The 288,358-nt window shown below is 43.9% G+C and overlaps 6 protein-coding genes and 1 pseudogene across 8 annotated transcripts; 5 read left to right on the top strand and 2 right to left on the bottom strand.

Moving 5' to 3' along the window:
• Positions 1-10,825: 10,825 nt before the first annotated feature.
• Positions 10,826-49,591, bottom strand: FERRY3 (FERRY endosomal RAB5 effector complex subunit 3). Of its 2 annotated transcripts, XM_082665524.1 has the most exons (14): positions 49,517-49,591; positions 47,708-47,910; positions 45,580-45,725; positions 43,283-43,464; positions 39,818-39,917; positions 39,606-39,727; positions 34,336-34,442; positions 33,771-33,968; positions 32,819-32,947; positions 28,570-28,644; positions 24,428-24,630; positions 13,672-13,729; positions 12,902-12,969; positions 10,826-12,299 (listed from the first exon to the last, which is right to left on the bottom strand). In XM_082665524.1, exons 2-14 carry the CDS (start codon positions 47,883-47,885, stop codon positions 12,207-12,209), a joined length of 1,659 nt encoding a protein of 552 aa, XP_082521650.1. In that variant the 5' UTR covers positions 47,886-47,910; positions 49,517-49,591; the 3' UTR covers positions 10,826-12,206. The 2 variants fall into 2 exon arrangements, with proteins under 2 accessions (XP_082521650.1, XP_082521651.1); XM_082665525.1 differs by lacking the exon at positions 28,570-28,644 and having other exon boundaries at positions 24,428-24,594.
• A 315-nt stretch (positions 49,592-49,906) lies between these two features.
• RAD51AP1 (RAD51 associated protein 1) lies at positions 49,907-74,037 on the top strand (the record flags this gene model as incomplete). Its single annotated transcript, XM_082666086.1, has 9 exons — positions 49,907-50,056; positions 56,818-56,867; positions 58,715-58,856; positions 61,663-61,772; positions 63,704-63,790; positions 64,293-64,442; positions 68,540-68,695; positions 71,632-71,778; positions 73,907-74,037. Exons 1-9 carry the CDS (start codon positions 50,040-50,042, stop codon positions 74,035-74,037), a joined length of 990 nt encoding a protein of 329 aa, XP_082522212.1. The 5' UTR covers positions 49,907-50,039.
• Positions 74,038-89,752: 15,715 nt separating this feature from the next.
• AKAP3 (A-kinase anchoring protein 3) lies at positions 89,753-108,772 on the bottom strand (the record flags this gene model as incomplete). Its single annotated transcript, XM_082666212.1, has 3 exons — positions 89,753-89,908; positions 96,809-99,124; positions 108,677-108,772. 3 exons carry the CDS (start codon positions 108,770-108,772, stop codon positions 89,753-89,755), a joined length of 2,568 nt encoding a protein of 855 aa, XP_082522338.1.
• Positions 108,773-117,102: 8,330 nt separating this feature from the next.
• Positions 117,103-147,044, top strand: NDUFA9 (NADH:ubiquinone oxidoreductase subunit A9). Its single transcript, XM_082666440.1, has 11 exons — positions 117,103-117,208; positions 122,820-122,990; positions 123,337-123,434; positions 126,468-126,559; positions 127,763-127,904; positions 131,796-131,898; positions 135,155-135,222; positions 136,368-136,444; positions 141,575-141,670; positions 143,957-144,023; positions 146,500-147,044. The coding sequence occupies exons 1-11, from the start codon at positions 117,160-117,162 to the stop codon at positions 146,668-146,670; spliced, it is 1,134 nt and encodes a 377-aa protein (XP_082522566.1). The 5' UTR covers positions 117,103-117,159; the 3' UTR covers positions 146,671-147,044.
• Positions 147,045-157,453: 10,409 nt separating this feature from the next.
• On the top strand, positions 157,454-162,632 carry LOC309829369 (dnaJ homolog subfamily C member 8-like; annotated as a pseudogene). The gene is made up of 3 exons: positions 157,454-157,462; positions 157,926-157,951; positions 162,080-162,632. The product of its transcript is annotated as a dnaJ homolog subfamily C member 8-like (transcript).
• Positions 162,633-170,467: 7,835 nt separating this feature from the next.
• On the top strand, positions 170,468-214,370 carry GALNT8 (polypeptide N-acetylgalactosaminyltransferase 8; the record flags this gene model as incomplete). The annotated part of the gene is given in 9 exon segments (XM_082665220.1): positions 170,468-170,656; positions 171,110-171,295; positions 172,264-172,401; positions 172,947-173,001; positions 173,004-173,041; positions 174,025-174,192; positions 180,715-180,883; positions 213,975-214,145; positions 214,264-214,370. Coding segments are annotated over 9 exon segments (1,221 nt in total).
• Positions 214,371-214,397: 27 nt separating this feature from the next.
• Positions 214,398-215,984, top strand: KCNA6 (potassium voltage-gated channel subfamily A member 6; the record flags this gene model as incomplete). Its single annotated transcript, XM_082666804.1, has 1 exon — positions 214,398-215,984. One exon carries the CDS (start codon positions 214,398-214,400, stop codon positions 215,982-215,984), a length of 1,587 nt encoding a protein of 528 aa, XP_082522930.1.
• Between the last annotated feature and the right edge of the window lie 72,374 nt (positions 215,985-288,358).

A 288,358-nucleotide genomic window follows, 5' to 3' on the forward strand; every position in this document is an offset into this window, starting at 1 on the left:
ATGGTTATATGCCAGGTCGTGTGCGCTTTCTTCTTTAATCCTCCCAACTACTAAGTGAGGTAGATACTATTATTAACGTTTCCTAGCTTACAGTTGAGGAAACACGCTTCCGAGGGTAGCTAATACGCCTGGAGACAAGCCATGGCAAGTAAATCAGGGAGGCAGTCTTTGAGGCAGATTTGTTTAACTGGGTTCCCATCTCTGATGTCAGACTGTCATGCTGAGAGTTTTGAGCACAGAGGAGCAGATAACAAGGACTTCACCATAAAGAAAGAAAAGGAAAGAAGGATAGAAAGCAGAAGAGAACACAGAGGGAGGGAGAGACCCACTAACACAGGTGTCACACCGAAACTGCACGGTTTCTGCTTCATCCCTCGACATCTCCAGAAAGGATCTGCGTGCTTCTTGGGTACTGTGTTCTGGGTTTCATTCTCTATGTGCCAAAGGCATCCGCAGAGAGCTCGTCATGCTCTCCTGCCTGCGAGAGAAGACAGGCAGACAGTCGACTCTGGCGCTGTGGACCCTGAGTTAGCAAATCCTGCAAGCCTCTCATCACATTTTCATTGCCAGTCAATACATAACCTTTCTTATGTGCGTTCCTTTCTAAAGACTCCTTATTTAATACAGATTGTTGACTCATCAACGCTGAACTCACGACCAGCCGCGCCGCAACTGATGCCTAAGTGGACAGAGCTCACGTAACACCTGTATTTCTCCATAAGGCACAGCACACCTTCCTTGCACTTACAAACCCCAGATAGCCTTTCAGCACTACACTTGGGGGGCATTTTAAACAGCAAAATCACCAAGAAAAAGCACAAGAATGTAAAAAATGTGGCAGGAAATAGACCTTGAAAAGGACACTTGTTTATGTTAGTGGAGCTGAGACCGAAGGCGGAGGGTCACCCTTCTTCTCTCAACTGGGAGTGTGTGTGTGTCCGGCGACTCGGTTTTCCGCTACTCTGTGCATGTGCACAAATGATGCCCAAGACGGTGCCAAAGGGCCCCCCTTTCATCCTGAGGGTTGGTTACAATATCCACGCAACTTGGAGGTGATGAGACTATTGCTTTTGTAAATGCTTGATTATTTTGGAGCTACAAATACATTTTAGCAAGCAGGAGAATTTGCAAACGTAGAGGCCACGATGAGTGAGGATTCACTGCACGTAGCATGAAGTTGAGCCAGTTCCCAGACTCGGACACGGGAGGAACTCTGCTTCTTCTGGGAAGACAGGAAAAGCAGCAGTAGTAGTAACTGTAGCTGTGCATATGGAACAGGACCTCACGTGTTAGTCCTGCAGGGAACCTCAGGAGGCTACCCATCCATTCCCGGGCTTTAGTTGGGCTTTTGTTCTGGTCATGAGAGACTGTCAGCATCACAGGCCACAGAAAAGTCTAAATCTTCTTACTTTAATCAAATAGCTCCTCAAGTCCATCGCCTTTGTACTGCCTTCTAGAGGCTGCATCTTGCTCAGCTCTGTGCCTTCGTGTACAGAAGAAACTCGGCAAACACTTGCTGTGTATTGAACGGGACTCAGGTCAATCTACCGCTACGTGGTCCTTACCCCACCCTCCCTTTGTAACATATTCTCATGTAAACATTTCCTTCTAAAGCTGTGTTTCCCACCTTGAGGTTTCTGGAATTAGTGGTCCTTAGAGTTGTCTTAAATATGTCACTGAGCTATTGAAAAAAAATATTTCCAAAAATACATTTCACTAGAACAAGACTTCACAGGTTAACATAAAATGACAAGGTTTTGTTTTTGATTTTGTGAACCTGCCTGGAACTATAGAGTGATAATTTTTTTTTTGTAATTCATCAGTATTTTATTTATTTTTGGCTGTGTTGGGTCTTCGTTGCTGTGCGCGGGCTTTCTCTAGTTGCGGCGAGCGGGGGCTACTCTTCGTTGCGGTGCGCGGGCTTCTCATTACAGTGGCTCCTCTTTTTGCAGCACGGGCTCTAGGAGCACGGGCTTCAGTATTTGCAGCACGCAGGCTTAGTAGTTGTGGCGCACGGGCTCTAGAGCACAGGCTCAGTAGTTACAGTGCACGGGCTTAGTTGCTCCATGGCACGTGGTATCTTCCTGGACCAGGGCTCAAATCTGTGTCCTCTGCATTGGCAGGTGGATTCTTAACCACTGCGCCACCAGGGAAGTCCCTGTACAGTGATAATCCTATGCCATGATACTATCTATTGCTTGCTAATACCATCTATCTCTCAGCTCCACAGACATGTCTTTGATGAATGAAAAACAGATAACTGCTCAAATTGTTTGCTAAGGGAAAGTTTTCAGAACATTTCAGGGAAATATGGGGGAGATAATGGAAATGTTCTTTGATGGTTCAAGGATAGAAAACCATCCATCTAAATGGTTCTGAACACATGGAACTTTTTGTAAATAGGTGTTATAAAATATTGTTTATTATTTCTAAATAATGATAAGGATGTTTACACTGCCCTGACTTCTTTTAGGCAAAGCAGTCCAACTCCACCTAAATGGGAAAACTAAGCAGCAGAAGCGAACTCCCTCACCTGGAAGCTGGAGAACAGGCCTGAGGAGCCACTCCTTCAGTTTTGTTCGTTCTTTCAACACGGCTCTGCTGATTCTCCCGAGGGCCTCGTGAACAGGAAGCTCTCCGTGAATTCACCTTTCCTTTGTGGAACATTCCTTCTTCTTGTGAGAATCAGCCAGGATCCAACTGCAGTGGCACAGACAGCATGTACTGTGCCAGTAAGACGTCTGCCAGCGTCCAGGCAACCTAAGCTGTGTTTCTCTTGAAATTCCTTTTCATGCATTTCTTCCATTCCCGTTGCAATGTCATTCCGAGGAACAGCTGGTGCCACCCTTCCCCATCGAGGCAAGGTTACAGCCTCGCTGGGTTTTGTGCTTTGAGAACAGAAATGGGGGCAGGGGAGGAAAGGGCAGTAGGGACTGGAGACCTCAGGCTCAGTGCCTGCCTCATTTCCAAAGTGTGTTTTTAAAGCCTTGAGGACCGTGTTGTCTGTCGTAGGCATGCTTAACTGTTTGTACAAATAGAGAACCCGACGCTCAGTGAGACAGTCTTCCCCAATGTCTGCACGAAGGCCCGGGCCCTGCCCGGTATCCGCAGAAGGCTCTTGCGATCAGCTTCTTCACCATCCGGGCTGTGTATCCCGCCTCCTTTATCTACTCCTGCTCGCATCTGGACCCGACACCGAGGATGCCCCTTCTCTTCTCAGCCGGCCAAGCCACCTTCTTCACATTATACTTGGGGTGTCTGAGACCACTCCCGTCCAAGAAGGCTTCTAGAACACTCAGGGAAATAGTCTTAATCTCATCCTTCTCAGTCCAAATACAAAACTACAGACGTCATCTAAAATCTTTACCATCTGGTATTTTAAAGTATGTAAATTATGTATTTGTTATCAGCTTAGTGTCTGGTGTGTCTTCATATAACACCATAGCTTGATCTTTTCCAGTCTTACCGCTTCTGTATATTTCATAATACAGCACCATGTGAAAAACAGATACCTAATACGTTTATTTTGATTTCATAGGCCAAATGGTACCTTTAAATTGCCCTGCTGTGAAAGCCACCACTTAATACCTAATAAAACCTAATAAAACAGACTTGAGGTGACAAAGGAAGAGCTGGGTAGCAGCTCTCACCCACCTTTTGTGAATGAAGCCTTATCCCTGCACCTGACTGCACCCTTCAAGCTGTTGGCTTTACACCTAGTTACAGGAATTCTGTGAAAACATCCTCCTCTTTTTGAATGCCTTTTATTCATTTACTAAAATTTTTTTTTAAATTTGATTTTACTGAAGTATCGTTGATTTACAATGTTGTGTTAGTTTCTGGTATACAGCAAAGTGATTCAGATACATACTTTTTCAGATCCTTTTCCATTATAGTTTATTACAAGATATTGACTATAGTCCCCTGTACTATAGGTAACCGGACCTTGTTATCTATTTTATATTATATATAGTAGTTTGTATCTGCTAATCCCAAACTCCTAATTTATTGAATAGGCATAAACTGAACATCTTTTGATCATACTACACCCACTTCAACTCGACCTGTCATAGTACAAACCGTGACAGTCTCTGACCCTGGTCCTGCACAGCCCAGTTTTCTGTCTGTCTACATGGCTTTGCATTAGAAGCAGTTGCAATGGTAGCATTCATGCTCAGAAGACAATTTCTTGCTCCAAGGACAGAGCACCTACCTTGTTCTTGGTGGGATCACCAGGCTCTTTGGAAAAGGATGTGGAAAGTGTTAGTGAGTAATGGACCCAGTCTGGAGTGGTGTTCTCCTTAGGGTTGTTACTGGACAGTTGTTTCCTTGAGTAGAAAATCAAGACACATTCTATGAGAAAGTTTTCTCTGTGCCAAAGGAGTTTCCGTAAGTTATTACATTTGGGCATACTAATAGAGTGCTTTTTGTTTCTTGGAATCAAGACAGACCATCTTATGATGATGTCAGACGTCCTCCAGTTCAGTCTGCTGGCCAGTTACAATCTGCATACAATTTGAATTGGATGAAACTATTGCTTTTGTAGATGCCTTTATTCGTTGTAGTCACTACTTGTAGCAAATATGTTCTAGATGGGATAGGGAGCATCTGAGAATGTAGTTCCACAAGGAAAGACAGTGGAAAAGGTGGCAAAACAGCAGAGACAGAAACGGGGACACAGTTATTGGCCAAGTAACGCAGGAAGCCAAAGGATTAAGGAAGCTGAGAGCACAGTAAGCAGAAATAAAGATGCTCCCCACTGTCTGATCATCACCATGTTGACTCAGTGTCACTAAAACACTGCCAGTTGCTGCTTTAGACCAACTTCCACCAGGCCCGCATGTAGGCACACTACTTCCCCAGTCCACGAAATGTTATTAATAGACAAGGGCGAGGTCACAAAGGGAAGGTGAGACAGGGGTAAAGAATCCAAAGTCCTTTTTTGACTCTTATAAAATCTCAGAAAGAGTACCTTAAAAGCAAGTTTTTGAAAGGGAGGGATTTAAAAGTCACATTTGTCTCATACACTTCTATAAAAAGATTATCACAGGAAATCCATACTTGCAATGTATATTTCACTGCTTTGTAATTTTTTAAATTTAATTGGAAAATAAGGTAGAGGGAAGGTTTTATTTGTATGTTAATTAAGCCTTGTACCTGGAATGATTCAAATCTTTTGGAAAAGTCAAATATCTCCATGAAATTGTAGTGAATAGTCTCCTACACCTAGTATCTGTGTGGGACACATAGGAAGTTTTAACTCACGAATATTCACAGATAGGACATAATCGTAGGAAAAAAGGACACTTGTTTTTCATAAAGAGACTTTAAGAATAACTGCATAGAGGAAAGGAACCAAGATGGCGGAGCAGAAGGACGTGCTCTCACTCCCTCTTGCGAGAACACCAGAATCACAACGAACTGCTGAACAATCATCGACAGGAAGACACTGGAACTCACCAAAAAAGATACCCCACATCCAAAGACAAAGGAGAAGCCACAATGAGATGGTAGGAAGGGCGCAATCACAGTAAAATCAAATCCCATAACTGCTGGGTGGGTGACTCACAGACTGGAGAACACTTATGCCACAGAAGTCCACCCACTGGAGTGAAGGTTCTGAGCCCCACGTCAGGCTTCCCAACCTGGGGGTCCACCAACGGGAAGAGGAATTCCTAGAGAATCAGACTTTGAAGGTTAGCGGGATTTGACTGCAGGACTCTGACAGGGCTGGGGGAAACAGAGACTCCACTCTTGGAGGGCACACACAAAGTAGTGTGCGCATCGGGACCCAGGGGAAGGAGCAGTGACCCCAGGGGAGACTGAACCAGACCTACCTGCCAGTGTTGGAGGGTCTCCTGCAGAGGCAGGGGGTGGCTGTGTCTCACCTTGAGGACAAGGACACTGGCAGCAGAAGTTCTGGGAAGTACTCCTTGGCATGAGCCCTCCCAGAGTTGGCCATTAGCCCCAACAAAGAGCCCGGGTAGGCTCCAGTGTTGGGTTGCCTCAGGCCAAACAACCAACAGGGAGGGAACCCAGCCCCACCCATCAACAGTCAAGTGGATTAAAGTTTTACTGAGCTCTGCCCACCAGAGCAACACCCAGCTATACCCACCACCAGTCCCTCCCATCAAGCCTCTTAGATAGCCTCATCCACCAGAAGGCAGAGAGAAGAAGCAAGAAGAACTACAATCCTGCAGCCTGTGGAACAAAAACCACATTCACAGAAAGAGAGACAAGATGAAAAGGCAGAGGGCTATGTACCAGATGAAGGAACAAGATAAAACCCCAGAAAAAGAACTAAATGAAGTGGAGATAGGCAACCTTCCAGAGAAAGAATTCAGAATAATGATAGTAAAGATGATCCAGGACCTGGGAAAAACAATGGAGGCAAAGATCGAGAAGGTGCAAGAAATGTTTAGCAAAGACCTAGAAGAATTAAAGAACAAACAAACAGAGATGAACAATACAATAACTGAAATGAAAACTACACTAGAAGGAATCAATAGCAGATTAACTGAGACAGAAGAACAGATAAGTGACCTGGAAGACAGAATGGTGGAATTCACTGCTGCGGAAAAGAATAAAGAAAAAAGAATGAAAACAAATGAACACAGCCTAAGAGACCTCTGGGACAACATTAAATGCAACAACATTCACATTATAGGGGTCCAAGAAGGAGAAGAGAGAGAGAAAGGACCTGAGAAAATATTTGAAGAGATTATAGTCAAAAACTTCCCTAACATGGGAAAGGAAATAGCCACCCAAGTCCAGGAAGCACAGAGAGTCCCATACAGGATAAACCCAAGGAGAAACACGCCAAGACACATAGTAATCAAACTGGCAAAAATTAAAGAAAAATTATTGAAAGCAGCAAGGGAAAAAAGACAAATAACATACAAGGGAACTCCCACAAGGTTAACAGCTGATTTCTCAGCAGAAACTCTACTAGCCTGAAGGGAGTGGCATGATACACTTAAAGAGATGAAAGGGAAGAACCTACAACCAAGATTACTCTACCTGGCAAGGATCTCATTCAGATTTGATGGAGAAATCAAAAGCTTTACAGATAAGCAAAAGCTAAGAGAATTCAGCACCACCAAACCAGCTCTACAACAAATGCAAAAGGAACTTCTCTAGACAAGAAACACAAGAGAAGAAAAGGATCTACAAAAACACACCCAAAACAATTAAGAAAATGGCCATAGGAACATACATATGGATAATTACCTTAAACATGAACGGATTAAATGCTCCAACCAAAGGACACAGGCTTGCTGAATGGATACAAAAACAATACCCATCTATATGCTGTCTACAAGAGACCCACTTCAGACCTAGGGACACATACAGACTGAAAGTGAGGGGATGGAAAAAGATATTCCATGCAAATGGAAATCAAAAGGAAGCTGAAGTAGCTACACTCATATCAGATAATATAGACTTTAAAACAAAGAATGTTACAAGAGACAAGGAAGGACACTACATCATGATCAAGGGATCAATCCAAGAAGAAGATATAACAATTATAAATATATATGCACCCAATATAGGAGCACCTCAATACATAACGCAACTGCTAACAGCTATAAAAGAGGAAATTGACAGTAACACAATAATAGTGGGGGACCTTAACACCTCACTTACACCAATGGACAGATCATCCAAAATGAAAATAAATAAGGAAACAGAAGCTTTAAATGACACAACAGACCAGATAGATTTAATTGATATTTATAAGACATGTCATCCAAAAACAGCAGATTACACGTTCTTCTCAAGTGCGCACGGAACATTCTCCAGGGTAGATCACACCTTAGGTCACAAATCAAGCCTCAGTAAATTTAAGAAAATTGAAATCATATCACGCATCTTATCTGACCACAATGTTATGAGATTAGAAATGAATTACAGGGAAAAGAACATAAAAAACACAAACACATGGCGGCTAAACAATATGTTACTAAATAACCAAGCGATCACTGAAGAAATCAAAGAGGAAATCAAAAAATACCTAGAGACAAATGACAATGAAAACACGACGATCCAAAACCTATGGGATGCAGCAAAAGCAGTTCTAAGAGGGAAGTTTATAGCTATACAAGCCTACTTCAAGAAACAAGAAAAATCTCAAATAAACAATCTAACCTTACACCTAAAGGAACTAGAGAAAGAAGAACAAACAAAACCCAAAGTTAGGAGAAGGAAAGAAATCATAAAGATCAGAGCAGAAATAAATGAAAGAGAAACAAAGAAAACAATAGCAAAGATCAATAAAACTAAAACCTGGTTCTTTGAGAAGATAAACAAAATTGATAAACCATTAGCCAGACTCATCAAGAAAAAGAGGGAGAGAACTCACGTCAACAAAATTAGAAATGAAAAAGGAGAAGTTACAACAGAAACTGCAGAAATACAAAGCATCCTAAGAGACTAATACAAGCAACTCTATGCCAATCAAATGGAAAACCTGGAAGAAATGGACAAGTTCTTAGAAAGGTATAACCTTCCAAGACTGAACCAGGAAGAAATAGAAAATATGAACAGACCAATCACAAGTAACGAAATTGAAACTGTAATTAAAAATCTTCCAACAAACAAAAGTCCAGGACCAGACGGCTTCACAGGTGAATTCTATCAAACATTTAGAGAAGAGCTAACACCCATCCTTCTCAAACTCTTCAAAAAAATTGCAAAGGAACACTCCCAAACTCATTCTATGAGGCCACCATTACCCTGATACCAAAACCAGACAAAGATACTACAAAAAGGAAAATGACAGACCAATATCACTGATGAATATAGACGCAAAAATCCTCAACAAAATACTAGCAAACAGAATGCAACAACACATTAAAAGGATCATACACCATGATCAAGTGGGATTTATCCCAGGGATGCAAGGATTCTTCAATATACACAAATCAATGTGATACACCATATTAACAAATTGAAGAATAAAAACCATATGATCATCACAATAGATGCAGAAAAAGCTTTTGACAAAATTCAACACCCATTTATGATAAAAACTCTCCAGAAAGTGGGCATAGAGGGAACCTTCCTCACATAATAAAGGCCATACGTGATAAACCCACAGCAAACATCATTCTCAACGGTGAAAAACTGAAAGCATTTCCTCTAAGATCAGGAACAAGACAAGTATGCCCACTCTCACCACTATTATTCAACATAGTTTTGGAAGTCCTAGCCATGGCAATCAGAGGAAAAAAAGAAATAAAAGGAATGCAAATTGGAAAAGAAGTAAAACTGTCACTGTTTGCAGATGACATACTATACATAGAGAATCCTAAAAATGCCACCAGAAAACTACTAGAGCTAATCAATGAATTTGGTAGAGTTGCAGGATACAAAATTATTGCACAGAAATCTCTTGCATTCCTATACACTAATGATGAAAAATCTGAAAGAGAAATTATGGAAACACTCCCATTTACCATGGCAACAAAAAGAATAAAATACCTAGGAATAAACCTACCTAGGGAAACAAAAGACCTGTATGCAGAAAACTATAAGACACTGATGAAAGAAATTAAGGATGATACAAATAGATGGAGAGATCTACCATGTTCTTGGATTGGAAGAATCAACATTGTGAAAATGACTATACTACCCAAAGCAATCTACAGATTCAGTGCAATCCCTATCAAACTACCAATGGCATTTTGCACAGAAGTACAATAAAAAATTTCACAATTTGCATGGAAACACAAAAGACCCTGAATAGCCAAAGTAATCTTGAGAAAGAAAAACGGAGCTGGCGGAATCAGGCTCCCTGACTTCAGTCTATACTACGAAGCTACACTAATCAAGACAGTATGGTACTGTCACAAAAACAGAAATATAGATCAATGCAACAGGATAGAAAGCCCAGAGATAAACCCACGCACCTATGGTCAACTAATCTATGACAAAGGAGGCAAAGATATACAATGGAGAAAAGACAGTCTCTTCAATAAGTGGTGCTGGGAAAACTGGACAGCTACATGTAAAAGAATGAAATTAGAACACTCCGTAACACCATACACAAAAATAAACTCAAAATGGATTAGAGACCTAAACGTAAGACCATACAGTATAAAACTCTTAGAGGAAAACATAGGAAGAACACTCTTTGACATAAATCACAGCAATATCTTTTTTGATCCACTTCCTAGAGTAATGGAAATAAAAACAAAAATAAACAAATGGGACCTAATGAAACTTCAAAGCTTTTGCACAGCAAAGGAAACCATAAACAAGACAAAAAGATAACCCTCAGAATGGGAGAAAATATTCGCAAACAAATCAATGGACAAAGGATTAATCTCCAAAATATATAAACAGCGCATGCAGCTCAATATTAAGGAAACAAACAACCCAATCCAAAAATGGGCAGAAGACCTAAATAGACAGTTCTCCGAAGAAGACTTACAGATGGACAAGAATCACATGAACAGCTGCTCAACATCACTCATTATTAGAGAAATGTAAATCAAAACTATAATGAGGTATCATCTCACACTAGTTAGAATGGGCATCATCAGAAATTCTACAAACAACAAATGCTGGAGAGGGTGTGGAGAAAAGGGAACCCTCTTGCACTGTTGGTGGGAATGTAAATTGATACAGCCACTATGGAGAACAGAATGGAGGTTCCTTAAAAAACTAAAAATAGAATTACCATATGATCCAGCAATCCCATTACTGGCATTACTGGGTGTATACCCAGAGAAAACCATAATTCAAAAAGACACATGCACCCCAATGTTCATTGCAGCATTATTTACAATAGCCAGGTCATGGAAGCAACCTAAATGCCCATCGACACACATATGAATAAAGAAGTTGTGGTACATATATACAATGGAATATTATGCAGCCATAAAAAAGAACGAAATTGAGTCATTTGTTGAGACGTGGATGGATCTAGAGACTGTCATACAGAGTGAAGTCAGAAAGAGAAAAACAAATATCGTATATTAACGCATGTAAGTGGAACCTAGAAAAATGGTACAGATGAACCTGTTTGCAAGGCAGAAGTTGAGACACAGATGTAGAGAACAAACATATGGACACCAAGTGGGGAAAACCACGGTGGGGTGGGGATGGTGGTGTGCTGAACTGGGCGATTGGGATTGACATGTATACACTGATGTGTATAAAACTGATGACTAATAAGAATCTGCAGTGTAAAAAACCAAACAAACAAAAAAAAACAACTAATACTAAACTTTCTTTGGGTTATTTGTATGGAAATATGTTAATATAAATGTTTCAGACATTACATGAAATTTCTAAAAATCTTATATGTTCTGGTATAATGTTATAAGTCATAATTCTAGTTATTACTTTAAAATGTATATCTCAAATAACTAAATTTCCTTGTCAATTGCATTATAATGAACTTTCATCAAATCTTTAACCGTGGTCATTTTTAAGTCTTTTGTCATTTACAGACAGTTCTGGGTGTACTCCGACACTTTCCCAAAAATGTTCCTATAAAAGGGTTTCATCTTCAGGGAATTCATGGAAAAGACTCTGACAAGTACAGGTTTCTGGTAACTGACTATACTGTTGAACTGAATGAATAAGCATTTTCAGAACTCTAATGGAAAACTGATGAATTCATAAAAGTGCTAACAAAAGATAAAGATGAAAAAAAATCAATTACATGGGACTAGTGAACTGATGGGGATGATTATAATTTTTGTGACCTTCTGTTTGAAGAAAGAAAAAAAAATCCCACAAGGACTCAGAGGCAAAAAATATACAAATCAATTTTCTCTGCAAAGTAAAGGAGCTGTTACAGTGGAGGATTACTGGACTGAATGTCAATATTATGAAATAGTATGAGTGTGTTTCGTGTTTGATAATTGCAGTCATTGTTGCTTTTGTTGTGGTCATTCATTTAAAATGCTTGGTGTCAGTTTATCTCTTGTAAAAATAAAATACAGTGTGTGTGTGTGTGTGTGTGTGTGAGAGAGAGAGAGAGAAAAAAGAATAAATGTATAAGTAAGGGGCTGAGCACTAGTCTGTACGGCATGTGGATTTTGGAACGTTTAACAGATGTTTATCATGATTTGATTCGTGGCTTGGGTGGCAAGTCCTCTTTCTGGGCATCTTTTGCTTGACAGAATCCCAGCACATCTCAAGTTCCTGGATAGTTTACGCATCCTCTTCTGCCAGATATCAATCTAGGGGGTTTAGTGCTTGGATGTCAGGGTGAGTGTTGATGATACTCGGAAGATCTGGGGAAGCATGTTACTAAGTTGGTAAAACATTTCTTCAGAAATGCTCTGTTAAGAGGTAAGAAAAAAAAAAGTTTGCACTTGTTAAATCATCACTGATTTAAAAAAAATGTTTAAGTATTTTAAAACATGGAAGTAATGGCAGTAGTTCTAGACATGGAGTGTAATATGTGAACACTATCTTTCAGAGCTGATTTAACTGCACAGCTGTGGGCAGGGCTGTTTCTCTGGATCCAGCCTCTGAGAACCTACGCTATTTCTGTCAAGTAATAAGTCTGATTACCAGAAAAACCCCTAGATAACAGTAGTGCACTCAGTGATAAGTTTTGCTAAATTTTACATAGAACACGGAATCATCCTCTGCTCATGTCCTTTATGAATCGATATAACATAAATGTGGGGCGGGGAAGGAAAGATGAGTTAAGTTCAGCTTTGGGGGTTAATCAAAGATCCCCTGAGTGGCAGATACTAACATCTTTGACAGTAAACTAAGTGCCTTGATGGCATGCAAACACTTCTCCCCTTAAAACACAGAAAGCTGCTAGCATTTTCTTATGCTCTTTTGAGTTTACGGCAGTGTGCCTAGCTATGTCTGCGAGGAATATCACAACAGAGACTGAACTGGGGTGAGAGCTATCCAGATAACACACCTGTGGCACCAGAAACTGCACTGTCCTAGAAATTCCTCCGTCCCACGAAGCCATTTCCATCATGAAACCTAAAATAGAACAACAGACTTTGCTGAATTATGAGTTCTGGTCTTCAAACCTACCAGTCCTTTATTGAAAATAAACTGAATTTTCATCGAGGAGCTGCACGTCTTGACTTTTTAGGTAGCTACTTGCCTGTAGGAAAGGTTAAGCCTGAAGGCCAGATAAACTTCTGCAATCCTTATTTCTCCAGGCCAGAGAGGTTGCACATAGTTCCGTCAAAATACTTGTAATGTCATTTCTTAAGTCCTATTTTGCCTCCACACAATGAAGCCAAAACAGGTTATCAAAGATTAATGAAACACGTGGTTCTATTTTCTTTTCAAGAAAATAAAAGGTAACAGAGAGTAAGCTCCACCAATGTCCAAATATTCTCACATTTCAAGAGGTCTGGAGGGAGCTCCCTGGTGGCCTAGTGGTTAGGATTACAGGCTTTCACTCCTGTGACCCGGGTTCAATCCCTGGTCAGGGAACTGAGATCCTGCAGGCCGTGTGACACGGCCCAAAAAAAGAGGGCTGGAGATTTTATTTTTTGATTGGAAAAAGGTAGATAAAAAAGCCGCTATGAAATATGTGCTTGTTAAACCATTTAACTGAGGCACCAGATGACAGGGGTAACTGCTACAATTCTTTCTCCTGGTTTGCTCTACTTTCAATATTTTCAAGGAAGAAATATAGGTCGTTGTTGTTAAATATAAGGTTGTGTTTACCTTTGACACACTTAAACACAAGTTCTGCTCTCCTTAAGCACCACGGTATAGTCATTTCCTAAAAACAGAAACAAAACAAATCATGTTTCTAACTGAACTTTGTAAAAAAGAAAAAAATATATATATATGGTCAGATCTTAATTTATCTATAATGTTGACCACCCACTTACAGGCAACCATTAGCGGATTTCAGCTAGATTTCCTCTGGTTTTTAGGCATGTAACCTGTTCCAGCTGTTAGACTATACTTGTGGAATGCAAACTAACTGAATTAGCCTAGTCAGTATAATTTTAAAAATGAACATTCCCTTAAAACTTTCTACATAATTAACTCTAAAGACAAATATATGTGACATAGGAACTCCACCTACTTCTCTCAATATGTTAGCATGAATAATTCCATTAAATTGTACAATATTTGAATAAGCAATGCATCAAAATGTTTTCCTTGGGGCTTCCCTGGTGGCGCAGTGGTTAAGAATCCGCCTGCCAATGCAGGGGACACGGATTCTATCCCTGGTCTGGGAAGATCCAACATGCCACAGAGCAACTAAGCCCATGCGCCGCAACTACTGAGACTGTGCTCTTGAGCTCATGAGCCACAACTACTGAGCCCGCGAGTCACAACTACTGAAGCCTGCGCGCCTAGAGCCCGTGCTCCGCAACGAGAAGCCACCTCAGTGAGAAGCCCTCGCACCGCAACGAAGAGCAGCCTCTGCTCGCTGCAACTAGAGAAAGCCCGCACGCAGCAATGAAGACCCAATGCAGCCAAAAATAAATAAATAAATTTAAATTTAAAAAAAATGTTTTCTGTGTGTAACATGTTATTACAAAGTACCAGAAACAAACAAGCGCCCTATCCCAGCCACCTAACCGACCAATGAGCTCTTTTTTGGACGCTCCTTCCTAACCCTTGACCGAGTGAGCACATGCGTGCCGCGAACCAACCAACCCACACATTTATACTTTTCTGTGGTCGTGATCAGCGATTGTGCCATTTTAAATTCTATTTCTTTTCACTATTACCGAATTACTCTCCCACGCTGCAAGTCTTTGTAACTGTAACAATAAAATACGTTTATTAATTCATTACGGTGATCCTTCAGGATCTTTTTTACACTCTTGGAAATCACTGAGGACTGCACTGAGCTTTTGTCTATGTGGATTATGTCTCCTGATATTTACTGCATTAGAAATTAAAACTGAGAAAATTTTAATTTCATTTAAAAACGATAAACCCACCATACGTTAATGTAACGTATTTTTTAAAAATGTAAAGTTACTATCTTTTCCAAAACAAAAAAAATCTGAGTGAGAAGAAGGGCAATGCCTTACATATCTACAAATCTCATTAATGCCTGGCCTCACGGAAGACATCTGGACTCTCACATCTGCCTCTGCATCAATCTGCTGTGTGATCATACAGCCTCGGGAAGAACTCAGTGACGCTCATGCAAGAATGAGAATGCAAAAGGCAGAGTGTCTTAGTATTATCGTGAAGATATTTTTAGTCTTGCTGACCCCCAGAGGGGGCTAGCATCCTGGGGTATCTTCAGAACACAATTTAAAAACTGCTGTTTTATTGAGTTAATGCATCATAATTTATTTAAAATGGACTCTTATAACTCAATTTCCCCTTTTTGTTAATAACACTGCAGTGGACACATTTATGTATATGACGCATGTGTGTATCTACATCTATAGATGTCTTGTTTTTTGAATAATTTCCTGGGATACTTACTCCTATAGATTAGTGAAATAAAATTCAAGTTTTTCCCTAAAAGGTAATATCAATTTACATTAGCCATTAGCAATGTATGCACCATCCAATTTCATCATATTGTCCACCAGCATTTGGACACTTAAATATTATTTAAAAGATTATTTAACGTACTTACTAATTTAATAGATCCAAAACGGTATCACCCTGATGGCTTTTAAAAAATAGGATTTATTCTTTGAAACAGTTTTAGGTTGACAGAAAAATTATGAAAATGGTACGGAGAATTGCCATACACTCCCACACTCAGGTTCCCCTGTTAACATCTTATATTAGTAGAGCACTAGAAGTGAGGCTGTCCACGTACCTATCAAGAGTAAAGGGAACATACGACACAAATGAACTTATCTACAAAACAAAAACAGACTAACAGACATAGAGAACAGACTTGTGGTTGCCAAGGGGGAGGGGGGAGGGGGAAGGAACGACTGGGAGTTTGGGATTAGCAGATGCAAACTATTACATATAGGATGGATAAACAACAAGGTCCTACTGTTTAGCACAGGGAACCATATTCAATATCCTGTGATAAGCCATAATGGGAAAGAGTATGAAAAAAATGTAAATATATGTATAACAGTCACTTTGCTATATAACAGAAATTAAACACAACACTGTAAATCAACTATACTTCAATAAAATTTTTTAAAAAGGAATAAAGAAACCAGACTACATCAAACAATGGCAGAAAAATCCTTTAGCAGTTCTAATCTACTTTGGGTTTTCAGCAATATGTACATCTAAAGCAATAGCAGACGACAACACTGAATTTTTTCTACATTGTCAAATCACAATTGTGAAGTTATAGGAATTTGGGTGATGACACTTCGGTGAAATAACTAACACACACACAGACACAGAAACAGAAAGTCCTATTTTTAACAATTGTCAGGAGAAAATTATTAAGGAGAACCTAAAAGTTCATTTTGGAAATGTTTCCCCACCAAATAAGGGCTTTAGCCCGTTATCATTTAAGGAGCCAGATGAATCAGAGGCTGTTAGAAAGCAGCAGCTAGAATCTGATCTTCCAAGTACCCCATGTACTTTTATTGAACTTAATCATAACTGTCAAATTGCCATGATGTCACTAAAGGATTTCTATTTGCAGTCAGTTAAAAATAAAACCCCAAATACATTTTTATTCTTTCTACTGGGTGCACTATTCTCTTTGTAAATGCAGTACTATAAACAAATTACTTAAAAACCAGAAAAAAACCTGAACTACTATTGACACCTTATTATTAACTCAAATCCACAGTGCACGCAGATTTCCCCGGCTTTTACCCAATGGCGTTTTCTGTTCGAGGACCACGTCCAGGACACTTCACTCTATTGAGTCATTACGTCGCCCGAGGCTCCTCTTGCCCTGAGTTTCTCAGACTTCCCTTGTTTTTGATGAGCCTGAGTTTTGAGGAGGGCTGGTCAGGTATTTTGTAGGACGCCCCCTATTAGAATTTGATGTTTGCATCATGATTAGACAGCAGCTATGGATTTGGGCAGGAAGACTACAGAGGTGAAGTATTATTTTCATCACACCATATCAAGGGTAGATAATCAATGTGATTTATGACTAGCGATGTAAGCCTGGAACACCTGGCTGGGGTGGTGTTTTTAAGGTCCCCAGCCCTGACCTTCCCCTCTGACCTCTGTGGGAAGAAGTCACTAACTGTGGGCAGCCCACACTTAAGAGTGGAGATTTTGTGCCCCCCTCCTTGAGGATGGAGGATCTACGTAAGTTACTTGGAATTTTTCTGCATGGGAGGTTTGTTTCTTCTCCCCTATTCATTTGTTTATTCGAGCATTTGTTTATATCAGTATGGACTCATGGATATTTACTTTATATTTTGGGTTATAATTACCTAACCTTCTCTCAGTCTTGCTCTAATTGGCTTCTCCGGCATTATTCACACTCTTCATGAAACGTGCCAGCCCCTCTCCTGGGCTGAGTGTCACTGAGCTATCCCAGGCCTTCACCCATCTCTGACGGTCTCTGTGATTTCAGGTCTAGTTATTGCTATCGCTTCCCATGTAGTTTCCTGGACCCCAGAATTTCCCCTTCGAACTGATTTGGTTGATTTATCTGAAATACCTTTCTGATCACATTACACTCCTGTTTAGTAAGTTGCAATTGCTTCCTGCTGCCGCATGAATAACATCTAAGACTTTCTTTAGTATTTAAGGCTAATTACCTTAGGACCCAAACTATCTCAGCTTCTATGACTTTTAAATTTAAAAAGTGAGGTTTCACTCCAGCCTGCCTGTCCGCCTTTGCCTGAACATGATCTGCAATGCCTGTCACCCACTCCTCCCATTTTCCTCAAGCCATTTCTTCTGCCTAGAATGCCCTCCCCATTCTTCCCATCTGTTGAAACCTGCTCTTCCCTCCCTAACCGTCCTCTCCTTCATGACGTACTCCCAGTTCCCAAGCTACAAATGGTGTCTCTGAACTCCCCGAGGACTTTGTTTTTGTTTTATCTCCATGATCATATTTTACTGTGTTTTTTTTTGGGGGGGGGCGGTGGTAGAGGAACAGGTAGGGAGATGGGATCTATGTCTTCTTTATTAAGGTGTGTGCTCTCTAAGGGCAGGAACCACTTTTTATTTACCTTTATTACCTTTATGATGATGCCTCCTGCAACACTGAGCATACAGAAGCTCAGGCATACAGGTTGAGTGAGTGAACCATTTATTATCCATGGAAATTTAAAAAGAAAGTGACTTTCTCTGTAGCTAGAATTAGGCTTTGAGAGGAAACTACTTTGTTTTCTTTTTCTTTTTGGCTGTGCCTCGCGGCATGCGGGATCTTACTTCCCCGACCAGGGATCGAACCCGGGCCCTCAGCAGGAAAGTGCAGAGTCCTAACCACTGAACTGCAGGGAATTCCCAGGAAACTACTTTTTTGTGTCCAAGATACTTTTAAGATTGATAAATAAAAGGGGTCTAGTTGCCAAAAGGGCTAAAACGTAAAGAATCCTCTTTTCCAAGACTCTGGACGCTTATAAAAATGACTAGCAGAATTGCCTGATGTTTAAATTAAGTTTATAATACGTCTTAGCTTCAAAGTTCAGGAAGAATATTTCCTTGTAACTGACAAGGCTGTTATAAGAGAGCCACGGTGCCTTACGGGAGTACACATATGCATGGAGTGACAAGTTTTTGTCTTTTGTCTTATTTCTGCCTAGTTTAAAAAAATGTACAGAGAGAGCAAGGTGACTAAGAAATACCTACCTGCGGCTAAGAGGAAATGCTGATAGCTCTGAAAACTACGATAATAATGTCTTACATTTACATAGAACTTTACAATATACATAATTTGTATCTCTCAAAAAACAACTTTTATAAACTAAAAAGGACACTGAGAAAGGTAGAGTGAACCACTCAAGGTCATGTGACAGTCTGAGACCTGCATTTTTTCATTTTCTTAACAGTATCTTTTGATGAGAAAGGTTTTAAATTTTAATGAAGTACAATTTATTAAGCTTTTCTTTTATGGTTTACGTTTTTTTGGTGTCTTAACAAATCTCTGCTTAATCTGATACCAGGATTTTCTTTTGTGTTTTCCTCTAGAGGTTTTATACTATTAGCTTTTTTGGCTGAGGTCTATGACCCATTTTAAGTTAATTTTTATGTATGATTGTGAGGTAAAGCTCAAAGTTTGTTTTGTTGTTGTTGTTGTTGTTTTCCTGTATAAATACCCAATTTTTCCAACACCACTGGTTGGAAACATTACACTTTCTCACACTGAACTGCCTTGGCATCTCTGCTGTAAACCAAATGACCACATATGCACGGATTTATTTCTGGATTCTTTATTCTGTTCCTTTGATCCACAGTCTATTCTTTTGCCAGTGTCACACTGCACTGGTTATTGTAGCTTGCTAAGCTTGTTAGCCTTGAAATCAATTGCTGTAAGTTCCCCAACTTTGTTCTTTTTCAAAATTGTTTTGACTGTTTTAGGTCCTGTGTATTTCATATAAATGTTAGAATTAGCTTTATCTCCAAAATCACCTTATAAGGATTTTGACTGGGATTTAAATCTATAGATCAGTTTGAAGAGAACAGATAGCAGTACTGAGTCTTCCAACCAATGAACACGTATATCTATTTATTTAGGTCTTTTAAATTTCTTTCAGTAACTAAAAACTCGATTTTGTAGTTGCTAGGTCGTTTTTCACAGCATCTTTTTACTTGAAGACATTTTAAGCTTGTCTTCAAGCTCTTTAAACACAGTAATCAACTATTTTATGGTCCGTGTCTCATAATTCCAGTGCCTCAAAAGTCTTTGCGCATCTGTTTTTAGGTTTCGTTGTTTCTGCTGGTTTTCATTAGTGGTGTTTTATTTACTTACCCTTCACTTGCATTAAACATTTTATTGAAGGATCATATGTGGGAATAAATGCTAAAGTATAACTGAGTATTTGCATCACTTTAAAATGCTACTCTAAAACATAACATTTTTCCGAAATACCACGGAAATAATCAGAATCAAGGAATTATTACTATCCATACTATTATAATAAAGCACTTGTTTTTACATATAAAAAAGCATTATCTGACAGTAGCTTGTCTTATCTGTAATTTATTGTCATCTACAATTAGCCTTTGAAACATCTCAGGCTAAGGCCAGGGCTAAGCACTACTTACATGAGGACAGCCATTGTGCAGTGTGAGCACAGAGCCTCCGAAGGGCCAGCCTTCAGCATCAACACACAGAATACCTATGATCCCACTGCATTAAAGTCAGGATCGTGATGGAAATGATGAAAGACTGAAGCACAAGTTAGAACAGGGATAGTTCTAGTGGTCTGACCAAAAGTAGATGGAAAAAATCAAGTCCCTTCACTGCCCCACTTCTCCAAAGATCATCCCCTTTTATCCCTCAATAGCTTGCTTTCTTGCTTTGGGTATGTGTGGTTAATAGCGTGGTCTAGAGCAAATATCTATGAGCCAAATTAATACGAACTCTTCAGAATGATGTGAATTAACGCAAAGTTTCATCAGTGCTATATAGAGAACACACCAAAATACCAGCTCCGGGCAGGATCCCAGGATATCTTCGAAGTGACAGACAATTTAATTTTCACATGATATGAACACTCATATTCTGTTTACCTCCGCTTAGCGCTACTTAGCAGCAGGTGGATCAGAAAGGAAACTAGAAAGCTGCAGGCACCTGCACAAATACACACCCAGGTGGTTTTTAAAACCCCCATTTGCCCACACAGAGGCTCCATCCCAAGCACCCCTGTCATTTGTTCTCTGATCGAAAGCAGTGCCTAAAAAGAATGGCTTTGAGGACTCTAAACCGCAAGCTTTAGAAGTCAACAAGGTCACAAGAAGACATGATTTACTGGGTGTCATCGTGGGATGTGGCCTGTAGTCCTGTAAGGAGCTCTCTTCTGGAAGCAACCCTTAGTATATATCATACAGTAGGCGGCGTCTACAACACAGTGGGTCAGGGAAGCACAGAACGCTTTTGATCATGAGTTCTAACTAACAGCCAAGTGACTAAATCTTAGCGTCACATCTGTGAGAGTACATGGGAAAGAAATCCATTGAAGAAGCTGAACGGATCATGTGAAACACTTCAGACTTTGGAAATGAGGCAGGAAACTGGGCCCGGTGGCTATACTTTAGATGATAAGTGGGCACGGCACACACAGAGTAAATTCTAAACCTGTGAAATTGAAGTGAGGATGCCAGTTCTAATTATGATCGCAGACAATATCTTGTATCTAAAGTTAGTGGCCGCACTTTGACTACCCAGCCTGAACCTTCCAATTAGAGTAAGGCTGAACTGCAGAGGTGATTAACTGGTATGTACTTTTAGGTCTTCACGGTGTGTCTTAGACGGTAGAGATAAGAATTATTTCCTGGGTCTATGCACCCCTGAGGGAAATTGCAAAACTATCCTTTATCTCAAGCTTGTGCCTCGGAGGTTCCTGAAACACTCATGTGAATCGGTTTCATAGGCATCATCTGAAGGTGAGCAACAGCAGTCTGGCTTTCTCTTTTTTTACATTCAACAATCGCTTTGGGAAACTATTTGACTGGATCTACCAAAGCTGAACGGGTACCTGGCCTACCGTCTACCAATTCCACCCCTAAGTATGTATCCAACAGAAACGCCAAAACATATGTTCTAGAATGTTCACAGCAACGTTCGTCGCAACAATCAATACCTGGAAACCAACCGAATGTCCACAAATAGTAGAATGACTAAACAACTGTGGTCCAGTCATGCAATGGAACGCTACGTAACGATGAGAACGAGCAATCTACAACCTCAAACAGTACTATGGATAAATTTCACACACACAATACTGAGTGAAAGAAGCCAGATACGGGAGTATGTACAACAGGATTCCACCCACATAAGTTACAAAAACACACCTAACTAACCTATGCTTTTCAAAGTGAAAACAGTGGCTACCCTTGTGGAGGGAGGGAATGTGGGTTAAGCGATGGGAAGGGAGCACAGGGCGACGCTGGGGTGCTGGCTGGTGACGTTCTGTTTCATCATCTGGGCGTTGGTGATGTTGGTGTTCAGGTGGCGAAAATGTGAGCTGTATATTTATGTGTGCTTTTCTTTATGTGTATTATATGCTAATAAAAGGTTAAGAACAACATCTGCATCAACCACAACAATTATAACAACTAAAACCCTTTAGTCCCAACTGATTCAACAAGTTAACAGCACAAACAAAAGGAAAGGTCAGGAACTCAGGATTTGTGACCTGCAGGTTCACTCCCCGTCTATCAGGTTAGACTGAACTCCAGGATGACAGTGTCTTCAGATCACAAAGATCTACAGAGATAAAACTGGTAAGAGCAGGATGTCTTCCTTCTTGACGATAGATTATTTTTTCTTTTCCTGTTTTTTTTAAACTGCAATTCATTTCTACAGCTGTTTTTATCGACGCTGGGACATGGACTGTTTCCGACACTGTCATCATTACCTTGCACACACTGCAATATGGTAACTGAGAGTCTGGCAAGTCTGCTACAGGAAGAAAACAAGAGCCGAAACGCTTTGGGATCCTTGCACGAAAGCTAAGACAAATACTGCCTCTATATCCTGTGCAGTGTTGTCTGAGTTTGTAGGATAAACTTCTTGACCTGAATGGATGTTTAAATACGACCAATGGGAGGATCGTGGCTCAATATACTTTCGTGAATTAAAATGGACACTCTGGAAACAGACTTAATGTTCTGCAGCTGGCTGTCCCAATTTAAAACATGTAACCTTTGTGACACTGTGGGAGAGGGCACGCTATAGTATCAGATGTCTGGAAGTAAATCCGAACTTAGTGACTTTTGGAAACACTGTTTTTGAGGTTGTTTCCCACCTACATATGACCATTTTTATAAACTGGTTAACCAGGAGTCCAGCTGCAGGAACGTTCGGATGTTTCCGTGTGGCTGGAATTCATCACAAACTTTCTTTGTCACTCCCCAAAGACTCTTTTATAGATGGACTAGTTAGTGAAGCTAACAATGGCTAAAAATTCCTGATGGGACTAAAACTTTATAAAGCTACAGTGGGAAAAATAAAACAAAACAAAACATGTTGGTCAATCTCTCCTAAGGCCGTATTAGGTGTGACTGAGGGTTGGTCAGTCTCTCCTAAGGCCGCATTAGGTGTGACTGAGGGTTGGTCAATCTCTCCTAAGGCCGCATTAGGTGTGACTGAGGGTTGGTCAATCTCTCCTAAGGCCGCATTAGGTGTGACTGAGGGTTGGTCAATCTCTCCTAAGGCCGCATTAGGTGTGACTGAGGGTTGGTCAATCTCTCCTAAGGCCGCATTAGGTGTGACTGAGGCGGAGAAATTAATGCAGCTTGCATCTGATGGAGCCAGAATTCTTTTAATCAAAACGACAGTGTGTCTGGTAAAAATATAAAAGAATTGTAAGTGGGAAACCATTTGAAATCATCCTGTCTTATATGGAATTGATTTGTGTGTGTGTGTGTGTTTATATAGAGTATTGCATTTAAAATGAGGTGTCCTATAACGTGATGAGTCTAACTGGGGACTGAGTCACTCTAAAAAGTACAGTATGAGATCTTTTACCCTGCACTTTACGATACAGTATTTATACACATCTATTATTTTGGTAGACAACTTTTAATAATCGATGATCGCACTTCCTTCCTTTCACAAGCTGTGCTTGCCAGTTAGCCATCTTGCTTTTTAAAAAAGTGCCACTCAGAACAAGCAGGCACCATGTTGCTGGCATGGGTCCTTCACCACGTTGGCCACTGGCTCTCCCAGAAGGACTTGCCTGCACCCGTTTGTTTAGAGGCTGCTTTGCTCCTCCAGACTATCTGAAGTTGAATTTTTAGTCTCTGTATTATTTCTACAACTTATCCCTCTAACTGGTTTTTATGTAGGTAAGGGACGAAAGCAGGAGAGAAAGCAAACAGCCATGGAAAGAGATTTTTAAATTAAAAATGTAAAATAAAGTTCAGTACATCATAAAATGAATGAATGATTACGCCACATTTTGGTCGTAGAAGCCAGTACTTGTATTATCCTAAGAGCATCCTTGAGACAATGTCAAGATGAGGCTGGCTTCTTCCCGTCATCTAGCTTCTCTTTCTATTGCCTATTAACGCCTACTAATTTTAATGTTAGCCGAAGCCAAATACAAATGTGGAGGTAAATCTAAAGCTACTTAAGACAAAAACAGACGAGAAGGGGGAGGATTAGGGGCACATGCCTTATCCAAAGCTAAAAAGAAGTCTGGCTTTCTAGTTTACCTACTATAGGATAATGCTAGAATTCTTTTGAACATATTTGGTTAAGGATTATTCACTGTTTTATGTTATATGTCACTCAATTCTACTGATGACATATAGGAGATGCAGATAGGAGATGCAAAGCCTCATTAGTTAAACAGAGCTTTGAAAATGTAGAGTGGATTATTATTATTATACAATATTTTCAGAAAATGTTGGTATTTTCCTATCTGCTTACCTCTGACATATCATGCACCAGCAGGAGAGGAATACTTATTGTTGTGATGTCATGGGTGCAGCAAACCTTGAGTATGTTTCGGAGACCCATAATGGCAGGGTCCCGCGCAGTGATGTTTCCCGATTTCACGTTGTCGTCCACACAGAGATGGAAAGCAACATGTATTTCTGAGAGATTAGAATGCCGAGTAATGTAAAATTCTCCTGTGAACAGCAGATACAATCATGACTTTCAAATGCATAAGGCACACTCATCAGTGGGCTTCGTAAACAACTGTAGTGGGCAGCCAATGTGCTGAACCAGCAGAGGTGTTATCAGAACCTGTGTTGGACTCAGGAAGCAAATATAATTAGTGCTCCTTCATTCTTGGAAAGAAGGGTGATGAAAAAAGAGGCCAAATTTACCTTAGGTTCCTAAATTGGTATGAAGAGACCACCAAGCTTATATACTCATAAGTAGGTCAAATGAGTACTCATCATCGCTATTTTGATGTAAATGCTCAAAACGTCATACTTAACTCAAACTTAACATGTAAAAATAGGCTACTTGATGACCTGTCTTTCCTGCACACTGAACCTGCTTCTCTCCATCTCGGTTTATGGGTCCAGTCCCCCTCCCGTTAGCTGCACAGGACAGAAACCAGGAGTTGCCCTTAATTACTTTCTTTCTCTCACTGCCTCTTCCCCAATCCAATTCACCACCAGCTATTTTGTGTATCTGCAACACATACCTCAAATATCTCAAATCTGAGCATTCCATTTTTATTGCTATCACCCTAGTTCATGCTACCATCATTTCACTTAGGTTTCTGTAATAGCCTCTTAATTAACCTCTGCTCCTAGTCTTGCCCACCTACAAACCACATCCACATTTGCAGTTAAAACGATTTAAGTATAAATCAGATTATACCACTCTCCCATTTAACGTGGCTCACATGACACTCAGGAAAAAATCCAAACTCCGTCCTCTTATCTCACCCTCTGCTCCTGCCTCAGCCACACAGACTCTCCTTAAGATCTTCAGACACACAGGGCTTGTTCCCGATCCAGGGCTGCTCCCCGAGAGAGGCTTTCCCCCAAGATTCTTGTTGACTGACTGCTTTTCGCCAAGCACACCTCAGAGTGAAGGTCACCTCTTCCCAGAGGTCTTCCTTGACTGACCCATCTGACTGATATAGGACTCCCTCACCCCTCACTTATTCTCTTTCACATTGTTCTATGTTCTTCTCAGCACTGAAATTCTTCTGTTATTTGTTTATGAGGTTATTTTAAAGGGACCACTGTTTACATGCCGTGACTGTAGGGATTTTTTTCTCTCGTTTAATGTTCTATCTCTGGCACGTGGAACAACAGGGCCTGGTACATAGAAGGTACTCAGTAAACATCTGTTCACTGAATGGGAAACAAACGTTTTGGACTGAATGCCGGTGCAGTGTTTATCAAACCTTAACATCCAGGCTTTCTACAATCACTCTATTTTCTATGTAGCCACGCTAGCCATTGGCTTTTATATTCTGCAGTTTCTGTCAATATAAATAAATAAAATATATAAAAAATATGTTTTTATAAACACACCTGACTCACTGGAAAATCTGTTACGTCCTTCTAGGAAAACTCTGCTCTTCTAAGAACTATTCTTCTATCACTAACCCACGTCCTCACAAATTCTGCTCATCCTGGCTTCAAAGTCCTTACCTTAGGATTTTACTTATATTTATTTATAAACATATAGTATTTTTTAAGTATTGAATACACTTTGGCACAATGTTTAACCATTTCCAATTACTAGTGTACATAAGCTGTGCCCATGGATGCCACTGAAAGGCCCCAGGCAAAGGTCTTTCTTTTTTTTTTCTTTAATTTACACAATAAAAGAACTAGATAAGCAGTAAAAGAGAAAGGCCAGGGACTTCCCTGGTAGCGCAGTGGTTAAGAATCCACCTGCCAATGCAGGGGACACGGGTTCGAGCTCTGGTCCGGGAAGATCCCACATGCCGCAGAGCAACTAAGCCCGTGTGCCACAACTACTGAGCCTGCGCTCTAGAGCCTGCGAGCCACAACTACTGAGCCCTGATGCCACAACTACTGAAGCTCGCGCGCCTAGAGCCCATGCTCTGCAACAAGAGAAGCCACGGCAATGAGAAGCCCGCGCACTGCAACGAAGGATAGCCCCCGCTCGCCACAACTAGAGAAAGCCCGCGCGCAGCAACGAAGACCCAATGCAGCCAAAAATAAATAAATAAATAAATAAATAAAAAGAGAAAGGCCAGTGACAGATCAAAACAAATCAGACAAAGGAAAAGTAAAAAAAAAAAATTGTCCGGTGAGGAGTAGTATAGCAATTTCCCTGGCAGGCAATAAAAGACACAGACTGCTTATCAGAGACCCAGTATATCCAATGAAGCGTGTCACCTCTTGAACTCCTCCTGATGGTTCACACGGTGGTACTCATAGCATTAAACATGGGCTACGGTCCAGGACTGAGGCCGAGGACTTAGTGGACAAGTCAGGTGCTCCTAACCCCCAAACTGGCACTGCTTCGTTTGACCTCAGATAACCTGTCCTGGGCCTCATTTTACCCGTTAGTAGGATGGGGGTCTCGGAGCTGGTAGTAGTAATCAAAATAACATAATATGGTAGAAAAGGGACCAGACTGGGTGTTAAAAAGATCTGGTCTCTAGCATTTATTGGTGGAATGATCTTGGTCAAATCAATTCAACTTACAGATCCTCTGTACTTCGTGAATTAAATGGGGAAAATAATGCCTGACTGCTCTCCTTACAAAATCGTTTTGAGAATTAGATGATATAAACTACAAATACTTAGATAATGATAAAGCAAACCCACTGGTTAAAAGATACATAAATCAAACTTTTTCTTTGCAACTTCAAACTCTAAAGGCACTTTGTGATTTGGATCTTTCTCACCTCCTGTACACTTCCTGGCCATGCAGCGTCCTTTACCCAAATGGAAATTCAGATGCTATCAGCATAGCTAACTGAATTGTCACTACTTCTTTGCTGATGAGGACTTCTGACATAGTCTTCTGATTTGCTGGTAATAATGAGATACTAACCTATAGGCTTTTTCCAAAAAGGAGCAAGAAGGAACAGAAATACAGCAGTAAAGAGTTAAGTTTAAAAAAAATCAGACGTTGGTACCTCCGGAAGAGGTAAGATTGGCACATTTTAAGAAAGCCACAAAATATAGATGATTTAAATTATGGATCTATGAAGAGAAATACAATAAATCCTGTCTCAATGAAGGTATTTTTAGATGGAGCAGAGGACAGTTTCCTGTTCCACAAAGTGGAGGAAACAGCATGTGGTGATGCAATCTGCCACTAACATTATCCGCGAAGGTGGGCTATCTGAGGTGGGAGCATATTCGGAAGCTGATGGCCACAAGCGAACTGGCCGGGAGACAAAACGAGCACCAGGAATAAATGGAATGTGACGACCTATGTGCAGAAAATCCGGGGAAGGACATGTGAGGAGACAAACTTGGTTGTGTATGAACCTGCAACATTTACCGTTTGGTTTAAAAGACTTTACACTTATAACGTCTGCAAATAGGCCTTCCCTGTTATGCCCTGTCATACAAACACTGCTAAGGATCATCAGAGTGCATTCAACCTGGAAGAGGATCAAGAGAGTGAATTTCCAGCTGATAAACAATATATCCCAGAATAATAAAGCAGGAGAATTTACCGGGCAATGGCAATAAGAAAGATGCTAAATCAGATGGCCCACGTTCTTTCCACATGTCCAACTGTTCACACCCCTACTTACTATTGTTTATTTCATAGTAAAAATTATTTTTTGGTTCATTTAAGAAACTAAGAAACAACGTATAAAAGAGGACATTTGAAATAGCAAATAATGATTAGACTTATGCAACGGCTTGAGGAATTTTTCTCAATTTTTCCTGGATCCAGGAAAAGTCAGTGCTACTATAAGAATAAAGATTTAATTGCAGAACATTGGGACAGTGTGTTTACAGATGATAGATACAATGCTCTAAAGTGATACACTGACCAACAAAAATTTTATAAGGTACACCATAAGCACTTATGTTTCAAATCTATGATTTCAATGTATGTGATTCTAAGAAAATTGCAGTTTAAAGTAAAATAATACTTACCAGGTAGAATGTTTAAATAGTTTCTATCTGCATTCTTAGTCTTATCATCACTTCCTCCATTTCGGTTTCCAGAATCTATTCATAAGGTAGTTATGCAACGGGAAAGAACACAATAACATATGAAAACACATTACTACTACTATTCCCCAAACAACCACAACAACAGCAAAAATTTACTAAGGATCTCTAGGTGCCAGGTAGTCAGATACATGCTTTACATGGATGGTCTCATTTAATTCTTACAAAACCCCTCTAACCACAACCCTATGAGGGACTAGTGTTCTCGTCACGTTATACACGAGAAGAGAGGATTAGATAGGTTAATTCACTTAACGGGGAAGGCACAGGTAAGTGGTGGAACCAGGTCTCGATCCCACATACTCAGATTCCAAAGCCTGTGGTCTTGACCACTTTAGACTTGCCAATCCCCTATTTTTCATCTGGGAGGTTCAGGGCACTAAGCTAACTACACATAAAATGACTTCATTAGACAGTTGTGGGGTGGCCAGCTTTATTTTTAGAATCTGAGTCACTGCTGTTGATATAACTTGTTCAGGACGATCAGCTAATGGTTAGCAGCACCAGGAATCACCTGCTATTCAGCCCGTTCCTGAAATTTGTTACTTCTTATCTAACACTGTATACAATTTCTTTCAAACAGACAGGTGAGATTCTGTTTCAAATGGAATTTTTTTTTCAGATATTCAATACTTCTTCTTCCTTTTTAGAAGGCATGATATTACTTTGAGGGATAAATGTTGGTAAAATAAGATTTATCACATTTGATCATTCATTATTATGGTTGAACACAAATTATTTTATACATGTACATATATTTTTAATAGAAGATACATCTGAATTTTATAAGAATTCTATGAGAACTGAAAACTGCAGGATGAATATTAGCATTCAAAGTAGCTATCTTTAAGAGGCTGTATATTTATTCAAATTAAATATAAAACTATATTGAAATGGCCTTCAACATCAGAAAATCACTTGAGAACAGTCAGAACTTCAAATGAGTAAACTGAAAATACCAAGGGAGCCTTACGGTTTCAAACGAGTTCTGAATAAAAGTAACCTAATATTTTTACCCACTGACTACTTCGAGTAACTGATTTACAACATCATACCTTGTAAATGCATATATTTTATAAACAGACAGAGGGGGAGAGAGGCATAGAGAGAAGGCTCTGTGTTGCCAGAATCCACATGTAATGCAACAGTCTGATTCTCATACAGACCCATGTAATCGATAGGCTTTGAATCAATGTCTGCTCACAGCGCAGAAAACAAAAACAATAAATGAAGACTCTCATTTTGTTCATGTGGAATATGAACAGACAGAATCCCTACTAAGTAAACAAGAAAGAACAGTTTCTAGTCCATCTCCCTTTCCGTGTTTCAATGGTAATACCTTATAATACTAAGAAGATGGCTAAGTTTTTTAATGTATATAAAACATGTACAAAAAATGAAATTGCTTTTGGCTATCATGAACCACAGAAATATAAAGATGCTGATATAATAGGCACAGTGAGAAAAACAACAGAATGTCTTAGAATAGACAGTACTTGCGTATCAGGATGTAAACGTGTAGAACACGTGGGCATGCTCAGAAAAGGAAAAGATGGAGAAAGTATTTTCGCAAAACTCTTCTATAACAACACGCGGGTTCCTCCAAGAAAGTAGTCTTTTATAAACCTACTTGTTTCACTGACTCACTTAAACCACAAAATAGTTGCTTGAACAAGAACAAAATACTACCATGATGTACACACGTTGCCTTAACCGTATGTGGTTTAAAAACTTCCTCTCATAAACTTTGCGTCCTCCGCCTTCTCCCACACCTGTCATGATCTCAATCTTCATGCTTTTAGTTACTACTAAGAATAATAGTTGAATGTGTCTGATCACATCCTTGCTAGTTTGAATGAGATGGAGGAAGGAGATGGCAGAAGAGTAAGAGGAGAGACTGTAATTTTCTGAAAGGCCCTTCGCTGGGATACACTTCCACACTGATTTCCTAAGACTCAGCCTGGCTCTGTTGTATGTGACAGACGTCGCCACTACAAAGCCATGTTACCCGGAGTGGAAATACAAACTGGTGGGGCCGCTATGGAGAGCAGTTGCTGACACTATCAAAATTACAAACGTATGTGCCCTTTAGCTCAGGAATTTCTCTTTACAAATCTATTCCATAGATACGCTCAGTCACGCATGACAATATACGTGTAAGGTTATTCATGCACTATCACTTATAAGAGCAAAACTTGGGAACAGATAAAATGTCTATCAATAGGGAACTGATCACTAATGGGATATCCTGCAGTGGAACACTATCCAGCAGTGAAAAGCTCTAAGGATGCTCTTTCTGTCCAGATATGAAATGATGTCCAAGATAAACTATTCAGTGAAAAAAAGCAGAGGACAGAGAAGTGTGCAGGGAAAGTTGCCATTTGTGTGAAAAGGCAAAATACATACGTACACCTGTTCACACACACACACATAAACACGTCCAGAAGGTACATGTGACACAGCACTGGCTGCCTCTGGAGCAGGAAACTGGATGGCTGGTGGACAGAGATACAAAGACTTTTCACTGTATGCTCTTCTGTACAGTTTGAATTGTGAACCTTCAGATTGTTTTACCTATTTTAGAAATGATTAAAATATAAATAAAACGCTTTTTTTTTTACATCTACTGAATGAACACGAAAACTACCGTGACTGCTAATCACAGCTCTCTAGTTGAGCCTAGAGAGCTGCATTCTAGAATTCTAGCATCAAGAGAATGGGAGGAATTCCTCATGGGATAGGGAACAAAGACACCAAGCAAAGATACAGCAGTCTCTCTCTCTGTTTACTAAAAAATACAAAACATGTGAACCCAAAGTATATAAGGGTTTCTTTGAAACACTGCAGTTGCAAAACAAACAAACAAGACAGACATCCAAAGTACCAGAGGTAGATTTAAAGGTCTGACCAGCAACCGTTTAAAACCCTGCCGTATTTCATTTCCTGCGCAAGACATCAAGTTTCCATAAGAAATAATAAAACACTGAGTATGCACTCAAGCCAGATGGGAGCATGTATTATAATTTTATGCCTGTGACATAACATGAAATGTCAGAAAAATAAGAAAAACACACCCTATGTGTATATATATATATATATATATATATTTTTTAAACATTTATTTATTTATTTATTTTTGGCTGTGTTGGGTCTTCGTTTCTGTGCGAGGGCTTTCTCTAGTTGCGGTGAGCGGGGGCCATTCTTCACCGCAGTGCGCGGACCTCTCACTGTTGTGGCCTCTCCCGTTGCGGAGCACAGGCTCCGGACGCGCAGGCTCAGCAGCCATGGCTCACGGGCCCAGCCGCTCCCCGGCATGTGGGATCCTCCCAGACCAGGGCTCGAACCCATGTCCCCTGCATCGGCAGGCGGACTCCCAACCACTGCGCCACCAGGGAGGCCCCCCTATATTTTCAAATGAGTGCACCCTTATGTTCAGCTCCCAACTACACAGACTTATGGCGCCAATTTAATGTTTAAAAAGACTGCTCTTTAAACTTTCATTTTTCAATTAAAGATAGCAGAACTACTCCATAATTTGAGTCAGAGTGTTTTCTTTTATGTCTTCCCTAAGGTCTCCTTATGCATAAATAAATAGAAATCTTCCAAAGAAAAATGCCATGAACTTCTTCCATAGCTTTAAAATCATCTTCCAGTAAATTTCCTAGAAGGATGTTCAGATTGTGGATAAATATAGAAAAAGCAGGACATAATTCTAAATGTAGTAATTTTTTAAAAGAACAACCAAAACCAGTTCTTGTAACTGACTTCGTGCTACCTAAGTGGATCAAAGATGGAACATATAAAAAGTGTATATTTGGGGCTATTTACTCTATGATTTCAATGTCCTTTATAGTACTAATTATATCCATTTTAGAGATACAGAACTTGGATCAAAAGCTCACCAACTTTCCACTGAGTGCCTACTTCAAGTATAACTAGTGAATTGAATTTTAAAAACAGTTTTTCTAAGGATCTTGAACAAAATCACACAAACAAGGAAATTAAGAACAGAATTCAAGCTTCTAAAGACCCTGAATTTTGTTCTTAATTTCTTTCTTGCATCTTCCCACCGATACAACTTTCTCTGCTTCAGATGGACCATATGCTAGAAGAGTGCCTAGCGACAGAACATCCTGAAAGTGAAATTTAAAAAAGTCTGAGTTTCACTGACCGTGAGATTCTTTCAGCTTGCTCCTGCGCTGGGTTCTGGCGTAAAGTACCACCTGCTGGACAACCTCCAGCTGCTCCTCAATTCGGGGAAAATGGAAGTCAGTGCATTCTTGGCAAACTGTGGCGAAATCTAAGGGACCCAACACAGTTACGAACTTCTAAAGGTGAAGTATCAAGTATTTAGTATTTACTTCCAGACAATGAGGTCTAGCAGCAAGAGAATACAGCATTCACGAGGACGACTTCTCATACTTGTCCTTAAGTTAGGGGACAACAATTTGGTTTTGATCAGAAACTTAATCTCTCAATTGCCCAGAAGAGTAAACAATTAATAGGCAAGGAAATTTTAATGTAAGTCCAAACCTTCTTTAAATAATATATACTTTGATCATAATCCAGTCCCCAAAAGTGCTAAGAAATATAAGGTTCTTTTATTTATCATAGAAAATAAACTCTATTCAAGCTTCTTTTAAAAAGTTATACATCTGAATATACTTTATATATTAAAATTTTTAAAATAATCATAAAAAATTGTACTAAGAGGGAAAGTAGAATTTTACCTAGCATATTTAAGAAATAGGTTATTTTAAAAAAGAAAGAAAAAAAGGACAAATGGATGAACTAAAATTCACTGAGTCAGGATCTGCTCCTTTTTGAAAAATACATTTATATCTTGATTATTCTTTCTGTTATACCTTGAAACAAGGATCCTGTAAGAGTATTATCTGCAGTGTGATAGAATGTTAAGAAACATGGATACCCTGAAGCACCCCAGGCCTGCTGAAGTATGACACAGACCTCAGACGGCAGTGCCTGGGTATGTGTGCTGTTTGGTCTACGTGAATACTGGGGTGGCTCAAGCCTTTTTTTAAGTTTTTCACTAATTCCTTTCTTTTTAGAATGGCATTAAATGGAGAACTTTAATGGCATAAATATGCATAATGCTAACTTACCTCTTTTAATACCACTATATGAATTGATGCGGTTATCCACTAGCAACACCAGGCCACAGAGGGACGTGGAGTAAAGCGACAGCGCCGTCTGGAGTCGGTGCAGCTTCACGCCGCTTCGGTGGCTCCTCTTGTGCTTACAGAAATCCAGCATATCTGCTCTCAGCAACCTCAGGTTATGCATGGTCTTCAGCTGGGCTCCTGGGGGTAGGCAACAAGCCCAGAAAGATACTTAGACAGCTGCAGAAAGCCAGCAGGGCAGGAGGCAAATCTCTGTGGCAAGAATCCAGATACATCTGTGCTACGAATAATTAAAATGGGCCTTTTGCAATTTTCTATTTGAATAACTATTAACATTGCATCTTTCTATTTGCAGAGAAATAATACATGAGCTAAAATAGAAAACTTGCAGCCAATAAACTATAGGCTTTCTTGGAGCAGAACACAATTTTTAATAAAAAGAACCTGGGTATATTCTACTCACATGCTAGGGAGTTTTCTCTTACAGCATTAAAAATAGTTTCACAGGTTACAATGAATTGCGACTGCAAAAAATTAATACACTGACCTAAGTGAATGGTAAAACTTTCTTCTAACTTCCTCTGTTCCTCATAAATCCTTCCATTTGCTTCAGCGGATTCTCTGAGCTGACTTGGTTGAACTTTAATTTCCTCACTGAAATTGAAAAAATTATTGATACGCTTTTTTTTTCTTTTTTGTATGTTTGTCAAAAACCTTTCCTAAAGGAAAGAAAGCTTTACAGTTAAATGAGATGAAACAGCAGAAAGTAGCACTTAATTTATTCCTAAATTTATCCTTTATCCATGGGGACGAGTAAGATCATTAACACAGGTTGCAAAACTCCTACTTATTCTTTCATTTCTTTGGTTATTTCTTTCAGTAAGTTATGCATATTTTTTTAGTCATTACAATATCGATTGTATGTCATCATTTAATATTTCTTAGTAGCCTAAGAGAATGATTAAATGAAGTGACTAACATTAACATGTTTAAAATGACATTTTAATATATCCTATATCAGCCTGAGGGCTGGCAAAACTAGAAAATAAGTGAAGTGATAGAAAGGAAAATTAAAAATTAAAATGTCAAATGTCAAATAATAAAAAAAGATGTAGTTCGTTTTGATGTATTCATATCCTCTCTTTTTTTGTTGTTTTACCATTTCCTGTTTTTTCACCACCAACAGTCTCCCATTAAAGGACTTCTCTCTTTGCTCTACTCTGCTCTTGCACTTCCGGAAAAGGTTTCCATGGAGGCACCAGAACTGTACAACTGTTCAATTCAAATTTCATGGTGAGCTGAAGATGGTATAAGTCTGGAACAGTCATCCACTCCCCTGACTACATTTTTGGGGTAAATCCAAACAGTCTCATTAGCATCACTGATTGACTTCATTAGTAAATATGGCAAATTTAAACCCCAAAGTAAATTCATATAAATTTATATTAATAAAATATCCTCATCTTAGGACACAGAAAGCCACAAGACAATGATGTTCCCATGCTAATAGCAAGAAAAGCCCAGATAACCTATAAGATCATAACTTTTCTGGAGCTCATCAGAGATTTGAGGTAACAAGGCAACCAAGAAACTAAATTCTAAAGTGTGACACGCTTTAGAAGGAGAGACAGGACACACAGATAGTTTTCAGTTTGGGCAGGGCACAGTAGAAATAGGTTGCTGTAATGTATGTAAGAGGGTAAGAAAAAATCAGCTAAAATTTTAACAAATTCTTGAAGGTCAAGTATGGGCTAGCATGTCCATTTAGAACAGCTATGAGCTCCAGGCACCGGGGGACTTTGCATATGCTCTTGCAAACACTTTCCTGTTGGCCTCCACCAGGCGCTTCCAAGAAAACCTTGGGGGCAGGGCAAGAGAAGAGACAGCCCACTCGGTGGCACAGGCAGATGTGCTAAGAGTGCCCCAAGCCCAAGGCCCAGATCTGCTGGACTTAGACTAAGACTGAAGCTGGACAAAGACCACAGAGGCCCGCCTCCCACCGCCGACCAGGAGCCTGGCATCAAGTAACAACAACGTTAGTCTACTGCTGGCGGGTGGGCAGAGCAACAGCTCACATGGGGACCTCCTGCTGTGGCACAGGCCTGCAAAGGCTACTGAAAGCTGAGGGTGGAGCAGGATGACAGAGGAGAACAGTCTAGAAGCCAAAGCCCCACTCTCAACACAAAGTGGCAGCAGTGCACTGCTGTAGAAAATGAAGCCTATGGTGGACTGAAGAGCAGAAACCAAACACAGCCCGACTGCTGACTAAATTTCCATAACCTTCACGTTAACGGCCTGCTCATTTCTGGGCGTAAGTACTATTGACCTCAGTCTCTTCTTTTCTAATACACACAACAGCCAGCATTCAGTTTAAAAAAGAGAGAGAGAAACAGAGAGGGGGAAAGACCCAAAAAAGCAAGCAAAAATAAATAAATAAATAAATAAATAACCCACTGTCAAGAGAGAAAGCAATCAACAGAAACAGACTTAGAGATGACCCAGATACTGGGGCTAAAAGAAAGGGACGTTCAAATAACTATGACTAATATGCTAAAAGATTTCGTGTAAAACAACACACAAGGACAGATAAGGAATTTCAGCAAAGAGAGAAGTACCAGAAATAAAACATGTTATCAGATCGATGATCACAGACGTCAATTCCTTTGACAGGCTCATCAGCAGACCACCAATCATTTTATGATGTCACCATTACCCTGATGTCAAAACCACATGAAGATATTATAAGAAAAACAAAGTTACAGACCAACATATATATAGTGGATGTATTTATTTACTATTTTATAGTGGATATATTTAAATTTACATATAATATATATGAAATAATACATAATGAGTTACATGTATAAGTCTGAACTATAAAATTTCTAGAAGAACACATAGGAGAAAATCTTTGTGATCTTGAATTAGGCAATGATAACTGAGATAAGAAACAAACCATTTAAAAATTGATAAATTGTACTTAATTAAAATGAAAAACTTTGCTCTTCAAAAGAAACCATTAAGAAAATGAAACAACAAGCCACAGGGTGAGAGAAAATATTTGTAAAACACATATCTGATGATAGACCTGTATCCAGAATATATAGAGAACTTTCACAACTCAATAATAATAATGGAAAAAAAAAAGAAGAGGTATGGATAGAAGATCAGCACGTGAAAAAATGTTCAATGTTAGTATCCGTCCGGGAAATGCAAAGTAAAACCACAATGAGACGCCACTACAAAACCTACTAGAATTGCTAGATATCAACAGCAGGTGCTGACGAGGGTGAGGAGCCCCTGGGACCCTCCCACACTGGTGCTGGGAGTGCAAGATGGTACAGCCACTTTGGAGAACCAGCTTCTTATAAAATTAAGCACACCATGGATTTTACTTCCCATGTTTTCCAGCAAGCCCACTCCTAGGTATTTACATAAGAAAATTATAAACATATGTCTATAGAAAGACCAGTATGTGTTTATAGCCGCTTTATTTATAATTGCCGAAATACTTTGAATGTCCACCACTGAGTGAATGGATAAACAAAGAATAACAGAGCAATAAAAAGGGAAGAACCACTCATAAATGCAACAACATGAATGAGTCTCAAAAGCGTTATGTCAAGTGAAGGAAGCAAGACACAAACTGCTACATACAGTTTGATTCCATTTATATGACATTCTGTAAAAATCAAAATTACAGGGACAGAAATCAGAGCAGGTTGCCACAAGCTGGGCAAGGAGAAGGGGGGTTAATACAAAGGTATAAAAAGGAAATGCTATGTCCTGATTGCAGTGATGGTTTCATGACTCATTAAGTTTGTCAAAACTCATCAAAATGTAAACCTAAAACAAGTGACTTTTACTTTATGTAATTTATCCTTCAATAGACCTGACTTTAAACAAAAGGGCAAAAATGGACATATATACACTACCAAATGTAAAACAGATAGCCAGTGGGAAGCAGCTGCAGAGCACAGGGAGATCAGCTCAGTGCTTTGTGATCACCTAGAGGGGTGGGGTAGGGAGGGTGGGAGGGAGACGCAAGAGGGAGGAGATACAGGGAGATATGTATACGTATAGCTGATTCACTTTGTTATAGAGCAGCAACTAACACACCATTGTAAAGCAATTATACTCCAATAAAGATGTTAAAAAATAAATAAACAAATAAATAAACTTTTTAAATGGATCAATCTCATACAGGAGTTCTATACGTAGTTATGTTGAAAACAGGTTTCTGCTCCCCAAGGAAATCCCTATCAAAAAGGAAAGCAAGCTAACCCAGTCACAGTGAAGATACTCTTTCCCAGGAATAGTTGGTTTTTAAAGCAGCAGCAGCTAGAGGCCAGTATTTACACAAAGGAATTGATCCTATAGAATGAACTTCTGAAACTAGAGTAGCAAAGCAGGAGATAATTTTGTAGCAAGGGGCTTTCTTAGAGTCCATAGGTTGATGACTTCCTACTTTTCTGACCACAGTATAGAGTACATATTTCACATTGTGGCTCAACGCACACATGAGTAACGTGCTGGTATTTTTTTCCCTAGTCTATTCTACTCAGTTCTGTTCCATTCAATTCCATTCCATTTTATTGTCATTTTAAAAAGTCCAATTGGAAAGTAAAGGATCCAGCATGGTCCCTGGCAGACTGCAACCAGCAATTTGAGAAACACCATTGGACCTCATAGTACACGGGTGTTCCCAGCCTGTCTGTCGCCTCACCTGTCCCTTTGTATTGTGTTCAGCACTATTTTCATTTGAAATGAGGGGTATATATATGTTAGTGTCCAGGAGGTTATCCCATTTCTAATTATAAAACATTGTTTAAATATTTCTAAGGTGTTGGCTTGGGGAAAACAACAACACAAATGACAGATTATAATAAGAGATGATACAGACTGTGTCAGGTAAATAGTTTAATGATAATCCATCCATCTGCCTGGTTTACACCCATCCCATCAATATTTATTTATATGCCTGTGTCAAGAGCTAGACACTTGATAAAGACCTGGGTATACAACAGCAGAAGAACAGACATGGTTTTTGTCTTCAACGCAAGACAGGTGGGGGAGAATGACATTAGACAAATAAAGGGCAATATCTAAATGTTTATAGCATACACTAGCAGATGCTGGAAATAGGATTATTATACTGTACTAAATATATTCCCAATCGGATATACTTTAGGATTTGAAAGAAGAAATTCTCAAAGGTGAGTACACAGCCAGGAAAGAACAGGCACTGGCAAGCTCTAGGGCAACACATGAAACACAATGTATTTAGGCCATAAGGCACCACACAAATTGTGACTTATGGAAAGTCCTCTAGACTGTTTTGGTACCTTGTACATGCTTCTGTTACTGCACACATCATTCTGTACAGTACTGTTTTATTCACAGGTCAGTGTCTCTAGAATATAAGCTCCACATGGGCAGTTATCTTTTTTTTGCTCTTCTGCTTAAAGAGTGCTTGGCATTTAAGGTGCAGTCGACCAGTGTGTATTGCACTGAAAGGAAACCAACTTAAGGAAACAAGAGACAGTGATGGCGGTATTTAGGTATACACACCCACAAGATTTACGGCTAAGTTCTAGCAGGGAAATCACTACTGTAAAACAGCCAGTTACCCGCCCCACCCCGCAAATCACCCACATAAAGTCTATAAAATGAAAGGTGTTACAGGAAGTATAAATTATCTTGAATTTTCACCGGCAACTTAAAAATACCTACAACTAAAAAGGTCCAGTTTTACAATAAATACAAACTACTACTGACAATGACCTTCATCTAATAAAAACAACACCCGATTAATACCTGAGAGAGCTGTTTTTGGGGTTTTTTAGGTCTTGATGAAGTTTCATCACCCATTCCTGATACTCTTGCTTTTGAATGGCAGTCGACTGTTTTAATTCATTGGACCATTTATTTTCCAAGTCCTAAAAAGAGACAGTACACTGACTAACTACTTCTTTTACAAAAATAAATAAGTGGAAAATGCAATCCAAAAGTCATTACACTTCACTCACCTGCTGGGATTCAAAATGCTGAGCAGCCAGTGAATTTACATCTTGATCTGTCAGTGATTTTCCCAGTTCCTGCATCACTTTTTCCATTTCAATGCCTTGTCTGAACCATAAATAAAGCAGATAAGATATATATCTTATAAGATATATATAAGATATATATATAAGATATATATCTTATAATATATAAGATATATTCATCAAATTTTTAATACAACCACTGCGGATTTATCGAACAACCTCTACAAAGTCAAAAGAAAATTTTTGTTTTCTAGGACTATGTCCAGTTAGGGCAACTATACTACCTGGAAGGCACTTTGAAGCCTTGCCAATGGAGATGTGGAAATAATAATGATAATGTCATATAATATCAACAACGTCATTTGTGCAGCTAAATTGGAATCTAAATTTAGTGCACAAATGAAAGCATTCAAATTCTAGGTGATCTTTCAACTTCCATGGCTAATATTTAAGAGGCTGCAGATTTACACAAAGAAGATACTCTGCAATTCCAGTTTAAATACATTTTCTTTTTATTTGAACATGAGTTAAAGTGACTTCAACCTTCAAAAGGTACTTTATATTATAAACAGAAGCTGCCAATTAGGTTCTAAGAATCAAGATGGTATTAAGTCACAGGGTTCCCTTTTTAGAGGAATATGAAATACATTCTGAAGATACATTTTAGTCTTCTTCATTTATCCAAATAAACATGCAGAAATTAAGAATGGTTTTCTCTACGGGAAAAACTAATCAGTGGTGTTAGAAGTTCAGATAATGGTTATTTACGGGGGAAATGGGTGGTGACTGCCGGATGGGCAGGAGGGAGCCTTCTGTAGGGCTGGAAATCATTTCTTGATCTGGGAGATGAGCACATGGGTGTACTTACTTTGTGAAAATGTACGGAGCTGTATACCTATTGTTTATTACCTTTTCTGTATGTGTATTATATTTTAGTAAGTTCATTAAAATTATCTTCTAATAAAAATGTATTTAAAAAATTTGTTCTGAAACATATTTCAAACAAACTTGTAAACAACGAAACACAGACATGAACTAAAAGGATTTTACTATCATTCTAGTCAATTTAAGTAAATTGCTCTTAAAAGAGAACTTATACTTATTTATAACAACTGATTAAGATACTTACATGTATATGATAAATGAAACTCATTCATATGTTATACTTCTATACATTTCTATGTGTACCTTCTAGTATTAAATATTCAATATCACTTAATTCCTACTTAACTTAAGTGGGCAGGTGACCCCATTAATTTTTTAATAACTACTAGAGGTCAGGTGAAGGATGTGCTTGCAAGTAAGATTGTTATTTAAAATAGAAATAACTACTAAGCATTAATAAATATAAACTTTGATACAAATATATTAATATTTTATATTACACATGTTCCCTCTAGTGGATAAAGAGTATCATTGCCACTTTTAAGTTTCAAAGAAATACCTTGAATCTGATTTGCTAAAAGAAGCAAATTTCCAGTGAGGAAAAAGAAGACCAATAAATAATAATTCAACAAATAAAATTTCACGAACATTTATTTCACCCTAAATGTTTTAGAAGTACAAGTAGTTAATGATACAATATATATTTTCTATGATTAAGATCAAAGAAAATTTTATTATTTTTCAGATGAAATACTAACTATCTATTGGCTCAGTATGTCTGGTGGGGTGATTCTGACAACCTGTATATTATCTTGAACAAACTTAGGAAAGAAGATCATTATAACTACTGATGCTATACTGAGAAAAGTTATTTTAAAGATGTAAAATGGAATTAAAAATGAAAGGAGAACTGAGAAAAGGTGTCACTTCTGCTCATGAATTAGATAAATGAATTAAGCACCAAAACTGTGGGTGAACTTCCATCAATGAACTCCAACTCACCATTAGTTATACTGTTCACCTTTGCAAAAAATATTACCAATCTGAAAGGGAACATAGCTTATTTTTATTTTTTAAGCTACCAGTTTGGATTTGTGAAAAATAAACTATAAAACTGTTCTTAAAATAAATGTATTCAAATAACGTTTATACGTTTAGGTGGGAAAAAGCAAAGCCCCGTCAAGAAGTCTGGCCAAAGGACATTTCAAAAAATAATGTAAACCAAGACAAACCCCTGATGAAAAACCGCTCCACGACAGAAAATGCACATGAAGTACCAGTAAATGCAGATAATTAGTAAGTTAATTCAGATTCCCCAAAACTGAAGAGTTTTGTGGAATGAGAATCTTCTTCCAATTTAGAAAAAAAACAATTGTAGAATATTGATGGCCAGAGATGAAATCTTCTGGGAGGTGGAGTGAGCAGGCAGCAAAGTCGACCACAGTTTAGAGCAGCTCACCAGCTGAATGAAAGCAGGAGTGATGGCTACTGACATGAACTACAGAGAGCCAGGCTGGGCATTTTCTAATACACCTAGATGGGCAGAATGAGTGCAGTCCCAGAAAACCTGAGATCCAAGGACAGATTCAGAATGAGATGAAGATTGTATTATTTGAAGCCCTGGTAGGAAAAATCAAACAAATGTGGTTCAACAGAAGGTAATTCATTATTGTTAGGTAATTATACTCTTACATATTTAAAAAAATCTAATCTGTATTTCATTCTTAAAGTATGTTCACAATATTATTGTCTACATAATAAAGAACTAGAAGAAAATCACATTTTTGCCTCAGTAAAATGGGGATGATAACAGCAGGATTGTGCTAAGAGATCAAGTGAGACAGGGCATCGGTTATGGACTGCATGTTTGTGTCTCCCCAGAATTCACCCTAACCCTCAATGTGATGGTATCCAGAGGTGGGGCCTTTGGGAGGTAAGTAGGTTTAGGTGAGCTCAAGAGGTTGGAGATGTCCTGATGGAATTAGTGCCTAGAAGAAGAGGTGCTACAGCTGTCTGTCTACGAGCAACACACCAGGAGCCCGCACTGAGGAAACGCCACGTGAGCGACATTAAGAAGGCACGGTCTGCAAGCCAGGCAGCGGGTCCTCAGCAGACACAGAGTCTGCTGGCACCTTGATCTTGGACTACCCAGCCTCCAGACGGTAAGAAATCAATTTCTGTTGTTTAAGCCACCCAGTCTGTGGTACTTTTTTTTTCAACAGCAGCCTGAACTAAGACAGCATCCAAAGCACTTTGCACAGTGCCTGGAACAAAGCAGACCTTCAAAAGAGGTAAGCTATTCCTCTTATTAGAACTAAGAATAGATAAGACCACCGTACTTGTTTAGGTAAATCACTGGAGAAGTTCTATAAACCTATGAGGACCTCATCTTCCCAGATGAAATGACAGATTTAAACGCATAAGAAAATTAATTTCTAAAGTTAAAGATTCTTTTTATTCTATTCTTCCATTTTATAACAAAATGAGAACAAGCTGTCCTGCAGCCCATCAATATTTGATGACGTAACATTTAATTATGATAATGCAAGAACTCTGAAATACCTCTCTCTTAATTTTTTCAGCTCCACATCTCTTTCGCCAATCAGTTCTGAGATACTAACAAAGTAATTGTGTTCCAAATTTAGGAGAGTTTCAGAGGCAGGAGAATGGATTAGGTCATGGTACACGTCTGCGAAATCTTCATCCCAGCTGGGCTCCTCGGGCCTTGCATGCTCTAATGTGGTCTACGAGATGAGACACGAACAGTCTTAAATCCTGATGTAGTATTTTTATTGAACACACTACTAGAGAAGTGCATATATTATGATTCCATTTCTGTACATCAAAGGACAGAAAGACCCTCCATCCATATATGTGTATATAGGTTACATAGGATTATCTGAATATACAAAAAAGATACAGAAAGATGTCAACTAAGTTGTTCATGTGGGTTACCTGGAGGCAGGGGCAAGGGGAAGGCGTTAATGTGGAGGAAGAAATAGGAAGTGCCCACAATAAATAAAAAAAAAAAAATGGTGAGTAAGCTGAGACCCCATTTCTGTGAAACCCAAGCACGCTCAAAGGGGCTGTTTTGGCAGAGTGGGACTTCTGAAGACCTTTACTTTGTATTCTAAGGTGCTGCATAACAGAATAACTTGCATATATTAATTATATAATCAGAAGAGGCTTTCCATTATTAAAAATATATTGCTACGAAAGGTTTTGTAGGCTATATATTTAGAGAATGAGGTTACCTATGCAATAACACTGACCTTGAAAACCCAATTCATGCACAGGATTTTATATCAAGATGTACATTTGCAATTTTCTTACTCTGAACTTTGCAAGTATTGTTTTCTTTATAAAATGTAAGCATGTTTTAAAGTGTATGAAAACAGTAGCTATCAAAATGATAAAGGGGCTGAGTAAACACCAATAAACAAGAAAAAGAGAAACATGCAGAGAGGCAGAATGGAGACACCCCAAGCACACACACAAATCCATCCAGGGGACAGATGCCTGTCCCCAGACGTGTGCTGTGCCAGCACATCTGACACACCCAGTGCTCTCCAGGGGAGGAAACTGGCATGCTGGGAAGTCCCCTGTCAAAGGTCATACAATTTAAAGGCAAAAGTGGAAATATTTTTTCTATTATTGATCTTTGCAGACAGACATCTATAAAAAAGAATAATCTAAATTCTTCCCTTTTCAAAGGGAAAATGTCAAAAACTAGAATCTATGACAGGACTAAGTAATAATTTACCTTAAATAAAACAAATGGATAAATGACAGAAACAGGTATTTTGAACTGGGTCAATAGGGTAAACTTTTCCCTTGTTTCCTTTCACTTATACTTCGATTGGCTGCCAGATCAGGAGAGAAGAGTTTCAGAAGACCAGCTGAATCTAGAAGGCGGATTTCATCTACCCCATGCCTCTGAAATCCTGAACCCGCATTCTCATAACTGCTCTACATCTCTAGACCCCGGCACCGCTCGAGAAATTATAACCAGCCCATGTGACTTAAGCCTTGTTCCAAATTCACATCAGGCTCGGGCTGAAGTTTTGCAGGAAGGAGCCAGGGCCAAATCACGGGGATCTGCTTGGCCTGCGTAACACCAGACCTTTGGGAACCCCATGAACCAGGCCTGCTCACTACATGATTTTCAGCATCAGTTTAAAACCCAGCCTAGAGTGAGCCTTGTGAACAGGCAGAAGCTACCTACACGAGAAGCGCTGAACGGAGCTCTTATCTGACCTCACTCGCGCCATATCCCCTCAGGAGAGGTGACGCTAAAAAGGGGACTGGGACAGCCGAGAGGAACGGGCACTGAGTAAGGGCCTGTGGAGAAACTACCCCACGACCAGGCCCATCTGGACTTCTCTGCCTCCTCCATCACTATACTTTAAAAACAAACAAACAAAATCACAGGAAAAGAGATCAGATTTGCAGTTAACTGAAGCTGGGGATAGGGGAAGGGGAAATTGGATGACTGCAATCAAAAGATGCAAACTTCCAGTTATAGTAAGTACTAGGCACGTAATGTACAGTGTAATAAATATAATTAACACTGCCTTATGGTATATATGAAAGTTGTTGAGAGTAAATCCTAAGCGTTCTCCACACAAAAAAAGTATTTCATTTTCTATTTCTTTAATTTTGTATCTATATGAGAGGATGGATGTTCACTAAACTTGTGATAATCACTTCGTGACGTGTGTAAATCAAAGCACTATGCTGTATGCCTTAAGCTTACACGATGTCGCACGTCAACTACATCTCAATAAAGCTGTAAGGAAAGAAATCTTCATCAAAGTTCAGAATATCCTCAAAATTTACAATGGGATCTATTTTTTTACCTCCGCATAAGCTTTGGCCCAGGTACTTGCCAGCTGATGTAAGTCTACTTCACCTGACTTCACAGCTTCCAGGGCTGCTTCAGCATCTCTGTCATAATCTTTGAGGGATTCTTCTTCGATAAACTGGCTCAGAGCTTCTTTTAAGTCTGTAACAGGGACAACAAATACCATTGTCAGTACACATAAATAGGGAACATTTTACCTGGCTAAGCATTCCAATGTCAAACTTTATTTTATCAAGCCTAACAGAATGTCTAACTAAAACAGTGTCTTAACAGAATGAGACAATGAGAATACCCTTAACCCTTAAGAGAATGTCTAACTAAAATAAAATCAGCTTAGGGGATCATTTAACTAATCTCACAATTATTCTTCTTTACAATCACAGGTTATTGAATGGTCAAAATTCTTAACTCTGATATACAACCCTGATACTAATTTAAAATGTTGGGACTTCCCTGGCCGTCCAGTGGGTTAAGACTTCGCCTTCCAATGCAGGGGGTGTGGGTTCAAGCCCTGGTCGGGGAGCTTAGATCCCACATGCCTCACGGGCAAAAAACCAAAACATAAAACAGAAGCAATATTGTAACAAATTCCATAAGACTTTAAAAATGGTCCACATCAAAAAAAAATCTTAAAAAAATTAAAAATGTTAATTTCTTAAGCCTGATTCTTTATCTGAAAGTGGGTAGGGAAAAGCACATAAAGACCTCCTATAGATTTAGAGCAGCTAAAGGTTTCTGTATTTAAATGAGTTTCCTATTTAACTTTCAAGGGTATATATTGTTACAGTCTTTGAATCTGAGAGAGAAATTGAGTGATCAGCATATTAAAACTGATTTATTTCAGATGATCTACAATTCCAACTTTAGAGACACTATTCAGAGACTGCTTTGAGGATGTAAGAAGACCATGGCTTTCATCTTGGACACTTGCTCCCTCACTCTCTTAGGTTGCTGGCCCTGGTGGAGGCCAGCTGCAGGTCCTGAGGTGACCCTATGAAGAGGCCCACATGACAAGGCTTGACAACAACCTCACAAGGGATCTTGGAAACAATCCTCTGTCAGTAGAGCCTTCAGATGAGACTGTAGCCCTGACTGATGGTATGGCTGCAACCCCATGAGAAACCCTGAGTCAGAGGCACCCAGCTAGGTTGCACCTGCATCCCTGAACGACAGTAACAGTAAGGACAAGATAATACATATTTGTTGCTTTATGCCGCTTTTTTTTTAAAAAAAAGACTGATTGAAGAGCACTGGCATAGAAACCAGGATACCTGGGTTCTGGTCTTGGCTCTGTCATTATATAACTTCGGACCAGAGGTTCTCAGTCGTTAAGATGCATCAGAGTTCCCTGAAGAGCTTACTGGAATAGACTGCCGCATGCGCTCCCAGAGTTCCTGATTCTAAGGGAACTGGGTGGAGCCCGCCCAATAATCCACATTTCTAACGAGTTCCCAAGTGATACTGTAGCTGCTGATCAGGGAACAATTCTTGAGAATCATTGCGTTGGGCAAATAATTTAACCTTTCTAGGTACCGGTTTCCTTGTTTGTACAAAGAGATTGTGCTGGAAAGTTTCTACGTTCCCTTGTAACTTCGACCTTCTATGATCCAACATATTCTCAATTAAAACATTTTCCCTCATCTGTAGACAGAACACAGACCTTTTAACATGGTTTAATACACACTTCATTAATGACTTTATGGAATTAATTTAGGTGAGCAAAGATTATTGAAAGCCAGGTACCCCTTCTCTCCCACGACATCTCAGGAATTGAGGACCGAATCATTAAAGGGCAACACATTCAGCACATAGCTAGTGACAGCGGACACACCTTATGAACCCATCCAACTACATTAGGAGGTTAAGAGTTCTAATCCAGACTCGGTGATTTTTCATATTTTAATCTAATTTTTATACTAAAATGCCTAATAAACAATGACAAGGGATACAAAAAAAAACACTCCAGAAAACAAAGGTCTGGGGAACCTTTTTATTCTTGAAAGCTTCACATTTTGTAGTTGTTTCCAATGCTTCTTAGGTTTATGCTTTCTAATATAAAACTTCTAATGACAGAGACTATAGGAAAATAACGAAGTGATATTTTAAAAGAAATCAACCCTCACCTTTTTCTATAAAGCATGGTAAATTGTGCAGCAGCATCAGACGGCCATGTAAATGACTGGCATTCTCTTGAACAGGAAATTTGAGAGGCACCGTCAGTTTTAAGCACTGACTTCCCACTTTGAATTCATACACAAATTCCCTCCCTCTGTTGCAGAATCTTTCTCTGTTTTTCTTCATCTTCTTTGGCAGGATTTCTATAGCACTGACAACAACAAAAAAACTCAGCGGGTTATAAGTCCATTTAAAAAAAACATGATGTTTCATTATTGCTGTTCCACTTCTAAGATGTTCCCCCACTCAGAGGTTTTATTTGTGTGACTCTGAGTTGATTGTTCTATTTCCCTACGTTTATCCCTGCATTTTCATCTTCATGATGAAAACAAAATGCTTCTTCTTTTAAGGAAAAGGTTCTTCTAAACTTCATTTAAGAAAAAAATTATGCCCACAAAATACTTAGCATTCCTAGGCAGAGTTCTCAGGAATAGGTAAGGATCACGGAGAGAAGAACAGAGAGGATTCTTAGGAACAGATGCATGGTGGGTGGATACAGTTCATGAAACAGCTGATGAATACAAAGTCAAAGAAACAGATCAGGGACCAATTCATCTTGAAGAGCTTAGAGGTGGTGGGTATGCGATCTGATTGGGGGTGGAGAGAAGGGAGATGGTGCTGGAAAGATTTCCATGAAGGAAAAAGATACACAGAAAGTGGAAAGTACAGGACAGCCCACAAGGCAAAGTGGACACTATTCATAAAGAAGAAAATCTAGTCAAAAAGAATACATCAACTGAAGATTTACTTATTAGCCTCCTAACTGGACTCCTGTCCCCAGACATTTCCCCATCAAATCAGTTCTCACACTATTCTCTACACTGAAGTCACAGCAATCGTTTTCAAGTGCATATCTGACCACGTTGCTCATCTGCTTAAATCCTTCTATGACATTCCTTGTAGGACTCAGGATACAACACAAACTCGTTAACGGAGCTTACCACGCCCCTGCTTATACCTCCAAACTCTTATTTCAGCACCTGCACCCCGTCCTCTCCAACACACAAATCCAAAAACTTTATTTTCCAGCCATACTAAACTTCTTTCAATACCAAACCTCTCTTTCCACTCCCAACCTTTCTGAATGTTTTTCCTTTGCCTAGCACACGCTTACTGCCCTTCTTTCCTTGGCCACATCTCAGCTGAGCTAGGCCCCAGGAAACCTTTTAACTTGTAGGACTGTCATTAGGCTTAATCATATAATAAATACGAAGCATCCGACAAACTTAAGATGACCAATAAATGGAAGCTGGTAAAAATAATAAACAATAACAGGAAGCTCTGTAAGAACATATCAATTAAAAAAAATCAAAGGCTGCTAAATGAGCACACATGATGCAGGCAAAGACAGTAAAAAAACATTTTGCAGGGAACTGAAAATTACGGAAATAGGGGCTCATGGTCTCATCTTGTTTCGAGTCATAATTTTCGGCAAACAAAAACCATTAGCTCTGGTTTCAGTTGGTTCAACCTTTAGCCTTATTGTGTTTCAACAAATTGATACTTTAGCTCTCTCTCCCCGATCTGTTATGAACAGCAGGGCTGAAATCAAGCAAGGTTTCCGTACAATTATGGGATGCGAGGAGGAGAGCTGAACCGAACTCATGCAGCCAGTCGAGTGGAGGTTCTGAGGCTTAAATGAGTCAGGGAAGGGAGGGCAGACAAAGGGCCGAGAAGCCACGGCCGAGTGAGGGGAACAGCCCCCGGTTAGAGGGTTTCGGTCTGAGGGGGCTTCCTCGATCGGGTCGCGGGCTCACCTCCCCTTGTTCCGAGTCTCCTGCTGTCCGCACACCCGGCGCTGTCAACCAGCCGCGGTGCAGGAACCGTCAGCTGACTGCCGCCTTGTTTTTACAGCCGGAAGATCAGCTCCGGCAGATTCGTCCTCATCTTTTCCTCTTTCCCGGCACCCCGTGTAAAATTCCTCGGTCTAAGTGTCCCCTTGTTCCATAATACCTGAGTTGAATCATTTAAAAAGTGTAAGAAGGTGTATTTCTACTGTTATTGTCCATTTCAGAGACGGCGCAGAAGTGACGAAAGTGCAGCGGCGAAGCACCGGCTCGGCTCTGGCAGACCGGATGCGGAAGGGCGGTGCTTGGAGGGGGCGTGAACTAACGCGCGCTTCTCAGAGCGCATGCGCGCCCGCGGGGATGGCCGGAGAGGATTGGAGGACTGGCGGCGGGGCGGAGAGCTTCGAATCTGGTTTTGCGCGGGAATTGGAACGGCCGCCGCCGCTGCCGACAGGAGGCTGCGAGCTGCAGGTTTCCAGCCTTGGAGGGGACCATGGTGCGGCCTGCGAGGTGAGTAGTTCATGGCATCCGGCGCGGATGGGGAGGAAGGGCAGGAAGACGCTGTAGGCCGCGTCACCTGCATGGAATGGAGGGAAGGGCCCGAGGACCAGGGTAGCGATGGTGGGACCGACAGCTAAACGCTCTAGACTCCAGGGAGAGCTGCCGCTCCTCGGAAAGGTCCTAGCATCCAAGCTGTTTCCTTCTCTTGGCTCCTTTGACAGTTACTGCCGTTTCTTTTACCCACCCCGTTCAAATAAGGCCTGGTTACAGCGTTTTGCATTTCACCAAGCTTCTGCTTACGTGTTATTTCATTTGTTCGTCCCTATACTTCTTTGAGATAGAAAGTTTGGGTCTCCCTGTCTTATCAATTTAAACTTCTGGGCACGAAAGCCAGTTTAGCTGAGTCACACAGCTAGTAAGTTACAGGATGACATGCAAACCTAAGCCAGCTGGCGCCAGATCCTCTGTGTTTTCCATTAAATGTACTGTTTGAAACTATTGCTCCAGTTAACCTCAGTTGAGCACCGTGGAGGCCTAGGGTCAGCCGCTCATTTAGTAGAGTTTTGAATATATTTACTTTTGTGCTGGGGGTATATATTTACTAGATATATATATTTACTAGGTGCTGGAGGTTGCAGTCTAGTCAAGGGATGAAGTTAGGAGACGGAAAATAAACATGGCGATGTGAGAGAGAGTGCGGAGGAGGAAAGCCCTACTTTAATTTTAATTTTAAAAAAAAATTCTATTGAAGTATAATTATTTATAATGTTGTGTATCTGGTGTACAGCAAAGTGATTTAGTTTTATATATACATATATGTACTTTTTCATATTCTTTTCCATTCTGGTTTATTACAGGATGTTCAATATAGCTCCCTGTGCTATACAGTAGGTCCTTGTTGTTTATCTATTTTATTTATAGTAGTTTGTACCTGCTGATCCCAAACTCTTAACTTATCCCTCCCCATCCCCTTTCCCCTTTGGTAACCATGTTTGTTTTCTATGTCTCTGAGTCTGTTTCTGTTTTGTAAATAAGTTCATTTGTATCATATTTTAGATTCCACATATAAGTGATATCATATGGTTTTTGTCTTTCTTTTTCTGACTTACTTCACTTAGTATCATAATTTCTAGGTCCAGCCATGTTGCTGCAAATGTCATTATTTCATTCTTGTTGATGGCTGAGTAATATTCCATTGTATATGTATACCACACTTCTTCATACACACATCTGTCAGTGGACATTTAGGTTGCTTCCATGCCTTGGATATTGTAAATAGTGTTGCTATGAACATTGGGGTGCATGTATCTTTTCGGATTAGAGTTTTCTCCAGGTATATGCCCAGGAGTGGGATTGCTGGATCATATGGTAATTATATTTTTAGTTTTTTGAGGAACCTCCATACTGTTCTCCATAGTGGCTGTATCAATTTACATTCCCACCAACAGTGCAGGAGGGTTCCCTTTTCTCCACACCCTTTCCAGCATTTGTTGTTTGTAGATTTTCTGATGACGCTCATTCTAACTGGTGTGAGGTGATACCTCATTGTAGTTTTGCTTTGTGTTTCTCTAATAATTAGTGATGTTGAGCAGCTTTTCATATGCCTCTTGGCCGTCTGTATGTCTTCTTTGGAGAAATGTCTATTTAGGTCTTCTGCCCATTTCTGGATTGGGTTGTTTGCTTTTTAATATTGAACTGCATGAGCTGTTTATATATCTTGGAGATCAATCCTTTGTCCGTTGATTCGTTTGCAAATATTTTCAAATTTTTTTTTTTACTATTTTTTTTTTTTTGCGGTACGCGGGCCTCTCACTGCTGTGGCCTCTCCCGTTGCGGAGCACAGGCTCCGGACGCGCAGGCTCAGTGGCCATGGCTCACGGGCCCAGCCGCTCTGCGGCATGTGGGATCTTCCCGGACCGGGGCACGAACCCGTGTCCCCTGTATCGACAGGCGGACTCTCAACCACTGCGCCACCAGGGAAGCCCCATTTTCTCCCATTTTGAGGGTTTTCTTTTCATCTTGTTTATGGTTTCCTTTGCTGTGCAAAATCTTTGAAGTTTCATTAGGTCCCATTTGTTTATTTTTGTTTTTATTTCCATTACTCAAGGAGGTGGATCAAAAAAGATCTTGCTGTGATTTATGTCAAAGAGTGTTCTTCCTGTTTTCCTCTAAGAGTTTTATAGTGTCCAGTCTTACATTTAGGTCTCTAATCCATTTTGAGTTTATTTTTGTGTATGGTGTTAGGGAGTGTTCCAATTTCATTCTTTTACATGTAGCTGTCCAGTTTTCCCAGCACCACTTATTGAAGAGACTGTCTTTTCTCCATTGTATATCCATTGCCATAGATTAGTTGACCATAGGTGTGTGGGTTTATCTCTGGGCTTTCTATCTTGTTCCATTGATCTGTGTTTCTGTTTTTGTGCCAGTTCCATATTGTCTTGATTACTGTAGCTTTGTAGTATAGTCTGAAGTCAGGGAGTCTGATTCCTCCAGCTCCGTTTTTTTCCCTCAAGACTGCTTTGGCTATTCAGGGTCTTTTGTGTCTCCATACAAATTTTAAGATATTTTGTTCTAGTTCTGTAAAAAATGCCATTGGTAATTTGATAGGGATTGCATTGAATCTGTAGATTGCTTTGGGTAGTATAGTCATTTTCACAATATTGATTCTTCCAATCCAAGAACATGGTATGTCTATCCATCTGCTGGTATCATCTTTAATTTCTTTCATCAGTGTCTTATAGTTTTCTGCATACAGGTCTTTTGTCTCCCTAGGTAGGTTTATTCCTAGGTATTTTATTCTTTTTGTTGCAGTGGTAAATGGGAGTGTTTCCTTAATTTCTCTTTCAGATTTTTCATCATTAGTGTATAGGAATGCAAGAGATTTCTATGCATTAATTTTGTATCCTGCAACTTTACCAAATTCATTGATTAGCTCTAGTAGTTTTCTGGTGGCATCTTTAGGATTCTCTATGTATAGTCTCATGTCATCTGCAAACAGTGACAGTTTTACTTCTTTTCCAATTTGTATCCCTTTTATTTCTTTTTCTCTGATTGCCGTGGCTAGGCCTTCCAAAACTATGTTGAATAATGGTGAGAGTGGACATCCTTGTCTTGTTCCTGAGCTTAGTGGAAATGGTTTCAGTTTTTCACCTTTGAGAACGATGTTGGCTGTGTGTTTGTCCTATATGGCCTTTATTATGTTGAGGTAAGTTCCCTCTATGCCTACTTTCTGGAGGGTTTTTATCATAAATGGGTGTTGAATTTTGTCAAAAGCTTTTTCTGCGTCTATTGGGATGATCATATGGTTTTTCTCCTTCAGTTTGTTAATATGGTGTATCACATTGATTGATTTGCCTATATTGAAGAATCCTTGCCTTCCTTGGATAAACCCCACTTGATCATGGTGTATGATCCTTTTAATGTGTTGGATTCTGTTTGCTAGTATTTTGTTGAGGATTTTTGCATCTATATTCATCAGTGATATTGGTCTGTCATTTTCTTTTTTTGTAGTATCTTTGTCTGGTTTTGGTATCAGCATGATGGTGGCCTCATAGAATGAGTTTGGGAGTGTTCCTTCCTCTGGAATTTTTTTGAAGAGTTTGAGAAGGATGGGTGTTAGCGCCTCTCTAAATGTTTGATAGAATTCACCTGTGAAGCCATCTGGTCCTGGACTTTTGTTTGTTGGAAGATTTTTAATCACAGTTTCAATTTCATTACTTGTGATTGGTCTGTTCATATTTTCTGTTTCTTCCTGGTTCAGTCTTGGAAGGTTATACCTTTCTAAGAACTTGTCCATTTCTTCCAGGTTTTCCATTTGATTGGCATAGAGTTGCTTGTAGTAGTCTCTTAGGATGCTTTGTATGTCTGTGCTGTCTGTTGTAACTTCTCCTTTTTCATTTCTAATTTTACTGATTTGAGTCCTCTCCCTCTTTTTCTTGATGAGTCTGGCTAATGGTTTATCAATTTTGTTTATCTTCTCAAAGAACCAGCTTTTAGTTTTATTGATCTTTGCTATTGTTTTCTTTGTTTCTCTTTCATTTATTTCTGCTCTGATCTTTATGATTTCTTTCCTTCACCTAACTTTGGGTTTTCTTTGTTCTTCTTTCTCTAGTTCCTTTAGGTGTAAGGTTAGATTGTTTATTTGAGATTTTTCTTGTTTCTTGAAGTAGGCTTGTATTGTTATAAACTCTCTTAGAACTGCTTTTGCTGCATCCCATAGGTTTTGGATTGTTGTGCTTTCATTGTAATCTGTCTCTAGGTATTTTCTGATTTCCTCTTTGATTTCTTCAGTGATCTCTTGGTTATTTAATAACGTATTATTTAGCCTCCATGTGTTTGTGTTTTTTACGTTTTTTCCCTGTAACTGATTTCTAATCTCATAATGTTGTGGTTGGAAAAGATTCTTGATATGATTTCAATTTTCTTAAATTTACTGAGGCTTGATTTGTGACCCAAGATGTGATTTATCCTGGAGAGTGTTCCGTGCACATTTGAGAAGAAAGTGTAATCTGCTGTTTTTGCATGGAATGTCCTATAAATAACAATTAAATCTGTCTGGTCTATTGTGTCATTTAAAGCTTCTGTTTCCTTATTTATTTTCATTTTGGATGATCTGTCCATTGGTGTAAGTGAGGTGTTAAGGTCCCCCACTATTATTGTGTTACTGTCGATTTCCTCTTTTATAGCTGTTAGCAGTTGCGTTATGTATTGAGGTGCTCCTATGTTGGGTGCATATATATTTATAATTGTTATATCTTCTTGGATTGATCCCTTGATCATGATGTAGTGTCCTTCCTTGTCTCTTGTAACATTCTTTATTTTAAAGTCTATTTTATCTGATATGAGTTTTGCTACTCCAGCTTGTTGTAGAGCTGGTTTGGTGGTGCTGAATTCTCTTAGCTTTTGCTTGTCTGGAAAGCTTTTGATTTCTCCATCGAATCTGAATGAGATCCTTGCCGGGTAGAGTAATCTTGGTTGTAGGTTCTTCCCTTTCATCACTTTAGGTTTATCATGCCACTCCCTTCAGGCTAGTAGAGTTTCTGCTGAGGAATCAGCTGTTAACCTTGTGGGAGTTCCCTTGTATGTTATTTGTCTTTTTTCCCTTGCTGCTTTCAATAATTTTTCTTTGTCTTTAATTTTTGCCAATTTGATAACTATGTGTCTCAGCATGTTTCTCCTTGGGTTTATCCTGTATGGACTCTGTGCTTCCTGGACTTTGGTGGCTATTTCCTTTCCCGTGTTAGGGAAGTTTTCGACTATAATCTCTTCAAATATTTTCTCAGGTCCTTTCTCTCTCTCTTCTCCTTCTGGGACCCCTATAATGCGAATGTTGTTGCATTTAATGTCATCCCAGAGATCTCTTAGGCTGGCGTCAGTTCTTTTCATCCTTTTTTCTTTATTCTGTTACATGGCAATGAGTTCCACCATTCTGTCTTCCAGGTCACTTATCTGTTCTTCTGTCTCAGTTATTCTGCTATTGATTCCTTCTAGTTTAGTTTTCATTTCAGTTATTGTATTGTTCATCTCTGTTTGTTTGTTCTTTAATTCTTCTAGGTCTTTGTTAAACATTTCTTGCATCTCCTCGATCTTTGCCTCCATTCTTTTTCCGAGGTCCTGGATCATCTTCACTATCATTATTCTGAATTCTTTTCTGGAAGGTTGCCTATCTCCACTTCATTTAGTTGTTTTTCTGGGGTTTTATCTTGTTCCTTCATCTGGTACATAGCCCTCTGCCTTTTCATCTTGTCTGTCTTTCTGTGAATGTGGTTTTTGTTCCACAGGCTGCGGAATTGTAGTTCTTGCTTCTTCTCTCTGCCCTCTTGTGGATGAGGCTATCTAAGAGGCTTGTGCAAGTTTTCTGATGGGAGGGACTGGTGGTGGGTATAGCTGGGTGTTGCTCTGGTGGGCAGAGCTCTGTAAAACTTTAATCCACTTGTCTGCTGATGGGTGGGGCTGGGTTCCCTCCCTGTTGGTTGTTTGGCCTGAGGCAACCCAGCACTGGAGCCTACCCAGGCTCTTTGTTGGGGCTAATGGCAGACTCTGGGAGGGCTCATGCCAAGGAGTACTCCCCAGAACTTCTGCTGTCAGTGTCCTTGTCCTCAAGGTGAGACACAGCCCCCATCCCCGCCTCTGCAGGAGACCCTCCAACACTAGCATGTAGGTCTGGTTCAGTCTCCCCTGGGGTCACTGCTCCTTCCCCTGGGTCCCGAAGCACACGCTACTTTGTGTGTGCCCTCCAAGAGTGGAGTCTCTGTTTCCCCCAGCCCTGTCAGAGTCCTGCAGTCAAATCCCGCTAACCTTCAAAGTCTGATTCTCTGGGAATTCCTCCTCCCATTGGCGGACCCCCAGGTTGGGAAGCCTGACGTGGGGCTCAGAACCTTCACTCCAGTGGGTGGACATCGTGGCATAAGTGTTTTCCAGTTTGTGAGTCACCCACCCAGCAGTTATGGGATTTGATTTTACTGTGATTGCGCCCTTCCTACCATCTCATTGTAGCTTCTCCTTTGTCTTTGGATGTGGGGTATCTTTTTTGGTGAGTTCCAGTGTCTTCCTGTCGATGATTGTTCAGCAGTTCGTTGTGATTCTGGTGTTCTCCCAAGAGGGAATGAGAGCACGTCCTTCTGCTCCGCCATCTTGGTTCAGGGCCTTAATTTATATATTCTTAAGGGAATCCAAACATATTTTTATTTACTCAAGACTATTAATGACCTTAAAGAATGGAGGTGAGAAATTGACATTTGTGTAAATGAAAATTTCTGCTTTGTTCACAGGCACAAGAAGCCAGTGAATTACTCCCAGTTTGAGGACTCTGACAGTGATGGTAAGTAGAGCTTCTTATGTCTTCTTTAAAGATTTGGAAATTTATTTCCTCACAATTTATAGGATGTGTGTGTGTGTGTGTGTGTGTGTGTGTATGGCTACAATATGGTTAGTACCAATTGCATATGAGGTAGGCCTGGAAAAATAATATTCTAAGCACTTAGGATACTTATGTTGATAATTACACTGACCAGAATTATTGGCATAAATCATAACCAAATAGGGCAGGTAAAATGGCTTTTTGTATCTAAACTCTGTGAGGTCCGTGTTTCTCACTGTGGGATTTGTACCCTTTTATCCCTTACTCTAAGAAGAACACACTTTCTGAGATACAAATGTGTTACAGAGTATAATGTGAAATCCCCATTAATTGTACAATAAAACAAGACATTGAAAAAAGATCAGGCATAAACTTTACCCTATTGTGTTTTTTATATGTGTGTGTGTGTGTGTGTGTGTGTGTGTGTGTGTGTGTGTGTGTGTGTGTGTGTGTGTGTGTGTATCCATATATATTTGCTTGTCTCTGCTATTAAGAGAACTTTGATCAAAACGTTTGAGAAACATTGTTAGATTACATTATACTTAAAGGTAAGTTTTGTGTTTCTTTCTTAGACCATTGGAGTTTTCTGCAGGTCAGATATTTAGTAATTCCTCAGTTTGAAGGAATCTGTTTTTCACCTTGAGCCCAGTCTTACGTGTGTCTAATACTTGGGAGAAAAGAGCATAGGGTATAACTTCTAGCTTTTTAATTATTGTCATCAGTCTGTCACTAAATTGTTATAAATTGCTGGTTGTATTCTGGAGACTGTGGCGTGGGGGTGGGGGGCGAGTCACAAATTATTATATTCCTACCTGGGGAAGCACAAAAGAGACGACAGGTATTAATAAATGCGAAAGTGCGTGATTCAGACTACACGCACATGAAGGTATGCATACATGTGTCATGTATGAGTTAGAACGCTAGAGCAGCAGTCTTAGCTTGAGTGTCAATAGAAGAGCTACCTCACTTCTGAGGATTGGTAGGACAGAAGACTCTGGGAGAACAGAATGGGCTGGAAAAGAGCATCCCTTTGCCAAAAATCATTTTCTTCCACTTGTCAATATGATAAAATTATAAAGGGAATTTTAATAATTTTTCTAATGGTTTTACAGATTTTTAATTAATTGTTCTTTTCTTTGCCACTTGCACATATTAGCTTAGTTGCCTTTGCAGCTTTTTGGGGGATTAGTTTTTGATAGATTGATATTTTAAAAAATCAAGGCCACTAGAACAAAGTTGAGAAGCTTGAGGGAGAATAAAGACAAACAGTATACCAACAGTATTTTTTAAACTGTGGAAAGCAAGCAGTTTGCTTGTCTTTGCTTTTTTTTCTTTTTTTAATTAATTTATTTTTGGCTGTGCTGGGTCTTTGTTGCTGCGCACAGGCTTTCTCTAGTTGCGGCGAGCTAGGGCTACTCTTCGTTGCCGTGCGCAGGCTTCTCATTGTGGTGGCTTCTCTTGTTGCGGAGCACGGGCTCTAGGCGTGCGGGCTTCAGTAGTTGTGGCATGCGGGCTTCAGTAGTTGTGGCTCGCGGGCACTAGAGCGCAGGCTCAGTAGTCGTGGTGCACAGGCTTAGTTGCTCCGTGGCACGTGGGATCTTCCTGGACCAGGGCACGAACCCGCGTCCCCTGCATTGACAGTTGGATTCTCAACCACTGTGCCACCAGGGAAGCCCCAATTTGCTTATCTTTAAAACTTGAACACACGTGGTAATGAATCTCAGCTACCAAGAAAGTAATTTTATTTATTTCTTCCTAAGGAAAAGCAATTTCATATATTCTTTTATTTTTAATTCACACATGAATAGATGATTTTGTTCCTGCAACCGCACCGTTAAATAAAAAATCCAGAAGTACACAAAAGGAGTTAAAACTAGAAAAACCAGAACCTAAACTGAAGAATCTCCAGGAAAAAGACATCCCACTACAAGAGAAAACCCCTAAAAAAAGGTGAGAGGTAAGACATACAGTACATATGACATTAATTTAAAAGAGAGATAAATTCCAATTCTTGGTCTAAATTAGAATTTGAGCAGCACCATGGGTCTTATTTTATTTAGTGCATGCAGGAGAACAGGGATGTACCACTAATCCCCTTCTGACTTTCTGAACTTCTTCAAGCTCACAAATGTATGAGGAAATACCATTTGAGTATGAGGACCATCATAATTACCAGTTTAGAAGGTGTGACTTGCGTTTGCAGGACCTGCTCCCTGTCTCTGAATCCTCAGGTTTTACAAGACTACTTCGTTAAAAATTACATTTGTAAGGACAGGTTTATAAAATCGAAAACCACGTATCTATACTGTATGGGACGGTGGATGCTCCCTAAGCTTCTTGTGGACGTCATTTCATGACGCACGTAAGTCAGATCACTGTGCATCACTGTATTGTACACCTTAAACTTCTACAGTGCTGGATGTCAATTATATCTCAGTAAAACTGGAAGAAAAAAATTAAACTATGTATTTTTCTAGAGAGAAAAAATATTTTCTCTTTATCTTACTGAGTTTTGTCCAGCAGTGAGCAGGACCTGTGGTTTCTAGACCCACCCTGGAGTTCCATTAGTCAGTACCAAGAGAGAGGGTAAAATGAGGGAAGGAAGCCCCAGGAGGCCCCAGACTTGCACTATGGGGAGGAGATGGGCAGAGGAGGGATACTGACAAATGGAACGTGGGACGTGGGATGCTTTACTCCTACAATAAATGTGAGGAAAGTTAATTAACGTAGAGAGACTTAGCCCATGTCCTTCTCCTTACTTTTTTCTTTTTTGTTTTTGAGCTTCTTGTACTACCTTTAAAATATAGTTAACAAAACAACCAATGGATGGGAGAAAATATTTGCAAATCATAGAACCCATTAGGGACTTGTATCTGGAATATATAGGAAACTCGTACAGTCCAACAATAAAAAGAATAATGAACCAAGTTAGAAATGGGCAAAGGACTTGAATAGACACTTCTTTAAAGAATATATGCAAATGGCCGATAGCACATGAAAAGATGCTCAACATCCCTGCCATCAGGGAAATACAAATCAAAACCACAATAAGATAACATGTCACGCCCAGAGGGATGGCTGTAAGCAGAAGGACAGACAACAGCAAGTGTCGAGGAGGATGTGGAGAAATGGAAACCTCACACATTGCTGCTGTGGATACAAAATGGTACAGCCACATTGGACAACAGAGTAGCAGCTCCTTGAAATAAACAGCTATTATATGACCCAGCCTAGGTATGTACCCAAGAGAAATAAAAATCTATGCCCACACAAAAACCTGTGCATGAATATTTATAGGAGCATTATTCGTAATAGCCAAAAAATGGAAGTAATCCAAATGTTTATCAACTAATGACTGGGTAAGTGAAATGTGATATATCCACACAGTGGAATATTATTCAGCAGTAAACAAAAATGAAGTACAGGGAGGGCGAAGGGGAAGCTGGGACGAAGTGAGAGAGTGGCATGGACATATATACGCTACCAAATGTAAAATAGCTAGTGGGAAGCAGCCGCATAGCACAGGGAGATCAGCTCGGTGCTTTGTGACCACCTAGAGGGGTGGGATAGGGAGGGTGGGAGGGAGACGCAAGAGGGAAGAGATATGGGGATATATGTATACGTACAGCTGATTCACTTTGTTATAAAGCAGAAACTAACACACCATTGTAAAGCAATTATACTCCAATAAAGATGTTAAAAAAAAGAAATGAAGTACTGATATATGCTACAACATGGATGAACCTTGAAAACATTGTAGGGAGCCAAAGAAGCTGGCACAAAAGACCACATATTATATGGTTCCAGTAATACGAAATGTCCGGAATAGACAAGTCCATAGAAACAGAAAGTAGATTAGTGGTTGCCAGATGCTGGGGAGGGGGAAACGGGGATTGACTGCTAGTGAATATGAGGTTTCTTTTTGGGTTGATGAAAGTGTTCTGAAATTACGTAGTGGTGATGGTTTCACAGCTCTCTGAATACACTAAAAACTGCTGAATTGTATGCTTCAAAAGGGTGGATTTTATACTGTGCGACTTATATCTCAGTAAAATTGCTATTTTAAAAAATAAATCCTTCAAGGTGCATTCAGTATTACCTCCTTTACGTAGCCTTTTCTTACCTTCACACCTTTCACACCTTTCTTTGCTTTCTCTTCCTCTCAAGCACTATAGCACTCTTGACTGCCTTGAACAGGAGACGTGATAATCTTTTTATATCGGGTAATTATTATGGGACTTGTTTTCCTACCTCCTCATTAACTGCAGACTTTTTGAGGGCACTTTTAATATCCTGTCTAGTGCAATGCCTCACAGAGTAAGTACTTGCTGAAATATTTGTCAAAGTCCAGATTGGGCGGAACAGATGTAAAAAAAAAAAGTAATTTCAGTTTAATAAAAGAGCTATAACATCTGTCTAAGAGGTGTGGGTGAGGTCAAGGAACATTTCTAAGTGGAAGTGATGTTTGAGCCACGTCCGTTCTCAGTTGGGCAGGTGCTTCCCACCGGGACGGAGCTGGTGGTGAGGAAGAGACATCCCAATGAAATAGGCATTGTCACGTGATGCTCCTATTTCAAATCTGTTCTGCTGGGTCCAACATGACACCTAACTTGTTAAGGAGCAATTATGATCATGATTATTGTTGAAGAACACCTTTCTGAGGCTGGAAAGAAACTCTTAGTCACTGAGGAAAATCTCAGATTTTAGTTGAGACTGATAGTTTACAAACTCATTATTATTTGTGTGTCTATTTTAGAATGCCTTTAGATGATAAGCTCTACCAGAGAGACCTAGAAGTCGCACTGGCTTTATCAGTGAAGGAACTTCCAGCCGTCACCATTGATGTGGAGGAGTCTCAAGATAAAAGTAACCTTATTTTCGATAATTGTCTTGAAAACCTTCTTATTGCTTTTGCCATCATTTCGTTGGATGAGCCTTTACAGAGGGAAGAATGTAGTTTTAAAACTTTGGACTGAAAAAGGAGCAATTTGCAGAGGGTGCCGTTGGATTCAGTTGTTTATTCAGTTGCGTAAATCTCATCTACACATAGATGCCTCTCTGCCTAACACTCAGCTCCAACTGGAGGACGTGGGCTGTGGCCCTGCATGGCCAAAGCGCATCTTTATGTGCAGTGAGAAGTTAATTTCATGACCAAGTAAATTGACCTCAACATCCGAGCAATCCACCTTCTTTCTCTCCAAATCCAGATTAGTTAAACATAATCTAATGGTGGTCATTTTTATTACTTACAGAGGCTAAAGGTACTAATTTGGTTAGCAAACTCAGTAGACTTGACAGATTTATGACTGCTGGCTTTATCTGTGGGTTTTTCTCCGTGGATTTTTCTGGCAATTGGTCAGCAGATGGCAACATCGATATTCTGGAGAAGCAGAAATCATTATTCCCGGAGATGACATTAAAATTGCTCAGTTGCTTTTTGGATTAAACTGCTTTGGCCTAACTTCTTTTATCTTGGAGGATAGTTTTAGCCCATTTGCTTATTTAGGGGTATAGATGTTTAAGTCAGTAGTGCCTCCTGTTTGAAAATAAGTGAGATAGTGTTGATTAGGGGGCCCTTTTAGTAATCAGGAGTCAAAGACACTGAAAAACAGAATTGTCATGTATCTGAAACTGAGAAAATGAAAATCTCTTTCCTGTAAGAGATCGTGGCATTGTATAGCAAGGTTTCCTTGGAAGTACCACTTCTCCGAGAGTAATAGTACCAATCATCATGACTTAAAGTTCTCTTAAAATACTCTAGATCATTTTAAAGTTGTGATAATGATTGAAGAGTCTTTACACTAGTAAGAGCACAGATCTGCCTACACAAAAATGATAGTTAATATTTGTCCACTGTTTCCTTTGTGCTGGGCACCACAATAAGCAATTTCCACATTCAGTCAACATTTAATTCCCCACAATAGCCTCATTTAATCCCCACACTGTTTTTTTTTGGTTTTTGGGTTTTTTTGGCTGCGTTGGGTCTTCGTGGCTGTGCCTGGGCTTTCTCTAGTTGCGACGAGCGGGGGCTGCTCTTCCTTGCGGTGCACGGGCTTCTCACTGTGGTGGCTTCTCTCGTTGCGGAGCATGGGCTCTAGGCACACGGGCTTCAGCAGTTGTGGCTCGTGGACTCTAGAGCACAGGCTCAGTAGTCGTGGCAGACGGACTTCGTTGCTCCACGGCATGTGGGATCTTCCCAGACCAGGGCTCGAACCCATGTCCCCTGCATTGGCAGGCGGATTCTCAACCACTGTGCCACCAGGGAAGCCCCCCAGACTGTTTTTATCTCCACATTATAGATGAGGAAATTAGGTTTTGTAGAGGATAAGCAACTTTCCCCTGGTATATTGCCGATTTAAGAGCCTGAATTTGAACTTAAGTCTGATTAAAGTTTGTGTGATTTCAGAACCAAAACTTCTAACCATATGTTAGCCTCGCCAAGTAAAGTCACTGTGCTAGTTTGAGCCTGGATCAGCGGTCCCCAACCTTTTTGGTGCCAGGGACCGGTTTTGTGGAAAGCAGTTTTTCCACGGCGGGGAGGGGGGAGAATGGTTCAGGCCGTAATGCGATTGATGGGCAAGGATAGGGAGCGGCTGTAAATACAGATGCAGCTTCGCTCACTCGCCGCTCCCCTCCTGCTGTGCGGCCCAGTTCCTAACAGGCTGCGGACCGGCACCAGTCCACGGCCCAGGGATCACTTACCTGTATCTGTATCTAAATGGTATTAGATTTTAGCGCTTATCTCCCTATTTCTAGACATTGGTTGATTAGGGTGCTTTCTTCTTCCTTATATTTAGACATTGACAAACATGGCAGTAGTGAAACAGAAGCAATGAGTAAGTCTCCTCATATCTCCAATTGCAGTGTAGCCAGTGATTATTTAGGTAAGTTTTTGATATTAATAATATTTTTTCCATTGACGTTTTCTAACTCTTATTTAAATTCCTGAAACTGTATCTAGAACCAAGGTCTTCACATTTGTGAAGGTTCTCTTCACCCCTCTCCTTTGTTTCTTTCTGTTTTAGTTTTCCTCTCTTTTAACTGCAGACCCAGTTTCTTCCCTGGTGGAGGGTCACGACTACCCATGGCTTCTAGTTGACATCAGTTGAACACTGAAGAAAGGGGCTCTATCTTCCCAGCTCCAGTTTGAAAATTCTTGGGGAAAGACTCTTTCAGTGTGGGCCTTGGACTTTTGCTTAACTCAGACTGTTGCCAGGAGACTGATATATTATGATTGACCCAGACTGGGCTGTGTGGTCTGTTACTAGAAGCACAGGAAGGACAAAGCTGGGCAAATAACAAGAGCAGGTGTAATAGACGTCTACTCCACAGTTCTTTAAATGTTACCTGGCACAAAAAGTTTCGTTGATTTTTTTTATCCTGAAGATCTGGATAAGATCACTGAGGAGGATGATTCCCAGGGTCCTCAGCGGAGAAGAAAAGCGGCATCCCAAGCCGTGGTCCAGCAGAGGAAGATTCTTTTGGAAAACAGCGACGGCGACGGTGCCGATGACTCCGAACCAGACTTTGCAACTGGTAGGTTGTGTCCTAACTCAAAATTAACCCTACGGACAGTCAGTAGAAAGTTCTTGGAGACCATGAACGTATGCAAAGCACTGCTAAACGTCTGGTGTGTGCAGACTTGAGTAATGCCCAGGACAGTTCAATTCAGCTATGGCATTTGGGGGAGAAGCTTTATCTAGAGGTGACCTTTAAGCCGTGCCTTGAAAAATGAGTAGGATTTAGGGGTGAAATAGCACTTCTGACTGACAGAAGGGCATAAACAAGAGAACAGGCAAGTGCACATACAAGAGCTCAGTGGCGCTGGAGGTTCCTCAAAAAACTAAAACTAGGACCACCTCAGGATCCAGCAGTCCACTCCTGAGTATTTATCCAAAGAAAACAAAAGCACTAATTAGAAAAGATATCTGCACCCGCATGGGCACTGCAGCATTATTCACAATAGCCAAGATGAGACAGCAACCTAAGTGCCCGTCAGTAGATGAAGGGATAAAGAGGATGTGGTATATGCGTGTGTCCACACACACACACAGTGACTATTACTCAGCCATAGAAAACATGCCATTTGCAGCAACATGGGTGGACCTAGAGGGCATTGTGCTAAGTGAAATAAGTCAGAGAAAGACAAAAACTATATGATTTCACTTATATGTGGAATCTAAAAAACAAAACAAATGATCAGACAACAAAAGAGAAACAGATACAGAGAACAAACAGGTGGTTGCCTGAGGGGAGGAGGGTGAGGGGAGGAAAGAAATAGTTGAGGGAGATTAAGAGGGACAGACATCCAGTTGCAAATTAAATGAGTCATGGAACGTACAGTGTGGGGAATATACTCAACAATTATGTAATATCTTTGTGTAGTGACAGATGGTAACGAGCTTATCGTGGTGATCATTTTGAAATGTATAGAAATAGCGAATCACTGTGTTGTGTACCAGGAGCTAGCACAGTGTTTTAGGTCAGTTATACTTCACAAACAAACAAATTCATGGAAAAAGAGATCAGGTTTGTGGTTACCAGAGGCAGGTGTTGGGGGAGGGGGAATGGGATGGAGGCAGTCAGTAAGTACACACGTGCAGCTATAAGATAAATAAGCACTAGGGATATAACGTACAACAGGACGAAGATGATGAGCACAGCTGTGTGTTACATATGAAAGTTAAGAGAGTAAATCCTAAGAGTTCTCATCACAAGAAAAACAATTTTTTTGATTTCTTTAATCTTGTGTCTGTGAGATGATGGAGGTTCACCAATCTTCTTGTGATAGTCACTTCACGATGTACGTAAGTCAAATCGTTATGTTATACACCTTAAACTTACACAGTGCTGCATGTCAGTTATATCTCAGTAAAGCTGGAAGAAACGAGAAAAAGACATAGAAACACACACACACAGAGTTCAGTGAGGTTTGCAGGGAAGGGAGAATGTTGTGGAGGTTGGAGAGGCCGCCTGGCGCCAGATCGTGAAGGGTCTCCAGCCTGCTTTACCTTAAATGGAAGGACAGACATGTTCCCCGATACACTCAGTGTACTTCAGGGAGCAATACTACCAGTTTATTTCCATCTGCCCTGAGCCAGGAATGACTCACTCTGCCATCCCCTCAGAGCTGGTTGTTTATCATACTTGAATGCGCTGCTGGATTCATTTCAGACAACCTGAGTTATCTGGGACAGGGTCCCTTCTTTAAGTGACATTTCAGAGTTTTCCTCCTGCACTGGTTCACCCTAGATGAGAAGAGAAAGGAACTTCTGTGACCTTCAGTGGGGAAAGAAAAGTGAAAGTGGAGAGAATCAAGGCTTTTCTTAAGGACATCTAAAGATACCCCAAATCTATAACCTGAGTGTCTGGGCCTTCCAGATTTCCCAGTATGAGATGCTAATGACTTGGGATTCTGGGAGCTCCATTTCCCCACCTCCAGTTTATTTAAATAGCATGATAGCCCGCTCCTACAGTTACCCTCTCAAGCCAAGAAAAGGACACATGAGATACCGTAACTGTTGGGGTTATAGGAAACTGTATCCTCCTAGATTCTATAGTCTGAAATTTTGGAGAAACTTCTCCACTACTTGCCCTCCCTGAACCTAGATCCTCTTGGGAATCCAGAAATAATTATTTTATTTTGCAAGGTACTATATATAGCGGCCTTCATGTGATCTGCTGGCCTTATATGGTGAATTCTGTATAACACGGTAACTATTATGTGAATACATGGGTTGATTATCTGTTTTTAAAATTTTATTTGTGTGGGAAGAATGATAGAATAAGGACATCACAATTTGAAGATTGTAGTGACATTGTTGATTTAGACAAAGATCATCAATAGAAGGCTGACGAGGATCATTACAATGGAGATTCAGGCCGGCGTCAGCTGAACCAACCAGGAGTGGGGCAGCCATACATTCTGTGCTTTCTGATATGACTGACATAATATGGAGAGCAGAGCATCACCTATGGTGTGTATTCTTGCCCCCAAAAGTAATAATAATAATAATGTGAGCTTGATTCTCATTGAGCCTTGAGAAAATTCCAGCTCACAGGAAACGCAGGAGTAAGTGAAATGACACCATGAGGAAGAAAACAGACCAATCCAGAATGTAGGACATTCCATAGGACAACTGACCTGGTTGCTTCAACATGTCAAAGGCATGGGGGAAAAAGGGATGGGATAGTGCCCTATATTAAAAGTGATTAATATGGGCTGGATAGAAGATGATTCCAAGAAACTATTGTTGATATCGTTAGATATGATAATGACGTGTTTTTTATAAGTCCGTGTTTTTTAGAGATGCATTCTGAAGTATGTAGAAATGTAATAATGCAGTACCTTGGGTTTATTTTTATATGCTCTGAGAAGGAAAGGGAAGAGAAGGTAGATAGATGAAACAAATGTTGCAAAATATTGATGATTATCTACTGTAGAGTATGTTTGAAATTTTTCGTATATATATTTTTTTACATAAAATATATTATTCCATATAGATAGTTAGTAGATATTATATATGGTGGGTATGACAGTGGTTATCTCTGAGTGAGGAGATTTGGGCGTGGGCTTTCTTCTTCCTTAATACTTTTTTGGTATGGTCGGCATTTTCTACAGTAAGCATGTACTGCATTTCTAATAATGTATAAAAAAGTGTACAAAGGTTTTTTATGAATATAGGGCTAATCCTTATTGACACTTAATTTTCAGAGTTTAGTATTTATAGGACATGATTTTCTGATCCTCTCTTCCCCCGAAAAATAGAAGAATCATTGCTTAACTCTCGAGTATTCTCTATGCTTTTTGCCAGAAGCTGTAGCTACTTAACACATTCCATCACTGGCTTGTATCATCCCATGCAGAATAGAAAGGAGTGTGTGGGAAATCAGAGGTGTGTCCCAGGTGAAATCATACACAGGATTGTCAGTTAAGATGGGTATGGTACGGTCAGTCTCTTCTCAATTCCCAGTGGGTTTCTGTTCTGGCATGTTGAAGTTGGTGTGATTAAGGAAAGGCATACGGTTATTATTACCATCAAGGGTATCGTTTTGGAAGAGCAGCTAATGTTATACCCAACCATTCTTCTCAAAAGTTGCTGAGTTAAACTGGTAAAATCAGAAATAAGGATTACTGATGGGAAATTAATGATAATAGCAATAGCAAGCAATGCTCTTCTGTTTGCTATATGCCAGATGTTATTCTTTACCTATATTAACTCAATCTGCACAACAACCCTGTGATGCAGGTTTTAGGGTTCTCCCTATTTTATACATAGGAAACTGAGGCACGGTGAAGTTAGGGACCTGTCTCAGGTCACACGACATGTCAGTGGAGGGGCCAGGATCCAGACCCAGGCACCATGCATTGTTTTGCCCCTGGAAACAGCATAGCACAAAGGGGCACAAGAATCTGGTGCAGAAGATGAAGTCGAGGCACTAGAAGCCTCACCACTTTTTTTTTTTTTGCCATGCCGAGCACCATACGGGATCTTAGATCTTAGTTCCCCAGCCAGGGATTGAACTCCCTGCAGTGGAAGCGTGGAGTCCTAACCACTGGACCACCAGGGAAGTCCTAGAAGCCTCACTTTTTAGAACTTTTTAGAGATGAGGTATGTAATCTTCTGTTTCAGGTGAGGATTCTGAGGACGATTCTGATTTTAGTGAGAGTGAAGATGATGAAAGTTTCACTGTGAGAAAAAGTAAAGTTAAAGAAATTAAAAAGAAAGAAGTGAAAGGGAAATCTCCAGTTGAAAAGAAAGAGAAGAGATCCAAACGGCATGATGTGGGTAAGAGCAGCCCCCACACGCCACTTCATGTGTGCTCGCTTACTCACCGTGCTTCTCTCACCTCTGCCTTTAGTCTCCTTAACCTTTCGCCAGCGTTCGTTTCTTGTTAAGATGCGTGGAAGAGAGCAGGCTGGGGTGGGGAAGGCAGAAGGGCAGATAGGGGCACTGACCCCCCCCAACCCTTCCAACATGGACTGTTTGTCCCCCTTCATGCTGGGCCTCCCTCTGAGTGGCTCCTGTCACCTGCATTTCACAGTGACGGAACTGAGGCTCCGAGAGGTTAGACCGTTTGTTGGAATTCTTATAGCTGGTAAGCGAGGGGCTAGGATTTGCACCCAGGCTTGTCCATTCAGAGCGTAAATCTGTCCATTAGACCACATTTTCTCCACACGATTAAACGGGGAAGTTGGCGTGATTCTCATTTTCTGCTGTTGCACATGACTCGGTCTTTGAGTTGAGAACACTTTTGTCATGTGTTTAGGGCCCTGTGTTTCTTCAGAATGAATTCAGTTAGGAGAAACCAGTCTTACAATAAAACTTTTGGAATTTGTGAAGACTTGAATGTGGAATATTTGTTTCTTGTGTAAAAGAAGTTAGGATAGTTTTGAGTTCATAACATACATTAGATTATTGTAAAATACAACTTCCTTTAACCCGCTTTGTTTTACTTACTGATAGATATTTTTATGTCTTGGTTGTTTAATATATGTACTGTTTGAAACTAAACCTCCATTATTCAGACCCGATTCGTTAAGGGTGGGCGTCGCTCTCACCTTAAATAGCGTGGTGCTGAGTACGTAACTAAGAAATGAGAACTAAGTACTGATTGAGTCGCATTCCTCCCACCACTGTATTCTCAATTAGCCAGGTTTTAATTGGTGTTTTTTTGCAATTGGCAAATTCATCTGGTTTCCAGAAATTAGATTTTAAATGTAGGGGTTTTTAGAGATGAAGCTGTGTATTAGTTTCCAATTGCTGCTGTAAAGATTTATCACAAATTTAGTGGCTTAAATCAACACAAATTTATTACTTTACTGTTCTTCAGGTCATAGGTTCAAAATTTTCCTCACTCAGCTAAAATCAAGCTGCTGGCAGAGCTGTGTTCCTCTGTGGAAGTTCAAGGGGAGAAGAACCCCCTTTCCTGCCTTTTCTAGCTTCTAGAGGCCGCCTGCTGTCTGACGGGTGGTCCACTTCTCCCTTCAGAGCCATCACATAACTCTCTCATTCTCCTAATTCTCACTTGCACTTATAAGCACCCTTGTGAGTACACTGGGGCCATCGGATAATTCAGGATAATCTCCCCATCTCCAGATCCTTAATTTAGTCACACCTGCTAAGTCCCTTTGCTGTGTAAGGTAACATGTGCACACATTCTGGGAATTAGGAGACAGGTCTCTTTAAGGGACCACCTACCACAAACTGATATGAAAAAGTCATTGACAACAGGAAAAAAACCTAACATGAATATATTTCATATTTTCTTCAGGTGTTTGTTTATGCTTGCTCACCAAAACATTCTAAAAACTAACGATAAAATTTCAGTTTCCAGGTTGGAGTTTGCCGCTTAAAGTCTTCCATATACCCTGGAGCAAGTTGCTTCCCGAGAAAATTTCCTATGTAATATTAGAAGTAAAGTTTAACAGCTAAATAAGGAGATTAAGAATTTGGAAAGATGGATTATATTTCTAGTCCCACTAATAATGTACTGATAACCTCTAAGCGTCTCTGACCTGGCAGGTGTTATAATTTTTCCCTGAATAGAGAAAATTGCAAGAGCTATGGTGTCCAATATGGTAGCCACTAGCCAAAGTAGCTCTATCATACTTAAATTAATTAAAATTAGATAAAATTTAAAAGTCAGTTCCTTGGTTTTGCTAACCACATTTCAAGTGCTTACTAACTGTATGTGGCTTGTGGCTACCGTATTGGACAGCACGAAATAAAGAACGTTCCCATCACGGCACAAAAGTCTGTGGGATGGGGCTGACCTAGAGAATGTAGATGTTAACGTTAAGAAGAGTGTATAGTGAAAATGTTCATATGCACATGCACGTAGATGCCACTTAGGTATCTCGAAGCAAACATTATCTGAAAGTGAATTTGTATTCTGCTTCTCCTCCCTCCATCAAAAACAAACCAACAAAAAACCCAAACCCACTCCCATTCTGTGTTCATTCTCTGGGTAAATGGCGGCATCAGATGGTGTGTTCCTGACAGGAACTTGCCAATCATGATTATTCCCTCATCTCCAGCACGCCTCCCCCTTCTGATTACTAAAAGCCGTCCACTCTGCTGTTTTCCCTCCTTTCTCCCCCTTAGTCCAGGCCCGGATCCCCTCTCGCCTGGGTTACCGTAGAGCCGTCTAGGCCGTCTGCTTTTACACCGCCCTCGGCAAGATGCTTCTGGATGTAGGTTCCCTGCCCCGTGACCACCTCTAGAGTCTGTCATCTCTCTCACCACGTTGCACTGTACGCGTCTCTGTACTTGTCTGCCCTTTCTACTAGAGTCTAGTGATTGGACCGTAAATTCCTAGAGCCTAATAAAATGTCTCACTGACATATTCCGATGAGACACTATTGTGTGATGATTACAAGTGTGGACTCTGGACTCAGACACTTACTAGCTCTCATACTACAGGCAGATTGTTTAACCTCTCTGTTTCCTTAACTGACAGTATGGATAGTCAGTTCTGTATCGGAGTTGCTCTACGGGTTAGAGGTAATGTATATGATATGCTTACCATACTTCCTAGCATGTAGTGCTCATAAAAGATGGCCATTCTTAGACTCTGAATAAATGTTGATGAATGAGTTTTTCAAATTTATGATTCTGCTTCTTTAATTCTTACAAGCTTATGTAACTTGACAGTTTTCACACATACATGCTAGACTTTATCTTCCTCTGTGACCCCTTTTTATGTATATTTTTCAAATAAGTGACTTCAGTAGATTCTGCTCCTGCTGCTGTCAAGTCAGAATCTCGGCCCTCACCGAAGAAGGTTTCTCCTTCAGAGGCTACCAGGAAGCCGTTACAAATACAAAGTCCTCCAGCTGAAAGCAAGAGACCTAAGTGGGTCCCACCAGGTACGGTATATTTATTTACTGCTCAAGGGCAGGGGCTTGGAAAATTACCACGAGTAGATTTGTTTTTTCTTAGTTGTAAATGTTACATATGAGCACTTGCTCATATTATTTTTTCTAATTTATTTTTATTTTATTTAAAAAATTTTTTTTGGCTGCGTTGGGTCTTTGTTGCTGCGCACGGGCTTTCTCTAGTTGCGGCAAGCGGGGGCTACTCTTCGTTGCGGTGCGCAGGCTTCTCATTGTGGTGGCTTCTCTTGTTGCAGAGTGTGGGCTCTAGGCACGTGGGCTTCAGTAGTTGCAGCATGTGGGCTCAGTAGCTGTGGCTCGCAGGTTCTAGAGCGCAGGCTCAGTAGTTGTGGCACACGGGCTTAGCCGCTCCGCGGCATGTGGGATCTTCCCAGACCAGGGCTCGAACCCGTGTCTCCTGCATTGGCAGGCGGATTCTAAACCACTGTGCCACCAGGAAAGTTCCGGAAGATTAGTTATTGAAATAATGAAGCTCTGTCAGTTCAAGGATAATCCTTAGTGTATTTCTTATGAGAATAATTAGTGATTCCACAACAAAAGAATTTTAAAAGTATTGATATAATGACTGTAGAAATTTGAAAGTAGCATAAGCAAAAAGATAAAAAAGAAATAATGGATTGATGGGTAAAGAGTCACGTCATAAAACACGAAGTGCTTATTAATTCATTGTGGGGAAGGGCCGGGCAGGTGACAGAGGTGAGGGAATTGGGCCTGGGGAGGAAGCGTGAGTGAGTGGGCATTGCTGCCCTCGAGAGCGCGAGCCCTCTGCAAGGAAGCCGCCGTTCCTTTGCTCCACCTGGCTGTTAACATGCAGGATTATGGACCTCGGATTTCCACGTCTGAGTTTTCCAAGAGAAGCCAGAAGTACAGATTTTAGTGTGAAATCTCCTAGTTCTTAAAAGTAGACTTTTTAAAACACCATGTGGACCAAACAGTATATCTGAGAGCAGGATTTGACCCTCAGGTTGCCAGCTAGACTCCTGTCTTATACGAATGTGAGAAGACCAGCAAGATTCCAATGGGAAAATGAACCAAGGACATAACATACCACTGACCCCAAGAAGTACAACTAGAAACCAATATGAAAAGAATTGCAGCCTCGCTGGTAATCACGGAAATGTAAATTAAAATAATAAAATACTGTTTTATACCTCTCAAACTAGAAAATAATAAAGCTGTATCAAGCAGTGCACTCTGGGTTGTGGGGTAGCAGGTATAATTATTTATTATAAATTTATAATCCCTTTACAGGACAGCTTGACAGGAGCCATAAAAATAAATCGGCCTTTTGACTTAGGAACTAATCTTGGGAATTTATCCTTAAAAAGAATTCAAAAGAAGGAAGAGTAGTAAGTGGTCAGTACTAAGTGATTTCTTTATAGCCATTTGTAGAAAAGTGGTGAAAAACTAGAAACAACCCAGAAGTTTGTTGTAGGAATTTGCCCAATATGTGGCACGTATGTGCAACTAAGCATGATAAATCAGATGGCTGGAAACATGGGAATGTTCATAAAACCTTTGTATGGAAAAAGTACACACACACTTGTACTTTTTACGGCTAAAATCATGACCAGCTACGAACATACATGTGGATAAATTCTGAAATTTAATACTTGTTGGAAATGATTGCTGTATTAGAGTGGTAGCATAAATGAAACTAGTATAAATAAAGAAAAATGGTATTGGTCATATTTAAACTTATGTGATATTTGAAAAAATAGATTCTGTAAGGAGTACTTGTAAAAGTTGCAGAATTTTGTAAAAATGCGTTAGATTTTGCTACTGCTTTAGAAATTATAATTCCATTCATTTCTTTATGTCTTTACAATCAGTGTTCTTTGCTCCCAACTTTCCTATTTAGCTTTCACATTTAAAGTTTCGGTGTCATTACCTCGGCCTCTGAGGATGTTTGAAAATACGCAATGCTACATATTTTCTGCTCTTTAGTACTTCCCATTCTCTTGATCTAATATGTAACTTGATAGAACCTGCATAGCAGAATAACGCTTAACTCCTTTTTTTGGCCTCTTCTGTTTTATAAACTGACCTTTGTTACGAGATTTCTGACGTTCTCAGCACCAGGTGATCTGTCTTTTTGCAGCGGTGTCTGGAAGCAGCAGCCGTAGCCCACTGGCCAGAGTGTCTGTGAAGTCTCCAACTCAGAGTCTCCGCCTTGGCTTGTCCCGATTAGCACGAGTTAAACCTTTGCATCCAAATGCTGCTAGTAGCTGAGTGTAGTGGCAAGAAAATGTTTGATCGAGAAGATCTCACTTTTATAAGCATGTATATATTTGTGTTTATATTTGAGGAGGGTATTGTAACATAAATGAATCCTTTAAAGTTGTATAAATGATCTCTACCTGTTTTGTGATTGTTCTCTGAAAAGCTATCTGAGACTTCAGTAAGAGGTTTGTTTATAAGAATTATCTTGGAATGTCATCCCCTTCTGAAGAGCATATTCTCTTTCCCTCATATGTATATAATAAGTCACTGTCATTACGTGGCTGTCAGTTTGACATGGAGGATGTCCCCGTTACATGTTGTTCTTTCCTAGTAACATGCCCGATGCTTCTTTCTGGCTTTGTCTAGTTTATGGCACCTGAAAGTTAACTGTGCACAGTTTATCTGGCAAAAGGAAAATTCCCATTTCTCCCAGGAGACATTTCTGAAATCTTATAAGTTACTTAACCTGCATTGTCAGTTTTGTTGCACTGATGTTTCATATTTTAGCCAAATGTTTTTATATTGAGAATTCAGAATAATTTTCCATATTAAAACAGTTGATCGGCTTCCCTGGTGGCGCAGTGGTTGAGAGTCCGCCTGCCGATGCAGGGGACACGGGTTCGTGCCCCAGTCTGGGAGGATCCCACATGCCGCGGAGCGGCTGGACCCGTGAGCCATGGCCACTGAGCCTGCGCGTCCGGAGCCTGTGCTCCGCAACGGGAGAGGCCCCAGCAGTGAGAGAGGCCCGCGTACCGCAAAAGAAAAAAAAAAACAAAAAAACCCAAAACAGTTGCTATACTATAGCGTATGTCTCCTACTTCGAAGTAGATGGTTAGATAGCAAATAGAATTTTGTGACATTTTATGAAGCCCTCATTGTCAAAACCTTTAATAAAAGTGAAAAAGTTGTGATATGCACTTTTCCTTGATGCTAATGCATCCATCTGTCTCTGTCTACATTTCATGATAAAATGAGTGCTTTGCAAAAAAAGTTAGCCTTTTTGTTGTAAATATAAAGGGAAGAGCTGTTTCTTAAAGTCGTCACTTTTACATTAAGCCCGTGCTCTAGAGGGTGGCTGTCAAGTACTTGTCACCCCTATTGTATTAGATAGTACAGCCCTTTCGGAAGCTTACATCCTAATTCACTGTGAGTAAAAATAGTGATACTTTATGGTGAGAACTTCAACCAAACCAAATTTCAATTTTTAATAAAAATACTTTGAATCATGTTAACCATTAAAAAATACATAATACTTAGCTCAGTTCTTCTTGGTTAATGAAATATCTATGTTAATGTGAAGATAAGTATTTAGAATTGTGATTAAAGTGATGATTTTATGTAGGAATTATGATCCTACTGCTATTATATATATTTTTTCTTATCGAGTATATATTTTCTACTGTCTTACACCCTTACCTACCCCGCCCCACCCCTTCTTGGAAACATGTTTCCCAGGGACACGGTATTGAGGTACTCTGTGTGCGGCAGTTTAACAATAAACGTTTATTAAGAGCCTACCCTGTGTTAGTACTAATATCATTAATTAGTCATCTGGACGAGCTTGATGAACCTGTTTTCTCTATGCTATTGATATTAGTACTTTCCACTGAAAATTACCTTAATGTGCGTCAAAACTGGCCTTGCAGAAAGCACTCATGACCTTTCTGTTGCCAAACCCAGGGTGCACTTTCTCACCGTATCTTATAGACCCTATTCATTATACCCTGCTTAGTACATTTTATTTCTGGGCGCGTATGACACCATTCTTTTGTACTTTTCTCCCTGCCTCCCTGCCTCTCTTCATTGTTTGTGGCTTGCTAATCTTTTGTGTCACCTACACCCACAGCTCTCACTACCATACCATATTCTGTGAGATTCCATTCTTTTCCCCCCTGGTCCTTTTTTCTTTCAAAGCTTGGGCAACTTCAAGTTCAGTGGTCACCAGTGTGACGGTGACTGCCAAGTCAGGATCTTTAAGCCCAGACCTTGCTCCTGACACAGACCACTTGATCATTTGACGTAAGTCATCACTGAATCAATAACGTCTCCCCCTCCCCAGGCGTTTTCCCTCCTATATTTTCTGTTAGTAAATAGCATCACCGTCAGTCAGCTGAGGTGCCTCAGGCACTTGCACCCTTCACATCGTTCAGCAAGCTCTAGTCCATTTCCTGCGTTTCTCAAAACTGCTCTCTCCTTCCACTTGCTGCCTTTACTCTGACTACTAACTGGCGTCCTTGCCTTGACTGGTAACCTACTCGGGCCTACCCATCAAGCCACTCTAGCCAGAGGGAGTTTCCTAAAATAAAATCTGAGCCCGAACACCCCTCTGCTTAAAATCCACACACATACCCCTTAGCCTGTTTAGTTCACAAGCTATTTCGAGTCAGGCTGGCCCCGTCCGCTTCTTCAACCTTGTCGCGTGCTGCCCACGTTCACCTTTGACCCCCCGCCACACCACACTGGGTGCTAGTACCCATGGCTCCAGGTCTTCAGATGGTTCTTATTTGCCTTTTTTCCATTGCTAATTTCTACTTGTCCTTGAAGACTGAAAATCAACTTGGCTCCTTAAAAAAATTTTATGAATGTCTGTTTCCTCCATGGACCAGACTGTATATTCCTCCAGGTGATGCTGCTGTCATTCAACTATTTAGTTTTCCTGCTTTTACCATGTTAACAAATTGAAGGATAAAAACCATGTGATAATCTCAATAGATGCAGAAAAATCTTTCAACAAAATTCAACACCCATTTATGCTAAACTCTCCAGAAAGGCATAGAGGGAACTTACCTCAATATAATAAAGGCCATATATGACAAACCCACAGCCAACATCGTTCTCAATGGTGGAAAACTGAAACCATTTCCACTAAGATCAGGAACAAGACAAGGCTGCCCATTCTCACCACTATTATTCAACATAGTTTTGGAAGTTTTAGCCAGAGCGATCAGAGATGAAAAAGAAATAAATTCAAATCGGAAAAGAAGGAGTAAAACTGTCACTGTTTGCAGATGACATGATACTATACATAGAGAATCCTAAAGATGCTACCAGAAAACTACTAGAGCTAAACAATAAATTTGGTAAAATAGCAGGACGCAAAATTAATGCACAGAAATCTCTTGCAATCCTATACACTAATGATGAAAAATCTGAAAGAGAAATTAAGGAAACACTCCCATTTACCATTGCAACAAAAAGAATAAAATACCTAGGAATAAACCTACCTAAGGAGACAAAAGGCCTGTATGCAGAAAACTATAAGACACTGATGAAAGAAATTAAAGATGATACAAACAGATGGAGAGATCTACCATGTTCTTGGATTGGAAGAATCAACATTGTGAAAATGACTATACTACCCAAAGCAACCTACAGGTTCAATGCAAGCTCTACCAAACTATCAATGGCATTTTTCACAGAACTAGAACAAAAAATTTCACAATTTGTGTGGAAACACAACGGACCCCGAATAGCCAAAGCAGTCTTGAGAAAGAAAAATGGAGCTGGAAGATTCAGGCTCCTGGACTTCAGACCATACTACAAAGCTACAGTAATCAAGACAGTATGGTACTGGCACAAAAACAGAAATATAGATCAATGGAACAGGATAAAAAGCCCAGAGATAAACCCACGCACACATGGTCACCTTATTTTTGATAAAGGAGGCAAGAATATACAATGGAGAAAAGACAGCCTCTTCAATAAGTGGTGCTGGGAAAACTGGACAGCTACATGTAAAAGAAGGAAATTAGAACACTCCCTAACACCATACACAAAAATAAACTCAAAATGGATTAAAGACCTAAATATAAAGGCCAAACACTATAAAACTCTTAGAGGAAAACATAGGCAGAACACTCTTGACATAAACTACAGCAAGATCCTTTTTGACCCGCCTCCTAGAGAAATGGAAACAAAAATAAACAAATGAGACCTAATGAAACTTAGAAGTTTTTGCACAGCAAAGGAAACCATAAACAAGACAAAAATACAACCCTCAGAATGGGAGAAAATATTTGCAAACGAAGCAACTGACAAATGATTAATCTCCAAAATATACAAGCAGCTCATGCAGCTCAGTATCAAAAACACAAACAACCCAATCCAAAAATGGGCAGAAGACCTAAATAGACATTTCTCTTTCCTTTTGTTTGTTCACTTGTTTTTTAGATTCCACATGTAAGTGAAATCATACTGTATTTGTCTTCCTCTGTCATGTAAATTCATTTAAAAAATCTTTCCTGTATATTCGTACTTTGATTGCAAAGTGCCTCATGTCCATTTTGGAAACAGACAGGGTACAAAGTCATTTTTATTAAATCTTTGTTTTAAATCACTAAAAATTATTACATCCTTACTGTACCCAAGTCAAACAACAGAGAAGTGACTACAAAATCCCTTGCCCTGCCCCCATCTAGGTAACCAGTTAACAGCATTTGCAAATACCTGTAATGTCCCATTTCTCCAACCTCAGTTTCCTCCTCTGTAAAATCTAGACTGCCTGCAATACTAAATATCCTCTGTACATCCTCGTCTGCTGAGATTTTGTTGAACTTTTCTTTCTATACTTTATGTAACACAATGCACATAATATATGGAATATACATTTTTACATTATGCATTTTCCACGCTTCTTTTTCAACTTTCATACACGTCTTCCCTTGCCAAATCGCAATACTTCAGAGAGCGTCTACCCCAGATTAATCAGACAATTGGAAAACTTAGCTTTATATGCGTCTTATGTTTTCTTTTTTGAAAGCTTGCCTGACAAATTTACTTCTCTAGAACAATGCCTACTTTAGAGTTCTCTATCAGTAACGTGAGGCTAAGGACCCCTCATGATAATCAGGTTGCTCTGAGGATGTGATGAGATTAGATGTGAGATGGGACTCATAAGTGCTGACCATTTGTACTTCCTTCTCCCTGCAAAGCCCGGAGAGTGAAAAGAAGTCGGGGGTAGGGGGGGTTCTTGATTAATTATCGTCCACCCCCGCCTGGGCAGGTATGTGGAGCCGCGTGCTCTGGAGAGGAGATTTCCACGTGAGGTTTCTCTTTCTTTCCCCTGCAGTCTACGCCTACATCCAAAGCCGGTTCTACCGATCCCCAGAGGTGATCCTGGGCCATCCCTACAACATAGCCATTGATATGTGGAGCCTGGGCTGCATCATGGCCGAGCGGTACACGGGCTACCCCCCTGTTCCCTGGGGAGAACGAGGTGGAGCAGCTAGCCTGCATCATGGAGGTGAGGCGGACCCGGCTGCCTTCCAACCGATGCCCTCGGGAGGGGTAACTTCCGCTCTCAGACTCCAGGCTGCATCGGACTCGCTCTAGGGCAATGGCCTGCATCTGTTTACGGGACAGGGTTGGATGTTTTGAAATTATGTACACTTTTGAGTCGACATCTAACCTTTTTATCATAAATGTAAGTAACTGCAAAGGATGTAACTTCCAGCGTATTGTGAATAGTGACATTTAAAATAAAACTGTTATACCGGTCTTTCAAATATATTCCAAAGAATCTAAAAACCAGGCTGACATGACACCCATTGAAATCTGTGCACTGTTCAGTTGTTACTTACCATCTTAACTTTCTGGCAAGAATATCGTGCCATGAAAAGACTTTACCAAGACTCTCACATGGTTATTCATTATACCTGCTCTTCTTTTACCTAAAGGCATCTTGTTATACCAAATTAGATGACATGGGAGAAAATAATCCTAAAAATTGGAAATTTCACATTTTAGGATTTCCCCAGGGAACAAAGGTATTTTGACTCTGAACGAAGACGTATCTAATTCCTCTCTCTCTCAACCTATCTATCCATTCATCCCAAATCCCCATTTTCTAGATTGTCTTAAAGTTAAAGGTTGGTTGGGGAGACACATACATCCTTGGGAATTAACGTAGAGATTCATCTTATGGTTGAAACTGATAATAAAGTATTCCACTAATTTAGTTAGCAGTAGCTATAAATGATAGCTATGGTGGGATGGACACTGCCCTGGAAATCAGTAAACCCGGAGGCTGGTCCTCCTCTTTGGCAAGTCACTTCCCTGGTCTGGATCTCTGTAAGATGAGGGGACCAGAGTCCATGGCTTCTAAGGTTGATGATGGACGATTCAGTGAAGCATCCCTGAGCCAATCCTCCAATTTGCTCCTCCAATGGAGGGCATGGCATCTGGGTGGAGGTTCCTGCTGCCCCTGAACTGCAGCTTCCTCCTGACCTCAGTCAGCGCGACTCAGGAACAGGAGGGCAGGGTCATGAAGGGACAACCTGGGAACCTGGCTGCAAGGACAGGGGCCCAGAGCTGAGGGGGACACCTGTCGTTTCTCTCTTCTGTGTGCACCCCTATAGGTGGCAGTGGGGAAAGGTGACCAAGCAGGTGTTACCCTTGTCTTTTCAGAAGATACTTTGTCATATCGTGGTCTGATGCCCATCTGGTGATTTCCATCTCCTTTTCCTTTCCTCCCTTCCCATGCTCTGAGCTGGGATGTGTCACTCCTTAATTCAGGGGTGGTCCGCAGCTGCACGGGTTTACTTGCTTGGACAGTGTGATCTGCCTGCTATCACGAGTGGCCTGTCTAGTAGGTGCTGATGTCTGTTTAGAATAATGTGGGTGGTGTCAGTGCTCGGGGTACTGAAACGGCCCTGGATCAGGAGTCAAGTCTCAGGCTCTGGACCTGCTCTGCCACTGGCTTGAGGTTATCGCTTAATATTCTGGGTCCTTATCTGTAGAAGACAACGTTTAGCTGAAGTCCCACCCAGGTCTAACAGTCTTGGAATGTGTGACTCCAGAGGAGTGAATCCACTGCTTTGTCCTTGTTGAAGGTGCTGGGCTTGCCACCGACCCACTTCATCCAGACGGCCTCCGGGAGACAGACGTTCTTTGGTGAGTCCCAGGTCTGACTCTCTTTTTCCTGTTGTAGCTGATGAGGTTTCCCAGCCCCGGAAGACACCTTCCATGCCCTACACCCCATATGATGCTCTTCCTCTGGCCACACCCCAAAAGGCAGGCTGCGCTTAGAGGTTTCTTTCAGAAAAGTAAAAAGATGCTGAGCCATGGTACCAGGGGCATGATGGAGATGGGTGGGGCAGTCACTGGGAGCGAGGTCTCGGCAGTGAAGGTGCCGAGAATGACCAGGTTCCTGCTCAGAAGGCCTACCAGCAGATCTTGAAACCCCAAAAGATTAGAACTCTACCCTCTCCTAACAGTTCTCCCCACCTCCCCTGGCAGCTTGCCTGCCCGCTCGCACTACGCACCGTGAAGGAAATCGAAGAGCAGAAGCGTCTTTGCAAGAACAGTGGAAAATTCCATTGCTACAGTTTATCATTAATGGAGCCTTATTCTTCCCTGCTGAAATTCTCCTAATCCCCCAGTCCCTCACTATTCCAGATTCATTGCAACTTTGGTATAAAATGGGTAAGCAAGGGCTGTCAGCTATGGCTTGTCAGTTTTGTATAGGACATCTGCCTAATTGCTGGAATGAAGCTTCATCCACAGTCTCCATGCTGCACCCGCCCCCCATCCCAGTTCCCAGACCCTGGATTTTATGATCCTCTGTCTTTCAAGCCAAGCTGTGCTGTACAGGACGGACCTGGGGATCAATGAAGTCCAACTCGGGCAGGGCTTCTGAGCCACTGTGAACCAGAAGATGAAGCCAGTCCCAGATCTAAAATCCCTTTGCTAAGGGATTCCTGTGTACAAAAAGCCGTAGTGGCCCTAATGTCAGCCAAGTGGAGTGAAGCCAGATGTGAGGAACGAGGGCTCCACAGACGGGCTCCTTGCCATCCGGAACGACATTGTCGTCAGCTTAGTTCACAGGCTCACACTGTCGTTCCCAGCCCTCCTGCCTCTTATTTTCACCCAACGGTGGCCTCAAAATGGGTAGACAAATCATAATTTCTCTCCACATCTTGTCCCATCAATAAGAAAGTCAAAAAACACCACCCTGGGGGACCCTCCTGGACGAAAGTGTTTCAGTCATGTTGATGGGCAGTTGGTATATATTGGTTCAGCCACCTGGGGGTTAAAATGTAGTCTGTTTCTGTACCAGTTGGTTAAAAAGCCACAGCCCTGAGCCCACGATCCAGAAACTAAAATTTTAAGGTCTGGCAAGAAAAGGTCCTCCAGGATCCCCCTCCAATGCCAAGACTGTCGTCCACTCGGATTGGTCAGTCCCATACCAGAGCAGAGCAACTGGCTGACTCGCTGGTATAACTTATGCATGGGGCAATGGAACTGGTCTCTTAACCCCAGATGTCCTTTTCCCATCCACCACTTTTAATTCAGCCTTTTGGATTTCAAAGGACTTAGGGAAAGACAAGTAGGAGCATTGGTGTTCCCTCCTGCTAGACAAAGACAATGTGGGAAGAGTCACATCTCAAGCCTATAACCCTGAACTCAAGAGATTGTACTTGGGGGAATCAAAAGGAAGGGAATATAGGCATTTTGGTAAGAGGGTACCAAAGACAGATACATGTCCCTTTCATAGAGTACCCGATTTTTACCATCAGCACTAAGCTTCCGAATGTGATTTTGGTAGCAAAAGCACACATCTTCCCTTCCTGCGTAAGAAAGGACGTTATTGGGAGCTGCATCCTCATCCGTGTTTCCCAAATTTTATTTGATTATAAGAATCATTTGGGTTCTTGGGAAAAGTGCTAATCCCCAGGATCCTCCTATGGTATAGTGTGTTTGAGGTGGGACTCAGAAGTCTGTATGTTTTTTACAGCAGCTTATGATGAGGCGAGTTTGGAAACACTATATCCACTTAAGTTCTTGGCTCTCCCTTCCCCAGGTTTGGGCTGCCAACAGGTCCTCAGCCCCCAGCCACTCCTAGTTAATACCCTTAATTAAGAGGAAAGTTGTTTCTTCAAAGGTAGCAAGATACGTAGGTGCTCCAGACAGCAAGAGGAGGTGGGAAGAATAAGGAGATATTGGGGAAGGTCAGAGAGGTAGGAAAAACTTGTACAAGAAAAGCAATTACATAAAGATGACTGCAGGAGCTATGTTATTTGTAAGCCCGTGAATCTAATTCTTCTGTGACCATTTATGAAAAGACAATCTAGGATAAGGTGGGAGCCCTGGTGCCACCGTCAAAAAGGAGTTCACAGGACCTATGCCCTATGCAGTACCCCCAGCCCATTTTTTTCTATATAAACACACAGATACCCATGTGTGTATATACGCACATACACACATTCATGGGCTCTTATAGGAATTCAGTAAGAGCAGGTGTTCTGTTGGACGCCCTGCAAATTGTATTGATTGCAAAAGTAATTAGAAGCATTTCATTATGTACCTTCCAGGAAGTCCATTGTATGAAACCCGAGTTTTTGTGAGAATTTCATGGAATGTGTCCATTTTGCATGTGTGTATATACATATCCGCCCTTTCACATGTATATTTACAAGGTGTGAGCATACGTGGTCACCTTTCTGAACATGCTCGCCACGACCTAGATGTCCAAACGAATGGTCTTGCCTTCAAGGCATTGCACTGTGTTCTCAGGCCACCTTTGGACCTGTCTTCAGGGGTTTCTTTTCAGCAATGACAGAAGATACATTTGGTGAGGGCTTTAATACGTGGAAATGGCTGAAGAAAATCATTCCAAGCAGTGTCTTAAGCCACCACCAAGTTTGATCATTCCATCTATGGACAAAATTTTGACACGACTAAAAATAAGAAATGAGGTTAACTTGCTTGTGTGGCTTGTACATGAGCTCTGAAAGTCAATCCTTCTCCTAAAATGACTTTGCTGTTATTCCCCATGGGTGTCCCAAATTCTCACGTTTTGGGGTGAGGAAGGATCAAGGGCATAGAAAAGCCAAGAATGGACAACATGCGTTTTGTTCACAGCGGACCGTTTCTGTCACTTCAGGTTTACTTTACTATTATTATTATCATCGTCACTATTATTTTACGTTGGTTAATGTTAAACCATTAAAATCATTTGATTGATTCCAGGAGGAGGAGCTGGTGGCTCAGAACATGCCGAGTAGTAGGAAGTTATTTGTAAAAGTAAATTGTATTCATTGGATAATGTACATGTGGTTATTTTAAACTAAGACTGCGGGTGTGTTTGTGTGTGAGGGGGCGGGAGAGCTGCAGAGACCACTCCCAGAAGCAGCAAGTTTGAGTGAACAGCTGTGATGTGACCAATGCATATTCACACCTGGAACTAAACACATAATGTTGTATCTCTAAAGATTCCAAAGTTTTTCCTGAAAATATAACCAACAAAAGGGGAAAAAAAAGATACCCGGATTCCAAGGATCTCACCATGGTGCTGAAAACCTACGACACCGGTTTCCTGGACTTTCTGAGAAAGTGTTTGGTGTGAGTTTTGTCAGGGTGTCTTTGCTTCTGGGTTTCCTCTTAAACACTGTACTTTCCCACACGTTTGCTGGTGAAAGTCTGGGGCTGGGAGGCAGTCATGGGACATAATAAACACGGACCATAGATCTTTAGGGTCTACGAGATGCTTTCTTATCTCTTGCCTCATCAGACTGCTGTCTCCACTGTCCATCCTGTGTGGTCAGTGGGACAGACGACCTGATGTTTTGAGACGTGGAGCCTGAGGCTCGAGAGATTAAGTGACTTGCCCTGGATTACACAGCGTGTGGGTCGAGCTTGCTTCCTTCTTGCCCTGACTGCCTGGAAGCAAGGTTGTAGGCAAGTCCTGAGTGTTTTCTGCTTCATGGACTGAAGCCCAGGTCTTCAGAGAGTCTGTTGTATCAATAACTATTTGCATACATGCCCAGTACAAGCTGGTTTCAGACCCCTTCCCACCCATTCCCCTAGGATTTAGAGTCTAAATCCTCTCATATTAGGGAACTAGGGAAAGGGTGATCTATAAACCATTTATTATGTACAGCTTTTTAGAATCTATAGGCATATTTTGAATCTTAGAAAGTAGGCTCTGTACTTCACCTGTCATAGTATTGATAAAAAAAAAAAACCCCAATAGTCCATAAAGCACCTTAGAACTGTACCTAGTTTAGAAGGTATTTAGAAAATACTAGCTGTTGTCACCAATTTTAAAGAGGTTATGCAAGTCTGTCCCCACTGAGTGGCAAATAAATTAGCCACGTGATATTGGACAAGTCATTGTCTCTCTGGGCTTCAGTTTCCTTTTCTGTAGAGTGGGGTATTCCTAAGGTCTCTTCCAGCTGTATTAGTCCTATAATTGTTTAGTAGTTTTAGAAGACCATATCTTTATGTTCTCTCATTCCTTCAGTGGGATGAAGTAGTTTTAGCAAAATACTACTCTTCTGGCATTTGTGCATCTGGAGTTTAGGTACTAGCTCAGAAAATAAACCACCAGGGCCTGCCGAAAGTTTTCCCATCTGCGGGGTCATGCTACCCATCTGAAAAATGGAGACAGAGAAGGATCCTGTACCCCATCATGACCCCCACTCCACCCCAGCCTCTTGCTGAGGCGATAGAATGAATGGCCATTAACTCGTAACAGAAACTCAGTACTGAGACAGAGGTGGGTAATCCAGAAACTCAGAGCCAGGAATGAAATTATTCTCCTTTTTAGTGCAGAGGGCTGGTTGCTCACATCTTGTAGGAGGCAGTCATGCTGTCAGGGCCTGTTGTTTTATTACTTCGTATTTGGCTAATTAGCAAGTCTTTGAGAGACTAAAAGTTTTGGGTCAGATTTAATAGGGATAAAGGTAAAGTTCTGTGTCTAGATTTTATAGGCTAACTCTAGGAGTTCAGGAGAGGCGAGGTGTAGCTTAACAGCAGTTCATTGGACAAAGAACTGGGAACTTGAGTTGTTTAGACCTCGATGAGTCTGAAATATTAATGCCATCTCCTCGCAGTTAGTAGCTATTCCCAGCATGATGGACACCAGTTAGACAGCAGCTGAGATTTCCTATCTAGGAAGGAACTGATCATGTCATATGATCAATAATTAGTAGTCATGTAAATGTTTTCAGATAGTTGAAGGGTTGTGACATAAAAGATGGATTAGTTGTCTCATTCTGTATGATGCTAATGGGTAGAATTTAAGACCGGGTCAAAGTTACTAAGCTAAAAGTTCCTGAGAAGTGAATCTTGGCTCAATCAAAATGAACAACTTTTAAAGAATTGGAGTTTTTTAAAACTGGAATAGCTAGTTCTGTGAGTTAGTGCCATGTTACTAAAATTACTCAAGAAAGGCAAGATGATTCCATGGTGGGTCAAGTGTATTTTGTCAAGTGTATCTTGTTACTGCATTGGCAGTTTGGATTATCTCCAAGTCCCCTCATGATCTTAATATTCTAGTGTTCTATAATGTTCTTTGTGATATACTTGGAGGTCCAAATTCCATAGTTTGGGAATCACAATTAAGCATCTCTTCATTTTGATGTTCTTAGTTTACTAAACCCTAAATCCCACTGGTTTCGATTTTCTCTAATATTTCTTGTAACGGAATTTGGGCTGTGAGATATTCCTCGGCTTGTCATACATTTTCTACAAAGATCATTTCCAACAGTTGCCTCCAGGTACTTTAAAATTATATGTCATGAGCTCTGTTCTATGGTATCTTTGAGTTTTAACATAGCTTAAATGGGTTCTTTAAAAATGAACCATTTTTATATCTTATTTAGGTTCTTTGAAAATATTTCGTTATTAAAAAGGGAAATAAAACCCTAACCAATGCTGGGCTTTGTTGGTGTGTAGCTGGGAGCCTTCTCTTCGCGTGACCCCTGACCAGGCCCTCAGGCATGCTTGGATTCATGAGCCGCGGAACCTCAAAGCACAGCCCAGGCTTCAGACCTTGAGGAAAGCCAGTCTCTGTTTCCCTTCTGAGGCCAGGAAGGGCAAGGTTCAAGGGCAACATCACTTGGGCAAACAAGGAACACTCCCTCAAATAGCCAGTCCTATTTCCATAATCCAGGGGGTCAGCCGTCTCTGGAGGATTGCCTGCCAATTTCTCTGAGCTCAACCTTGGTTAATTATTCTGGCTTCATCACTACTGGCCTGACACTTCGTAATTTGGGGATTTTCCTCTTTCAGGAAACTTGGTTGTGGCTGGGTTCTCCTCTTTTTTTGCCCTCTCATCATTAGGAATTTCTGTGTTTCTCCTACCTCCAATTCCTATTCCCCTCCTTTCCTTTTCTTTCCATGCGTCCTCCTCTGCAAGCCCTATAATTACCTTTTGAATTTTGATCAGATTATGGAATTACGCAAGGATCTTTTATATGCAATATAGCCTCATGGTTATGTACTCGGTCACTGGAGTCAGGCTGCCTGGGATAAAGTCTGGCCCTACCACTTACCAGCTGTGGGCCCTTGGGCAATTTACTTAACCTCTTTGTGCTGCAGTTTCTCCATTTATGAGAATGAGAATAATGCCTATTCTCTCTGGTTGCAGGAAGGATCAAAGGAACCAGTAAGCGTAAAGGGCTTAGAATAATGCCTGACGCACAGAATGTGCTTTACACATGACTTGTTTTTGTATCATTACAACCAGATGTCCCCAAATGACTTACAGCCTAATGGACGGTTAGAATGTCATTCATATTTGAACACTTACTTGTTCCTGCTCTCTCCTCTTTGGCAGAGATGATCCTTCAAATAGAGACTAAAGACAAAATCAACGAAGGCGCCACTAAACAGGGTCAGAACTCAGGTAGTCAGCAGGGCTCTGTCCAGCACACAGCTGAAGTCCAGCTGCCTCATCTAGCAGAAGCTTCCGGAAAGCCTGAGGCAGTTGTTGGGCCAGCGGAGTCCAAGGCCTCCACAGGACAACAAAACAAAAACTGCTTCCCCGAGAACACAAACATTTTACCACCTATTGTGTGACCTGAGAGGGTGTGTCCTGTTCCTTTCCACCAGTGATTTGTATTAGAGACAGCATTTCTATTGTACAATACTTAAGACTGTTGTTTTTTAATGCATAAAGGTTTAAAAAAAAAACCCTCTATTCACATGGCCTATTGGCATGATTCCTGTGATGAGGGATTGGAAAGGATGTCCTTGCACCCATGCTCCTTCTTTATGCCCTCAATCAAATACAACAATGGGTGCGTGTGTGGGGAGATGGGGTGGGGAGAGGGTTAAGTACTCAGTGTTACAGCATCACTGAGAGGACGCTAAATAATAAAAAAACACTTTTTTCCTCTTGCCCAAGACAGTCAGGATTCTGGTTTGAAAATGACAGAAGCTGAGTTCCAACTAGTTTAAAGGACATTTATCGGTTTATGTGACTGGGGAATCAGGAGGGCTAAGTGTAGACACAGGAAGATCTAGGAGTTCAGACAAGATCATGGAGCTCAGACTCCCTCTCCTGCGTTAGTCTTGCTTCTTTTTATGGTTAACTTCACTCTGAAGACAAGCTCTGCCCAGAAGTTAAGGTGACCACTCTCGGCCAGTCAGAAGATGCAGTCTTCCTGCTGGTGGGAAAGTCTCAGAGGTGATTGGTCGGACTTGAACTCATCACTGTGTCTGAGATATTGGGGTCCTCTGATTGGCCAGCCTGGGTCACAAGCCCACAGTGTGGTGTGGTGTGGTGGCAGTGCCATGACTGATGCTTCTCCAGGACCACGTGGAGTAGGACACAACAGCTCTCCCAAAGGACGGAAGACGAGCCAACTACAGGATGTATCCACTCACCCACCACCTGCCTTTCTAGTCTTTACCTACACGAACTCAGTCTGTATATGGTTGTAATTATAGTACAGATAAATGTGTACAAGGCACTCAAGATCATAACATCATAAACATCGTACATGGCTTCGTAGTTTTCATTTTAATCAGCGTGTAACTGTCCATGAAGGGAGACACCAGGTAATTGAAGCTATGGGTTTGGATGAGATCACCTAGGGAAGATGGTAGAGAGTAGCAGAGGGTCAAGAGAAAGTCCTGGGAAAGACAAACATGTAAGCGGTTGACAAAGTCGAGTAGAGCCCCTGAGAGACATAGAAAAATAGGGAAACTAGAAACCAGAGGAGGAGGAAGTTTCTAAAAGGAAGGATGGAGAATAAAAAATAGCTGGAGAATGTAAACTTCAGAAAATGCTTCTAAAGCGGGGTGACATGGACATTAAGTCAGAGCAGTGTCAGGAGAGGTGACTCGTCCCAGGTCCTACAGCCAGAAAGGTTCAGAACTGGCAACAGAACTCAGGTGTTCTGGACCTTTTTTGACACCGACTGTGCAACCACGGATAGAGCTGAGGTGGACAGTTGTGCTGCGGAGACAGGACAAGGAGCCAAGTCCTGGCAGCCTAATTAGGAGGATTTAGATCGGATACTGAAAAATACTTACAAGGTTATAAAGGGCTGAAATGACGCTTGATGAATTGTGGCTTATTTTTAGGAACCACTTGAGAGCAGGGGAGCCGCAAGGCACTGACGGGGGGGATCCAGAGACAACAGGCCAAACGGCGTCTGCTGGGGTCTCTCAGGCCGGCAGCAGTTTTCTTCTGCTATTAGCCATCGGGTTCTTTCTCCTTGCTGAGATTGCTTCACCTTACCGTCCCATTGGATGCCAAGGAAACAAAATACCCGAAGCCATTTTTTTTTTTTTTTTTTAATGTCCTTGCTCACATGGACAGGAAAATGCGAAATCCAGGGACTAGCACAAGATGACGTGTCTTGGATGTGAGTGGTATGAAGGTGACGCTGGGGCTCTGTGATGATACGGAGGCGGGGGCTGCGGAGGTGAGAAGGCAGGGAGGGGACGAGGGCCGGGCCCAGCGCGGGAAGAGGGGAGGGCAGCGGCCCCATCACAGGTTCACCATCAGCCAGTCCAGCAGCTGCAGCCGCGTGACGTTGCCCGCAGCCTCGTGCAGCTGTCGTTCCTTCTCATAGCGCAGCACCGACTGCAGAACCTCACCTACGCTGCGCCCTTTTTCCATGGCGGCTGCCGAGAGCTGAAGTAGCTGAGGGAGGGAAGGAAAGCAGTGGTGAGCGGCCGAGCATCCCACCGAGGGCGGGGAAGGGCTGCCGAGGCGAGGGCAAAAGAGCCCCTGCGGCGGGGGGGCCTCGAGGGGGACGCTGAGGAGATGTCCGTAACCGGGCCGCTCGCTGGCCTGTCTGACAGAAGAAAGGTGGTTACATCGCCCTTGATTTAAGTAACATCCCCCTGTCCGTGATACGGAAAATGTGATTTCCCACTAAGACTAAAAACCTCCTGCTCCCAGTGGGTGTTTGGTCAATGGTCTTCTTGCCTTCTCAGGATTCTAAAGTTCTTAAGTTGACTGTAGCATCATAAAACGGGCTCCATCATTGTCCCAAGACTGACAAGGGCAGGAGAGAAAGAGACAAAGGACAAATGTGGGTGCTGCTTTCCCTGCCCCATAGACCAGACAACACTGGGATGTTAGAGCAGGAAGGTGACTCAAAGATCCATTCAACCCCCACGAAAACGCTGCCCGGAGAGGTGAAGACTGTCAGTAATACAATGCTAGAAATTAGCAGAGGTAATACTCATACCCAGGTCTCTTCCCAAGCTTAAAATGAGAAACCATGAGCCAAAGCAAGTATTCTAATGTGAGCACAGTCCATTGCTATCCCACCCGGAATCCTCGCAGCAACAAAGGAATCAAAGTTTATATTTTGTGCATTCCGCACCTGACTGTGTGAGAAAGTCAAAGGGCAAATGAACAGGCCAAAAATCAGGAACTGTTCCAGGGGAAATTCCGTGCAGACTGAAGTATTGCGTTGGCCAAAAAGTTCGTTCGGGGTTTCCCATCACATCTTCGGCTACACCCAAATGAACTTTTTGGCCAACCCAATAATGAGGATACTCCTGAAACAAATGGAAAGACAGAGTCTCCGCAAAGAGGAGATATAAAGAAGACCCAAATGGAAATTTTGGAACTAAACAATAATACAAAATCCCAAATGAAAACTAAATGGACGGAGATGAGAGAGGAAACCCAGTCAACCTGAAGAAGTGCGTCACGCTGAACAGGGTAAGAGACTGATTCAGCCTCTTTCAAAACGACTGAGAAAATAAACAATTCCGAAAGGTTTACCTCTATGCCATTAGAATCCCAGAAGGAGAGGAGAAAGAGGGGAGTACAGAACACATACTTAGTGAAAGCTTCCCCTATTTGCCAACAGACATAACTGACACATTCAAGAAGCGTAGTGAAGCTGAAACAACATGAACCCAAAGAAATTCACTTCAAGACCCGCTGCAGTCAAATTGCTGAAAACTGAAGAAAAAGAAAAAAAAAAATCGAAAAGCCGTCAGAGAAAAATGGCACATTTTGTGAAAGGGAACAATTCGAACGACAGCAGGTTTCTCGTCAGAAACCATAGAGGACAGAGGAGGTGAAACAGCACTTTTTAAGCACTAAAAGAAAAGAACTATCAAACCAGAATTCTATGTCCAGCAAACATATACTTCAGGAATGAAGGTCAAATAAAGAAAAATTCGTATTAAATTAAGAGAATTCATTGCCAGAAAATGCACTCTTGTTGTTCGGGCAAAAGGAAAATGGTATCAGAAGGAAACTGGGAACGTAAGGAGTGAACAAAGAACAAAAGAGACAGTCAAAATCTCAGGATAAACGGTAAACGATTCGCCTCCATTCTTTAAAATGTGCTTTACGGTTGAAAGCAAAAATAACATTGCCTAAGGATTTTTGCAACTAAATACATAAAATAACTGCAACCTAAGGCAGAAGAGTAAAGGGACCTATATGGTAGGAAGATTTCTACATTCCAATTTAAGTGGTAACTATTGACTCTAGTTAGACTCTGAAAAGTTAGGTATGTTATCGTGATCCCCAGAGAAACCACTAAAAAACTACACAAAGAGATGCAGACGAAAACACGATAGATTAAAATGGACAACTAAAAACTGTTTAAATAATCCAAAAGAAGGCAACAAAAGGAAAAACAGGAAAAGCAGAGAGAATAAACATAACCAACATTAAAATAATAGGCCTAAATCCAAGCATATCAATAATTAGGCTAACTGTAAATGGTCTAAACACACCAACTGCTGTCAGAATAGTTTAAAAAAAATGACCCTACTTACGTTGCCTATGGAAAATGGTAACGTGAACCACCTTATGGTAAGTATACTTTCTTAAGGAACTGTCAAACTCTTTTCCAAAGTGGCTGTACCATTTTGTGATATAGGTAAGCTAAAAGTAGAATTATGGCAAAAGACGTACCATGAAAACACCAATCAAAAGAGAGCTTGAACTTCAACATTTGTGGTGATTCTGTTGGTATAAAGGGGGAAGAATTCAAAAGGGCCAGATGTCCATTTGTCTTTTCGACAAAGGTGCTGAAGACAACTGCATACCCACACGCAGAAGTGTGAATCTAGAATCTAGACACCTACCTCATATTATACATGAAAATGAGCTCAAAATGGGTCACAGACCTAAATATTAGAGCTGAAATTATTATTTAGAAGAAAAGAAACAAGAGAATCTTCATGACCCTGGTTATTAGGTCAGGGTTTCGCAATCTGGCTCTACTGACCTTATGACCAGGTAATTCTTTGCTGAGGGGCTGTTCTGTGCACTGTAGGATGTTTATAGCATCCCTGGCCTCTCCCCACTAGACTGCCCATTCCCAGTTGTGACAAGAAAATACGTCTCCAGGCACTGCCAAATGTCCCTTGGGGGCAAAACTGCCTCCAGTTGAGAACCACTGAGCTAAGCAAAGATTTATCAGATATGACATCAAAAGCACAAGCAATGAAAGCAAAAAGTGATAAATTAGATGTCATCATTAAAAACTTTTGCTTTTTGAAGCACTCCATTAAGTAAAAAGACAAGATACATACTGAGAGAAAATATTTGCAAATCATACATATCTGATAAAGGACTTGTATCCAGAATACATAAAGAATTCTTGTAACTTTATATTCTTGTAACCCAGTCAAAATATAGGCAAAAGATTTACACAGACAACTCATCGAAGAATATATATGAATGGCTAATGAACACATAAAAAAGATGTTCAACATCTTTAGTCATTTTAATGTATGTATGTCAAATTAAATCCACACTCAGAAACCACTGTAACAGCTATAATTTAAAAAAAAAAGAATAATGAGAAACTGAAATCAACAAAAATTGCTGGTAGGAACGTAAAATGGTACAGCCACTTTGGAAAACAGTTTGACAGCTTCTTAAGAAAGTACACTTACCGTAAGATGCAGCAGTTACACTCCTTGTCACCCAAAAGAAATGAAAACGTTATGTCCACACAGAGATGTGCATGTGAATGTGCGCAGAAGCGTTATTCATAATAGCCAACTAGTGGGAACAACCCAGATGTCTGTTAACTGGTGAGTGGACAGAGAAAACATAGAAAATATTCAGCAATAAAAGAAATGAACTACTGACATATACTGCAGTATGGATACACCTCAAAAACGTTATGCTAGGTGTACAGAGGCAGATGTAAAAGGCTGCACAGTTTATGACTCCATTATGTAAAATGTCGGAGAGGCAAATCTGTAATGCTAGAAAGCAGGTTGATGGTTGCCTGCAGCTGGGGGTGAAACTGAGAAATAACGCCTAGAAAATTTCTGAGACAGAGAAATAAGGAGTCTCTAGTCCTTATCAGATATTAAACCATATTATAGAATTACAGTAATTAAATCAATATGCTATGAAGATAGTATTAAACTAGTAAGAATAGACAAATGATTCAATGGAATAGAAGGCTTTGAAAAAAAAACAAAGATAGCTATCTGAGCTAGTGGGAAGCAGCTGCATCGCACGGGGAGATCAGTTTGGTGCTTTGTGACCACCTAGAGGGATGGGATAGGGAGAGTGGGAGGGAGACGCAAGAGGGAGGGGATATGGGGATATACGTATATGTATAGCTAATTCACTTTGTTATACAGCAGAAACTAATACAACATTGTAAAGCAATTATACTCCAATAAAGATGTTAAAAAAAAAAAAGACAGCTATCTGGAAAAAAAAATAAGAGATTGCATCCCTACATCACACCTTATGTGAAAACAAATTCAACATGGATCAAAGTTTTAAACATTTTTTTAAAAAATCATAAAGATACTAGAAGAAAAACATGGGGAAGTCTTGTTAATATTTTGTGGTAGAGAATGTTTTCCAAAATATGACACAAAATCTAGGAAAAATAAAAGATAAACTGTCATATTTGACTACATAAACATTTTCAAAATTCTGTATGGCAAAAACAACAAAAAACACCAATCAAAAGTCAAATGATAAAAATATCACAAAGGCTAATTTCCTTGTATATAAAAAAACTCTCAGAGATAAAGAAAAAAAGACCAACAACCCAACAGAAAAATGGGCAGAGGGCATGAACAAGTAATTCATCCATGAAAAAGGACTGAAAAATGGCTCTTAAACATATGAAATGGTATTCACCCTCGTTCCTAATAAGATATGTGAAAAGTAAGGCGACACCTGGCAAAGGTCAAAAGTCTGGAATGGACTGTTGGTTAAACTGTGGCAAGTAGACACTGTCATATTGTTGGTGCAAGCTCTACAAAAGGCATTGGGGAATACATATCCAATCTACAAGCACATGCTCAGATACATTGGAATCTGTGCATACAGCATTGCTTATAGCAGCAAAATACTGGTAACTGAAATGTCCATCCATAGAAGAGTGGTGACATACAGCACCTGCATACAGTAAATATGCAGCCATTAGAAAAGAATGTGGCAACTCTATATGTTGCAGAAGAGAATATATACACATAGATAAAAGACTACCATTTGTGACTTAAAGAAAGATAAGTATATAAAAGTATTAACTTGTACATGCATAGGCATTTCTGGAAGGATAAACAAGAAATTGATCAGAATGGTTTTCTCCAGGGAGGGCAATGGGATGGGAGATAAAGATGAGAAAAAGCCCTTAATTTTAAGTGTGCATCTTTTTTTGTGCCTTTGGATTTTGAACTATGCACACATACTTCTTCAAAAATGGATGCAAATTTGTTTAAAGGAATTGGGCTCATGGGCATCCCAGTGTTACCAGGTTCAATCACCTGCATCGTGTGAAAATATTTGCATATGTTAATTAAATCTCTTTCCAAAAACAAATTGTGACTCATTTTTAGGTAGTTTCTTTGATGTAGACTTCGTCCAGCTGTTCTTAAACATATACTGACGCTCAGAGCAAATCCACTCAGTTGAAGTTGGACACGCTGCTGCCCAACCCTTCCACTCTTCAAGGAAAGAGATGACAGTCTTTACTTTGGGCAAAGATGTGCGTGTGTGTAGAACAAGGAGGCCTGCAAGTCCACTGTCCCCATTTTAGAGAATTCTATCACAGACATTCTGATTCAAAATAACCTAAAATCAGAATGTGTTATGTATGATGGGGATGACTTAAAAGATGGTGTCAGAACAAAGCCCGCTTCACACTGTGCACATGAAAGCTAGGCTTTTTAGATTTTTTGCATCCGTCTACAGCTTTTGTGAATACAGGCCCATCCGCTAATTACTACTTGCCAAAACACTTGTCTGTTGTACAGACTGGAAAAACTGTAAAGAGACAGAACTTGCCGAGGACTCTTAGGGATAAACCTAAGATTGGATCTCCACGTTCTGTCCTTTAGCCCAAGTGGAACATATGCACACAAATCACCTGGGGATTTTGCTAAAGCGAAGACTCTGATTCAGTAGGTCAGGAGTGGAGCCTGAGATTCTGCACTTGTACTGAGCTCCCAGGCGATGCCAATGCTGTCGGTCCACAGACCGCACGAGTAGCAAGTCTACAGATGACACAGTTTCTCGCTTAGGCTGAGTGTGGCCTATTCTGTATGCTACACAGTTCTGTGTCTTCCCGGTCATCAGATAAACCAAGTAACCCAGTTACGAGGGTTACTAATACCCCATATTAAACAGAGAAAGCCTCTTTCTCCACATCCTCTGGTTTCTAAGAAGATGAATGCTTTTTATAAATAATCCCAGCCTCTCGTGCCACCTTCTACTACTTAAAATGCCATTGTTCTACTTTTCTCAATTGAGGGAAAATAATAAAAAATCCTGAGTGTGTGTGTGTGTGCGTGCGTGCTGTGGAGATGGCCTCTCTTAATTCTCCCACACTAGCATGAAACGGCAACTACATAAACAAAAGCTTTCTGGACCCCAAATTTCCCTTCAGTGAGCAGTTCCAAGGCCTAACCTGGGAGAAGAAAGGAGTTAGAAGGCACACTTACCTTTACCAGTAAGAACAGCAATAAGCTGATTTTCCATCTGCCTTATTCTTTGGTCTTACTTCTCAACTGACTCAGAACCCACGGTGAGGGGAAGAGGGATGTTATTTATTGAATCCCTTCAAATCCCCAACACTTCCTAGACCACCAGCTAAGAGAGGAATGACAGGCTTGAAAAGGCCATCAATCCACCCTTCACCACCCCCCACCCCCCCCCCCCCCCCCCCCCCGCCTCCCCGGCCCAGCAGCACATCCCCAGGATGGGATGCTTCCCAGCAGCTCCTTCTCGTTCTTTGGGCAAAGCTGTCATGCAGAATTCAACCTGAGCCCAGACCTTAATCTGATTCTTTCACCAAGTCTCTTGGAGGTTCCTTATTTGTGCACTCCCATCAATATACGCAGAAAAAAAAAGAGGAAAAAAAATGATTTATCTCCCTTTTACCCTTTGATACGCCTCCTAGTGGGCAAAATTGAATTTTAATTTACCCATTATCTCTACCATGAGGCATGAGCTTCAAATTTTTACTGTCCCCATTCTACCCTTCTCGTGGCTCTCTTTCCATTCAGAAAGAAAAAAAGAACTTAAAACCCTAATTAACCCCTAAAAAATCTTCCCAAATTCCCGATTCTACTTCCTTACCTTCTCCTGGATTCCTTCATCATAACCAGCAAAGTACAACACGGGGACATTGAGCTCAGAGGCGGCCACCCATTGAAGAACGGCTTGGAGTTGCTTGTTCTGAACCGTATCGGCTAGGTTGTGACTGCTGACAATCACTTTGGGTGCTGCAGACCCTTCGGGGAGCGGTGCTGATATGCCTCTCAATTCGTTGTAGATAGCTTCATAAGCATTCTTCAGGAGGATCTCTGCTGCCCCTGTGCCCTTGGTTGACAAACACTCATGTAGACTATCTGGGGAGGATGAAGTTGGCCTGTTGGTGTCCCCAGACTTATTACTTTCTACTTCTGCCAATGGAGAGTCACAGGACTTGGCAATAATGAGACACAACTTCATCACTGAGTCCATCAGATGTTCTACCATTTGCTTGTTCATGTGGTCATCTAGCTGGTTAGCAACCTTCTTGGTCAGCCCAGCAAAAGTACCTCCAGCCTCATCGCCTTCATTTAGTTTGATGGGAGAAGGACTTACAGGTCTTTCACACTGGGGACTGTCTTCTTCCTTAGTTGGCTTGGGTTCAGAGCTACGGTCGCTCTTGAAAATGGTCTCACCGAGTAAGTTCCGGATGAAGTTGAAGAAAACGCTCATTAGATCCTTCTTTTCTGCTGCTTCTTGGTCAACCCCCATATGAGGAGACCTAAGGCCGGACTCATCAGAAACTGCAGGGGACTTGTTGTTGGCCTGCAAGTTGGTGCCGCCAGCAGCTTTAAGGAGACTCTGTGCATCCATGCTTCCCCCCTGGGCCAGGTGGTACTGAATCAGAAGTAAGGCGGATACGATCAGGTCCCTGGCCCAGGACTCAGAGTCATGCATAAAATTCTCCAGTTTCTCTGGGTGATGCGTAGAGGGACTGAGGTTGCTAGGATCGAGAGGAACTCCCGAGGGAGAGTCTGGCGCAGGTTTATGCTGTTTGTTGGAAGCTGCAAGCGGTGCACACTGGAGGTCTGGAGATTTTCCTTCTTTCTGCTGGTTTTTATGCCACAGGGACAGGCCCTCTTGGATGATGTGCTCGCCCAGAGTTTCAACACAAGTCTTCTCCTTCTCGGGTTTGGGTGCAGGAGAGCCTATTTTTTCCCTCAATTTACCTTCAGATTTCATGGATGCAAAGCTGACGTTTCGGTTTTTAGGGTCACTCGTTCCTTTCACGGACATGAGGGAATAACTCTCAGACTTGTCCTTGGTTTCCCTGACAGTCTCAGGAGGTTTCTTGGCAAATATCACTGAGTAGAGTTTACTCAGCATGGCATCCATGATATCTGTGGCCTTCTGGCTTCCATGAACGAAGAGACTTCTTTTCACGGCCGAGACAAAGTCCGTATCAGTCATGAGGGCCCCTGTGACGTCGTGGAGGTTCTTCATGAAGGAGTCGATGAGATCTGAGACCACCTCTTCCGCGTGCTTGATCAGGACCTTCTTTAGCAGGATGGTGGCAATGGTCGTGTCCTTCACTTGGATCTTCAGTGTCTTCATGATGGAGACCATCATATCAGACACCACACTGTTAGCATAGGTGATGATCCCTTGACTGACAGAAGCTGTGAAGTCATTGGGCTTTTCCTGCTCTCTCAACATCTCTCCCTCTGCGGGTAAGGACCTTCTGCCCTCTGTGGCATCACTTGCGTTACAAGATTCAAACACTTCCTTATAGAAGAAAGACTTCTTAGAAGAAGGCTTGTCGTCTGGACCCCTGCTTTCCTTGGTGCTGTCCTTGATCTTCAAAGCACTTTTGTATTTTAAATTCACGGGACTCTGTGATGTTCCTGAGGCTCTGTCAGAGGAGCCAGGAGGCTTATCCGAGGTGGAGTTTCTGGAACAGGCGGAGACAGTCTCGTTCACCAGCTCTGATGCCACCTTGCTCAGGCTTTTTTTGGGTGCGGGCTTATCCCCCACGTACACTGACTGATGGATGCATTTGCTCTCAGAGCCGTCAATCCTCTCGTTGATCTCCTTGCGGGCCATGGCTATGACGAGATTTGTGAGGCGGTTGGCGTAGAAGGAGACTTCGTCTATGGAGCTCCTGTTACCCGCGTGGGCACTGGGGCCCTGACAAGGGTTCTCTCTGTGACTCATCTCCAGATGCAACCTCCCTGGACTGCCCTTGCTGGTGGTGTTATAATAGTCCACACAGAAACTTTTGTGTGGGTCTCCTGAGTGGACCATTTCCCCACCTAATGATGCTTCTCCAGGCTTGAATCTAACATCTTGGAACTCTGCTGTGCTTTTCTCCAGGTCTCTGCGGAGCCAGCTGAGCACCCTGATGGGATCATGTGAGTCTTCCTGAAAAACAGACAAGGATTCATCCAACTACAACAACGCAAAGATATGGGATATTCAGGACAACCTCAAAGAGCAGTTACAAAAATGGTCACTCTCTCAAGTCTTAACTGCTCCGTCAGCCCCATAGATGTAACTGACATTTATTGAGTGCTTACTAGGTATCAGGCACTGCTGCAAGTATTTTAGGCCTGTTATCTCATTTAATATTATTCTGGCAGTAAACTTAAATGCTAGCTCTCTTATTACCCACATTTTACAGAAGAGGACATTGAAGAACTGAGAGATTTAAGTCAGTTTCTTACCTCAGGTTATACAGCTATAATCATTGACGGAGGAGGAATTCCAACCCAGGCAGTGACTCCAGGGCCCATGCTCTTGGCCACTGCACTATACTGACTCTAAAAACAACTGTCCTTAAGATATGACTGTCAGGGCTCCCTCAGTGGCTCAGTGGTTAAGGATCCACCTGCCAAAGCAGGGGACATGGATTTGATCCCTGGTCCAGGAAGATCCCACATGCCGAGAAGCAACAAAGCCCGTGCGCCACAACTCCAGAGCCTGCGCTCTCGAGCCCGTGAGCCACAACGACTGAGCCCGTGTGCCACAACTACTGAGGCCCACACACTTAGAGCCCATGCTCCGCAACAAGATAGCCACTGCAGGCTTCCCTGGTGGTGCAGTGGTTAAGAATCCGCCTGCCAACGCAGGGGACATGGGTTCGAGCCCTGGTCTGGGAAGATCCCACATGCCGTGGAGCAACTAAGCCCGTGTGCCACAGCTACTGAGTCTGAGCTCTAGAGCCCAAGAGCCACAACTACTGAGCCCGCGTGCCACAACTACTGAAGCCCGTGCGCCTAGAGCCCGTGCTCCGCAACGAGAGAAGCCGCTGCAATGAGAAGCCCGGGCACCGCAATGAAAAGTGGCCCCACTTGCTGCAACTAGAGAAATCCCGCACACAGCAATGAAGATGCAACGCATCCAAAAATAAATAAATAAATTTTTAAAATACTTTAAAAAAAGAGAGAGCAGCCACCACAATGAGAAGCCCGTGCACCGCAACCAAGAGTGGCCCCACTTGCTGCAACTAGAGAAAGCCCGTGCGCAGCAACGAAGACCCAATGCAGCCCAAAAAATAAATTAAATAAATAAATTTATATATAAAAAAAGATCTGACTGTCAGCAGCTACAGAGGTAGCATTTGAGCTGAATCAGAGATTTCATGTATTGCTACTAATTGTTATTTTTTTATGGTTGATCTGTTTTGTTTAGGTCTCTTTATTCCAGCATAGTTTTCAAAAAATTAGAAAATTCAAGGACAGTTGTGCCCAATTCATCGCTTTACTGGGCTACACAAGCACAATCTGATATGTTCAATGGCTTCCAGTGGACTCTTTGACGTGACTTAAGTTAAAAATCTGATTTGTAATTGAGGACTTAGTATCTGTGGACAATTTATTAGTTTTGAGTGAATGCAGATTCTTCGGTGGACATTAGCTGTGATAAGCACATGGACATATTTATATGTTCACCTACTGTAATCTACAATCTTCACTTGAACATAGGCTAAAGTAAGAATGTATGTAAAAGTATCCTACTTACCATCAAATGTAAAGGATCGTTGTAATAACGAGTTATATCTATCTGGGGAGGACCACAGGTACTGCCCATCTTTAAAGCATAATTTGCTATTTTAACTACCAAGTATCATAGAATTGCTGGCTACTATTTGTTCAATACTTAGGTCTACTACCAGGCACTGTGCTTAGTGCTCTATGCATGTTATTTTATTTAATTCTCATACATACCCTGTAAGGTGGGTATCCCTCTACCAGTTTCACAGGTGGAAAAGAGGCTTAGAGAAGTTAAATACTGACTAACATCTCACAGCTACTACACGATGGGGGCTAGGATTCAAATCTAGTTTGGACTCTAAAATTGGCACTCTCCACCCCTACAGTATTCTGTTATGTTTGGATGACTTGGGAAGAAGAGAAAAGCAGCTGGACCTCTACAGGCTTGTTTAAGTTGCTTGTGGGCTACCGAGCTTGGTTCAGAGTCCTCCTAAATGGTTCTGCTAATTTGAATAATAGCTACTATAAGGAAATTTGTGCTCTAGTAGAAAACTATGCATAATCTATAGCATACCTTTCCACATTTTCTGATTCTGATTCTCTCAGAGCTATTTGATAACTCTGTAAACTGTAGATAACTGATAGCAATGCAATATAATTCTTGTCTACACACATGTTAATTCTGACCAGGGAAGAATTACTTACTGTCTCTCCCACTGTGGAAAAGGTCAGTTTTGCTTCCGTTTGCACATTCACTTCAATATTCCTGATCTATATATGTCTCTTTCCTTTGATTCTCCTTTGAACTGCACCAGCTCCTCATTAATGAGTTAAATAAAATCTTTCACGATTTATTTTTATATTCATAGGAAAGTCATTATTTCACCTTTCTCTGAAAATGATCTTTTAACAGTTTTGGAAGTCTCTGCCAGATGTCCAGCAGCTTTGCCTAACAGAGGTAAACGTCATCATGAGGATGGTGTACCAGGTGCGTCTTTCCTTAGGCCCCCAGAGGTGAATCCAAAGGGCAACAGAACTTTGCAGACGTTCTGTTTTTTAGTTTTAATTTTCCTCTCTACGAATTTTGGTTTTGGTTTTCATTTTGGTTCTTCCATGGCCAATAATCACCAGTGGCAGCAATGCTTGAGAATGTGGTTTTATTGTATCACCATTTGGTGATTTCTTTAATGGATTAATGGTTTATAGAGATCTATTCTCTGTTGGTGACAGACAACAGAAAATCTATTTTGCTAGTATTTTTTGCCTACCTTAAGCTCAAATCAGTTTGGAATTTTGTGCCTAGTTGGAAGGAGAAGGGTTCTTTAACCTCCGGACAGGTGAGTTTGGGGTTTCTATGTTTACCTTTGACACATGACTAAAAGTTTTTTTTTTTTCCATTGACATATAGTTGACATATAACATTACATGAGTTTCAGGTGTACAACACCTGTAATCATTCGATATCTGTATACGTATTGTGAGATGATCATCTCACAACAAGTCAAACGTCCACCATCACCACACATAGTTCAAAAATTTTTTTCTTGTGCTGAGCTCTTTTAAGATCTACTCTTTTAGCAACTTTCAAATATACAAAATACATACTACAGTATTATTAACTATAGTCACCATGCTGTACATTATACCCCCAGGATTTATTTATTTTATAACTGGAAATTTGTACCTTTTGACCTCCTTCACCCATTTTGCCCACCCACCTCTGGCAATCACCAATCTGTTCTCTGCACCTATGAGTTTATGTGTCCTTTTTTTTTTTTAGAGCCCACATATAAGTGAGATCATATGGTATTTGTCTTTCTCTGTCTTACTTATTTCACATAGCAGCTATTGTCACAAATGGCAAGGTTTCCTTCTTCTCATATTCCACTGTACATATGAACCACATTTTCTTTATTCATTGCCTGTCAATGGACACTTGGGTTGTTGTCCATGTCTTGGCTGTTGTTAATAATGCTGCAATGAACACAGAGGTGCAGATATCTCTTCGAGATGGTGACTTTGTTTCCTTTAGATATATACCAGGAAGTGGAATTGCTGGATATGGTAGTTACTATTATTTTTAAATAATTTCCTCATATGATTGTAAGATTAAATGAGATAATGTGTGCAAAATAATCTGTACCCTTGAAATGGAATGTATCAGACAGGTAGTACTCCTTAAACATGTCAAGTGAAGATTAGACTTCAGAAGGGTAAGAGAAGAGGAGGAGAAGTCAAGACGCTTGATCGTAGGGTAATGTGGTGAGACACGGTTAACCAACTGTGGCGTACTAGGGAATATAACTTGACTTCCTACGTGTATGGGAAGCAGTGCTCTGGGTGAAAACAGAAGTGCTGGAAGAGAGCATGGCTAGGGGTGTGTCCTGCAATTCATTCCCATCAGCCTGGGTGGGAGGTGTGAAGACACTACTGAGTTTCCATATGAATCTTTTAAAAAATTATTTTTCTGAACCAAAGGTCAGTTACAAGGGTGAACTTCTAAAAGGACAAAATTTAGTTTTAAGAAGAAGCTGTAGGAAAGAGAGCTGCCTGTATGCATGTCTGAGAAAGGGACAGAGAAAAGGTGGTGGAGTCAGAGCAAAGACTTCCAAGAAATGGAAAACTCAGTGGGTTCCAGTGTACAAACTATTCACCAGGGGGACCAACCTGATAGCCCACTTTGCGGAGGTGATTTAGGGGAGATGAATGATGTGTATCATAAACTATAATAAAACAATTCAATATGTATATAGTGTCTGTGTGTAACGTCATTTAGAGAGGGCATTTGATGAGCAGCCTTCTTTGCAGTGACTCAGGGACTCAGGCTCTGCTTTTGCATGGTTTCACCCTCCCTTAGGGACTCAGAATCTTTCCTTTGAGCCAGTGTATGGGAAACACCAGAGACTGTGGAGGATTGAATGAGAAACTTTTGTTGTCCAGGCCTGGAAGTGACAAACATCACTTCTACCCATATTCCATTTGTCTTTGCCTTTTTTTTTTTTTTTTTTTTTTTTGTGGTACGCGGGCCTCTCACTGTTGTGGCCTCTCCCGTTGCAGAGCACAGGCTCCGGACGCGCAGCCTCAGCGGCCATGGCTCACGGGCCCAGCCGCTCCACGGCATGTGGGATCTTCCCGGACCGGGGCACGAACCCGTGTCCCCTGCATCGGCAGGCGGACTCTCAACCACTGTGCCACCAGGGAAGCCCTGTCTTTGCCTTTTGAAATTGTGATTATGATGTACCCCAGTGTGGGTCTTTTGATTTCATCCTATTGGGAGGTCACTGAACTTCTGGATGTTTACATTCACATCTTTCATTAGATTTGGGAAGTTTCCAGCCATTATTTCTCCAAATATTCTCTCTGTCCCTTTTTTTCTGTCTTCTCCTCCTGGGACTCCCATGCTGCATGTTTGTTCTCTTGATGGTGTCCCACAGAGCCCTTTGGCTCTGTTTCTTTTCTTCAATCCTTTTTTTCTTTCTGTTCCTTAGACTTGATCATTTCCATTGTCCTATCTTCAATTTTGCTCATTCTTTCTTCTGCCTGCTTAAATCTGCCTTTGAATCCCTCTAGTGATATTTTCATTTCAGTTATTGTACTTTTCAGCTCCAGAATTTCTTTTAGTTTATCTTTAGGTTTTCTATCTCTTTATGGATATTTCCACTTTGTTCATACATCATTTTCTTGATTTTCTCCACATTTTTCCCTTGGTTCTTTGAGCATCTTTAGGACAGTCGTTTTAAAGTCTTTGTCTAGTAGATCTGCCACTGGGTCTTCTTCAGAGACAGATTCTGTTGATTTCTTTCTTTCCTTTGAATGGGCCATACTTTCCTGTTTCTCTGTATGGCTTGTGAATTTTTTTTGGTTAAAAACCGGACATTTGGGCTTCCCTGGTGGCACAGTGGTTGAGCGTCCGCCTGCCGATGCAGGGAACACGGGTTCGTGCCCCGGTCCGGGAGGATCCCATGTGCTGCGGAGCGGCTGGGCCCGTGAGCCATGGCCACTGAGCCTGCGCGTCCGGAGCCTGTGCTCTGCAACAGGAGGGGCCGTGACGGTGAGAGGCCTGTGTACCGCAAAAAAAAAAAAAACACTGGACATTTGAATCTACTGGATGAAAGTTTAGAATTGAGGCTCTAAGCTGTTTATCAGTGTTTGAATCATTACGTGTCTGCCATTCAGAAAAGCATTAAGTGTAAGTAATAATGTCTTCCTACCTCCACATGGTATTAACAAGTTAATATTATAACGTTTCTTGAGCAAAAGAATCTCTATTCTGACTGGAAAAAGTATTCTTATAGAGCCTAACTCAGAAATATTTTAGGAGTCTAAGTTCACATAGTTGGGTAAATTTTTGGTAAATAAGATTAGTTTAATAACTTTGGTTTAATAAAAACAGCTACATCTTTTCTGATTTACCAGAGTTAGGTATAACATTAAGTATGCGTTTTTATTTTATGTTGATGTGCTCTTCATAAACTTATACAGGTTATGCAGATCCAATCAGCTAGTATTACTTGTACTTAATGTTTAAGATCATGAAAAATATAAATGTGTTTAATCAAATTGAATATTTATCCTGACCAACTTTGTTTCAACAGTTATTATGTTTTATAGTATGTCAGCTTGATGATAAAGTTCCAACATCTTTATGTAACTTAAAACACTGGACTGGTATTAAATTGAGCTAATTAATGGATATTCACTGGATACTTAGATCATTTCTAAGTAAGATAGAACAGTGAAACACTAATAGCTAAGCATAATTTATATGCTTTTGCTTTCTATTTTTATTACTATAGAGAGGTTAAATCTTTGGGTCTGTTAATGAATGTGTTTGTTTTTGCCACTTAGATTGTATAAGGGATGTGTATGTCTGTAGAGAGTCGTCCTGTCTGGTCCATAAGCTCTGTTAGTCTGCACTTCAGCTGCTATGTGACAGTTCACCATTGTAAACCTCCTCTCTCCCAGGTTTCTTTGTGAAATAGATTGGAAAGTATTTAGGTTAAAAATTATGATTAATATAAGTGGCTGAGACTCTATTTAGGAACAATAGTTTCACAGGAATCCAACAGAATGCATGCCTATTTTTCTAGGGACTGCAGGTGAAACCTGGTGGAGAGAGTTTCTTAGTTTTGACTCCCTGCTCTCAGGACAGCAAACAATGGAGGCCTTTAAAAGCCAATTTGGAACTTCCCTGGTGGTCCAGTGGTTAAGAATCCACCTTCCAATGCAGGGGACATGGGTTCGATCCCTGGTTGGGGAACTAAGATCCCACATGCCACGGGGCAACTAAGCTCTCGCACCACAACTGCTGAGCCCACGTGCCGTAAACTACAGAGCCCATGGCTCTGGAGCCGCATGCTGCAACTAGAGAGAAGCCTGTGCACCGCAGTGAAGATCCTGCGTGCTGCAACTAAGACCCGGCGCAGGCAAAACTAAAATAAAATAAAAGATCCTGTTAAAGGCCAATCTGTGACTCCTTATAAAAAGTTCCAGTAAAGCAAACTTAAGGCTTATCTGGTTGCTACAAGTATATAAATAATCAGACCAAATCTGACGAGACTAGCCTTATTTTGTGATCAAAATTTATCTTATTTTGAGATTTTTTCAATAAAAATGGAGGTAAGTGTAGGAAAAACATTTGTGCTTCAATAGAAAACTATGCACTATCTATAGTCCATAGTCTGGAGACTGAGCATTGCATATAGCCGTCCACATAACCTGATTCTGATTCTGTGTGAGCTACCTTACAACTCTGTAAGCTGCAGATAATTGATAGCAATGCAAAATAATTCAACGTGTCTACAAACACGTAACTTCTGTCCAGTGGAGGTTTAGCTGTGGAAGAGGCCAGTTTTGCCTTGATTTGCACATTCGTTTCAACATTCCTGATCTGTAAGTATACCTTTTAAAAAAATTCTCCTTTGCACTGGCTGTAATACGTCTCACCAATTTCCTCATTAATTAGTTGAAAAAATCTTTAACATGCATTCATTTTTGTATCTAATTAAGAGTCTCGATTTTGCCTTTTGAAAATTATTCCTTAATGTTACCTACTTTTACAGATGGGCACACTATTTGCAAATAGGCATGTTTCCAAAATTAGGCTGTAACATGTACAGTCTTATTATAATGCAGACGTAGATTTTACTTTTCAATCCTTTTCACAGAACGTTAAGGAAAAACAACCCTCTAGCACAGCAGCGAGCTTCGTGATGGAGTCTGAAGAGCTGTGTTAGCTTGGTGGGTTTTAGCTTTTCAATTGTCTCTATTTACGTTTTTTAAACTAAAATGTGTGCACCCTATGTGCATGACTCCACTCAATCCAGAAGAATTTTGCAGAAGTAGCTGATGAAGTCAGAGTGACTGGCGGAAAGACTAACCCTGTTTCTTTTTCTGTTGATGGAGTTGACAATCAAACACCCATCTCCTCCAAACCTTTTGCCCTCTTGCATCCTTTAACTTTCTTATAGACTAGCATCTTGAACAGTTGGGGAAGGTGGATGCCCCATTATTTCTGAGTCTTTCTTAATTAAGAACAGGGAAACTTTTCATGGCCCTGAAGGAGAATATGAAAAGGGTTAAGGGGTTTAATTTTCTCTCCTCAGCCGTCTTCTGCTTCAGTAGCTTAGTGTTAAGTCAACACATACACCTCCCGTCCTATTCTTCACCTCTAACTCAATTAAACATACTTTATAAAATGTTCCCTATCTCCCACTTCTAAATGATCTGTTCTGTAAACACCCAGAGCAATTGCTGTCCAGAAAATCCATTTGGCAAACTACCACGAACTTCTTATAATTGGTGTCTACTAGTTATTTAGAGCACATGCGTATTTTTTATTTTCCCAAATGAATGATACGGTCTACGAGGACAGAAACTTTAATTCTTTACTACATCCGCTAGAGTGCTTCTCACTTATTGAAAAATTGAGAAATTTTTGTTAATTTAATATTGAAACTCATTTTTTTGTTGTTTTTCTAAAGAAAAGGGCAGGAGTAAATAAAAGATCTAGTGGAAGCAGTTTTGGTTAGCACTCATTCTACATTAATTGGATATCTAGTATCTGTATGTCCGAATGTCTTAATGTAGATTTGTTAATGTTTTCTTTCTTAGGCTATGTAAGGCAGACCAAATAGACTGTGGACAAACAGAATATGGATCATGTAACATTACATGCAAGTAGATGTTTGATAAATGCTAGTACTAAGGATGAGGATTACAATGGGGATTCCATTAGATTGTGAGATCCTTAAAGGGAGAGAATTCTAATTTATTTTTCTATCTATCTCTGACCCTAAGACTCAGCACAGTGTCTGTGCCAGTTATTCATTGTTGTCTCTCAACTCCAGGTCCACCCTTTTTTGTCTTGCTTTGTGACTCTGGAACTGGACTCTAAACACTTCTCCTTTGGCAGCTGGCTTTGTTGACCTAGGGCACTGGAGGGGCACTATGTGGTCATCACAGGTGGGAGGCGTTTCCCTTCTGTCCCCCCTGTACCCTCTGGCAAGTGTCTTCAGCACCACTGGGATGCAGGTGGCTGTCCTGTTGCAGCTCACTCTCTCCAAGGAGATCTGAAGCAGCCTTGGTTGAGGGCGAGGGAGCTTTCGTGAGCCTTAGTTTCTTCCTTGTTTACTCTTTCAGCCTAGGGGTAGTAGCTGCCTTCTGCGTTTGCTGCTTCTGGAACTCTTTGAGTCTTCTTTCACAGCTTTTAGTAGTTAATTTAGTTAAATACTTTTCACTGAACAGGTTTTTAATATTCAGTTACTGGTGCGGTTTCCATCTTCTGACAGGACTCTGACTTACGGTGCCTGATACTAAGTTGAATGATGTAGGCAGAATGACAATATCACTTGTTCTAAAGGAGTTCATCTTTCCCCCAATAACTTCATCTTCAAGAATAAGAGGTGGTGGTGGAGAGAATAAAGCTACTCTTAATGGCACAGATTCCTAACTCAGTACTTATAAGGCGGCTCACACTTACCATTTTCCAGTCCTGGGGTAGGTCATCTCCGGGGGAATAGACATCAACTTTGCAAACTCCAGTTTGGCTTTGTAACCAGTCAACCCTATCCGACATCTGCAAGAAGAAAAAAAAGTGAGAATGGGTCATCAAAAGGGCTAGTTTTACGGAAGGAGAAATAAGGTAAAAGGCTGAGATGTGGAAAACAGGTCTCCACAGAGACCTGTCCCAAGAGCTACTCCACACCCACTTAACTCTGGACCTTTTCATCCTCAGCTCCCAACTGCAGGAAGATTTCTTAAGCATATGTATCTCTAGTGCAGAGGCCAGAGGCTGGTGTATTCTAGAGGTGCTTGATATAGATTTGCTCATGAATGAACCTAAGCAGACGTGTCCTGCTCTCTGTGTCCTGGCTTGACAGACCTTCCAGATCTTGGATTTTCAGTACAGGCTCAAAGCTCAATGTGATCAGAGTAGAATTAATTTACTTGTCCCTCTCTGTTCTTGCCTCCACCAACTTTTTACAGTAACGTAGGCTTCACTGTAATTAATTCCTAGAGCACTAACTTACTTATATTAGCAGCAAGTCTAGTATCTCTTCCTTAAGATTAAGGGCTTCCTTAATCCCTCTTCCAATTAGCCAGGGGTCCTGGAGGAATTCTCATTCTCCAAGGTTCCACCAAGTATCTGAATGCCAGGAGAAGGGAGACGTCATATGCACCATCCAAAGGGCCCTGGAGGCAGTGATGTCCTTTCGCTGACGTTGATTTTTTCATAAGCTTCCCGACTCTTTGCTCTGTTCCCTAACCTCTGTAATGGCACCGCCATCTACCTGGTCTTCCAGAAAGCTGAAATTTATTTTACATGTATTCTTCCCTCCCAAGCCTCCTCTAGCTACTATTTCTCTCTTCTCTCATGTGTAGTCATTTTTCTTGGAAGAATTGCTTATACTCGCTGCTCTCACTGCCTCATCTCACAAGTGAGCATCATGGTCCCTAATCCACTTACTCCTTAGCCTTTGGCCTTAGTCTCATCCACTTTCTGCAGCACCACATCTTTGCTAGTTCTTGGAAACAGGACTAGTTGTCATATTTGCCCACTGATCATCTACAAGTATGGGCAGCTTCTCTCTGCCCTCTTTTTCCATGACAGAATGCCATTACCAGGCTTCCACACTGAAGTTTCCCTTCTTGTGTTATAAATGTTGCTTAGATCTATACTTCTTAATAAGCAACATGGGATAAGATGGCCAATTTTTCCTCCCCAATGCCTCACAAACATCTTTGTGAAACAGGCATATATATTTATATTTTAATTCCAACAAATATACTGGTTTAAAATTCTGTTATAATAAAGTCCAAAAGCTTACCCTAATTTTTTTAACAATGAAATTGTGTTGTAAAAATAATTGCTTGAAATAAATGGAGCATTATTAGCGGTTGAATATCTGGTTAATTGGAAATATTTGCTTTAAAGGACTTTAGATCGTGGTGGGCTATACATCTCCCCCACAGATAAAACCAACACAACTCAAACACAGATTACACATGATTTAAACTTAATTGTAAGTGGATTTATTATTTTTGTTATACGTAACATTATGAGTAATTACTAAAAAGAAAATATAAGATCTTTCAAGAGCCACCTGTTCTTTGCTCCCAAAAGAATGCGTTCCTGTTTTCACATCCCACTAACTTAGATTACTGAGCTGGGGAAACTGCTTTCTTTTCTCTTCCTAACACTGCAATACAGTAGATTCCTTGAATAAGCAATGGGTTTTCCACCCTGATTAGACCTTAGAATCGCCCTGTTTAAAAATACTGAAACTTAGGATCAACTGTTTAAAAATACTGTATCTGAGAGACCGATCCCCATAGAATCTTATTTCAGTGGTTTTAGGCTGTGGCAATGTAGGCACTGAATTTCTTAAAAGCTCTCTGGGTGATTCTAATGTACATCTAGAATTGAGAACCCCTGGGCCTGGGCTTATATGGAGAGATCCTCTCCGCAGTAGACTTGCAAGCTCCGGAAAGATAATTATTCTTTTCTTTAAAAATTTTCTCTGAGATTTCCTAACCTTCTTGGTACCTTATTTTAATTTTTTTTTAAACCCTAACAAGGAAGCTTTTAATGTCAATGAAGTTAAACCCTGTATTGTTTCTCAGCAGCTCACTATTTTGTGTATATATTCGAACCCTTGAACCATTACCATGCATAAGGAAGGGAGGGCACTGTTCTTTGGCCAAAGAATCAGAAGACTTGGAAACAGGCTGTCCTGGACTGTTGACAGTGCAGGTCTTTTAATCTCCAGTTTACATTTCATCTTAATGAGTTACTTCTAATAGAAAATGACAAAATCAATAGGATCTACTGACCTTAGATTATATAGCACAATTAAAAAGCAAGGATGGAAATGAAGTACAGAAAGGAAGGAAGTTGTGTGATCACTTACTCTTACTGAGGACAGGTTCTGAGCTATGAGGAAAGCTCTGGACTAATTTCTTGTTGTCTTCACTATTCCTAAGTTTATCCACCCCTCCTGCCATGAAATATAAGGAACCTGCAATGGAAAGACACAAATAAAAATGGCTGATTTTACATATGAACTTTATTGCTCTTATTACCAAATAATGATTTTGACCTATTATTTTTCACATGGGGTACATAAGTGATGAGCACAAAATGACATTCACATTCAAATTCCAGGTCTCATTCTTGGTGCAGTCTGATGGTTCCTACGTGACAACAGAGGTTTCATCATCTGGCCAATAATTCTGAAATGACTACTGTTATTCTCCACCTTCAAATCGTTGGTAGACAGACTAATTTAACAACGAGGACGCTGAAAGTTTTTAGCCTAATCTCAAACCTGGCTTAAATAGGAAGTCAGAAGATAAGTAGCTAGAATGGAGAAGAAGTGCCCTGAGTTCATGAATCTCAAAACACTTTTGGACTTCCCTGGCAGTTCAGTGGTTAAGACTCCGCGCTTCCAGCATTTCCACTGCAGGGGGCGCAGGTTAGAGCCCTGGTTGGGAAACTAAGGATCCCGCATGCTGCATGGCAGCGGCCAAAAAGATAAAACAAAAAATCGAAACACTTTGTAGGCACTCCTTTGAGGACTCGGGAGAAATATACATCCTCATGTTACAAAGGGAATTCATAATTAACTTCAAAACCAGCTTCCAGATCAATTATTTTCCTTCTAATTGCCTGCTGAAAAAATGACTATACGAATACAGCCTATTTCTAATTCTAGATGGCTCAATTTTTCTTTCTTAAGGTGGAGAATCTGAGAAAAAAAGAAATGACTTGCTCAAGTGTGCTAGGCTGGTTAAGACCTGCATGAAGCTTGACTCTTTTGGGGGATATGTTCACCCCAGGGACTTATCGAAGGTGTAAATATTTATCCAATGATTTACTAATAGACCTCCTATCCCAATAAAACAAATAAATCGATATGCCAAAAGCACTCTTGTACTTCTTTCACACCTGCTAGTTATATAGAGTCAGCAAACACTTCCACTCACATATGTCCTGAGGTTTTTATTCTATTTTCTATAGCTTCTGTATGTTGGTCTGCATCCATGAAGTTTGTTTTAGACTTTAAATTCCCTAAATTGTCCTGGATAATAGTGTATATAAAGAGGTACTTAAATACCTTTGGATGATAGTGATATTCAGACTCCTGAATCTGTATACCTGTCTCATAACGAAATGGAAAAGAGAGGAGGGTCTAGAGACTAATGGAGCCAAGGAGTGGATTCATCCATTTCTTAACCTCAAAGTTGGTGAATAATATCCTGGAGTTAGGGTGGAAAATAAAAGACGCAAAGGATGCTTTGTGTTATCTATTAAGTTTGATGAGGAAAGAAGGCTAACTATATACAATGTGAAGATAAATGGACCTTAGGAACCATTTATTGTAACATACTCATTTTAAAGATTAGGAAATTGAGGCCCATAAAGGGAATATTAAAACCAATGGATAAGGCTTTCCTGGTGGCGCAGTGGTTAAGAATCCGCCTGCCAATGCAGGGTACACGGGTTCGATCCCTGGTCTGGGAAGATCCCACATGCGGCGGAGCAACTAAGCCCGTGCGCCACAACTACTGAGCCTGTGCTCTAGAGCCTGCAAGCCGCAACTACTGAGCCCGCGTGCCACAACTACTGAAGAGCCTGTGCTCTGCAACAAGAGAAGCCACCCCAATGAGAAGCCCGTGCACTGCAACAAAGAGCAGCCCCCGCTCGCTGCAACTAGAGAAAGCCCGTGCGCAGCAACGAGGACCCAACACAGCCAAAAATACATAAATAAATACGTTTTAAAAAAACCACAATGGATATATTCATTGAAATATTTACAGCTCTGCAGGTTAACATTCCGGAAGCTAAGAATTTTTTCTATGGCCAATAGAGGGACCCTGTGGACAATGGAAGGACTGACCTAAAATGTTCCTTAAAAATGTCAATGTGATTATTACCTCAGAGATAACTGAGGAGTGCCTGTCATGAATCAGGAGTGCACAACAATACAGGGGCTTGGTTATGGTGCTGTATCCCAGACCACAGCTCCCTCTCGAGACATGTTTCCTGTATTCATCATAAGGATGAGCTCTTGTTTACTCAAGGTTCCTAAGCTCACAGAAAAACTCAAATTTACAGGCAGCATAAATGAAGCTTTTGCAGGGTTGATACATATCTGATCAAGTTTTGAAATTTATTCGACTAGTTTTGTTTTTTTTTTCCCAGCCCACCCCTCGACTAGTTTTTATTACTAGTTTAAAAAAGGAAGAATATATTCTATTACATCCATTCTCTTTTTCTCTCTCACTCCCTTTCTCTAAGTGCCTGGCGTATAGTAGACACTCAATAAATTTGGTTGTTGATGAAATCAGTTTCATGCGATTTTGTTTAAATAAGGATTAGAAAAGTGTGTGTGTGTGTGTGTATCTTTTTCTCAGTGGTACCACTCACCGTTCAGCTTTCCTGTGGTTCTCCTATAGTTTCACTTTCCCTTAGTAATAACCTCTTCCTCCATTGCCCTGTTAGTACAGACATTTTCTCCACAGAGCTACATATATCCTGCCTTCCCCCAGTTCTCTGTTGTCTAGCCACCGAGTCAGAACTAACAGTGAGAGGATGGAAGTGGATGAGAATTGGGGCTCTAAGCTATACCAGTCTGACTTTGCTATTAGAGCACTGGGAACAACAACAAAAACAAAAACAACAACTCTTGGAACAGCCACACATGAATAGGAAAAGTCAGCACACAGTCAAGCTTCCAGTCACATCACGAAATTGGAAAGCAGACAGTAAGACACCCTCATGTACCCAAAAGTATGGCCAAGGAGATCTGATCAATCTGCAACAAAATTAAAACTTCAACAGCAAAGATGGTACATTCAGCTATCATGGTACTGAGGGAGAGGCTCATTTATTTCCAGAAGATTCTGATGTGAAACTAAAATTGACCGGGCAAAGAGGGAGGCGAGGTTGAACATTAAAAGTTAGCCCAGCACTTATCACTGAATTCTCCCTTTTAACCACAGAGGATCAGAAAATGGGCTGTTTTCTCAGTCCAGTGGGATTCCCTACCTCTGTAGAGCTGGAATAGTGAACCACAGAAGACTCCAGAATATACTTTTAAAGTCAATGAAGATGCTGGGATGTTCGTGCTCAGCTCAAGATCTTGTTTCCTCCCCTCAGCCTTCCGTGTACCTCCCCCTTGTTGGGAATGGAGAGTGACATCAGAATCACAACTGGTGATATCACTGTCTCCATGGCAACAGTGCTGAGGCTGCCAGAAACTGAGTGATCAAAGGCCAAGGGGAGGGGTGAAGATACATTCCAAGGCTCGGATGCTTAGTTTGGAAGGACTGGCCTTGCTTTCTCCAGATTAATTTTCTCATTTAAGTGTCTAATTTTGGTAGGGGATATGGGAGGGGGAAGTTATGCCAATGGATTCCATTTAAAAGAACAAAGAAAGTATTACACATGAACAAATCCAGATGGGTGCAGAGAATAAGAAATTAAGGAATTGAGGGTCTACTAAATTTTTTTATGCAAAGCCCATGGAATCACTTCATTTTGTGGGGTCCAGCCTGGACTCTTCTTGACTATAAGCATCTTAACTTTTATATAAAAAAAAAATTCTGAGATATTTTGCCTAAACTGACCATCTCTGGGTGATAATAAATCTTAGATGGTCAGATGCAGTAGCACTAATCCATCCTCTGCAATTCTCGACCTGAGGATCCATACTGAGATTGATCAGACCAAGAGCGTTTGGTTGGCCATTTCTAGGCTTGAGGAGACTTTAATAGCAGTACACTCTCTTTGGAATGTTACCTTAGGTACTCTTAATGACTCTCTGAACACCGCTACAGGATAAAGATTACAATTGTTAATGAATTCAAAAACGACTTACTGGTTTACAAGCTTCCTTCAACAAGGTTATTTATCTACTGATAATCTTTTATATTGTTTCAGTTTCTTCATCTTTAAAATAAAGAAATTGAGTTTGCTGATCTCTTAAGATCCCCTCCAGCTCTAACATTCTGTGATTTTGACACTTGAGTGCGATGTGAACAGAACACACGTACACTCATACAGCACTTTGCAGCGGACAAAGCGCCTTCACGTCCATGTCACTTGATCCTTCCGGTAGCATTCTGAGGAAACAGGACAAGTGTTCTCTTCCCTGTTAGACAGATGTAGAAGCTTACCCAGCTCACAACAGATACCTGGTAGACTAGAACTGGGCTCTAACATTCTGAGTTTTTGAGTTTTAAGTCGATGCTGTTTCAGCAATATCATGCCACCTTGAAAGTAGTATTGAGAACGTGAAGCACTCTTTGACGTGGAGATGAAACATAACTGGCAATATTACACAGGTGTTAGGATGCGGCCAATGATAATGGGATCTATCAATTCATCAGAATCAGGAAGGTATGTTTTTATTCATATCGACTCCAGAATCAAATATTAGCAAAATGTAAGTGCTGAGTGAACACAGGATGAGACCAAGAAATATGACAGTGTAGCATTAGTAAACTTCTCTGATAAAATTTCTTCAAGAGTTTCTTTCCTCTTCCAATTCACTGTGGAAGATGACGTTTCAGTAAGCGGAGGGGGTGGGGTAGAGTGGGACCAACCAACCTTACAAGCCTAATAACAGGCCACTTCTGATCACTACATGTCTTTTGTCTATCCCAGCAACGCACATTCCTTTCTTCCTGAAAACACAAAGCACTGAAGAAATGACCGAGCCTAGAAAGATTCCCCCAAACGATTCTGTTTTCTGATGCGCCCTAGGTAGATGTCTCAGGACAGGTTGCTGATCGCTGTCCCTACTCAGGGAGCTTGAAAGGTTGCCCCGAAGAAAGTATTCAAAAATGCAAATCTTTCTGGAATTTCCATAAGCTCTGGATACTATTATACTTTCTGGAACAATGTAGACTCCCAACGGATCCACAGTTTAAAAAAAAAATTGCAAACCTTTGCCCTAGAGAGAGCCATCTTAAGTTTCCTCCTAGAAAAACGTGCAGATGGCATACACGCCCACTAACTTTGACACGACACTTCAGGAAGTTCGCAGACTTCCTGAAGCCCACTCCTTTTTCTTTGGCCACTCTATGCGGCCTGCAGGACCTTAGTTCCCAGAACAGTGTTCGAACGGGCACCGCCTGTGGGTGGCTGTGTTGGGTCCTTCCGTGGAAGCACGGAATCTTAACCAATGGACCACCAGGGAAGTCCCCTGAAGCCCACTCCTGGGTGGCAGTCCAAGTTAAGAATCCCTGGATTCATGTCAGGTGGTGAGATAAAGGCTATGATAAATCAGAGTAATTAAAGGACAGGTGGAATGATAGAAGACGTCAGACAAGTCGTCTCCGAAGTCACCAACCCGCAAAGACTTGAGCTGGTGACACGCCAGGAAAAAGGAACAGCAAGAGCCAAGGCTCCGGACGGAACCTGCTCCGGTTCCACGACGGCATCCTTTCTCATCCTCACTTTTTCTCTCTTAGTCCCCGCCCCCTCCAGTCCCCTGGGCCCGAGTTTTCTCCTTGAAGAGCGTCCCGAGCGCAGGGGCCACGCCTCCTCCTTCCCCACCTCACCGGGGCCGCCCCATTTGACACTTTCAGGGCACGATGAACTGAGAGTCGGGAGAGCTGCGGTGCTGCCATTTTGCCCTTGAGTCAGTCCCCGGTCCACTGTGAACTTCAGGTTCCTCGACAATACGAGGTTATCTTTACGGTGCACTCCAGACCGGGGATTCCGACACCAAGACTCCTTTCTTTCTACTTCCCCTCCTCCCCGTCTCCCTCGCGTCCCCGCAGCCCCTCCAGCTCTCTCCCCAACACTCTTCCCGCCCACTCTTCACCCTAGCCTCGGACCCGCCCCTTCCGTTCCCGGTTAGCGCCTGCGCAGACAGTCGGGAAAGATACCTTTTGACCCAGCTTAGTGGCCGTAGGCGGCCGAGCGCCGGCGGCGGGGCATTGTGGGAGAAGATGGCAGCCGCCGTTCACCCCCGAGTTGTCAGGGCCCTGCCAATGTCACGTAAGTGTCACCGGGAACGGCGGCCCCGGATCGGGAGTCCAAGATGCGGATCTAAAGTTTCGGGAGTGGCTCCGTGGTGCAGCGGTCACGCTGAGTCCCTGGGCACCCTGGTTTTTCCAGGTCCGGAGCTGCCTCTGTCCAGTTCCTCTTTTTTCTCCCCTTCCCCGGCTCACGTATTAAATTGTGCACCTGGGAAGGGGTCTTCGCTGGGAGAACGTGAGCAACGCGAAGGGGAGAGGAAAAAGGGGGACATGTGAAAGACCGAGAAAGTACTGATAGGGTTGTAAGCGTTTGAGATTATAAGAAATATTGGGGGGAAGGCGGGGGAGGAATCTGAAAATGATGGGGGGAAAAAAGGGTAGTGGAGAAAAGGTTCTTCATGAATTGACTTTATGACGTTGCGCAAACTCTTAATCGGCCTCAACTTCAGATTCTGCGCATCACAGTGGAAATGATCATACTACAACGTCAGGGAGTTTCCGAGAAGATTCAGTGAAGTAGTATTTGTAAAAGCACTTTCTAAATCAAAACCATTCCTACAAATGTGGAGGCGTTGAGGCCTCGGGGAGCGAGGGATGCTCAGGACAGAGAAGAATCAGGACATTGGTGGAAAAAAAGGAAGAAGAATAAAAGAATATCTTAGGATTTGTCTAAGTGTAGTTTATTTTCCCTTCTACTCTGATCGGATCTGCTGTGGTCCTCAAGTTGAAAACACGCATTTGCTCTTACACTCACTAAGAGAGGCTAGAAAAGCAAGGAAACTGGGAATATAGTTACACTTCATCATCATTATTTCACCCTCCTCTCCTTCACAAACATGCCCTGCATCAACCTCCAGAAACTGCATTTTTCCATAGTGTATTTTAGTTATTACAGAATATCATTGGCTCTCAAAATTAGGTGCATGTCAGAATCATTCTTAGAGCTTTATAAAAAAAATAGAAATGGAGGGCTTCCCTGGTGGCGCAGTGGTTGAGAGTCCGCCTGCCGATCCAGGGGACGCGGGTTCGTGCCCCGGTCCGGGAAGATCCCACATGCCGCGGAGTGGCTGGGCCCGTGAGCCATGGCCGCTGAACCTGCGCGTCCGGAGCCTGTGCTCCGCAGCGGGAGAGGCCACAGTAGTGAGAGACCCGAGCGCTACCAAAAAAAAAAAAAAAAAAAAAGAAATGTAGACTCATTGAAGAGCTATTCAATCAGAATTTTTGAGACTGGCTCCTTGTACCTTAAATTTTAAAAAACTCCACAGGTACTTCTAATGTTCAGCCAGAGGTGAGAGTCAGGAGTATTTGGAGGATTCTTTTTTTTCCATCTTGGGTAGAGCTCCTCCACGCCTCTGGGCAGGTGGTTGGTGCACATCACTTATAATGGATGGTTTCGTAGCGCTCACTTCTTTGCAAAGACATTTGCTGGTTCTTGTTAAACCGTTACATTGGTGCCACATAGTGTAGGTTGTGAATGGTAATAACGACAATTTACTGAGTTCCTGCTGTCGGCTAACCACAGTTCTAGACATTTTCATAAAATTTTTTCCTTTAACATTTTTTTTTTAACTTGACACGGTAGCTTGTGCTCTTTACCACTCTGCTCTACACTCTCTGGTAAAGTAAGCTTTTGAGTGAACTCGGGAGAGGCAAGTCTAGTGTGTAACATAATCAAAACACTACAGAACTGTATAAAACATATATAGTGAAATGTGGCGAGACTATTAAGTACCACAGGAAATCAGAAAAGGGAAAAAGTAGATCATCTGAAGTAGGGAGGGAAGATTGAAAGGGCAGTGGAGAATTGCAGCGCTTCCATTGATTTAAAAAAAATTTTTTTTAGGGTTGTTATGATCTGGAAAGTCAGAGGGGTTGGACATTTTCCTGGCACTAGCAAGGACAAGGGGGTGAGAATGGAGGCAGTGAGATGACTACCTGAAGATCTGGAATAGTAGGAAAGGAGGTTGAATACGTTAGATGGGGTCAAATAATGGAGGCCTTTGAAAGCCAAGCAGAGTTTAGACCAGTGGTTTTCCAAGTGGATTTTGCAAGAGGAACCAATGGTGTATAAAAATACAGCATTAGAACTTAAAGAAAAAAAGTTTTCTGTAGTAGTAACAATAGCTAACACATGGTTCAAACTATACAGCAGACACTGTTCTAAGGGCTTTCATGTGTGTTGCAAAATGTGTATAACATTTTGGTACTACATAGAACGTGCATGTAATTCACAAATAAATACTTTAAAAAAAACCCTTACGCGGTGTGGAAGCAAATATGTTTGGAGGCTATTGGTTTAGATACTAACAGTAGGAAACCAAAGTAGGTTTAATGAATAAAGGATATTATTTTCCTAATGGTGTTCCTAATAAATGGAAGAAAATGGAGAGGCTGGAGCCAAAGAGGGTAATAACATATTTATTGAGAACCTACAGTGTGCAAGGCACCGTGACGTACTTACCCATTTATTATTATTTTTAATTAATTAATTGATTTATGGCTGTGTTGGGTCTTTGTTGCTGTGCGCAGGCTTTCTCTAGTGGCGGTGAGCGGAGACTACTCTTCGTTGTGGTGTGCGGGCTTCTCATTATGGTGGCTTCTCTTGTTGTGGAGCATGGGCTCTAGGCACGCAGGCTTCAGTAGTTGTGGCACGTGGGCTCAGTAGTTGTGGCTCGCGGGCTGTAGAGCTCAGGCTCAGTAGTTGTGGTGCGCGGGCTTAGTTCCTCCGCGGCATGTGGGATCTTCCTGGACCAGGGCTCGAACCCATGTCCCCTGCATTGGCAGGCGGATTCTTAAACACTTAGCCACCAGGGAAGCCCTTACCCATTTATTATTAATTTTCGTATCAGCCCTCTAAAATGTAACTTTCATGAGGCCAGGGACTTTGTCTTTTTTACTATGTTAGTCACAGTTTCTAGAATAATGCTTGGCTGGTAATTGTTGAAAAAACAAATAACCATGTGAGGTTACTGTAATATTACTTTCTGAGGAATTTCAAAGTAATAGTAAAACACTCCTGGAATTCTTAGTGTGTGCTTTACACACATTGACTCCAATCCTCATAACAGTCCTTGCAGATGTTCATACCTAGACTCCAGTAATTCTCATTTTATTTGTTCTGTCCTTTATCCTGTGCCCTAACTTCCTTACTCATCATTCTAATCATTCCCTTTCATACATTCTCAACTCCCCAGCCCTTATCCCTTTGACATAAAAAAATCAATACTGATTAAAGCAAGCTTTCCACATATGCTTTCCACGTATTTCCTGCCTGCCCCTGAGCGGCTGAGAGCTAAGCTAAGGAAAACCCCAAACGAATTGAGTGTCCTTATTTTAAATCCATGAATGCAAATCTCAAGTGGATTTTCAGCACATTTTTTCTAGGAAATTTGCTTTCCCTTTCTCCATATGACTAGTTAACACTGCCACTCTCCTAAAACTTTTAACACGTGCTTCTGTCTTATTCTTAGCTTTACAGAGAACGGAAAGGAATCAGATGGGAACAATCTTTTTCCCACAATGAAAATCTAATAGCTGAGCTGGGATAATTCTCTGCTTTCCCCCCTCTTACAGTGTATGAGCTTCTCCTGGTCTGATGGAAGGCCAGTTCCCTCATTTGGCCTTTGATCCCATCCTCCCTCCCCTCTTCCTCCCCTCTCCTGAGTCATTAACATTTCCCCTCTACTGGGTCGTTCCCATCAACATCTAAATATGTTATAATATTTCATATTAAAAGAACCCTTCCTTGTCTTCCTGTTCCTCTAGTCCCATTTTTCTTTGTCCCTTTACATCGTATCCCCAGAGAAGAATTTTCGATACTCCTCTTAGGACCTCCCTGCCGCACTCTCCTAATCCAATCAAATTGCTCTTGTTCAGGCCATTTACAGCCAACATTTTCTAGATCCTAGGGTCCTCTGCCCTCCTCTTACTTCACTTTTCAGCAGCATTTGATAGAGTTGACTATTCTCTCCATCAATCACTTTCTTCTTTTGGCTTCTGGACACCATTTTCTTTTGTTTCTTTCCTCTCACCTCACTGGGCCACTTTTCAGTTTCCTTTGCAGGCTCTTTGGGTTAGTCATGTAACCCCTCTGAGCCTTGGTTTCCTCATCTGTAAAGTGGCAATAAAGGTAGTGTGAAATAAAATAATATCTATTATGCGCTAAGAATGATGCCAGGTGCCTTTGTAAGTTTAGCTGTTATTTATACATTATTATTTTGTTACTATTATGTGTCTGATCTGCATTGTTTGTTTCTAGTCTCTATGGTTGCAGTAACTATTCGGTAAGCTAGGCTTTTTCTCCAATTCCATACTTTTGGATGGGAAAATCAGTGGTTTCTGGGCACAGTGCCACTGGAAAGTCAGCTCTAGAAAGCAGAACAGACTTATTGATACTTTCTTAGTTACTTACTTATCTACTTTTGATGATTTTCATTAGTTTTTTATTAAGTCTGAAGTGTACTCTTATTTTTATTTTTTTAACACTAATTAATTAATTTATTTATTTTTGGCTGTGTTGGGTCTTTGTTGCTGTGCGTGGGCTTTTCTCTGGTTGCAGTGAGCAGAGGCTACTCTTTGTTGCCATGCGCTGGCTTCTCATTGCGGTGGCTTCTCTTGTTGCGGAGCATGGGCTCTAGGCCTGCGGGCTTCGGTAGTTGTGGCGCACAGGCTCAGTAGTTGTGGCTCGCAGAGTTAGTTGCTCCACGGCATGTGGGATCTTCCCAGACCAGGGCTCGAACCTGTGTCCCCTGCATTGGCAGGCAGATTCTTAACCTCTGCACCCCCAGGGAAGCCCCTGAACTGTACTCTTTTAAAAAAATAATCTCTAGGCTTCCCTGGTAGTGCAGTGGTTGAGAGTCCGCCTGCCGATGCAGGGGACATGGGTTCGTGCCCCAGTCTGGGAAGATCCCACATGCCGTGGAGTGGCTGGGCCCGTGAGCCATGGCCGCTGAGTCTGCGTGTCCAGATCCTGTGCTCCGCAATGGGAGAGGCCACAACAGTGAGAGGCCCGCGTACCTCAAAAAATAATAATAATAATAATAATCTCTTACCTCTACCTCCAACCCATATCATCAACTCTGTTTTTCATTCATCATCAGTTTTACAGTCTGTTCCAGGTACGTCTTTTGCTGTTCCCTGCGCTGGGCTTATTCATTCCCACCCCTACGTTGTTAGATGTGTTATGTGTTTCACGTGCAAATCTATCTTTCCTGTTATTACTCTTTCAGATCTTTCTCAAAACCCTTTATTCAGGAGTCCTTCCTCATGATTCTCTAACATGGCATGTTTACTTTGCATTCTCTCTGCTCCTTTCATGTAGAGATTTATACTCTTAATTTGTAACTGTTTATTATTACCTTTCTCAACGTGATTTATCTTTTTAGGTAAACTATATCCTATAGGGCAGGGAGTTTGCTTTCTAACTTTTATACATTTCCTTATGTCCTATGGATTGTTTGTTGCAATAATTTGGTTTATTATTGCTGTTGTTACTTAAATTATAAAAGTTAAATTTAAACTGTAACCTAAGTAAATGAAAATACTGATAGCAAAATAATGTCGTGTTTCTAGGAAAAGAAGCTGTTTGAGTTCATGGTCAATTTTATGTATATTCTGGGGTTCTCTTTAAGGTTCTTCTGTTACTACAATAGCCACATCTGTGTTTCGTGGCCCACCCCAGCGCCAGCTTCATCCTGCACTCACACCTCATGGGAAAGGTGGGCGTTCCTCAGTCAGTGGGATTGTGGCCACTGTGTTTGGAGCAACGGGATTCCTGGGCCGCTATGTTGTCAACCACCTTGGTAAAGTTCCTTGCGTTCAACGTACTCCAAAGCCATTTATTACAGTTGCCTAATGAGAACTGTTTCTTTTCATTGTAACGGTGTTTTGAATTACTCCTATCTTGGATTTATGTGATTTTGGTCTGCTGTATGTTATGAACAGGCCCAGACTTCCTATATTGGACGTTAATACAGGAAAGGGGGCTCTGAAAAGTTATGACATCTCTAGCATGGCAAAATATGTTTCTTACTAAAAATAGAATCAATTCACCTATCATACTAGAATTTAAATGTGACAAAATCACTGTTGTATAATGTAACCATATTATGTTAATGTTGACCCTTGTTCCAATCCATTCTTTTTTAGGTCGCATGGGGTCACAGGTGATCGTCCCCTACCGGTGTGAGCCATATGATACCATGCACCTTCGCCCAATGGGTGACCTGGGCCAGATTATCTTTCTGGTAAGAGCCCCTGTTACTGATTATTGGAGTTGATAAATGTAAATTACTAAGGTCATTTTTAGCATAGAGAGGCAGTATAATAAAGCAGCAACTTCATCCCGGAGTGGACCAAGGGCATCCTCCATTCACAGGCCATTCTTGTAAACCCTAGTCCAGCAGTTAGCAAACATTTTCTCTAAAGGGCCAGATAGGAAATATTTTAGGCTTTGCAGGTCATAGGCTCTTTGTCATGTTTACTCAGCCCTGCCCTTGTAGCCTAAAAGCAGCTACAGATAATATATAAACAAATGGCTGTGTTCCAATAAAACTTTGTTTACAAAGCTAGATTGCAGGCTAGAGTTGCCTGTGGGCCATAGTCTGCCAACCTCTGCTCTAAACCTGTGCTGGCCAGTAGCCATCAGCCATGTGTGGCTCTTGAGTCCCTGAAATGTGGCTGGTGTGGATTGAGGTGCGCTGTAAGTGTGAATTACACATCAGATTTCAAAGACTTGGTTCGAAGAAGATAATATTCAATATATTGTTAATAATTTTTTACATTTATTACCTATTGAAATAGTATTTTGGATAAATTGGGTCAAATAAAATATTATTAAAATGAATTTCACCTGTTTCTTTTTATTCTTTTAAAAGTGGCTAAGAGGAAATTTAGAATTACATATGTGCCGCGTGTTATGTTTCTCTTGGGCAGTGCTTCGATAGAGAAAATCACAAGTAGGGTGTTTTATGACTTGGTTGGCTTGGACTTGACTTCCAGCACTTCTTCCTGAGCAGTCACTGTCCTTATTCTTCAACCTGCAGGTTCTTCCTTTAGGCCAACAGTTAGTTGCCAGCAGGGTAGGGGAAATTGTGTGGGGAGAGCCTTCAAGGGAGTGACGGGAAACGTGTGGGCCCTTTTGGCTGTCCCAGTGACCGGAGACCATACTGGTTTATTAGGCAGGGGCCAGGGATGCAGAGCACCCTACAGTGCACAGGTCCTTTCCACAGAGAATGACGCTGTCCCAGTGCCTGCAGTTTCCTGTGGAGAAACAATCTATTTTATTCACACAGATTATTTGTGACCTCATTAAATTTTGACTTATTTTTAACGGCATTTTCATTTATTCTTTACTGAAGTTTCACAAGCTAAATATAATATTTATATTGGAAATTTCTTATTTCTGAAGTGTTTTTCTTTTCCACAATCTTTTTTCTCAAGTATCTGCTTGGTGTTACAGTCAGAGGAGCCTAGCCTTTTCCTAGTTCTCTGTGACTGAAGATCATCAGTCATCTTGTCAGTCCTCAAAACTGACGTATTTCACAAGTGATGGATGAAAACTTTTACCGGCTTGCAAATGTGGAGTCATTGGAATTAAGCTGAATGACATGTATTCCATGCTTTCCATGGGTGTTTATTGTGTCTGCTCCCTTCCTGGCGTTGAGCTAAGCTCTGAGTGTGTCTTGTTGAACAAGACCACGGGGAACTCAGTCTTAACAGGGCGTACAGACACAAAGTGCATAACTTTGAATACGGTCATGTTTATGAAAGGGGAAGCCCAGGAAAGTTGTAACAGGGGGGAGGCCTCACTATATCGTTGTTGTTTATTTTTGAGAAGGAGGGACCACATGGGGTGTGGGGTGCCGATCTCCCTACTTTAGTCTCTGTTGGAAACTGCCGTCTGAACAGCCGTTTGGTTCACCAGCCTGATCGTGCCCCTGGGCCTTTATTCCTGGGAACTTGGTTTCCTTTTGACTGCTCCTCTCCGAGCATCACTCTTGGGCCATTCACGCAGTTATGCCGCAAGCTCTTCCCCTCTGAGTCTTCTTGGGTTCACCCTTTCCCGCCTGTGTCGTCTTCTCTGAAAAGGCCGTGTTAAGCTCATTATGTGTAGAGCGCTTTTCTCGTTGAGTGTGTTGCTCGCTGTGCTGCAGATTTTCTGTATATTTCACTTACTCGTCATAGCAACCCCGTGGGGTAGGTCGTATTTTCAAGTTTTGCATGGCGTCTGGAGAGAGCATTTGTACACTGATAGTACATGGCACGGTGGAATTTGCGTTCTGTCTCTTGTACTGCATCCTCCACAGTCAGTTGTCACCAGTGCTGCCTGGCGAGGGCTTCATCTTTTTGCTCTTGAATCTGATTCCCGTAGCCCTCTCTCTCTTTTCTAAATTGCACAGGCATTCTATTGCTCGCTGTCTCTTCTTCTCCCCCAGCCCCCCGCTTCTCTTCCGTTCTCCCCTCTTTTCTCACTCTCCCTCCCACCCCCCTCACTCACAGATACAACTAAGAAATCCATACTACTTATTATCTTCCTTCAAAATGCTTTCAAATTTTGTTTTCATTTTAACATAGAAGATGCTCTGCCTTTGTCTGGGGGTCTTTAGTCCTTTGTCACTGTTTTGGACAAGACACGTTGATCTGACCTAAGTCCTAAACGCCTGCTCACAAGTGTAGGTCTCCACCGAAGTCTGCCATCAGCTCACCCTGAACTGATAGGCAGGTCACTTCTCTCTGAGTGCTGTTTTCATGTCTTTGAAGCAAAAATGACCAGATCTGGGATTACAAAGAGTAAAGAGTTAAAAAGAAATAAGAAAGTAGTCACGAGTATTCCCAATTTAACGTTAACCTTTGAGAGACACCCCTCCTATCTTCCGTCTAACTGGTTGGTGCTAACAAGGGAAAGTCAGTTTGCCTCCCAAATGATCCTCGGTTCTTTGGCTGTATTTCATTCAGGAAGGGAGACTGGATTGCTAGATTCCTTTACAGGCTTCTGCGGGGCCGTTGGGAGGACAAAAATTGCTCTGCCCCGTGAAAATGAATAGTGTCTTTTCTAGTTCTGTCACCTGCTATTAGCTGAATAAAATGTGCTTTGACCTCTTTGTTTCCAGAAGAGCCAGAGAATCTGTTGTAGTCAGTGGAGCCGGTGTGAAAGGGCACCGTCTCCTGACGACAACAGAGGGCCCGTTGTGAGTCTTGCTGATGGGGGGAGCTACAGACGTGTTTTGTGCCAGGGCGCACCCCTGATGTTTTCATGTGACTGGCTCCTGCTGTTATAGGAATGGAACGGGAGAGACAAGGACTCGATCCGAAGAGCTGTGGAGCACAGCAACGTGGTCATCAATCTCGTTGGGCGAGAATGGGAAACCAAGTAAGTCTTTGACCCTCGTTTCTCCTTTGCAAAGCTGGCTTAAGGTTCAGTAGACATTTGTTGGGCACGTAACATGCCAGGGATTGTAGTTGTGACATTTTTCATTAGTTCATCAATGAGTATTGACTGAACAACCTTTCCACAGCCAGTGACCACCCTCCCCACCTAACCCCAAACCTCCCCCCGCCGGGGGTTCAGTTGGTGGTAAGTCTGGTGTAAGAAGCAATAAAAAGCCACTGCGGATTGTGCCAGTGATTATGCCAGTCATCACCAGCTGGGGTGGAGTCAGGAAGGAGGGTTTTCCTGTCCCACTGACCGGCAAGCTGAACACTGGGTTTTCTCGCGTGAACAGCGTTCTCAATCTATTCTCCACGTTTTTAATCAAAGATGGCATGAGTACCAGTTTGAACAGTTCTTTTTAGCCCTTGTGTGGGTTGTTTATCAACAAATAATGCTTGAATCCTGTGCTTCCGCAGCACTCTGTTCACGCCTCTTTCTTCAAATTTATGAGAGTTTGACTGAGACTGATTTAGAGACGTCTGCCTCATCACATATTTTTAAGTTCTTTGATGACTTGGAGGGTCTTATCCAACTTTATAGCCCCCGTGATGACCAGCAGTGCTTTGTACAGGGCAGACACTTCGTTCGTGTTGTTGGATCTAGTTGGTGACTGATGCATTTTTTTTCTTTTTTTAACATGGAACGCTCCATGAATTTGCGTGTCATCCTCGCCCAGGGGCCATGCTAATCTTCTCTGTATCGTTCCAATTTTAGTATATGTGCTGCGGAAGCAAGCACTGATGTATTTGTTTAGTTTCCTTGTTTTCCCCTGAGGAGAGCAAAGGCCTGGGGGTGAGCAGTGATTTCCCCTCCAGCACCCAGCACTTCTCCCCTCCCCGCCCAGTCAGTGCAGCCAGATGTTTTTAAAGGGCCTCAGCCTTGGGATTCCTTGAGGACAGAGAATAGTATGCATGCTGATTTATGACTTATAGTAAGCCTTACATTATGTGTGGTAATGGCAGTGAGGAGGCCTGTAAAATTTTTTTTAAATATTAGTTTTGACTTTGGGTGAAATCGTTGCTACTTAAAAGTGTAACTACTGATATTATGAATTCCAGCAATAGTATGAAAACCGGCTTATCACAGTATGCTTTGGAGTCCTGAGTCAGGTGTTCTTAACCGATCCCTATTTTTTCCTGCTAGAAACTTTGGTTTTGAGGATGTTTTTGTAAAGATTCCCCAAGCAATCGCTCAAGTGTCCAAGGAAGCTGGAGTTGAAAAATTTATTCACGTTTCACATCTGAATGCCGATATTAAAAGCTCTTCTAAATATCTGAGAAATAAGGTAAGTAACAAGTTGATTTGGGAAGTGGTTCACAGAGCTTGAGTTTCTTAGCCCGTTGGAAATGTGAGTTTAAGTGAGAAAGGTTTCTCACTGATGTATCCAGAATCAAGGGGGATTTCTAATTCTCCATATCCAGGATGTGATTGTTGTGTGGCCGAGTTGTAGCTGCGTGCCTTCTGTTTGCAGGGAACTGTGCTAAGCGGCCTCAAAGATGGGTAGATCATACTATTACCCACGCTCCAGGGTGTAAAGTTTCTTGGCACATCACAGAATTACAGAGTAAACACAAAAGGTAGAGTATGCTTCCTGCATAAGAGTCATACCTGTGTCAGCCACCAAAGCTAAAGGACCATCCTTCTTTCTCTGACCCCTTGCATAGCCATGATCTTATGCCATGCTTGAGGGGTAATGTGAAGGCTGGGGGTGACAGGGTAAGTATTTGCCAGGGAAAATGGCTGTTCACATTGTAGTCAGGCTTCTTGGACTCCCAGAAACCCCACTGCGGTCCAGATCGTGCCTAGGGATTGAGCAGCCTGGTTTGGAGTCGGTCTGTAACCTGCAGTGTTTTATCATCAGGGACTCAGTAGGGATTGTGGTGCCCGGGAATGCCTTCAGCAGTTGGTTCCTGCCGTAAGGAGCCGCTTTGGGTCAGATTGATAAGGACGCAGAGTTCCTTGACACCGGCTCCAGCTTTTGGTTCCACTGCATTCTTTAATTGACCAGATTATTTGTTAAGCACCTATTGTGTGCTCCATGTTGTAGTAGGCGCTGGGGATACAGGGTAAATAAAACACACATGGTCTTAGCCCACATCTAGTTTCTAGTCCATTGAGGGAAACAATTCCAGATGCACTAGGTGTTGCACTAGGGGATGCACTAGGGGAATCTTTACAGAAACATCCTCAAAACCAAAGTTCCTGGAAGGCAAATAGGAATTGGTGCAGAACACCTGACTCGGGATTTCAAAGCGTTCTGTGATAAGCTGGTTTTCATACTATTGCTGGAATTCATATATCAGTAGTTACACTTTTAAGTAGCAACGATTTAACCTGAAGTCAAAATTAATACTTTTTAAAAATTTTACAGGCCTGCTCACCGTCATTACCGTACTTAACGTAAGGCTTACTATAAGTCATAAGTCAGCGTACACACTATTCTCTGTATGAGAGCGAGGGAGAGGGAGTGAGAGAGTGAAGCCCGTGCCTGCCTCTGCCCTAGCTTTCAGAGAATCACCCGCGTTCGCAGTTGTCTGGAGGGGGCGGAGGTGCGGTAGTCAGTGGTGAGGGTGAGGGAGGGCTCGGCGGTGCCCAGCCCGCAGGCTTAAACCCCTGCGTGGATGGCGCTCCTGTTGAACAAAACGAGGAACCCTTGAGAAGGACCGGGTGCTGGGGGCGGGGTTCTCAGCCTTAGTGGCCCATTAGAATCATGGAGGGGACTGAACAATCCTGATGCCCAGGGCACCCAGACCAACGGAAATAGCGGCTCTGGGGGTAGAGCTCGGACATCAGTGTTTACACCTCCCCCTGTGTAATCCAGCGTGTAGCACAAGTTGAGAGGCGTTATTTGTGGAGAATGGAAGAGGATGATCCAGTTTGGGACTCAGGTTGCAGCTCAAGTGCATGTCAGTCAGCCAGGTCCCAGTGGAGAATGGGGTTTAAGATCCTGGAGCTCCGAAGAAAGAGCGTGGCTGGGGATATGAACGTGGGAGTCCCCACTGTTTGTTGTTAATTGAAGCAACACGAGGGGACCAGGTGGCCTCATGGGGATGAATCGAGAGCAGAGAGCTCTGGACAGCACCCAGAGGAGCACTGACGGGGGTGTGGGGGACGAGGAGAAGGGTGCTCCTGCAAAAGCAAACAAGAGGACTGAGCAGGGCGGACGGAGGGGCAGGAGGGACGCCAGGAGAGTCTGAGGTTACAGAAGCGGGGGGAAGATGAAGAGGTGAGTCAGAGCTGCAGGTTCAGCCGGGGTCTACACCGCAGGTCCTCGGTGGGCTTATCAAGAGCAGTTTGAGCAGGTGTCGGGGCAGCAGTGAGTGAAGAGCAGGCAGGGGCGGAGGCAGCAGGGACAGTAAGACAGCACTGTTCTCAGGTGGTTTACTAAGAGGAAGGAGGGGGCAGGAGGCTGGAGGGGCATGTGGAGTTGGAATTTCTTTTTTCTTTTAAGGTAGACGATCTTGACGTTGAAAGCTGGTGGGAAGGTGCAGGTAAGGGGAGCCTGACTGCAGATGTGTAGGCTGGAGTAATGGGCAGGTTTCTGAGAAGGTGACAGGAGGTGAGTTCCTCCACTCTGGTCAGGAAGGAGGAGAGAATGTTGCTTCGTGCCCCTGGCTTTGTAGATTCAGCACTGGGAACACCAGGTGGTTTTTCTCTGCTGCTGTACTTTCTCCTTGAATTAGAAGATGAAGTCATTTACTGGAAGGAAGAGGGGAAAGTAAGGGAGAAATTTGAATAGAACAGAAAAGGTTTGAAATTTGTCAACTGGAAATGTAAACTAATTAGAAGGAAACCCTATTTCTGGGAAATGTTACGAGCCCGGTTAAAACTGGGGACAGGAATTTATGTGTTACCAATTGATGATTTGTACTTGTTTATTTTCCTGTAGCTCTGAAGGCAGCAGGAGTGCATGGCTTAAAGAAGGAGGCTAGTAGGTTCTTCCAGGACTGGGATTTTGCCTGGTGGGTGGAGTAGAGGACAAGGGGACAGGTAGTCTACAGTATCGCTAAGAGAGTGATGGACAAGTTGGGCCATGGAATCTAATGTGGGGCAAGGGACGTTCGGAGGGATTGGTGTGGAGGAGGGCAGACCCAGTGGAATGGGGTCCCCGAGAAGCTGAAGGAACACATCTCAGGAGCAGAGGAGCAGAGAACAGGCTGGCGGCCCAGGAGCTGGTCCTCTGAAAGCGGCACGTCTTCATGTAGGGCTCAGAGGAGGGGCACTTGGGTTGTTCTGGTCTGAGGCCTCCAAGTGGAGAGTGGCTGAAGTGGGGTGAAGACGAGGTCCCTGGAGTTGAGAAGCTCAAGAAACGGAGGTCCAAGTCCACCGGGGCTCTGATGTCACCCCCAGCGGGTGCGGGTAGGCAGGATGGCTGAACCAGGTGCTGGTATCTGCACCTTGTCTAGGAAGTGAGTCTACTCTGATTTTTCTTCTTTCTTCTTCCACATAAACTTCCTTAGAATAAATATGGGAAGAAACCCAGCAAGAGCTATAAGAGGTGGAGCGTTTTTATGTGTTAGTATTTTTTAAAAAATTTCCGTGTAGACTTGTCTCCTCCTTACCATGAGGAATGTATTCCAAATCCCCCAGTGGATGCCTGACACCGAAGATGGTACCAAACCCCATATATACTTTGCTTTTTCCTATATGCACATACCTGTGATAAAGCTTCGTGTATGAATTAGGTACAGTAAGAGACTAACAACAATAACTACTAATAAAGTAAACAGCTATAACAATAGACTATAATAAAAATTTCATGAATGTTTATGAATGTTTCATGGATGGCCCCCCATTCTCTCACTCAATATCTGCTGATTGTACTCCCCCTTCTTGTGACGATGTGAGATTCACGTGCCAGCAGGCCTGAGCAGGATGACATGCAATTTCATCACGCCGCTCAGAACAGCACACAATTTAAAACTTACGAATTATTTCTGGAATTTTCTGTTTAATATTTTTGGACCGCAGTTGACCGTGGGTAACTGAAATTGTGGAAAGCGAAACTGAATATAAGGGCGGGGGCGGGGGGGTGACTGTAGCTGAGTGTTATGAATAATATGATTCCCTTAACCTGGAGGAAGCACGACCTTGAAATATGCGTAGCGTCCCCGTAGTGGAAGGAGTGGGAGCTTCGTTAACTCACCGCAGAACTCTGCTGTGTTTGGTTGTTAAGGCTGCTGGAGAGAAAGAAGTGAGAGACGCATTTCCAGAAGCTACCATCATAAAGCCATCGGACATCTTTGGAAGAGAGGATAGATTCCTCAATTATTTTGCAAGTAGGTCTTCTTCCTTAACAGTAGGAGGGGGAATGCTGGTTAACCAGGTTGAAGTTAATCACAAGCAAACCATGTTCTCTGGCTGGAAGATGGAGGTTGAATTTTTTTCTCCTCGAGTTGCCCTTTTCTCCCCAAAGGTTCTCTTTTTCCAGTCAGCATGGTCCCTCTCTTGATCTTCGTCACTCTGTATCAAAAGAAGCAGCTTAGATGCCTGGAAGGAGCCTGGACTTGGGAGTTCAAGACCTGACTATGAATTGGGTCCTGGGACTGACCAGCTCTGGGACTCTGGCAGGTCTTTGAATACCGCAGCTTCTTCATCTGTTAAGATGAACATGATGATGTCCCCCTGAGGACCAGTGTGCTGGTTAATGGAGTAGCTAGCTTATGTTACAGCACCTGGCATGGGGTCAGTGCCTCATTTGTACTTGGCCTACGAAGCCCCGCTTTTCTTAGTGCTGCCTCACTTTCAGTCTGTTTTCCAAGTCACTTAGGTGTTGGTTTTGAAAGACAAAGAGGTAGCATCCTATTTTGTCAGACACATGTGATAGGTCATAAGAGTGGGGTCCTAACCCACAGGATTAGTGGCCTTAGGAAAAGAGGAAGAGAGAGATCATCCTCTCCCTCCCTGTGTGCGCTGAGGAAAAGCCATGTGAGAACGTAGCCGGCTGCCTGTAAGCCAGGAGGAGAGCTCTCACCAGAAACCAGATCAGCCGATACCTTGATCTTGGATTTTCCTGCGTCCAGAGCTATGAGAAAATAAATTTCTCTTGTTGAAATAAGCCACTCAGTCTGTGGTATTTTATTGTGGCAGCCCGAGCAGACCACACAGTCTTAACCATTTCTAAGTGTACAGTTCAGTACCGTTATGTGTATTCACGTTGTACTGCAAACAATCTCCAGAACTCTTCTCATCATGCAAAACTGAAGCTCTGTATCCATCAAAAAACTTCCCATTCCCCCCTCCCCCCAGCCCCTGGCAACACCATTCTACTTTCTGTCGATGAATTTGACTACTCTAGGTACTTCATATAAGTGGAATCAGACAGTGTTTGTCTTTTTTGTGACTAGCTTATTTCACTTAGTATAATGTCTTCAAGATCCATCCATGTTGTAGCATGTGACAGGATTTCCTTCCTTTTAAGCTGAATAATAATGCATTGTATGTATAGACCACATTTTGTTTATCCATTCATCTGTCAGTGGACACTTGGGTTGCTTCCACCTTTGCATTATTTTATCTGATTAATGCTGATGGACACGGGTGTACAAATATCTCTTTGAGACTCTACTTTCAGTTCTTTGGGATGTATATCCAGAAGTGAAAATGCTGGAGCATATCGTTCTATTTTTAATTTTTGGAACTACCATGTGTTTTTCCTTAATGTCTGTACCATTTTACATTTCCACCAACAGTGCACAAGGTTCCAATTTTTCCATATCCCCGTCAACGACTTGTTATTTTCTGTTTTTTGATAGTAGCCATCCTAATGGGTATGAGGTAATATCTGATGGTTTTGCCCTAATGATTAGCGATGTTGAGCATCTTTTCACGTGCTTGTTGTCCATTTGTATATCTTATTTGGAGAAATGTCTATTCATGTCCTTTGCTCATATTTTAATTGGGTGGTTCTTTGTTATTGTTGAATTGTAGGAGTTCTTTATACATTTTGGATAGTAACCCCCTTCCTATCAGACATATGATTTGCAAACATTTTCTCTCATTCTATAGGTTGCATTTTTACACTGTTAATTGTGTCCTTTGTTTCACAGAAGTTTTTAATTCTGATGTAGTTCAGTTTATCTATTTTTACTTTTGTTGCCTATGCTTTTGGTGTCCTAGCCAAGAAGTCATTGCTAAATCCGTTGTCATGAAGCTTTTCCCCTGTGTTTTCTTCTAAGGGTTTTGTACTTTTAGCTCTTAGATCCATTTTGAGTTAATTTTTGTGTATGGTGTGAGGTAATGTTCACTTTCATTCTTTAGCCTGTGGATATTCAGTTTTCCCAACATCATTTGTTGAAAAGACTATCATTTCTCCTTTGAATGGTGCTGGCACCTTGTCAAAAATTTTTTGGCCAGATGTGCAATGATTATATCTCTCTATTCCATTCCATTGGTCTATGTCTGTCGTTATGCCACTGTTTTGATCACTACACACTGTTCTGATTACTGTAGCTTTGCAGTAAGTTTTGAAATCAGGAAGTGTGAAACCTCCAACTCTTTTTCTTTTCTTTTTCAAGATTGTTTTGGCCATTTGGGATGTCTTAATATTCCATATGAATTTTAGAATGGAGTTTCCTGTCTTTCTGCCAAAAACGCCATTGGGATTTGGATAGGGATTGCATTAAAGCTGTAGGCTGCTTTGGGTAGTACTGACATCTTGACAATATTAAGTTTTCCAATCCATGAACGTGGGATGTCTTTCCATTTGTGTCTTTTTAAATTTCTTTCAGCAATGTTTTGTAGTTTTCAGTGTGCAAGTCTTTAACCAACTTGGTTTAGTCTCTCCCTAAGTATTTTGTTCTTTTGGATGCTCTTATAAATAATTTCTACTTTTAAAAGTTTTTTTTAAGGGACTTCCCTGGTGGTCCAGTGGTGGGGACTCCACGCTTCCACTGCAGGGGGCACAGGTTCAATCCCTTGTCCGGGAACTAAGATCCCAGAATCCACATGGCGTGGCCAAAAAAAAAAAGAAAGTTTTTTTAAGAAAATCTTTTTTTACCTTTACATTTAAGCCACTTGGGATTTTGTTTTGGCTTATGGCAAGATGTGAGCCATTTCTTTTTTGTTTTTTTCCTTCAGAGAGTAGAATGATTATCTCAGCGTCATCTATTAAATACTTCCATTCTCTACGTATCTGTGGTACTGCGTTCATCATACACTAAATTCCTATTTTCACCTGCATCTTTCTCTGGGTTAGTTTTATTGTTGATCTGTTGATTAGAATAGGGTGCAGGTAGAGTGCAGTCTTGGGAGTGGCCGTGCGCTTAGCACTGCAGAGTGGAAGACAGGTAGACAAGCCACCTGACTACTTTCCCTTGTTCTTTGTGTCTAAGTATTTGGCCCTTTTACTTTCTATGTTTGTTGTGTGAAAAACAAATGGCTGCCCCTTGTAGGACCATTAACTGCCTCAGAGTCAGCTACATTTATTTCCTTACTTTTACTACGCAAAATGGTTATTCCAGCTTGGGGCACCTGGAGATGTGTGGGTCTTCAGGCAGCCTAGGCCTTCTAAGAATGTTGTCTTTCTTCCGCCAGGTATTCGATGGTTTGGTGGTGTCCCTCTTATTTCCTTGGGCAAGAAGACAGTGAAACAACCAGTATATGTAAGTACCCTGGATAAAGGAGCTTTCTCTGACTTCAGGAGTCAGGTGATCAGTTTTCCAGTTTTATCCTAATCCTGTAATTCCATCATTTTCATCTTTGTCAGCTTGCTTTGACTGGTTGCCTCTCAGTTTACCTAAGAGGTACATGTATTCTCTGTCTTCACCTGTTCATTCATTTAAGAAAACTGTGTTGAGCCCTTAATGTGCTAGGCACACTGCACGTCACTGGGAATATTGAGATGCTAATGACACAGACACACGTTGCTGTCCTCAAGATGGTCAGAGGCAGGTCAGCAAAACAATTGTCATGCAGCGTGATAAGTGCTGTGACAGGAGAGGGTTTTACGTAAATATGTCAGAGGACACCTACTCCAGACTTGAGGGTCAGGGAAGGCCTCCAAGGAAAGGACATCTTACGTGAGACCCTAAAGATGATTCACATGCAGAGGGAGCGGTGTGTACAGGGGCCCAGAGGTGAGAGAGCATGTCGGAGTCCACGTTGTGTTGAACCAGGGTCTCTCAGCTGGGGCACTGTGGACTTCCTGGGCCGGTAACGCTTTGCCGTGGCGGCTGCTGTGGAATGTGTGGCCGCATTCCTGGCCTCCAGCCACCAGGTGGCAGTAGCACCCCCCAAGCTGTGACAACTGAAACTGCCTCCAGGCATTTGCCAATGTCCCTTGGGGGCCAAAATCACCCCTAGTGAAAACCAGGGGGTCTGAAATCATGTAAGATTATTATTATTTTTAAAAGTCAAAATGGTAGAATATTGGCAGTTCCGTGTGGTTTGGACTAATGCTTTGTGATAGCACAGTGACAGGGAGAGGAGGAGGAGGAGGGGGTGAGGTTGGAGCCGGTGGGAGAGGCCTGGATGCCCGCCAAGCTAACGCGCTCCGACTGGAGAAGGTATTCAGATGACCCTCCCATGTGGAGGTTATTTGAGCTCTTGAGATGTGGGTTCTTTTAGGAGGGTTCTGAAAACAGACAATGACGTCATCTTAATCTTATCATTCTGTTGTTGTGATCCATGTGGCCTGCTGTCCTTCCTTCCTCCCTCCCCTCCTCTCTTTCTTCCTTTCTCTCCCCCATCTCTCTCTGTTTCTCTCTCTTTCAACAGTTACTTAAACATGTGTTATAATTTCTTGTAGATTGTGGATGTCACCAAAGGAATTATTAATGCAATTAAGGATCCAGATGCCAGAGGGAAAACTTTTGCCTTTGTTGGGTAGGTGGCTGGAGTTTGACTTTAAAATAGCGCAGCCTGTTAAAATGAAAGAACCGTGATTTACAACAACAATGATTTCTAAACCTGTTGCTCACAGGTCTGTTGGTTACATTTTTCAGTGTCTTTCTTGGATGATATTTATTCCAGAAACCTTACTGTCTTGGCCCTGAGGCCAGTATATCTCAAAGAACCATCCAAAGGCCATCATTATCAGAAGCTCCTGAATGCTTATATTAAGTCCGAATTGAGGGAACCTAGGAGTCCGCTTGAGTAAATGATTCTTCTGTCACCAAAGTCTGAGAACCCCTGCCCTAGACTGTTATGTAGCCATAGTCCAGTGACTCCCAAGGATGGTTTTGTGCTACTCCAGTGATGTTTTTAATCTATCAAAGGATAATCAAACGAAACACTTTTAGGGAATAAGTACAGTTGCAAAATCAAATGAATTTTGCTAGATCATCACGATGCCCCAAAAGGTTGGAAATGGCTGGCTTAGGGTACAGTTTCTAGGGCTTTGCAAGACTGATCATTTGTTATATGCTCTCTTTGTTGAAGTTCGCTCTCAGGAAAAATGGGGCACAGTTAAGCTATGTGACTTACCTGAAATTATTCAATCATCTCACAGCTAGGTTTAGGACCTTTTTACTGAATTAATTAAAACTAAAACACTAAGACCCGGGCTTCCCTGGTGGCGCAGTGGTTAAGAATCCGCCTGCCAGTGCAGGGGACACAGGTTCGAGCCCTGGTCCAGGAAGATCCCACATGCCGTGGAGCAGTAAAGCCCATGCGCCACAACTACTGAGCCTGCGCTCTAGAGCCCCTGAGCCACAGCTACTGAAGCCCACGCGCCTAGAGCCCGTGCTCCGCCACAAGAGAAGCCACCACAATGAGAAGCCCGCACACAGCAATGAAGAGTAGCCCCCACTCACTGCAACTAGAGAAAAGCCCACACACAGCAACGAAGTCCGAACGCAGCCAAAAATAAATAAATTAAAATAAAATAAATTAAAAAAACAAAACAAAACACTAAGACTCAATCTGCCCAGTGGAAAAGTACCAAATTCACCTAATAATTGGCCCAGAATCCTACTTGCTTCTTGAGAAAAGACATTCTTCTCTCCAAGCCAGGAGACATGGTATATTTTCCCAGCATTATGGATTCATATATTGTCACATTTCACTATCACTATAGATTTAGTTTAGTAAAGTTTTTTTTCAGTGCAAAAAACTCTGTATTGTGTTTCCATGTCAACCAGCTGCTGGAAGATGTATGTCTCCCTGAGTTCCCAATTTAGTACATTAGTGTGTAATCAGTTATATACTCTAGGAAAATTATTTACAAAAAAAATGTTCAGCACGGTTTCCATAAAACACTAGGCTCAAAAGATACCAGGTTCTAGTCAAGAGATATTTAGACCAGGATTCCAAGGAATAGAGGAGCAGAAATGGTTTTATAGACTTTGCTTACTGCTCAGTGGAGATGCTCTGGGATGAGTTAGCCATTGTCCTCTTTACCTTTGCCCAGCCAGTCCAGCCTCTGTGCCAGGTGGCAGTAGGTCATACTTATCTGACACAGTGATGGGAAAAGTAAGATACACAGGGCAGTGTAGGCATTTTTCCTCGCAACATTGTAAATGTGTGTGCACACTTCTCTTCAGCCCCAGGGAAAACTTGGTTTATTTCCCTGAGGCTAAGGCAGAGGCATGACTTTCATTTTGCCCGTAGTTTTCTTGTAGTTATTAGTTACATGATGTTGGTCCATTTTATCAACCGTCCATTTAAATATCTATTGATACACACATACATACACAAAACTGAGAACCAGTAAACAAGTTCAGCAAGGTTACAAGGCACAATGTCAATATATAAAGATCAATTTCCATATATTAGCAAATGAACAGTCTGAAAATAAAATAAAGAAAATAATTTTATTCACAGTAGCATCAAAAAAATAAAATACTTAGGTATAAATTTAACAAAAGAAATACAAGACTTATATACTGAAAATCACCTAACATTGAGGAGGAAAATGAAGGAAGACCTAAGTAAATGGAAAGACATTTCATGTTCATGGGTTGGAAGAGTCAATATTGTTAAAATGGCAATTTTCCCCCAATTGATCTGTATATTCAACTCGATCTTATCAAAATTTGACCATGCTTTTTTGCAGAAATTGACAAATTGATTCTAAATTTATACGGAAATGCAAAAGACCCACAGTAGCCAAAACCATTTTGACAAAGAAAAATAAAGTTGGAGCACTTAAGCTTTCCAATTTCAAAACTTACTTGAAAGCAATAATTATAGAGACAATGTGGTACTGGCATAAGAATAGACAAAGAAGTCAATTAAACAGAATTGAGAGTCTAGAAATCAGCCTTTATGTTTATGGACGATAGATTTTTGCCAGAGGTGCCATGATATTGCAATGGGGAAATGATAATCTTTTCAACAATGGTACTATCCACATGCAAAAGGATGAACATAGATTCTGATTTCACAGCATACATCAAAAAATTAACATAGATCCAAGACCTAACTGTAAGGGTTAAACTATAAAACTTTTGGAAGAAACGTTTAAAAATCTTCTAGACCTGGGGTTAGGCAAAGATTTTGTAGATACGACATCAAAAGCATACTCCATCAAAGAAAAAAATGGATAAATTACACTTCGCTGAAATTAAAAACTTTCATACTTCATGAGACATCATTAAGAAAAAGATGAAAAGACAAGATCATCAGCTAAAAGGCAGGATGGGGTGGGTGAGAGAGGTGTATGGACAATTTGAGGATGGAGAAGAAGATAGGAAGCACTCCCTGAGAGGAGAGGAAAAGAGCACTCCTGGGAGCGCACAGTAGGACTGCAAAGCAGAGCTGAGCCTTCCCCTTGAAATTCATGATCAGAAATGTAAGGGGAAGCCAGTTAGCCCAGGGCTGTTTTCTCTGCAACTGTGTCTTGCTGGGGGTTCAGGCACAAAGAAGGCAGATACTTGGATTAACCCGAGAAGGGGTTTTGCTGTGCTAGGATAGTGGAGAGGTGCTGGGGACAAGGTTTTGCTGAGGATATTTGCAGAGGAATGACTACAGTATGGAACCATGAAATCTAAGCTGGGAAGGACACGGCCTTCAGTGTACCTTTCTCTGAGCAGGGGCACATAGACCAGTCTTTGAGTCACAGTTAATGGAACACAAAGGGCTTTAGAAGAGCTGAAGAGCAAGTGTATGACATAGTTAGTTTGCCCAAGATACCAGTATTGCTTGTCATCATGAAGATTGCAGTTGTTCTTTGGCATAGCATGTATTATATGCAGTGATTTCTGGAACTTGAAGGAAGCTATCTGAGGGCTTTGTCTGGTAGTTCCTCTAGCTGACATTTTCTTCTTCTTTTTTGTTTTTTTTTGTTTTGGGGTGGGTTTTTTTTGGTGAAAATGTCAGAATGATGAGGTTCTCACAGAATTGCCTTAATTCAGCTCTCAGCTGTCACAGGCTTTCTAAGGCAAAGAGATTAGGAAATGGGTGAAGAGATATTAAAGTGTATTATAAGCAATAATGGTTACTAAAGCTAGGTTATACTGGTACAGAACTATTCAGATCGGTGGAATAGAACAGGAAGTCCAGAAACAGTCTCAAATATATGTAAGAATAGAGTGTGATAAGGGTAATATTTCAAAATTTGGGGAAAGGGTAGATTTTTCAGTAAATGTTGATAACATCTTTATCCTATATCAATACAAAAATACATGGCAGGATGACTTATTTTCTGGGTAAAAAAACAAAGCATTAGAATAAATATGTGGAAATTTATTTATGTCACTAGTGACTATAGAGGGATTTTCTAAACATAAAACCAAACAGTGAAGTAAAAGAAGTCAGTAGTTTTGATTAAACGAACTGTTTAAACTTCTGTATGCCACAAGACAATTAAACATTAAAAGGCAGTAATATAAACAATAAAAGACATTTCCAACTATATCATTAAAATATAAAAATTTTTACAAACCATTCTTATAGAAAGAGACTCCAGGAGGAAAGAGAGAAAAGCAATAAATGTAAATGGCCAAAAATATATGAAGAAAAAAATTAATCTCTAATATTAAAGTAATGCTAATTAAAATGTTGAGGTACATTTTTCTACCTGGCAGATGGACAAAATTACGTTTGCTCATTTTTTTATGACTAAACTCATTTTTGGTGAGGGGACTACTAGCATTTTCTATTAAGTTGATGTAACCTCTTTGGAAGAGGTTTGATAAAAGCCTTAAAATGTCAAAATATACTTTGAGCTAGTTCTGTTTCTGGAATATATTACAGATACATAATTATGGATATATAGAAATATTTGCAACAAGAATGTTCATTAAAACATTATTTTAAAAAAGAAAAATATTTTTAGTAGCTGAAATATCCAAAACCTGAGAATTGGTGATAAAATAATTATGATTACCTGCAGTACAATACGGGCAACCATTAAGCATGCACTAGAATGTTTAGTGACACAGAAAGGTGATTGGGATTTAACGTTAAATGAAAAAGACATTACAGAATATGATGACCTGTGTGATCTTATATTTATAAAAGCAAAAAATGTATAAGGGGATGAGGGACTTCCCTGGTGGCTCAGTGGTTAGGAATCCGCCTGCCAATGCAGGGGACATGGGTTTGATCACTGGTTCAGGAAGATCCCACATGCCGCGGAGCAACTAAGCCCGTGTGCCACAGCTACTGAAGCCTACACCTAGAGCCCATGCTCTGCAACAAGCGAAGCCACTGCAATGAGAAGCCCGCGCACTGCAATGAAGAGTAGCCCCCGCTCGCTGCAACTAGAGAAAGACCACACGCAGCAACGAAGACCTAATGCAGCCAAAAAATAAATAAAAATAAATAAATAAATGAAATTTTAAAATAAATTAAATTAAATTTAAATATAAGCAGATGAGAAGTTAAGTTTATTATTATATATTAAGTTTATTAACTTCATCTTTGGTGGGTGGTTTTTCTTTGTGCTAATCTGTATTTACTATAGTGCGTATGTGTTTCCTTTTTCATAAGAAAGATGTTATTTTGTAAAACTAAGAGCGAAAGTTTGTGAGGAGCAAATAATCTGAAGAAGTGTGAATTTTCTGTTTGTAGGCCCAGTCGGTACGTCCTCTTTGACCTGGTGCAGTACATCTTTGCCGTGGCTCACAGACCCTTCCTGGCATACCCTTTGCCACATTTTGTCTATCGGTAAGTAAAGCGCTACTTTTTGTGCCTTCTAGAAAAGAGCTAACTAGAGACTTCGTTTGTAATGCTCCCACCCAGGGGTTAGAGGGAGTACGTCCATTGCGGTGAAATCTGGGAATCTCTAACCAGGAGGTGCTTCTGTTATCTTGACAGTCATCTAGGAAAGAGCCAGAGGAGTCTAAGAAAGGGAATGTTGATTTGTGGGTGAGAAAAACACTGTGTTGGAAGGTTGAATCTGCAGGTCTTCAGATTCTCCTGTTAGAAGCCACTGGGTTTAATTGGCAGCGTCTTGCTTGGCAGGTCATGTGAAGGAGCAATCAAGTTTCCCTCTGTTTCATCCACTCACCCAGGAGGGGAAAGGGCCCCTCCTTCATTAAGGCAGTCTGATCCCGGGGTTGGGGAAAGGAGACAGGTCAATTCAGCCGCTTCCTGCAGTTGCCTTATTTGCTCTTCCTGCTTCTTGCTTCACTTCTCCCCTCTGTAGGTTTAGCATCTTGGAATGATCACACACTGAGGTCCTGGTCAGGGAGACTTTCACATCCAGTTTGCCAGAGATTGACTGATGAAGCAGCACGGCAGCTCACTTCTTCATTCGTTTGGTCATTCAGTGATTCAACAAACATTTCTTGTTGCCAGCTGTGTCTTAGGCAATGTACCAGGCACTCAGGATGTTACAGTAAACCCTCAAAAAAGCTTCTGGCCTAACAGAAGTATCAGAGAGATGACAGTTAGAAGGCAGTGTGATGGTAATGTTTATTGGGAGTGTTCCGTCTTTCAGGCTGCCTTCTTCATCTCATTCAACACTCGCGCGACTCCGAGGCGAGCGGGGCAGAGTGGGGACTGAGTGGAAGAGCAGGACTGAGGAGTATCTCCGTTTAAAGGACCAGCGGAGCAAGAGCAGTTTGTCAGGGGGGCCGGAAGAGAGTAACCAGAGGCTCAAGTGAGGAAGGGAGAGACTTTGGCCTCCTGGGCACCAAAGGAAAGGGCACGCTTTAAGGAGGGAATGCCGTTTAAGGAGAGGAGCTTTGCTATTTTGTTCACATCTGTGTCTTCAGCACCTAGAACGGTGTTAGGCACACAGTAGGCCTTTTGTTAATGTTTATGGAATGAAATGCTGTAGAAAAGTCAGGTAAGATAAAGACAAAAGGGCATGCACTGGGGCTAGCGGTGAGGTCATTTGTGGTGGGGGCCTCGGGGCAGTGGAGGGGTATCAGCCAGTTTGCAGGGAGCTGCTTTCGTGGTTGTGCCTACGCCTGAGGCTTCTCCTGGAGCTGCGTATGCCCATGGCGTGGCCCCTGAGGACCCGAAAATACAGACTGGAGGTGATCTGTTAGCGTAGGACCAGAGCAGAGGATTGTAGGCGGTGTGTTTTGTTTCGTTTTTGTAAGCCAGCGAAGTGGCCTTTTTTTGGCCATTGGAACAGGTTCTGAGGCTTGCTATGTTCCTGGAGAATTTCTGACCTGTCTTCAGCTTCCTTTTTCATTTTCTTATACCTCCCTTTGGGATGATGTTTTTCAGGTTTTTAAAAAGCTGCGGAACCCTGGGTTTGATGACTTTTGACCTAAAGGCCCATTAGGACAATCAGATAAGAGCAGAGCCGGCCTGGCCGTAGGGATGGTTGCTGCTCAAAGCACATGCTCCCAGCTCTGCCTCCAGTCCTCAGTGGGGGCCCCGAGGAATTCCTAGGGGCCTCCCTGTCCTGAAGACACGTGAGACGGAACTCAGGTGGCAGATAAGGAGACCCCGGGTTTCAGTAGGGTGAAGAGATGATGCTGAGGAAGCAGGAGGCCCCTCTTGTCCGGGTTCTCTCTTGGCTTCCTCATTTGAACTGTAGATCTTAGGCATCTCCTTACTTTTGGATTTTTGGTTCTCTCGGGTCCCCTACTTTTAAGCTCATGCTTTGTATCTTGCATACCACCTGGCTCGCCCTGTGTCCTTGACGGAAGCCTGTTTGAACGTCTGGGGCTTAACTTTGATTGAATGTGACAGGTGTCACTGAACGTTGGATCTTTTGCGTTTGTCTTGTTGCTGAGGCAGCTGTACCGTAAGCTTTCCCGATTCACTGTCCCTCTGGTGGGTGCCTAGGAGAGCCACAGGGAGGTGATGCGGCTGTTGGCGTGGAAGGCGAGGCGACCTCCCAGGCACTGGGGCCAGGAGGTTCGGATGTTTGTTCGTTTCTTTAAAAACCTGCGGTGACTTCCTGGCTCCCCGGCAGCCTCCCGTGCTTGCTTGGCTTGAGCATCGAGCAGAGACGCTCACCACATGTGCCATGTTCATTCCTCTTTCCAGATGGCTAGGTCGACTCTTCGAAATTAGTCCGTTTGAGCCCTGGACCACGAGGGACAAAGTGGAGCGGGTGAGTATGAGGTGATGGACACTGGCCCGGGCGGATGCCGGGCAGAGAGCCGCGGAAATGGGGGAGTGAGTGTCGAGCTAGCTCCCGGGCTCGCCTTGTCTCAGCGCCACGTGCTCGTCTGCCGTCCTCGTGCACAAAATGCACCCAGGCCCAGGCTCTCCGGGGTCCTATCTTTGACATTTTCAATTTTCCTTTCTCCGCTGGATCATCTCCATCCACGTACAGACAGACAAGCCCTAACGCTAGCTCTGTGTGTTTTTAAAGGCCGAAGTCCCTCCCTGGGCCCATCGTGTCTGGCCGCTGCCCTGTTTGTCTGTGTCCGTGTGCATCAGACGCCTCAGAAGAGCTGTCTCTACCCGTGGTTGACAGCTTCTTACCTCCTTCTCGCTTTAACCCACTCCTGGCTTTTATTTCCTTGTCTCCCCGAACCTGGCTCTGTTCCCGGCCACCTGTGACCTCTGTGCCGCCAACTCCAGCGGTCAGCACTCTGACCTGCCCTCACCCAATCTGTGAGCCACGTTGGTCAGAGGCGCTGCTCCTGTCCTCTTGAAACCCCGGTTTCCACTTGCGCTCTCCACATTCTCTTGCTTCTCGTGCTCACTCGGTCTCCCTGGTTCACCCTCCGTCCCTGGTCTCTGACGGTGGGGACCAAGGGCTCTGTCCTCAGCCCTTTCCTGTCCTTGCTCTTTCTCTGAGTGACCCTCATCTCGCCCCGGGCTCCGGCTGCTGTCTGTGAGCTCCTGGCAGCGGCTTCAACTCCAGCCCTGGATGACCTCCCCGCCCACCCAGTGGCAGGCCTCACATCTGTTTAGCTGTGTAATAGTTATCCAAAACACGGCTCGTCCGAGAGTACAATGGCAAACCCGCTTCTCTCCTAGCCCCTCTCAGCTCAGTTAATGATACCACTGTTCTCTGTGTTGCTCAAGCCAGAAATCTGGAAATCCTCCATGATTTCTTCCTTTCCTTACCCATCTAAACAGTACTGCCGCATCCTTCCTGCTGTGGTGGAAATGTTCTGTCATCTCTAGTGTTCAGAAGGTAGCCACTAGCAACAGTGACTGTGGGACGCCTGAAATATGGCTAGTGTGACTGCAGAAATAAGATGTGAGTTTTATTAAATTTGTGTTGGACGGCACAGGTCTGGCCCATCAGCAGGTATTGATGGGAAACCAACTGTATGCTCGGTCTCACCTCCCTCTTCCTACCTTTTTATTCAGCTTTTTATTATGAAAATGTTTATAATAGCATGGAAAATTCTCCACTTCCAGAAGGGTAGAGGAAATAGTCATCTCCACTCTACCCACTCTGATCCAGGAGGGTAGCTCATCCCTTCCGTAGCCTCTGGACCAGCTCCCGCTGCCTCTCGTCCCCTGCAGTGCGCTGATCCCTTCCCATCTCGCTGTCTCCAAGCCGGTCTCCCTCACTGATCGTTTGCCCACTGTGTGTAGAAGTGTTTGTGTCGAAGTGTTTCTAGGGAGGTCACAAAATAAAATACACACGCTCTGCCGTCTCTCCCTTTGAAAATCTCTTGGCCTTTTACCGACAAGCAACAGCCAGGGTGTCCTCTGAATGTTAACTTAAAAGCTAGAATGTTAGCAAGATGGAAACACAGTCCTTGGGGAACAGATGTGAGCGGGCAGCTGTTATCCCAAGGTGTCCTTTCTGCGTTCAGGAAAGATCGGGCGGGAGAACTGTGGCCAGGACGCTTCCGCGTGTCTGACGGATGCATGTCTTACGTGTGTCGCCGAGGAAGTGTCGGGGCAGCAGGCTGCTGGGTTTGGGATTTGATCCGGGGAGGCAGCTCGACGGCTCTTTGGTGGAAGGATGGCAGACGTGCTCGGGTGGGAGGAGGGGGGTGCACACGGCTCTGGGTGTGGAGCGAACCTCTTCGTGTGCTTGTGGATGAGCCGGGGTCTCTGGAATCTCAGGACTCACCCTCCTTCCCTCCAAACAAGGTGGGTTTGGATTTTTAGATCTATAGTCAGCATTAGTCAGCCAGGTTAGTCATTAGTCAGTAGTCATTAGTCAGCCAGAGCTGGAGACAAAGGTTCTTGGATTGTCGCGGAATAATCTTGATTCAGCAAAACCGAGGCGGAAAGCTGTGCTCGGAGAACAGGCCCAGGGGATGCTCGGGACGGGCTGGTTTTGCCTCAGCCCCTGTTTCTTTACTGAGCCTCACAGATGTGACGACCTGTCTGCTCCAGCCCAGACTGACTGCTGTTTAACCCTCACCGGAGCCTGTGTTTTGTCCTCGCGGATAGACCTTGAGCTGACACTTGCCTTTCCCTCCACAAGCCCTTTTCTGTGGTCTGCTTTCAGTGGTTCTGGGCATCAACCCCTGCCCCGTATCCTTTGAACCCTGTGAAGTCTCAGCAGCGGGACTCAGGCCGGTTTGCGGGTTGGAGTGTTTGCGAGGCCAGCACTCCGTGTCCCTGGCCGCTTTTCAGTGCTCTCTGCGCGTCTTGTTTACTCACAGGTTCACATCACAGACATGACCCTGCCTCACCTGCCCGGCTTGGAAGACCTGGGTATTCAGGCCACGCCCCTGGAGCTCAAGGCCATCGAGGTGCTGCGACGTCACCGCACGTACCGCTGGCTGTCTTCTGAGATTGAAGATGTGAAGCCGGCCAAGACAGCCACTGTTTAGTGGCCCCTGAGCTGCCCTTGTTTTTTGGTGTCATTCGGGTCACTAGCGACCAGGCCACCTTTGGCAGAGAATCCTGTACATAGTGCCTAAGAGCCCCTATTAAAACATCTGAGATCAAATTCTTTGCCAACATTTTCTTTCTTGATTTACAAAGGGAGAGATTCAGCCATCTAGAATTTGAGCATTATTTTCTTTAAATTTATATATTTAATGCTGACACCTATATATCTTATTCTCTGAAATCCTGGAAGATTTGAATGTCCTTCTGTCAGGCCACTTGTTGTGAATGTTCCGGAAGATGAGAACCGCTTTTTAAGGTCGGAATATTGTGAAGCCCCCTGTGATATATGACGCCTTTTAATAAACGCTAATTGAGAAAAGACACAATGTCCCATAACTAATCTGAACTTACCCATACTTTGGGTATTTTTAAACGTTTGTCTTAATGATCTCTACACACATTTAAAATATAGGACATACATGGAAAACCGTTGTCTGTAGCCATGGACCCTCCGACTACCTGCAATAATTCCATAGTCCTCTGCCCAGCTCTGAACTTGCCGAGGCCTCTGCCCGCCTGCGGTTAGGGCAGCCTCTAGACGGTTTCAGACACGTGGGTGCACAGGGATCCCCTGCCGCGTAAAGGAGCGCCAGCGCGTCGGAATTAGGACTGTTTGCATAAGTTGTCAGCCTCACAGCCGAGATCCAGGTGCACAGTTGGTTCAGTGGCGGCAAGTCCCTCAGGACAGTGTGATGACAGACTCCCAGGGTTTGTGGTGAAGCTAATGCACCACCTTCCTCGGCGGCCCAGGGTTGGTCATGCAGCCGACCGCGGTGCAGCGCCTCAGTCTGTGGGGTGGGAAGGTCAGTGAAAGCCCTGTTCATTTACAGTAATGTCCGCCTCAGCCTTGCGGAGTGAGGAACGTGAGTGCTTACGTGCGTTCTCTCCCTGACCCCTCTGCATGCTCCAGAATCTTTTGTCCCCGGATGGACAAAAGTGTGATTTCTGGACCAGAAGCGTCAGCACCCCCTGGGAGCTTGTCGGGAAGGCAGGCCCATCCTGATCTGTTGAATCAGGATCTGCATTTTTAAAACGTCCCCGGGAGATTTTTGTGCACAGTGGTGTGAAAAGCACTGATGTGCAGAAACGCTGCATCTCAGGAGTGTGACTCCCGTTACTAATTCAAGCGGTGGAACCCCACCCCAGACCTGCTGAGTCAGGACCTCTAGAGACAGTGATGCACGTCAATTAAATCTCAGTGAAACTGGAGGAAAAAAATAAAACAATATTACATGATGAATCTGAAAAAAAAAAAGAATCTGATGAAAGGGCCTGGGAGTTTTATTTTCCTTAAACATGCCGGTTTATCCTCATGCACACTAATATGTGAGAATCAGTCTTTTAGGGAAAGGAGTCCAACCCTGCTTCCCTTTTTTTCTTCAGTTAAGAGATATCTTGTTGGTTTGGAGGATACTTCTGCCAGCCACAAGCCAGCCAGCAGGCACACAGATGGGTGGATTTGATTTGAAAACATGATAATTGTGTGATGTACAGTATCTGTGTGTTCTAGCAATGCTATTTCTCATCGGTTTGTATCCTAACTCATGATGTTGCATACTTGCTTTCTCTAAAACCATAATTTACCCAAGATGGTTCTTTCCTGTCACACCTGATGCCCCCTTTTTATATTTTGTAATACATCCTTTATTAATTATTCTTTTATGAAAGTTGTATTATTATAACCTATCTAACATGTAATCAAAACATAATGCCTTATCTCATATAAACAAGGCATTAAAGGAGAATAATACACCCATAATAAAATAACATGTACTCCAGTGATGATGTGAGCACAGTTGCACTGAAGGGCATAGTGAAGTGGTCAACTGCTTGCCTTCATGTGGGCAGTCACCATAGGCACACAGGTACACTGGCCTGATGTGGCCAGAAGAGTAGGTCACCCATGCATGATACACTAGCAGCTAATATTTATTGGTCACTAAATGCCAGGACTGTGATGTGTGCTTTACCCGCACCATCTCACGAAATCCTTACCACAACCTGTGATGACCCAAAAGGGTTAAATCAAGGTCGAGTTCACACAGCCACGGAGTGTTGGGGTGAAGGCTGAATCCAGGCTCCCTGACGTCAGGGCTGCAGAGAGGGTCCGTCTATCTTGGCCACTTAACTGCCGAGAGCTTCGTTGCTCTTCCTGATGTCAGCTTCTGCATTAGTGAGCAGCTTCTTGTAAAGTTCAGAACAAAACAAAATCTAATTTGCCCTAGATTTATATAGTAAATCACATTCTTAGAAAACTCAGCATGTATTAACCCCGTACCAGAAATCCCTTGTATCTGTCAAACAGTTAAATTTGCAGTTCAGGTGAGTATAAATGGGTTTTTAAGTCACGTGAGATGTTTCAAGTCTCGATTTGTGTGTTCTGACTTACTGTGCTATGTCCACCCCCACTAAATGCCCACAGTCCCCTTCCATCATTGTGATAAAGGTTGCACCCACAGATTTCCGGGGTGCCCTCCAGGGGCTGTGTCACACCTGCTGAGAACGACCACTGGGACCCCTGCCGGGGACATCTTTGAAAGTGTGTTGCCATTGTGTCTTGGGAGCTGGGTTTAGGCAAGGTGACCATGGTTTGGTTTTGTTTAAAATTTTTAAAAATTATTTGTTTACTTTAAATTTTATTGGGCTATAGGTGACTTACAATGTTGTGTTAGTCTCAGGTGTGCAGCGAAGTGAATCAGTTATACATACACATAGATCCACTCTTTGTTTAGATTCTTTTCCCATATAGGTCATTACAGAGTATTGAGTAGAGTTCCCTGTGCTGTACGGTAGGAAGGTGACCATGTTTTAATGGTAAACCATGGTCAACACCTGAAACACCATTTGAGCAGAGTGTGGTATTCCCCTGACTTGCTACCAGCTGTGCAACACACGCCTCTGTTGGCTTTTCCGTCGGGCCCAGGGCACCCCGTTGTCCAGCCAGCCGTCCCACTTTACGTCTGATTCTCTCCCCAACGGCACACTCTTCAATAGAGGACACGCTTGAGGTTCAAAATGCAAAAGGCCACCGTCGTATCTGTCCATCTCTGAGCGCTAACTTAGCCGGTAAATTAAAGCGTGGACTTGCTGTTCGTCATTTGCCACAAATTAGCACAATAACCAAGCTTTCGGTTCACGTCAACCAACCCTAAATGAGGTGGCTTTCTTCTCCATCCCTTCCCTTACCTCCTTCCTTCCAGAAGCTCCACGTTCTCTGTCTTTTAAAGGAAACTCAGCTTTTTCGGTTCCTCAGCTCGGTCCCAGGAAGCTCCACCGAGATCCGCTGTCGCTGTCCTGGTCGCTTGTTCACACGGGACAATCACACCCATGTCTCCAGCACACGCATGCGATTTCCTCAGCTCAAACGATTGTCAAAAGTCCCACCGTTAAAGAATTTCATCCACTCAACTAGTAACAGAGAAGTTAAGGGAAGATGCAGCCCTGAAGTCAGGGAGCCCGGATTCAGCCCTGGCTCCAACACTCCCTGGCTTTGTGAATTGACCTTGATTTAACTTTTTCAGGTCGTCACAGGTTGTGGTGAGGATCCCGTGAAATCCTGTGAGTAAAGCACACATCACAGTCCTGGTGTTACTAAGTCTAAGCTCTCTCTGCTCGCCACACAACAGGCCAATGAATTGGAGACAAGGTGTGGAGGCAAGGAATACGACTTTATTCGGAAAGCCAGCAGACCCAGAAGATGGCAGACTAGTGTCTCCCAAAAACCGTCCTATCGGGGTTTGGATGCCAGTTTCTTTTATAGCACAGAGAGGGGAAGGAGATGAGGAAGTAAAGTAAAAAGGTTATAAGTTTTGCAAATATACCCTGGAATGGCCCCCCTCTTGGAGGGAATGTGTTAATTTCTTCTTTCTTGCAGCCATCCACAGGTAGACAGGTCCGGATGTTTCCCTAAACAAAGGCACTTTGGTTTAACATTCAGGCAGAAGAGCAGGGTTCCCCGAGGCAGGCCATTATGTAGAGACAGTATCCTTTTAGTGAACAGAAGCAGCGGAGAGCAAAGGTTCAAGTAAAAGAAACAGATCCAACGTGTAGCCTGATTTGACTTCACACTGGCATTTAGTGAGCAATAAACATTCACTGCTGGTGTACTTACCATGGGTGGCCTACTCTTCTGGCCTTTCTTGTGCCAGCTGATGGGGATATAAGAAAGAAGTTGCTTTCTACTCAATGAATTCATTGTTTAGTGGCAGGAAACAGACATATAAACAGTAATCATTGTTAGATTTTTCAGTTTCCCAAAGGGCAGTTTATCAGTTTAGAAATTTTCAAATTATGTCATTTATTGAAGCAATAAATAAAACTAACCTTTAAACTTTTAAAATTTCAGCCCACAATTCTAACTGTTTATAAAGCTAGTGAATTTAGCGATTAGTTTTAAGCGTTTCTTATAATTTAGTTACTTGAATTTTCTTAGTTATTTTAAACTCATTTTTAAATTTAATACATTTTTGGCTACGTTTTGCAACTGACCAATATACAAAGCCTTCCCACATATTTAAAAAATTGTAGTGAAGCTAATAATTATATAGATATTAACCTTCAAGTCTGGCAATCATGATACTATTTACAAACTTAGCAAAATTCTCATCCGTTTCAACTTAAAAATCTAAGTCTGAATTAATAAAGTACACATTTGAAATTGGAATCTTAAGATAAATTTGTCAGACTCCAAAATGCTCAATTCTTTAAAATTACAAATACTTTCAATAGCAAATATGTGCAGTTATCCTCAAATTTAGCATAAACATGAATTGAGATTTGAATTCGTTCTGTGTATTTAATTTTAAGTCGTCTGGAGGTTGAAGACCTTTTCTGACTTAGGAAACAATTGTACCATCCCAAGCTTTTAGGAGTTCCCTCCTCAGTGCACGGAGATCGCGTGGGACCAGGGATGTGTCCTGGGCGCAAGATCTGGGATACACATGTCCAGGGTGATTCTTTCCACGGCGAGGAGGGATGAGTTGAGTGTCCATCTATAGGGGCTCTTCCTACAGGGACTTCAATTCCTGCTCTCCTAGGGGTGCATTTGTGGCCCATGTTCTCTGGATTCAAGGTGCATATGACCTGATCATCAAAGCTGATTTCAACCGCCCCTCTTATCATGACATTGTCATTTATACTTTACTTACATGTATTTATCCTGTGATCCTACTCTAAGTTCCTAGTCCAGATTCTAAGTTCCTGTCTTCCTGGGCCCTCCTGTGTATCTCCCTTGGCTTTGCTTGACTCTGATCTCCGGTGGCCTTGCCCTGCAGCAGCTTGTAGCAGGATTTCGGTTCCCAGCCAGAGATTGAAGTCAGTCTGCGGCAGCGAGAACACTGAATCCTATTCATGAGACCAGGGGCCAGTGACAAGGCCCTGCCTGTACAGCTTTGCAGAAAACGAATTTCCACCAAGAAACAGAAAGTAGCGAAACAAGTAAAGTGTTTATTAGGAGGAAAAAAGAGTATGTGTGGATAGACACACGGGTGGGCTCAGAGAGAGAGTCGTGCCCGCGTGGTAGTTTGAATCGCTCATATGGGGCATTTCTTCCAGGTGTCCTTTGGCCAATCATCTTGCTTTGCCTGGTTCTGAGTCCGTATTTGCTTTATCTCAGGGTCTCCCATGTATGCGAGCATATCTCTTAGCCAAGATGGATTCTAGCGAAGAGGCCTATGGGTCGGGTGACATCACTCCCTTTTCGACCTCCAGGAAGGCTTTCTGCACATGTATAGTCGGGAAGGTCTCCTTGACCTCGAGAACGAGAACTATGTGGTCTCTATCTAGGCGGGGCTTAGCTTCTCCTCTTCATCTTGGAGTATCTGTCCACAGGGGACAGACTACAGCTGTTCAGCCTGGGGCCCACCTATCTCCTGCCTCAGCTCTAAGGTCACATTGACCTTTATCCTAAGGACAAATAGAAGTTCTAGAGTGGAAGTGTGTATGGCATACCTATGAAGGGCTCTGAGAGCTTGAAGAAGAAAACCACCAGAAATGGATTTCTAAAGCTGTCTTGAGGGATCACCAGGGGACAGGTGTGAGCTGGTGTGTGAGTGTTTGGGTGAGGAGGGAGCTGTCACTGAGCGTGAAGAGAACAGCGTGAGCGATGCACTGGGGGCTCAAGAGATGCACTGGGGTGTGAGAGTCAGGTGGTTACAGTGTGTTGGGGGAGGGGAAGGAGAGAGGAGTTTAGCCCTTACCTTGGGGGTGATGCCCAGTGGTTTAGCAGGTAAGCTCTATGCAAAACTCCACCTCTTAGCTGGGAGACAAATCCCTAACCTCTCTTTCTCAGCCTCAATTTCCTTGTCTGTAAAATGGATGTGATGATAATAATACCTACAAACACCTACATCGGAGGACTGTGGTGAGGAATTAAATGAGATGATGCTGAGTGCTGAGCCTGGCACACAGTGAATACTAGGTAAATGTTAGCTGTTATCATTTAAGTAGCAATGCCATGACTGAGTCCATACATTCATTTCCTGACTTAATAAGTAGTAGCTGCCTTTCTTAAGGCAGGGAGGGATCCCTGTTTTCAAAGTGATGGCAACAGCAGCTTAATGAAGGTAACTTATCCCATTAGTAAGTAGCTGAGCTGGTTCTGACTTAAGGACACTCAGGAGAAAGACATGCTCATGATCTCGGAGAGACAGTAGTGAGTGGTGGCTTGAAGCAAGATCTTAGCTCCCTGCTGAGGAATCGAACCTGGATAGCCTGGATGAAAACCAGGAATCCTAGCCACTAGACCAGCAAGGGCTAGAGGCTAGAAGCAAAGGTTCCCTGACTCTTACCCCTGCTTGAAAGCAAGCTTGTTTCAAGGAGGCAAAAACTGTAAAAACAAGTACAAAGTTTATTATTAGAGACACAGCACAACATGTGGGAGAGCTCACGGAGAAACAGTTTCTTTAGTTAAGACAGAGCAAAGCAGAGATACACACCAGAGAGGAAGGCTGTGGGCATCCTCCCTAATGAGGAGGAACGCAGTAAAGAGACGGTTACGTCCTTTATACAGGGCAGTTCTTCCGGGTCTTTGTTTACCTTTGGCCAATAATCTCATTTCTTTTCCACGCCTGCCCTGCCCTAGGGCACTCCTCAACATGCCTGCGCAACTTTTTTCGAGATGGATGCCAGCCCGGAGGCCTATGGGGAGGTGGGGGGAGGCTTGTCACCACCTATTCTGGGGTGGAGCCCCCGCCTTTTTGATCCCTAAGGAGCCTTTCTGCGCATGTGCAGTGTCTCCCTTGCCCCAAGGATGGGAAATACGAGACCTCTTGATCTTTTGCTCAAGCAAGGTTTTAGCCCCTCTCTGTCCCTGCCATGACTGCTATCTTAAAGTGTCCACAGGAGACAAAGTCCAGCTATTTTCCCCATTCCTGTTGTTATTTCCACCTCGAAGTACAAACAGGAGGCTGGTTGTAACTATCTAGCCTAGAGCCCACCTGCCTCCTTCTTCAGGAAATGTAAACAGGAGACCAGTTGTAAATGCCTAGGCTGGAGCCCATCTGTCTCATGCCTCAGACACAGTGATGTAATTCTGGAAGGCTGTGGGGAGCATGGGAGGTAGAAGGAATGGAAAGCAGAGTTGAAGACAGGCCTAGGCACCTACTCGGCGCTCTATAAATATTTGCTGAGTGAATGAATTGATGAATGAATGGGGTGGGGAGATTCTTTCCTTATTCTTAGGTGAAAACTCCATCTGACCCCAGATTGTTCTGGTCTTGTTCAGGTAATAATCATTTCAATTTTGTAATAAAAGCCCAAGATATAATAGGCTCTATTTGGTCATCAGGATGCCCGGTGTTGTGTAATCATTCAAATTCTAGCTTGGTACCCTAACTCTCTTCTCTGCCCCCCAGCTGGGGTCCAGGAAGATAGTGTGGTTGGTACTTTTTTCAGCCTTCACTTATTTTCATCCCCAGTTTGCCAACAGAGGCTGTCCTCTCTCTGGGACTGGGCCAAGGGGGGCCGGGGGGCCGGGGATTGGGGAAAAGGGTACAGTCTTATGGGGTGAAGATCTTTGCTGACTTTAGATGTCTGAAGCAGCAGGTGTTTGGAGCTGAGTGTTGTGAGGTGTTTTCACAAAAATGATGGTTTGGGTGGTAATTGAAGCTGTAGAAATACATGTTGCAGAGGATACAGTATCATATTAATAAAACATCACCCATTAACACCTTAGCACAAATGAGGGTAGCTACACCTCACTGACAAGCATGTGAATAAAGAAGAATAATTTATGGAGATGATGTGTGTTGGGAGTGTTGGGTGGAAGCTGCCCTAAGAAATTTGAATTACGGGACTTCCCTGGTGGTCCAGTGGTTAAGACTCTGCGCTGCCAATGCAGGGGGCGCGGGTTCGATCCCTGGTTGGGGAGCTAAGATCCCGCATGCTGTGCGGCGCAGACAAAAAAAGAAGATATTTGAATTAAAGAGCTGTAAGGTAATTTAGAGATTATCTATGCCAATGTGTACATTTTATAATTGAAGGAACTGAGTAAAAACGAGAGAAATGACAGCTCTGTAGGATCCGGGTGGACAAACGCTTCTGAGTCCAGGCAGTCCGTAAATAGGACAATGGGAAACAGAAGCATAGGGGAAAATTTGTGCTTCTGTGGAAAACTGCATTGCCTGGAGTCTAGACTGGATGAGGTCCAGGTTAGCTGATTTTGATTCTAGGGAGATGCTTTACAACTCCGTAAGCTGTAGATAACCAATAACAATGCTGTTGACTAAGAAAATATACTCAACAACCTAAAAGTTGGGAGTTATGTTTTATTTGGTGGGAATTTTTCGGGCTTCAAGCCCAGGAGGCAGCATCTCAAGTAACCCTGAGAAAACTGCTCCAAGAAGGCAGGGGGGAGCGAGGATATACGGGAGTTTTGCAACAAAGGGCAAGTCGTAGGAACAAAAGGTTACTGTTAATAAAAGAAAACTAGATATTTCAAGTTAAGGAATTTAGCGCTTTTCTATGTATGGGAAGATGCAAGAGTCTGGGCTCACTGAGATCATTCCTTTGATATGCACCTCAGCCATCTGGGGCCAGTATCCTTTGTTTTCACATCCTGAGTTTCCTCGGGGCTCACCGTGGGGAGTGGCTGCAGTCTGAGGGCTGCTAGATGGCAGGTATGCTCTGTTTCCTTCCTGAGTTCCCTCAGGGCTCACCAGCTCACTGTTGGAGGGCTGCAATCACTGATGGTTATGACGTCGTTGTTTACTGATATGACAGGCAATATTCTGTTTATCAATGCAAAGTAATTCTTGTCTATATACATGTAAGTTCTGCCATGGAGTTTCAGCTGACCTGTCTCTCCCAGTTTTGCCACCAATGGCATGTTTACTTCAAGATTCCTGAGCTTTGGATTCTCCTTTGTACTGGTTGTAACACCTCACCATTCTCCTCAGGAATGAATTAAACACAATCTTTAATGTGTTCATTTTTATATCTGCCGGAGAGTCATGACTGTTACCCTTGCTTCACAATTATCCTTTACTAAAAGGACAAAAGGACTGTGGGGAATATGGGCAGCTCCCAGCTCCTCGCCAGCTCCCTCCAGAAGAGTATTTCCGGATGCGGAAGTCGGTCAATGATACCAGATCTTCAGCTTTTCAAGGAAAGCTGAAAATTTTTCAGCCTTTTTTTTGTAAATGTGTGAAAGCTCTTTATTTTTATTTTATTTTATTTTATTTTTTTTTTTGTGGTACGTGGGCTTCTCACTGTGGTGGCTTCTCCCGCTGCGGAGCACAGGCTCCGGACGCGCAGGCTCAGCGGCCATGGCTCACAGGCCCAGCTGCTCCGCGGCAGGTGGGATCTTCCCGGACCGGGGCACGAACCCGCGTCCCCTGCATCGGCAGGCGGACTCTCAACCACTGCGCCACCAGGGAAGCCCTGAGTTAACTTTTGGGTGTATCAACTGGAGGTGCCTGGGGAACGTCCAAGTGGAAATATCCAAAAAGCAGAAAGATATTTGACTAATAAGCCTATGAAAAAGGGCAGTATAATTAGTAACCAAAGAAATACAAGTGTAAATGGCAATAAGCTATTTCCTGCCTATCCTGTTAGTAAATAATAATAATTATTATTATTATACAGACTCTGCACAGATCAGTGATATGGTAATCCTCCGTACTGCTGGGAGGGTGAGAGGCGGTGGTATATAAAATGAAATGAAGAGCACTTTGGGAATACGTACGAAAATAACACTGCAAGGGATTTACCTTAGGGAAGTAATCTTGAATGTAGGCAAAGAATTAAATTTTGCTTCAAAGACGTTTATTGTTGCATTGTTCATAGTTGTAGAAAATTGGAAGTAACTACCAACCAGCAAGGCTTGGATGAATGACTGATAAAATTCCATCCTGCTATTCGGAATAAGGTTTTTGAAGAGTACTAAATGGAAAAATACTCAACTATATCACTAAATTAAAAAAAAAAGCAAGTTAAAACTTCACATGATCCCATTTTTATTGTTAAAAATGTTTTTAAAAGGGACTGGAAGGAAGTAATCAAAATGTCATCTCTGCTTCTCCCCAGGCGTTGGGATTACAGGCGTTTTAAGTATTTGTTTGATTTTGCTTCTCTTTATTTTATAAGCTTTCTGTAATATTTGACTTATATAATAATAAAACTAATAAATACAATAATAGCAACAAAATTAAATTGTAAAAAGCTGTCACAGCTATTTTAAAGAGCATTGCCAGAACATGACGGTATTTAAACACTGATGCCAGCATGGACCAGGTAAACTGAAAACGGAAGGACAAGCCTGGAGTACGAGGACAGGGTTCATCATTCGGTTGAAACTGTAAACAATTTTTTGCTGGTATGTATATACATTCGTGTACTTTCTATGACAAAGCTCTAATCAAAAGTTGGTCCTCAGATAAGCATCAAGTATTTATGCCCAAGAGTAAGTAAAAATTCTTTGCATAAGGAAAGAAACACGTATGGTTGGAGATAAGCAGAAGCTTCTGGAAGTATGATTTTCTTCACAAGTATTCTAGGAAGACCGTCTTCAAACATTAGAATATTATTGGTTTCAATATTTTGCGGGGAGAACCGCCTAATGCTTTCTTCAATAGATATCTCCCTTCTGTGACAGCTTATATATGAAACAGATAAAAGCAAGATACTCCATGGGGGCAGGAAGCGGTGAGGGGGATAGAGGGTCTGGGGCTCTGCTAGCCTGTTGTCCACCTTCTAGCCTTACAATCAGCTGCGAATGCATCTGTATGGGGTCCCTAGTCTTCTCAGAGGTAGTTGGAAAAACCCATCAGAGCAATAGGGTAAAAAAGCTATGCTCCCTGGAAAGGTAGAACTAGCCCAAAGAACTAGGAGGGAAGTGTGCTGATTGCAAACTGCCCAGACTAGGGAAGAGTGGACCAGGAAGGCTTTATCTCCAGCTGTGGGCAGTGAGAGAAGGGACACAGGAGAGGAGAATTCAGTTCCTTCCCAGGACCCACTTCAGCCCTGAAGCACAGAGCTTTTCCAAGAGCTACTCTACCAGTTTGAAAGCCCTGCTGTCACTTGCAGAATGAATCAGCTAGATTTAGAATCGAGCTGAGATACCAATCATAGGCACACATGCACACGATTAAAATTATGTGTCTATTTTCTCCTACTTAGGCACATAAGGGGTGAGACAATTTATAGGTTGTAGCTCCAGAGGGGTGCAGGGGACCCTATTCCTAAAGAGCTAGATATATGGCAAAATCCCTAATTAAGATTTTGCAAACATGTCCCTCCCTCCCCTTGCCCGTTCCCCCCACCAATAATAATCCCATTGTGGCAACATTAAAAATGGCTAAGAGAAATCACAGCAGTAGTTACAGCTGTCCCAGAAGCATCCCATAGCCCAGGCTGCCTCCCACCCATAGTGGAAATAGTGTTACCGAACCTGGCTTTGGGTCTCCTCGATCAACGTGCAGCAAAGCCAATCTACTGACACTAGGTTGTGGTGAAGGAAAGTACAGCGTTTATTGCAGGGCCGAGCAAGGAAAAGAGGCAACGCATGCTCAAAAGACCCAAACTCCCTGATGGTTTTCAGCAAAGTGTTTTTAAAGGCAACGTTTTGGGTGAGGGTTGCAGCTTGTGGTCTCTCTTCTGATTGGTTGTTTTTGGTGGTGTTTTGAGAATCTTAATCATTAAACTTCTGGTTCCAACTAGTCTGGGGTCTATGTGCTTGTGGTCAGCATGTGGTCACCGTCTTCCACCTGGGTGGTGGTCTCAGTTTTTGCAGAACAACTCAAAGATCTGTGTCAGATGGTTACGTACATCCCTTGAGGGGAACTAGGACTCTGTTTTATCACTGAACTATTGCTTAAGCTCTCATTACTTTTCTTGCTTAACTGCTTTTCCTTTGTTCCTGCATTGCCTCACTTCCTTAATCAGTAACTGCTTGAATCTGCTCTTGGGAACTCAAGGAAGGCCTAGGAGACCAAAGCCTTTTTATACAAACAAGAAATGGGACATGGAGTGACTTTGGCACCGGGGAAGGCCCTGCAGGGTCCTGCTCGGTTCCAATAACAAAGTCCATTCCTCCCATCACACAGAAGCACACGCACACGCACACCACCACCAGTGGCATCACCACCACACATGTGGAATCTGCCCATCACCTGTGGATGCTTCTCTCACCACTTCTTTTCTGCCTTGAAGATGTGCACCATCCCGACTTTGGACGAAATGCGATACCCGTCTGGCTACCGCTAGACGGAAGTCTGTAGCTAAGACCGTCCAAAGAAGGAAGAAAAGAAAGAGAGCACCAGGGCATCCTCCCAAACATTTATTTAACAGCTTCTCTGGCTCTCTCATGTTTCTCCAGAGACTTCAGAAAAAGAGAAATTTCCTGGAGTTTCTAATTGCCTTTATTTTTATTACGAGGAGGCATATGCTTTAATGGCATCATTAAAATCTTTTATTTTGTTAATTATACAATATCGTGAATATTCATATAAAAATCTTTTTATGGACAGAAGGTTTCATTTTTCTTGGGTGGTACCTAGAAGTGGAATAGCTAGATCTTATAATTAACTTCAGGAGCGAGTGTTCTATAAATGCCAATTGGGTCATGTTGATTGTGTTATTCAGATCTGCCATATCATGATTACTGGGATAGGAAGAAAGACGCATAGAGGGGCCCTATGACCTCCACTCCCTGGTGTTACTCCCATGATTAAATTACGTTACGTGACAAAGAGGCTTTTATAGATGCAATTGTAGAAGAGACCAAAATATGGCGCCCCAGAATACGCCTCCTTGTCCTAAGGATTATTTTGAACTGATTATTTTGAGAAACAGAAGACATAGGAGAAGCTCTGAAACTAAAGTAGAAGTTACCCTTTTACAGGAGGAGTTTACATTTACAAAGGAAATCTCCGTTTGTAAGAGTTTCTCCTTCTCTGTACCTGGAAGAGAAGGATGACTATAAATCACAAGAGACTCTTATCAATGGATGAGGTACCAGCTTAAGTCTGCATAACTAGTCTTACTTTTATTTACCTTACTTTTCCTGATCACTCCCATAACTGGCCTCCACCACATCCTTCTTTCTCTGTTTTTAGCTGAAGATCATGATATTTAAGCCTGAATTCTAAGCCCATTCCTTGAGGATTTCTCATTTCTCTGGTTATCTCTCCCAAGAGCTATACATGTAATAAACTTTAGTTTGTTTTTCTCTTCTTAATCTGTATTTTATTATAGTAACCCCAGAACTTAGAAGGCTAGGGGAAAGGTATTTTTCTTCCCCTACACGTTTAAAATGACTTATCAGTTGACCTCAAGATTAGGGAGGCTGGGCTTCCCTGGTGGCACAGTGGTTGAGAGTCTGCCTGCCGATGTAGGGGACACAGGTTCATGCCCTGGTCCGGGAGGATCCCACATGCCGCAGAGCGGCTGGGCCCATGAGCCATGGCCGCTGAGCCTGCACGTCCGGAGCCTGTGCTCTGCAACGGGAGAGGCCGTGGCAGTGAGAGGCCCGGGTACCACAAAAAAAAAAAAAAAATTAGGGAGGCTATCCCAGTGGATGTGCTCCATTTACATGAACTCTTTAGAATCAGACAGTTTTCCCTGGCTAGTAGCGGAAGTAGAGGAAGTCAGAGAGATTTCAAGTGTGAGGAAGAGGTGCTGGCTTTGAAGATGGAGGGGCCCAGGTGGCAAGGGAAGCAGGTAGCTTCTAGTTGCTGAGAGTGGCCTTGATTAACAGCCAGCAAAGAAACAGGGACCTCAGTCCTACAGCTTCAAGTAACTGAATTATGCCAACAATCTGAACGACCCTAGAAGTGACTTTTCCCAGAGGCTACAGAGCCCAGAGTGGCTGACACCTTGATTTTGGCCTTGTGAGACACTTGGGAGAGAACCCATTTAAGATCACCCTGGCTTGTGACCTACAAAACTATGTTGTTTTAAGCCACCTCTTTGTGAAAATTTTTTATGCAGCAAGAGAAAACTAACGCATGTACTAACTTTTTGGTCCAATAGTTTTATCACTTATTCTCTCCAGGATTGTAGATTTGCCTATTTATCTTTAGTTATGACAGTTTTTGCTTCATGTATTTTGAAGCTCTAAGGTTCACATACATGTAAGATAGTTATGCCTTCCTGACTGATTGACCCTTTTGTTGTTATAAAATTTCTACTTAATCTCTGATAATACTCCTTGTTTGGAAGTCTTCCTTGTCTGGTATTAACATAACCACACCAGGTCTCTTCTCTCCAAGAAGATATAACAATGCTTAATGTGTATGCAACTGACAACAGAGTGTCAAACCACATGAGGCAAAAACTGATAGAACTGCAAGGACAAATAGATTAATGCACTATTACACTTGCAGACTTTGGTGCCCCTCTGCATATACTGAACAGATCTACCAGCCAGACAATCAGTCAATACATAGTTGAACTCAAAAACACCATCAATCAACTGGATATAATTGACATCTATAGGATACTTCATCTAACAACAGCAGAATACACATTCTTTTCAAGCTTGTGTAGGACATTCACCAGGTAGACCACATTCTGGGACATTAAACTCACCTTCACAAATTTAAAAGACTAGAAATCTTACAATGCGTACTCTTAGATCACAGTGGAATTAAAATAAAAAGAGAGCTGGAAAATCCCTAAATACATGGAGATTAAACAATGTAGTTCCAAATAACACAAGGGTCAAAGAAGAAATCTCAAGAGAAATTTTAAAATGCTTTGAACTAAATTGAATTGAAAATAGAATTCATCAAAATTTATGAGATACAGTGAAAGCAGTGCTAAGAGGGAAATGTATAGCATTAAATGCACATAATAGAAAAGAAGAGGAAGAGTCACGTGGTGAACGAGTTGGGGAAATGGTGGCTGTAGGAGTGAGCAGGCTTGGGGTGGAGGGGGTAGCACAGAGGAAGCATTTATGACCTTCTACTGTGAGGTGAAACAAATAAAGAAGAGAGATTCCGTTCTAAAGTCCAAAAATGAGATTGAAAGATTGACCTGTCCTGGTTCCTCCTACTTCAACTTGAACCCTGATGTTCTTCAGATAGATCCTGAAGTGACAGATGAAGAAGTAAGAAAGTAGTTTCAGCAGTTATTCATATTGGAGCATCCTGAGAAAAAAGAGGGTGATGCTGATGGAGCACAAAACCCTTTTGAAGCTGTGGACAATGTTTACAAGTTGCTACTGGACAAGGAACAAAAGACGAGGGCCCTGGATGTAATTCAGGCAGGGAAATAATACCTGGAACACACTGTGAAAGATTAAAAAGGGCAATTAAAGAAGGAAGGAAAACCTACAAATGTGGAGGAGGATGATCTCAAGCTGTTCAAAGAAGCAGTATACAAACAGACCATAAAACACATTGCTGAGCTGGAAATTAAAAGGAAAGAGAGAGAATTGAAAGAGATGCATGAAAGGAAATGAATAAGGGGAGAAGAGATTGCAGCTCAAGAAAATGGTTTTTAAAAATCATTTTTTTCTCTTTTTTCTTCACATTGGATAATTTCTATTGATATGTCTGGAAATTTATGACCTTTTTGTCTGAAGTTGCCAATTTGCTATTAAGTCTACCCAGTAAATCTTTAATTTCAGATACTATAAATTTCAATTCTAGGTTTCCCATTTGGTTCTTTTTTAGAGTTTCTAGTTTTTCCTTGAGATTTCACCATCTCTACATTCATTATGTCCATCTCTTTCTTTAAATTCTTGGACATTTTTATAATAGCCATTATAAAGTCCTAGTGTTTGAATGACTACATCTGAGTCATCTTCTGGTGGGTTTCTATTGACTTATGTTTTAATGGGTCACATTTTTCTGCTTCTTCACATGTCCAGTAATTCATGATAATATCCTTGACATTATGAATGAATCCTTGTAAAGCATCTGGTTTATATTGTTTTCCTTTAAAGAATGTTGAATTTTGTTCCAACCGTTAATATACTGGAAGCTTATTTTGATGTTGTTGAGACTTGCTTTTGGGCTTTGTTAGAGTGGGTTTAGAGTGGCCCTTACCCTAGGGCATGGTTCTTACACGTAAGCAGTGGTCTTTCTATTGTCTTAGCAGGATACCCAGGGTGTTCACTAAGATGTCTCCATTGTGACTCAGCCAGAATTCCTGTATCTGCTAAGACTGTGTGACCTCTAGCATCTTTGTTATTTCTTAACCCTGTAGCAGTTGTGCTAGGCTAGACCTTGTGGAGTTTCTTCCTGGGCTCATTAAGTCTATCCCATGTCTGGGAATCTGGAGGGAATCCTCGGAAATCACCCTCTTTCTAGGTAGCTCCTTTAATTTTGGTACCCGGCACTGAAATTTACAGATGCTTTAGCAGCTCCCAAATTTAGCTCTCTGACTCCTCAGCTCAGGAGACTATCACTCTCTGCCTGGGGCTGACCATCCTATGCCATAGTTGCAAAATTGTCCCCAGATCAAGAGATGGGGTAAATGTAGGACTCAACTCATGCTTCCCTCTCTCAGGGATCACAGTTATTTGCTGCCTATTGCCTGAAAACAGGTGTCTCATATACTTTGTTCAGTTTTAGAGTCTTGGCAGGAGGGAAACTGATTCCAATTACTCCATCATAGCTGGAAGCAGACGTTGATTCCAGAAAGCCAAAAAAAAAAAAAAAAAAATTATGGTGCTTTTCCATCTATTTTCAGCTGATTCTTCAGTAAATTTGACGTAAGGTAGAGATACCCCTTTTGGAACTCATCAAATTAACCTTCATTTGCCTGAAATTCCAGAATATCTTTTTTAAGTGCTTCTTCCAATTTTTTTTTCTAATGGATAGTTTCACCTTGAATTATTTAAAGTCTCACTGGAATGCCTAAATGAAACAGAAACTGAGCTGTTGCTGGCAGGTGGCAGCTGGTAAGTAACGTAGTGCTTCAAATCATCATCCATGAGATAACATTTGAAGAACTGAATTTAAAGGCTTATGAAAGTGAATCGCATAGACAAGTGCGGGCTGCCTAAAAATTGCGTCTACTCTAGTTCTGATGGTAATGACCAAGACTTCCCTACCAGGTCACTGATGCAACTCACAATCAGGTGTGGTTAAAAAAAAACAACCCAAAACTCATGTTTTGGTCGTGATTCCAGTTCCCCTCTTCTTTTGCTGTTTTGTTCTGCAATCTGTATTGGTCTATTTTCCAGGCTAATTTTTTTCCCTTGGGCCAATTCTGCTCTTTTATAGATACTCAGGGCTGGTGAATAATTGCAAAGAATTCTGTTGCTCTGCCATTTCTCCAAGTTAAATGTTTATCGATTTTATTGACTACACCATTGTCTCTTCCTAATTAGGTACAAATGTATTAGGTTTTATGATGCTAATTCTGCAGCAAGATTCTCTTTCCTCTGTTGCTATGGTGAAAAAGATTTGTCTAAGCCTCTTGATTATTGGTGGGAAAGACCACCTTTAAAGTGGGTTTGTTACTCAGCAATTTTGCTTACCTTGTGGTTTTTTTGGGGGTCTTCCTATGTGATATTCTCACTCCTGGCTGAGCAGCTGAAGTGAAAAACTATTGTCATGGAACCCTTGTTTCTGCATCATATATAGACTTTAGCATAATGATAAATATATAGGCAACCAGTCCAGGAGGTCAGGAAGGACGTTAGGAAATAGATATCTGTGCAAAAGAAAAACTCTGCAGATTATCCGTACTAACCCCCAAAACTATAGCATAAAAAAAATGTGATTAAAACACTGAAACAAATACAACCTGATCCAGAGTAGATATCACTTAACCTTCTGATTCTCAGTTTCCTTATCTGTGAAATGGGGTCATAATCCTTGCATCAAAGGATGGTTATGATGGTGCCTAACACTGGCTGGCCCATAGAAGGTGCTTACAAAATATTTATTTCCTTTTTCCCTCCAACACATGGTCACAATCCACAAATCAGCTTTTTCTTAGCCACTGTTATCAACCCTATTCCTTGTCAGATGAATGAATCCTCTGAAATTACACAGATATTTGTAACCGATTAAGAAAGGGTACAGTTTAATCTCTTGAGAACACATTAGACGTTAAGAATGGCCACTGAGCTTGAAAGAATTTAAAGTTCATCTCTCAGACTCCTCTGCTTTAAATATTGATGATCCCCAGGCTTTAGCCGAAGGCTTCTATCTGCACGTAACTTGAGTGATTTTATCCAGCTCTTATGAAGTCAACCACCATGTACACGGTGATGACCCCCAAATTCACATGTCTCCAATCCAGATGGTTTAGACTCAATGTGGCCAAACTTAAATGTACCTATTTCTTCTTCTCCTCTCATGTGAATGGTGTTATCGTTCAAGCAATAATTATAACAACAAGAACAGCTATAACCACCAAGGCGGTAGCAACAGCAGCTCACATTTGCTGAGAACTGCTTCCATTCTGAGCATTTTATATACATTATTGCATTTGACCCTCATAATAATACTATTGTAAGATAATAGAAATATATATTGGTCTCTGTTCCCAGTTCCTGGCACAGAGCTTGTGAAACCATTGCAAATTCCTAAGTGATAAGAACACTAGGGACATCTTTTGTTCCATGGAGGTGACTCTGGGTGAGCTCCTGTATGGGGGCTGGTCACCAGAAAGACCAAGTCATGCTTAGAAGCTTGGAATTTTCAGCCTCACCTTCCATCTTCCAGAAAGGGGAGAGGGTTGAACAATCGAATTAATATTTCATCATGCTGGTATGAGGAAGCCTCCATAAAAATCTCAGTAGTATGGGATTCAGGGAGCTTCCAGGCTGGTGAGCACATCCACACTGGGAGGGTGATGTACCCCAGCTCTGTGGGGACAGAAACTCCTGCGGTCAGGACCCTCCCAGATCTCCTCTATTTATGCCTTCGTCTGACTGTTGAACTGTATCCTTTATTCTGTTCTTTGCGGTTGGCATCTGAAGTGCGGAGCAGTCTTGTCGGACTGGGCCCTTGCCATGTGGAATCTGATTATCACCAGGTAGATACTGTCAGAATTGAATGGAATTGTAGGACACCCAGCTCGTATCACAGAGAATTGCTTGGTGTGGGAAAAACTCCCACGCCTTTGGTGACCAGAAGAATCAAAAATGAAGTGTTCTGTGTGATAATAATGTAACACAGGAGACACACAGTAGGGAGCCCCAGAAACCCACACGTACACTTCTGGTCACTGAAGTTTTCATTGTGAATCGTGCTGTAAGTAGAGAGAAAGAGACACCCAAGAAGTTTCCTTCTTTACCAGTGCCAAGACAATTTAATGGCGGAAAGAATGGTGTTGGGACAATTGGGCATCTACATGCAAAAAGGTGAAGTGGGTGCTCAAATCACATCAGACGTAAATATTAACTCAAAATGGTCATAGATGTAAGAGATAAAATGATAAAACTCTGAGAAGAAAACATGAGTAAATCTTGAAGATCAGGTGTTGTTAGGCAATGATGTTGAGATATGACACCAAAAGTCTAAGTGATAAAAGAGATGATTGAAAATTTTCAAAACTGAAAATTTTTTCTTGCTGCAGATAATATCCAGAAAGTGAAAAGACAGATCTCTGAGTGGGATAAAACGTTTGCAAACCATATATCCGATAAGGTACTTGAATCTAGAGTATATAAGTAACTCTTACAAATTAATAATAAAAAGACAAATAACCAAATTAAAAATGAATAAAGTCCTTAGATATTGCTCCAGAGAAGATATACCAATAGCCAACAAGCACAGGGAAAGATGGTCACATCATTAGTTATTAGGGAAATGGAAATTAAAACCATGGTGAGATAATACTTCACACCTACTGGGAAGGCTATCATCACAATAAGGTAATGACAAATATTGTCCAGGATGTGGAGAAATTGAAACCAACATTTGTTACTGGTGGTAATGTGAAATGGTGTGGCCACGTTGGAAAACAGTACAGCAGTTCATCAAATTGTTAAATATAGGGTTACCACATGACTTAGCGATTTCACTCTTAGGTGTGTATGTTAGTAAAATGAATATGCCAACACAAAAGCTTGTTCGAGAATTTTCACAGTGGCATTAATAACAGACCAAAAGGAGAAACATCCTAAATGTCCAACAGTGGATGAATGGATAAACATGTGGCATACCCATGTGATGGAATATTACTTGACAATAGAAAGAAATCAAGTACTGATATATGCTACATTGATGAACTTTGAGAACATTAAGCTAGGTGAACACAAAAGACCACATATCGTATGTTTCCATTTAAATGAAAAGTCCAGAATAGGCAATTCTATAGAGACAGAAAGTAGATTAACAATGGCCTATGGCTGAGGGGGGATGGGGTTGGGGAGAAATAGAGTGACTGCTAATAGGTATGGACTTTCTTTTTAGTGTGATGAAAATGTTCTAGAATTAGATAGTGATGATGGTTGCTCAACTCTGTGAATATTAAAAACAATGAATTGTACATTTTTTTAATTTTATTTTTTCCCTCTGGAGAGTTTAAAAAAATTTTTTTACTGGGGTATAGTTGATTTACAATGCTGTGTTAGTTTCAGGTGTCCAGCACAGTGAATCAGTTATACATATGCATAGATCCACTCTTTTTTAGGTTATTTTCCCATATAGGTCTTTATAGAGTATTGAGTAGAGTTCCCTGTGCTATACAGCAGGTCCTCATTAGTTATCTATTTTATATATAGTAGTGTGTGTGTGTCAGTCCCAATCTTCCGATTTATCCCTCCCCCATACACTTTTAAATGGGTGAATTTTATTGTATGTGAAATATATCTTGATGAGGATGTTAAAAAAAAGAAGAGGGCAGTGCCTAGCATACGGTAAAGCATTTAATAAATATAAACTCTGACACTTAAAAAATGTGTTAAGCACACATCTCTGGACAGTTGGCCACCTCGCTTTAGTGGTGAAGGAGAGCATTGTGTCAAAAATGACGGAAGGTCTGAGAACATGGAGAAAGGGTGGTGGCAGTGGCAGATATAGGGGGCGGGGAGTAGACATTAGGAGTACAATTAGCCTCTAGCACAAAAAACGTAAGTGCAGAAATCATTATTTTATGCACGGTACTTAGCAAAGTCCTGAGGATGACCCAAGTTCCTCGTGGCTGGGTTTTCCTACCCACCAGAGCATCCCGTGAATTTGCCTGGAACCTCAATTCTCCAACTTAGGACCCAAAGCCCTTCTTACCATTTCTGAGTTCATCACGCTTTTCTCTGCTCTCCTTTCTGCATCTCATTTCATCTTCCGCAAGAAATCCTATTTCTTTCAATATGTTGTGATTCAGAAAAACAGATTTCGCTGGAAATAGAGGGAGTGTCAGGGAAGGGTCATTCTTTTCCTTTTCTTGATAAAACGGTTTACCCATATCCAGTTTCCTTTGTTTGTGTGTGTGGCCATTTGCCTTTTCAAACCTCCAAGCACTTGTTAAGACATATATTTCTCCTAACAGTAGCAGACCTTGGAGAACATCAGAGCTGCACGGGGTGTTTTATTCTGACATCTAGAGGCCACGCAGTGGTGGTGCGCATGAATGCATATAATTAGAGATGGAGTGTCAGTCTGATGCCCTCAGCACTGGTCCAGCACCCTGTGTATTCCTGGCACCAGAGCTTGACACTGTCTGAGATCAGAATCAGGCTCTGTCATTTCTTAGCTGGTAAACGTGGGCACATTACTTTAGTGGGGGTAATCATAATACTTACATGGTGAGGGTTAAATTCCTGAAACATCAGGATAGTTTGTGACACAAAGTAAGCCATTGTAACTATAAGCAGAAGCTTCATGTCTCTGTGTGTTTGAGAGCGAGAGAGAGACAGACAGACAGACAGACAGAGAGAATGAGGAGGGGGCAATTGGCAAGTGGGAATAAATTGAGAGAGAAAAATCTGAAACCTATTGTTTCAGGATAAGAGTTAAAATTGCTTCATCAATGACAATTCTGACTTTTCTCTTTTCACTTGGATTTAAGGTTTCTTGTGCCCACTGTTCATTTTTCTCCCTTAAATGCCTGTGGATTGGAAAACTCTTTTAGGAAAATGGAAGGAAAGTTGTATTGGGATTTTTAAATGTTTAGCTACAGAAAATAAAGTCTGAAAACAAGCTAGATAGAACCTCTACATGATGCTGGGAACCAATGAGGTGAAATGGAGGAGAAGGATGAAGAAAAGATGTGCTTCGAGTTTATCATCTTAGAAGATGGTACCATTTAGTCCCCCTGGCAGCCCTTTTGTGGCTAAGCCCCTTGAGGCTCAGGGAGGGGGCGGGCTTCCCCCCCCTCGCTGCCGGGGGTGCAGGGATGGATTGGATACAGACATTTGGGTTTCAAAGCCTGGCTGTTTCTCACTTTGCTATTCTGGATCGTAGAGATGGTGAGGGAGGGGAAGCTGTGGGTTCAGAAGTAGAGGAAGGGGTGAAAAAAATTTGAAAGTCAGATAAGGGGACTGCCCATCCCCCTTCCCAACCCTGGGTGTTAACTGAACCAGCAGGACCTGAGTTGCTCTGGGGGTCCCACAGACATGAGTGTGGTAGCTTGCTAACCACTGCTGGATGGGCTAAGAGCTCCCAGAAAATGCAACTCACTTGGACAGCCGTGAACAGAACACACAGGAGCCATTGTGTCGATCTAACATCACTAGACAGTTCAATCACCTACTGGCATAAAGAATACATTTTAAGCCACATATTAGAATGTGTGGGCTGCCAGGCGTCCATCAGGATGACAAACATTTATAATTAGATCATACGTCATGGTATCTCTTGGTCAAGAATTACCTGGATTAGTTACCAATTGCTGTGCAATAAAATCATCACAAACTTAGTGGCTCAGAGCAACATCCAGCTATCATCTCACAGCTCCTGTGGGTTGGGAGCCCCTGCCTGGCTCAGCCGGGTCTGCTGTAAGGCTGCAGTCAGGGTGTTGGCCAGGGCTGTGTTCTCATCTGGGGTCGGCCGGGGATACGTCTGCTCCCAGCTCACGTGTTTGCTAACAGCGCTCAGTTCCGTCAAGTCTTCCAGACTGAGGAAGCACTCAGCTCTTTCTGGCTCTCAGTCGGGAGCCGCCCTCAGTGTCTTGCCATGTGACCTCTCCCTTTGGTGGCTTGATTCTTCAAAGCCAGCAGGACGGTGCATCTCCCAGCAAGATGGACACTACCTGCTTATGTAACGTAATGACACACATGTAGTCGTGCACATGCTGTCCTCTTTGTCATAGCCTGTTGGTTAGAAGGAGGTTTCAAGCCCACCCTCAGGGGAGGGGATTAGGAAGACTTGTGAATGGCAGGAGTCAGGCCTCATGGGGGCCCCTGAGAGTCTGTCCACCACGTTGCCTTACAACCAGCACCAGGGCAGAGAGCAGTCATGGGAAGCTAAGTCCAGCGAGACTGGTCCAGGCCATGGCGTACCTCAGGACTTCTGCATTTTCCCCGGGGATAAAGGAGCAGGGGTCCTCCTCTGGTCCCTTCAGGAGGACTTCCTGAAGGAAGTAGGATTTCTGGCGCTGTCTGAGCGACAGGAGAGAAGCAGTTTGGTAGACGTCTGAGGAAGATTGTTTTATATGAATAGTTTGGGGGTGCGTTGAGATGGGAGTAGGAGGACTGAATGTACACTCTTTAAAAAGCGGTTCCAGGGCTTCCCAGGTGGCGCAGTGGTTGAGAGTCCGCCTGCCGATGCAGGGGACACGGGTTCGTGCCCCGGTCCGGGAAGATCCCACATGCCGCGGAGCGGCTGCGCCCGTGAGCCATGGCCGCTGAGCCTGCGCGTCCGGAGCCTGTGCTCCACAACGGGAGAGGCCACAACAGTGAGAGGCCCTCATACCGCAAAAAAGAAATTTAAAAAAAAGTGGTTCCAGAGTGTGGTCTCTGAGTCAACAGGCTGTGCACTTTCCAGCCATGGGTCCCGCCTGCCCAGGCGATTTTGCTTTTTTCTTCTCTTGCAGGTGTGGCAATGCAGTGGGAGAATCAAGGTCTTGCCTTGTTCCCGGGTTGCCCACCTGGAGAGACACCACAAGCCCTACTCCTTGGACCTGAGTATTCTCTTGAAGCATAATGCCCTGAGAGTAGCTGAAAGCTGGATGGATGAGTACAAAGACATGGTCTACATGGCCTGGAACATACCTCTCCAGGTTCGTCCCGGACTTGAATAGAAGCAGAGATGGATGAAGAAGGAAGAGGTGGTGGTCACGGCAGGAGATGGGAAGGGATCAAGCAGAAGTACCATCCCAGCCCTAAAGAATTTAAGTCAAGTCCCGATAGGGTGAGGATAGTGACGTTAGCATTTGTGTCCCAGGACTAAGTTCCAGGTACTCATGACGCATCACAACGTACTCATGACGCATCACAACTTATTTTAAGTTTTCAGATGAAGAAACTGAAGCACAGAGTGGAAAAGAAGTTGCTTAAGGTAATAAGGTCGAAAGAGCAGAGATAGGATTCAAACCAAGGAAACTTCTAGATTCCATGTCCTTCATCCATCATCTATACTGGGGGATTCCTTGTGGGGCAGGGTTGGGCATGGGTCCACTGTCTAAAGACGACATAAACATGGCGGTTGGGGTGTGGGATGGTGGAAGCAGGCACCGGAATCCTGTTGGATGCACGTGAACGAAGGTGACTTTCTTGGCTAAGGTCACATCATTTGCCCTAGTCCTCGAGGCCGGCATGACATGCCGTCTCTGTTCCCGAGCTGTGGCTCTGGGCTGAAGCATTCTTCCACTTTGATTGGCCACAGATACCACTTCTAGAGAATCTCCAAATCTTGCTGCCAGAATATTCCTTTTGGAAGCCTTTTCTGGACATGATGAGGAATACTTTGTGTCTGGTTGATGTGAATATTATCTCCAACAGGAGCAGTCGGCATCAGCTTGCTAATGATGAGACGTAAACCCCGCTACGCAGGCGTTGCAAGTGCCTTTGCAACTAGCAGATATTCCTAGGGGTCAAGCTTCTTCCACTTTCCCTGGAAAACTATACATAATTAAGGATATCTTACAGGGACTTAGGGAAACATTCAGTTCCCTCATGCATTATCCATACCCTTTGGTGGAGTCAAGGGTGTTGCAAGGTACAGACATGTTCCGTGTTTTATTTGCAGAGCTCTGGAATCGATTTTGGAGACGTTTCTCCCAGAATGGCATTCCAGAAGAAACTGAAATGCAAAACTTTTGACTGGTATCTGAAAAATGTTTATCCAGTCCTGAAGCCAGTCCACAGCACTGCGGGCTACGGAAGAGTAGGTTTCATGAAATTGCATTTCAGATTTTAAATGTTTGGATGTAAAAGACCACGAGACCTGAATCATCTCATGACTGCCTGGACAAGGGTTTCCAAAACCCGTCCTCCCCGATTCCCTACCTGCCCCCAACTCCTTCCTCAACTTCTTACGCTTGAGCCCTCTAGTTTCCCTTCCTCTCTTGCTCCCCGGTCCCCGTCTATTCCTCCTCTCTGCCTCTGGTTCCTTACTTTGCAAACCACAGCCCTTGCTCTGACCCTCACAGTTTCTCAGCCAGTCAGGGCGTGTGGCCTCACCCACCTGACTGCAAGTGTAGGAGCCGCTCCTTTATATATGGTCTGATGCTCTGAGGGGGTGTGTGTTCCCAGGAAGTGGGCATCACAGCAGAGCCTCACTTCAGCTCAGAAAGTAGCTGCTGGGATCCCAAATTCCCACTCCCTTTGGCATCCTTAGAGAACCGGGCAAAATGCAGGGCCTGGGGAGGCTTGGGGACCCTCCTTCTCTGCCTCTTTCCAACAGTGTTTTCTTGTGTTTTGCTCCTTCAGATGAAAAACCCATTGGATGAAAGTGTCTGCTTGGACCAGGGAGCTATTCCAGGCAGCAGCCGATCATGTATTACCTCCATCGGTACAGTTCCCAGGTATCTTCCCTGCCCCGGCAGGGTGAGTCTGCTGTGGCTCACCCCCTGGTAGCCTTTGCCAGATTTGGACTTGGCGTTAGACGATGGAGAAGAAGGTGCTGGGCATCCCTGGTAATGGGTAAGGAGGAAGCCTGAACCCATGCTTGTCACTAAGCACTTCCGAGTTCATGTGAGCAGTCATTGCGTTTCAGGTACAGGGAGGATAGGAAGAAAGGCTGTGCTCTGGCACGTTCATTCTCCATGGTCATATCTTCATCGAAGAAAACCTCCAGTCTCTTCCTTTTCCCCTCCTCCCACCGCCCCTTCTATCCACCCACTGCCCCTTGTATGCCCTGGAAGGTGGACAGGTGATGCTACGTGTGGTTCCTTCCATAGAGAAGGAAACAGAGAGGCTGAATGGAAGTGCCTCCATGGGGTAAGGGAGGTCTGGTACCACGTGGAGGGGGCACCCAGGGGACTTTTTCCGCCTATCACGTGACTTTGCATGTGGCCCTCACAGGAACTTTTTGAGGTCTGCAGGACAGATTGAATTTCCATTTGAGAAAAGAAAAAAATGGAGATACAGAAACAACCTATTTGTCCGAGCTCACTGAGCAAGGCGGTGAGAGACTGAGAACTTGAAAGGTTTCCTGACAACAAGCCCTTAGCTGAGACTTATAATGACAGCTTCTGAAGTTCAGTTGTGTTGTTTTTGTTTTCAAAGATAAGCTCCCTCATCTATGCAGGAATTGATTCTATTGGAGCCTTTGTATGGAAGGAAGAAGGCTAGTGTCCCTCCCTCATGCCTGGTCTTTCTAGAATCAGCTGGGGATGAGGGGTGGTCAGAGAAGGGTGCAGAGGTCACTCTTTGTTACCCACGAAAGTTCAGTGGTCCCCCCGTGGTGACTGGGTGTCTAGGGAACCAAGAGCAGTCTTTATGCCCTCTGTAATGTCAAGGGCATCACCACTGAGTCTCCATGGCAAATCCCCTTGTCCTCTTGCAGAATGTCTACTACCACCTAACTGGGGAAGTCTATGTGGGACCACTGATTGCTGAGACAGACATTGATGACTGCTGCCTGACACACCCTGGCAAAGGGGAGAAACCTACTTTACAGCCATGTTCCAAGGCAGTCAAAAATAGACTGCACATACACTGGGATTTTAAACCGGTGAGTCAAGTGTTGTTTTTTTTTAAAGATGGATATATTAAAATATAGTCTGAGAGGTTCAGATTTGATCTAGTAGTGTTTTAGAAAGATTAATTTTGTAGCAGTGTATAGGGAAAAGACTAGAAAATTTTCTAGTCTGGGCATGAAATCCTGAGTCTGTTGACTAAGGCGGGGTGGCCAAGGGGAAAAGATTTTGGAATGTGTTGTAACTTAACAGTTAAGAGTTTGCCTTCAAATCCTAGTTCAGTCACTTTTAGCTATTTTCTTATCCTCTCTGAGACTCAGTTTCTTCATCTCTAAAGTGGAGATGATAGTTTCTCCTTTACGAGCCTGTGGAGATGATTAAATGGGATAATATATGTAAAGTATTTAGCATGGTGCCCGGCACATAGAAAACGTTCAATACTATTAGCTGTCGTGATTAGCCTTATTATTAATGATAATCAGAGAGTCTGGAACACTAGAATGAAATTCGATAGGCACTGATGTAAAAGCCCTGATTTACCATCATCATCAATTGACTAAGAACAGGGTGGAGGGAATCCAGCAGAAGTCACGTGACAGTGGCATGAGGGACATGGCTGACCACGTCTACATGTGAATTAACTGTGCCTTGGAGCTGCATTCCTAAGCCACTTTGGCAGGAATGGGATGTCCTGAGGGAGAGGGGCGGGTAATGCTTTGTTTGTGAATGTATCTCGGAGCATCTTGGTGCTGTGTTTGCTTACGTTCACATTGTAAGAGACATGGACAGTCTAACAGTAATTGCTCACTTAAAGCTAATAACCCCTTGAGGAATGCTATGGACTGTCTCCAGGAAAAGATATATAGGCACTATGTGAACAATTGTGCTAATGTTTTGCTGAAGTTTTTTTTTTGTCTACGTTCATTAGAGATAACGGTCTGCAGTTTTTTTGTTTTTGTTTTGCTACTGTCTTCGTTTTTAGTAGCAGGTTGATACTGGTCTCATAAAGTGCGTTGGGAAGTGTTCCTTCTTTCTGTTGATAAAATTAGTCATGTTGACAAATATTACAGAAGAGACCAATTTCTGGAAGAGATCGTCTTTCATTGGTGTTAGTCCCTCTTTAAATTTTTACCAGAATTCTTTAGGGAAACCATATGGACCTGGATTTTTTTTTTCAGAACCTTTTAAATTATGAGTTGAATTAAAAAAAAATGATATAGGGCTATTCAGATTATTTCGTCTTGATTGAGTTTGGTGGTTTATGGTTTCTGAGGAACTGTTCCACTTCTTCAAATTTATGAGTATAAAGTTATTTGTAGCATTTGATTCATTTACTTATTTTTATTTAGATATAATGGACATATAACATTATATTAATTTCAGGTGCACAGCATAATAACATGATTTATATGTATATTGCGAAATAAGCACCGCAGTAAGTCTCGTTAATGTTCATCATCACACACAGTTACAATGTTTTTTCTTGTGATGAGAACTTTAAAGGGGTTTTTCAATTTAATAAATTCCCTTAAACATTACAGACTGTATTTATAAATTTAGTACATTAAATTTTCTTTTTTAAGAACTTCAATTATCTTGACTTTAAACTGAATGATTTCTTAAGTTCTGTTAAATGTTTCAAAAGTGTTTGCGATCCAGTAAATTTCAACATACAATCACAGATTTATTTAATTACACATTTTAAAATTGGTATCAAAAGGTTAATCTGTAAGACAGTTTTTCTTAAACATTGTAAGTACTTAAAAATAGTAAATGTACACAGAGTCTTTAGCAATTATTATGTGTTTGATTCCTTTCACATCTCAACTTTATCCTAAACCTCCAGATAGTACTTACGCTAAAGAAACAATGATGACATCCCAAACATTTTGAAGGTTGTCTTTCCAAAAGAATTTTGGAAGATCACTTACTTTCTTAGCGGGTTGAAGTTGCTGATAGAATAGACATCTTGGCTGGTGTGAGATCTGGAGCTGCGGGACATGCAGGGGAATTCAGCCCACCACTCTGATGTCCAGGCTGGGTCCCTTTGTATGATCACTATGTCAAGAATTCCAAAAGTTAAAGAGGGAGACATTTGTGTCGCTCACGGTGCATTTCCTGATTTCAAGTCAGGTTTAAGTCCCTTCATTCCATCTAATCTCTTCATACCCATCTTATCTCTTAGGACCACAGCTCTTTCAGATGTGAAAATGATGTTTGTTGGAATCTTGGGTCCCTTTTGTGCTCTGTTTTCTTTGTAGACACAAATCGCACATTCATTCTACTAAAAAGTTACCAAAGATGTTTCCCAGAACTGAGAGGGAGGGAAGGCTCGATAATTCCTTTGTTGTCTTCCAATTCCATGATTAATGTTTTGAGTCAACCAAAAGAGGTTCTGACCTCTGAAAACCACAGGCGAGATGGTGCCAGTGACTGAGAAGGGACTTGTTTGGAGACAGGCCAGTTTGAGGTATCTGCACTTTCACATGAGGAACACGGAGGGGAGAGGAGAGACAAAGCTGATATAATGGAGAATTTGAGTGACAGTCATTGTTCAGAAGTTTTCTGGATAGCGTGACAGCAGAGGATCTCTGGGAGAGGTCGTGAGAAGGAGGAAGCCACTCGTAGTTGGGTTTGAGAAGTGGCCAGGAAGAGATCCCTGAGGGACGGCCCTCACGCGTGCTGGAGGGCACAGCTCCAGAAAGGTCTGACACTAGCCAGAACCCCCAAATTGATCAGGCCCCCTTTTAAGGTGCTAATTCTCTCTCTCTCTTTTTTCAAATACATTTATTTATTTATTTATTTAGGCTGTGTTGGGTCTTCGTTTCTGCGCGAGGGCTTTCTCTAGTTGCGGCGAGCGGGGGCCACTCTTCGTCGTGGTGCGCGGGCCTCTCACTGTCGTGGCCTCTCTTGTTGCGGAGCACAGGCTCCAGACGCGCAGGCTCAGTAGCTGTGACTCACGGGCCCAGTTGCTCCGCGGCATGTGGGATCTTCCCAGACCAGGGCTCGAACCCGTGTCCCCTGCATTGGCAGGCAGATTCTCAACCACCGCACCACCAGGGAAGCCTGCTAATTCTAAGACAATACTTTAATTTAAGGAATAATATAGAATGTAGATCAAGAGTAATATAGAAAATATGTTAATAATTATTGCAAAATATTAGGAAAGATTAAATGTCCAAAAGTAGGGGAGATTTTTGTTCATCCCTTGAACTGAATATTATATAGTCATTCAAATGATATTCTCAAAAAGTGTGTTTTCTAAAAAGTGAATGACACTGGAAAACGCACATGATATTATGTTAAGTTTCAAAAACAGGGCATAGCAGCCAGATAGACAATGTTGTCTTAAGCTAAAAAAACGAGCACATGTTCTTTTTGTACAAGTGAAAAAGAATCAAAAAATCGTTTAAAAAGTGGCAGGCCATGCCCCTGAAATAAAAACCAAACCCAGGGCTTCCCTGGTGGCGCAGTGGTTGGGAGTCTGCCTGCCGGTGCGGGGGACACGGGTTCGTGCCCCGGTCCGGGAGGATCCCACATGCCGCGGAGCGGCTGGACCCTTGAGCCATGGCCGCTGAGCCTGCGCGTCTGGAGCCTGTGCTCCGCAACGGGAGGGGCCGCAGCAGTGAGAGGCCCGCATACCGCAAAAAAAAAAAAAAAAAAAAACCAAACCCAAAATGTATAAGACCCAGATGAACACACGTAAGAGAATCCAGAGGGGGAGAGTCTGAAGACATGTAAGGAATATTGCCAAAGTACATGTCACATGGAAGTGGAGAGAAAATAGAAAAAAAAAGACCATTGATTTTATCTGCAAGGTCACAATAAATTGTAATTGCCAATATTTACTGATCACATATTATGTACCAGACATTGGATTCAGCATTACCTAATTTAGTCCTTACTCAAATCTTATGAGAAGTATCACCATTAGCTCTACTTTACCTATGAAGTAACTAAAACACAGAGAAGTCGAATAATATTCCAAGGTCACATAGCATGTAAATATCCAGGGTTCAAACACAGAATCTTATCCACTGTTTTTGCCTCACTGCTTGGGAAGTTTGATTCTGAAAGGGAGAAAAACACTGAATCCTGGTTGAAAAAGATGATAGAGTTAAGGAACATTTTTTCACCTCGAATATTTGGACATTTGGATGTATTTAAAGTCATAGAAAAGGGATCTGCCAAGAGGGAGAAATAAGAGAAGGATGTTAGACAGGAAGGGTGTTTGTTTCTCTGGCATCGAGGATGGCTGGGCTCCAAGCACAGGGGGCCGATAGTAGAGACAGAGGCAGGGCAGCTCCTTTGAGACCACCCCTGAGCAGTACCCCGAGATTGCTCATGGCATTGGGGAGGGGCTAGATTGGCTGGGAGCAAGGTCTTCTTGACAAAGGGAAAAATAAAGGCATTTAGAGAAAGTGAGGGACAAGGGCTGGGGCAGAAGGAAACAGCATGCTAAGGAGGCTTGGAAGAGCAACCCTACGGAGTAAGCCAAGTTCTGAGGCCAGACTGCTCGAAGCACTTTTTAGGGGCCAGGCCTGCTCAGTTGGTGGACCCTCTCCAGGAGCGATCTGTGGTCTGGGAATGGGGCCCAGAGAAAGGAGCGGTGGGAGTGACGCGGGCAGTTCAAGAATAGGAGAGCATAATTCCAAAATGTTCATTGCAGCTCTATTTACAATAGCCAGGACGTGGAAGCAACCTAAGTGTCCATCGACAGATGAATGGATAAAGAAGATGTGGCACGTATATACAGTGGAATATTACTCAGTCATAAAAAGAAACAAAACTCAGTTATTTGTACTGAGGTGGATGGACCTAGAGTCTGTCATACAGAGTGAAGTAAGTCAGAAAGAGAAAAACAAATACCGTATGCTAACACATATATATGGAATCTAAAAAAAAAAAGAAAAGAAAAACGTTCTGAAGAAGCTAGGGGCAGGACAGGAATAAAGACGCAGACGTAGAGAATGGACTTGAGGACATGGGGAGGGGGAAGGAGAAGCTGGGACAAAGTGAGAGAGTGGCATGGACATATATACACTACCAAATGTAAAATAGATAGCTAGTGGGAAGCAGCCGCATAGCACAGGGAGATCAGCTCGGTGCTTTGTGACCACCTAGAGGGGTGGGGTAGGGAGGGTGGGAGGGAGACGCAAGAGGGAGGAGATATGGGGATATATGTATACATATAACTGATTCACTTTGTTATAAAGCAGAAACTAACACACCATTGTAAAGCAATTATACTCCAATAAAGATGTTAAAAAAAGTACAAAAGAATAGGAGGAGAGCCCTGAATGACCGATGCTGGATGGATGCAGCCAGGGAGGTGGGAGGTGGTGGACAGAGGGCGTCCAGGGTGGCCAGGGACGGGGGCAGGTGAGATTGGGGGAGCAGGGTTGGTGGGGGCCGTTGGCGATTGGAAGAGATGAGAGGAAGGGAGGTGGGGTCAGAGAGGGAGCAGAGATTTGGACGTAGAGCTGCAGCCCTGCTTGGTGTTAGGCAAGCACGAGGTGGGGACAGGTCATCGAGGTGGAGCAGTGAGATCCGGGCTTCTCACCAGACGTCCACATGGATGCTGTGAGCTCTGAGGGTAAAGGGGACCACTTCACCCAGATACTAAGGTAGACTCCTGCAAAGGGGTGGAGAGGGGCATGGGGAGGGAAGAGTTAGGAGAATGGAACAGGACAGATGGCATGACCGTCAGTGTCAAGGTGAGCAGATAAGGAGCAAAGAGGCCAGGGGCGTTGCAGGTGGCACAAGGGAGCACAGAGAAGGATGCCCTCCCTCCCCCGTTCCCCGTTAGGATGGGGAGAGATGGAGATGAACTAATATATATTGCACATCTTCCATGTTAGGTACAGAGCTCAATAAATATTAACCCCAACGTTAACCCCGATATCAACTCTAGACCCATGTTAGAGATGGGGAAATTGAGACTTAGGATAGGTAATTTGCCCACATCTCTCTCTTCACAGTGGAGCAGAGATCCAACCCAGACTCTTTGGCTTTAACGCCCTTAATGTTTCCAGCAGTAAACCTTGGTGAAGCTCCCACAACAGGGGAGGCAGGAACTGCCTCCCTCCCCAGAGAAAACAGGTGGAGAAAATAGGCTGAGAGTCCTGAACAGAGCTTATACTCCAGTCCCACCACTGGAGTCCCTTGCTGAGGAGGCGGTGGGGTGGGAGAGAGTTCTGATGGATTTCACGGGCTCAGGGATGAAGACGTAGAAAGGAGGTCGAGTGGAGAAGGGCCACGGCTCTTCAAGCTGCACCCTGTCTTGCCAGCCATGCTGACCTGATGCTTCCAGCTCAGGAGATACGGATGAGAACATAGGAACCCAGCACAGCATTTTTACTCCCGGGTCTGGGGTTAGTTTGCGGTGGGACTAGGAGAGAAAGCACCGGGTGATCTAACTCAGCACTCGGCTTCGTTTCTCCACTGGATGACTCGCAGAGGATTGAGGGAGCCCTTGGGCTTTTCTCTGAGCACAGCAGGGAGATGATGCTCTACCAGGGCACTTCAATACCTTCAGTTCTTCTCCTTCCATCCAGGGAAGAGCCGTCCTAAACAGAACCACCGAACGGTGTCTGGAGACAAAGAGGTACACTTCAGGCGGCTACATGTTTGCTCTGCAGACCTGCACCACACACGTGTGGACGCTCCAGTACACGGTCGGAAACTGGGGGTCAAACAACGCCCAGGGATCCTCAGAGAGCCTGGGTTCTTGCCACAGGAATGGGCTCTGCCCCCAGTGCTGCTCGAAGTGGAGGAGAGGGAGAGAAAGAAGGTGTGTGTGTGTGTGTGTGTGTGTGTTCACTGTGACTTCAGCCAGGACTGTCCTGAAAGGTGCAGCAAATCGACCCGTAATCTTAAAAAAAAATCCCTCCATCCATCCCCTCACAGCAGCTTTCTTCGGATTATCCCATCTCTCCCATAACAGAGACTCCAGGGGCTGAGGATAGGAGAGAACACACCTAACGGACCACTCCCACTCTGCCTAGTACATGAGAATGGTGGAAAAATCCAAGTCCTTCCAAGTCTTTCTCTAAGGAGCTTATAACATTTAATAGACTTGATTAACTGTTTCCTTCTACCATCCCTGAAAATTATGGAGAAAATGAGGCTTGAAACAGAGAGGCATCACTTGTTGGGAAACAAAGAAGGGATTGTAGGTAAATACTAAAGACCAGGGGTCCTTACTGCTGCCCACTGGATAAATCCTTTCCTGTAAGTGCTGAGTTAGGAGGATCTGTCTAGGGGTGCCAGCTTTGGCAAGGTCTTAGGGGCTGGTGGGAGCGAGCATCACGGTGGGAGAGGAAGTAGGATGACCCTGTGTGCGCTGTGTTGTTGGGTTCACCTTTCAAGTATGTCCTTTCTCCAGAGGGTCACCTTTTCCTCTTAGTTTCACGTCAGGGTTACTTGGGTATGATTCTGGGAATTACCAGCCTTCCTTTAAGCATTAGGCAGACAAGACACTGATAATTTAGTGCAGAATTAAATCAGCTAAGAGTTTTTCAAATAAGAAATATACAAGTCATAAATATACAGCTTGATAAAATTTTCGCAGTGACCACGCCCATATCAAGGACTAAAGCGTTACTACAATTTAAGATTTTATGGTGCAAAAATTAAGGAAGAGGATAAATGTTAAGCAAATGTACAACTTCTAGCTTCTGCCCAACATTCATAGCCATGTTTTAATAAAAGCATGTGCCCAACAGAAAACCGGGCAAAAGACACAATATTCTTAAGCAAAAGAAAAAATGTTTAACCTCGCTCATAGAGTAATGCAAATTTAAACTGTACTGAGATCAGTCCTCAGTTAACTTGGTGAAAATTAAAAAATATGACGGCACATCCTGGTTGGCAGGGCTGTGGGAAACAGGCAATCTCATACTTTGATGGTAGGGATGCAAACTGGTACAGTCCTTTCGGGAGGGATATCTGGCAATAGCTAAAAATACTATATGTGCATTTTCTATTTGTGCCAGTAATTCCACCTCTAGGTATTTACAGCTCCATAAACAAGAAAATACTTACGTACAAAATAATTCTTTGCAGTATTGATTGTAATTGTAAAATGTTGGAAACAGACCGTAGGCTCAAACATCAGAGAGTGGTCCACCCAATGGGGTGCAGCTATAAAAAAGAACGAGGACCATTTTTTGAATGGATATGGAGTGATTTCCAGTGTGAAAGAAGAAAAACAGTCTAGAGTATGGGTTTTTAGGTAAGAAATGAGGGGGAAAGATACATGTATCTGTTCATTTCTGGTTAATCTGCATGATAAACCAGAAACTAATGAGATTGATTACAAATGGGTGGTGGTGGCTGGAAATAGGATAGAAAGGATTGGCTATAGGAACAGGATAGAAGGGGTGTGGCAGGGGAGTGACACTTTTCGAACTACAATTATAATTGTAGCCTTTTAGAACCACGTTATATTTCATATGCTCAAAACACACATACGGTAAAATCAATAAGGTTAGAGGAAACCCCAAATGGAGTACAAATAAAAACAAGTGAACTTAACTATATTTTGATATTTTAACTGAATGCACATACCCTCCGAGAACACTTAGCATCTAGCATCCAGATCTTGGTTTCTTAATATTTTCCAGTAAAAGGAGTTAGGGCTCCCTGGAGAAATAGCTGATTGTAGGGCTTGGGGACTGGGACATTTTCCCGTATTGGGAAATAAAGAACTTCTCAAAGAATGATGGGAACAAGTCATAGACTGCAGCAGCCAGGTTCCAGGGGCTCCCACTGGCCAAATCTAAGACAACTTGAGCATTAAACTAAACAGTGATTTTATTATATGGACTGTAAGCCATAGAATAAGATAAGAATCCCTGAGTCCATACCAATGAGTGATTGGATAAATGGATGGATAGATAGATGGACGAATAAATGAATGAAAGGGGGAAAAGGCAAAGCTCTTTCTGATAGTAGAAAGCCAGCTAACAAATGTAGGAGAAATTATGGAATTAGAAATTTATTTGGCAACCCCCATACTTAAAATTGTTTCAGGCAAGAATTATCAATGGATGTTAACACTAGTGGGTGATGAGAAACAGGATACATACAGAGTATCAAAGTAACTCCCTAAAAGATATTCGTTAACTACAAAGGGAAAATAATAATTTCGTGGTGGAGAAACCGGGCAGACGCCATCTTAACAAGATGGTCAGTATTAACATCATCAGTTACAGCAAAAATGGATATCATGTGCCTCCTGATATGACGCTCCCAGAAGAGTACATCATTTCTGTGGTATTCCTGCCCACAATATAGAACCTGAATCTATAATCTTGAGGAAATATCAGTGAAACCCAAACTGCGGGACATTCTTCAAGATAAATGGTCTTTATGCTTCATAAACGTCAGTCATAAAAAAAGACAGACTGAGGAACTGCCCCAGAGTAAAGGAGATTAAAGAGACAGGACAGGTGTCCCGACTTACCTCTCGTGTTTGCACCGCCGCTTCTCTTGAATTCTGGCACTTTTTTCAAGAGAGATGCGCCTGAGGCTGTGGTCATGTATCCTGGGCTTGGTGGTCCCTTTGCTCCAGGCCCCAACCTAAACATACCAGCCTCGAACATCCCAATGCTCTTCAGAACAAGCACCTTCCTCATTTGTGCCAAACCTAAGAGCTAAAGGGCTGAGGGCTGGGTCATAACAAATTGAGATTCTAGAAGTTCTAAATTTAATCTCTTATAGAGTCCTTTTATTTTCCTTGTAATCCATTTTTACAATAGGAAATGTGCTTTTAGCTAATTTCCTAATTTTAAGGAAACTTGCAAAGTCCTTTTAGAGAGAATTAAGTGAAATAGAGTTAGGCCAGTAATGTCCTGGTGAAAATTATCACTAGGATTGGTGAATAAATCAACTTCTCATGACTTTAAGTTGTTATAATTTTAAAAACACAGTTTTTTTTTCCTGCAAACGTTTTGATAAGTGTAGTTTCAAGGAACAAACCTGTCTCAAGATTTCAAGTCTACTGTCCATGGAACTATAAAAATCAAATCTCTCAATATTACCAGAAAGGTGTTTGGCCTTCTTAAAAAAAGCCCTAGGCAGAAACTCAACTTTATGACAACAAGATAAGAAATAGGTGTAGTTTTCACTTTAATTGATGTAAGAGGTTGTGTCCATATTCCCAATACTTTCCTGCTTTCTCTGACAAGTCATTACCGTAAGGGCAGGACTTGTCTTTTCCAAGTACCTTGTCAATGTTCTTCATTCTTTAAAGGTTCTTCATTAACTCCTAAATGAGGCTGGTGTTTTCTGTCTCCAGTATAGTTTCTAGCCAAGGCTAAATTGCAGAAGACGGGCTTATGTTTTCCAGTTTTCACAGGTGCTTTGTCCTGAGGCTGGCTGTAACCCCCAAGTCCCAGCTTCTGCCTCCAACCCCCATCAAGCTCTCTACTTCCTCTCCAGGGGCCCTGCCGGTGGGCCTTCCCCACCAGGCTTGCAGCTCATCTTGACTAGTGTTTCCATGTGAGAATTCTTTCCCAGCATTGCTTGGGAAATTTCTGTGTTTTTCCAAATTTCAAGAAAAAACCCAGTTGAAAAGTTAGGAAAACAAGAAAAACCTCTATAATTCTCCTGCAAGAATTAAAGCTTTATACGTGACATAGAGATGTTACTGATTTGAAGGAATCCATTGAAGTGCAATGGAATGTGAGTGCAGGAACCACTGACACACAGAGTCCAAGGCTAAGGGTGATAGTTTCTGAGACCAGGACAGGAACACTCAGGAGAAAAGCAGTGATGATCTAACCAGTTTGCCATCCATAAGCTATAGCCATGTTGTAAGTGTCTGTGACCTGCCTGTCTCTAATGGTGAGTAATTGTTGCAAATAAAATAATAATGAATGAATTTTACTAATTTCTGATACATTTTTATGCACTGTGTACTTTATACAAATCTTGGAATGGTGTTCCAAGAAATAATAAATTTGGGGAGCGAAATATGTCTTGAGCAATTTCAGCGTATGATTCTGACTAGCGCTGTTAACCTCTCACTAGGAGATCTGAATGTTACATTATTTAAATAATACACAGTAATGTTTGCTAGTGTTTGAATATTTGCTAAGACTATAGTTTTCATAAATATGACTAAGCTTAATATTTCTTCTTTATTATACAGCTTTTTAGATATCCATGAGTAAAGAGTATAATTAATTTTAGAAACACTTAAAGAATAACTTATGATTTGGGGAATTCCTGAAAATTCTCAAGAGTTCTAATTTTTGTTCCTGAAACCCAAAGATAGTATCTGTTGGTCAACTACTGGGAATACTACCTTAACCTTGCTGGAACCTACAGGGTGGTCTCCCCCAATGTATCGCCCTGGGTTTTCCATTAAGCAATCAAACAAGTTTCTTTCAGGATTTCCTTATAAAACCTTTGTCCTTTTTTTCTTTTTTGCCAAAATTTTTAAAGCCACTTCATTGAGGTATGAATCACATGTACACAATTAATGCGGACAATTTAACGAGTTTGGCGTAAGTATAACCCAGGAAACCATCACTACCTTCAAGGCTACAGATATCCATTACCTCCCAAGGTTTTCTTTTGCCATGATTATTATTATTATTATTACTAGCACACTCACCATAAGATTTTTCCTCTTAGGAAAATTTTAAGTATAAGATACAGAATTGTAGGCTATAGGCACTAGACTGTATAGTAGATCCCCAGAACTTATTCATCTTGCATAATTAAAGCTTTATACCCTTTGACCATTATTTCCCTATTTCCTCCTTCTCCGACCCTGGTAACTGCTGTTCTATTCTCTGCCTCTATGCATCTGACTATTTTTAGATTCCATATGTAAATGAGATCATATGTCCTTCTGTGTCTGGCTTATCTCACTTAGCATAATGTCCTCCGGGTCTATCCATGTTGTCACACATTTGCCAAGCGTTTAAAATTGCCTTTGACAAACGAGTTTCCCAGTGGTCTTTTCTTCTCAAGTCTGTGTGTACCTGGGCTGTGGTTGGCCGGGAGAGCTATGGCTGCGTGGACAGCAGCTTAGACACAGTGTGTGGAGGGCTCCTGCTGGGGCACAGTGGTTCTCACGATTATAAGTATCTTCAACAATTTGTTGCCAGTGACTTTTTAATCAAGAGCTTCTCTCAAGGGCAGGAGAGTTCTGCTGAAGGTGGAGTAAAGTGTACTTCCCCACTTTCCTCTGATCTGTGGGGGAAAGGTCAAACTCTAGGACCATGGGTTACGACGACGGTGGCAAGAAGAGGAATCTGTAAGTAGCACAAAGATCCAGCATCATAATCTGGGGAACCCCTTTCTTCCAAAAATCCCACCCCAAACCCCATCATGGAACCCCTTCACCACCTGCTGGGGTCTTTCTGCACAGATTTGCAGAGGGTGCAGCAGAGGTGCCACAGATTCTGTGAAGAGGCTCTAGGACAGATGCTCTGCTTCCTAAGCCATGGGTCCTGCCACTCTCATGAGGGCTTCCCTTCCCCAGTTGGAGCCAGACACTGGGTCCTGGGAGGGCTACTGCTCTGGGGACTGGCTACCTGCCGAGCCTTGCTTTGCTGCACTGGGCTAGGACACTGCACTTCCGGAGTTGCCCATCATGGCTTAGGGAACAGGGAAGATAGACTGAAGGGGCAGAAAGGAATTGACTCGGGGGCAAAAGGGGTGGCCACTGCACAGCCAATTTGGGTGATGGAGGACCCTGCGGCACGGATGTGGCTGTGTGGGTACCAGCAGGGTTAACAGGGCAGCAGATCTTGCAGGGTGATGGAAGTGGCGGGGTGGGCAGGGGGCTAGTCTTGCCTGCAGTAGCTGCTGCAGGAGGCCCCGTGGTGCTGGGTAGCCCTCAGGGAGCTCTGGAAAAGGCAGGTAGTGAAATGTTGGCAGCTGAGCCTGGGGATTGGCCAAGCAGGAATGTGTGAAAGAGCCAGGAGAAGGGGCCTCTAAGTGTGGCTGCCTCTGCCCTTAGTCCCTTCCCTGCAGGAGGACTCTGGCTTTCTCAATGTGCCTGAGGTTTTCCAGTCTCCATCCTCAGATGTTAGGACCTTTGCATCTGGGATGAACTCAGCTCCAGGGGAGCAGGCACTGGCTCTATTGATCAATGGCAACCCTGCTCGTGTGCATTTTCTGTTCAGTCTAGAGGGAACAATAGGGGGTCTTTACTCATGAACACTTTGCCCAGCAGACCTTTTTTTTTTTTTGCTGTACGCGGGCCTCACTGTTGGGGCCTCTCCCGTTGCGGAGCACAGGCTCCGGACGCGCAGGCTCAGCGGCCATGGCTCACGGGCCCAGCCGCTCCGCGGCACGTGGGATCCTCCCAGACCGGGGCACGAACCCACGTCCCCTGCATCGGCAGGCGGACTCTCAACCACTGCACCACCAGGGAAGCCCCCCAACAGACCTTTAATCACAGACAGGCTGTTTTCCACGGAGGACTCTTCTTTGGATCCTACCCCAGCCCTTAGGGGGCTGAGAAGAACTCTCCAAAGGGAATAATGTCCCCACGTATGAGACTCACCTTTCTCCCTTGAACACTCTGGGATCAGGGAAGATTTCTTAAGGCTGTAATAAGAGACACCCCTAAAAAGTGAAGGCATCTCTTTTACCTCCCCCCTACCAGTGTGAACTCCCTGTAGCCAAGTTTTCTTAGAGAGAGAGGGAGGTTTCAGCTGTCCTGGGCTATATCCAGAGCCATGGCAGAAGCAGGTCCACTGATACTGATCAGAACCACTCTCCAAGTGAGAATCGATGGCCAACACAGCAGCTCCCTGGCCATCTCGAGGGTTTCTAAACATCCTGCTTATGTACAGAGAGGTTTGAAAAAATAAAAGCAGTCCAGGACCGGTTCCACTTGGAACAGCCAAGGCCCCTGGGGGAGCGGTGGTGCTGGCTGTGGCTGGGTCGGGCCTCTTTGGGCAAATAGACCCACTGGCCGGTCACTAACGGAGTGCAATGTGGTAGCATAAACAGGCAACTGTTCTGAAATCCAGCTTGCCCTGGCCCCAGGCTGGAGTGGTCTGGCAAGCCCAGCAGGGGACAGACTTCGTCTCAGACAGGCTTTGAATAAGTGTACCCAGTTGAGCTCTTCGCCAGGACTCTTGTCTGTCTCCACTCCATCCTTAGATCCTTCTGGCTCCAGAGGATATCAAAGGTTCCTGCTTTTCTTGGCCAGAGGCCTCAGAGAGAGAGATTTGTAAGAGTCTTTTCATTACGGGCTCTTGGTTACTGGAATTTGAAAATCTGGCTGTGAACACTTACACTAGGCCAACTGTTGGCACCAGTGTGAAAACAAGGATCAACTTCCACCGTCAAATCCCTTTGAGTCAAATACGGAAAAACTCGACCTGGCAGTGCTTTCCCCTGAAATAGCAGCAAGAAGAGAGACAAATAACCCAAGTTTAATAAGAGAAAACTTTAGGCTGAATCAGGCATTCGCTTGTACTCGTGTTCTAATAAGTAATACCTTCAACTTGAGAAAACTTTAGACTGAGTCAGGCATTCTCTTGTACTCGTGTTCTAATAAGTAATACCTTCAACTTTGTCATCACTTCTGATATTTGTGATTATAAATGACCTCTAGACAGGGGATGCAAGTCAGCTCTGAAGCCACAGCTGGAATAAAAGAAACCAGTGTATTAGAAGTCCTTGCGTGACTGGTTCAAGATGGCGATGCCGGAAGATGCTGAACTCCCCTCCTCCCATGAATACACTGAGTCTAGGTACACGTGGAACCATTTCCTTTTAAAAATCCTAAAGGCTGGTTGAGTGATAACGTCACATTGGGAAAACAAGAAAACCACATCGAGGCAGGTAGGAGAGGCTGGGACACAATCTCGCACAAACCCTACCCCTGGTGTGCATCTCACAGCCGGGAGGGAACTCGGAACCCAGAGTTCCTCCCTGAGGAATGAGGGGTTTTGACCCCACATCAGGCATCCTGACATGTGGAACGCATGAACCCCCCAAAACCTCTGGCTTTGAAAACCCACGGGTCTTGGGTCCTGACACCCACAAGACTAACAATCTGTGAACTGGCTCTTAAAGGACTCCCACACTTAGACTTGCCCATCCCAGGGCCCAGCTCAGAGGAGCCCATTGCCTCCAGACTTAAAGGAAGAACACTCCCCTGCTTATATTAAAGCATTGGCTGGAGGGGCCGGCACCTAATTTAGCATTGCGTCTAGGAGTCTGCTGGAACGCTCCCCAAGATGCAGATGGGTGGGTGCGGTCTTCCTCGCTCCCTTTGCTGGGCTCCCCGAACATCAGTGTCTCTAGGATGGATGCTTTTGCACACGTCCATGCCCCAATTTTTGTGGCTGCTGCCTGGGGCACACCTCTTGATCACCTGGCCCTGGAGGCCAAGGGACTGTAATAATCGGTGTCACCAGAAGGGAGCTCACAACCCAGGCCGGCACCCTGATTTTTGTGACTGATGCCAGGGCCCTCCTCCACACGACCTGGCGGCCAGTGGGGCTTCCACTCTTGGGTCCCCCAGGACGGTGACCGACAGAGAAAGAGTTCTTAAACGGCTGCCACCCCCAGAGCACAGCAAGAGGCAACAGGCCCCTTGGAGCTTGGAGGCCTATCAGCTGATTATTATAACTACAGCCAGAGGAGCAGCCTTCTGATTAAACATACAGCTAAGGGCTGACTGTCAACCTTTCCTGAGACCTCGGAGGGTGACGTTGTCTTTGCACTCATCCTCTGCTGTGCTCCAGAGGCCAGTGTCTCCTGCGGGGAGCTTTGCATGCACCCAGCACCCTGGTTTCTGTGCCTGGAATCTCGGATGTTGCAGTAGCCACCCAGGGTCTGCCCCTAGACCACCTGGCTCTCGTGGTCAGGGGGCTTGCGTTCCTGAGTCCCATGGGACTGTGGTGGTTGAAGAGATGATTCTCAGCAGGCTACCACCCCCAGGGTACTCAGGCTGTGGACTGAGGCACACACCCCAGTCTTTCTGTGAAGAAGGACTATTTGCGTGTCCTTTGGCCTGAAAGGCAGTTTTCAGGTCTGACACATTTAGAGGCCTGTGGAACCGCTCTCAAGGAATGTAGGCTGTGGGTGCCGTCCTGGCTCTCTTCCTCTGCTTTGCTGCAGCTCACAGGTATCACCCAGAAGAGAGTTTATACGCTCATCTTGAGCCCTGATATCTGTGACTGCCGCACAGGGGACACCTCCAGACCACCTGGACCTGCTGGACAGTGAGGCTTATGCTTGTGGTCCCAGAAGACTGTGTGTATTTGCATATGTTTAAAAGCTGATGCCTGAGGGTCTGGTTTCCAGTTAGCCTGGATCTAGGTGGTGACTGAGATCCTCCCCTTTGGGACACTCACAGGTCTTGGCACACCCTCAACTACTGGGAGCTATTAAAAATATAACAGGCTGCTTGGCCAAGCACAGAGGCTTAAAAGACAACCAGGAGTTGAGGCAGGGTTGAAGGAAAATGTTCATCTCTTACATGAAACCACTCCTTCAAGACTGGAAGGGGTGGTTGTTTCACCTACTGTATAGAAACCAACACAGAGGAAGCAAAACAAAGAAACAGAGGAATGTGTTCCAAATGAAAGGACAAGATAAAACCTCAGAGGGAAAAGAAACCTTAATGAAATGGAGATAAGTAATTTATCTGATAAAGAGTTCAAAGTAATGGTCATGAATATTCTCCCTGAACTGGGGAGAAGAATGGATGAACACAGTGAGAACTTCAACAAAGAGACTGAAGATATACAAAAGTACCAAATAGAAGTCACAGAGTTGAAGAACTCAATAACTAAACTGAATAAATACCCTATAGGGGTGCAAAAGCAGACTAGATGAAGCAGAAGAAAGGATCAGTGGACTTGAAGACAAGACAGTGGAACTCACCCAATCAGAGCGGCGAAAAGAAAAAAAGAATGAAAAAAAGAGAAAATAGCTTAAGGGACTTATGGGACAACATCAGATGGAAACCAAAAGAAAGCTGGAGTAGCTATACTTACATCAGACAAAATAGACTTTAAAACAAAGACTGTAATAAGAGACAAAGAAAGGGCATTACATAATAACAAAAGGGTCAATCCAACATGAAGATATAATATTTGTAAATATTTATGCACCCAACATAGAGGCACCTAAATATAAAAAACAAATATCAGATCTAAAGGGAGAAATAGACAACAATACAATAATAGTAGGGGATTTTAACACCCAACTTACATCAACTGATAGATCACCAAAACAGAAAATTGATAAGGAAACATCAGCCTTAAAGGACACATCAGACCAGATGGACTTAACAGATATTTACAGAATATTCCATCCAAAAGCAACAGAATACATATTCTTCTCACGTGACAGAACATTTTCTGAGATAGATCATATGTTAGTTCACAAAGCAAGTCTTAATCAACTTAAGAGGATTAAAAATATATCAAACATCTTTTCTGACAACAGTATGAAACTAGAAATTAATCACACAAAGTCAACTGGAAAATTCACAAACGTGTGGAGATTAAACAACATGCTACTGAACAAGCAATTGTTCAAAGGAGAAATCAAAAGAGAAATAAAAAAATACCTTGAGACAAATGAAAATGGAAATATAACATACCAAAATTTACGGGATGCAGCAAAAACAGTTCTAAGAGAGAAGCTCATAGTGATAAATATCTACCTCAAGAAACAAGAAATGTCTCAAACAACCTAACTTTACACCTCAAGGAACTAGAAAAAGAAGAACAAACAAAGCCCAAAATTAGTAGAAGGCAGGAAATAACAAAGATTAGGGCAGAAATAAATGAATCAGAGACTAAAACGATAATAGAAAAGATCAAAGAAACTAAAGAGACTAAAAAGATAATGGAAAAGATCAAAGAAACTAAGAGCTGCTTCTTTGAAAAGATCAAAATTGACAAACCTTCAGCTAGACTGACCAAGAAAAAAAGAGAGAAGACTCAAATAAATAAAATCAGAGATGAAAAAGGAGTTTTTTTTTTTTTTTTTTTTTTGAGGTATGTGGGCCTCTCACTGTTGTGGCCTCTCCCATTGTGGAGCACAGGCTCCGGACGCGCAGGCTCAGCGGCCATGGCTCACGGGCCTAGCTGCTCCGTGGCATGTGGGATCTTCCCGGACCGGGGCACGAACCCGTGTCCCCTGCATCGGCAGGTGGACTCTCAACCACTGCGCCAGCAGGGAAGCCCTGAAAAAGGAGATTTTATAACTGATACCACAGAAATGCAAAGGTTCATAAGAGGCTACTATGAAAAATTATATGCTGACAAATTGGACAACCTAGAAGAAATGGATAAATTCCATATATATATATATCTCTAATAAGGTGTGTGTGTGTGTGTGTGTGTGTGTGTGCATACATGTGGTGGAATATTATTCAGTCGTAAAAAAGAATAAAATCCTGCCATTTGTGACAACATGGATGGACTTCTAGGGCATTATGCTATGGGAAGTAAGTCAGACAGAGAAAGGCAAATAGTGTATGATCTCTCATATGTAGAATCCATATATGTATGTATATTATATGTATTTATATAATATACATATATAAATACATACAAAACTAGGCTCATAGGTACAAATTGGTGGTTGTCAGAGGCAGGGGGTTGGGGGGGGTGGGAGAAATGGATGAACTGTTTTGGTTTTATTTTAGTTAAATACATTGAATAATAACAAAGAGACTCATAGTCAGAGAGAGAGAGAGCTTAATTAAGTAAGTCTGTGAGTTAGAGGACAGAAAAGCCAAGGTAAATAAGGTCCCTGCAGGGATGGCTCTGGGACAGGGCTCTGCTTACCCTGAGACTGGGTGTTTCTTTTCTCTGTCTGGAAGGGACCTTGTAATGCAGTGCTTTTCTTTGGAGAGCACGTGTCCACATGGAAGGGGAAGCACCTGTTTCCTCTGTTTTGGATGCACGTTCTCCTGTCTCCTGCTAGGGGTCAGAGAAAAAGGACCATTTGAATCCCTTTTGGTTGTGTCTTTTTGAGACTGTAGCTGCCAGTTGTGTGGCCTGGATTCACTAGGGTTATGCAAACTTAATCATGCTTTTTTGGGATTTTATGGTTTTCATCCATTTCCCCCACCCTTCCCACCTTCTGTCCTAACTTCTACTTCTCTGACACTTGGTTGAATCAATATAGTTGGAGCAGAAAGGGAAGCAGGCCCACGTGGATTGGGGCAGGGCTAACAGGGTGGGCGGGGGGTGGGGGAGGCTCTCAGGTCTGCCTCAGGCTCAGGAGGCCTCCCGAGGAAGGTGGGATTGGAGGAGGCGAGTGAGGAGAGGGGGACTCTTTCTGCTCCAGAGCCTGACATGGTCCCAGGGTTGTGATGGCAAATGAACAGAGACGTGGAACTGGGAGCAAAAATGCCAAAAATGAATTTGCCTGGACGGCATGAAAGGGCAAAGGAGAGATGGGGGCCCACCCTGGGGGAGAAACAGTGTAGACCTGCGAGGAACACAGCAACCCACAGAAACGTCCTTTATCCTGCCTTCTCCCTCAGGAATGCATAGAGAAACAAATGAATAAATAATACTCAAGTTTTATTTTTCATTGTAAAAATTTCCAAAACACATAAAGGCAAAGCCAAACAAATAAACAAATACAAAAGCCTGCATCAGCTTACCACTTTGGAGTAATAATTATAGATTTCTCCTTATTTCCTTCTCATCTTTTTTCTTTGAATCTATGTGTCTGAATATGTTTATACACTTTATAAAATTAGGACCTTATTTTATATACGGTTGTAGCTTGATTTTTTAAATTTAATATTTTACCCAAAAAATCCAGCATTTTTCATTATTTCTGGATATAGAGGAGTTATCTGCTGAAAGACAGAAGTTTCTAGTACAGGCTTTAGAAGATGACTCTGGAACGATGGTGTGGGTGAGTCTCTTTTGGGCACGTTTTAGGTGGAACAGAGCACTTCCTCAGCTGACCAGCCCACCGAGAAGGAAGAAGGAAGAAGGCAGAGGGAGGTGTGTTAGAAAAAAGAGTTCTGTTCTCCCAGGTGTGGTGGGAGGGAGCCCACAGGGCTGGGGCTGGTTTGTAATGATGGGGTCAGTGCCTCCCAGCTGAGTACAAAGGGATTCCCCACTTTGGAGGATGCCCCTTAGAGATGACATTTATTGAGCATCTACTAGGCGTTGGGCACTGGGGGCTGTGCAACTGCCATTCGTCATCCTCCAAACAACTTGAACAGATAAGCATCATTATCCACACTTTACAAAGGCAGAAACTGAGGCTCTCAGAGGTTAATTTACCAGTTCAAGGTCACACAACCAGTAAGTGACTGGACGAGGACTACAGCTTGCATTTCCAAGAGGGCAGCAGGATAGAAAAATATAGGCTTTGTTTTTTTTTTTTTCTTTGCGGTACGCGAGCCTCTCACTGCTGTGGCTTTTCCCGTTGCGGAGCACAGGCCCCGGACGCGCAGGCTCAGCGGCCATGGCTCACGGGCCCAGCCGCTCCGCGGCATGTGGGATCTTCCCGGACCGGGGCACGAACCCGCGTCCCCTGCATCGGCAGGCGGACTCTCAACCACTGCGCCACCAGGGAAGCCCGAAAAATATAGGCTTTGAAACAAACAGAAAACATGAATTTGAATCACTTTTGTTAAAATACAACTTTCCTTTAGACTCAAAAGTGATACGTATTTATCAAAGAACGTTGCTACCAATGTCTTTCTATCTCTGGTCACTTGATTTGGGAAGTCTCTGCTTATCTGATTTTCCCTGTCGGGATCTTACATGAAGTCATTCAACAGACATTTATTTTTCGATTACTATGTTTAGTCACTGATAAGGGGAATAAAATAATGCATATGACTTAGACCCTGCCTTCAAGACATAGACAGGACAATGGGATGTGGCAGCCACATACACACTATAACACCTGTAATGATTAGTGCCATAGAGATCTGAACCCAGGGCTGAGGAAACATCCATGAGAGGAGGATTACACCTGTTCGGCCAGAGTCTAGGAACTCTTTGGGATGAAGGTGGTGTTTCCCCCTTTGAGCCTTGGTTATTTCACCTGTTAACTGAAGGAACTGGACAAGAGTGATTTGTGGCTTTGGCATTCTGTGATTTTCATTCCCTTATCTTCCACAGGGCTGTCACCAAGGACAGCTATTTCCCATAAGTAGGAAACTACATGTGAGTTACATATGTGTTCCCAGACAGCATGCTGCAGAGCTCCCATTACATGGCTGCCTTCAAAGCCCCTTCTCTTGCAGTGACCCCGTCTGCACATTTGCTTTTGTTGGGCAAGGAGAGATCTGGTCTCAGATCCAGGTCTGGGATATTTCCTTCCCACTTTCGGCTCCTTTCCTCTTTCCATGCTTTCAGGTGTCTTTCAGTGGCAGGTCAAGACCCACTCCACTCCTCCCCACACCCACATTCCCCGAACGGGTAAGATTTGTTCCAATTCAGCTCTGCACCCCTCTAGATCTTAGCACAGTTCTTTGTGCATAGCAGATGCTCAAATAACGTGGATGGATGAATAGCTGTTTTCTCTTTTGGAACTTTGCATGCAGTTTAAAAGTGTCTGTGTTTGTTTTCTCTAGTTTGTGCAACAAATTAGCACAAACGTGGCTGAAAACAACATAAATGTATTATCTCACAGTTTTGGAGGCCAGAAGTCTGAAATGGGTCTCCCTGGGCTAAAATCAAGGTGTGAGCAGGGCTGTGTTCCTCTCTGGAAGTCCTAGGGGTACATCCCTTCTTTTCTGTTTGTTTGTTTTGTTTTTGTCTTTTCCATCTTCTAGAGGCTGCCTGCACTCCTGGGCTTGTGGCTTCTTCCACCTTCAAAGTCAGTGGTGGCTGATCAAATCTTTCTCACATTGTGTCACTGCACCACTGACTGTTCTGCCATCTTTAAAGGACGTTGTGATGACATTGGGCCCCTCTGGACACTCCAGAATCATCTTTCTTGAAGTCAGTTGATCAGCACACTTAACTCCACTTTGCCGTGTAACATATCGTAGTGACAGTTTACAGGGATTAAGATGTGGACACCTTTGCAGGGGTCCTATCTACTATGCAGGGTTCTATCTACTATGGGGCCAAGGAAATTTATTTAAGGATCCTGTTTATTCAGCCATCCACCCCTGCACTCACCTTGCATTTGTGCTCTTACTGTGTTCCATGTGCTCTGCAGGGAGCTGGGAGATCAGGGGTGCCCAATGCACGGCCTGGTAGGAGACAGGAGTGAGCAACTGCACAGCAATCTGACAAGCCCTGTAATGTGGGTGTGCAAAGGGGGGCTGTGGGGTACAGAGCAGGGGCATCACCCCAGGCTGGAGAAAGAGAGGACACCTGGCCTGAGCTTTAAGGGGGCTGCGGCTGGGACTGGGGGACCATGCAGAACGAACCGCGTTTGCAAAGACCTGGAAGGCATGGGAGTTAAGAATAGTCTAATTGCTGGAGCATAAGGTGCTTGCCCACACTCTGCCTGTGCTGTCCTTAAGGAAGGGAGTTGAGGCTGGATAGGTGAGAATGGGCAGATCGTGGTGGACCGTGGGTGCAGTTAAGGTGCTGGACTCTATGTTGTAGCCACAAGTAAGCCACTGAAGGATTTCAAACAGAGGAGCCATGGTGCTGATGTGCCGGCCACATGCATGGTGACATTCCAGGGATTCTTCCTTGCGTGCCTGGGGCTTCCTTCCTGCCAGGGAATACACATGGTCTACCTTTTTCTCAAATGAGCACACTGCAGCCGTATAATACCCTTGTTGCCAACCTCCCTGGGCTAACCCTGGTGCCTGCTGTTGCTAAGGCTGTTTTGAGGTCCTCAAAGGTGACTTTGCAGAATCTCTCCACATATTATGCCCAGGACGTGGCTCTGATTACTTCCCTGCTTTCCGTTTCTTTTTCCCCCAGAGTCATCTTCATTACGATCCTAATTAGGACAGCATCAATGAGCTGTAAGTGCATCTGCACGAGATGATCGCCTCTCTCAGCAGATTTGTTGCTTCTCTGAAAGTAGTGGCAGAGCGATGATGAAGCAGCTGTGGAACAGCAGCAAAAGCACTGGTTTTAGCCAGAAAATCTGCCTGTGAATCCCAGCTGTGCCACTGAATAGCATTAGAACTTGAGGAAGACACAGAAATTCAGTCATAATTCAAATCCACAGTCTGCAGAATGGGGGATGTACTAGCCAGTGTAGGCTAACTGCTGTATCCAACATTTTAGTTAGATTAACAGTATAAAAGTTTATGTCTTATTCATAGAACAGCAATGCAGGTGCTCTGCTTAGCTCTGCTCCACTTTGTGACTCAGGGACTCAAAATCCCTCCAACTTATGGCTCCCTCAACCCCCTCCACCCTGCAGTCCTCGGCATCCTCCTTAGCTGGTCAAAAGATGGGGAAAGGAGAGAGAGTGTTCAGGTTTGCATAGTTCTATGAGCCAGCCCGGGAAGGGACCCACATCCCTTCTGCCCACATTCCACTGGGCTGAATGTGGTCACGTGGTGCTGCATCCACTTAGTTGCAAGGGAAGCTGGGAAATGTAGTCCAGCTGCGTGCCCAGGATGAAAAGGAGATGGTTCACTGCACACCTGGTCAGTCTTTCCCCAACTATCTGACTCTAAGGATAAAACAGTTTCGAAAGTTAAATTAGAGCAGTGCCTCATACATGTGAGGGCTGAATGTGGGCTTTTGAGCCTTGGAGAGAGTGCCTCAGAAAACAGCAAACACTCCAGGAAGGAAAGGTGAATTGTGGCTTGTGACAGCACGCCTCCTTCATGGTCTCTTTAAATCTATCAGGAAACAAGATTCAGTAAGAACCAGTCCATTAGCAGCAGCAAAACACACTTCAAAAGAAAATAGTGCCTTAGCCCCGGCACACTTAGGACAGAGCAGCTTTTCTGCCAGGAGGTGCTGCTTCCTGTCTGATCTGATAGAAGCAGAGTCCCTGGCCTTCCTCATCTTCCTTTGCTGCTTCTTTTCCGATTACTTGCCCCCCTCCCCCACTCCTTAAACTCACTAAACACACTGATTCCCCTCACGGAGGGCTCATAGGAGCTGACTCAGGAGCGATAAGTAGGAGAGGGGTGGGTTAAGTTGGACAAGATAATTTAGAAGAATAAATAAGGCAACCTAGGTCATCAAAAGGAGAATTAAATGCCTTTTGGCCTAGGAGAAAGGTCCAGATTAATTCAGACGCTTGTGTAAGGGAGTATGCAAATCACTTGAACAGAGAAGAGAGAGACTGCTCATGGAAACGTCTTGTGATGAAGCGAGACAGTGTTTCTTCCAAGTGTTAGGGCCCTGATGCCTTTCCAATCCGCTGTCCTGCTCTGCCCCTTCCTCATTATGGGAACTTAATTAGGAATGGAAGACATTCCATCTCCCTGCCTGCATATTTCAGGGCTGGTGATTTTATTAGAGCAAGTATTTATTTTTTTAAGACATAATAAGAAGATTATTTCTTCTCCCTTTCTCTCAGTTCAAGCCCTACCTTGGAAAAAACAACAAGAAGAAACTCTTTAGTGAACATGCTGCTAACAGAGCCAGCCCGGGGGACAGATCCATCTCCATTAAGTGTCCAGATTTTGAGAGCTGCAGTGGGCTCGGTAATGAACTCTGCGATCTGAAAGCTGGGGGCTGGCTGGGAGGGGTCTCTAAGAGTGGCTTGGGAAGCAAGTCCCTCGCTGATAATCCCCAAGAAAAAGTCATCCAAAGAGAGCTGGTGCGCCGTGTGCGTGAGGGCTGAGGGGTAGGCGGCAGAGAGCGATGAACGGGGGTCATTTGAAAGAAAGGACGTGACAAGTGAAGGAGGAATCAAGCTTGTGGCTCAGGACTCGGAGCTTTTATCCAGCCACGAGCTATTCTTGGTCTGCTTGCAGGAGGGAGGGCTGTAGGCTGCTTCTGCTTCGGAGTGAGGATGTGAACATGAAGAGGGGGCTGGTCTGGGGCTGAGTGGGCAGAGAGGAGGTTAAAGCTTGGCCCAGGAGTCAGAGAAGGAGCCTGGCGATGAGTACGGAGAACCCAGGACTCAGGATCCCGGTCCTAGAGCCTCTAGGGTCCCTGTTCCAGGAAGGAGAGGGATGCGGACCATTCAGAGTTGATCAGTGAAGACACTGGATGGAGAAGAGCTCTGACTGCCCTTCTGTTTGATTATTTTGCTTTTCCTTATGGTGGATCTCCTTCAGGAAGAGGGCTGCAATGTGTGTTGTTAAAAACCTGGGTTTGAATTCCAACTCCACCGTTTGTCCATTTGGTGAATTGGAGAAGTTTGTTAACCTCTCTGAGCTTCAGAGAATGGTGAGGATTAAAAGGATAATGTATGTAAAACCCCTACAGTGTCCAGCTCATTAGCAATCGTTTGTCAAAGTTAACTGCTGCTGTGAAAAATGCTTAGTTTGATCAAGGAGATGACTGGAAATTTGGGGAAGGCGTCCCAGACAGCATGATAAAGCTGTCCTCGTGCAAACGCAAATGGAAAGCCTTTTTCATGAGGTTTGCCCCCATTTGGAGGCCAAAGACCTGGGTCCTAGTCATGGTGCCACCATTGACGAGCTGCGGGACCTGCAGCGGCTCAAGTAAGAATTTCAGGAGCAGGTCCTCGTGTTAGAAATATGATGCTGACTGCTTGGCTGCTACACGGGTTTCCATTAGGGTTCGTCAGGCAAACTGGAAACACCTTGTGAGAGGTAAGAGTCTAGGCAAACATGGGGAGTCATCTGTGGGTGACCCCCAGAAGCAGAGGCAAGATGACTAGGGAGTGAGAGGAAGAAGTGGGGAGAGGGCAGAGAGTGGGAGGAAAGTGCTAGAAGCTCTGGTAACCTTAAGATTGTTTTCTATGTCTGTGAATCTGTTTCTGTTTTGTAAATAAGTTCATTTGTGCTGTTTTTTTTTTTTTTCTTTGCGGTACGCGGGCCTCTCACTGCTGTGGCCTCTCCCGTTGCGGAGCACAGGCTCCGGACGCGCAGGCTCAGCGGCCATGGCTCACGGGCCCAGCCGCTCTGCGGCATGTGGGATCTTCCCGGACCGGGGCACGAACCCGTGTCCCCTGCATCGGCAGGCGGACTCTCAACCACTGCGCCACCAGGGAAGCCCGATTTGTGCTGTTTTTGAGATTCCACATATAAGTGATATCATATGATATTTGTCTTTCTCTCTCTGACTTACTTCACTTAGTATGATCATCTCTAGGTGCACCCATGTTCCTGCAAATGGCATTCTTTCATTCTTTTTAATGGCTGAGTAGTACTCCATTGTGTATATGTACCGCATCTTCTTTCTCCATTCCTCTGTTGATGGACACTTGGGTTGCTAGCGGTCGGCTCTTGTGGGTCAGTATGAGCTCCAGCACATCACTGGCAGGAGACCAACAGAGAGACTTCTAGAGCTCTCAAGCAGTGAGAAAAAGTAATCAGATTGGGGATATATTTTTAAAGCTTCCTCCTATGATGAAAAAGCGTGAGTGACATTCTTGCTATATCTCATTTAATCTTTATACTGCTCAGGGCCAGCTTTAGCCCATAGAGAACTTTTGCACAAATCAAAAAAAGACGCCCCTTGCTCATTATTTGTGGAGCAGCTGCGCCAGGGTGCACGGTGCAGGGTATGGAGTGCAGGCTGCCCCATACGGGGTACAACCTGCCAATTCATGAAGACAGAGGTACTGTCAGGACTCCCTTTTCGTAGATGAGGAATTGGCAGTCGGTATTAGTTAAGTAACTTGCCTGCAGTGGGAGAGATGGGATATAAATCCAATGTACAGCCTCAACCCAAAGTGAATCTTCATGCCTGGGCTGTCAGGTACCCAGATTGCAAGGGCAAGGAGGTGGAAGGAAGAGTAAGAAACCTAGGGCTCTAGATTTTTATGGCAGAATTTTATCCCTGGAGTTGTGCCAACCCAAGGTAAAGTGAAAGGAACTATAGTTATTAAGATTCTACTAGATGAAAAGTATCCCAAACTTCTTCACGTTCATTTGGGACCGAGAGACATTTTAGCTTCATTTTAAAAAATGAGAACCCCGAGGCTCAGAGAGGTTGGGAAATGCACCCAGGGTCACACAGCTGGGGAGTGGCACCTGGCCTGTGCTCCTTCCACAGCACCTCCCTCGAGGTTGTGCTCTACCAGTGGGCAAAGGAGCCCCGCCCTTGTGGTGCGTCTCCCCTTCCTCAGAAGATCAGAGGCATCTGGATGGGGAACAGGCTGCCCACTTCCTAATATGTTAGGAACTTGACATCAGGGCAGTTGTACGGAGATCATTTATTTTTTTCACTTATTCAACAAACATTGAGTGTGTGTTATGTACCAGCCACCCAGTTAGGTATGGGGGCTGCAGTCAGAATGTCAGAGGCCTTCTCTCTGACCTTGTAAATTACTCCACAGTCCTCTTGATTTCTCTCTACAATTCGTGGCGCAAGTCCCAAATGCTCGGCCCCAATCTGCCCGGGGCTCTAAGGGAACCCAGGATGCTCCCGTGGTTTGCCATTTCCCCAGGTGAGAATAGAATCAGGACACATGGAAGGTATCAGAAATTGCAACTTCCCGGGACTTCCCTGGTGGTCCAGTGATTACGACTCTGCGCTTCTACTGCGGGAGCCGTGGATTCGATCCCTGGTCAGGGAACTAAGATCCCACATGCCACGCAGTGCCCCTCCCACCCCAGAAAAAAAGAAGTCACGACTTCCCTTTCCTGTTTCCGAAACGTCACTTTGCCCCTTCCCTTGACAATTCCTGAGCCGACGACATCGAGACAGCGTGAAGCCCGCCCCCCGCCTGCCCCCCATTCCCCATTCTCCATCTCCTTGTTTTCGACCTGTTTTGTAAGGATGCGGGGCTCTTCCCTAGTGCAGGGCCCCTTCCTGGCTTTGGGAGGATTCGGCTGGACGTGTTTTTCATGGAAATGGAATTCAAATTGGAACCTTATGTCTGGTTTCTCTGTGCCGCAGAGCGTGGCTAGAGTGTGGCCTACATCAGCCAGACCCGGATTCCGAAAGTCTGCTGACTCGGATTAGCTAAGCTGATGCTTTCTCCCTAAATGAGAGACTTCATGCCTGTCCTTTTCCTGTAAGGATTCCCTTCTGGTGACGAGATAGTGAAATACGATGCCCAGGTGTGTGTGTGTGTGTGTGTGTGTGTGTGTGTGTGAGAGAGAGAGAGAGAGAGAGTGTATGTGTGTGTGTGTATGGGTGTGTGTATATGTGTGTATATGTGTGTGTGTGTGAGTGTATGTGTGTATGGGTGTGTGTATAAGTGTGTATGTATATGTGTGTGTGTGTGTATGGGTGTGTGTATATGTGTGTTTGTGTGTGTGTATATGTGTGTATGTGGGTGTGGGTGTATATGTGTGTGTGAAGAGCAAGTGCAGAGGGTTAACTCTGCATTCAGGAAAGTTCTGGGCTCCTCTGAGCTCTACCATCCCACTCACTTCCCAGGAGGTGGTCTGTCCTCACAGCTCAGCTGGGTTGGAACCTCCACTGTAAAACTTCTTAGCTGAGATACTCTCTGCAGGTCACATGGCTTCTCCGAGGGGTTCGGTTATCTCTTGCTGCAAGACAAGTTACCCGACACCTACTGTCTTCCAATATCACTTTGGTATCATTACAGCTCACAGTTCTGGGGCTCGGGAACTCAGAGAAGTTGCAGCAGGGATGTCCTGTTATCTGCTCCGTGATGTCTGGGGTCTCAGCTGGAATGGTTTGAATGGCTGAATCCCGAAACAGCTAGGGCTGCTTGAGGAGTCTGTCTCTAAATACATGTGTGTGTGCGCATATGTCTATATACTCATGTCTGTATGTATATACTTTGCCCCCCCCCCCATTAGATAGACTGTCCTGGGGGTCAGGGTCACAGTCAGGCCTGTTTCATTCAACACTCTATACCCAGTACCTAACACAGTACCTGGTACACAGAAGCTGATCAATGATTATTTGTTAAGCGGATGAATGACTACCTCTCAGGTCACCAGTATGCATGGCCGGGGCAGCAAGTGATGAAAACAAGATGAGTCAGCACAGAGACAGCCCTCCCAAGGAGCTGCCGTCTTGTCCTCTCCCCACTCATAGATTCTGCTCAGGTCACCCTGGACTGAGGGGAGAATTCTATCTATTTAGCAGCTAATACAGCTTGAGGAGCCCAGGATGCGCAGGTTCTTATCTATACGGTTGCCTTGGCTAATAGAAAATGTGCGCGTTAGCTAATTTGCGCTTTTCAGTTGGATAGGTTTTGGGATAAATGAGAGACACAGAGTACTTTGAGACTTTGTGATGACAAATCCATTGGAAATGTCCTCTCCTGTAATTTTCACCTCTCCAGATTTGGGCTGTTAGTGTAAGGTCCTTCACCTTATCCTCAGATGAGCATGCCTCCATAGGCAGTGGTGCAGGGATGCGTGCGAAGATGGGGGCAAGTGGCATCTGGGTGATGAGGGTGTGTGTATCCTCTTGCTGCCTCTGTGGCCGTGTCCCTGCAGCTGGCGACACACGTCCTCCTGGGCATCACCTCCAAGAATCAGGTCTTGGGCCGGCGGGAAGGGGTGCCTAGAACCCACTCCTCGCTCTGCCGTGGGAAAGGTCTGGTGGGTGACACCTGGGGTAGCCGTGTGAGACCAGCGTTGGAAAACCGCTCTACTCGGGAGTTGCTCATGCTGTTGCTTTTGGAGAAAATGGGGTTCTTTCTACCTAGATTGGCAGATGCCTGGAGACCCTCTGAAATGGTACCAACCTAGGGTTAGGGGCACACATCCAGAGTCTGAGCGTTGCAGAACCAGGATTATAATTTACCTTAGACCCCAGAGTCCTCTTGTATAAACCCTCACTGTGCAAGTGAGGAAACCAAGGCCCAGGGAAGTGCAGTCATGTGGGCTGATCACTGGACACCCCAGGCCTGGAAGTCAGGCTCCCCAACTCCAACTTCAGTGCTCAAGGCTCTGGATGTGACATTCCTTTGCACACTGTAAGGCACCACGATCAACTGAGGGCGTTATTCATGTTATTATGAACCCGTGTCCCTTGGTCACTTGGATGGGAAACGTACATGGAGAGAAAACAGCTGTCACCTCTCCCTCTTCCCCCCTGCACCCCGACCACACCCTCCGGGCACTGCCGCCTCCCTTCCTCTGGACTCTGGCCCCCTTGCTGCTGTCCTGGACCCGGGCCTGGGGGGCAGCAACACATGCATTTCAGAAAAGAGGGTGCGGAGAAGGAATCGTGTGATGATTGGTGAACCTCCAGCATCTTCAGAAGGCAGGCACGAAGCGTGGGGACACCAGGAAGAGCAGCACGATTCCCTTTCACCCTCCTCCCCTCCAGCCCCCGAGGCCCCCAACTTCCAGGTGTCCTGAAAGTCCAGCTCTGTGGAGCAGGATGCTGGAATCCTTGCTCCCAACCTGGCGGCCAGCATAGTGGCCCCTGTGGTCGGAGCCCGCCTGCCTCTGGGAATTGTGTCTTGGGGGAAATGAGGTCCTCCTCACCCCAGGCCATTTCCAGGCTTCCTGAGCCACCGAGAGCACTGGTATGAAGGATGAATATTTTATAAAAGGCCATAAAACATAATTTGTTCTTCAGAACGAAGTAGAGGCTGTAGTTAAAAAAAGAGAGACGCTACCATCGGTGAACTGGGAATGTTGCATTATTTAGCCCCAGCTATTTCATTCCATCGGGAAAGCAGAAGAACCAGAACATGAAAATCACACTCTTAGCTCCTCAGGAAGGGAAGCAGCACCTTGGAGGCCCCGCTACATCCAGCTTAGACTCACTGGGCAAGGGACAGTGGCTCTCTGTTTGCAGTGTGCTTGGGGGGAGGGAAGCATAAACGCTTTGGAAAGGACCAGGCACAAGGCTGCCCCAGCCTCACCCTACTGCTCCTGTCTGTCTATTTGCATCCAAAGGGGAAAGGGGAGCGGGGGATGCTAGTGGGGTCTCCTCCTTCTGTAGACGCCTCCCTAATGTCCCCCATCTTTTCTTCCAAAGCAGCCCCTTCATTCTCCAAGACTGGAACGGGAAGCCAAGCCCAGAAGAGAAAACAGCCTAAAAGTGCACATTAGACTTGCCAGCTCCATTTCCTGCATCCGACAGGCTACCTCACAAGGCCTTTGAGACCTTGCCTGCCCACTTGTTTTGGGGACCTGTCCTACTCGACAGACAACCTTCTCTAATTTCTTCCTTTTTATTTTTTTCTTTTCTTTTTCTTCCCTCCTTTCCTCCCTCCTTCTCTCTCCCTTTCTTTCTTTCTTTCTTTCTTTCTTTCTTTCTTTCTTTCTTTCTTTCTTTCTTTCTTTCTTTCTTTCTTTCTTTCTTTCTTTCTTTCTTTCTTTCTTTCTTTCTTTCTTTCTTTCTTTCTTCCTTTCTCTCCTTTCTTCATTTCTTCCTTTTTTAAAAACATCTTTATTGGAGTACAATTGCTTTACAATGTTGTGTTCCTTTCTTTCTTTCTTTAAAAATTTTTGGCCATGCCACGCGACTTGTGGAATCTTAGATCCCCAAGTAGCTTGTGGAATCTTAGTTCCCCCACCAGGGATCGAATCTGTGCCCTCGGCAGTGAAAGGGCCGAGTCCTAACCACTGGACCGCCAGGGAATTTGCAATTTCTTCCTTTTTAGGTTCCTGCAATTCCTGACCCTGGGGGGAGACGGAAAACCATTTTACTTCTGTTTTGATGCAAAGAATTGAACTTCCTTTGCCTTAAGCTTACATCACAAACTGTATCCTGGGCTTTATTTTTCTTATAACCATAAAGTCCTTTCATTTGTCGTCAGACCTAAGAGAATTTCTTTACTTCACGGAGTCCGCAGTGAGCAGAATCAACAAGAGATACAATTTCTTCAACTGTGTCAAAGTTTCCAGATCCATCTCTTCATGAACTTGTACTTCACTCCAGTGGTGGAAGAGGCCAGAAAATATTTTCTCTATCTTTTCTGAGTATACCCTCTGCAGCGTGATATGGTGGGGGGAGAAGTAACCAACAATAAAAACAAAAGAGTTGACCAAAATTAAGCTTTTGAAATGAATTTCATGATTTATGTTCAATGTTTTTCTTGTGGCCATAGAAAATAGAACATTAATGACCTCTGTTGTATGTATCTCCAAGCAGGGAAACAAGCAGGTGTATCAGTCAGGAGAGGCTAGGTTAAGCTGTAGTAACAAACATCCCAGACCTCTCAGTGGGTTCTATTGAAGGATTATTTACACATTCTTCACTGGCATTCTTGGCGGCCCTAGGTTGATGAAGCGGCCACTCTCGCAAGTGCTGTGGAGCGTTATGGCAGAGGAAAAGAGTTTGGGAAACTCAGCGCTGCAGGCCAGATGTGACACGTGTCACAACGCATCAGCTGGAGCTAGTCACGTGACTCTGGCCCGCCGTACGTGGACCAGGAAGGGCACAAACCTACCATGTGCTCAGAAGGTAGAGAGATGGAAATATTCGGTAAATAGCAACAATGCCTACTATCGTCTGCCCTCCTGATCGTAAAATGTTTGACCCTCACAGGCAAAATACACTTACTCACTCTCTAAGGGAGACAACACGAAAGTCCTATCCATTCCAGGTACCAAGCTCAAAGTCTAGGACCTCAGCGGCGGGTAGCAGGTCTTTGTGTTCAGGGGGACATGTTCTGGTCTCCACATCAGTTACAGACGTGGACCTCCTAGTTCAGAAACTCAGAGAACCAAAGACATGTTAACTTTCCCTCTCTCACAACGCGATGGACAAGGGTTGATTTGGAATAAGATAACCTTAATAAATATTCCCGTTCAGAAGGGGGAGAGATGGAAGCAGTGCGGCCATCACTGGACTGCTGTGGTTCTGAACTCCACTTAGCAGAATTAGGACCTCATGTGGCTGCTTGGGAGGGATTCCCAGCTCACTGTTCTCTATCCCCTGGCTTCTCCTTCTGGAACACCCTTTTTCTCTGTCATCTTCCTTGGTCCTGTCTGAGATGGGCATTGCAGGTGATATGTTTCTTGGGGACTGAGCAGGTTTCTCTGTCTGCTTCCTGACCATAAAAATTGAGGGGCCTGGGCTTCCCTGGTGGCGCAGTGGTTGAGAGTCCGCCTGCCGATGCAGGGGACACGGGTTTGTGCCCCGGTCCGGGAAGATCCCACATGCCGCGGAGCGGCTGGGCCCGTGAGCCATGGCCGCTGAGCCTGCGCGTCCGGAGCCTGTGCTCCGCAACAGGAGAGGTCACAGCAGTGAGAGGCCCGCGTGCCGCACACACACACGCACAAAATTTAGGGGCCTAAGAGTTGTTTCAAGTCTTGAACAGTCCTGAATGGTCTAGTCCAGGTCGTGGTTCCTTTGGCTGTATGACCGATGTAAATCATCTTAGACTTTCTTCTATCTGTCCAGGCAGCTCTCTGTGCCCCTAGTCAGTAACCACACCCATGGTTCTTCCTGAGATCAACCTAACAGTGGATAATTTGAGCCTATTAGTTTTCTGTGGGAGGTTACACATCGCTAGTTTCTTCCCCTCCCCACAAGCCACTTTGTTTAATTCAAATAATAATGTTTTTGGAAGCCACAACTTTAATTAGGTTTTTGTAAAACAGCTTATTTCCTTCAGAGGTATTAACAATGGGCATGACTGCTCTACGATAGAGTTGTTCCACGAAGCAAGGCTGAGTCCTGATCAGCCCTTCTGCCACAGAGGTCTTTCAATTTTTGTTTACATCTGATTGGGAATAGCAGCTGTTGCCTCTGCCAGCCCTGAAGAGCCCCACATTTCCGGACTCTCTCTTGTCCATTTCAGCTCTGCTTGCCAATGGTAGCCACCCTGTGATACTAACAGTCTGTTTTCTAACCTCTTCATGGATGTGTCTGTTTTTAGGTACGCTATCTGCCTTCTAAGTTATCACAGGCAACAATTTTTCAAATATTTTGCCACTCAGGACATAAATAGTCCATAACAGCCTCCAATAAAGTGTCTTTACTGCCCATTATCTGGCCCCTGAACCAATGACACAAATTTTAGCTTTTGGTTATAGCACCTTCTCGATTCTGGGTATCATTGTGGATCAGTTTGGATAGACTAGATTATGCCACGGTAACAAATCCATCCCCAAGTATCAGAGAATTAGAACGACAGAAGATTTTTTTCTTACTCGTGCTACGTTCCTGTTCCTTTGTCTGGGGGTCCTATCCCACGTCACCTCACTCTGGAACCCACCTCACTCTGCCAGGGCAGCCACCATCATGGGTGATTATGGCCATTGTGGCTGGGATAAAGAAAGCTCTAGAGGCTTTAAATATTTGGGTCCAGAAATGACACGCATCACTTCTGCTTACAACTCATGGGTTAGAACTACTGGACTGGTCCAACCACAATTGAGCTAGAGTGTACAGTTCCCCACCTTCCTGAAAGGGAGAGAGCTGGAGACATTTGGAAAATAGCACTAATGATGCCACAGTAGGGAAATGGGATGAAGAAGCAGCTGCAAACCTGTAATACTAACATGTGCTCTTGGATCCTCCTTGACTGGTAAAACATTCTTTCTTCTTCTTTTTTTTTGGCTGCGTCGGGTCTTAGCTGCGACATGTGGGATCTTCCTTTGCAGCTCGCGGGCTTCTCTCTAGTTGTGGTGTGCGGGTTTTCTCTCTCTAGTTGTGGTGTGTGGGCTCCAGGGCAGGTGGGCTCTGTAGTTTGCAGCATGTGGGCTCTCTCCTTGAGGCTCATGAGCTCAGTAGTTGTGGCACACGGGCTTAGTTGCCCCGTGGCACGTGGGATCTTAGCTCCCCAACCGGGGATCAAACCCCGGTCCCCTGCATTGGAAGGTGAATTTTTTACCACTGGACCACCAGAGAAGTCCCAAGCGTTCTTTATAGATTTATGTTTTGGCACGGTTAGTCATTTCCTAGGGCTGATGATTTGCAAGACACAGATGTCTAATGCATTCTTTTCCCAATATACAGCTTCACTCAACTGAAATCTGTTAGATTTTCCTCTAGTGGATCCTGGAGCATCATTATCTCCATCACACTTTGTAGCTGAGTTCATCACCATCACAATCATCATCATCATCATCATCAAAAACTGGCTAAGCAGCTAATTATAACTGATGCTTATCTACAAGATACGTGTTTACATTTGTCCTTCCCCTTGTCACTTGAGTCCCAGGGAAAGCCCAGAGGGAGGGAAATGGTCATGAGACACATGGTCTGACTCATCATCCCTTTCCCAAACCATCTGCAGTGGAAACCTAGAGAGGGGAGTGATTCTTCTTAGGGAGGATGTGTGTATCCATACATACTTGTGCACAGGTAGGAACGGAGGAAGCTGACCACTTACCATTCCTTCCTTCCACAGGTGTCTGTGAGAGACAGGGCAGTGAGAAGGACCATTCGCAGAGATTACTCAGAGAAACAAGGCTAAGTCTCCCCAAAGGAAAACTTCAAGGATCTTATTCCTGGGGTGATGATAAGCACATACACGCATACACAGAGCAAAGTAGAAAATGGCATCAAAGAAACCTGTGAAATCGAGGAGAACGATCATTTATATACCTGGGGTAAGTACATGTTAAGGCAAAGATAAAAATGTAAATGGTTGTCAAATTATCTGCCATATTTTATCTGCTCATCTTGGCACATACGTCCATTTTTAGGTGGTTCCTCCCTATTGGTACCATTTTATTCCCACCATGCGCTCCTAATTTGACGTAGATATGTTTTCAGCTGGAAGGTCTGCATGGGTGTGGGAGGATGGGACCCCTGGGGTCTGGTCCTAGTTGTTGGTTTCCAGGGCAATCCTTTCTCTTGGTTTCCTTTCCTTTCCACTGAAAACCCCTTGGTCTTCTTTGCTGGTTCCTCTTCTTCCTGAACTTGAATGGTAACTTGTAGACTGCTGTGAAGGACTTGGTCCTGATTACGTTTCTCTTCATCGTTCATATTCTGTTTCTCTAGGAGACGTTAATGCCAGGGGTTTAAATACTTCTAAATATTTTAAATTCGTAAATCATACATTTCTCTACCATATTCTAGACGTGGATAAACAAGCGCCTCCTTGACGTCTTCGTCCACATGTGTCATTTGCCTCTCCAAGTGAATACGTCTAAAAACGACATGGGTCTTGATTGATCCCAAGCTGTTTAGTCTCTCATCTTCCCCTTCTCAATAAATGGTACCACCAACACACCTGGTTGCTCAAATCCCAAACCTGGCATCCACTGTTTACTTCTCATGTCCTATCCGTCACCAGTTCCTGCTAATTCTATCTCCTAAACATCTCCCCAACCCCACCCCCTCCCTCTGTATCTCTATACACCCTACCTTTTCTCTAGTCCAAGTCACCATCATCTTTTCCCCAAATCACTGCAATTTCCTGGTCCCCCGATTGTTTCTTTTGTGGCTTTGTAATTCATTCCCCCACAGCCTCTATGTAAATCATGTCATGTCTCTTCTCCTCCTGAGAACCGTCATTGGCTTCCCAACCAACATCCTAAGATAACACCTGAACACCGCCCCCTGTAAGACCTACCCCTCGCTCCTTCTTCAGCCTCATCTTGTACATCTCTCCCTGCTGCCCATTCTCCTCCCAGCACATGGCTTTTGTTATCATCTTGAACACCCATGACCTGTCTAGCTCAGAGCTTTTGAACTTGTCTGCCCGGAATGCTCTTCCCTGCTTCTAGCAAGTCTGGCTTATTCTCATCTTGGACTTCTCAGTTGAAATATTACCTCTTCAGAGGGAAATTTCCCAACCACCCTCTTCAAAGCAGAATCCCCAGGTTCATTTCTGACTCAGCATCCCATTTATTTTCATCAGAGCATTTACTACAATATGTAAATATCTTCTTTATTGTTTACTGTTAACATTTTCTATCTAGAACGTCACGTACTTATTGCACGAAAATGTAAGCTCATAAGAGCGGGTGGGCTGTCCAGATCACTTCTAAATCCCCAGCACCTGGCACATGGTGGGCAGCCAGGAGCTTCTCAATGAAAGCTTGTTAAATAAATGAATGGTTCCTACCATTAACGAAAATGTGTGGTTTTAGATACAATTAGAAAAGCCTACGGTTTCATGAAATTGGGGCTCAGTGAACTCCGGGGAAGCGTTCGCCGGTCACTGGAGGTGGCGTTGCCGTCTGTGGATGGGGTTATGCTTCCTTCACACAGGAACTGGCACTTCCAAAGGTGTGATCTTACTCACCCTTAATATTTGCTTGAGAGGAAAGATCTAGAAAAAAGGGCTTTTCTAAAGCTAAGAAAGGAGTCTCTTTCACAAAAGAACTAAAAACAGAACTCTGATTCATGAACTTGCTAATGGGTTTTCCCTCCAGGGGAAACTCCTCGTGCACAGTGAAACCTGTCTTGGGGCAGAGCCTTGTGGGGTGCATGTCAAAGTAACCACGGAGCATCAGCTCTGCCTGTAGCTTGGCAGCCTTAACCCAAGTGGTATTCAAAGGGCTATTCCTTCCACCACGTTAGACTGTGCACCCTCCTGGCAGAATGCAGGTTCCTTCCCACGTTTCTCCAAGATTTGTTTGGAAGAGTTACTGACCTAGTTGATAACCTCGTGGATAAAAATGGCAATGATGAAAACAAACATGCGAATGGATATTTCACTGTAAAAACTGACCACCAAAGACGACAAAAGGGATCATGAGTGAGTCAATTTACCACCCGGAAAAGAATTACAGATAATTGGCCATGGGTAAAAAAGAGTATCTTCTATGTTATATAATACTTATGTTATATGATACAAGTATATCATATAATATATGATATACTTATATCATATAACACAGCGTATGTGTAGGTTCTCTTTCTTTCCTTAAAATATTTCTTTTTTTAAGAAATAGGTTCTTTAAAAACCTATAGGTTTTTTAGGTTCCCTTTCTTTCCTTAAAATATTTCTTTTTTTTTTTAACGGAGCAACTTAATAGTGCAAAGTTTAAATTGATTAATTACAGAGCCTGTGAATAGGAAAAATATTGACCGAGTGACTGGGTACACTTGCTCTCTCGCCATTCACTGAAACATGCAAGCTGAGAGGAGGGAGTGGAAATGGACTGGATAAGCAAAGAAAAGAAGCGGAAGAACGATTGCCCTGCAGGTCTGGTGAGGGACCAGACTGGAGAGTGAAGCGGTGATGTGGCAGCCTGTCTCCTACCCACTCACCACTTGACCTCTGCCCTAAACATCCAGGACACTTAGTTCCCTCCTCCCCCCCACCCCCCGCCCCCACCGCGCTGGGAGTGAATCACTGTGGTTTTAAAACACTCCATGCTATACAAAGAACTCTCGCAGGAATCTTGTCGTTTGAGAGTACCTTTATGTATCATTTCCATCGGTACTGTCCATGAGCTCTTACCAATGATCTAAGAGCACAAGAAGCTACACACGAACACCTTCTGATCGTCAGCAACCTGTTTTGTCCACAGCCACCCCAAAAGGGGGAAAATGAAGCAAGAGAAGCAAACATCAACCCTACCTGGCAGTGGCAGTGTGAAAAGATCAGACCATAGCTCCCCCAGCAGACCCCAACCTGTGTGATCCAGCGATGGAAGACGATAGGGCCTCTGGTAGAAATGGATGGAAAACCATTCTTACCTTCTCCCTCCTGGAGAGTTAGGGGAAGAGTCTCTACAGCAAACTTGGGTCCCTACCCAAATACTGCCAGGTGGGTCTTCGTTGTAACAGTACTGAGGAGCAGAGGCCATCTTTCCCGTAGGATTGTGAAGAGGGAGAGAGGTGGTGCAGGTGAAGCACCTGGAAGGTGGCCGGTACATGTTAAGTGCTCAGGAAGTGCAGCTGTTAGTTTAATCAACATGCCCTTTCCACTCCCCTCTTCCCCCTTTTCTCATTCACTCCGGATTCCTTCCCAGGGAGGCTGGGAGATTATGAATTCCAGGATGCACTTCCCTGGGCTATGCTACCTCTGAGATGCCACCATCTTCTGGTTCTTTCTTCACTGGGGCTGCTGCCCAAACTCCCAGGACTCCCTTAGAAAACTTCTGTTGGAAAAGGCAACCAGCGACTTCCTACCCTTTTCCCTGCAATCCTGGGAGAATGGCGGCCTCGCCCTCCCGGGTTTGCAAACGGAGGTATGGGATTCTCTGGGGACTGACATTGGAGTACAATTTAAATTGGAAGCTCTCAAGACATCAAAACATGCTTCCTCAATTTTTTTTTTTTTTTTAAGTAGAGATTGGAGAAGCTGGCAAATAGGTCTTCGTAAATACAGAAGGACAAAATATAATTTGATTTCTTTCATTAAATTTCTGGGTGAGTGGAGGCACAGAACTCTGTGCCATGGGGCGCGGGGGGGGGCGGTGAGGGGTGTTTTCTTATTGATGAGATGCACTGCGCAGGTCAGCTCCCTAAACCGAAAAGAGAAGAGCGACTTGCCGGGGCGGGGGGGTGTGGCATGAGGGTACCTGCGCCTGTTTAGAGGGCCGTGGATGTGGACGTGAGGGAGGGAGAGGCGTGCCAGGAGAGCGCGGGAAAGATTACTGGAGAGGTGAGGGTGCGTCCGCTCGCCGCGCCCTGGCTCGCGCGGCCCCTGGCCGGGCAAGGGGTGTGATGCGCGAGTGGGGTGGGAGGGGGCAGCAGGCGGGGCCTGCCACGTCACTTGGAGAGAGTGTGTTGGGAAGGAAGGGCAGAGCGGAGAGCCGAGCCGCTGCAGCTGCCGCGGCTGCAGCGAAGGCACAAGGGCGGGGAGGTGGGTCCGCGCGCCCCGGCGCCGGGGCGGCCCCAGGGCCCTCTCGCAGGCCAGCGGCGCGGCTCGGAGGGAGGCGGTGGCGGCCGCGGCGGCGGGAACGGCGACCTTGGCCAGTGGAGCCCGCGGTGGCCGTAGGGCGGAGGCCGAGCCCCGCCAGGCGTCTTGGCCGAGCCGGAGGGAGGCGCATCTGGCGCTCGGGTCCCAGCGGCGGCCGGGGGTCTGGAGCTGCTGGAGGAGCGCCGCGGGAGCTGGGACGTGCTGACCGGTCTGGAGGGCGGACCCCCGCGTCCCGGAGCCCAGTCTGGGGAGGGCGGGGGCGCGAAGCCACGCTTCTTTCCTGGCGTCCAGCTGCACACGCGCCAGGCTGCGGTTCCAGGTACCACAAGCTGTATCTAGCATCAGGCGCGGATAACTGGGGGCGCGGAGCCGAACCCTCCGCGCCCAGGTCACCTCCCCAGACCTAGCCCGGTGAAGACCAGGGCTTCGGGGCTTAGGGACCCGACGTCGGTCGTACCGCGAGCCCCACCCCGAAAAGAAGGCGCCGCCGAGAGCTGGGAGGCGGCGCCGCGCCCGGGAGGTCGTGTCGTGGGCGCCGTCCTAGTGGCGGGGAGCGCACCGCGGAGGGGACATGCGATCGGAGAAATCCCTTACGTTGGCGGCGCCGGGGGAGGCCCGTGGGCCGGAGGGGGAGCAACAGGATGCCGGAGACTTCCCGGAGGCCGGCGGCGGCGGCGGCGGCTGCTGTAGTAGCGAGCGGCTGGTCATCAACATCTCCGGGCTGCGCTTCGAGACGCAGCTGCGCACCCTGTCGCTGTTCCCCGACACGCTCCTGGGGGACCCCGGCCGCCGTGTCCGCTTCTTCGACCCGCTGAGGAACGAGTACTTCTTCGACCGCAACCGGCCCAGCTTCGACGCCATCCTCTACTACTACCAGTCGGGGGGCCGGCTGCGGAGGCCGGTCAACGTGCCGCTGGACATCTTCCTGGAGGAGATCCGCTTCTACCAGCTCGGGGACGAGGCCCTGGCTGCCTTCCGCGAGGACGAGGGCTGCCTGCCCGAGGGTGGCGTGGACGAGAAGCCACTGCCCTCCCAGCCCTTCCAGCGCCAGGTGTGGCTGCTCTTCGAGTACCCGGAGAGCTCGGGGCCCGCCCGGGGCATCGCCATCGTCTCGGTGCTGGTCATCCTCATCTCCATCGTCATCTTTTGTCTGGAGACGCTGCCGCAGTTCCGCGCAGATGGTCGAGGTGGAAGCAATGGTGGTGGTGTCTCCCCGGTGTCCAGGGGCAGCCAGGAGGAAGAGGAGGATGAAGACGATTCCTATACGTTTCATCCTGGCATCACCGCGGGGGGAATGGTGGCAGGGGGCTCATCCCCACTAAGTACCCTTGGGGGCTCCTTCTTCACCGACCCCTTTTTTCTGGTGGAGACGCTGTGCATTGTCTGGTTCACCTTCGAGCTGCTGGTGCGCTTCTCCGCCTGCCCCAGCAAGCCAGCCTTCTTCCGCAACATCATGAACATCATCGACTTGGTGGCCATCTTCCCCTACTTCATCACCCTGGGCACCGAGCTGGTGCAGCAGCAGGGACAGCAGTCCGCCAGTGGAGGCGGCGGCCAGAACGGGCAGCAGGCCATGTCCCTGGCCATCCTCAGAGTGATCCGCCTGGTCCGGGTGTTCCGCATCTTCAAGCTGTCCCGCCACTCCAAGGGGCTGCAGATCCTGGGCAAGACCCTGCAGGCGTCCATGCGGGAGCTGGGTCTGCTCATCTTCTTCCTGTTCATCGGAGTCATCCTCTTCTCCAGCGCCGTCTACTTCGCAGAGGCCGACGATGACGATTCGCTCTTTCCCAGCATCCCGGATGCCTTCTGGTGGGCCGTGGTCACCATGACCACAGTAGGTTACGGGGACATGTACCCCATGACGGTGGGGGGCAAGATCGTGGGCTCGCTGTGTGCCATCGCCGGGGTCCTCACCATCGCCCTGCCCGTGCCCGTCATCGTCTCCAACTTCAACTACTTCTACCACCGGGAGACCGAGCAGGAAGAACAAGGCCAGTACACCCACGTCACTTGCGGGCAGCCTGCCCCGGACCTGAAGGCAGCCGACAACGGACTTGGCAAGCCTGAATTCTCGGAGGCCACCCGGGAGCGGAGACCCAGCTACTTTCCCACTCCACATCGGGCATATGCAGAGAAGAGGATGCTCACCGAAGTTTGACGGATGCAGGCCGGGCCTGCACGGAAGGAAGGACACTGGACAAACAATCCCTTAGGGCTCCTTGTCATTCTCCACTACTCGCACCCCAGCTCCAGGTGACTTCCTGACTCCCCCCCCCCCCCCACACCCAGTGGCTGGCGCCAGGACCACACACCTGGACTCTCAATCTTGTTACTTGACCCCTGCAGCATCCAAGGTTTCTCCATCTAAGTGGCATTTTCCAAACTCTAACGGTGCCACCCATTCGTGCCCATCTTCTGTCACATGGATGAGATTTCCATCTGACCTTCGTCCCTCAAGACTCTGATTTTTCATGTCTGGGACTTGTAATATCTCTAGGAAGAGCGATGTTGACAAGATGGAAACCAGGCACACCTGGGTCCTTTTTCTCCTTAGCATCTGTGGCTTTGGGGCATGCACCAGTCTTAGCTTCTGGCCACGTGGTCACTGGCAGAAACGGGTGGACAGAAACAGTACTCCTCCTTTGTTTTCCTCCAGCGCCCTGTAACACCGGCTGCTCATCCTGAAGAGGACCCCTGGGAGAGCCTTCAGCTGCCCAGCCTGATACTACGCTATACATCTCTAATCTTGGATGGAATTAGAGAAACTACAATTACACTGGGCCATTTGGAGGATGTGAGAGTCAGTCCTGGACCAAAGGGGCCAATGGATTCTTCCAGGTGCGAGCTGGCACGGTAGACACATCAGTCTTTGGTCTGCACCTCGTTCTCCCCACTCTGATCCCTTGACCCTCTCGATCTTCCAGGAAGGCTCCTTCTCAGAGCCAAATACTCTTCCTGTGCAGAGGAACTGGCAAAGGGGAACCCACAGAGCTGGGAGAAATGGCCGGATATAATCAAGCACCTGGCTTGACCGCTCATCAGAAGAGAGGCGCCACGGAGACAGTACCGTCTAGGGGGGCAGAGGAGTCTTCTGCAGACAGCAGATTTCTCTCCCTCGCTTCCCCCGACCCTCTCTAGTCCTCCACCCTTCTTCCTGGGAGTCTGACTTAGGATTGCTGTTGAAGGCTTTCTAAAGCAGACTCCAGCCTAAACCCACAGACAGGTAGCAGCACACATTGGATGCTAGCGTGGGCTTTTTGTTTCTCCTTTCCATTTCGTGGGCAATGAGACAGGTGGTTTAGAGTAAGGAAGAAGCATTATTCCTTTGCTGACAGCCTCACTGTTAGAGGCTTTTGCTGAGTCAAGCAAACATTCTCCTGCTCTGGCCCTGGAGCTGCAGCCCACAGCTCCCACCGGTAAGGTGCCACTTAGACCAAGTCATCTTCTTCCGTTGTGAACCCCTGTTTCTGTCCCCTCATCACATCGTCATTCATTTGTTGCCTTGATCAACTGTGATGCACTGTTCTGAGCTCTCCTGGGTACAGTTCAGAAACCGGAAGGACTGTTAATGAGTTTTTAATTTTATAAACTAGGCTTTATGGCTCCTTGATAAGAATTTTTAAAAAAATCTTTTCTCAAAGAGCAAACTTATGAGGGACGGCCTCTTGAGGGTTTTCTTGAGAGACACTGTCCGGATGTTGCCACACTTTACAGGGTAACTTGGGTGCCACAGTCCCTCTTTGTGCCTCAGTCTCCCCACCCATTCAATGGGAACATTCATGTCTTCCCCCCACCCCCACCTCATGGGGGACGGCCTGTGAACTCATCTGGGAGGCTGGGGATGACGCTATGCAAATGTGTGAACTTCCGTAATGGTTTCTAGTTCATTACCACGTTTCCCCATCCCCCACAGGCAAGGCCTCCCCTGAGAGTTCCTGCCTTGGATCCAGAGCCCATACACAGGCCATTCTGGGCCATTAGCTCTTTAAATCCCTCCCTAGCCTCTCAGACTGGGTCTTGGTCTTTCTTCTTACCTTTTGGCCAGGAGGATGCTCTCTTTGGAGCGATCCAGTGGGATCCTTTTGGGGCCAGACACCATCATCCTGATTGGGAGCTTGGCTTCTCCAAACCTGAAATGCAGGAGGAGATGCTCATGATTCAGACACTTGCTCTGAGCCCATAGAATGCCAGGTTTCCAAATGTCTTCTGGAATATTACTCCTGGCAATTCGGGGGAAAGAGGAGGCCCACGCAGAGGCAAAAGCGATGCTCCCGGCGAGGGTAATGTTGGAACACGTATGCATGTGTCTCTGTATGTGTGTGTGTGTCATCCTCATCACCACTTCCTTTTCAAGTCAGAGCATGCCCGAAAGTAAAGGGTTTATGGAGAGCTGGGCTCTCCAGGGACTCTGGTTGCCGTAGCAACCTTCCAGACTGTTCTCTCTATCTTCTGATTTGGGCAGCCAGGGAGAACAGGAGACTACGTATTCCCAGCTTCTGAAAGGGGGACGCCTCTCACATATGGCTTTAGGGGCTGGTAGGGCTAGGACAGGGATGCGTGACCTTCGGAAAATGAAGGGGAAGCGGGTCCCCAAAGCTTCCTATCTGGACCTTTCTTCCTGGCTTCCCCACCCAGACACTGAAGCTGCCTCATCCCACCCCTGAGTCTTCAGAAACTTGAATGCCAAGCAACTGCCGGTGAAAGCAATGTCCATATTACTGTTTTTGAAATGGCCTTGGAGGGGACTAGCTTCTCCCGAGGTAGTCAAGCTGGGCCTCGCCAAGGGTCATACTAGTTTTAGTCCATAATAGCACTGCGGGGCACTCACGTCCTCAGAGAGAGGCTCCTCCCAGTGCTGAGAGAGACAGAGAAATGATGCTTCTGCTTCCCAAGGAACAGTCTAGCTCTTGGGAGGAATCTCATAGGTGGTTCATCTTAAGATGTCAAAGAAAAACTGAGAGGCGGTGACCTGACCTAGTTCCTGTGAAGGATTCTGCCAAGTGACCCCCTCTGACTCTGAGCCTCTTGACGTGGATTTTGCTCCCTGAGTGCCGCGACAATCTGCGCCCGGTGTGGCTGTGACAGCTGGGGTGGCGATTTCGCAGCTGCCAGCAGAGGGGTTCAGGTCATCGTTACTCCTGACTCGGGCCCACAGGAGCGCCCAGAGGTCTTCCTGGATCTGTGAAGCTCGGCTGAGACGTGGGAGGTGACTCCTGCCAGATCGGCCCCAGGAGAGAAGGGGACAGCTGGCCGTCTTGGCACCCGAGGTAGGTTCTCCTGCTGGGGAATATCCTTCAGGCCAAATGAGAACAGGGGTGGGAAGGGCCAGAGGGAGGGCGGGAGAGGGTGTGTCTGGGGGAGGGGGAGGCTTTGGTTTCCTTTCCTCAGCGGCCACCTCGCTCTCTGTGTGTTTTTGTCTGCATGTACTTTGCTCTCCTTCTCTGTTTCTGTTCCCACACTGGTACCTCCCTCCTTCATCCCCTTCATATATATATATATATATATATATATATATATATATATATATATATATATATATAATTTTTGTATTTATTTTGGCCGCGCCGGGTCTTCGTTGCGGCACGCGTGTGGGATCTAGTTCCCTGACCAGGAATTGAACCCAGGCCTCCTGCCCTGGAAGCATAGAGTCTTACCCACTGGACCGCCAGGGAAGTACCGCCTCATCCCCTTCTAATCACCCCCTTTTCTCTGTACTTTCCCCTTCCTTCTTCTATTCAGTGTCACTTCCTCTGCCTTGTGTTTCGTTCTCACGTCTCTGATTTTCCCCCATCTGCTGTTTGAACTTCTTCTTCCTCCTCTGTGTATCTTTCTCTCTGTCTCTCTCTTACATTCTCAGGGGCTGGGAGCACCTTGGGCATTTCCCTTGAGGTTGCTCGTTGGACTCTAGGACGGCTGTGACCTAGGGTGTTTGCTCAGAAGGTTGTTCTCCAGCTGGAGGACCCCCTTTTTCCTGTCATCTGGGTACAGCATCCTTTCCTAGGGTACTCACCTCTGTGGGCAGAGTCCCGAGCTTCTGGAGCAAGGGGAGATTGCTGTGGGTTTAGAATATGTCTCGGACAAAATTTCTTGAATCTGCAAGGACAAAATAGAGAAGGAGAGAGAGAGAGAAGGAACCTGATAGCAGTACATTTCAGAGAAATACTTTGTGTAGCACAGGACTATGCTCACCTCAGGGTCCCCCAACCTTAAGGAGCTTACAGAAAGGTTCAAGACAATGGCACAGTGGAAACAGTGAAATAAACACAGAAAAGAGGGCTTAGGAGGAAGGCATAGCGTGGAATTAGACTAGAAACAGTCTTCATTCAAGGGCGACCTTCTGACTGCCCTTAATTCACTCGAAGGGTCTCAGAGCTGTCTCTCTTGTCCCCTGAAGGGCAGAAGAAAAGCAAAGGACATAAATGTCAGTGGTGCAAGGTGCGGGGGACACTCCTTGGCATGATGGGTTAAGATTCACCAACCGGTCCAGAGGGAAGCTTGTGCATCTCGTTGCTGGAGGTCGTGTAGGCTGAGTCCCACCTGCATCAGGATATCAGGCGGCTTTTGGAGGGTAAGGGACATTTTCTGATAGAGGATTGTGGTGACAGTTGTACAGCTCTATAAGGCAACCCAAAAAAGTCACTGAATTGTTCAAAAAAAAAGTGACGTGAGACTAATAACCTCAGAGTTTCACCTCTTGTCTGGGAGATGCTTTGGTTTTATAAATCTAGAGGTTAAGCCTCTTTAAAGATGGACCAGCCTGCGTATTCAGGATGGAATGACAGTTTTTTTTCTCTGCCACACGGGGACACTTTAGAACTTTCATACAGTTGCTGCCTGCTCCTCCCTTCCAGTGCCAAGAACTGTTTGTTTTCTTTTGTTCTGAATTTTGACAATGAAACCTTTGTGGGACTGACATGCCCCTTTCTTTTGGCTCTGAAGACAGGCCAAGCCATTCCTGGTCCGTACAGAGCCTGGTTAGCATGTACTGAACCAAAGGCAGAAACCGCCACCTTACCTCTGTACCTGGAAACTCAGAATTCCTTAAGAAATTACACAGGAGTCAAGGTGTTTTTCTCCTGGCCGGGTCCCCACCCTCCAGCTGCTGCTGGGGCCCCGCAGGCTGTGGTGCTTCCAGGAAACAGAAGAAGTAGGGGTGAGAGTCTTCCCTTAGTTCGTCCTCCTCCAAGAGCGCTCATCGGATGTCATTCCTCGCTCTCTCTCTCTTTTTTAAAAAAATATTTATTTATTTATTTGGCGGAGCCAGGTCTTAGTTGCAGCATGTGGGATCTAGTTCACTGACCGGGGATCGAACCCGGGCCCCCTGCGTTGGGAGCGCGGAGTCTTAGCCACTGGCCCACCCGGGAAGTCCCTGTCGTTCCTCTCTTGCTCCTACTTGCCTTTCGCTCGCCAATCCCTTCCTTCACCACGACCCCCGGCCCCTGCCCTGCTTTTCCTCACATGACACCTTCCGGTCCTGCTGTTTATCATGCCTTCTCTCCCCTGGCTGAGCCCTCGCTTTTGGCAGTGTTTTGTCCCCCGGCATCTCTCCATAAATGCCAAGATACATTTCCAGAGGACACCGTCCTCCCGGGACAATCTGGCTGGGACCTCCGGGCCGGCTCTGATTGGCTTTGACTGTGCGTTATTGCCCCGGGAAGCAAAGTTTGGTCTAATTCTAGCTTGTCAAGGTCACTTAGGGAAGGAAAAGAAATCCATTCTTTAAACCAAAAGATTTCCTCTCTCCATCCCACTTGACTCCGGGCTTCCCGGGGTGCGCGGCTCTCTTGGACCACAATAAGACTGGAGCCTAGGGCTTTTCGGGAAAGGGAACCTCTGGATGCAGACCACTGGGGATGAGGACAGATGGGCTCTTAGTTCTCGTGTTACCGTGTCTCCCCGATGAACCGCTCTCCTGTTCTGGGCTCGAGGTCCTTGTGGGGTTGGAGAGGGTCATTTCTTTCCCTTCCTTTTGCTCTGAACTCCTAGAGAAAGGCATTCATACCACCCCTTGGTCCCATATATATATATATATATATATATATTTTTTTTTTTTTTTGTGGTATGTGGGCCTCTCACTGTTGTGGCCTCTCCCGTTGCGGAGCACAGGCTCCGGACGCACAGGCTCAGCGGCCATGGCTCACGGGCCCAGCCGCTCCGCGGCATGTGGGATCTTCCCAGACCGGGGCACAAACCCGTGTCCCCTGCATCGGCAGGCGGACTCTCAACCACTGCGCCACCAGGGAAGCCCGGTCCCATGTATTTTTAAAAATTTTTATTGGCTTCTAGTTGATTTACAATGTTGTGTTAGTTTCAGGTGTACAGCGAAGTGAATCAGTTATACATATACATAGATCCACTCTTTTTTTAGATTCTTTTCCCATATAGGTCATCACAGAGTACTGAGTAGAGCTCCCTGTGCTGTGCAGCAGGTCCTCATTAGTTATCTTTGGTCCTCATCCCCTTGCTTCCCTAAAGAAGGAGTGGAGACCTCTCAGTGAGCCCTTGGGAAAGGTTATCCAAAACAAGTGACTGCTCGTTCCCAGAACAAGAGAGAAAGAAGAGGCAGACACCATAGTCAGTGCCCTCAAGACTGGTCGCACCTTGGCTGTCACCTAACCTATTGGGGGCCTAGCCCTGATGGGGTTTACGACAATTTCTTTAAAGTGGATTTTATTGAAGTAGAGTTGCTTTACCATGTTGTGTCCATTTCTGCTGCACAGCAAAGTGAGTCAGTTATGCATATATATTCTTTTTCATATTCTTTTCCATTATGGTTTATCTGGGACAATTTTTTCTCCTTTTTGAGCACACCTCCGACCTCACCCTTGTTACCGTGGAGGGGCTTTTCCTTTCGTCTGTCCCGCGCCTGGCGGACACTCTTTGCCCGGCCCTAGAAAAATCCCGGAGCCTTAAGCAGCCTCTGTCACAGGTGCAGGGAACGCAGACAGACCCCGGCTCTTTGGCGAGAGTGAAACCAGCATGTCAAAGGAGCTGCAGCCGCGCCGTCTGCGGCCCTGCTATTTTTGACACGCTTGCTCTTGCTTCGAGGACTTGACAACCGCGGTTTCCAGGAGACAGACAAACCCGCTCTTGGCAGCAGAGACATTGTGCTTTGGAAAAAAAAAAAAAAAAAAAGGAAGACAGTCCCGTGGCCAGGAGGGGCCGGGGGCCGGGACCACGCCTTCTTTCTCTTCCCGGGGGCTGGCACTGTCCGGTGACGTTGTGGATCTGAGGCTGTGGTACCGCCTCCACCGGGGAATCCATCCTCTCCCGTGGGAGTGGTCCTAACAGGAATGAGAATGGCGCCATTCATTTAAAAAAGCATCTCGAACACGTTCAGTCCTTTCAGACGTCGTGTCGTGTAACAGAGGTTGGGAGCCTGGACTCTGGAGCCAGATCGTCTGGGTTCAAATCCCACCTCTGCCACTCACCTGCTGGCTGATGTAGACCAAGTTCTGAAACCTTCTGTGCCTCAGTTTCCCTCTCTGTAAAATGGGGGCACAACGGGGCCAGTCTCACAGGGCTGTTTTGAGGGTTAGATGAGGTAGTTTAGGTACAATGTTATGTAATCTGTGACACCATGTGACACTATGTCCACAGTGTGATAGGCAGCCATATGTGAGCACGACCCAGAGGTTGGTATTATGATCAATGCTGTTATCCTTCAACAACCAAATGCAGTGGGAAGGCTAGGCATTGCTTTCCTCTTTGGCAGATCAGACAGTTGAGGCGCAGAGGGCAGGTTCAAGGGCACCCGGCTTCCTTGTGGTCCATCGCCCTCAGGGGAGATGTAATGAACAGAACGCAGTGAGGGTCTGATTGGTACTAAGCAAGAAGAGAGAATGAATTCGTGGTTCCTAAATGTGTACATAGGCTGTTTTTTGTTTGTTTGTTGTTGGTTGGTTGTTTTTTTGGCCGCGCCGTGCGACATGTGGGATCTTAGTTCCCTGACCAGGGATTGAACCCGGGCCCCCTGCATTGGAAGCGTGAAGTCTTAACCACTGGACTCCCAGGGAAGTCCCCCATAGGCTTTCATTTACGTGCCAGCTTGTCTTTTTGATGGAAACCCAGCGAGCATCGTATGCTCTTTTCTTTCTGGGGCTCTGAGGGCACGGAGCTGCGTCCGCATCTCTCTAGAGGGCCTTTCCTCACTCCATCACTCTTCTCCTCCCCTCACGTTTTAGCAACCTCGGCGGGTCACTCTCCTGCAGCCTTCCTCACACACTTCTTCACGTCCTCCTCCTTGGGACAAATGCAGGCTCTCACAGTTAATCCTCGGGACAGAACCCAGAAGCTGGACCCAGCTCAGAGTTTTCATCCATTGTTCTAGCGGCTTTCAAACTCCCACTTCCCCCGTCCTCGCCCTCAGCATCCCTCTTTCACGTCCCACTGCACCCTTTCCCCTTTGCCGGTGGGGTACCCGCTGACATTCCTGGGCTGTTTTCCAGCTACCCTTTCTTCCTTTCAGGCAGAGGGCAGGAGACCCCGGAGTCGGAAGACGCTGCTCCCCTGACTCCTGTGGGTCTCTGTTTGCTTCCACTGTGACTGAAGGACCGCTGCTGCACTGGGGGTCCTGAGTCCGGCCAGAATGCCGTATGCACCCTCAGCTCATTCCCACAGCCACCACAGTGTCCCATGCGACACTGCCTTCCCCATCCTGGATTCAGAGCTGCCTTGCTTTTGGGGTCAGAGAACTTGGGTCTGAATCACTGTCTGTTAGCTGCACCTCGTTTAAACCTCTCCAAGCTTCTGCTTTGCCATCTGCAAAATAAGGAAGCAGATTCCACTTGCCCCACTTAGTTGTCGTGAGGTTGCAAGGGAAAGGGTTTAGCAGGCCAGACACTCTCAGCAGAGCCCCGTTCTCCCCTTTGCCAGGCAGCCTAGGGGGCCTCAGCGACACTGACCAGCAACCTGGGGTGACCAGCCACCTGCACCTCAAAGACAGGGGGTCCCAGTTGACTGCAGTTTTGTTCTCTGAAACCAACATTGAAATGAAATATGACATAAAAATAGACTCAGGGTAGCACGCTTAACTAGAAGGCTCTTTTCCTAAAGGATTCACAGCAGAATCTCTTTAAATAAATTACACTTAAGACATCACTTAAATATAGAGAAAGTCATCTGAATATGTCTTGTAAGAATATGGTGGATATACCGGTAATCTTTTTGGTTGGTTTCCAACCAAATACGATGCAGCGTCTCACTCAACCCCATCCCATGAGCATTGGCATATTGGGTAGAGCAGTGTCCAGGGTCATAGATGGACAGATGAGAGAGCTGGGAGTGGTCATAAATGCCCCCCTTCGTGAAGGAGGGGTCTGATGTGGACAAGAGGAGTGACTGACCCATGGTCACACAGGCAGTCGGGGCAGAGCTGAGCTCAATGTTTTCTGACTCCAATGCAAGTATCTTTTTCTATGGAAAATGGAAACCTAAGGATTATTTAAACATTAAAAAAAAACAACTTTATTCATTTCCTACCCAACCAAACTCCTCCGCAGAGCTGTCCAGGAGGACATAGAATTCGTGCGTTTTAATTTCATCTCTCTCCCCTGACTTTCCAGGGGGCAGTTTAACCTTTTAGGGCTTCACTTTTTCTGTTAAATTTAGTGCCTGGGCTGCAGGAAACTGTCTTAGGTTAGAAACCAGGAAAGCTGGAGGTTATTTGAGACTTCTGTATTTTATAGAGGAAGGAAGGAATACAGAAGGTTGGCCTCTTACCCAGCAGTGCTGACTTCTGATGCCCTGGGAAACAGAAATCCGCTTCTAGGCTCTTCTCTGCCTTTTGTTGCCCTGGGGGAGAAAGAGAAGTTACTGTTGGGTTACAGATCACTTATAAATCACAGGACTAGGGGCAGGAAGAACTAAGTTTCCAGAGGCCGTGGTAGCTGAGCCATAAATCAGACAGATGCTCGCCGGCTGCTTTAGGGCAGTTTGGCATTTCTGGGAAGAGACAAAAGTCTGGTGTGCTGGGGGAAAAAAGCTTGTGGCCCGTGCAGGACTGCTCTCTGCTTTAGAGGATGGGTCATGCTAAATGTCTGTGCAGCATTCCAGACAGCTGTCACAAAGCACCTAACCTGAGACTCTGCACGTTACTCCTGACCAGATGTCTTACGCTGGTAATGTGTGGGCCAAATATGATGAGACACTGAGAAATATTGGACATGACAATTACATTTCCATAAAGGTGGGAAGAATAAAAGAATAAAACAAAATACAAGAAAAGTTGGGAGATTTCACGTGCAGACCTGGATATCTGTTTTCTTCTGGAAAACAATAGGTCTGGTCTCCTTGGTCCTGTCCCTTTGGAAGGGCCGGGTGCTCTTGCCAGGTGCCCACGGAGGCTGGGGCCCCTGTCGCTTGCACTGTGCCCACAGCCTTGGGCTCCTTGTAGGAGGAAGACATCTCCCTATGTGTGCATTTCCACTGCAGGTGGGAATATCAGAGATGGAACGGGTACCCCGTGCAGGGACAGGTGGCACCCGGCCTTCTTCATCTGGTGACCGGTGGACTCTGGCGCGTGTGGCCGCTCTCGGAAGCCCTCCTGTGGGATCGCGTTGGACTGAGTCACAGCGGACTGTTAGGTCGGGGTGGGAGGAGGGTGGCTGTCAGACATAGACAGTGGGGATGGAGGCGAGGGCTGGCAGCGGGAGAGGAGACAGTCACAGCTCCAGACAGAGACAGTCATGTGGCTGCAGGAGAGCAGGGGGCCTCGCAGCGATCAAGAACACACTAAGGCAATGTATAAATACGACACCGCCTCTGTCCCCTGGGGCTGTCTACCATCACCCTTGTGTAGGCGCTCAGCACCCGATGTTAGAATTATTGCAATAAAATCATTCAATCTGGAAGAAAAAAAAGTTATGTGCTCTGTCCAATTATGTAAGCAGGGAGATGTGTGAAACAATTAAGGATTTCCGTCTAAAATGAGAAAAAGGCAAACTGCAGTGTTTAGATATTTCCGATTTGAAGATGACTTCCTGATGTCAGATAACTAGGCGTCCCCCATGCCTGCTGGCTGGGACTGGAGAGAATTGAGAGCAGGCATTCCTAAGGGGGGACCATGTGGCTTTCCTGGGTCAACATAGGCCCCGCAGCACGGGCTCTACATCTGTCAGCTGTCTGCGACATCATGACCCCACGGTCAGCCCCAGATCCCTTCCTGCCCCTCTTCTGAGATTCTTCCCAGCGAGTTTCAGCTCCCGGGGGAAAGCTCATGTCTGGGAGATTTACTAGCCGAAAGTTAAATAACTGTAGAGTTGGAATCATGTCCAACATTATCGCTTTGGGAGACAGATAAGAAAGTCTCTCCTCTTCTCATTGCTTTATGTGTATCATTTCATCACAGTATCTCAGGGCTAGAATTCAAGTGGAGAGTCTGAAAAGCATTCTGAGTTACCGTCAGCCCCAAATCCTCAGGATTCCAAGAGAGGGGTAGATTTCACGCTGGTCATCCTTCACCGGGGACAGCTTTCACTGCTGTAAACCCAAGTTTAAAAGGATGCTGTAACCCTTTTCCTTCCCCTTCCCCCCAAATATTTACCGTTTCCAGGAGTGTGGAAAAAATGAAATCAGGTTAGGCTTAAAGGAAATCCATCATGGCCTTCCATCTTAATGCTTGTCGGCCTCACTTTTTCCAATAGATGCACTTCTAAAAAGTTGCTGTTTTTGCCATGAGTGTGTGTGCGCGCGCATGCACACACGTATAAAAATAATAGACTCGGGGCTTCCCTGGTGGCACAGTGGTTAAGAATCTGCCTGCCAAAGAAGGGGACATGGGTTCAAGCCTTGGTCCGGGAAGATCCCACTTGCCGCGGAGCAACTGAGCCTGTGCACCACAACTACTGAGGCTGCGCTCTAGAGCCTGTGAGCCACAACTAGTGAGCCCGCGTGCCACAACTACTGAAGCCCTTGAGCCTAGAGCCTGTGCTCCGCAACAAGAGAAGCCACCAAAATAAGAAGCCTGCGCATCGCAACAAAGAGTAGCCCCCACTCGCCACAACTAGAGAAATGCCGCGCACAGCAATGAAGACCCAATGCAACCAAAAATAAATAAAATAAAAAAAATAATAGAGTCACTTCCTATCAGAGGTGTTTTCAATAGAAGGGGGCCTTTTCACATTAAAAAAATCACAATAGGGCCTTCCCTAGTGTCGCAGTTGTTGAGAGTCCGCCTGCCGATGCAGGGGACACGGGTTCGTGCCCCAGTCCGGGAGGATCCCATGTGCCGCGGAGCAGCTGGGCCCGTGAGCCATGGCCACTGAGCCTGCGCGTCCGGAGCCTGTGCTCCACAACGGGAGAGGCCACAACAGTGAGAGGCCCACGTACCGCAAAAACAAAAAACAAAAAAACAAAATATAGTTAAATTTACAGGAGAATACCTAGTCTATAGAAAAATGCACCTCAGCTAGTTTGTGGCATCCTACCTACCATCCTAATTCCTTCCTGCAGTGGTGGGAAAAGGAATGCTCTGGTATTAGAAAGGGTGGGGATCGCTGACCAGATCTGAGAAAGAAAGAGCCTTTTTGTTTGTTAGCAGAAGAAGGGTATATTTTTCAAAATGTATGTTCAAAAGTGAGAACTCTAAGAGACTCTTCACCATTTTCCTCTCTTTCTTACTGCATTTTGGCTCTCGAGGTGCTGAATCTGCCAGGTGCAGCACTGCGTTTTCCATGCCTATCGCCGTGTCAGGAGAGGCGGGATGGGAGAGATGACACAGTTGGACTGTGGGGAAGGCGGGCATCATTTAATTCTGGGTCTGTCACTAACTTGCTGTGACCCTGAGCAAGTTGTGTGCCTGGTACCGGGCTGGCATTAGCTGTCGGTATTATCCTGTGTCCTGGTGTCTCCATCTGTAGAGTAAGGTGGTTGCATTAGACAATTTTTGAGCTTTTGCTTGGAAATTCTATGGTTGCTCAAGCCTGTTCATTACATGTACAGCTGGTTCCCTCCATAACTTGGCAAACTTCATTGCTTGGCTTTTACCACCAGAGTGATCTTTTCAAAAGAGAGTTGGAGTTAACTTAAAATTTCAACTTTATATGGAATTATTTAATTTCAGAGGCTATCTACTCCAGTCTCTTATTTTACAAGATCAGAACTTAACACTTAAAAATATACTGAGCAGGGCTTCCCTGGTGGTGCAGTGGTTGAGAGTCCGCCTGCCGATGCAGGGGACACGGGGTCGTGCCCTGGTCCGGGAAGATCCCACATGCCGCGGAGCGGCTGGCCCCGTGAGCCATGGCCGCTGAGCCTGCGCGTCTGGAGCCTGTGCTCCGCAACGGGAGAAGCCACAACAGTGAGAGGCCTGCGTACCGCAAAAAAAAAAAAAAAAAAAAAAAAAAAAATATATATATATATATATATATATATATATATATATATATATATATATATATATACTGAGCAGGTTATAGCAAAGTTTTGAAAGCAATGTCTTAATTTTTTATGTGATACCAAGTATGATAAATCCCTTCCTTCTGCTTTTCTGTTACTTTTTCTCTCTCCCTCTTCCCTGCTTCCCTCCCTGCTTTCCTATTTTTCTTAGATGAAGTCTATCTTAGTTATTCAGTGATTTCCAGATCTTTTAAATTTCAAAGTATCAAATAAACATTCCTCGGTGTTGGCTGCATCAGCACCTTGGCGTTATGACTGGAAAAACATTGGGCACAGAGATACGCTTCTATGTTATGGAAAAGCAGGGGATGCAGACCAGCAGGGATGCTGACCTATATCCTCTGGGTCTCTGGCTCCCCAGCTGCAGAGGGAGCCCGTAGAAAAGACAAAGCAAAGAAAAGTTGGTACAATTCTCTGGTATCTTCAAAGTAGAAGCTGGCTTTTTCCACTTCTGGGAAACCAAGGGCAGGCATTGGATTGTATGCTGGGATGGTCCCACTGAACTGTGCAGGGGTTCTAAGTAGTAAGGCCTGTCCAGCTCCGCCTGTCCAGCTCAGCCCCGGGAGCTGGGGCTGCACATCGGGGCCAGGGTCCCCCCGAGCCGGGTCCCAGTCCTGCACGGGCGCACCAGGTCCTGGTGCCTTTTGGTGTTTGTTCACCATCCTCACCCATTTAGTCTCCTTTCCTCCTGCTGGTGCACCTGACAGAGCAGCAGAACCTGGCCGTGGATAGAGAAAGCCCATGTGAGCTCCGAGTATACTGTCTGACCCTGAGCAGATGGCTTGAAACAAACATTTTATTTACTGACTTTAAAAGTAGTATCTGGGGCTTCCCTGGTGGCGCAGTGGTTGAGAGTCCGCCTGCCGATGCAGGGGACACGGGTTCGTGACCCGGTCCGGGAAGATCCCACATGCCACGGAGCGGTTGGACCCGTGAGCTGTGGCCGCTGAGCCTGCGCGTCCGGAGCCTGTGCTCTGCAACGGGAGGGGCCACAACAGTGAGAGGCCCACGTACCGCAAAAAAAAAAAAAAAAAAAAAAAGTAGTATCTGCTCATTAGGGAAAATTAGTACAATTCAGAAAAATATAAGGAAGGAAATGAAAGTACCCCTAATCCCACAACCAGAGACTTTCAGTGTCGGTATTTTACTGGGTTTTTCTTCCAGACTAGCTCTGTCTCTGCATCTGTATCTCTGTTGAGACCATTTTGTGTTTCATTAAAAAAAAACCCTCCATGTTATGTCTCTATTTTCTCATGCAATTATTTTTTAAATAAATTTATTTATTTATTTTTGGCTGCATTGGGTCTTCGTTGCTGCACGTGGGCTTTCTCTAGTTGCGGCGAGCGGGGGCTACTCTTTGTTGTGGTGTGTGGGCTTCTCATTGTGGTGGCTTCTTTTGTTGTGGAGCACGGGCTCCAGAGCGCAGGCTCAGTAGTTGTGACGCACGGGCTTAGTTGCTCCGTGGCATGTGGGATCTTCCCAGACCAGGGCTCGAACCCGTGTTCCCTGCATTGGAAGGCAGATTCTTAACCACTGCGCCACCAGGGAAGTCCCTCTCATGCAATTATTATATAACCGTCACATAGGTGCACCATCATTTTGGTAACCTATCCCTTACTGTGGGACATTCAGGTTGTTTTCTAGCTTTTTGTTCTAAATGATGCTACAGTGAACATTCTCCCTATAGATAAGTGTTCGCATTTATGACTGTCTCCTTAGGTTGTGTTCCTACAAGGGTCAAGCGGCATGAATAAATGGAGCAAATTATTTTCTTGGCCTCAGCTTCCTCACCTATCATAGAACAACAACAGAAACAACAATAATTAAGAGCAGCAAACACTTCCCCAGCGTAGTGTGTGCAGCCACGTTTCTATGAGCTTCGCGTATACCGACTCAGTTACTCTCCCAGCAGCGCTGTGAGCATCCCCAGCCCAGGGGAGCCACTGGTCCAGGATCACACGGCTAGAAAGTGGGGGTTGGGATTTCACCCCAGGCAGCCTGGCTCCAGCATCCTTGCTCTCAACCGTGATGCTAATACTGCCTCCGTGAGATGGGGAACAATCCCCAGAGAGCCATTGGTCCTAAGGTCATCTGCATCACGTGATTCTCCACCAGCCACGTTCCCAAGTAGCACGGTTGCCTAGTGTGAGTCCCCCGCTCCTTGAATCCTCCTCACCCCTGCATTTATGTGCATTTGTATGCGTGTGTGTGTGTGTGTGCGCGCACACGTGCGCACACACGCGCTTGTATGATCTCAGGAATGGAACAGAGCCAGCAGGGAGAGTGTGGAGCAGAAAAGCCTGACATCTATTGACAAAACAATAAAACCCTGCGAATGGGTGTTATTATTATGGATAACTCATCATGGTATCCTCCTTTCCTTAAGGTTCCCAGCCTCTATGGCTGGGAAATTTGTCACGTTATAATTGGGTTGTCATCCCAGTGGAGCAGGAATGGGATGGGATGTGCTGTCTAGCACGACCCTGTCCCAGAAACACATGTCATATGCCTCGAGGAGGGCACGTCCCCTCCCAGAGCAGCTCCGCCCACGCTGTCTGGAGCAGTGTGATACCCGCGGGTGTGATTATGCATCCTGCAGGGAAGGAGGGAATCGACAGACTTATCACAGAATGAGGGTCCAGGCTGCCTTATTGCATGTTCAATACAGAGATTGCCTGATGCAGGAGATCTGGGAGAAGCCGAGGATCAGCCTCTCTAATACGTGTGCACTACGTGATAATCTTCAGGAAGCCTGGGGAGGTCTTAGGTGGTGAGTCTCCACCTTTCCAGGGCTTCAGAATCACCTGAGAATCTTTTTAAAAAGTATCACTTCCTGCCCCCTCTGCTGTCTTAACTCCTTCCTGCTCCAGCCCAATTTGAATCACTAATTTTGGATGGGGTCCAAGAGCAACATTTTTTTTTTTTTTTTTTTTTTTTTTTTGCGGTACGCGGTCCCTTCACCTGTTGTGGCCTCTCGCGTTGCGGAGCACAGGCTCCGCACGCGCAGGCTCAGCGGCCATGGCTCACGGGTCCAACCGCTCCGCGGCATGTGGGATCTTCCCGGACCGGGGCACGAACCCGCGCCCCCTGCATCAGCAGGCGGACCCACTGCGCCACCAGGGAAGCCCCCAAGAGCAACATTTTTAAAAAAGCTTCTCAAGAGATTGTAGGGTGCAGCCACAGTTGGGGACCGCTAGTCTAAGAGGTTCTGGCGATAATGACTTACACCTTCACATTTAAGTGCCCTTGACATTTTACAAAGCTCTTTCACAACGGAACATCACAACAGTCCACTAAGGTCAGTAGAGCGGGCATTTTTATAACTTTCCGTGGCCCGCAGAGGTTTACTGAGTTGGCCAGGGTTGCACAGCTTCTTCCTCAGTCACAGTGGAGGTTCCCTGCCCAGCCCAGCCCAGTCCTGCCAGGCCCTTTTGGAAAGGGCAGCCTCCCCTCCCAGAGGATCTTCCAGGAGAGAATCTTAGCCTCCACCAGCTGCCTCTCTAGCGTGGAGGCTCTTCCTTTCCATTCTTATCTGAATCCCTTCTACCGCAGCCCCTCTTCCTCCCCAGAAAGCCTCCTCGTGAAATGTGCCAACACATCTTTTCTGCAAGCTCCACCCCACGTAACAGACAACGGCCCCGAGGGACACAGGGGTCTGACCCCCAGCCCCAGCCCTAGCCCTTCACGGCTGATCCTCTGCATTAGCGCCTGGCGGGAGTGGGCAGGGCTACCTCCAGCACAGCAGCCGCCCAGGGCCCCCCTTTGCTTCTCCCTAGTTGGCACCTCCCATCCCAGTTCCCTCTTCACCACCAGAGCTTCTCTCCTGCACCCACTCCCTTCCCATCCCGCCCCCAAAACAACCTTCAGGCCCACCTGAGTCCTTCCTGTGAGCCCCTGCAGTGGTGGGTCTCCTCTCTGGACATCTGGGATGGACTGGCGCTTAACAACGTGGACCAGGGACAGGAAGACAGAAGTAGGTACCTGCACACGCCTGCTGCCGTCCTCTGCCCAGCACACCAATTATTGGCTCAAACTCTCCCCCGACTCAAAGCAACGACCTCTGTTTCTCGTTCCTCTTCCTCTCCTTGTTCAAACCTTTTCCCTCGTGCAGGCTGTACCCTGGACTGGCTCCCAGGGACTGCAGGCTCTCTGTGTCAGAATCCTGCCTCCTTGGTCCCTGGGATGCAGGGAGGGGGGCGGGGCGGGCAGGAGGCGGGGTTTGGCTTCTGGGCACTGCAGGCTGCAGTGCTGCCCCGCAGGAGGAGGTGCAGGTGCAGGTCCCCTCCTTCCTTTCACCTGCTCAGCAGCCTTGTGACACGTGACACCACCACCTGGCACACGCCCTCGGAGTGCCCTTCTTTCTCTCTCCCCGGCCTGCCCACCGCAGGTTAATTGCTTTGGAGGGTTGGTGTGGAGGGTCAGTTAACGTCCTCATGACTTTTGATCCCCGAGGACCAACTTTCAGGAAAGGCGTGTCCTCTGCTCTCAAGGCCGGGCCCCCGCTCTGGCCTGCTGCTCTTATACAAAAACTCTGTGCAGCCTTTTCTGCCAGGAGAGAGGAGAGAGGATTTGGAAGGAGGGAAGAGGTGTATGACAGGCTCTCCTTTCCCAAAACAAAGGAAGCAAAGGTATAGTTTCCCAGGGCCTGGAATGGCTTGGTGAACCTTTACCGTCTGGTTGGGTGTCATCAGACAGAATGGCTATTAGTGGGTCCAAGGGCCCGTCACTGTGACCCCCCTGAGCCTCTTTCCAAAAAGCTGTGAGTTGGGACAGAAGGCCCTAGTGTGGTCTGGGCTATAGTCTCTCGGTGGAAGAGATGGAAAACCTCCCAACCATGAGAGCGGGAAGGGGTCTGATCCATCATCCAGCTTCCCTTTCTCATGTTTTTTTTTAACATCTTTATTGGAGTATCATTGCTTTACAATGGTGTGTTAGTTTCTGCCTTATAACAAAGTGAATCAGCTGTACATATACGTATATCTCCATATCCCATCCCTCTTGCGTCTCCCTCCCACCCTCCCTATCCCACCCCTCTAGGTGGTCACAAAGCACCGAGCTGATCTCCCTGTGCTATGCGGCTGCTTCCCACTAGCTATCTGTTTTACATCTGGTAGTGTATATATGTCCATGCCACTCTCTCACTTCATCTCAGCTTACCCTTCCCCCTCCCCGTGTCCTCGTCCATTCTCTCCGTCTGTGCCTTTATTCCTGTCCTGCCCCTAGGTTCTTCAGAACCATTTTTTTTCTTAGATTCCATATATCTGTGTTAGCATACGGTATTTGTTTTTCTCTTTCTGACTTACTTCACTCTGCATGACAGACTCTAGGTCCATCTACCTCACTACAAATAACTCAATTTCGTTCCTTTTTATGGCTGAGTAATATTCCATTGTGTATATGTGCCACATCTTCTTTACCCATTCATCTGTTGGTGGACACTTAGGTTGCTTCCATGTCCTGGCTATTGTAAATAGTGCTGCAATGAACACTGTGGTACATGACTCTTTTTGAATTATGGTTTTCTCTGGGTATATGCCCAGGAGTGGGATTGCTGGGTCATATGGTAGTTCTATTTTTAGTTTTTTAAGGAACCTCCATACTGTTCTCCATAGTGGCTGTATCAATTTACATTCCCATCAACAGTGCAAGAGGGTTCCCTTTTCTCCACACCCTCTCCAGCATTTATTGTTTGTAGAATTTTTGATGATGGCCATTCTGACTGGTGTCAGGTGATGCCTCACTGTAGTTTTGATTTGCATTTCTCTAATGATTAGTGATGTTGAGCATCCTTTCATGTGTTTGTTGGCTCTCTGTATATCTTCTTTGGAGAAATGTCTATTGAGGTCCAGAGATATTACTTGATCAGCCCAAGGCCACATGGCTTTGGTGGCCACTTTGTAATAGAGCTGGGTCTGAAGTCTAAAGTGCTAAGACACAATGCCTCTACAACGAATCTCCTATGAAAGCGTGCAGTAGCTCCGACTCTGAGGGGTCATGGTCGCCTGGCACCGTGTGAGGGCTTCACGGGCAGAGCACGGATGCAGCCTCAGACCTGGTGGGTTCAAATCCTGCCTCTCCTACTCGCTAGCATTGAGGTCTCAGGCACCTTTCTTTCTCTCTTGGGGCCTGGTGCGCCTCAGCTATAACATGGGGATCATTGCACTTATTTTATAGAACTACCGTGAGGGTTTTCTAATGGAGATAAGATATATTTAGCACATAATCATTGCTCAATGAAAGAAAGAATTGTCCTTGGGCAAAATAAATAATACTTGCCCTCTTCCCCTGGGTTCTAATTCTGAAGCTGGTTTGGTTTGGGGATTATTTAGTGCCTTCATGCTTGCAGTTGGGGGCAGAGAACGGGGGAGGGGTGGCCTTCTTTTTTTCACCTCTCCAGGCCCCGAGGGGGATGGCCCTGCGAAGAGCTGGGTGTCACCCTGCAGCCTGTGGTCATGCCTCTCAGGCCCAGGCAGCCCAGACATAGAGGGAGATGAGCTAGACCTTGGCAACTCAAAAGAATCAGGAATTTAACCTTCCTGGGAGGCAGGTGCTCCTGGTAAGGAAGAGTAGGGAATTCTGGGGGCTGGAGGGGGTCGGGAGAGGTTTCCCAAAGAAGTCAATGCATCAGCTGGGCCTTGCAGGATGAGTAGGAGTTTTCAGGATTAAAAAGAAAATTCTTAATAGCAGGAACGGCTTGAGCAAAGGCAAGGGGACCCAAGAAAAGGAGGATGTGTTCAAGGCACTGGGAACTTGGGACACATGGGGTGGGGCAAAGGGTGCAGGGGAGGCTGGAGAAAGAGGCTGGACTCAGATGGTGAAGAGCCATGAAGCTGTTAGGAGTTCGATTCATTGGAACTTCTGATGCCTGTGGGAGCAGCAAACGTTGTCAATCAGAGACAGGACCTGCTCAGATGCTGTTCTGGAATGATCCCAAATGCTGGCTGATGTGAGGACAGGAGTGGGAAAGAGGCTAGAGAGTGGGGGCCCTGGCCCAGCACATCGTGGAGAGAGGTGTAGGAGTGGTCCACTGTAGTCGGGAGGGATGTTTCATCGCTGACACTGTATATCATGGATGGCAGCTGTTTGGGGTCAGTTTTATTATTGTGGACGAGGCGATCCTTCACTGCCTGTGTGGGGACAGACCTCTCTCAAAGCAGTGCCCCTGATGTGCTCCTGAGGGAAGGCGCCTGTGGGAAACGAAGTGGAAGAGGTTTGGGTCACGTACTGAGCATCTGCTGGGAGCTTTGGATGGACGGGCTGAGTGTGGGCTCTGCGGGTTGGAGGTGGATTTGAAAAGAGCCGTCGTATTTGGGACGCTGCTGCACCAGGCTGCAGAAACTGTCTGCCTCTAAGAGTTTCTTGAAAGTGGAAGAGGCCCACGTGCTCTTGGAGGATGTGGAGAGAAGGTGGGGTGGGGGTAGGTGTCACCATCCTGCTGACCTCAGGGGCATGGGTCTCACAAACCCCATCTCTTCTGGCCACGTTGGCTCCCCTTGACCCTCAGGGAGACAGAGATGCCTTCCCTTAGGCTGCTGGGAGCAGGTGGGAAGGAACAGCGTCTCTTTTGTGCCTGGAACTTCCTCCATAAAATAGTCAGGGCTGCCAGGAAGTTATCAAGGGGAGCCGTTTGACAAGTAGAGTTATTCAGAAGGGAAAGCTTTGCCTGCCAGTCTCCATCCCTCCAGGCTTCTACAGGTGTCCATCTCCCACCTTTGCTGTCCTGGGGCACTGTAACATCGCAACATCCACACACCAGAGGCTGCAGGTATTATCGTGGGTGCTCTCGGTGGAGAGCAGAACCTGGGGACAGCAAGAGCGCTTCCCTTGACCTCCGATCGCTTTGCAGCCTAAATGAAATGTGATTCCATGGTCCAGGTGACTCAGTTGCCTCTGAAAAGCGGGCAGATTCATCTGTCTGCCATTGGCCTGCCTGACTTTGAACAGTCTCACCTATGTGTTGTACCTCGGTTTCTTGGGAGGGATGTTGGGTTACTGTGAGAAATAACAAACGAGATGAATTGCATATTGAATGTCATCTCACAGGTAAATGCACACGAACCATTTTATTATATTTTCATATAAGTATAAGAAACAGAAATGATTTATTGGAAATCTGGAGATAGCTCATGTCCATCTTAGACGGCGTAAGACAGGGTGCTTATAAAGTGGAAACTTTGCAGTTATCCAGCCAACGTCACCGATGGAGTCAGCTTTGATTAATGCTCTGGAGGTTGCATGATGCTGCTGGGCATTTGACACGACTCAGGTGAACCCCAAACTTGCTCTCAGGTCTTGATAGCTTCTGGGAAGTTAGAGGAAAATGGTAGCACTGAGGAGACTTCCTCCACCCACTTTAAATGAGATTCTATTGTGAGCTTTTCCTGTGCTTGGCTTCAACCAGAGCTATCTGTGGGAAGTTAGACTTTCTGGGGGTTATTTTAGCTCAACTAGTAGTGAACCCAAGCCCAACAAAAGGGTTCTGTCTGTGATGTGAGACCAAAATTCTAAGTCTAGACCAGAAGGTAGCATGGCGCAGTGGCGGAATGTAGGGCTGGTGTCTTGATATCCTGGTTCTTTCCATCTTGCTATGTGATTTGGGGTAATTATTTAACCTCGTGGAGCCTCAGATTCCTTATTTGTGAAATAGAGAAAATAATGTCTATCTCAAAGGCTGGGTAGGCTTATTCATGAGATAATGTATTTAAAATATCTTGAACACAGGAAGTGATGAATAAAGTATAGTTATTATTTTAATTAGACTATAGAACTTAGGTGTTGGTGGTTCTATAATTAAATGGGGCCAGTTAGCTTTCTTTTGGTTACAAGAGACTAAAACGCTGGCTCAAACCAATTTAATCAAAAAGGGTTTAATAAAAGTTCATTTACAACTGGGCTTCCCTTAGCAGGATACCATAGAACAGGACGAAGCATGGAAGGTTGTAGGGGTCGAATGACTCTTTCGTAGTCGTTTAGCAAATGAATTTTACCAAATTTAGCAAATGAAAGTCCAGGATGCCCAGGTAATTTAATGAATAGCTCTAACTGCTGAAGTTTTGTAATGTATTGAAAAAAGCTGAGTATGAGACATTTAGGCTGTCCTGAGAAGACCAATACGGGAAGCAAGACAAAATCATTAAATGTAGAACATGTCCTAAATCTACAGGTTGCCTAGCAACCCTCCTCTTGTTTAGGGTATTTCCGCCCATGAAATTCTACCCATACCTATAAGTAGCGCTTTTAGCTAGTGCTATTAGACTCAATTAATTTAATTCCTATATCAATTAAATTATCCAGAGCCTGTGCTGGAAAATTCAAGATAAGTCTAAGATCCATAGTATGTTATTTGAAAATAATAGAATTCTTTTAAAAAGTTGGTCTCCGAGTCCAGCATGATCCAGGAAGTGACATTTTTTCATCCCTCTTAATGTAATTCTGCTGTCCATGTTGACTGTAGATGATGGTAAGATGGCTAGTAGCTCCAGACTTATCCTCCCAGGTTCTAGCCCAACAAACAGAGTCTTTTATTGACCTGGAAAAATCCATGATCTGATTTTCATTGGTCAGAATTCCACCTCATTCTCTTATCTGGGCCGATTATTAGGCCAGGGGAATGGTCTGCTCTGACTGGACATATCTGGGTCACATGCACAGCCTTGGAGCCAGTGCTGGAGTCACTTTCACCCAAAGCCTACGGGCTGAGTGTGGAGTGTGGAGATTGCTTTTCCAGAGGAGAGCTGTTCTCTGAAAGGAAAAGAAGAGACAGCATAGGTGCTGGGTAACCAAAAATGCAGCAGTCTCCCTCCCCAAACAAACAAACAAACAAACAAACAAAACAGCAAGTATCTATTACATCCAGGTTCTTCTTTGCCACCCTTTAGCAAAAGAAAAATGTCATAGCTTAGGTAAATCAACACCAAACTAGGACAAGGAACATGTTCGTGACTTTAGGTGAGGAATTCCTAAATCCACACATGGGCTTGCTGCTGCAGATTTTAAGATTATCCAAGAATGCTTTTGCATAATTCTTTTTTTTTAAGTTACTGGTTCTTCCCCGCCCCCCCTCCAGATTATGAAGATAATGCAGTTGATTCTTGAACGACGTGGGTTTGAACTGAATGGGTCCACTTTTGCACAGAGTTTTTTCAGTAAATGCACACGACAGCACACAGTCCAAGGCTGATTGAACCCGAGGATGTGGAAGAGGGTGACTCAGACTTTCGACTGTGTGGAGGGTCAGCACCCTAGATCCCTGAGTTGTTCAAAGTTCAGCTGAAAATGAATAAAGATGTATAGAGCAAAATAAGTCACCAATAATCCCACAATCCAGAGATCATTCCTTTCATCTTGGTATAGTTATTCCAGATGATTTGTGAGTGTGTATTTATGTGTCTTGTACATATAAAATACTTTAAAAAATGAAATCAAACATAAACTTTATTACCTTTTAAAATGCAATAATATATTCTGGAAATCTTTTCATCTTAAAGTGTAGATTTTAGAACAAAATTTTTTAGAACAAAATTTTAGATTTTACACAAAAATACCATTACTATTTAACCACTCTTCTATTAAATGTTTTTCGTGATTGTAAGCAACACATATCCTTACCTGTACATGCTTATCTATTTGCTGATGATTTCTTGTGAATAAATTCCCAGAAGTGGAATTTTTGTGCTAACAATTGTGTATGCCTTAAGGATTCTGACATTTTGTATTACTAAAATGCCCTTCAGAAAATTGTACCCGTACTGGGTAGGTTGCCAGATAAAATACAGGATGCCCAGTTAATTCGAATTTCAGATAACAGTGAAATTTTGTAGTATAAGAAGGTCCCAAATATTGCAGAATCATTTGAAATTCAAATTTACCTGTGGATCCTGGGAACCCCAGTCTCAGGTCTGGCCACCTTAGTGCACCAACAGCCGTTCCCTCCGAAGTCTGGCCATCTCTGGGGATGCTACCATCTAGTGGGTTTGGGTCCCTGCTCTTCTCCTACTCTGACCTCTGACTTTTTTTTTTTTTTCTGGATGTAAGGGAGGAATCTCTACTTCTCATATTGTAGCAGTCTGCTAAGGCTACCATAATGCAGTGTCACAGATTGGGTGGCTTAAACAAGTAATTAAATTATTAAATTTATTTTCTCATAGCTCTGGAGGCTGGATGTCCAAGATCAAGGTGCCAGCAGATTCAGTTTCTGGGGAGGGCTCTCTTCCCTTTTTTGAGGACCGCCGCCTTCTCACCTTCTGGCGGTGTCCTCACATCACCCTTTCTTGGCACACACACGAGCTCCAGTGTCCCTTGTATACGGACACCAATCCCACAGGACCGGGCCCTACCCCTCGTACCTCGTTTAAGCTTGGTTACTTCCTTAGAGGCCCCGTCTCCAAAGATAGCTGCCCTTGGGGTGGGGAGCTCGGGCTTCAGCATATGAATTTTGGTGCGACGCAAACATTCCAGTCATAACATGTATCTTTAAAGGTGCTTTCCTCTTATTGCTTTCCAAGACTCTAAAGGAGTTCAGGCTTTCGAAAAACAACACAGGCAACCTCTGCTTATGAATGAGGTAGTAAAATGCGTCCGTTGAACTCAGAAGCTTCCGGAAGAACTCAATTGAAAGATTTATAACCTTCATAAATTGAATATTTGTTTATCAAAGCCATGGATCCTCTAAATAATCTTTTTGGCACACAAAAGCACCTTGTGGGAACATAAAAAGTGCACACTGACATTTATACACATGTATATATGCATAGGAAAAAGACCAGAGGTATGTTAATAACAATAATAGACACAGCTACCAATTACTAAACATTGTGCTGCACAAAAATATTACCGTAAACCGTCACACTGTAAGACAGCTTCAATTGTTATTTCCATTTATCAGACGAGGTCACCACATAAGTAACTGGGCTAAAACCGGTTCTGTGCGACTCCAAAGGCAAAGAGTGTGTACGTTTTAGAATCAGAAGGATTATTTCCACCTTGGTCAATGGATAGAAATGAAAAGACAAACAGAAGAGATCTCCAGCTCTCTGTGAGAGTATTTATGTGACCAACCAGCTCTGAATGTTCTAGTTGGGAAGGGTGGCTGTTAACTTGACGGGCATTAAGTGGCATCTTGTGTAGTTTGCCTTTTGTTGCTAATTATAATGTCCACATGCTCTTTTGTTTTAACTTTTTATTTTATATTGGAGTATAGTTGAATAACAAGGTTGTGATCGTTTCAGGTGTGCAGCGAAGTGGTTCAGTTTTACATTTTCCCACTTGGGTTTTTACGTAACATTGAGCAGAGTTCCTTGTGCTATGCTATATAGTGGGTCCTTGTTGGTTATCCATTTTAAATATAGCCGTGTGTACATGTCGATCCCAAGCTCCCAATCTATCCCTTCCTCCGACGCTTCCACCCCTGGTAACCATAAGTTCGCTCTCTAAGTCTGTGAGTCTGTTTCTGTTTTGTAAATAAGTTCATTTGTATCATTTCTTTTTAGATTCTGCATGTAAGCAATATATGATAGTTTTCTTTCTCTGTGTGACTTACTTTACTCAATATGATAATCTCCAGGTCCATCCATGTTGCTGCAAATGCCATTATTTCATTCTTTTTCATGGCTGCGTAATATTCCATTGTATATATGTACCACATCTTCTTTATCCATTCCTCTGTCGATGGGTATTTAGGCTGCTTCCATGTCTTGGCCGCACGCTGTTAAAGATAATGGTGAACCCTAAGACTTGGGAGAGACCGACAGTCTCCCTGTGGGTGTCTGGAGCCTGACGTAGCCCTCACCTTGCTGCATGCGGCCTCCCCATCTCTCAGGGGTTGCACAGGGTTTGGTGACGTACCCCAGAGGAGCAGCAACTTCGATCCAGCTCAAGGTTTCAGGGGATGCCAAATTCCACATCACTCACAGGAATGCCGGAACGGTTGGGAAACAGCTGTTGAGTCTAGACCAGCCGGTGTAGACACGACACAAGACCAGCCAGTGTAGACACGAGACTGAGATGGTCAGCGGTTCGCACTGGATCCAGCAAGAGGCAGGATCGTCCAGATTCTGGTCTTCACTTTCCCCTGCACGTGGGGCATGGCCCAAGCTCTGGGAAGTGCAGCCCATTTGAAGATGTGACTCCCCCGATAGCAATTGCCAAGAGCTGATTTTGGGGGCAAAGGAAAGGGTGTTTTAAAAATATACGCATGAGGATCCTCAAATTGCGTTGTTCAATTGTAATATATCGCAGATGTAAAAAACTTAAGACTCCCTCTGACTATTTTAGCTTGTGTCTGAAGGGGAGTTAATTTAAAGGAGACAACCTGGCAGCCTTATTCTTTTTAGAAGGAACGTTAAAGAATGTTTGTTTTATCATACGCTTCTGAATAAGTAGGGAAAAATGGATGAATTCAAACTTGCTTTACTCAGCAAAGGGTTAAATTAATACAGGATTACTAGGTAGTCCTTAATTGCACAGGCAGTATAAACAAGTGGTGCTCAAATTAGGTGTTCAAATTTAGATCCCCCGATGCCCTATCTTATGTTGGATTTGTTATTTTGTGCATTAGCTGACAGATGGTCGTTCTCATGGCGGCCCTGTCAGCCGGCCCATGCCACCATCTTTTCTGTATAGTTATGCATGTGCAATAATTTTGCTACTTCGTGCCCCGGTCTGGGAAGATCCCATATGCCGCGGAGCGGCTGGGCCCCTGAGCCATGGCCGCTGAGCCTGCGCGTCCGGAGCCTGTGCTCCGCAACGGGAGAGGCCACAACAGTGAGAGGCCCGCGTACCGCAAAAAAAAAAAAAAAAAAAGAAAAAAAAAATCGTTAGGTTTGCCGAAAGTGCTGTATCAGTTGTTCACTGGGATTCAGCCAATTGAATGTGTGTTGAATTATGAAGGAAGGTAACATATTGAAGGATCATGTGTGAAGTGCTGGAAATAGATATGGATGTTATATCTACAAGGCAAAGTGTAAGGAAGGATTTCATCATACCTAGTGCTCCAGCATAGAAACCCCATACAACACAACCTGTTGCAGATTTTACATAAATACACATTTCCAGAAATTATGTGTAAAGATGGGGACCACAGGCTTATAGAGGAGTGAGTGGCAGGGCTTTACAGAAAAGCGTGCTGGGCTTCCCTGGTGGTGCAGTGGTTAAGAATCCGCCTACCAATGCAGGGGACACGGGATCAAGCCCTGGTCTGGGAAGATCCCACATGTCGTGGAGCAACTAAGCCCATGTGCCACAACTACTGAGCCTGCGCTCTAGAGCCCGCGAGCCACAACTACTGAAGCCTGCGTGCCTAGAGCCCGTGCTCCCAACAGGAGAAGCCACCGCAATGAGAAGCCCATGCACTGCAAGGAAGAGTAGCCCCCGCTCGCCGCAACTGGAGAAAGCTCGCGTGCAGCAACGAAGACCCAACACGGCCAAAATGTAAAATATAAGTAACTAAATAAATTTATTTGTTTAAAAAAGCATGCAGTCTCCAAGTCCTAAGAGCTTTAGGGCAGAGGTGAGGCAGATTAATAAACGTTATTCAAACCCAAGCAATACATATTGCCTGCTGCAGTAGCAAAAGGTAGTGTTTTAACAAATTATTGATAAATATTTACTGAGCTCCTACTGTGTGCTAGGCAATGGCGATAGAATGATAAACGGAACAAATGATTTCCTCCTTTAACAGAACTGATGACGACGATGATGATGATGATGTGGTGTGTGTGTTAGTGCTGATGGTGGGGCTAGAGGCACCTGTTCATCCAGTAAACCCCAGTATAAAACTGCAACTGTGACAAGCGTTACAAAGTACATTCACATACCAGTTCTATAAGAGCCTGAAATGGGAGGTTTTGACTTAATGATATGTGAATTATATAAAGAAGGTTAGATAGGCAAAGGTTCCAGAAATGTCATTCCAGGCAGAGTGAACAGTATGTCCAAAGGCCCTATAGTGAGTACAAGAGACGGGGTTGCCAAGGGAACAAAGGAAAGGGCACGCTTGGAGCAAGGCAGTCTCAGCACAAGACAGTGGGTTGGATGGACTGGATGGATGCAGGTGGACCCGTTACAAAACTTTTGCCAACATCCAGGTGAAAGATGGCACTAGAATGATAGTGATGGAGATAGAAAGAAGTGATTGGATTTGACAGCGATGGAGGAGGTGGGAGCTTCCGGCCTTGGGGATGGATCGGAGGAGGTGGGTTAGAGAGAGAGAGGTGGACGAGAGGAAGGAAATAACATCTAGGACTAATAACACAAAAAATAGGAAATCTAGCCCTCACTTCCTTGGCATTGGAATGAAATATGATTAGGGGTGGGGGAGGTGAAAAACAGTATATTTAGGAATCATTTTAATTTTTGTTAAAGTCATACCCGCCCATGATTTGAAAAGCCCAATAATACTGTAAGGCTTCTGAGGAAACTCGGCAGGCCTTGCTTCTCTCCTCCCCAGGAACTCAAGTCCTTAGATAAGGCAACCGCTTTCAATTATTTGAACAGTTAGTTTCCGGTATTTTCCTTCGTTTTTCTCTGTAAACGCTTCTGTTCTCACAGAGCTCTCACTCCAGTGGGGAGGGTAAGGAAACACTGAAAGAAAACATCGCTGTCAGCCTCTCATTATATAGAGGCAGTGCTCTACAGGGACGGTTATACGTAATATGGAGAGGAGTAAGCACCCGTGGGAGTGATGTGGGCCGTGCTGGGAAGAAACGCAGTGTTCACTAAGGGAGCGGGGGCAGGGATGACCCAACTGAGAAATGGCGTCTGAGCAACGACCCAAAGGATGGGAAGGAGAGCCCCGTGGGTGTGTGGGGAGGTGGCATTCCAGACCAGGCAACGGCAGGTGCAAAGGCCCTGAGGTGGGAGGACAGAGGGTGTAGCTGAGAACCAGAACAGCAGAGGGGTCCTTGCTGCTGGAGCACCGGGGGCGGGGGAGGGCGATGGGGATGAGGTCAGCTCGGTAGGGTGGGGAGGCACGAGGGGTAGGGCCTCACGGGCTGCTGTAGCAACTTTGACTTCTACTAGGTGTGATGGGACAGCACCTCTTGTCTTGAGAGGAACCTGTATGCCCTCTTTCTGCCACAATTTTTGGTTAAGTCGGTGCTCAGTGTTTCCACATCATCACTAGCAAATATATTCCCTGCACTGTCAGCATCATTTGCTTGGATCCCACACGTAGGTGATGTTACATGATACTTGTCTTTCTCTGTCTGACTTACTTCCCTCAGTAGGATAATCTCTAGGTCCATCCACGTTGCTGCAAATGACATTATTTCATTCTTTTTCATGGCTGAGTAGTATTCCATTGTATCTATGTACCACATCTTCTTTATCCGTTCCTCTGTTGATGGACACTTAGGTTGCTTCCATGTCTTGGCTCTTAGTGTGGCAATGAACATGGGGGCACATGTGTCCTCTCAAGTTAGATAAACTTCCCCCCTTTTGACTGAGAGGCAGAGGGATAGATGTTTGGCTCTGTGGAGGTGGGGAGGAGACCTGGAGGAGCATGTCCAAGGCAACCCTGGCCTGTTCTTGAAGGGCTTTGTGGGAGTTACAGCAACGCGCCTTCACATCCGGTGGCTGAGTTGGGACTTGGCTTTCTCAGCCCAGGGCACGGTAGAGGCACACCTTGAACACAGAACACTGGGCCCCAAATCTCACATACTTTCCAGTAGAAAACACTGACGTCTGATATCACGGGGGACTGACTGTAAGGGCAGCAGGAAATCAGGGAAGAGAGAGCTCAGTCGTGTTGGTGCGGCCAGAGGGGCTCACGGGCGGCGCTGAGGCTCGGCTGGGCTGGGAGGGATGGGGGATGGAGGAAAGTGGGAGGGGGAGGCAGGAGGCTCCAGTGGGTGGCAGAGGGGAGAGCCAGGCTGTAGCAAGGACTCTTTCACGGAGGAAGCGTACGCCTGATGGATCTGAGGGTCAAAGTTGGCCCTGGGACCCAGCAGGACAGTGCAGGTGTCAGAGAGAAGGGAGCCCAGCTAGTAAATTGTATGAAACGTCACCTTCCTGGGCCTGGAAGCTGAGCGGATTGCTTGGGCTAAATTTTGGGGTCTGAGAGGCCATTAAAGGTGGGGTGTTGATGACCACGGTATACAAAGGCAGCTTCTGCAAGAGCCGTTCACAGCTCAGCAGTTGCTGATGGGTTGCAGGGACCCTTGGAGGGCTTGTGGGGTGGCAGGTAGGGTTTGGGTAAACCAGAGAGGCCGGGAATGGGGCCAGGTGGGGGACCAGCATGCACAGGAGCTAAGAAAAGGGGCTGGCCGTCCGTCCAAGGCCTCTTGGGGCCACTCTCCTCGTGCAGCCCAGCCCCCCACCACTAACTCACCTCCTTTTCTTCTGATTCATCCCTGGCAGGAAGGAAGGGAAGAGGCTGGCACAGAGGTCCAAGCCAGGAGACCTACACCTCCACTTCTGATAGTGGCTGGGAAAAGAGGGTCCGGACCCTCAGCTCCTCCAGAAGACGAGACCCCCTCCGGTGGCCTCCCGCGAGCCTTGGCCAGGCTGGAAAAAGCTGGGACCCGACCCACTGGCTAATTTAAAGATGGGGCCCAGGATATGGGGGTGAAGCTGGGGCGGGGAGGTGAGAGCTGGTGGTGTGGATCGAAGAGACCAGGTGTGGAGAGGTCAGGGGTCGAGCGATGTGGGCAAGTGCATGGCTGTGCTGCAGGCCCGTCTAGGAAAAGGGTGGCCATGGAGGACCGCCAATAAACACACGCAGAGTCTCGGAGGCCGTGCGCTTCGCTGTGTGCCAACATCAACAGCTAAGTTAAGCAGACACGTCATGCTAAGTCGTGACAAAGGCAGCTATCCAAGGTGCCTGGGCACCCAGCCAGCGCCCCAGGTGCCACCCACAGATGGCATCAGAAAGGACGCTTGATCACCCTCTGCCGTGACCCCACCCCGGACAGGGGACGTCTTCCAAGGGAGCAGGATGTGTCACCCACGGTTGAGGAGCGGCCCGCCTCTCCTATAGACGTGCCTGTGGACAGATGTCAAGGCCATATGATGCCACGCGCAGGGCGTCCCAGGACAGCGGAGGCTCCTTTCTAGTGTGTAACCCACTTCCCCAGGGGAAGGAGAGAAGCTTCTACTTCCGGGAAATCCCTCCTCCTCCTCCTCCTCCTCCCCCTCCCTCCCTCCCTCCCGCCAGCATCCTTCCAGGGCGCTCTGGAAGGGGACATTCCCGCTAGTGGCCACTCATCCAAGTATCCTTTCCTCTTGGTGACAAAACGCAGGCTGATTTTCTTGCCTTGAATTTACTTTCCTAATTAGGTGTTGCTGAGGTTACCGTTTGCTTTAATGCCCGGACCCTCCCAGATCTGTGTGCTGGGCAGGGAGCTTCGTCACCAAACTGCAGAAGCCCCGGCAGCGGGGACCATCTCCTCAGCGAAGTGCCCACCCGATGTCTCTAGCAAAGCACCGGACGTGGACTTGTCACTCACAAAGTGTCCGGTGAATGAGTGAGTGAGGATGTGATTGAATGAATGTTGGCTCTGGTTAATATATGCCGTTAACACGCTCGCGTATAAGTCATCAAGCGCTTACACGTTGTTTCCTGTAAGTGAGGGTGGCCGCAAGCATCGCTGCGTCACACACACACACACTTTTGTCTCCCAGGCTTCTCCTCTTACCGAAGAAGCCTCGCAACTCTGACATCTCCTGTGAAGGTCTGTTTCCCAAACTGTGTCTGTGATCTGTTTGCTTCTTCATTCAACAAGTGTTCGTTGAGTGCCTGCTGTGGGCCAATGGACAAAACCAAGGACTCAGGCTCTTAAGAAGCTTAGCTTCTGCTGGAGGAGATAGGCAATCGATAGAATAAGTAACTAAAATACACTCTATGCTAGGTGAGTACAAACGCCACCGAGGAACATCCAGAAAGGGGCCCGTGAAATACAGCAGCGGGTAGGGGAGTGTGAGGACCAGATTAAAGCAGGGGAGACAGGGGAAGGCTGACCTAGAAGGGAATGTCTGAGTAAAGAGCAGAGGGGGTCAAGGAGTGAGGGCGCCGTTCTAGATGGAGGGACAGGAAGTGCAAAGGCCCTGAGGTGGGAGCCTCACTGGCGTGTTCCAGGAAGAGCAAGGGGGCCGGTGCGGCTGGAGGGCAGTGAGCCAGCAGGACGCGAGGTCAGGGTTAACTGGGTGCTGAGGGTGGGCTCTGTCCAGCCAGGGCCTTAGAGGCCCTGAAAGGACTGTGCTTGTATGTGGAGTTGGAAAGGAAGCCATTCCTGCAGGGTTCTGAACGGAAGAAGGGACATGTCTGGACTTCAATTCTAACAGAATTTCCATTTGGGAAGCGGGTGGGATAATCCTGGTGAGAGCGGCTGGTGGGTGGACCAGGCTGTCCATGGTGGGGTTGGTGAGAAGTGGACAGAGAGAAAGAGCGAAGGCGAGGATGACTCCCAGCTTGCGGGGGAGAAAGGGGAGACCCAGGGGCCAGACTACCCTCTGTGGCTGTGCTGGAGACCCAGCGACCCGCTCCCGGAAGCTGGCCTGCGGGTGACGTCACCCACCAGACTCTGCCCCCAGGCACAGCTTGGCTTTGCCTCCCAGCCCCACTTCCTTCTCTCCAGGAATCCGGGGGTGGATGGCAGCAGGGGGGGTGGTGGGTGGGTAGTGGCATCTGCTGCCGTCCCCGCTGTCTGTCTCCCTGACCGCACATCCAGGACGGGCTGCATCTGCATTTCCATGATTTATTCTGAGTCTCGTGCACCTGGGAAGGTTGGGGACCTGGCTGGCCTTGGCCTTGGCAGGCAAGGTATTGTCACCTCCCGGGCAGTCGCACTGGAGTGGGACGCAGGAGACCAGAATCACCTGAGGCCGAGACAATGGGGGAAGAAAAGCCAGGGTGCATGGGGCGCTCCAGTAGGAGAACCCGGAATCGGTCTGGGAGAAGAAGAAACATCAGTGGCAGGCTGAGGACACCTCTATCCTGGCCCCTGGAGGGGCCCACGGAGGCCTTGTCCAGAGTGGATGGATGGACAGCAGGAGGCCCGATGTCACAGGCCGCCCTCAGACTGTCCTGCTCTCTGCCATCGGTCTGCCTTTGGGAGGCACAGTTCCAGGAGTGACTCTTGTCTTTGTTTTGAGGTGAGGTAGCAGAAAACTGATTCACCAGGCCACTCGTGGGCGCCATGGGCTGATGTCAGAGGACGCTGCTGCCTGAGCTCAGTTGCGCTGGCTCGTGGCCGGGGAGCCCGCTGGGCCGCCCGAGGGGAGGTCTCAGGGCCATCCTTCAGCTCACGCGTGGACAGCCACGTGACAACACGGTGGAACGGCAGAAGCTGTGGGCCGAGAGGCTGGAGACCCGGGGCCCAGTCCCGGCTCTGCCACTAAACTCACCGTCTGATGCACGTCGACACTTGGCATGTCTTTATCCCCTGGTCCTCCACCTTGCCTGAGAAATGAAGAATCGGACCCAGTGATCGCCAATGTCTCTTCCCACTTGGATAGACTTTAATTCCATCACTTGGATAACTGAGGGCAAATTGATTTCCAGGCCCCTGATGGAAAACGAGAGCCCTCTCCTCTTGCCTAGGGAGATCCGTAATGATTCAATTGTTATCAAGCGTCAGACGGTCACTGTGCTCTTTGTGGCAGTGCTTGGTGACTGTCAGGCCCCCTCCAGGTGTAGGTGGTATGAGCAATGCTGAGTTTCCTCCTGGGTGAGCAGTAGACTGTGGGCTCATTTGAGACTCAGAGCATCTCAGGGATGGGAGGTCATGTGGAGGAAAACAAGACCCAGAGAAATGAAGAGGGTTTGTCCACGGTGAGGCAGTGAGTGGCTGGAAGAGGAGTCTTGGGTAGGAGGGTAGTGCTCGGGGCCCTTGGGCTTGTTGCGGATTCTGAGGCCTGCAGCCAGAGATCGCCAGTGCTTTTTCCCAAAACAAAGCAAAATAACTTCCTCCAAAATCTATAAGAATCTGGGCCACGCTCATCAGCTCCATCCCTTCCCGCAGGTACCTGCTCCCTTTATGGTTCCCCAGCCACCTGCCATTGCCGACAGCGCCACTAGAGGGAGCCACCACTGCTCCTGTTTCTCCCGCAGGTGGGTTGGGAAAACCTGGGGCTGCCCTGGGAGCCGGGCACCTCTTGGTTGGAAGGGCTCTTCATCAGCCCTCTGTCACTCCACGGGGTCCCTGCGTGTCCAGCCACATGTGATGTGTGAGTCCGTTCAGGGCTGAGAGTCTGCTGGGGTCTCTACCCAGCAGTCCTGGTGTAGCTGGACGTCCAGTGAATGGAGGATGACCTGCCCCTTGTCCATCCGTGCAGGAGCCCCAGGAGGTGCTACTCAGAGATCCAGGGCAGATGTGGGGGGAGCCGAGGCTTCAAAGGCCCCCAGATCCTTGGCCTGAGAATTCCAGTGGGCAACTTGAGGGGCCCCTGCCAGGGGGTATCCCCAACCTCTTGGAAGATGCAACAGAGCAGCGTGAAGCAGCAGGAAACTGCCCTGGAAACTGCGCTCAGAGGCCTGATATCCAGGGACTTTTGCCCAGGTTGCTGTCAGCGGTGGGAAATTACCCACAGGGGCCAGGGGATGATGTGGCAAAGAGATCAGGTGTCTTTTGGAAAAGTGATTTTCCAGTTCAAATACCACTCGGTCACAGAGATTTTCTGGAATCCCACCAGGCTAAGAGTCAGGCTGAATTATCCTGAACTCCTACCTGCTATTGGGCTTGGGGTCAGGAGGGGACAGATGGATAGTGACCTTGTGCATAACCTTTTATCCTCCAGGGGGAGTCTTCACCTCTGGGCCTCAGTTTCCTCCTCTGTCAAGCAGGGGGTTTATATTTGGATGTTCTCCAAAGCACCCCCTGCAAGGAAGAGTGGTCTGTCGGGTTTGTCCTCCTGCACTGTGGCTCATCTGTCACCAGCTCTCTGCTGTCCGCAGTTCGAAGCATGTGGAAAGTCGTTGCCCTTCCCCACATAAGCAGCTTTTAAAAATACCCATAAAAATAAAATGAGATTGACCTCTTAGGACCAGTCAACTCATCAAAACAGTTCTGAGTCCTCCGTGCTTAAGTGTCAGCAGTAATGGGTCATTTCACAGCAACAGGCTGGAAAATCTCAAGGGTGGGGCTAAAGTTTACATTTTCTATGTCAACAGTCACTTGCCTGCTGTCTGGCTTCCTTTTTGGCCCTGCTGACTTCTGATGGGCTGGGGCCAGCTCGTCGGGGCTCTGTGATGTCGCATTGCATCTTGGTGACAGGGTCCTCATGACTCTGAATTTCCACGCACAGCTTAGTCTCTCAAAGATGCTTCAGTGACTAAAACTCCATTCCAAACCTGGTTTTGGTGGAAAAGAAAGTCGATGACGATGGGAGGGGTTGGAGGGGTTTCCTGAGAGGCAAGGAGCAGGGATTCCTTCCGATCAATACATTATTCCAGTCAATACATTATTGATTGCAATAATGAAGTTGTGTTTTTCAGTCTTGTTTTTGTCTAGTGACTTAATAGTCAAGAAAGGCTGTGGACATTAATGGGAGCAGGGTACTGGGGCCTGCATGGTCCAGGGCAGGACTTCTCATCCTTCATTGTGGAGCCAGATCACCTGAAGACCTTGTTAAAATGCAGATTCCTGGGCCCCAACCCCCGGGGATACTGATTCAGTAGGTCTGAGAAGGAGCCCAGGAACGTGCATTTCTATCAAGCTCCGGGTAATACCGAGGCTGCAGGTCAGGACACCAGGCTGTGGGTGGCACTGTCCTAGGGCACAGTGACGTGCTATCTACACCCAGGGCGGTGAGCCCCGTGCAGATACGAACCAGGGATTGTCGAGCTCACAGGGAACATGGGGAACAGTTCACTGCAGTGGATGCGAACACAGCTAAATCTCCAAGGAACCAGACGCTCCCCCACCCCCCACTGTCATTCACAAGACTGTGGTGGTGACTAAACCCTTGGCTAATTACCACGCTGGTGGGAAGCATCCCAGGTTAGTGCTCTGAGGTTCTGGCCACTTCTGGCCACCAGGTGGGGCAGGATGATTTCTTCCCAGGCCCGAGGGGCTGGAAGAGGAAAAGTACTGAGGAGATGGTAGCAGAGCCTTTCAGAAAACGCTGCAATCTCCGAGTGCACCAACCATCCAGAACTAGGCTTTGGCGGGGAAGGGATGCTGTTGGTTTTTCAAGCTGTTTGCTTTTCTTCCTGTTATCCCAAAGTGCATCCCCGTTCACCCCCTTGTGCAGTAGGTGACCGTGGCTTGAGATGAAAGGGAGATCGCTCTCCCTGTACCGAAGATGGAGCAAGAGGACAAGGGAGAGAAAGGAGCTTGTGTGAGGTGCCAGTGAGCAGCGCTGGGCTGCCTGGACCAGCATGTTTCTTGCCAAGGTGGGTGGGGGGGATGCTGGTCTGCCCCGAGGTCTCTGCCGACCCCAAGGTCACGGTCCTGATCAGGCTGTGCTCTTGGGGTGGGGAAGGTGAAGCAGCTTTTTAGGGAGAAAAAGTCAGGCAATCCTCGGACTAAGATGAAATGACCCAGAGGGTATTAGTTGCCCTGCGCTTGCAAAGCAGCACGGTCCGGGAGCTATCGAGCGCCTCCTTTGTGCACCGTTAGCCAGTCTCATCTGGGCATGTACATCTGAGCATCACGCAGACAGCCACGCCGACACAGTGCCTGCTGGCCAGGCGCTGGTCCCCCAGCGTTCCCAGAGCATCCTCAGAGAGAGCCCCCTGTTACAATTAATTGGGGGGACTGGAAGCCTCGCGTCTAACCCTGTGGCCTGAAATTTTCTGCAGCTCACTGTGATAGCATTTCGGCCTGAGCAGGTGAGCAGACTTCCTCTTTTACAGATATGAACAAAGAGGTGTGTGTGTGTTTAGATTTCAAGCTCCCACCTCAACCCCCCCCCGAAAGCATCTTTAAGAGTGAGCAGAGGTGCATCCCCACACTGTCCCCTCACTCCTTAGACAGCTCTCTTTACTGTCAGCCACCCAGACGATCTTAAGCGAAAGACCATGGGGGTTCCCCTTTCCCTGCACTGACATCTGGATATAAATTCTGACTTTCCTAGAGACAATTTCCCAGAGGGCTTCTTTGTCCCTTGTTGACTGCAAACGATTTTGCTCCACAAGACGGAGCATCGGCGTCACCCCTACTGCAGCTGTTCGGGTGGCAGGAACTCTCAGCCTCGGATCCTAAGGCAACCTATAGCTGCCCCCGAACGTGCATCTTTGGGGACTCTGCAGACCCTGCCCGCAGGTCCCCTCTGCCACCTGCCCAGCTCCACTGGGGCTCCCTGCTGCTGCCTCCAGTTCAGCCTGGCTGCTGGGACCAAGAACGAGTCCAACGGCCAGCAGTCAGGGAGCGGCGAGCGACGTTCTCCGAAGATTGAGTTTCTGATGGCTGTCCTTGAAAGCCTCCAACCCCCCTCCCCTCGCTCGGTGCCGTCCCGAGTGCTGTAACTGACCCGGAACACCAGAGGCAGGAAAGTCACTGCTCCAGTTGAATTTTGCTGCAGTTTCTTTTTTTTTTTCCTCCCTTAGATGCTGAGAGCTATTTTTAGCCACAGATTCTTTTTTTTTTTTTTGCAGGGGATCCACAGTCTATTTATAAAGCCCTTACGGAGGCCATATCGTCCAGTGACCCCCAAAGGGATTTTGGAGTTAGGTGGGAGAGGCCAGGGCAGTGGGTGGGGGGGAACTTCCTGAAGACGAGAGGGCTGTCCTAGGGAGGGCTGGCAGAGGCTGGACCCCAGCCGGGGGCGGGGGCCCGTCCACGCAGACCCACTCTGCTCTTCCCTCCAAAATCGCTCGGCTTCAGGGACAGGGCAGCGGGCTCTGGCAGCCCAGCAGCTGCGATGACAGTGCCTTCAAATGTGGCCACTGGTTTAATTTACTGCATTTTCCTCTCCTTTCCCTGAATTTCTACACGCACGTCTCTCCCCATCGCCCCCTTCCATGGTCCCACCTGGCAGAAGTGAGCTGGGCTGTGGAAGGCTTTGGACAATGGGTCGGGCAGGAAGCTGGCCCTGGGTGAGGAAAGGGGCCAGGGGTGCCCCAGGAGGTGGCCGGGGGTGGAGAAGCAGCTGGGCAAGGATCTGGTGGCCTCAGGCTCCACTGCAGGGGCAGAAGGTGGAGGAACCGTGGACCCAGGGCAGGGTTGCTTCTAGGAAAGCCCAGGTTCTGTTCAGAGTCGCCTGGACAGAGGCGTTAATGGGCAGAGGTGCAGTGGCGTCTGGAAGACCCTGCCCTCCCACGCCCATTCCAGGCACTTAACCTCTCCTGACAAGGCCTGTGGGGCTGGATGGATGGAGCAGGTGGGGAGAGGAGACAGGATGGAAAATTCCAGACAGAGTTGGTGAAAGTGTTCCCCAGCTGGACTGAAGCCTCCTTTCTCTCTGCTTTGCATTTAGGGAAGGACGGAGGACGGCCTCGCGAGAGGTCCTGAGCCTTCCCCGCCCCTCTTTTCTCTCTCTTCCTGGAACTGAGTCCACGGGCTGCTCTGGAAACGACTGGGGTGCTTGACGCCCCCTCGTCCAAGAGGTGAGAAGGAGGAGACAGGGAAGGCGGGGGTGGGGGTCCTTGCTTCCAGCTGGTTAGCAGACGATTGCACGGCCGGTCGGCCAAGGGCGGCTGGGGAGGCTGCTGTGGGTCCACCTGGGGTTGGCAGGAGCCCCGGCTAAGGCAGCCCTCCCTGGGCTCTGCCAGCACTGCGGACCATACAGGTCAGCCGGGCGTCCCTGCCTCAGGAAGGCAAGGGACTGCGCGCCCCTAAATGGACCCCACACTCCGTCGCCTCCCCACTACGACCTGCCCAGAGTCAGGCCAGCCTCGCCTGTTCCGTCAGGCTCCACCTGAGCCCCGGGACCCCCTTTTCCTGGATTCTCCCCTCCATCACTCTGACTCATTGGTGGGTCTCCCCTGCCCCTCCCTGTAAGACTGCCATCCTCTCCCCGCACCCGAGTGCCCCTCCTCGCTGAGCTTCTAGTTCCTCACCATCTGACACGTCATGCATCTTCCCATCTCTTGTTCATTATCTGACTCCTTTAACATAAGTTCCATCAGGACAGGGATTTCCTTTCCTCTGTTCACAACAAATCCCTCAATGCCTAGAGCAGCACTGAATGTATATCTGACGAACGAATTAATAAAAGAAGCAAAACGTGCCATGGAAGAGGCATCCCTGGGGAGGCTGTCTTTTTGGCCCCCACCAGCAGAGCATTCAGGGAGGTGACAAATTAGGGACACCTCCCCTCCCAACACACACAGAGGAGATCAGTTTTGGCCCCAGAATGACAATCTATTCAGAAGCTTAGCAGGAAGGGGCTGAAGAGATCATCAGACCTAAGCCCCACATTTGTGCGGAAGAGGGAGCTGAAGCCCAGAGAGGTGAGGTAACCTGCCCAGCATCACACAGCCCGTGAGTCACAGAGAGCAGAACCTGGGCACTCTGCTCCCAGGCTAGAATTCCAGAGACAGCCATCAGCTGTCTCTGCCTCAAAATGTGGAGAAAGCATTATATTCCTTCCCAGGCCCAGGAGCAACGGCCTTCCCAACCCCGCGGGGTAGGATTAGCCCTCAGACTCGGGGTGGACAGATCAGCAAATCAGCATCCCAGGCTGCGGGCCAGCTGGAGGGCTCTGGGAGTCTGCCCACGAAGATGTCTTCTCTCAGCAGGACCCAGACCACGAGCAGTAAAGAACCCACATCAGCAAAGAGAGAGACACTGCATTTCCAGGAGGCGATTGAGGGCTGCGTCCCCTTCTTCCCAGTGAAGCCAAAGTCCTCACCAAGGGTCTTTGTGCGGGGCGGGGGGACTGATCTACATGATTTCATCACACTTGCGGTGGCCTGTGTGTCTGTCAAGGGGCAGCTGTGGGGACGAGGCAATAAAGGACCCTCGTTCTGGGGACAGCAGTCCATCAGCCAGTGCATCAGTAGCACCAACTTCCAACCACACTGAACACCCGTTACCCTGGAGAAACAGGGAAAAGGGGAGTGTTCCATGCAGAGGGGCAGCAGCGCTGGTGCACTGCAGTGAGCTGAGTGCAGTCGCGTGTCAGGTGCAACGTGTGGGGCTGGGGACAGTTGCTGGGACTCATCTGCGGGACTGCCAGATGCTGAACAAAAGCTATGAATTCGGACACCACTATCAGGTACCTAGTGATCCCTGTGAACCAGATCCGAGCCATTGACGTGGGCCCCTGAATCCTTGGGACAGCCCTATGGGATGGGTGTTAGTACTTATCCTCACTTAGAGAAGAGAGAACAGAGGCACAGAGGAGTTTAAGTCCCCAGCATCTCACAATTGATAAGCGGGGAGGGGCTGGAGTCCAACCCTGACAATCTGGGTCCTGGACCCTCGTGCCAGTCTTCTTCTCTCTGATGATGATGGAAGTGGTGGAGATGCAGCTAACACTTAGGGAGCACTTGCCATGTGCCGACCCCACCCTTTTGGAGATTTTCCTGGTCCAAAGACATTCCAACTGAGGACAGAAGAACACAGAAGAATGCATGGGCAGAGACTGAGTACAGTCCAGGATGCTGCTTATGGGAATAATAGTGGTGATGATGATGATCTGAGGTTAATAAAAGCAATGACATTGATGATGTTGATGGTGAAGATGCTGCTGCTGCTGATGGTGGTGGTGGTGATGATGATGATGGTGGTGATGGTGACGATGATGATGATGATGGTGGTGGTGATGATGATGATGATGGTGGTGATGGTGACGATGATGATGATGATGATGGTGGTGGTGATGATGATGGTGGCGATGGTGACGAGGATGATGATGATGGTGGTGATGATGATGATGATGGTGGTGGTGACGATGATGATGATGATGGTGATGATGATGGTGGTGGTGATGATGGTGGTGGTAATGATGATGATGGTGATGATGATGGTGGTGATGATGATGGTGATGATGATGGTGGTGATGATGATGATGGTGGTGATGATGATGGTGGTGATGGTGGTGATGATGATGGTGGTGATGATGATGATGGTGATGATGATGGTGGTGATGATGATGGTGATGATGATGGTGGTGGTGATGATGATGATGGTGATGATGATGGTGGTGATGATGATGGTGATGATGATGATGGTGGTGATGATGATGGTGATGATGATGGTGGTGATGGTGACGATGATGATGATGATGATGATGGTGGTGATGGTGATGATGATGGGGGTGATGACGATGATGGTGATGTCATCTAGTGTTTATTGAACGCTAACTCCGTATCTGTCACTGAGCTAAGCTCTTGATGTGCAAGAGCTCATTTCATCTTCTCAGCAATCCCATGAGACAGGTATTACTATGTTCCCACTTTGAAGATAAGGAAACTAAGGCTCAGAGTGGTTACGTAACTTGCTTGAGATCACATAGCAGGGAAGTGGTGGAACTTAGTCTCTCATGCAGGAAGCCTGTCTCAAGAGCCAGCCTTGAAGCAATACCTCTATCAGATTTTTAGTCCCTGGCCGCCCCTCATTCATTGCAGATCTTGAATCCGGATAATGGGCTCAACTCTCTCCCCCAAAGTGAAGGTGCTCCTACCCAAGAAAAGGGGCAGAGGGAGCCGTCCACCTGGCATGTCTGAAAAGTGGTCAGAATTGGTGACTGGGGCGTAGAGAGGAGGGGAAGGTTGGGTGGGAGGAGAGGAAACTCGAAAGGTAGATTGGATAAGAGAATGAAGGAGATTTTACTTGACAGTAACCGGGAGACAATAGAGAGTCATCAAAGGTTTCTGAGCAGAGAAATAGCAAGATCACGTTTGTATTTAGGAAGGCACCTGCAGTGATTCAGGTCTGGAGGGAGCCACCCTCTCCGTATTCCTTCAAACCTTGCCAGCAGGAAGAAAGCCCTCTCTTGCACCCGTGGATGAGGCTGTGCCCGCCCGTGAGGTGGGAGGTGAGGCGACTTGCTCTGTTTTGCAGAAGCAGCAGCTCAGCTCACAGGTTGCATGCTGCTTTGGCTTCTCTTGGTGCTCAGAGGGGATGTTCCTGTGCAGCCAGAGGGCGTGGGTAAATGTTAAACAACCAGCCCTCTAGGGATAAAAAGCCCAGGTTTGGAGCATTTGCGAATTTCATTAGCATAAATACCCCCACTACGGCCGATCTCAAGCAACTGAATTGTTATAAACGGGGTTGCAGAATTCCTGAAAAATTTAACAATTGGTTCTAGCAAGCCAGCGGGAGTGGGGTCCACAGCTCTGCATGCACCCCTGTGTCCTCCCCCGCAGACACTGGTCACCCCGAGCCAGCACTGATAAGAGAGGCAGAGTAAGTTGCCCAGGCTGATCCACTTGGAGACCCAGGGATTGAATGAGGGGTGGAAACTGGCATCTTGTCTTCTGGGCCACATGTTTGGACAGGCTCTGTTTAGGAGGACAAAGTCTGATCTCTGCCTGGATCCCCTTCAGAAGGGATTTTATATTCAGTGGTAGCAAAATTTCTCTCTGGCTTCTAAGGCTTATGGGTCACACCCTCCTGCCAGAACTGGAAAAATAATGTCAGGAGTATTTTTGTTTTTTGTTTTTTGTTTTTTTTGTGGTACGCGGGCCTCTCACTGTTGTGGCCTCTCCCGTTGCGGAGCACAGGCTCCGGACGCGCAGGCTCAGCGGCCATGGCTCACGGGCCTAGCCACTCCGCGGCATGTGGGATCTTCCCGGATCGGGGCACGAACCTGCGTCCCCTGCATTGGCAGGCGGACTTTCAACCACTGCGCCACCAGGGAAGCCCCAGGGAGTATTTTTAATTGTGAGTACAAATCCCCTGCTGTGATGGATGAATTTGAATGCCTCAAATCCCGTGCGTATGCTAGAAGATTATATGTCATTGTTCAATTTCCAAAGTACTTCTATTGCCCTGGTATTCATTTGATCATTCATTCATCCGACATAAACTGAGAGCCCAGGCTTGGAGATTATGGGCAACAGAAGAGAAGGACCACCAGTTAGGTACTGACAATAAGTCAGAGGTGGGAGCAGGCAATAGACCACGAATCCTGACACGCAAGGTGAAAGTTAAAAAGTAAGCAGTGGATGGGGTTCAGGGTTATACAAGCCAAAATATGCCACTGCCTTTCATTGGTCATTATGAATAAAAGTTACTTGAGAAAGCAAGTGCAAGAAAAACACTTGGACCCTCTTTTGTCCCCTTGAAAGCAGGAAATAAATCTCCCATGTGAAATTACCCTCCCTGTCCCAGGAGGGTAGAAGGCATCCCAGAGACAGGAAATTCAGGACTGGGAAGGCTGTGTAGACAGATCTTGGTATGTCTTCCCTAATTTGCCACCTCAAGCCCAAACCCCTTTGTTTTGTCAGTTCTTCACAAACTTATTGTTTCTTTGTCTAAAAGAGTATAAAAGCCGCCTGCTTTGGTCATGTCAGGGAGTCTCATATTTCACGGGGCAAGTTTTCCTTCCCTACGCAGTCACTGGAGTTTTGAGAATCAACAGGTGAGACGCTCAGGACCAGCAGGTAGGACGGGGCGCTCAGGACCAGTGAGCAGAGAATATTGCTCACAACAGACCTGCCCTTGAGACCGCAGACTGACCCAGCCCTTGGGTTCTTACCCATTTCCTGTTGGGACAAGAGGTAATGCCAGGGAGGGGACAGGAAGTAACATTATAGAGAGGTCCTGGGATACATCAGGCATGTATGAGTTTTTCACATATATTTTCTTTATTTCTTTCTTTAATTGAAGTATAATTGATTTACAATGTTGTGTTAGCTTCAGGTGTACAACAAACTGATTCGGTTACATACATACGTATATATATATATATATATATATATATATATATATATATATTTCTTTTTCATATTCTTCTCCATTACAGGTTATTGCAAGATATTGAATATAGTTCCCTGTGCCATACCGTAGGACCTTGTTGTTTATTTTACATATAATAGTATCTGTTAATCCCAACCCCCATAATTTTTCCCTTCCCCTTTTCCCCTTTGGTAACCATAAGTTTGTTTTCTATGTCAGTGAGTCTATTCCTGTTTTGTAAATAAGTTCATTGGTGTCATTCTTTTAGATTCTACATGTAAGTGATATCATATGATATTTGTCTTTCTCTGTTTGGCTTACTTCACTTAGTATGATCATCTCTAGGTCCATCCATGTTGCTGCAAATGGCATTATTTCATTCTTTTTAATGGCTGAGTAATATTCCGTTGCATATATGTACCACATCTTCTTTATCTATTCACCTGCTGATGTCTATGTCTTTGCTATCATAAATAGTGCTGCTATGAACATTGGGGTGCATGTATCTTTTCAAATTAGAGTTTCCTCCGGATATATGCCCAGGAGTGGGATTGCAGGATCATATGCTAACTCTACTTTACCATACCCATACCCATGTCCTTCTGTCACATGTATTTTCTGAATCCTAGTGGCAAGGAGAGAACCATGTGAGATCAGTGGTATTATTTTATTATTTGTTTGAGGAAAGGGAGGCTCAGAGAGGTTAATGACTTGCCTGTGGTCACACAGCTGGCAAGAGGCAGAACCAAGGAGTATAAGAGGGTAGCAGCTGAACACAGATTCAGAAAAATTGGCAGGCGGGTGGAATTTATAGAAACGGAATCAGTTGGGTGTCTCCCTGCACTGGGGGGCCCCGTGGCTGCTGATGGCCTGCAAGGCTGGGGACAGGGCTGGCGGAGAAGAGGGAGGGATACTTCTGTTCTCCCAGGCCCCGGGGGCAAGGTGTCCACTGCTCGGCCCACGTGTCCTCCTGGAAGAGGCTCTGGTGTTTACACAAGGGCACATTTCTGGCGAGTGAGGAGGGCCAAGCTGTAAACGGAGCTCCCATCCCCAGCTCGCCAGATGCCCGGGAGCGAGGCACACGCTGACGCTGATGGAGAACAGGGACTTCTTGTTTACCAGGCTCGCCATCTGGACGGCCGGTATCGTCCAAGGAAATCGCTGTAACAAGGGCTCTGAGGCCTCTTATGAACTGGCTCCATGGGCCTTTATTTACATTCTGCTCATCCAAATGACTCAGGCCCCCACACGGGAGATTCTCAGGACCTGAGTTCCAGGCATTTACGAGGCTTGGAGGCTTAATTGGCTCTGAGTTGGTTGGCATTTTGTAGGGTATGAGGTCTGAGACTGGGGAGTTTAAGGCAGCAGGCCACTCCAGACATTTCCTTTCTCCAGGGCCTTCTGACCTAATAGGGATTTCCTAACACTTCTACCAAACTCTACATAGAGAAGTTCATAGATGTGAAAGGAAAGTACCTCCTACTATTTCTTCATCTCATGAGTAAGATGACCACCAATCTTGGTTTTCCAGGATGGCCATGTCTACACCCAATGTCCAGGCTTACTAATATTGTCTGCTTTTGCTCTCAGAAAGCTCCCAGTTTGGACAAAATTCACGTGCTCATCCTTCTTAGAGGAGACAGAGCACCTGGGCTTTGTCCTGTTGCTGATCAGATGTGTCTCTGTCAACCAGCCCTACGGCTCCACGTGATGCAGGAGTTGGGCCCATGTCATGAGTCCCCTAGTCATTGTCTTTGTTCAGTTTATTAACCCTGTGATTTCCAGGCTCTGTAGGATCCTGATCTCCTTTCTTTAGAGACCCCAGAGTCATGGGCCTGTGCTTAAGCAGTATTCAATAAGGAGACAGGCAAAAAAGTCAACACACTGATGAGGTTAATAGAGCATGGATTGTACATTCCAGTTTATGGATGTTCAGTTTGGGACCATAAAGACAAGGGACACTTCCAAGTCCACGTGGAACCCAAACTAGTTCTAACCTGGGCATCCTGATTCTGGGTCACTCTTCTTTCCTCTGTGCCAGCTATGAGGTCTCAGGTGCCCCTTACCTAACAGGAGGTCCGGCTAGTCCACACCAAGAAAAATTCTACAGAAGGACCCCAAATCAAACTAACAATGAAGCAAGGATCTATGCCATGGTTAATTGATATATATCAGCTTCCTGAATGTCCTTTCTGAGTGATTCCTTGTCATCAGCAAAAAGGTTTGTTTGTAGGGAGTAATATATCCAGGCCCTCTGAGCCAATTTTGTTCCCGGCTCTGAAAGCAACCACTCAGCAGAAGGCCCACAGAACACTTCTCTGAAGGTGAGGAATGACACCTGTGTTGAATGAAGGAAGCATAAGATGTGAACTGTTCATTAGCTACAGCAAATAGAGTCTGGGGTCGGTGCCATTTGTTGGGAGGAGGGTGACAAGCAGTAGCGTGTGATCTGATAGCGACTCATGTTGACCCCAAACCCACAGGTTAACCAAATGGAACCCTCCAAATCAGGCACCTGTCTTGGTTATGGTTTTCTGTTTAGTATGGTTGAGTCATCCGTAAGCTTGATTTGGAAATGCAGACGTGAGCTTTGAATTCATTAGGCTATGCTTACAGCAGCAGGAACCTTCCTGAGTTCCTAGGAAACAAACAAAAGGGATGAACCGGAGAAGGAAAGGACAATCTAGCTCCTGGGGTGACTTTGGCCACCACACACGAGCTGTACATGGACTCCCCGGGCCGGTAGGAGTCTGCAGAGTTCATGCTATTTACTCCCCATCTCGAGATGCAAACCAGGGGCTCTCACTTGCTCTCATGACCGTCCAAACTTCCCTTAAAGACTTCTGATTTCCATCTGGATATTTGGATATGTGAGTCATGTAGACACATTAGCATTCCAGAACCGAAGACTGCAAAAGACCTTGGAGGAGGAGAATGAACCAGAAAAAGAACAGCCTGATGTGATGGGAAGAATACGAAAACCTAACGACAGACCAAGGTTGAAAATGAAGGACTGGCAAAATACATACCAAGAAGATGATAGCTCAGAGAAAGCCAGGGTGGCCATACGAATGGAAGCCAAAGAAGACCCAAGAGAAAGAGAGTTTTGGAGATCACGATCATTCTTCAATTACTAGGGAATAATTCATGAGGAATATAAAATAACTCTAGGCTGAATTGCACCTAGCAGTTCCCATTCAAACTATATAATGCAACCATTGCCAGAATTATAAGGAGGGATGGGCAAATACATCTAGAGTGCGAGATTTTAACATCTTTCTGAAAACTAATAGATCGAACAGGTAAAAAAAATAATAGGGTGTGGAAAATTTAAGCAACATGGTTAACAACTTTTGCCAAATGTCCTCATCTAGAATGTTCACCCTTAATTAGAGAATTCAAAGTCTTTTCAATTAAACATGAAACAGTGGTCAACTTTACTATTATTTTCATGTTTATTTACATTTATTGACTTTTAACTTACTACTTGCCTTATCTTAAGCAATACCAACCGTGAACTATTAAGTTTGAGGTAGTAGTTATTATATTTCTTTGAAAGACACATTTTATTAAGTACATAAGTAGTGCTCATTTTTAAAAGTCCATATTTGAAAGTATCCCCAGAATCTCCTTGTATGCCACTAGTGATGTATATTAGAAATAACGAATGCTGAAACTAATGGAGTAAGAGTCTAACTCAAGAATTTATGAAAAAGCAATGGGGTAATCTAATGGAAATAGAAAAAAAAAAAGGAAATAATAAAGAAAATAGTAAAATTAATGAAATAAGAAAAAATAATGAAAATAACTAAAACAGTTCTTTTTTGAAAAAGTAAAAACATAGACAACCCTTAGGCAATATTGATTAGATAAAAGAGAACATATAAGAACAAAATAAAGGAAATGAAAACTAAGAATTAATTGTATTTACAGTATAGATTTAAAAATTATGAGATAACAATGATTAACTTTATGCCAATATATTTGAAAACCCAGACAAAATATAACATCAAAACTGAGTGAATAAAAAGAAACTAAGGATAAACCTAAAACTATTAAAGAATTTGCATCAGTAGTTTAAAAACTACCTACGAAACAAATAAATAAGAAAACAATGTAGTCAGGTAGTTTTTACATAGAATTCTACCAAATCTTCAAGGAAGAAACAATCCCTATCTTGTATAAACTGCATCAGAGAATAAAGAGGAAAAACAACAGAACTTTGATACTAAATTCCTCGGCCAGGAAGTCCAAATGATGTCTTCCGTAAGGGGAGACAATGTCCATAGGGCATCAGCCTCCCTGTGCTTTGTGACTGCTTCCCACTAGCTATCTGTTTTACATTTGATAGTATATATGAGTCCATGCCACTCTCTCACTTCGTCCCAGCTTACCCTTCCCCCTCCCCATGTTCTCGTCTATTCTCGGCATCTGCTTCTTTATTCCTGTCCTGCCCCTAGGTTCTTCAGAACCTTTTTTTTTTTAGATTCCGTATATATGTGTAGCACATGGTATTTGTTTTTCTCTTTTCTTCTAATGTTTCTTTTTTTAATAAGATAATCGTGTTTTAAAATGAAAAAAGCACATCCCAGAACAAACTTTGCAAACTATAGAACAAATTCATTCTTAAGTGAAAAGTATTGTTGTGTGGCTACAATGTTTTTCTCATTCTGACTTACTTCACTCTGCATGTCAGACTCTAGGTCCACCCACCTCACTACAAATAACTCAATTTTGTCTCTTTTTATGGCTGAGTAATATTCCATTGTATATATGTGCTACATCTTCTTTATCCATTCATCTGTCAATGGACACTTAGGTTGTTTCCATGTCCTGGCTATTGTAAATAGAGCTGCAATGAACATTGTGGTACATGACTCTTTTTGAATTATGGTTTTCCCAGGGAATATGCCCAGGAGTGGGATTGCTGGTTTTTATGGTAGTTCTATTTTTAGTTTTTTAAGGAACCTCCATACTGTTCTCCATAGTGGCTGTATCAATTTACATTCCCAACAACAGTGCAAGAGGGCTCCCTTTTCTCCACACCCTCTCCAGTGTTTATTGTTTGTAGATTTTTTTAATGATGGCCATTCTGACTGGTGTGAGATGATACCTCATTGTAGTTTTGATTTGCATTTCTCTAATAATTAGTGATGCTGAGCATTCTTTCATGTGTTTGTTGGCAATCTGTATATCTTCTTTGGAGAAATGTCTATTTAAAAGACACCGCATAGCCAAAGCAATCTTGAGAAAGAAAAACAGAGCTAGAGGAATCAGGATCCTGGACTTCAGACTATACTACAAAGCTACAGTAATCAAGACTGTATGGTACTGGCACAAAAACAGAAATATAGATCAATGGAACAGGATAGAAAGCCCAGAGATAAACCCATGTACATATGGTCACCTTATTTTTGATAAAGTAGGTAAGATTATACAATGGAGAAGTGACAGCCTCTTCAATAAGTGGTGCTAGGAAAACTGGACAGCTCCATGTGAAAGAATGAAATTAGAACACTTCCTAACACCATACACAAAAATAAACTCAAAATGGATTAAAGACCTAAATGTAAAGCCGACACTATAAAACTCTTAGAGGAAAACATAGGCAGGACACTCTGACATAAATCACAACAAGATCCTTTTTGACCCACCTTCTAGAGAAATGGAAATAAAAACCAAAATAAACAAATGGGACCAAATGAAACTTAAAAGCTTTTGCACAGCAAAGGAAACCATAAACAAGACCAAAAGACAACCCTCAGAATGGGAGAAAATATTTGCAAATGAAGCAACTGGCAAAGGATTAATCTCCAAAATTTACAAGCATCTCAATATCAAAAAAACAAACAACCCAATCCAAAAATGGGCAAAAAACCTAAATAGACATTTCTCCAAAGAAGATATACAGACTGCCAACAAACACATGGAAGAGTGCTCTGCTCATTTTTAAACCTCCACCATTCTCCAGCTTTTGCGCTAAAGCACAGTACCAACTGCGGATGACGAGGGTTTTGGGAGGAGAAACATCTCATCTTTATTCACATAATTGGCAGCGATAGGAGAAGGAAGAGAAGAAGTAAAGGAGGAAAATGCTTGAATAAAGCAGACAGAGTTTCCTTTAGTCCAATAGGAACCAAACTCTCTCTCCAACTTGAAAATGAAGCTTCAATAAATGAGGTTTCAACAGAGCATATTTGAGCCCCACTTGTTGTGATGGAAGATCTGATAAAAAATATTGCAGGAAACCCCGGAGAAGGAAAGGCTTTCCTCAAAACACATTCTCTGATGATCTGTATGGGAGAGGATGCTGCTCTGCTCTCTTGCAATATACAAGGTGCTTTATCAATGGGCAACATAATTCTTAATGTGGATCAATGATTTGCAAAATATCTTTTCCCTTGTGTATCATCCCATGCTACTTCACAAGCAATTAGAGATACAATGTTATATTTTTTTCCTCTTCCAAAAGAAAATTTTAAAATGTGTGTATAACAAAGACAAAAAAATCCATGGTTTGTATCTCAAGGCAAAAGCTCTGTTTTTCAACAAGATAAGTCCCTCTTCTAATTTGTAGTTATACTTCAAGTTCCTTATGAAAACCTCCATGAAAAGACTGGGGCTGGGATTATGACAAGACTTTTGTTGATCAAATGCACATCTTCATAACTCTGGGGCTGAAATGCTACCAGGTCCCCCTTGGCCCTTGTTCATAGAACAAAAGCACACAGCCCTTTCTCCCTAGTTCAGCTCTGGGAAAACTACCCAGAGCACACCTAGAGAACTTGCCCTTCCTCTGTTTTCCAAGTGTCTGGGGAAATTTATTCATTCATTCAGTAAAAATTAATGAGTACCACCTTTCATGTACCAAGCACTTGGTAAAAATTTAAGAATATGAAGATCAAAAGGAATGGAAAGTGTGTGTGTTTGCATGTTTGTGTATGTGAAAATGTGTACGCATGTGTATGAAGGTAGGTAGCTGGGACGGAGAAGCAAACAGATAATTACAGTATAAGGTGAGAACTGTTAAAATAGAGGAGTGAACAAGGAGCTTAAAGAATGTGTAAGATGGACAGTGAACGCAGATTAAGAATCTGGTCTGGGAGGTTTCTTGGAGAAGGTGGTCAATGAACAGCCAGCCAGGAGAGACTAGGGGAAAAAATAATACATGCAGCGAACGGGCTTGCATTCTGCACACACACTCTGGAGGGGAAATGGAAAAATCTGCTCTATTCAGAGAATCAATAGAGAAGTATAGTTAAAGTGTGTGAGCAGGGAATGTACACTGTTTCATATCCTGATTTAGTCACTTAAAATTATATATTGAGCATAAAATAAAGTCATTATTCTCCATAAACATGACTTTTAGTGACTGTATAGAATATGCACAGAGGGTACAAACTATTTAATCGTGTTAGATATTTCAGTTGTTTGTAATTTTTATTGTTATAAGTGATGCTGCAATGAACATCTCTGCACTGGATCGAAGTGTACACACATCTTAAAGACTTCTGGTGCATCCTGAATTAATTCCTTCCACAGAGACTGACTTCTCCTCCAATTGCATGTGGAAAGGCCTATTTTATCACATTTCCCTCTAGAGTGGCTGTTATTATTTTTAAAATATTTTCAAATTAGAAGGCTAAAAATGCTATCTCTTTGCTGTTTTAATGCTGCTTCAACGTCTTACATTTTTAAAGATAATACATGCTATCCTTGAATATAGTCTTCGGTAAAAAAGTAAAAATTCACAAATCCTGCGAATATCACTTACTCACCTCTAGCGTCTAATGGGCTCCACCTGTCCCCCGGGCCCTGGACACTGGCCCTGCTTCCCAGCTAGGGGGACATCAGTGATGGTGCCTATGCTTCTGCAGCCACTGCAGTCACTCCATCCTCTGACACCATTGTCTCCTTCTCTTCCTCAAAGCCTCCACTTCACTTACCTAAGCGAGAGCCACAGCAGCTCCAGCTCTGAGGTCTGACCAGCCAAACTCACAGAGATTCTGCTTCCCCGGCACCTGCCTGGAAAAGCTAGACAATCCAACCAGAAGGTCTGGGAAGTTAACGCCCCATGGGAGCGTAGCCAGAGCCAGTACACACTTTGCTTGCCCTTGCTTCCCCCAACACAGACAGTGGGTCAAAGGGCTTCTCTGGAGATGTTCTGCTTTACTGTGAAACCAGATGGTGTGTGTGTGTGTGTGTGTGTGTGTGTGTGTGTGTGTGTGTGTGTGTGTGTGTGTGTGTGGTTTTGGCCTGCTTGGTAACACACCCCATTGTACATGCTCTGCAACCTTCTCTCCTCTCTCTCCTCTTCTTCCTTCACTTTCTCTTTCCCTGGCTTGCAACCTACTGTTAAGCTTTAGCATGTAAACTTGCCTCAGCCTCTGTTTTCTGGGGAACCCGGGCTACACAGGCGCATGAAGTAAAAAGTGAGAGTCTCCCCTCCTTCCCCACTGCTTCCAACCCACCACTCTGCTCAGAGGCAAGCACTGTGAACAAGCTGATGTGTAGCCCCCTTGCCCTTTTACTACGTATGCATTTATTATATATATTTACATCAAAGTACATAGTTTCAAAAAATTCACTTGGGATCGTACTCCATCTTACTTTTTTACCTTCCTTTGTCTTGGCGACCTTTCCATGTTGGTACAGGTGGACAATCTCATTCTTGTTCACAGCTACATAATTTTCCTTTCTATTAAAAAATATTTTAGGGAGTATGGTTGATTTACAGTATTATGTTAGTTTCAGGTGTACAGCAAAGTGATTCAGTTATATATATATATATATATATATATATATATATATATATATCAGAAAAGAATCTGAAAAAAATACATGTGTGTATATATGTATATTCTTTTTCAGATTCTTTTCCACTATAGGTTATTACAAGGTACTGAATATTGTTCCCTGTGCTTATACAGTAGCTCCTTGTTTTTTATCTATTTTATATATAGTAGTGTGATAATCTCTAGGTTCATCCATGTCGCTGCAAATGGCATTATCTCATTCTTCTTTACGGCTGAGTAGTATTCCACTGTATCTATGTACCATGTCTTCTTTATCCATTCATCAGTCAATGGACATTTAGGTTGCTTCCATGGCTTGGCTATTGTGAATAGTGCTGCTGTGAACTTAGGGGTGCATGTGTCTTTTCGAAATAGAGTTTTTGTCTTTTACAGATATACGCCCAGGAGTGAGATTGCTGGATCATATGGTAACTCTATTTTTAGTTAATTTCAACTGCATAATTTTCAACAGCATGGTTTATCCCTTCTCCTACTAGTTCTTGCACATTTGTAGCCATTACGTATAGTTGGACATCTTTATGCATAGGTGCAGTAATTCCTCTGGAACGATGACGAAAGTAAAATTACTTCTTAGCAGCATATGCATGTTTTAGATTCTAATGGACACTGACAGGTTATTCTTCAAAAAAAAAGCTTGTCAAATTTAACATCCTGCAATTGTATGTAGGAATATCTACTTCTCTGTATGCTCACCAACACTAAGTATTTTAAACACTTACATTTTTTCTCTAGTCAGATGGGGAAAAACATTTTAATATTTTAATATTCATTTTCCTGATTATTGGTCAGTTTGGGCCCCTGTCCCTAAGGTTATTGGTCATTTGATTTCTTTTTTGGTGAATTGCCTTATCATATTTTTTGTACATTTAAACTGGGTTATTTGTATCTTTTCTGAGTTTTGGGTTCTTTAATATTAGTACTTTGTCTATTATGTGTGCTGTAAACATTTCTGACCAGACTGTTGCATGCTTTTTAATCTTTCTTTATACTGAATTTTTTGCCTACAGAGACTCATATACTTAATCTTTTCTCTTATGACTCCTGGATTTTGTGTATGCTTGGAAAGACCTTCCTACCACAAGATTATAAAAAATGTCCATTCATAGTTTCTCTAAGAACTTTATAGTTGGGTTTTTAAATATTTAACTCTTTAATCATTTTGTTTATGATACGAGGTAACATCATTTTTTTGTGTGTGTAGTCCATCCTTTCCCTACTGACTTGAAATTCCGCCATTATCACTCACAGGAGTATTTTCCTTAGCAGGAAAGGATGACTTAAATTAAATCCCTTGTCAATAGGGATCAAAATTTCAGAGAAAATAATGGGGAAAATAGTGGACCTAGGAGCTTATCTTGAAAGTTGAGACTAATAATTATGAAGATGCATTATTTGATCTTCTGTTTATAATATTCAAGTTATAATTATTACTACTATGCACCTGCTCTGAGAGCAAATTAGGAGTAGACCAAGTGTTCATATTTTTTGTGTGTGTTTGGTATGTATCGATAGTTTCTCCCTAAAATTGAGTGATAGCACAATATGCCACCCTCCTGACTTTCTCAGAAGGATCATAAAAGACATACTTTTTACAAAAATAATAAAAAGTTTTACTAATTTCCCCAAGAGCCCCTCTTATGCTGTTGACAATGATATCTTTCTGCTTTTGTTTACTATCGTCAGCATCCTTGTAGAGTTTAGATTTTCTGTTGTGAGCTGGTCTCACACTGCAGTTATCAAGGATCTATGCAGATTACTACCAGTTAAGTCTCCTTACTTGTGGTTAATCCCAGGCTTTACTTTATAATCTTCGCAAAGCGGCAGGATCTCAGGACATTTCCACTCTTCCCCCTTCCGCACTGTACCCACGTCTCACCTCAGGTCACTTTCACCTCCAAACTGCCACTTGGAAGAACCCTTGTCCACCAATACTTCTGCCTCACACTCGAGGGTCTACATGAATATTTCCCTCTAGCAAACTGGAAGTGTGGACATTGGGCTCAGCAATTCTTTTGATCCCAGTAGCAGGTTCTGAATAGATACTTGATTGATTTTTTTAAATCGCAATAATCAGGAACTCCCTGGGATGCAGAGAGTGTCTCTCCCAGCTCTGGCCTAATCACCTTTAATCAAATTCACTATTAAATTTAATCCTGACTCTATCACTCATGAATGATAAGCATCTCACAGCTTACTTAACTCTTCTGAACTCGAGTTTACTCCTCTGCAAAGTAGAGATGATAACACCTAAAAATTAAACTAGATAAAACACATGCCTGGTGCCTGAAAATGTCTCAGTACATCTTCTTTCCCTTCTGATCTCATTTCCTGATTTTCCTCTTTTTTCTTTTGGGGATCTGGTCCAGTGCATGTGAAAGAATTTTGTAAATATAAATCCTGCAGAAATGTTACTGCTCCTATTATGTGATATTTATGGTATAACTTCTCCCTTTCACACCTATTTTCTAATGTAATATTACATAGAACAAGGGCCAAGCTCCCCTGAGCCTTAGTTTGCCTGTCTTTAAAATGGGAATAGAAATACATATGGAATGCTATCAATATTCAGTTAAGTCACATTTGTTAAGTATCTGACAGAGTCCTTGATGCATAATAGGGTCTTAATAAATGGTAGCTGTTTTATTGCTTTATAATCGTATATAATCGTATATAATCGATATAACCGTATATAACCGTATATAATCGGTATAATTCGTATACCGATGTGCACTTCACTAATTGCTCTCTCTGCTTCTTGGTTTCCCATACTCCCTCCCCTCCCCGTTCCAGTCAAAAATCAGGAAAGAGGAAACCCAGGATACTGGGATGCCCTGAAGGTCATTTGGGGACCTCATACTGAGTCATAGTGTATGGGATGAGAAAAATCGGCCCAGTTTTCTGGACCCAGCACACAAAGTAGTCAGTTAGTTTACGTCAGCATCCATTGACTAGTGGGGCTCTGATGTTCACAGGCTCCGTGTCCTTTCCCCAACACAACAAGCATCAAACCAACAACAAACTATTGTTCTGTGTCTGCTGCTCTTCTCCGAGGCTTGTAGCTAAGCCCTTCATTTCCTGCCCGTGGGATGCTGGAACATTCACGATCGACTCTGACTGTATATGTAAAGCAAACAGTATTTTTTTTTAATCATTCTCATCTTACAATGAGTCCAGCAGATCCTGTTACCAGAGAGTGGAGAAGGCTCAGCATTCCAATACTCAGATGCCAGCCAGGGTCTCAGGTTCCGTATCCCAGTGGTTGGGACATCTGCTCAGAGCCCTGCCAGAGGCTTTCTCCAGCAGCTGTCTCATCATCTCTATTTGTGAGTGACTATGAAGCTGTAAGACTCCGCGAACAGCCTGAACAGAACAGGGGAAGGAGGGGCACACACCCATCTTCAGCTTAGAGGTGCTTGCTCCCCTCCCCCAGTTTTTTGCTGACACCTTGCACAGCAACTGCACGGGGCTTCAGAGGATAAACACAGAACTGGAATTCACCCACCGACCAGTTAGGATCAACAGCCCTCCACCACGTACCACGATGAATACATGGGACTTGTGAGAAGATACAGAGGAAGGAGACCCATTTACAAGAAGATACAGTTACTAAGCCAGCAAATTACGACTACTGCACTTTGTAACTTGCTGTGTAGCATCGTCTCTAGGCTGTCCTTACTTAGCTGCTGGAGGAATCCTCCAAAAGCACCTCCTCGTGATTCGAGCACGTCCGTACTCAAGTATCTTCAATGGTTCTATGGGGCTTCTCAGATGATGTCTAAACTCCGAAACCCAGAATTCAACAGTGTTGCAAGTCCCCATTTCTGGACTTACCTTGGATGACTCTTCCGCGTGCACCCTTACACTCCAGCCAAACTAAACCACATGCCACTCGGGGTCTCAAGCTACCCCCCCTTCGTCATGTCCAGCCATTTGCTTGTGATATTCCTTCCCCAAAGGGGAAGCTGTCTTTCCACCTCCTCCCGTCCTCCTCCACGTCTCACCCGTCTCTCGTGATCCCGCTCAGCTACCACCTATTCCAAGGCAGCAACTCTGAGTTGCGCAATCGGAGTTTCTTTCTTCCTCCCCTAAGTTTCCATGGCACATTTCATGGCTTTGTATTGCTGTTCTCTCCCCATCTGTCTGGTAAGTCTTAGACAGCACAGTTTTATATCCGATCTAGCATCTAGAGGCGTGATTGATAGTCAATAGCAACACCATAAATATTAAACCAATGAATGTGGCCTGTCCTCTGTACTTTTCCATCGGCTTCAGTGTTCATGATCTGCTATGTCAATCAGGCAGTTTCTACAATCCCCCCTTTACACTGGGTTAAACTGAGACATAGTTTCAGTGACTTGCTTAAGGCTACACAAGTAGATAGTAATGGAGTTAAGAAAACAACCTGAAAGACCTCCTCATGTGTGTTCTTTTAATCAGTATCCAGATGAAAACGGTGCCACCTGTAACGAAAAGTGACAGAGCCGTGCTGGGGGGTAGAGTGGCCTGAATTGGTAGGAGAAGCAGGGAGGGAGAAGGTTCACAGAGAAGCCTGCTTTTGAGCAACGTTGTAAAAGAATGGAGGGGACGGATTAACAGGAAGGAGGGAAGTGGGCGTTCCAGGCAGGAAATCCTGACCAAGGTGGACCTGAGCATATCGTGGTACACAGGTCGTGGTCCCCGCTGTATCCTCAGGGCCTGGCCCAGTGCCTGGCACAGAGCAGGTACTCAATATATGGTAACTGGAGAAAATTGGGGAGGGAGGGAGAAAAAAAAAGGAGGAAAGTTTGGAGCAGGAACATTGCATCTAGGTTAATGAGAAAGCACAGCGATTGCCAGCCCAGTGCTGGAGACATGCCAGGTTGTCATTGCGACTTTGTTGCATTGAAAGGTTGTCACTCTCTGGCAGAGAGGGAGGCATGGGCTCCGTTCAGCACTGACCAGGGGACAGAGTCATCCAAGACCACTATTGTTCTTGGTCTCATCAGTGGTAAATGTTGCCCGGGTTTTGTCAGGTAAGAGTCCCAGAGCGAGAGCCTGATAGAAGTCCACTTTGTCTGCTTTGGGGCCATTGTCCCTAGCCCATTTCCTTAAAGATCCTGATGGCCTTGGGCATAAAAAACTGTTAATTTTGGTGTCAGAAGAAAAGCACAGATCAGAAGGCAAGAGACATAGGTTCTTGTTCCAACGGCAACCACCGAGACCATGGCCTTGGACACCTCACATTGTCAGCATGTCTCTCAGCCTTAGTTTCCCAAGCTGTCAGTAGGGGTAACGGTACCTACCTTCTATCACGGCTTGCGAGGCTCGAATGAGAGAAGAGACTTGAAGTACTTCCAAGGTATGAAACGACACGTGATGCTGGAAGCAAGGGTGGATCTTTGTCTCAGAAAAGAATTGTTGGGATGCCTATTCTCCAAGTGTTTCATCTTGAAAGCATCATTGGAGCATGAAGGAAATTGGGATTTTGTCTTGTGATCTGAGGAGTAAACCACACCCCCATGGGCGGGGCCAGGTCCCCAACACACCCAGTAAATGTGTGACACCGTGGAGAACACCCACAAATCTGCCAGGGCCCGCTCGTGAAGCACTACCTGGGCACCACCCACGAGATCACTGGTCCAGCCCTCCAGGTTGACCTGGTCGGACCTACCTGTTTATCTTTTTTCTGTTTGTTCCTTATAAAATCACCAAGACTCGGATAACTCAGCCTTTTGTCTTTTTACTTCGATCAAACTGCAATCTGATATCTATTTAACCTAAAGAGTCCGTATAGGAAAACCAACAGCAGAGTAAATAACCTCCGTGTGTGCTGCTCTTTGCTTTCCTCTCCTCCTTCAGGCCAGCTTCCCAGTAAAATGCAACCCAACAAATTGCTTATTTGCACCTGCTTTTCCATTAATAATCAGTAATATTATTATACCGCCTACCCTAGTGGCTCTCCATCCCTCAGGGACACTGTGGCCAGAAAGCACCGCAGTCTGTGAAATTCTTACCCGGCGGTTATTTGGGAGCTCTTGGAAGCAGCGTGCTCAGATGGCTGACGCTGTTAGAATGGGAAATACCTGCTCCCGGGGGGACCAGCCAAACACCTCAGTGGGCTTTATTGTTGCCACATCCAGGAATCAGGTGCCCGGAAAAAATATGCTGACAGGATCAGACTGGGGAAGCTGTGATGCCATCTGGGGTCAGGAAGAGATATTTGTCCAGACGCCAACTGTGGAGGCCGAGGCAGTGTGGTGCTCGGCTGGCCTGGAGGCTGAAATAACCCAGGAGGTGCTGGGGAAGCAAGGAGAAAGCTGCCCAGAATGCCGTCGGGGGGAACTGGGGACTCTGGTGAAGATGCGGAGGATATGAGGCTTGCACCTTCTGCACTGGACACTTTAGAAAATGTTTTGTTTTGGAAATGTTCAAACATACACCAAAGTAGAGAAGGAGAGGGTAATGAATCCCCATGTACCTTCGACAAGTGTCGACTCAAGCCAATCTTGTTTCATCCATACTTCTACTCACTCTTGTCTCCTGATCTCCAACTTCCCTGGGTTTTATTGAGGCAAATCCTAGACGTCACAACACTGCATCCATAACTACTTCGTACGTATCTCAAGAAAAAAGAGAACTCCTTAAAAACATAATTATAGTGCAATTATTATACCTAAAAATACACAGTCCTTCGAATTTCCCCAGTTGTTCTCTAGTAGTCCTGGATGTTTGTGTCAATCTGAGATAGAGTTAAAGAAAATAATAAAAAAGAGGGAAGAGAGAAAGAAAAGTAGTAAGGGAAAGAAAGAGGGAGAAAATGAATCAACATATATTCACTGAACGTCAATGATATACCAGACTTTGTGTTGAGTACTAAGTCATTGTAACCTCATTTTTGACATATATACACTAATATGTAGAAAATGGATAACTAATAAGAACCTGCTGTATAAAAAAATAAATAAAATTAAACTTAAAAAAATCAACCATCGAATCATACAAAAAAAAAAAAGAGATGAGAAAATCAGGGTACAGAGAGGTTAAGCCATTGGCCCAAAGCCAGTCCTCTAGTAAGTCTTGAAGACATAATTCTAATGCAGGTTTGAGTGGTTCCAAAACCTGTCTCTTTCTTCTATACTGCACTGCCTCTTTTTTTTTTTCTTGTGGCACGCGGGCCTCTCACTGCCGTGGCCTCTCCCGTTGCAGAGCACAGGCTCCAGACGCGCAGGCTCAGCGGCCATGGCTCATGGGCCCAGCCGCTCCGCGGCACGTGCGAACCTCCTGGACCGGGGCACGAACCCGCGTCCCCTGCATCGGCAGGCAGACTCTCAACAACTGCGCCACCAGGGAAGCCCTGCACTGCCTCTTAAATAACCTAATTATCTACTTGGGAATCTTGGAAAGAAGGAAAACAGAGGAGATGGAGGGGACTAAAATTCTCTGGTCATCACAAGGCTTGAAGGGTAGTTGATTTGGAGCCAGACTTTTCTGGATCTGAGTCTCAGCTCTGCAGCTGAGTAACTGAAAAATGGTATCTTCCCCGAACCTTGCTTTCTTCATCAGTAAAGTGAGATGTGGCAAGGATTAAAAGACATCATTCAAACGCTTACTAGTTGCTGTTATTGTTATTCTACCTGAAGAATGGGTATAGAAGAGAGAAGGCAGGACGTGGTCAGTATTTACCCCATTCGTCTGCAGACCGGTGTTTTCCAGGCACCAATCAAGATGATGACAAAGAATCAAAGAGAGCAAGTCTGGTTCTGATGAAGTGGGTGACGGGGGTCAGTGCGGGAGGTAGAGGGGAGGTGGAGGGAAGAAAGAAGCAAGGAGGTCCTGGATCAATGTCCATCCCTTTCTAAACACAAGAGCAAAGGTGAGAAATGACGATAAACGTGGCATGGGAGTGGGAGAGTGGGGGAACCTACCTGAGCGAAGTGGCTGGTGGAGCTGAACAGCAGATGTGGGGAAAAAGATTGGATGGATGGAACCTTAAAAAAATGAAAGATAATGAAGAGATATTCTTTTTTTTTTTGGCCATGCCACGTGGCTTGCAGGATCTTAATTCCCCCACCAGGGATTGAACCCATGCCCCTGCAGTGGAAGCGTGGAGGCTTAACCACCAGATTCCAGGGAATTCCCAATGAAGAGATATTCTTAATTAAGAAAAAGACATGCCTAGAATATCTCCAGGAACATTCATCTGACTGTGGCCTGCCAGACAGATTAGTTAAAAGAGACGTGGAAGGTAGGGACACCTATACAGTAGATGTTACCAATCCTAGAGAAGGTTTCAAGGTCTTGGGGTGAACGCAGATTTTATGGGTTCATGCAAAGTCTCTCAAACCCAAAGTGTTTTGAAGACTACCTATAACACTGAAAAATTCTAGCATGCTGGTAAAGTCTGCTGGTCTCCAGAGAAAGGATATGTTCTGGGTGTCCAAAAACACTAACCAACCACGACCCTTTTGCAGAGAGAACCCATTGATCGAAGCCAAAATCCTTCCCACCAACTGCGGCAGACCAAGCCGTGATGGATGAAGAAGATGTTGCCCAAAGGAAATGCCAGCAAAAATATGCAAAACAGACACTATGCTATAATAATAAACTCAGAGACCCAAGGAGCTCAGAGAATCTCGGAATGTAGGCTGATTTTGGCCACTTGTTCAGATCGGCACTTATTTTAAGACTCTTTAAAATGCCATTTTGGTGCAGCAGCCTTAGTGACAATGAAATTTGAGCTGAGGACAATGTCAGGGTTTCCTCCATTGCCCATAGCTATTAAAAACTGTCTCATGGCCTCTTAGGAAGATTTCCTTTTGATCCAAATTGAGGTTCGGCCATTGATTTTTAAAGAGTTAGATTACTATAATCGTTAGGTTGGAAGGAAACTCCAAAGGCATCTTGCCCATTCCCATTCTTTCTGCAGGAGAACATGATTTTATTATAGATACAGAGAGAATCAAAGAATCATGGGAAAACTTAAATACCATCTGTGAAGGAGATTCCACCCAATGTTTGTATTTCCTGGTTTAACAATACTCACTTCCATGAAATTCTTCCATCTACCTTCCTTGCATTCCATTGTTGTAACTTAAGTCAATGTCTTAGATTCGCAAGCACATTTAATAAGCTTTACATAAGCAGGTTACAAATATTTAGTCAGAGTACCAGGAAAGAATTGTGATATGATAGGGTCTGTTTATTGGGACATGGTGATTTCACTTTCATCACTAAATAATGGCTTAAGGCCTTGATAGCTTTGGTTCAATTCTACAATCTCTATCAGACTTTAAAATAGGAGATGCATATATCTAGTTGTATCTATTTTCCTTTCTTCCTTTGCTCCTTCCTTCCTTTCTTCTTTCCTCCCTCCTCTCCCATTGACACCTACTAACCACACAGAAATTCTAAGGGCACATTCAAAGTGTCTTCCTTCCTCCGCTGAGAGATATCTTCTCTACAGAATTGATTTTCAGGAGCAAAAACCTTTCTAAAGGGACATTTAAGAATTTATTTATTCTGTTCTTTAGGCAGTAGTGAGAAAAGAGATAGTGATTGATTCCAATTCCTATGGTATATTAGGTTATTTGAACCAACACTTCCATGAAATACAATTAAAAGTTTAGCTACAATATTAAATAAAATTGTCCTTATAGGTGAAAGTTGCTGACAAGGTAATAATCAACACTAGGAAAAATCTAAGGAAAAGTGAGAAACAGATAGGCAGAGCTCCAAAGTTGCTCTGAGAGTATTCTTGAGCCTAGCAAATCTGGGCTTCAGTTTCGGCAGATATAAATGGTGAGGGGAAAGGAAGTGAGGAACTTCAGGTGTGAAGTATAATAGGAAACCCTTCCCTCTATTGAGCTGAGATCCAAAGGGATAAAGCATCAGAGTAAGAGGAATGAGAAGTTTGACCACAAGTCCAACCCAGAGAAAGCTGAACGGAGGCTGAAGGGAAAGAGGCCCAAAGGGAAAGAGGTCCAACGATTATTCCTGGGAGGTTGTGGATATGAGATGCCTTACCAGGGATTTGCAGCTGGGATTGGTATCATCTAGGTGGTCCAGAGAACCTGAAACAGTGAATCTGGTTGAAGTGGATCTAGAATGGTAGTTCAACCCAGATTTTGGAAAAAAACAAACAAAGGTACTTTCTGGATAAAGATACTCTTTATCCTGGACCTCAAAGAATCCCCCACAAATATCTTTTTTAAGGATAATGAAAAACACATAATAAAACACAATTAAGGGAAAAAAAGGATCAAGGTAATATGAATGAGAACCAGCAAAAATGACAAACAGCAGGAACTGACCCATGAAGATTTTAGATATTGGAATTATTTGACTCAAATTATAAAAGAGCTATGTCTCATTTGGGCTTAAAAATACAAAAGCAGTCAATTGTCTGTAAGTGGTAAAAATCATAAAAAGCAACCTAGCAGATTGAAAAGAAAGTCCAATATAATTTCTAGAATCAAAAAACATAATAACTAGAAATAAAATGAAATAGCTGGAATTTACAGCAGATAAGATCCAGATGAAGGGAGAATTTGTAAACCAGAAGATGGGTTTAAAAGCATTATTCAAAATGTAACACAGTAAGACAAAAAAGGTGGAAATACGGAAGAGAGTAAAGAAATTTGGAGAAAAGAGTTCCAAAAAGAGCAAAGAGCAAATGAGGCATAGATAATATATGAGGAGAAAAAGGCTGATGAAGGACACTAGTCCCCATATTCAAAATACCTAATAACTTACCCAAGATGAAAAATAATCCACACCTGGACTCATCAGAGGGAAACTGCAGAGAACTAAAGACAAAGAGAAAAGTCTGAAAAGAGAGAGAAAAATAAAAAGACACATTACCTTTAAAGGAGCAACAGTAAGAGCAACATTGGACTTCCCAACAAAGACACTAGAACCCCCCAAATAAAGAAACCCACACATATATTTACAATTAGTGCATAACAGAGTCTCACAGTAGCTCAATGGGGAACAATAAGGTCTTTTCAGTAAGGATTACTTGGACAGTATGATATTCATATGCATAAAAAACAAAGTAGATCTCTACTTCATATCATAAACAAATTCATTACAGATAGAGCAAAGACTTAGATGTAAAAGTTAAACTATAAAACTTTTAGAAGATAATTTAAGATACTTTTTTTTTCTTTTGCCTTGGCTAGGGAAGGTTTTCTTAAATAATTCAGAAGAACTACAAATTGTAAGGAAAATATTCATTAAATTGTTTATTTTAAAATTAAGAATTTCTATTTATAAAAATGTGGTATAAAGAAAGTGAAATTAAGCCACAAGCTGGGAAAAGAAATTTGTAACAATAGAACTGGATTGATATCCAGCATATATAAAGAAATCTTACAAATCAATATGCATGGGAAAACTGAAAATAAAAATGGGCAAAGAATTTCAGGTATTCACTGAGAGAATGGTCAGTATGACAAGACTTGCAACTTCATTAATAATCAGAGAAATAAAAATTAAAATACAATGAGTTATCCAGTGGGATGGCTACTATGAAAACAAAACAAAACAAAATCCAACCAATACAGAAAATAATAAGTGCTGGTAAGAATGTGGAGAATTTGGAACCCTTGTGCACCGTTGGTGGGAATGTAAAATGTTGCCGCCGCAAAGGAAAATAGTATGCATTTTATTAAAACATTAAAAATAAAATTACCTTATGACCCAGTAATTCCACTTCTGAGTATATCCGCAGAAGAACTGAATGCAGAATCTCAAAGAGATATTTGAATACTCATGTTCATAGCAGCATTATTTGCAATAGCCAAAACGTGGAAGCAATCCAAGTGTCCATCAACAGATGAATAGATAAACAAAATGTGCTTTATGCTTAAAACAGAATTTTTTTTATTAACATCTTTATTGGAGTATAATTGCTTTACAATGGTGTGTTAGTTTCTGCTTTATAACAAAGTGAATCAGTTATACATATACATATGTCCCCATATCTCTTCCCTCTTGCATCTCCCTTCCTCCCACCCTCCCTACCCCACCCCTCCAGGTGGTCACAAAGCACTGAGCTGATCTCCCTGTGCTATGCAGCTGCTTCCCGCTAGTTACCTATTTTATGTAAAACAGAATTTTATTCATCCTTAAAAAGGAAGGAAATTCCGGCACGTGCTACAGCATGGATGAACCTTGAGGAAATTATGCTAAGTGAAACAAGCCAGACACAAAAAGACAAATGCTGTATGATTCTACTTATATGAAGTACTTAGAGTATTCACATTCAGAGACAGAAAGTATAGTGGTTGTCAGGGGCTGGGTAGAGGGAAGAATGAGGAGTTACTGGTTAATGGGGACAGAGTTTCAGTTTTGCAAGATGAAAAGAGTTCTGGAGATAGATAGTGGTGTTGGTTGTACAACAGTGTGAATATATTCAATGCCACTGAGCTGTACACTTAAAAATAAGATGGTAAATTTTGTTATGTGCATTTCATCAGAATGGCAAAATTTAAAGTTTGGACATTAGCAAGTGGGGGTGAGCATGCGGGGCAGCATACTTAGATACTGCTTGTGGGAGTGCAAGTTGATGCAGTAACTTTGGGAAAATAATTTGGCATTGTCTTGTTAAACGAAAGAGCTGATGGCCCAGTTCTTCCATTCCTAGGTAGACCTTAAAGCCACTCTTGCACATAGCACACTAGGACATACCAGCATTGTTTATAATAGCAACACAAACAAACAAATGGAAAATATCTTACATATGCATATAGAGTGGAATGGATAAGTACATGGTTATATATTCGTGATATGAAGTACTGCACAGCAGTGAAACATGATTGAATTCCAGGAACATAACGTTGACTAAAAAAGGTCAGTGACAAAGCAACACATATTCTGTAAAGAGATCCTATTATATAAAGTCAGAAGCCCATATAATTATATAATACACTGTGTAAAAGCAGAAAACAAATGCAGTAAAGCTATACTGAAAAACTTTTATGTCTCACGTTTTATAAATATTAATTAGTCTCTTTTCAATATTTAATAGAGACACGTTTTTCAACACCAGCCCACAGGTGTTTTGGGCAATATATTAAGAGGTAATCAACTATGGCACAAGTGGATGTCTATATAACCCACATCTATGTAGACGTTTGTGTAAATACAGAGACATAAGGACTTTTCAAAAAGGACTTATGGAGGGAAAGCCTTCCAGAAGGATCTACTTAAGAGGGAACTTGAAAATACAAGGGGGAGAAGGAGATAATCTATGGTGAAGGTTCCTGAGAAGGTGAGGGGGCAGAGGATCCAAAGCCCAGGTAAGAGAAGGTACAGATGTGGCTGAGTCCAGCTGTGTGTTGGATGTTAGTAAGGTATGAGGGTTTTCCTCCCATAGATTCTGTTTCTCTCTGTAAAGTAAAAAGCAAGGGTGTCTTCTGAGAGTGAGGGATAGGACAGGAGGTCATGTCAGAAATGATTAAAAATGTGGAAGCAAGAAAAGGGAAACTGGGCAAGAGCATGGGAGGGAGAGACTGGGAAGCCTAGAGGACGCCAAACAGGAGGGTTCTCAGTGTTCCCCCCTTTGCCAGCTTTATGAGGTCTAATTGACATGCAACATTGTGTAAGTCTAACGTGTACAATGTGATAATTTGATATATGTATATATTGCACAATAATTACCGCAATAAGGTTAGTTACCACATCCATCACCTCACAGTTCTTATTTTTTGGTTTGTTTTGAGAACTTTTAAGATCTACTCTCTCAGCAACTTCAAGTGTCAGTACAGTATTGTCCACTAGAGTCACCATGCTGTACATTACATCCCCAGAGCTTACTCATCTTATAACTGGAGGTTTGTACCCTTCACCAACATCTCCCTGTTCGACCACTGCCTCCTTTCCCCCTCCTCCCACCCTGTTAACCCTCTCTCTACTCTGCCTCTGTTTCTAGGAGTTTGGTTTTTTAGATTCCACGTATAAGTGAGGTCATACTGTATTCGTCTTTGTCTGACTTAGTTCACTTAGCATAATGCCCTCTAGGTTTATCCATGTTGTTGCAAATGGCAAGATTTTATTCTTTTTTATGGCTGAGTAATATTCCATTATATGTATTATACATTCATATTATATATATATATATATATATATATATATATATACATATATAATCTCACATTTTCTTTATCCACTTATCCATTGATGAACACTTAGATTGTTTCCATGTCTTGGGTATTTTAAAAAATGTTGCAATAAACATGAGGGTACAGATATCTTTTCAAGACAGTGATTTCATTTCCTTTGGATATATATACCCAGAAGTGGGATTGGTGGATCATGTGGTGGTTTCATTTTTAATTTTCTGAGGAAACTCCAGACTGTTTTCCACAGTGGCTGCACCAGTTTACATTCCCACCAACAATGCACCAGTGTTCCCTTTTACTCACATCGTTGCCAGTCCTTGTTATGTCTCTCTCTCAGATAATAATCATTCTAACAGGTGTGAGGTGATATGGTGATTTTGATTTTCATTCCCCTGATGATTACTGATGTTGAGCATCTTTTCATGAAATTGTTGACCATTTGTAAGTCTTCTTTGGAAAAATGTCTATCCGGGTCCTTTGCCCATTTTTAAATTGGATTATTTATTTATTTTTTGCTATCAAGTTGTATGAGTTCCTTATATATTTTGGCTATTAACCGCTTATCAGATACATGATTTGTGAATATTTTCTCCCATCCCACAGGTTGCCTTTTCATTTTATTGACTGTTTCTTTTTTTGTGCAGAAGCTTTTTAGTTTGATGTAGTCTCACTTGTTTATTTTTGCTGCTGTTGCTTGTGCTTTTGTTGCCATATCCAAAAAATCATTACTGAGACCAATGTCAAGGAGATTTTCTCTATGTTTTCTTCTAGGAGTTTTATGGTTATGTTTAAGTTTTTAATTCATTTTGAATAAATTTTTGTAAGTAGTGTGAGATAGGGATCCAGATTCATTCTTTTGCACATGGTTACCCAGTTTTCCCAGCACCATTTATTGCAGAGACTATCTTTTCCCCACTGAGTGGTCTTACCTCCTTTGTCAAATATTAGTTGACTGTGTATGTGTGGGTTTATTTCTGGGCTCTTGATTCTGTTGTATTGGTCTATTTGTCTGCTTTTATGCCAGTACAATACTGTTTTGATTACTATTGCTTTGTAATATAGTTTGAAATCAGGATGCCTCCAAGTTTGTTCTTCTTTCTCAAGATTGCTCTGGCTCTTTTGGCTCTTTTATGGTTCCATACAAATTTTAGGATGTTTTTCTATTTCTGTAAAACAATGCCATTGGAATTTTGATAGGGATTACCGTGAATCTTTGCTTTGCTTTGGGTAGCGAATCTTTGCTTTGCTTTGGACATTTTAACAATCTGAATTATTCCAATCCATGAATGCGGTATATCTTTTCATTCATTTGTGTCTTCTTCAATTTCTTTTATCAATGTCTTGGGGCTTTCAGTGTACGGATCTTTTACCTCCTTGGTTAAATTTTTTCCTGGGTATCTTATTGCTTTTGATGGTTTTGTGCAAGGGATTGTTTTCTTTATTCCTTTTCAGGTAGTTTGCTGTTAGTGTATAGAAATGCAACTGATTTTTGTACGTTGATTTTGTATCCTGCAACGATACTGAATTTATTTATTAGTTTTATATGGGTTTTTTTTTGTGTGTGTGTGGAGTCTCTAGGGTATATATATATATATATATATATATATATATATATATATATATATATATATATATATATATATATAATCATGTCATCTGCAAACAGAGACCATTTTACTTCTTCCTTTCTGATTTGGATGCCTTTTATTTCTTTTTCTTGCCTGACTGCTCTGGCTAGGACTTCCAGGATTATGTTGAATAGGAGTGATGAGAGAGGATGCTGGTAGTCAGTCTTAACTTGCTGCTAGTTCCTGAGATATGTCTGACATCTGAGATATGTCTGAGATATGTCTGACATCTGAGATCTGTCTGACATCTGAGATCTGAGAGCACCATGGGTCAAAGTCTGCAGTGAGGGCTGGAGAGTGACCTCTAAGAGATGTCGGTATTAGTCGGAGGGAGAGTGTTGATGAGGACACCTTTGAGAACCGGGTCAGTCAAATGGGTCCTTGCTCTGAGGTGGGGAAGTAGCTGAATGCTGCTCTGAGAGTAAAGGCAGGAAGGAGGCTTAACAGCTCAGAAAGAACAAACACATGTGACTCAATTAGTTAATTACTGAAATAGAGTTGCATAATCTATCAGACTGCCAAGAGAGAAGATTTCCTCCTCAGAACAATAGGTAGGGCTGCTCCCAACACTGCTGAGAAGGTGCTAAGACTTTGGAGAAGTGCTGAGTTCTGTGAATAGGACAGTGTGTTCAGTTATTTGCAAAATTGCTGTGCCCAATACATAAGCTTCTTTGCAGTGGCTTTGAAGATGGGATTCATTTGTCCAAGCAGAAGTATTTCATCCTGTTGTCCTGCAGTCTATAAAATATTTACACTATTATCCTACACACACACATTGCTCACATCCAGCTGCATCTCTCTCTGATGCACTTAAATAAGAGATTTGGACTCCTGACAATACCAAGACAACCGTTAGAGGAAAGAATCACAGAATGATTGCAGCTTACAGAGCCCCCGGGACATCAAACAGTCAATCTTTTGTCTCCAGGCAGGATAGAATCCAAACCGGCCTGATAAAGAGGCATGTTTCCTAGACCTGAAAAATCCAGGAAGATGGAATGACCAACCTTTCTTTCTTTCTTTTTTTTTTTTTTTTGCGGTACGCGAGCCTCTCACCGTTGTGGCCCCTCCCGTCGCACGCGCAGGCTCAGCGGCCATGGCTCACGGGCCCAGCCACTCCACGGCATGTGGGATCTTCCCACACCGGGACACGAACCCGCGTCCCCTGCATCGGCAGGCAGACTCTCAACCACCGCGCCACCATTTCCCTCAAACTAAGAAAGTTCTGAATAACCCACCCTCCTCCTACTGTAATTAGTGTGTTTCTGGAACGTGTTGTTTAAAGAGAAAATCCCCCAAGTCAGTGACAATGGACTCCGAGCTGCAAATGTCTGAAAATGAAGTAGCAGCAATTTCAGGCAGTGTGGTGCTAGCAGGGAAATGGGAGGCGGAAGACCTGTGTTTGCTGCCTGCGTCCACTGATGCCCACGTGAACATGGAGGGTTCAAGCCCCAATCAGTTTTTCCTGGTCAGTGACTTTATCATATTAGGATAATAAATGCTTGCTCCCCCCATCTCCAAGGTTTTGTCACAGGACTAAAAAACGATGCACAAGAAAGAGCTTTGAAAAGCATAAAGTATGGTACAAAGATAAAATCTAAAACAATTCATTACCATGTGTTGGATAATAGCTGCTGTCATGAGTCCACCTTCTTTCACTCTCACTGAACATTGGCTGCAAACTGGCTCTTATTTTTCCTTCCGAGGCCACAATTGATGTAGTATTGACGGACGACGTTTGGTTGTTCAAGAGTGAATTCCTGAACGTGCAGGGGTTTGGAATGAGGGATAGGAAGTGGTGTATCAGTTCTACAAAGGTAATTACATGGGGAAATTTGTGCAATCGGAGTTTTATTACCTTAAATTTCTTTCTCTAGATCTGAATCCCAAATTTATGTTTTTCCGTGATAGAACATGAGAAGAAACATTACTTTCCCACTTAAATCTGTTAGGATTATATATAGCAAGTTTTTGAAGGAAACATAATCTAGCAAGTCCTCTGCTTGGTCTGCCCCTGCCCCGCTCTAGCCCGGTTCGTCACTCCGCCGATCATTAGCATCTCCTCTTGGGTGTGTTGCTGCCAGACTGACCTGCTTCTTGTCCCCTGAAAGGTCTGTACATTCCCATGACCGCATCTTTGCTCTAGCCTTCCCTCCCTCATGAAGGGCCCCCTTCTCTGCCCCTCTGCAGGTCCTCCAAAGATCACTTCTCCAGCAAGCTGCCCAGTGGCTGTCCTGATGGACCCCTGTCCTTCCATCCCAAACTCCCGCTAGAACGTGTGAGATCGCGCTGCTCAGTGGACTGCCTTAGGAAGCTGTCGTTTTACATTCCTATAAGTTTTGTCTCCTCAACAAAGAAGACAATACATTTATCAAGGGTATGGACAATGCATTTTCTGCCTTTTCCATCTTGAAAAAACATGCTCCTAGTAAGTATGCAGTACTGTAAAGAGTGAATTCATATGGAGAATAAAAGGAAAAAAAGTGCAAAGCTTTCAGAATGTTTGTTTTTTTTTTCTTGTGAAAAGGAGCAAAACTGGCTTGGAAATTCTGAATACAGTTTTTCTGTGGCATCCCTATCCATCTCTAGACTGGATAATTAAGCATGGTGTTTATTTATGGCTTAACAGACTGTAAGATGTATGTCATGTCATCAGTGAGAGCAGCATGTTAGAGGCTCCATTGTATGAAGTCAGAGCAAAGGCATTTTGCTTCTATATGACTGGGATTAAAAAACACACATATTTATAAAACCACACTGGAAACCATTTCAGTTGCCACAATGCAGGCTAGACCTTTGCTCTGCCTATTACTGTCAGTAACAGCTGCATATCCTATAGGACAAGCCTTTGGAAGCCTCATGCTCTAACCTAGATTTGAATATTTGTCCTATGACCCTGACACCTCGGTTATGACTCGGTTATCTGTTACGTACCCCAAAGTAATGGTTTAGGGTACCGTGGCTGAGAATGACCCCAGAATGATAAATGAGAGCACTTAGGGGCTGGGTTTTGACTAATGTTCTCATGACTAGGACACATATCTGGGTGGTGACTGGAAGGTAATTTTATGCATATAATCTCCCTTTACTTATATTCTTCTCTAACAGGAAGGATTTAGGTAGTTTTTAAAAAAATGCAAGACAAAAGTATAAAATCAATCGTGAAGGGAAATGAAGGCAGGACACACACACACACACACACACACACACACACACACACACACAGAGAGAGGCTCTAGGTTTGCCTGAAGACAATAAGGCAAAGGAATAAGCTTTACAATTCACAGTAACTACAAGATGAAAACAAAGCAAACAACCCAATCAAAAAATGGGCAGAAGATCTAAACAGACATTTCTCCAAAGAAGACATACAGTTGGCCAAGAGGCACATGAAAAGATGCTCAACATCACTAATTATTAGAGAAATGTAAATCAAAACTACAATGAGATATCACCTCACACCAGTCAGAATGGCCAACATCAAAAAAATCTACAAACAGTAAGTGCTGGAGAGGGTGCAGAGAAAAGGACACCCTCCTATACTGTGGGTGGGAACGTAAACTGGTACAGCCACTATGGAGAACAGTACGGAGGTTCCTTAAAAAACTAAAAATAGAGCTACCATATGATCCAGCAATCCCACCCCTGGGCGTATATCTGGAGAAAAACATGGTTCGAAAGGATACATTCACCCCAATGTTCATTGCAGCACTATTTACAATAGCCAGGTCATGGAAGCAACCTAAATGTCCATCAACAGAGGAACGGACAAAGAAGATGTGGTACATATATACAATGGAATATTACTCAGCCATTAAAAAGAATGAAATAATGGCATTTGCAGCAACCTGGATGGACCTGGAAA

This window comes from Grampus griseus, assembly GCF_964374135.1.
Source record: "Grampus griseus genome assembly, chromosome: 11".
Taxonomy (NCBI): Eukaryota; Metazoa; Chordata; class Mammalia; order Artiodactyla; family Delphinidae; genus Grampus; species Grampus griseus.

What these genes read in the sequence shown, in the direction of transcription:
- FERRY3 (XM_082665524.1), bottom strand. Translation starts at nt 47,885, where the DNA reads ATGAAGAAAAACAGAGAAAGATTCTGCAACAGAGGGAGGGAATTTGTG. An exon ending in CCCAAAAACAGCTCTCTCAG is followed by an intron (nt 34,443 to 39,605) that starts GTATTAATCGGG and finishes TTTCAATTTCAG; the next exon opens with TGAGGAAATTAAAGTTCAAC. An exon ending in TGTGTTTAAGTGTGTCAAAG is followed by an intron (nt 12,970 to 13,671) that starts GTAAACACAACC and finishes GTTCTATTTTAG; the next exon opens with GTTTCATGATGGAAATGGCT.
- NDUFA9 (XM_082666440.1), top strand. Translation starts at nt 117,160, where the DNA reads ATGGCAGCCGCCGTTCACCCCCGAGTTGTCAGGGCCCTGCCAATGTCA. An exon ending in CTATGTTGTCAACCACCTTG is followed by an intron (nt 122,991 to 123,336) that starts GTAAAGTTCCTT and finishes ATTCTTTTTTAG; the next exon opens with GTCGCATGGGGTCACAGGTG. An exon ending in CGAGGGACAAAGTGGAGCGG is followed by an intron (nt 144,024 to 146,499) that starts GTGAGTATGAGG and finishes GTTTACTCACAG; the next exon opens with GTTCACATCACAGACATGAC.